This window comes from Ascaphus truei, chromosome 2, assembly GCF_040206685.1.
Source record: "Ascaphus truei isolate aAscTru1 chromosome 2, aAscTru1.hap1, whole genome shotgun sequence".
NCBI classification, from domain to species: Eukaryota; Metazoa; Chordata; class Amphibia; order Anura; family Ascaphidae; genus Ascaphus; species Ascaphus truei.
Window position 1 is genome coordinate 72013670 of NC_134484.1, and position 287500 is coordinate 72301169.

At 43.4% G+C, this 287500-nt stretch overlaps 4 protein-coding genes and 1 long non-coding RNA gene across 9 annotated transcripts; 3 read left to right on the top strand and 2 right to left on the bottom strand.

Annotated features, from left to right (window-relative positions):
* Positions 1–6399: 6399 nt before the first annotated feature.
* VIRMA (vir like m6A methyltransferase associated) lies at positions 6400–45424 on the top strand. Its single transcript, XM_075582709.1, has 24 exons — positions 6400–6515; positions 8419–8534; positions 10142–10228; positions 11357–11405; positions 12220–12394; positions 14381–14503; positions 15688–15960; positions 16975–18124; positions 21879–22370; positions 23662–23816; positions 24668–24750; positions 26903–26996; positions 27649–28193; positions 29508–29743; positions 30811–31060; positions 32787–33004; positions 34086–34218; positions 35261–35410; positions 35695–35855; positions 36930–37026; positions 39807–39970; positions 40878–41209; positions 42345–42485; positions 43496–45424. The coding sequence occupies exons 1-24, from the start codon at positions 6453–6455 to the stop codon at positions 43648–43650; spliced, it is 5442 nt and encodes a 1813-aa protein (XP_075438824.1). The 5' UTR covers positions 6400–6452; the 3' UTR covers positions 43651–45424.
* Positions 45425–52101: 6677 nt separating this feature from the next.
* On the bottom strand, positions 52102–85860 carry LOC142488520 (E3 ubiquitin-protein ligase NRDP1-like). Of its 3 annotated transcripts, none has more exons than XM_075589016.1 (6): positions 85744–85860; positions 76795–77004; positions 69548–69687; positions 66174–66336; positions 58940–59015; positions 52102–53802 (listed from the first exon to the last, which is right to left on the bottom strand). In XM_075589016.1, exons 2-6 carry the CDS (start codon positions 76998–77000, stop codon positions 53569–53571), a joined length of 819 nt encoding a protein of 272 aa, XP_075445131.1. In that variant the 5' UTR covers positions 77001–77004; positions 85744–85860; the 3' UTR covers positions 52102–53568. The 3 variants fall into 3 exon arrangements, with proteins under 3 accessions (XP_075445131.1, XP_075445129.1, XP_075445130.1); XM_075589014.1 differs by having other exon boundaries at positions 58895–59015; XM_075589015.1 differs by lacking the exon at positions 85744–85860 and adding an exon at positions 83381–83463 and having other exon boundaries at positions 58895–59015.
* A 2902-nt stretch (positions 85861–88762) lies between these two features.
* Positions 88763–180376, top strand: RAD54B (RAD54 homolog B). 3 transcript variants are annotated; one of them, XM_075582710.1, is made up of 16 exons: positions 88763–88932; positions 89395–89575; positions 96505–96653; positions 107408–107549; positions 153038–153235; positions 155255–155536; positions 156224–156386; positions 158792–159017; positions 160631–160838; positions 163472–163611; positions 165253–165543; positions 165967–166136; positions 172108–172369; positions 176617–176683; positions 177855–178055; positions 180033–180376. In XM_075582710.1, exons 3-16 carry the CDS (start codon positions 96516–96518, stop codon positions 180245–180247), a joined length of 2703 nt encoding a protein of 900 aa, XP_075438825.1. In that variant the 5' UTR covers positions 88763–88932; positions 89395–89575; positions 96505–96515; the 3' UTR covers positions 180248–180376. The 3 variants fall into 3 exon arrangements, with proteins under 3 accessions (XP_075438825.1, XP_075438826.1, XP_075438827.1); XM_075582711.1 differs by having other exon boundaries at positions 88766–88932; positions 165970–166136; XM_075582712.1 differs by lacking the exons at positions 88763–88932; positions 89395–89575; positions 96505–96653; positions 107408–107549 and adding an exon at positions 107951–108031.
* LOC142480895 (uncharacterized) lies at positions 124039–132336 on the bottom strand. The gene is made up of 3 exons (XR_012795383.1): positions 132244–132336; positions 125655–130891; positions 124039–125559 (listed from the first exon to the last, which is right to left on the bottom strand). It is a non-coding gene; the product is annotated as an uncharacterized LOC142480895 (long non-coding RNA).
* On the top strand, positions 129686–140277 carry FSBP (fibrinogen silencer binding protein). Its single transcript, XM_075582713.1, has 2 exons — positions 129686–130346; positions 138953–140277. The coding sequence occupies exons 1-2, from the start codon at positions 129973–129975 to the stop codon at positions 139473–139475; spliced, it is 897 nt and encodes a 298-aa protein (XP_075438828.1). The 5' UTR covers positions 129686–129972; the 3' UTR covers positions 139476–140277.
* Positions 180377–287500: the final 107124 nt, after the last annotated feature.

The following is a 287500-nucleotide window of genomic DNA, read 5'->3' on the forward strand; positions in this document are numbered from 1 at the left end:
TCACCCCAGTCACCAAGTCACCAAGTCAGTCATCCCACCCCCCCAACCAGTCACCAAGTCAGTCAAAAGTCACCCAGTCAGTCAAAGTCAGTCATCCCACCCCCCAGTCAGTCAGTTACCCCCCCAGGTCAGTCAGTTGCCTCCCCCCCGTCAGTCAGTTACCCCCCGTCTCTCCCCTTCTCTGTCTCTCCCCCCCTCTCTGTTCTCTCCCCCCCTCTCTGTCTCTCCCCCTCTCTCTCTCCCCCCTCTCTGTCTCTCTCTCCCCCCTCTCTGTCTCTCTCTCCCCCCTCTCTGTCTCTCTCCCCTCTCTGTCTCTCTCCCCTCTCTGTCTCTCTCCCCTCTCTGTCTCTCTCCCCTCTCTGTCTCTCTCCCCTCTCTGTCTCTCTCCCCTCTCTGTCTCTCCCCTCTCTTTCTCTCCTGTCTCTCTCCCCTCTCTGTCTCTCTGTCTCTCCCCTCTCTGTCTCTCTGTCTCTCCCCTCTCTGTCTCTCTGTCTCTCCCCTCTCTGTCTCTATGTCTCTCCCCTCTCTGTCTCTCCCCTCTCTGTCTCTCCCTCTCTTCCCTCTCTGTCTCTCCCCTCTCTGTCTCTCCCCTCTCTGTCTCTCCCCTTTCTGTCTCTCTGTCTCTCCCCTCTCTGTCTCTCTGTCTCTCCCCTCTCTGTCTCTATGTCTCTCCCCCTCTCTGTCTCTCTGTCTCTCCCCTCTCTGTCTCTCCCCTCTCTTCCCTCTCTGTCTCTCCCCTCTCTGTCTCTCCCCTCTCTTCCCTCTCTGTCTCTCCCCCTTTTCTGTCTCTCTGTCTCTCCCCTCTCTGTCTCTCTCCTCTCTGTCTCTCCCCTCTCTGTCTCTCCCCTCTCTGTCTCTCCCCTCTTTGTCTCTCCCCCTCTCTGTCTCTCCCATCTCTGTCTCTCTCCCTTCTCTGTCTCTGTCTCTCACGCCTCTCTCCCCTCTCTGTCGCTCCCCCCCTCTGTCTCTCTGTCTCTCTCCCCCTCTCTGTCTCCCCCTCCCTCTCTGTCTCTCTCCCCTCTCTGTCTCTCTCCCCTCTCTGTCTCTCTCCCCTCTCTGTCTCTCTCCCCTCTCTGTCTCTCTCCCCTCTCTGTCTCTCCCCTCTCTTTCTCTCTGTCTCTCCCCTCTCTGTCTCTCTGTCTCTCCCCTCTCTGTCTCTCTGTCTCTCCCCTCCTCTGTCTCTCTGTCTCTCCCTCTCTGTCTCTATGTCTCTCCCCTCTCTGTCTCTCTGTCTCTCCCCTCTCTGTCTCTCCCCTCTCTTCCCTCTCTGTCTCTCCCCTCTCTGTCTCTCCCCTCTCTTCCCTCTCTGTCTCTCCCCTTTCTGTCTCTCTGTCTCTCCCCTCTCTGTCTCTCTGTCTCTCCCCTCTCTGTCTCTATGTCTCTCCCCTCTCTGTCTCTCTGTCTCTCCCCTCTCTGTCTCTCCCCTCTCTTCCCTCTCTGTCTCTCCCCTCTCTGTCTCTCCCCTCTCTTCCCTCTCTGTCTCTCCCCTTTCTGTCTCTCTGTCTCTCCCCTCTCTGTCTCTCTCCTCTCTGTCTCTCCCCTCTCTGTCTCTCCCCTCTCTGTCTCTCCCCTCTTTGTCTCTCCCCTCTCTGTCTCTCTGTCTCTCCCCCCTCTGTCTCTCTGTCTCTCTCCCCTCTCTGTCTCTCTCCCCTCTCTGTCTCTCTCCCCTCTCTGTCTCTCTCCCCTCTCTGTCTCTGTCTCACACACTCTCTGTCTCACACTCTCGATCTGGATATCTTATTTACCCTATATATCTTAACTGCCCTATACTACACCGAAATAACCTATACTGCTTTCTTCCAGATCTCACTCAAGCTTCACCCGGGAGACATCGGAATCCCCCCCTAACCCAGAAGACAGGTAAGGAACACCTCCCCTCCAATGTATAACATTGCGGGAATGAGGGTACCTGGACATTGAGGGACTGCGGATCAGGTAAGATCCCAGGCGGGATTGCTGCTTTAAATATTGTGAAGCGGGGACGTCCAGATACTGGTTAAGGGGTTCAGGAAACTAGTCATTCACATCTGGCTTTTTTTTCTAGATCTGACATTTATTCACACAAACACACACACACATACTCAATCTCTCTCTCCCATACACACACACACACACACACACACACACACGTAACAAGGACCAATTGTAGTATAATGTAATACAATAAATAAACTTATGTCAAAAACGAATGTTCTTACTAGGAATTTATTCAATTTATTTTATTTATGTATTTTTTAAAAGCGGGGGCGGGACTAGGGGCGGGGTTGTGGGCGGGACTAGGGGCGGGGTTGGGGGCGGGACTAGGTGGCGAGTAGATTTTTTGGTTCGGCGAGTAGATTTTTGGGTGATTTGTCAAGCACTGTATATATATATATATGCAAATATAACTGTATGCTCATCTGCATGTCTTAGGCAGGTCTGCAACCCCGCCTTTCCCTATTATCACCCAGCATACAGCACTTTCACTGCAGCAAGGGATTCTGGGAAATGACATGCAAATGAGCACACAGTGTCACTTTTTGCCTCAATAACCATTTTTAACATGGTTCCCTATAGGCTTAAGCTTGCTGCATGGTCACAGCTTTGAGCACAGCCAGGATTAAGGTGCACACCCAGAAAACCACCCACAGCCAGCTGTTTCGACCTTGATGGGTCTCATCAGTGTGGGGTTGATTTTACTGGGAATGCAAGGGAGGCTATGGGATAGGCTAAACCATAATACTGAGTTAAGTTATGGTGAGTAAAAAAAGTGACAAAAACCCTCCACAGGAAAGCAAAAAAAAAAAAAATATATATATATATATATATACATATATATATATATATATATATATATAGTATATATATATATATATATATATATATATATATATATATATATATATATATATATATATGTATATATATATATATATATATATGTATATATATAGAGAGAGAGAGAGACAAAAGGTGGCACGGAGTGCTCATTTGCATGTCATTTCCCAGAATCCCTTGCTGCAGTGGAAGTGCTGTATGCTGGGTGACAATGGGGAAAGACAGGGTTGCAGACCTGTCTAAGACATGCAAATGAACATACAGTAATATTTACAGTTGCTTTATGCTTTACTGTGGAGGGTTTTTGTCACTTTTTTATCCACCATAACCTTAATGACAGTGGTGATTACCTAGTCTAGTCTCAAACCTGCTTGCCATTAAGACCAGCCTCACATTGATGATACCCATCAAGGTTGAAACATGTATGTGAGTTGTGAGTAGGTCTAATGGCTTTGCATCTCATCCCAGCCTCTGTTTAAAAGCTGTGTTTAAAACAGCATGCATTGGCTTGAGGATTGGCTTGTGTAATACGAGTGTAACCCTTTTTGTGAACCGCCCAACCCACCCAATCTCACATTGGCTCCTCGTGGTCTAACCGGTTCCTTTCCCCGCAACACACCTTCTCTAAGGGACTACTGGTAACTGCATAACACCTGTGGCTCGAGGAGATCTGAGCCTCCGCTAGCTGGGAGCCTGGGGAAACCCTTACCATTACCTGGTGCAGCGCCTCCACTTACCCAGGATCCCCGTTATGAAAGATAGCCCTGGGTAAGAAATACAATAACACTCATAGATAAAACACTAACACTTTACTAACATAACATAACCTGATGCTCTATCCGCATCACCTCAGCCCAATGTCTGGTGTTCCCACCCAGTGTCCTGTGATCCCCCACACCCAATGTCCCGTAATCCTACGGAGGTCGTGGGTGACTGCGCAGTCACTATGTGAATAGGCCTGTTGGTGCACTTATAATACTGAAGTACCTTCCGAGCACTCCGATGCTCGGGACCGCAACACACTTCTCAAAGGGTCAGACGTCCGTCTGATCCTATCCAGGTACTTCTGCTGGTAGACCCCAACGAGGGTCCCACCGCTTCACGGGAACAGCAACCGCATCACGGCAACACCAACCGCATGGGAACAGCAACCGCCGCTATCCCTAACTAACCCTATCAGGACAGGAACCCTAATCTAGGGCCTGTCCCTGATGAACCGCAACCTGGGATGGCTTGGGGAATACTCCTAGGGCCTGTGGAACAATAACCTGCCCCCCCTCCCCTAGCTACCCAGTCCTATCTGTATCTACTAATCCTAACAGCCTGCAGCAGACACACAGCTCTCTGTCAGCCTGCAGACTTCACACACGCTTCACACACTGCGCCCAGCACATGCAGCGACACACACACACGCAGCTGCACTCACACACAGCCACCTGAATCCCGCAGCAAACCACTGCTTGCACGCTGTGCCTATTTGCCAGTGCCCACAGCCCTCTCCGCTGTGGCACTGCCAAACCTGCACCTTCCGCACCTAAGGGTGACCTCCCTAGCTAGGGCCGTCCCTCTTCAGTTACCCCCTGCCCTTACCGGGAATTGGGGCCTGCCTGGGGACCTAAGGAGAACCCTTACCTGGTGCCGGAGCCACGCGCTCCCTGCACCCTTCCTACTCCTTTCTTGTCCTCTGCCTGACTGTCTCTGCAAAGCCCGGGAAATGTATCTATATTCCCGGGCTGAGCTTCCTCCAGCCCTATTGGCCGCAAGGGAGCACCTGACCTCTGTCTCCCTAAGCCTCCTGGGAGTTGTAGTCCCCAGGGGCTGCCTAAAGCATTGGGGCCGCGTGCGCACTTGCCCTGCGCATGCGCGAACCCCTAATGGCCGCCTCAATCTCCCTCTACACTTCCCTACTCTCGCGCGATCTCTCCCTATCCCTGGAGTCCTATCGCGCGCTTGCCGCCTCCTGCGCATGCGCGAACTAACGCGCAATGGCGGCGCACTCTCCTCCAGCCGCCGAGCCGGTGGCAACGCGATCGCGGCCCTAGCGACGGCCCGATCGCGTCCCCGGCAACCGGCCTGCGCCGCGATACCTAGCGCTGCTCCCTGCTCTGGCCCCCACCCTCGCGAAGTGCCGGCGGGTCCGTCGCAGCCTCCGGCGGCACCCGCTACCACACGGCACTCGCGGAGAGGGGCCAGGGAGGGAAAAACAACCTCAGGGCTACACGAGCTTGAGACAAAAGGTGGCACTGAGTGCTCATTTGCATGTCATTTCCCAGAATCCCTTGCTGCAGTGGAAGTGCTGTATGCTGGGTGACAATGGGGAAAGACAGGGTTGCAGACCTGTCTAAGACATGCAAATGAACATACAGTAATATTTACAGTTGCTTTATGCTTTACTGTGGAGGGTTTTTGTCACTTTTTTTACCCACCATAACCTTAATGACAGTGGTGATTACCTAGTCTAGTCTCAAACCTGCTAGCCATTAAGACCAGCCTAACACTGATGATACCCAGCAAGGTTGAAACATGTATGTGAGTAGGTCTAATGGCTTTGCATCTCATCCCAGCCTCTGTTTAAAAGCTGTGTTTAAAACAGTATGCATTGGCTTGAGAATTGGCTTGTGTAATACGAGCTTGAGACAAAAGGTGACACTGAGTGCTCATTTGCATGTCATTTCCCAGAATCCCTTGCTGCAGTGGAAGTGCTGTATGCTGGGTGACAATGGGGAAAGACAGGGTTGCAGACCTGTCTAAGACTTGCAAATGAACATACAGTAATATTTACAGTTGATATATATATATATATTCTGGGAAATGACATGCAAATGAGCACTCCGTGCCACCTTTTGTCTCTCTCTCTCTCTATATGTATACATATATATATATATATATATGTATGCTCATCTGCATGTCTTAGGCAGGTCTGCAACCGTGTGTGTGTGTGTGTGTATATTTTTTTAATTATTTTTTTTTATATATATCTATATCCAGTTTGGGGCCGGTCAGGTAGATATCATCTAAACCCAGCACCGCAAATAGCATGATGCAGCTACAATGAATAACTAGTGACACCTATTGGTGATTGGCAGTTTAACACGTTGATTCGTGGTGATTAATGCCTTTTCTTCGCCTCTTTACTGCCAGAGGGGCATGCAACACACAGCGGGGCAATAAATGCCTCTACATTCCTTCTACCCTAAAAAAATAAAAAATAAGTAAAGCGCATTCTCTATTCAGCCCTGTATACACTGTCTGCAATGTAAACAATGTACACAAATAATAAAAATGATAATAAATACATTTCCAGCCAGTTTTACAGAAACGCTAATAAACAAGGCGCATAATAACAATATGTTGCACCTAAGTATTGGGATCAACAAATACATATTTCTAGATGGAAATAGAGTCAAGTACAACCAGCACTGCATGAAACACGCCACTTTCATTAGTCCCCTCTGCTGCTAAGTGGGACGGCTACTTTAATAAGCCACAGTGCGCGCCTCTCCCCACTCCTGCCATGGACGCGCGTCCGTTTCGGCCAACTAGCGCGTGCAAGTCACCTCCTCTGCACCGCTCTCCCGGAAATGCCCTACGCCGGGCGGAAGTCCCGCCTACTCACCTGCCCGCCCACACCAAACATGGCGGGTGAGTCTGCCATGGAGCTGCTGTTCCTAGAGACTTTCAAGCACCAGAGCACGGAGGTGAGAGGAGGAGGCGGCATGATCGGGGGTCTGTGTGAGGGAGAAGGGAGGGAGTGGGCAAGGGCTGGAGATGGGCGTGCTGCCATCTTCCTGATGGGAGCAGTGCGAGGCTGCTGCTGGGCAGACAGTGAGAGGCTGTGGGGCCTGCACTCCCTAGGCTATTAGTGCATGTGTTGTGAGAGCTGCATCGGGGTACTGAGAGCTGGGGTACAACCTTGTCATGTTACACTGCGGGGGGGGGGGGGTTAGTAGGGCCAAATGTTATAATAGGGGAATAGGGTTATTCTGTTATTGGATGGGTTGTATGCTCCTGGTCATCAAGATTTATTCCTCCCAAGTGTATATTTTTTTAACATGTGCAGATATGCATATGTCAATGTATACAATCTGGTGTGTGTGTGTGCGAGACCCAGTGTCTGCTATTTAGATCTTGTTCACTTCGTATGTCTGGGTATTTGTTGTATTTTGTTTCCTGTATATTCATCTTCCTCTAGTGTGACATCCTGGTGATGGGCATACAAAAATAACACCAATGTTTTCGTGCAGAGAGTTGCAGTCCATAGTGAGTGAGGTGTTGGGTTACCTTCAGATATGCTGTTAAACCCAATTCACGAAATAAATGGGTTACTTTATGCTTACAAAGATTGAGTTTTAAACTCATGGCCTCAGTTGTTACGTTGTTTTGATAGTTGCCTTTGGTTTTCTTGAAGTAAATGGTAAACAGCACTGCAGGTGATATAACCATTAATACCAGTAGTGTTGGTGGGGCCTAATGCCCTCGTAGAAATATTTAAATCTAGGTTAATCGGGCACCGGTTGTATGCTTTTGAGGACATGAGTTACTAAATCACAGTATGTATTTATATTGTCCTCTTATTTTCCTGTATTTTCACTTGTCCCCATATTCTGTAAAGTGCAGCGTACTTTGCACCAAATAAACCTACCGATGGCACCAGCCATGCATTCACTATTATACAGTACAGTAGTCAACTTTCCAAATATTGCAATGATCTCCAAACAGTCTCTAAAGACTCATATTCAAAGGACTGGTGGGAGATCCTGAATAATCAAATGGAAGGGAAACATTAGGCTTTGTTTTGCAAAAAAGTTGCAGCTCCCTTCACTCAGGGGCAGTACAGAAAGGGCTCATTATTTCTGAGTAATTTCAAAACAGCCTGGAAAATGGGGACAATATGTCATAGCAGATTACTGCTTTTTTGAGGTGCAATTGCATTGCAGCCTGTTGCCAAAACAAGTAGTTAAAATTAGTAGATTTTCACATCGCAAATCTAACATACACAGCAGCTTATACAATTGCAGATAATTTAAGAAACTGAGAATTACGTGTATGTGGAATTACTAGTGAAGAGGTAAGAATATTAAACATGAAAGCTGGTAAAAGGAAATACATTAATGAATGTACATTTTTATTAAGGGAGATTATATGTGAAAATGTTGGAAGTGCTATATGATGTGCAAATATAGCACGGAGTCTCTTGCAAATTCTAAGTCTCCACGTATATATATATATTATATTTTTATGTATATATGTAGCACCTTTCTTCCAATGGGACTCAAAGCGCATTACAATATAGTGTGCGGTACACAGCACACAGGAATTTTTACAGACACGGTGCATGCCCAGATGAGCTTGCAATCTGTTTTTGGTGCCTGAGTCATAGGGGGATAATGTGACGTGCCCAAGGTCACACAGAGCTGATCCCGGGAATTGAAGCCGGTTCCACTGATCCAAACTCTGTATCATTGTTTAAAGATTCGGTGTCTTTACTCGCATCACTTCTCCATATCTGTAGTAGAATATTTGGGCACAAGTGTGATCTAAAAGTTTTGACTAAACCTACACTGCCGCTTTACTGTTCTGTGTGTTATGTCCTTTTTGCAGCAGGGCACCAATGTGGACGTAGTCCGATTTCCATGTGCGGTTTACATAAATGAAGTCCGGGTCATCCCACCAGGAGTCAGAGCACATAACAGCTTGCCTGACAACAGGGCTTATGGGTAAGTTCTACATGAAAGCAAACCATGTGCACCTGAATATTGCACATCAAGCCCTCATAGTTAAATGTAAAAGGAAAGAAAGTCAAGCGTGCACTAATGTATTGCAAGCAGCTTATAGGTTTGTGCTATACAAAATCATACTAAAGTGTGATCTGTAACAGAGAAACCTTGCCGAGTGTATTCTGCAATTTCTTCTTCTTGATGGCACAATAAACCTGTAACCTGCAGGTCCCCTCAGCGCAGAACATGTTCTTTGTTTCTGCATAGTAACACTGATTTATTGGTGATGACGCCATAAACGTGTATGCCGCTCTTTTGAATCTAGACCTTTAATGCTCTGGTGTTCAGCAGTTTGTATGTCCTTGAAGCATCCATTGATCACATCAATGGTGCTGATATGTATATTGTTGTACAAGTAGTTGTTTAGAGTGTGTTGTTTGTCATCTTCTGTTTTATGTGGGCCCATCAATACCCCCATCAGCCCAATGTCACAATGGTGAATGTAGAGAACTCATAACACATTCAACTGTATAGAAATAATTAGGGCCAATTCTCAGGGGATTTTGCACAATTGTGGTACTGTCATTTCATGCCTTCCTATTGACCATTGAATTTCTAAACACTAGTTTATGTTTTTAGTTTTTGTTTTTTCTCTTTACATTTTATTTTAAGGAGTTTAATGACTTGTCGATATAAGCAAACAAGTGCAGTATGTGTGCATTTAAATGTGCATGTGATTTGTCAGTGTATAGAATACAATGCATCAGTGTGTTACTGTGTGCTTACTGTCTAAATATGTCCGCGTCTGCCCTTTAGGTCTTGATGTCAGAAAACATGTACAAATACACCAGTGACCTTGCAAAACTCTGTTACATAACATCTGATTTAGAAAACATTTTTTTTTTTTAACCGTTTCTCCACATGTGGGGTTTGTAGTGCTTTGATTTAGCAAACATTGCATGGAGTTTGAGAGGTGCGTTTTGTGTTTTGTTTGGTAATGATTACATATGTGTCTGCAATGTAACTGGCACACAATGTTTGTTAACGATTATACATGCAATGGAAATGGCATGTAATGGTGTGAGACTTGAGTTAGAAGATACATCTTTCGCCTCCCCTTGTCACAAAGGAAATCTGTTTTTAGCAGATTTTCAGGGCTCTGAATGTAGTCTGTGTGTGTAAATGTGTTGTATAATATGCGTTTACTTAATAGACAGCAAAACTATTATTTCCCACTGGAAAAAGTACCTTTTATTTTACAACCCCTCCATGAGTAATATGCTGGGCGACTCCGTGCTACAAACCAGGGGTGCTCAACTCCAATCCTCAAGCGCCTCCTCTGCCCCAACAGGTCCAGATTTTCAGGATATCCCTGCTTCAGCTCAGGTGGCTCAATCAGAGGCTCACTGAGCCACCTGTGCTGAACCTGGGATATCCTGAAAATGTGACCTGTAGGGGTGGCCTGAGGACTGGAGTTGGTTAGCTCTGGGCTACATGTTCCATGTGTTTATTTTTGGTGCAATCTATGAAGTCCTGGCACATTGATGCTACTCTGTCTGTGCAAATCCTCATTGACGGTGGATACTTTGCCTCCTTGTGTCTTGCAGGGAGACCTCACCTCACACATTTCATTTGGACCTTTTTTTCAACAATGTCGGCAAGCAGAGTGCCACGGTGTTTGACAGGCTGGGGAGGTAAGTGCACCGATCACAACAGCGGCTGTTGCCTAATATTAAGCCGGCTGTGTGAAAGTGACGTTTCCACTAACGTTTCAGGAGCTGCACATACATTTGAGTCACATGCATAAACCCTGCTTCATAGTAGTGAACTAGTAAACGTTTGTGCACATTTGGAGTACGGAAAGACAAACAGTAATCCGAGCACCGGAAACGCAAACAATATCAATTAGATAGTAAGTTTTTCGGAGCAGGGACTCCTTTTCCTATTGTTACTTTTATGTTTGAAGCACTTCTCCCCTTTACATGTTATTTGTATTATTTGTTATTTATATGATTGTCACGTGTATTACTGCTGTGACGTGCTATGTACATTGACATACATACAATAACCACCTATATTGGGAACTAAACCAACATAATCGAGGGGACCAAAACATTGGTGGTGTTTGTTTACTTCGCAATATTGATGATATCTATTTGTTGCATTTCATTGTGCTGGGTTTTTTTATTTTAATTTAATTTTTTTGTCCTTCAATCGATTTTTATTTGGCATGGAGTCACTAGGAGCTTTTTTTTTTTTTTTCCTCTTAATACTGTGTATGCTCGCCACTATGTCTACACCTTCCACTCCCCCCTCCATTAGTGGCAGAGAGCATGTCCCGGTTACAAGTACAGCCTAGAAGTGTGTGCAACTTCAGTCCCTGTACTTGGCCCATTGTTGCTATCCGTTTAGAGATTGTGAGTAGTGGAAATATGAAAGCAGATGTTTAAGAAAACTAGAAGAGATGATGAACTCTTGGGGGGGAGAGCAGGAGGTGGTGGCTGAGAATATTCTGTGCTCAATGTAGGAGGTAAAGTCCTGACGAATGGTTTGTGTATTTAAAGATTTATGGTTGCTTTTTTTAACAGAATTATGAAATGCATAGCACTGTGTGGTGTCTTTATCTAGAAATGAAGTCATTAGAACAGGTTGTTTCCAAATAGTAAATGCATTCATCATTTACATAAGATTAATTGCACATTGAGAACTGCTATTTTAAATGGTGTTTAGGAACGGTGCAAAGAAAATGGAATAGAAATTGGAAAACGACATTGTAAGAATAATTTCGTAAATCACATCTGTTGCATCTGTTTTTTCAACAGCCTGGACTACGACGAGAGCACGTCCATCATCTTCCGACCGAATGCGAAGGTAACGGAGGGCTGCTGTGCTGTAATGCAGACATGTCCTGTGAGATGTATGGTGCTTATTACAATGTTTTCCTGATGTGACATTAAGGAAGAGATGGTACCTTGTCTGATGTCACATTCTACCCGACTGTTCCGTGTCCACCTCAATGTTAGGGAGGGTTCTTGTCCACATTATTGCAAGTTCCTGCCCTTACTTGGCTGCCACAGTATATTATTAGAACATTTACACACTATTGTAAATACTTTGTAAGACTTCTTCATCATCTGGTATGTTCCTGTGCAGCATTGTCTATGAATGATAATTACATTGAACTAGTAAAAATCTTTCAGGACCAGCAAACAAATGTAGTGTGAACTGCAGCGTTCAGAGAGCCAACTGACATATGCAGAATAGAGAAAGCAAGCGAATACAATGTCTGTACTATCCACCTCCAGCTTATAGGCTGCTCTGCTTTTGTTTATGTAGTTTCTACAACTATTTTTACTTACTTGGTACCAATGCAACGCTGTTAAAGTTTGTACAAAACATCTGCATTTTAAACACTGTGTGATATGTTGCTAAGCAGCTGTGTCTGAAACATCACAAAGGTTCCTAAGTATCTTTCATACTAACTACACAAACAAATGCTTGGTAATAATACATGTTTTATATATGAAACCAATGAGTTAAATTTGACTGGGGTGATATGAGTAAGCCAAGGCATGGAAGCTATGTAACAAAGATAAAAACATCTCAAATAATGTCTAAGTACTGAAGCTGCTCTTTAAGCTAATCTGAGCTGCCTTGAGATCAAACTGTTGTGTTTCTGTAACAGGTTAACACAGATGGACTTGTCCTGAAGGGATGGTACAACTGCCTGACTCTGGCTGTGTATGGATCTGTAGACAGAGTGATAATAAGTCATGACAGAGACTCTCCTCCACCGCCCCCGCCCCCGCCACCTCCCCCACAGCACCAGCAGCTTGGCCTGAAAAGAAATCCCAAACATGGTGAGCATCATTTCAGCGGTCAGCGGAAGCAGCGGTCCGTGTGCAAACTGTTATGGGTGAAATCCCACCTACCCAACTATTCTTCTTCCTTTTTTTTTTTTTTTTTTTTTAACCGGGCTGGTGTCTGAACTGATATTCCGGCCTCTAAAGTCACCAGCAATTTTGGGATAGAAGATAGCGGCCACTGGCATTGCATTTGTGTTCCTGGTTGGCAATCCGAACAAACGGAGCTATTCTCCAATGAGTTCTAAGCTGGCAGAGGTGCCACAGACACAATATTTTCTGTATCATCACTGGTTCTTTCAACTAAAATGTCCTTCAAAGGAAATTGCTATTACAGAGCACCTCTTTATCTGCCAAGCAGTATATATTACTTCTGATGGGTGGGAGACCTGTACAAATGCTAGCATGCTTGGCAACACTCCCGGCTTATTCCTAATATCCATCCAAACACATGCAACATGTTTCTAATATTTGTCATTTACGTAAACAGAATAAACATTTGTATAGAACAATGACAATGCAGTAGTAGTTCTTTTAAAATGTCATGTCTGTTGCACCAAATTTAAAGCAGCAATCCCTCTGAAGATGTGTTTATTCATAGCCGGGATACGTGTAAGGGTTTACATCTGGGAGATTTACACTGGTTTTTTATTTTTATTTTTTTAAACTACATTTTTGATACCTGGAAGCAGGGCTGGAAAACCAGCACTCGCCTGTTGGCTACAGACAGTTGCAGGAAGGAGGACAGGCTGTGTGGTGTGAGGGAGAGTAATGCAAAGAATAAAGTACAAAGCCATGCGAAATAATAAACACGCAGGTGTATTTTATTAATGTGACTATGTTTGCTTGCGGGTGAATAGTACACAGGATACATGTATTTATTTATTTCCCAGCCCTGTCTAAGTATTTTGAAAGTCTTTTAAAACAGCAGTGCAAGCAAGAAGTTTTTTTTAACATAAATATATACAGTATATAGATATTGAAGCAGGGGGTGTCCGGAGCTGAACTGCGTTAATCTCAGCTCCGGTGACCCTCTGCTTCCCGGGATATTGACCTCCAGTGGGTGCTGCCGTTGTGAACCCAGCCAGGGCTCCTAATATGGCGGTTTAAAAGTCCTGTGGGCCAATCAGAAGCTACAACGTCATCCCTGGTGTCTTCCTATTGGCCCACATGATGCAGGAGCTTTAAACCGCAGATACTGGCACCCCCTTACTAGGTAAGTATCTGGGGAAGCGGGGGGTGCAGCTCCAGGCACCCCTTCTTCAATCCTATTTTTTTTTTTTTTTTAAAGCGGTTGCTTTAAAGTTAGTTTGTAAACCTGTGTGCGCTGAGACTTGGGAGGAGATTGATTTCCTCTAGCTATCCGTTTTGTGTGATATCTGTGTGTTCAACAAGCGTTTGCTCAGACAAAAGAAAGCACGGACTGTCGGATACTCCCAAATCCAGAGGTCACAAATGCAATTTGTAATCAATTTGAAAATAAACAACTGCAGCCAAGTATGGGCCCCAAGCATGGTTGGATTCATCTATGAAAGCCAATTGGATAAATTGGGTTTGGAAACACATAGCAATGACTGCGAGTTATTGTACCGCTTTTTTGGGTTAGCGCAAACTTCATCAGAAGGTTTGGTTCCAGCAGAGCTCTGGTGTAAAGTGACTGTGACTATGCACCTTTTGTTGAAGATTAAGCTTTATCAATCTTCACGGTTACATGCCAGTTTGAAGAAAAAATATTATCCACATTTAAATGTGTAATAGTACATTAATAATTGATACTTTCATTGTGTACATTTCACACACCAGCCTATCGTACTAATGAAACAAAGGCAGACCAATTCCCAACTATAGACAGAACACTCCTGTTGGTTTTGTCACTCGTTGTGTGTTCATACCCTGTAGTTGTCGCAGCCGGTGTATATTGCGTCTGCCTTTTAGTGATTGTGTTGCATTTGTTCTGTTTTCTGTTCATTTTTCTTTGTAAAGTTAAAGATGAGAAAGAAGATCAATACAATGGTAGCCCACCAAGACCGCAGCCAAGAGGGCCAAGAACACCCCCGGGCCCCCCTCCACCTGATGACGACGAGGATGAGCCTATGCCAGTCTCAGGTAGCGCTCCTTCATGTTACATCACTGATGTCTCTCCCTTTAACACCTTGTCTGCCAGAGGGATCTTTAATGCATTCCACTGGGTTCATGAGCACATCAGTAAAACAGGGCGATGTTTAGTGATTTTTCTACAATCTGCATGCTGTGTTTGGAAATACCTGGAGTACTTTAGCATCTGTTCATGCTGCACTAACTGAAATGCATGAAGACTTTTTCCCCTGCTTCCCGTCACAAGCTTGTGATAAGAAACAGTTATTTTGTCATTGTTCTCGGTCAAAGCCAGCTGCTCTCTGGTGATAAATGACAAATATTTGCCATCGCTAAAAAGTGTCAAACCTTTTTCTGCGATGCTTTATCTTCTGGTGCTCATGGGTGTTTCATGGTAACTGGTCACATGGATTACAGCTTTGATGGAGGAAGTGCACTAGTTGCTTTCCTGTTGGATTAATAATGAAAAGTTCTGACTGCTGCAACTTCACTAATACAATAAAGGTTTAGTTGGTCGCATATTTGTTTCTACTGTTAGTATGAGCGGATGCACCTTCAAACCATACGTAGACACTTAATACAGCTAAAAGGCCATGTGGCCTGAAATGTTGTTTTCCTGATTTCTGCCTACTTTATTTATTTATTTTTTAATTTAACGCGACTGATTTTACGCTGCAAGTATGCTGGAAGTATTTTCTAACCTGATGCCAAGACATAGTCTCTGTTTTGAGTGTGCTGTTCCCCTATCTCTTGTTTTGCTTGTATCCTGCCCCCTAAAAATATTCTGCTTAATTTAAAAAAAATAAATTACTGTTAAAAACCATGACTTTAATCTGGCGCTTCTGAGGTTACCATGGTAACCTTTCGCCTGCTCTGGGGGAGCCCTGACACTTAATATTTCAAATGTTTATATTTCCTGAATGGGTCATCAGATAAATAATTATTTTTAAACGGCTTACGAAAGGGCAAGTAAAGATCTTTTAAAGTATAATAAAATGAAAAAAAAATAAAAAAATGATTAACATGCTCTAAAGATCCAGTCTCGCTTTATATTATAATGTATGATGTAGTGAGGCAGGACTTTTTCTAAAGAAGAAACAATATAGAATCAGCCTATTATTGATGCAAGTTTAGCATACGGTTGTGTTGCTGCTCTGATCAGTACCTTGTGTCTCATACACGCCCTTCTCTGGTAGGTGCGGACAAGGAAGATGACGGGGAGCAAAGGGAGGGTTATTTTGAGCCCATATCTCCTGATCGGGTTTCTATTCACCCCGATGGCAACTACTCCGACGAAGAGGATGTCGACGATGACCCTCAGGATGAAATAGATGACGAGGACGAAGAACTCAACTCTGAGGATGAGGAAGATGATGACGATGATGATGAGCACACAGGTGACAGTTTACCAGAGGATGATGATGACGACGACGAAGACGACGAAGAAGAAGAGGGAGATGAGGAAATAGGTGAGGACTTGATGCGGAATCTGGTTGTGTAGAGTTTCAGCATCTTCCTGAGACAGAGGAACAAGGTGTTATACGTAGGGAAAATAAAGCTGTCACAGCCGATTATGACCACACACTGTTGGTGGGAAAGGCCTATCGTTTGGCACGTGCTTGGTATTCCTGCGGTTCTCAAACCTCTCCATACCAGAATTCCTAGACAGCGGGACAATATCCAGCCTGTGTGCAAATGCATTGATTATGCTCCGTTCCTGGGGAGAGGTTTGAGAGCCACCACTTCGGCCATAGAGGTCTTTAAGTATGATGCATAACCTCTGTTCATTTAACATAACCATGTATTGCCACCATAACTCTGTCCCAGGACATACTTGAAAATGAGATGTAAGTCTCTATTTATTACTGGTGAAACATTTGTTATTATATATTTAAAATTTAAATACAATGTAAGCCCTTTGGGAAATTAAATATTTTTTGTTGCTGTAATGATAAATGATCATACTTATGAGCATAGGTCTCCAAAGCCATAATCACACCAGATACAGTGCTTTCACTGCAGCCAGGGATTATGGGTAATAACATGCAAATGAGCACCATTGCTGTCCCCCTCTGACACTACAGTACCACATACACTGCAAAGTAACCCCTCTGAGAGTCGAGTGGTTAAGTTGCCAAATTCGCATACCCTCTTGGACTATATTTCTATATATCCCAAAAGCGTATGCTAACTTGGCAAATTAACCACTCGACTCTCAGAGGGGTTACTTTGCAGTGTATGTGGTGTCCGAGGGGGCCATAAAGATATATCTATATTAATGAGTTGCCAAGTTAGGATTCTGTCCTGGGTGTGGGGAGGTGGGGGCGGTATATCAGAATGGGGAGACCTCTCTAAACTTTATTTGGTAGGTGTTATCCTTTTGATGTCTGGGCTGATCCTAATGCAAGTCCTTTCCAGGCTGCTATCACTAAGCTTGGAAACTTGTTGAAACCTTTACTGAACAAAAATCTTCTCTCTATTAGGAGATGATGGCTACGAACAGATTTCAAGTGACGAAGATGGGATCGCTGACTTGGAGCGTGAAGCATTTAAGTACCCAAGCTTTGACATTGAATACACTCCTGAGGATTTGGCCTCTGTGCCCACCATGGCCTATGACCCTTATGATAGGGACCTGGGACCTCTACTGTACTTCAGCTGCCCTTACAGGACTCCTTTTGAGAACGAAATCTTCAAACTGAGGGACCAAGATCTTGATAAGGAAAACTCTGGGGCAACAGAGGTTTCAGTCAAACTAACAGAGCTACTGGAACTGTACCAAGATGACAGAAGTGCAAAGTGGGTCACAGCCTTAGAAGAAGTACCCAGTTTAATAGCGAAAGGATTGAGCTTTCTGCAACTTAAGGACCCGGGACGAGATTATCTTAGTCAACTAGTAGACTGGACCATGCAAGCTTTGAGCTTGCAGCTGGCTCTCCAGCAGCCAATCGCTTTGAATGTCCGACAGCTCAAAGCTGGCACCAAGCTGGTGTCCTCCTTGGCAGAGTGTGGAACTCGGGGGGTTGAAGCTCTTTTGCACGTGGACGTCATTGGCAAGTTGTATGACTTGCTGTTTGCCGAGCATGTATCATCCTCTCTCAAGCTAAATGCTTTGAGATCATTGGACAGCCTTATCAGCACAACTGAGGGAATGGAGGCATTCTTAAAAAGCCCGTCTGAGGTCCAGGGGAAAAGCGGTTACCAGAAACTCTTGGAGCTAATCTTGTTAGATCAAACCGTGAGAGTGGTCACTGCCTGCTCTGCTATTCTGCAGAAATGTCATTTCTGTGAAATCCTGTCTTGTGTGAAGAGGTTAGGAGAGGAGCTGGCCGAAAGCACCCCTCCCGTTCCCAAGCATGGTGATCCTCATCAGGACATGGAGCCTGGCCTGCAGAGGCCAAGCCGTGAATATGAGACTGATGCGGAAGTCCCCATGGATATGGATAACCTCCTGGAGTCCTCTAATATAAGTGAAGGAGACTTGGAGAAGCTGCTTGGCCTCCTTAATGAGATTTTTCACCTTCTGGAGACAGCGCCTCATACAATGATTCAGCCGCCGGTAAAGTCATTCCCGACTCAGGCCCGCGTTACTGGACCCACTGAAAGGGATGATCCTTACCCTATCTTATTTCGGTAAGATGTCCTGTGCTATACCCCAGTGGTACCCATTACTGAACATGCATAGTATTCCCATTTAGTGGGCCAACAAATGTTTGAAAGTAAATAGAATTGTTTTACCTATGCGTGTTAAACGTGTACATGATTTTATTTTTTATCCTTTTCACTTCAGTGTCAAGTGAAATTCATGCTCATCAGAGAGTTCTCTATTTGGTTACTTGCAGTATGTGTATCATAGTTACTTTCAAAACAAAGAACCAACATTTTGTTTAGGTACCAATCGCCTACATTTAACCTGTTAAACGTGCCACTGGCAGTAGATGGAGTCTGCCGCAATTCAGTGATTGCATTAAGGCTAGCAGAGTTGTGTGTGTATATGTATATTGAAAAAAAGCGCAAAAACCCCTCCACATGGCACAGTATTGTTTTATTATTGGGAACAAGTTTGAGGCGGTTTTAATGGTGATACTCACTGGACATACGTTCTTTGGCGCCTCCAGTTAGTCCTTGGTGCCCTGCTCCTTGCTATGTCGACGTTCTCAGCCGCCTCCGATAGCTCCGTGGAGCTTCTCCTGGCGTCTCCGTCGGTCGATGCTCACATGTGAGAACGCTTGGTCGCAGCTTGATGATGTCGGAAAGGACGCCACTCCAGGTTGCTGTAGCAACCACATTACTTATATGAAATAGCTTGCACAGTACAGTACAACACCTAACGCGCTTCGTGGGTCAGATCTCACTTCATCAGAGGTGGTCTAGATTTAGACCTTTTTAAACTTTCCCAACAATACTGTGCCATGTGGAAGAGTGGTGCTGCGCTTTTTTTTTTTTATATATATATTTAGATTTAGATTAATTTCTATGGTGAAGGACCATCTTATCAAGCTGCAGATCTCTTCCCTCCCCCCCCCCCCCCGAAACACACACTTATCACTTGGATTTACCTAGTTTTAGCAATTTTGGGACTAATTCATTCTATAGAATTACTCCATTGTACCCTTACTGCTGCCTCAATTTGCTTCTACCCGCTGCATTATTGTGTGTGTGTGTGTGTGTGTGTGTGTGTGTGTGTGTGTGTGTGTGTGTGTGTGTGTGTGTGTGTGTGTGTGTGTGTGTGTGTGTGTGTGTGTGTGTGTGTGGTTAAGTATGTATCTATCTATTTTTAAAAATTACATCTTTACCACTTGTGGTATTGACGAGTAATCATTGGCTACCGTAAAACGCAGTATTTTAGAGTAATACCACCTGGGATGGCGGTGACCGAGGACAGTGACGAGTGTAAATAAAATAAATGTAGCAGAAATCCATAAAATTAAAAAAAAAAGCAGACAAGTTTTTAAATATTAACATTTTTCAAATGGCAAATGGTATTTATGGCAAATAAATAGTTTGGAGGGTTTTTACAATTGGCAAATGATAGCACCAACAAACATTACTCGTTAACATTGTTGGCATAGTTCCTTTGTTTGCAAAGTGCCATCAGTTGTGAAACAGAACATAAGTAGCTTATCTGCTTGAATCCAGTCAAGAAATAAGGTAGAAATAAGCGAGACGTACTACTTTTTTTTAAAGAAGCCAGTTACACTGATACTGTATTACATTTTTGATGTTGTTGAATTGCTCCTTTATAGCTGCAGTCCACGCAATATTCTACATGTTTCTTTAAAATAAATCAGTTCTGTACTATGAGAAAATACTTGTAGCATTTTTTTTCTTTTAAAAACAACTCTAGATGACATTTTTAATGTATTATAATGTAACAAGCATTTTTGGTTTCTATAGCAAACATTTACAAAGTCACATCCCCTTCCTCTTCTGAAACAGGCTCTGGCACATCCCTTTTTGAGCCCTGCCCTCTCTAGCAGTGCACCAATTGTATCTAGTGACTGCCTGATCACATGATCTTCCCCACAGAACTTTGTCATATTAATATGCAAATGCATTCCACTGACTGCAGAATACTCCTCTGCAGCCATTTAGTGAACCCCCCAAGCCGAATCTTCACCGATTGATTGGCAACTGGGCTAACTACTCATCATTGTGTTCATTGTATTGATGCACATTGAGGCAGTTCAAGCTGCCGCTTTAAAAAAAAACAATTTCCCCCATTCAATATGTGCATCAATACAATCTGCACACTCACGAGTGATTAGCTAAGTTGTCGATCGATCCGTTCTCCTGTAATCGATCGCTGAGGATTCGGCTTGGGGGTTCTTTATATCAGGGGAGCGCAAACTTTTAGTGCTGCGCCCCCCTGTCTCTCCCCCCAGGTCTCACGCGCCCGCCCCCCGCCTACTTTCATCCGCGTCAGATGATGTTGCGGGGTCATGTGACGTCACGTGACCCGCGGCGTCATTTGACGCGTGTCACGTCACATGGCGTCACGTCACAGAGCGTCTGAATCCCGGTAAGTAAACAGTTGCAGAGGCCTCACGCGATCCCCCCGGCATTTAATTTAAATCTCTGGGGGAAGAGCGCGGGACCTCTGCAACCGCCCGTGCCCCCCCCCCAGCAAAATCTCCCGCGCCCCCCACTTTGCGCACCGCTGCTTTATATCACTGTTAGGGCTGCAGAAGATTACTCAAGATGCAAAGTTCTGTGTGGAACATCATGTGACCAGGCAGGCACTAGATACAATTGGTGCACTGCTAGAGAGAGGGCAAAAAGGGTGTGCCAGAGCCTGTCACGAGGAAGGGGATGTTTTCTTTATTTTAATGCTACAAGTTTTTTTTCATAGTACAGAACTGATTTATTAAAAACACACATGTAGGTAATTGCTTGAACTGCAGCTTTAAAGGGGAAATAAAATATAAAAAAACCAGCAGCTTGTACTGCTGCTTTATAGCATCGCCACCCTCTCTCTCTCGTTTGTTCCTACGTGGTACTCTACAGCAGGGGGGCACAAAGTGGGTGTCGTGGGATATTTTTGGGGTGGAGTGGCGGTTGCAGAGGCCCAGCGCTCTTCCCCGAAGCATTTCCATTAAATGCCAGGGGACCACATGAAGCCTCTGCAACTTCAACTTACCGGGATTCGGCCGGCTTCTGGACGAGTCACCATGGTAACGCGCGTCAAATGCCGCTGCGATGCCGGTACACTGGAAAGGGGGAGGGGGGGCGCGAGCGCTGGGGCTGCCAGGCAGGTGGGCGCAGCGCAAAAATTTGCGCATCCTTGCTACAGTAGGGCTGCAAGGGTTACCACTGGTCAATCCCCTTGCTCTGCATTTATAGCGCTGTGATTTGATTATTACTGGGGAAGAAATGGGCACAGTTCATGGCAGTCGGTGAATAGGCAGAACTGTGCATCTCATAGTGATCATTCTCTTCATTAGGTCATTTATTTTCCCCCCCACATTCTGGAAAACCACAGTGTCGTAGCTGTTCCTGCTTTTTTTGTGGTGGTGAGACTAGCCCAGTAATGCTCGAGCACATGGAAACCTAACATTACTAATTGTGAGCAGGTGATACTGCAGCCTGCAACCGACTACTGAAGATCATAAGACCCTCGCATTTCATTATACTGTTCTCTGCTAGGACAACATTGCGGAAAGTCAAATCCTAGCTCGTGAATGGGTTTGCTTTTACAGTCAAGCAAATGCGGTCAGGAAATCTCTCTACTCCCAGTAGTAACCAATCTACTCAAACTCGTAGTAGATCTGACATTTCTGACATTGGCTCATGTGTATAGCACTTGTCATGTCTCAGTAGGTGTGTGTGTGTGTGTTTTTGATCTATTACCTCCGCCTACCAACGTAATTCCCACTTGTTTTCTCAGATTCCTTCACAGTCATCAGTTTTTGGAATCTGCCACCCTGCTCCTCTCGATTCCTGGGACCAGTGCGCACCCCGGGGTGGTGCAGGCCATCCGAGAAACACTGCGGTTCCTGGCACAGTCTCAGAAAGGTCTCCTCTACCTCTTATTTGAGAACGAAGCAATGAACCTCTTGGCCAGAGCACTGTGCCAGGCATCTGACCAGGACCCGGAGGACAACCTAACGACCGATGGAACCAGCGAGGACTCGTTTGCCTTGTGGCTCCTTCATGCCACGCAGGCCCTTCAGTATATCTCCGAGCTGTTCCACCACTTTCAGCACTGCACAGGCACCGAGGAGGCGGACCACGCTAACCTGCTGGGGATCCTACACAGCCTTTACCTCATTAGCTTCAACCCCATAGGAAGATCGGCCGTCGCCCATGTCTTCAGCCTCGACAAAAACCTGCAGTGCCTTATAACTTTAATGGAGTTTTGCTCTAAGGAAGGTCTTGGGTAATGATGCATCTGGTTATCTCCTTGTGGATTTAATAGCATTTTGAAAAATGAGCGAATTGCGTTCTCCCTTGCAGGGCCTCGGAAAGCTGTAGTCTTCTTCATTACACAACATCCTCTCGGCTGATCCGTAGTTGTTCTCTTGCCCTTTCCTGAGACCTGGTCTCTGATGAGAGTCTACAAAGCAGGCACAATTTAGTGGAGATTTGTGTGCACAAAGTGACATTTTCTGTTTAATAGTATACTGATATTTGCACATAAAGAGATTTTATTTAGTGGTTTATTAAGGCATTATTCTGAATATGGAAAAGAAAAGGACAGATCCTGCCCTCCTACCAATTTGGGCTAAAATATACTAGAGACGTTTACATTTAGAACCTACAGAAGTCTGTGTGACAAAGGAGTCATGTGGTTGCATCTTATCACAACATGATATTCAGGCAGGCAAAACCTAGTGAAGGTAGACTACGTTTAGCAGGTACCTACACCGAATATATGCACTTTCTTATTGTCCTGTGGACTAAACTTTGTGACGTGTGAAAATGCCCTGATGGGGTTAAATAAATGAAGCTTATGCTTTTGTGATTTGGTGCAAGTAAATGCTGGCCAAAGCTTCATTTAGTTAACGCTTTTCGAGGCATTTTCACATATTGCACAAAGTTTGGTTCACAGGACATTAAGAAATGACTTGTATTCAGCGTAGGTACCTGCTAAACGGAGGTTAACTTGACGGGGTTGGCCGGCTTGAATCATGTTTTCAGCAAATGATGCGACCAAATGACTCCTTTGTCACAGACTTAGGTTCTAAATGTAAACATGTCACTAGTGTTTTTTAGCCCAATTTGGTAGGAGCGCAGGACCTGTTCTTTTGTTTTCCATGTATGTAAGGCCGATCCTTTTACCAGCAGCACACTTCTAAAGGGAGAAGCGCGATAATATGTACATTATTCTGAATACAAAGATAGCATTTATTTTTGTATTGTTGTAGCACTTATCTGTTTTTAGTTACTTTTTGTTTCAGACATGCATAAAAACAATTGCTTTATTCTCGGAAGGTGTTGTAATTCTTCTGCCCATTGAATTTAAATGTACAGTATTTGATTTGTACATAGAAATAGAAAAAATAAATTGACGATTGTCCTTTTTGGAAGGGTATCACCAGTAACCGTTTGGTGTCAGGGCACTATCACTGAAGTGGTTCAAGGTGCAATAAGGGTCAGCCTGAATAAAACCAGGATCTTAATGTATTGCTAGTGATTGGCTCAGACTTAAGAGTCATTTTCTGTTGCAGGGACACCAAGTCGAAGAAGTCCGTAGCCTATAACTACGCCTGTTTGCTGGTGCTGCTGGTGGTGCAGACCTCCAATGATGTCCAAACACTTGAGCACCATTCGGCATCTCTACTGAAGCTCTGCAAGGCGGATGAGAACAACGCAAAGTTACAAGGTAGGTGCCAGGTATTACCTGATATTTAGAAATGACATCAGCCTTAGTGAGACTACAAGGACCACTACAAAATGTGGTTTCTCTTATTACCCTTGTCCTATCACTCGTCTAGACCTTGTGGCACCTACTTGGTAGTTAGAGCCTCTCTGCTTTAGTTGCATTTCCCCCCCCCCCCCCTTGTCTACGTAATCCTCTTGTCTCCCTATCCTTTTTGTAAGTTAAACCCTCCCCCGCTCGCTTCTCTTGTTCCCATTAATGTTTATAGCTTTAGCGTTTACACGCACGCACACGCGGTACCGGAAGCATATGATGAAAAATATACAGCAATAGTGCAATATTTATATCAATTGTATTAAAACCAGCAGGGACAAGGTACACTCACAGAGCGTAAATATCTTTGGCCGCGCTTATAGTGACGGCGACTCGACGCCGCCCAAAATCAAATACATTGCCGCCGCCGCGAGCGCTTATAGTAAGGGCGACGTTGCGTCGCGGACTTTGGAAGCCGGGAATATTTGATTTTTCAAGGGCTGTCGCCACGTGTCACAGCCCCTCAACAAATCAAATGCCCAGAGGCCCGCACCGCCGCCGCAAAGCAAAATATAACTTTCATTAGTGGCGACGGGTGACGTCACCCGTCGTGGGCACAATACGCGCGATCTTATGGAGATGATAAAGGAGACTCTGTTTTGGTGACGATTATTGTTCAAATACATTTCTCTGCTAAACTGTTTGATCAATATTTGACAATATTCTACTTTTTTGTTGACCAGTTTATTTTGTGTTTTTTATTTTATTATTCTATACAGCCTTGTTTTTAAAAATATTTTCATTTTTTTTCGTTTTGATAGAACTTGCCAAATGGATTGAGCCTGTAAAAAGTATTCGATTTGAAATAAGCTGCATCCCTGGCTTGATTGATTATATGAAACAGGTGAGCGATACTCCGCATTAAGTTGTTGATTGCAGAATGTGTGAAACGGTTGTTTCCCAGTGCGCACCTCTCCGGCACCGAAAGCAAATCTGCCAAAACGTACGATTTATTTCATCAGCCGAACTGTGTTAATAATGTAGAAAAAGATACTGCGCAATAGATTTGTATACAAGACTTGCTTGTAAATGTTGCAATTTCTTCCCTTCCTCTTTACATTAAGAGATCCTTTTTAACCACCGCTGAAATTGAACATTGTGCTTTATATAGTAAGTTGGTCCAAGTAAATAAACCGATTACAATGGTGCCAACTTATAAAAAGACCACGCCCTGTTTAATAGGGAGTCTTGAAATGGAATTAGTGTGCGCATGAGAAAAGACACAAAGACAGTATGTACTACCAAACACAATTTATATGTACACTAATACATGTACAACATACTTAAAATTAAGACCGGATCATAATATCCAATGAATCACACAACACTACCAGAGGGCAAGCCTCAGTAACCCAAGGCACTCGTTGAATTCAAAGATCTTGGGGAATGGGGGCTTACGTGATGATTATCAGCCAGCCCAATGCCTTCAACGGAGCCCTGATGGGTGTGTATGCGTGCGCAACTTCTGGAGTCCGTCGTCACGAGCCCTCCGTCGCTGCCTATGACCTCACCGCGACGCGTTTCGTGTCAGAATGACACTTCCTCAGGAGGCTGGTCTAACCGTTCTAAACAGTTGGTCTAAGAGAATTCAAGCATGCTTGGAATAGACCTATGGAGAAGGAGCGGCTCAGTGGCAACCGAGTTTGAGGCAGGGGAACCTGGTTCAATTCCCGGTGTCGGCTCCTTGTGACCTTGGGCAAGTCTGTGCCTCAGGCACCAAAAACATAGATTGTAAGCTCCACGGGGCAGGGACTGTGCCTGCAAAATGTCTCTGTAAAGCGCTACGTAAAACTAGCAGCGCTATACAAGAACAAACCATTCTCGTTATTATAATTAATTAAGGCTAACCTAAATATGAACGCAAGCCGAGGAGCAAATGAGGTCTGAGGTTGTTGAGCAAACCCTGTGGGCCAAGAGCTTCTTATCTGCTGTCCAATTCTGTGACAGATATTGACACAAACAGAAGCAGTGTGTGTGGGTTCAGGACCACCTACATTTGGCTGTATCCAAAGTGTTGACATTATATGTCGCCTGGTTTCACCATGCGCAGCCTGACATTGCAACGCGTGAAGATTTAGCGGTGCAACGTTTCTTCTTGCACGTGTGTCAGAATGTCAAACAGATGGGAACATTTAGGCTTCAGAGAGTAAATGGGGGGGGGGGGAAAGCATGGGCACATTTTTCAGAGAAGTCCGTCCATACTGACTTCGTGAAGTCGTCTGAACGAACCTACTCGAGGAAAGATGACAGCAACTCCGACAAGCTGTGTCTACGGCTAAGTTACAATGCGGGCCGCAGTGGTGGATTTGTTTGAGTTCTCAAAAACATGTCTTGACATCCAAAAGAGAGAGCTGCTAGAATTCCATTATTCAATGTGATTAGGAGGAGAAAATAAAAATGAAGGTAACTTGTACAATACAAACAGTAGACAGTACTGCCTATATTAACATTTACAGTGCTGAGGCATAGACGGTACCCATGTGTTACTGGACCTCCGGCACTTCTGTGTCATGCGATTTGCTACAGGAGCCAATTACATGGCCAGGTCCTGGATGCCAGAAACTGAAGTGGAGGGGGCTCGGTATCTGTTTGTCAGACTAGCCTCTCAGTCAGAGCTGTCAGCCTGAAAAGCCAAGAAAAGAGCAATAGGCCATGATATAAATGAACGTCAAAAGGGCCAATCGCGTACCAGGAATGTTATTGAGGTACTGTTGAGATTAAGCTACTTTGCATGTATTCAAATAGTCCCTTGGCGTTAAGCAGAGGTGCAGTAAACTCATCACAGGCCTCCTGCTGTATCTGGCAGACTCGTGCATGTCTATAAGACCTCTTCAGTAGTCGAGCCCCCCTCCTGAGCACCACTGCTGATCATTGACCTTTTGTAAAGTTGTAGTCTACTTCTGCAAGATAAAACATGAAAAGGGTGTTTTTACCTTGCTTATCTGACATTTATTTTCGTGTCCGTGTTCATCCTTTCCCCCCCCCCCCCTTTGTAGAATCTGGACAATGTGATGGCACCAGAAGCCGTTGGACTCCTGACCGCTCTCCGTATCCTGTGCCATGTGGCTTGTCCCCCAGCTCCTGTTGAAGGTGAATTATGTCGTATCATTTTTATTTTTTACTGTTCAGAGGCTTTATTATCCGAATTGCAAATGCCACTCAGGGAGTTAATGTGCTCAAGTACAATTGTCATTTTTTTTTTTTTACATTTGTCAGTTTGGTTGTAACACACAGGTGATGATCTTAAGAGGTTTTTCTTGAGGGTTTTTTTTTTTTAAGTAATAAATTAGATGCTGTATTAAGTGGAAAAGGCATCAGAGGCTATCTTAACAATGGCTTGTTTAACAACCTAAAGTGTGCACAGCCACTTCTGGTTCAAAGGTGCGTGTGCGTGTGTGTGTCTTTGTGTGTGTGTCTGTGTGTTACGCCAAAACAAAGATTCTGCCGTTTCAGCAAAGCTTGTGTTGGCAGCCTGAACCATAAGGCCATCCAAGCTGACTTACAGTAGTCTTAAAGTTACTAATTCACAAGGTACTGCTACGGTTAGAGAAATCTAGTTTGGCATGGGTAATTACCATTATATTATTAATTAGGAGACGGGTAATGTCCCATATGGTGAAAGGTGCAAAAACCTCTTCTTACAGCACAGCTGTTACATTTTGCAAGCCAAGACTTCCGCAAGAAGAACTTGGACAACGTTTAGAAAATGGCCTTCTCTGTTAACTTCTCTGACTTATTGCAGGTCAGCAGAAAGATCTGAAGTGGAACCTGGCTGTCATTCAGCTCTTCTCTGCCGAAGGTCTGGACACCTTCATCCGTATCCTGCAAAAAATGAACAGCGTCCTCATCCAGCCGTGGAGACTCCACGTCAACCTGGGGACCACGCTGTCTAAAGCCATCACCGTCTCTGTGGCTCGCTGCACGCTCTCGTTGCTGAAGACCATGTTGACTGAGCTTTTGCGAGGTGGCTCCTTTGCATTTAAGGACATGCGAGTTCCATTGACGCTGGTCACCTTGCACATGCTTCTGTGTTCGATACCCCTCTCGGGCCACCTGGATGGGGATGAGCAGAGAATTCAAAGCGATATCATAGACATCTTACTGACCTTTACCCAAGGAGTCAACGAACAGCTTACCATCTCTGAGGAAACGCTAGCCAACAATACCTGGTCATTGATGCTCAAAGAGGTCCTCACCTCCATCTTAAAACTCCCTGAAGGCTTCTTCTCTGGGCTTATTATACTGTCAGAGTTGCTGCCTTTACCCCTTCCCATGCAGACTACACAGGTAACGCTCCCAATTTGAATGCTGTGAATACATGCAAGTTTTGTGGCACTCCCTGTACTGAGGTTTTAAAATTAAAACACAATGGCAGCAGTGGTTAAAATTAATTATGATGGCAGCAGAAGATTTAGCCCCCCTCCACACCCCACACCCCCTTTTTTTTATATGACTTTTCCCATTCTTGGCTTTATATTGGTTTACTGGAAAAGGTTTTCCTGGCAGCCATGTTTATTTCTTGAGAATAAAGAAATAAACCTCCAATTTATTCAATGCCACTAAGGACTGTGGGTGCCACAAACATGGTACAGGCCATTTAAGAAATGTACTTGGCACCACTGCTAGTTTCAGTCTGTCTGTGACATGAATGCAATGAAGTCCATCTTCATTGCTCTACGTGGCATAAGCCACCTGCGAACGTGACCGCTCTAATCTGAGCCAAGGAGTCACTAACAGAAATCTTCAAATGTTCTGGTCAAATATATCAGATTGGTTCGACATGATGCATTGCACACACATACTCTAGCATCAGCTGGCACCAGCATTGCCGACTATGGTATCTTAATAGCTTCACAAATCTGTCAGATGTAACTGATGCAAAACAACATAACTGCATTGATTGGAGAGGAAGACTTTTATACATCTTCTGCTATTTAATGCATGACATCATTTCTCCTTACTGCTCCTACAGCCCCCACCAAATTGCTCATTCATATGAGGAGCCCTAAGTAGACACAAGGCCTATATTTCTTTGTGCATGGGCAGTAAGGTGTTTTTGTGGAATAGCCCCACTTACTAAATATAACCCCAAGTTCTGTCATATATAGATGCTGAGACTCCACATCATATTTACTTCTAATGTAGTCGGCACCATATTGACTCCCTTAATTTCAATTTAACGAGACCGATGTGAGCGGCTCCTCTCTGCATAAGGTTGCATGTATAGCTGTTGGCTGCTATAGAAACGCCCTGCAAATCCATATCGTCAGTACCATAGTAATGTGCACGCAATGATAAAATTGGTTCCCTTGTTTGAATTATCTCTGGTATTTTCAGAAGATACTGCGGTATTGTTTAGCAAAAGACTTGGAGATCCTCAACTGAGTGATTTTGTATTTTTGTTCATAATGGAATTTAAGGCACATGAGTTTAGTTATATATGGCAATTAAATAGTTTGGTCATCTAATGCTAAAAGTATATTCAGTGCTGCTCGTGATAGAGTTCACAAGAACGATGAATACTGCCGGGGGGAAAAAAATGTATCTGTTATGACCTTGTACGAAAGACAAATTCCCGAGTCCTCTTGTTGTTTTACTTAGGCCATTGCATCTCAGGACATTGCCGTGGCTCTGAACACCAGGAAGCTGTGGAGCATACACCTGCATGTACAATCCAAACTTCTCCAGGACATTGTGAGGTCTTTCACTGGGACCTCCTGTCAGCCTCTGCAGCATATGATCAGACGCATCTGTGTACAGCTCTGTGACTTGGCCTCACCTACCGCACTCCTGATCATGCGTACTGTACTTGACCTCATTATGGAAGATCTGCAGAGGTATCTCGAATATAATGAAGTAGCCAAGTTATTACGGTTTTAATTTTTTCTTTTCGTACATGCAGAATTTAGTAGTCTGTTCTCTCACATTATTCTTTAGCTATAGTAAGTTGTGTATAACTCATTGCAAGTCATTATTCCTGCAGCCTTGAAATCATCATTTACTGCATTCTATTAGTTAGTCATAAGCTCCAAACTGACCGCCAATGAATGCCATTCAGTATTTGTAATTGTATTAGTTTTCTGGTGCTGGGCCTCATCTGAAATCAATTTAAACAGACCTTGAGTTATGAAGCTATGTTAAAAATGGATGCGAGGTTTCATTGTATTTCAAATCCAATCTACCTTTTAATGAATAAACAATAGTTTTCAATAGATTAAATTAAAATGAAGAGCTTTCAAATCGTACTATAGCAGCAGAGAGGGAAAGAAGCACATATAGTGTACTTAAAGAATCTGCAGGGTCGGAGATGGACCTTGGGTAGTCGCCACGTGGATGGTGAAAGGATGGAATATTTGCAAGAACTACATTTGGTAGGTGTTGGAATAGGGGAGGTGTGGCTGGCCACCATATTATTAAATTTTTTTGCGCCATTCATTATTATTGCTATTATCTTACAGGGCATATTTACCAAGTAGAGCAAAGCCTTATAGGCACCTAATTACCCATTCCATGGGTCCTAAGGTGCTTAAAGGCGTAGAGCTGCTTAACAAATATAAAACTCTATACAGTATGCTTTATATGAACCATTGTCATGTTTGTACAATACAAGGTATCGCAACGGACAACAAATCTACACTTCTCCAGAAGCAATGCAACGGCTAGAACTTTGATCTTCAATCATTTATTCTTAATGGATCTGCACCTTCTTACTCTGACTGTACTACTACCGTTTAATGCTTTGCCCAGCGTGCAACCCATACGAACCATCTCAGAATTCAGGAAACAGACCCTGTATACTAGGCTATTAGAAGATGTCCTTTATTCATTTTCTAAGGCATGGCTGTCTTGCATAGTTTTATTATTGTCCTTTTTGAACTGAGCTTAGAGGAATGTGTTGTTTCAGTGGTCCAGAAGATAAGGAGAAACAATACACTGGTCAGACTGCACGACTGCTTGCTCTTCTCGATTCACTGACTGCGCACAGAGCCTGTAAAGTTGCTATATTACACCTGATAAATGGAAGTAAAGGTGAAGAACGCTATGCAGAGATATTTCAAGACCTGCTGACTTTGATGCAATCTTCAGATGACAATGTCATTCACCAACAGTGTGCTGAATACGTCACATCCATTGTGCAGTACCTCTGTGACCAGGTACAGTACACTTTACTGTCCATGTTGTACATACGTCTATGTGTGAGACGTTGACGTTAAGGATCCTATCATTGTTTTAATGCCAAAGGGGCCAGCACCTCATTTCTGTCATGAGTTTCTGGTCCCCTCTGTACTGTTAAAGTTAACTTGCTGATAAAGAAAAACACCTGGTTCACCAGTTGTGCTCGAGCACCAAATCTTGCGTTTTTTTTTTTTATAACAAAGTGACTTGCTCAAGGTTACCAAGAGCTGACACGAGTATTTGAACCAGACTCCCCTGCTTCAAACTGAGTCATTGTTTTCAGCGTCGGTGCCTTTACTCACTGAGCCGCGCCTTCATCCCTAGTCTTCAACAGTCTGCATTTCCTTTCCCGTTTCCAATGGTGGTGTCCATATGTCTGAAAAAACAATGCAACAGCGTTTCCCAATTGAGCTACTAAGCAGGACCCGACTCACAATTCTTAGTGCAGTCTCTTCTATTTATTAGAGAGCAGTGAAGAATATGTTTCCGGTCCCATGTGGACCTTTTGATCATGATCAAAGGTCCATACGGTACCTGAAACGTTGTATTCTTCACTGCTCTATTAAATGTAAGAGACTGCACTAAGAACTCTGTGTAGCGTCCTGCTTGGTATCTCACTTGGGAAACTGCATTGTTTTTTCAGTCTGTGTTGGCCACACATTCAGAGGAGGTTTTTTTCCCCACCTAATTTGTTTTCCCCAACATATGTTGTTTTTTTATTTTTTGTATCCAGGTCTCTTCCACAGCAGCGGACCCGAAATAACCCAATACCAAATTTTCCATACGTTCAGGGGAAGCTTCATTTTCCCGCATATTCTTAAAATAAAGATTGGAAAAGTATTGAGAAGAAATGTAAACAATCTGTGTCCTCCATTAAAAAGATTAAAATGAGCATCACCTTTTTGCAGAACGTTATAAGAATTAATAGTAAAAGGAAAGTGGGTGTGAATGCTGTGTAAAGTGTAGTTGGCGTATTTCATTTGTTGCCAAAAATAGCTAAAACACAGAAGGATCCATTATTATTGTGGTAAAGATTTTAATGTATGCTGAATGATCCACTGTTACTATAGCTAAGACATACAGACCCAAACAACATAGCTAAAGGTACAGGCAGTCCTCGGTTATCCAACAGAATCCGTTCTGGAAGTAGCTTTGGATAGTGAAACAGTTGTAAAGTGAGTCCCATGTTAATCAGTGGCGGTGAGCGTTGGATAACTCGTTCAGGCGTCGGATAACGCATTCCGGCGTCGAAAAACAGCCCATAGGGTTGCATTATATAAGCGTTGGATATGCCATTCGTTGTAAAGTGCAACGTTGGATAGCGAGGACTACCTGTATTCAACTTATTCAATCTTATCTGATCATATTTGCCTTTTATTTTTCTCATTTGAATACAAACCATATATTACTAAAAGAATGTAGGTAAAAGGTGTTAACGAAAAGTTAAATATTCTTCGACATATTGCAATGAAAAGCGAAGATATTTTTTATTTTTAAAAAATGGAGCTTCTTGTTCAGCTTACCACCATCACCGACATAAAAGATATCATTGCATTGTAATTTTACTTGGCACCAGCTAATTTAAGCAGTGCTGTACAGAGAGATTATACAAGACATAATATAGGGACGGGTAATTGATTTCTGTCACAGGCTCTACGTGAGTTCCAAATGATTTGTTTTAATGTTGATGTTTTTCCTTTTTAGGACATTGCCCTAATCTTGCCGAATCCGGGAGAAGCGCCCATTTCTGAGTTAGAGCAGCTCTCCAACGCGTTGCCCAGCAAAGATCTTCTCACTTCCATCTGTGACGGCTTAATGGTGACCTTGGCCAACAATGAGAGCAGCTATACTTCTCTGCTCACCTGCATCAGAACTATGATGTTCCTCTCGGAGCACGATTATGGTTTCTACTACTTGAAGGGGTACAGAAGAAAGCCCTATCTTATTGTCTTAAACACTAAATACGCCTGTCTAACCTTTTAGCTGCTAGAGAAGGCCGCTAAAGCGCGGTTTTACAGTTTGTACCTGCCTCATCTTACAGTAAGGGTTTTTTAATCCTACAACTGTAATATTCATTGATCTGTAGTCTTTATAAGTTGATTTTTTCACTAAAGGGCAATATCTGTACTACTCATGGTGACATATGCACATTATCTTTCTTGCCGCACACAGTACAGATGACCCTTTGAGACATCTTTCCAACAAGAACTCAATCGAGCAGTGGGTCTCGGACCCCATTTACAGACTGGCTTTGCCATTTGATTGTGTGACAACCCAGTGCTTTTTGTCATTTACGCATGCACAGTCTAACATTATTTGCATTGAGTATATTCAGAGTTTACAGTGTAGAAAATCTCACTGCGCTTTTAAGTGCAAACTTTACTTCTTAATGCTATTTCTCTACAGCTGCTGTCAAAGATCTGATCTATTGCAAGGCCTCTTCTCAGGGCTGTCTCTCTTCTATCCCACCTGCCTCTGTGACTTCTTTGAGATTCTGTCTGCTGAGTAATGTTTTGCACAATGAACACATCATCCGCGTGCAATCATTTCACAGATAATTTCACAATTAAGTGCAAGCTGATTATTTTAGCAGAAAATCTCAATGCTCTAATATCCATTTCATGCATACCTAAAAATAATTGTTAGAAGTTAAATACACAAAGTCCAAAAATATCACTTTGGCTCAATGCCTGCTCTGTGCAGCACTTTGTTTAACATCTCCAATGTGAATGTGGCGTATTTATGTAGAGGCGTTGGGTTTGGGAGTAACATGAAGTTGTTATGCGTTGAGTAGAATGTAACGCTTACAATATATGTGCTGGAGCCCAAGGAAATCCTGCACTTGAGAACTGTCTGTACCTGCTCTGTTACCTAGAGCAAATATAATATTGCTCCATCTGCCAGAAGAGTGTTCACTTGAGTGTTCTTCACAATATGATCACGTAGTTACAGTGCTATTTCTACTTGACCAATTTATGGGACCACTCTTCCCTTTAACCTCAGCTCCCTGAGGAAAAACAACAGTGCTCTGGCCGTCCTATTGAAGCGCATCGTCTCTGCCTTTGGAAAAGACACTGGAGAATTGGCCTCTTCATTCCTGGACTTCATGAGACAGATTCTGAACTCTGACACAGAGGCAAGTAACCATCATAAATCGGGAACACGTCTTGGTCGTTTCAATATTGTAGGCTAGTTTTTGGTCAAGTAGTGTATTTTAATTTGGTGTATTTGGTAAGGACACTGCCTTTTTAACCCTTTCATTGTCGGACTATGCATTGCTGGCTCCTCTAGTATTGAGAGGGTTAAGTAGATTTACTTGACAGTTCTTGGAGTGAACAGAATGATCTTACCCATATTACATTTTTCATTTAGGTGTAACCATCTGTATGCTCTGTGTAACACATTTGCAATATGCGAGAAGCTTTACATTGCATGGATCTCTTGTGCTATACTACTACTTCCCATAGTGCAGGATCTGCAGTGCATTGCGCCCCTCTGGTCTCCAGGGGGCTCCAGAGGACACATTGAAACATTTTAAGGTTGAATGAACGCCCATTTTAATTAATTGGGGCATTGTATGTCCAACGTCTAAAGAAGAGACTTGTAAGGTCTGAAAAGACATCCAAATGACCGCTGTGTATTTTGGTCCTGGATAGCCCAGGTAATCCATGTTTGGAAGGTCTGCTGCAAATTTGTGCCCGCCCTAGAGTCGCCTTGTTCTAAAATATTGTGAAATCAAACAAGTGTTTTGTTATTATTACTTGAACAGTTTTATGTGGATGTTTAGTGCTGTAAATCACACTGCAATAATGATTTCTTGTTCTATAGTGCTACGGGCATATGCAGTGCTGTCTGTAGCACGTTAAGTCTCTGCCGCCAAGACTTTATTTTTTTTTTGCAGCGATAACATTTTGAGCTCCGTCACAAGGAGGTTGCACTGAGATTTGAACTGTCCATGCGAAAAGTGAACCGTGTTTTCAAATATACAAATATACCTGTACAATTACAAGCCCTCATTTTCTTCCCCATGTAGAAATTCTCACAAGGTGTCCGATTCATTCACACACAATTTTGTGTGTGCGTTGTATATAATATCAAAAAAATTCCTTCAATTAAACTTGAAATTAAAACAATTTGACTTAGTCTAATCGTCTCGTTTGCCATTTGCTGAATTTCAGGGCTGCGGGGAAGAGGGAGGAATGATGGAAGTAGACGTATCTCATCCTTTGAAGACGCTGGGACTTAGCGCTGCGGAGGTGAAACACCTACTTCTGAGCAAAGAGGAGACTGCGAAGAATCTGCTTCTAGATTTGGAGAAGCATGTTTTGGTAGGTTTGGGTATTCTCTGCAAAACCAGTCGCAAAATTGGACTGCCTCCCTTGTGTGCAACCCTTTATACTGGTCTTGTCTAGAGCAGGTGATTACACTGTAATTGGTCTGTATTTTATTTTGGTCTAAACCTTAGACTGACCATTAAATTTACCGGAATTTTTGATATTCACGTTTTCCAATGCATTTTAACCATCCAATCGGCATATTCATGCTCAGGCTTGACGATCACAGTGTTTTAGTTATGTACGAGTGTGAATGTTGTCCGTGTTCTGATTTGCAGAAGCAGTTAAAAGAAGATGAAAGCCTGGAGTCTTTATTGGACAATGTGGCGAGTTTCAGGCAGATACTGGAATCTGCCAAGGATCCTTTGCCTCTGAGTGACCTGGATGTGGAACCCATTCTGTCTGTGACGGAGTCTCTGCAGAATCTGTTCAACAACAGGTAATCCACAGAACACGCGGTATCAGCCACATCTATATGCTTTGCTACTGATTACTGACACAGCCCAAGTGTTTGCAGGCCCTTAAGATTTATTGTCCATTACGTCACACATTTGCAATTTTTTTGGGGGGGGGGAATTGTATAAAATATTCTCTGCTTAACATAAGCATATAATGCTGTTGCTGTATTTAAATATACTTTACATCCTGTTACTGTATCACTACTAAACAGCAACAGGGTTTTTATGGTTCGATTCTAAATATTTCTAGGAGTAAATAGTTTTTTTTCCCCAATCTCCCCAATCTCTTGAAGATATTAAACTTGAGCTAAATTTGCAGAGACTACACAAGGATTGAAATTCACAATATATGATACGGCAAGCTTGCAAGTACACTGCATAGCAGTCTGTGCTTGTGTTTACATTTACGTTTCCTCTGCATGCAGGGATAGTTTTTTTTTATTTTTTAGCTAAAATATATATTTTATAAAGAACGTGAGTTGTTAAATACTCCTTCCTGGTTTGTTGGCAAGCACATGAAATTCAGCACATTCATCTTCCTATCTTAAAAGCAATAAGATAATCACATACGCACCTTTGATTAATTAAAAAAAATAGTTTTCTGCCATCATGGATATTGTCAAAAGTAAAAAGAAACGTGTGTGTGTGTTGTGTACTTAATACACACATTGGGAAAGAACTGTGCAGAATGGCCGGTTTCATAGCGATCCTGCAAGCCTTACAGTCAGGAAATCCTGGGAACAAAGAACTGTCACTTCAGTGGTATTGGCAAAAAATGTTTGTCGTATAAAGGTTTTGACACTAATAAAACATTTTTTCCAGGACCACTGGAGTGCCATCTTCTTTCTTCCCCAGGATTTGCTGTACCCCAACTCGTGGGGCTCAGTGAGCACCCATGGCAGATCTGCAGTGTAATAGTGAGTGCACCCACCCTCCTCCTTACAGTCAGACTGACATTTTGTAATGTGTTGCAAGCCCCTCCATGACAGCGGGAGTTAAGCAATGTAGAAATAAATCGATTGGACTCACGACCTGAATAATTTTCTGCGTTTTAGGACTGTGTACGTATTGGCCGATGTAATGGACGAGCAGCTGAAGGCTTTGTCATTTTCACCGTTCCAGGCTGAAGACACAGATGCAGACCTAGACCTGGTAGAAACAGTCTTTATCACTTTCCTATTGCAGAGCCACAATGCATTGAATGTTGCATTTACGCTGACTATTTTGAAACCACGTGCTACTGTGGGAATTGTTTATTCCTGTGTTTATTATATATGTGGTAATTGTGGTGTTTTCTGAGAACCTATGATGCTTTGAAGTGGGGATTGTTACCTTAGCCAGTTGCTAATGTCGGCAGCTAATCCAGCACTAGTAGTGCTCTACAAATACATGTTACTCTGTCTGATGATACATCAGTGTAGCATTAAACTGAATATTTAAACCTCCTTTAGAAAACAATTGTTAGGAGTATGTTGCTCTCTGACATTCGTCATGTCCCACCATGTGCTTTCTGCTGTTGTAATGTACATATATTTACACACACACACATTCCCAGTTAGCTCAAACTCCTACACCCACCACATAATGAATATATATTTATGCCAAAATGAGTGCTACTAGGCGTGGCAAATGTATACAACAAAAGACAGGGGTGCCCAATGCTACATCAAATTGACAAAACATATGTTTTGCACTGTAATAGTATACAGTGACAAAATTGACAAAACATATATGTTTCAAATTTGATGTAGCATTGGGCACCCCTGTCTTTTGTTGTGTATATATATTTCCAACTACAGATTTTCTCACGTCACAAATAGCATCATCTCTCTAATATGTCTGAGCATCAGTGGCCTTTGTTTTAGTTTTGGGTCATTTGGCCATGCTTTTTCTCATTTATGTTGTCCGTTTTTCACATTGCAGCATGATACTCCAGGCTAAAGCTAGGAGCACAAATACAGTATTTAAACAACATATACATACTGATCAATATTTACATTGCTGCATTTTATTTGGCTTTCCATTCTGTGTGTTTTTAAAGGAGCAGAATATATTATATGCACATTAAATATCCCTACTGATTAATTAAACCTGATAAATGCGCACTGACCTTTGCAATTAAAATAGATATTTGAATCCTTGATCCCTACAATGTGTAGTATAACATTTCTAAATGTGTAGTTAAAAAAAAAGCATAAATCGCAAGCACATTAGTGTCTGTGTGTCTTTGTGTCTGTGTGTCTGTGTGTGTCTGTGTGTGTCTGGTCAGGACACACAATAAGAATTCAAAGACACTATGTGTGGGTAATATATATACTATAGGAGTCAGGGCACATTAATAACAGTAATAATACAACATTATTGGAGAGGGTGCTTCTGCTAATGTACTAAACTGTACTATGTAGAAAGGTTAAAAAAAAAAATGGCACAATAAATGTCGTTACTAGCGCCACGTCTCGACTTCCCAATGGGGCCTTTTTCAAGAGCAACTACAGACCACAGAGTAAGACCTTAAATACATTACTAGCCACACCCAACCATAGAAAAAATATGCAAGTGAGGGATGTGGTGAACATGACATCAGTATGTTCACCCATCTCAAACCTTGGATAACAATTCAAATAAAAACACCTTCATATCAATGAATAACGCATAGAAAACATGAGTTTACCGCTCGGCTTTGGTTGGTCTGTTTTCTCTGCGTAATTCATCCATGCCAAGCTGTTGTTATTTGAATTGTTATCTTGTAAGGTCTGAGTAAAGTATAGCAAGGTAAGTATCTCCAGCACTCACAGAAAATATAAAAAATACATATAGAAATACAAAATACGTTTTTAACATGTACTTCTTATCCTTGGCTGATTTCCCATTAGGCCCGATGGACCCGGGCCTGGGGCGGCAAAAATGTCCGCCCCTATATACAGATACCCGCTCTCGGGCCTTATGGAAAGGACTTGCATGTGGCGGCCAATGCCTTGCTGCCGCCCTCCTTCCGAATCGCAGCATCAAACAACGCCACGGACGTCACACCACGTCGAATTAACATGGCAACACGATGCCGTGCGGCATCACGGTGACATCCGCGGCGTCATTTGACGCTGCGATTCAGAAGGAGGGTGGCAGCAAGGTTTGAGTACGCCACAGGCTTGTGCCTTGGGGTGGCAGATCTTGAAATCCACCATTGCAAAAATAAAGAAGCAAAGAAAAGGAATACCCAACACGGGCAACATCACATACCAAAGAGTCCATTTAGTCGATGGTATAAAGAGCTCTCCAAGTCTTGAATACTTCCACGCAGTGAGTTTACACTACATTGGCAGTTCCATATCACCTGGGTGTCGAGTCTCAGTGCCACACGCGTTTCGATATGTGCATAGCCCTTTGTCAAGCCTTCTCTTCTAAATGGACACTCTGGTTTGTGATGTTACCTGTATTGATATTTACTTTTTTTTGTGTGTTTTTGCCATTTGTAATGTTTTTTTGTTTTCTGTTTAAATAAGTATACCTCAACTTATTTTGCAATTCTATGTGGCTTTTGAGTATTTTCTTTGAGTGCTGAAGATACTTACCTTTTATCTATTTACATATAGGCTTAGGGGGAAGTCTTCTCTCCGTGCACCAGTTACATACAAAAATACGTCTCTCTACAAGTTTCTTTGGCCATTTTGGGTGCTGTGTTGGCCACGTTTCTCTACCTTCTATTAAATAAAGGATGTGGAAGGCTAAATGAGGGAGGGATGGGGAAGAAAGAGAAAAAACACCAACACACACACGCTCGTGTGCCAAAACTAGCAATAAAACTTCACAATTGCAAATAGTGTCTCTCCCTCCCCCATACATACATACTAAATAACAGGCATTATTTTTTCCCCCACACTTCTCTGTCTACATGGTTCAGATGTGACGTCAATTTCTTTCCATTTGTTTTGTAGGTGAAAGTGGATTTAATTGAACACTCTGGAAAATGCTGCAGTGACTTTGACTTAAAATCAGAGCTAGAAAGATCCTTTTTGTTGGAGCCTTCGTCACCTGGTCGGACAAAGATCACAAAAGGTTTCAAACTGGGGAAACACAAACATGAGACGTTCATTACAAGGTGCGTTCTGTCGCCTGCCCGTAATATCATAGCGCTTAGAAATGAAGACTCCTGGTTTTACACTGGTGACGAGCATCTCCATGTCTACACTCAGTGCACAACTACAGACTGGATTATAAGAAAGTACCTGCAAAGCTGAAGGTTGAATTCAGGTCCTTGTTAATAAGTACATTGCATAAAAAAAACAAGAAGCATTTGACTCGCCTAGTCTGCCTTTAATTTGCTACTTGCTGTGGAACATACTCTGTTTAATGTGGATCTTTTTATGTATGTATTTCTTTATTTATATAGCGGCTTCCAGGTAAATAGCGCTTCACAGCAGTAATACACATGACAATAATGTAACACATAATGGGAATAAGCGTATCGGACATGAAAGTAACAATAGGAAAGGGAATCCCCGCAGAGCTTACAATCTAAGTGGTAAGTAGGGAGAACTTGCAGGGACAGTAGGAGGGTTTTCAGGTAAGTGTGTCTGCAAAGGGTCAAGCTCAGTGCATCTGAGATGTATAGTATCAGCCAGTGGAGCTACCCATATGCTTTGTTAAAGTGCCAGTGGGATATTGAGGGGAGGGACATTCCAGAGGTGTGGAACAGTAAGTGAGAGAGGTTTTAGGCGGGAGAGGTGCTTTTGATGCAAGAGGGGATGGACCCAAAACATCCTCGAGCAGAACGCAAGAGTCGGGATGGTGTACAGTGAGAAATTAGGACTGAGATGTAAGGAGGAGCAGAAGAGTGTATTGCCTTAAAAATGAGGAGGAGAATTTTGTAAGTGATACGGATTTAAATAGGAAGCCAGGAGAAGGATTTCACTAGGAGAGACGCTGAAACAGATTTAGGAGATTTTATGCATGCATTATGGGTGTCATTTAAAAAAACAATACATATAATTATTTCCCTGTTACAGTGGGAAGTCTGAATACATTGAGCCAGCAAAAAGAGCCCATTTTGTCCCTATTCCAAGAGGAAGGGGCAGGGGTGGCTTTGGACAGGGCATGCGTCCACACGACCTGTTCCGTCAGAGGAAGCAGAACACAAGCCGGCCGCCCTCCATGCACGTGGACGATTTTGTGGCTGCGGAACGTAAAGAGGTGGTACCTCCAATTGGAATTCATCCTCCCAAGAGGCCGCCAAAGGTGTCCCAGAAGATTTCAACCCGCGGCGGATTCCTTGGCAACAGAGGCGGCAGAGGAGCGTTCCACAGCCAGAGCAGATTCTTCACTCCACCTGCCCCAAAAGGTCAGTCTCTCTGCAGATACCATACTAGGGGGAAACTCCTGAGAAGAACTTCATGAAATAGCAGACGAGAGCCATCAAATTGGATAGGTCTCGAAAGAAAAAACTACAAATTAGGATTATTCTCTTAAGAAAACGTTTGAATACATCTCTCTACTGTATATCCATCCATGATCAATATTAAGATATTGCAGTGGGTCACTTGACCCGACGGTGGTTATAAAAACCCTGGAAACCGCGAAAATGTAGAATTTATTCCAGTTTGGATCAGTAATGCCAGAAACAAACAATATGTACTGTATGGTGTTGAGCCCTTATACTGCCCTTATGATGTATACAGTATGACCTGAGGGCCAGCACACCAGGACCCTTTATGAGGTACTTGGTACGTCATGCTATTGATGCTAGTTTTCATGGGAGGGGGGGAGATGATCACTGCACCTGATCTGAATGGAAGCCCCCTGCACTTCCATTCACATCGCTGGGGGCTGGTTGTGACCTTGTGATTGCTACCCCCATGCTCATGGTTGTGATCCTAAAAGACCGGCGGTACTCGGGTGCCATCCGGCAGTGGAACAGTGGAGAAATTGTATATCCTTTTAGAAAGGAACAGTATACATGGATATGACACACAGCATTGGAGCATGACCCTGGATCAGCTTCTGATATGTGAATAGTATGTTCCGTGGTTTAGTTGGTTTGGAGACTTATTTTTCTTTCCTGGGGACTGAACGTCTAGGGCTCATTTACATAAGTATTCTTTGTACCTCTTGTGGTATCAGAAAAATGGACATTGATGGGGAACTCTAGCATTACCACAGCAGTTTTCAAACCTCTGCAAATTAACCATGTTTCTGGAATGGCCAACGCACCTGCAGACAGATGAATGCAGGTAGAATAGGCGGGAAGTGCATTGCATCTTACTGTTGTGGGTTACCATTCCTGTTACTTGTGACAGGTGACAAGCTTGTACAACCATCCGGGCTGTTATCAGTGCACGCTCCAAACATGACTTTTAGGAAAAGGTGGGGTGAATGTAAAAAAGATCTGGAATCGCAAGCTCAAGTTGCAAAAACCAGTTAATCAAAGTATAAAACCGTATTTTCAATCCTAAATGTTTCTATTGTTTGGTGTTTAGTAAATTACAGTCGTCGGGAAGGCGCTCGGGTTCTGAGCTGGAGCGCTCAGGCGAGCCCGCGAGGGGCCTACGTGGAAAGCAGAGGAGGTCAAAGCAACTTCGACAGAGGCCCCTTACCCCCTCTGAGGCAGAACAATGCAGGTACGTGCACCTGCCCCTTCTGTATTATTACTGATGACTATAATGGAGATTTGAAAACTTGGTCCTATCTCGCTCCCCTTTTACACCAGGGAGGGGGGGGAGGAAAGGGAGAAGTGCTTACATGTGAGTGGGGTCAGAAAGTGTCTTGTATTGATAAGTAAAAATAAAATAATCCTACAAGATTCTCAGTAGAAGGGGGGAGCTGGTTAGAGACAAAGCCATACGCTTAATTACTGCTCCATCTCAAACTGGAAACCAAGTGCACTACTATATACCTGGTCACTATGCAAAGCTGGCTGAGGATTCTCGTACACCTGCAATAGAGACTAGACAACCAAGGGTGGAAATCTCAGTACGTCTGCTAAAATGTGCGTTGCCCTCTCCCAGCTTAGAGCTGAGCTAAAGCCTGTACAGAAACTGATATTACGGTCATGTTGCTCCATATACAACAATAATACACATTTGTCTCCTACATCTAATTACTGGTCTCATGCGTATTGGGTGGGGGTGAAAAGGGACACAAGAAGAGGAAGCCATTACAGATAATGTACTTACTATTTATAAAGGAGCTTCCATTTGCAAATTGCTGTACAGTTACTTTGAAGGGATTTATGCAGCCACCTCCAGTTGCACAGCAGACTGCATTGCGACTCCCTAAGTGGTAGTGTTGGAATGTGGCTTGAAATGACCCATGGCCACCTTTTATACTACTAACTTTTATAACAATTTTATAACAATCATTTTTTAATATCGTCTTTAGTGCCGCTGGGGCAATCAAAGCACACAATAAATTGCAGACTGACACCGGTGTTGGCTAATTTCCTTTTGCAGCATGTGTATTTGTAATTCATTTTGACACATCTCTGCACTGGATAATGTATCAAACTGCATCTCCCATACCATTTCTGGTCTGTCTCCAGGACATCGGGTAGTAAATAAAAAAAAGCACGATGCCCAACACGTATCACACAAGTGTCTTATTGAACATGTTTCTTTCTGGCTGTCATCAGGATACCGTCCAAATCCACGTGATCGTGCCGCCAGGGGTCGTGGCGGCATCGGACCATCCTGGGCAAATGCCACCAGCAGTGGAAACAACTCGCGTGGCAAGTTTCTTGGCGGCAACGGCGGCAGAGGTCGCCACGTGCGTTCTTTCACTCGATAGGAGGAGCGCTGCTGAACATCCATCTTGTATATGTGAATATCTCATGAGACCATTAGAAATCAGAGTGTACACGGCACTGAAGGACCAATAAAGGACGTGCTAACACTCGTGGCATCAACCAGGATTATTTACATTTGAAGAAAGTAGTTGTCTTTTGATACACCTCAACGTCAACGTGTAAAACATTTTATTTGTACAGTCTAGTCATTTTTTCTGTTTTTATTTGTTATATATATTTTTTTTGTTTGCAGCCTTTTTTTTTTTTTTTTTTCCAAATAAAATAAAAAGGATGAAACAACCTCAGTTAGTGCCCCAAAAATGCTTCTATTGTCTCCCACAGCAAAGAATGATTGGGTTGGGTAATGTGATCCAGTGCTGCATATCGTTTTATTCAGCAGGTTTGATCTGAATGAAAAACATAATTTGCATTGTTCGTAGAGAAGGGGGCAGTTTGGTTACATTGGTGTGGTGGGGGTGCAGTGCTGTGCCAAAAACTGGAAGGGATGAACGAGAAGATGAAAAAGTGATTAACGTAACTAGATCTTAAGAGGACCATTTACTGCTCCATTTCATGGGATGCTGAACTTATTTCTCTTCTAATTTATATTTATTTCTTAGGTTTATGCGCAAAATGACAAATGTCTGCAGATCATACGGTATTTTTAGTTGACTATAGGGAGACGACTACAAAATATAACCCATAACATTAGATTTTTTTTTTTTAAACCCTTCATAAAACAAAATGATTGTGCTGCTGCGGAATCGCAGATGTCCAGAGGGATAAAAAATAATAATCGCAAATCAGATCAGCTGCCTCCCTGACCTTATATGGAGAAAAACGGACACCCCAATAATTTTGTTTTAGAATAATTTTGTATGGAGTGTACATAAATATTTTTAAATATCCTTAGGCTAAATTTTCTATAAAAAAAAAAAAGTTGCAGCATGCCTTTTAAGTGTGGCTGTCCATACTGACGCTAGATAAAGTCCTTTCAGAATTCTGGACCACCGCATGATTTGGGTCAGAAGACTTGAACTCCTCACTGCTTCACATCGGTTCCCAAGGCCTCTCTCACTTACAAGCTTCACGCAGGTATTCTAAAGTCACATGGCTTTTAGGGGGAAAAAGATGACCTGTTATACTCCACAGCCTTGGAAACATATTGTACTGGTTTTAATAAATATTGTTTTCTACACCACAAAGATCCTCTTTCGTGAATTAAGATTACCCTCAATCTGCTGCCAGTGCTGTGCCCGACATGTCCTGGTCCCGCACCCCACTGACTTGTAATGAATCACTTCCATTAAGGGCCATATATATACAAAGCAGTGCAACTCTGTAAGACCTCTTCCACCTTGGCGCTCTGCTGCCCATTTAAGTGAATGGGGTGTAAGGTGTGTCTTCCGGCACTGAAACTGTCCTACGTGGACCTGCTTACCAAGTATGGCCCATAATGCAATTGGAGTGGACAGTGCGTGTCAGAAGCCAGAGCTTTATCAAATATTTTTGATGTGTCTGACTAGGAGAAGCTTTAAGACTGATGGAAAGTTACCCACCCTACTCAATACATGTGTGTTTTAATATAGCAGCATGTTCATTTTCACTGACGGTAAACCCATTTCACCAAAACGAGCAATGCACCTTTAAATAGAAATTCAAAGTAGGAATCGCAGTACCGTTATCTTTTTACTACTTCAAGTCAACATGTTTGTTTCCTTTTTATCTTAAGAATTTGATGGTCCGTTCTGCAAATAAAATGAATGTGAATTTTTACCTTGTGCCGTGGTTTTGTGTGAATGGAGGTGTTGCATCCTGTGAAGACATGGAAGTTGATTAATCCCATTAAGTGCTGTTATCTCTGTTATCTTGCAATTGTGTTTTTTTTTGTGTGGGGTGGGATGGGATAAGAGTATTGAATCCCTGTCCCTTCTGGTACTAAGCGATGCTGTGCTACAAAATATGTTTTATTGTATATTTTCACTCATGGGAATCATTTAATGATGGCTTAAATGTTCTCCTATCTATTAGCAAAGTTGATAGAAGAGTTTATGTTGAACTGAGCTGGAAGGAAGTGTTGCTTCAGCACTTGGGCAGTGTGGTCAAGTAAACTAATGTTCATCTTTTTATATGGGCAGTTCAATCTACTATCAAAGTGAGCTGATGGCGTATTTCATAGGTTAAATAAAATGAGACAAAGCTAGGTATTTTTAGATTACTTTCAAAAAGTGTAACGTTTCCATGGTATGCAAATGCTATGAAGGGTTTTGCTACTCGTTTTACCTAGTCTTTCATGACCAGATAGTTTGTTGGTCTTGGAACAATTTACCTATAGATTCTATGAATGGAGTATCACAATTTGCACGGGTTGACCTAGAAATATATTTACTGACTTATTCTGCTTGTGTTGCTGGTCTTTCTATGGATGGGTGAAAATAATGTACTGTTGATCAAAATGTGGCATAAGAAACAGTGTTTTGTTTTTTTAAAGCAAATGTGTTATACTAAACATTTATTTCGTACGGCACTTGAACATTAAGGTGTGTGCACCTGCTACTTCCCTCAATTCTGTTCTTTACTGAGGCCTCATGTAAATGTTAGGCTGCACTTATAGTTCTGGCGACGGTGACGTCACGCTGCGGTCGCTGGAAAAATTGACTTGACTTCCAGCGATCGCGACCAAATCCGTCGCTTCTAAAAGCGCACGCGACAGTGGCAATCTATTTGTTTTGCCACGTGTCGGCGTCGGCACTATATCCACTACAAACGCCTCCCTCCTGGCCCACATCCAATGGAATCATACACCTTGGACTACTCAAAAGCCTTGCATTATCTACTGAATGTTGGTGGAGAGCTATAAAAACCAGCACACCAACCACTGCTCACTCTAATGGCAAACATTGCAACCTGCAAACCTTTACTCACATTTCTATTTATACTGTTACTCTCCTTAGCAGGGGATATTGATTTTCAACTCTGTCCCATGCCCCTGATAATGCCCCTTTCAAATTCCAAAAAGGTGATCTGTTGCCCATATAAATATTCAAAGCCTGCTGACCAAACTGGATGAATGAAGGGCATGGTGCCTTTTGCATAAGCCTAAAGCTAATCATTCTCACCAAAACATTTAGGCATTGGCTATCTCCATTTGGGGATACTCCATTTTTAGGAAGGATAAGTCAGAGAGGAGGAGAGGTGTTATTTTATACTGAAGACTCCTTACAATTTACACTGCTAAATTGCCCCCTCCCCCAGCCCATCCCCTCTTTAAATCGGTGTTTCCCAACCTTTTTTGTTTGGAGGAACCCTTGAAGTATTTTGAAAAATCTCGGGAACCCCTATCTAGCTAACACATATTGGGTTGTCACCTAACGAGCTCCCTCCGTTTCCCACCCTCTACCAATGTATTTCTCTCTCCTCCGTCTCTTTCCCCCCCTCCCGCCTCGCATGTATTTATCTCCCCTGCGTCTCACTCTTAGTCCCTCTTTTCCACACTCGCTCCTCTCACTCGCACCTACCTTCCGTCAATTACCCCACTCACTCAATCCCACCCACAAAATACATACCAAAAAACACCACCCCCCTAAATACATGTAACCCCATCCCGCAATACATAATAAAAATACCCACCCCCGCCAATACATATTAAAAAGACCCCCAACTGCCTCAATACATTTTTAAAAGATCCCCACACCACTGCTCAGGTAAAATCATCTTCATATCTTCCCCCAGCACCCCTCATCATCATCCTCCTATCTTCCAGCACCCCATATCATATATCTCCCTAGCACCCTTCATCATCCCCCTCATATACTCACCCCCCTGCATCTCACATCCCCCCTCCATTTCACATCTCCCCCTCCCCCCTCCCGAGGACAGCATGTGCTCGTTAGCAACAGGAACCAGAATTGCTGCACTACTAGAGAGCAGCTGTGAGCGGGCTCGAGGGGGAGAGCCGGGGTGGCTGTCGCAGGCCACACATTGCGGACGGCTAGGCGGAACCCCTGGGACTATTCCACGGAGCCCCTAGGGTTCCTGGTTGTGAATCACTGCTTTAAATCCTAGTTGGTAAACTGTGCCTCCCGTTTTCTAAGCTCATTTTCATTGCTGGCATCTACCACCCCCCTAAAGCCCCACTACTATCACTGACTGATATCACTAATTTTTTTTGGAACAATTTCCTCTTAATGGGAAGAGTGAGTTCTTGGGGATGTCAACCTCAATTGGCTTGACCCTAAAAACAACAAAATCTGGACACCATTCAAGTTACTAAATGTAACCCAACTAATTTCCTAACCCATACGGACAAACCTAAAATCTTGCAAATTATTCCTTGCAATATTGGATTCTTGTCCCAATAGAATCCAATCCCCTGGTATCCTACCTGACATATCCAGTGATCATGCAATAGTGCACTCTGTAAGGAAAATAAAACCACCCAAATCAAGCCTTAAAAGTACTACTCAAGAACATTTAGAAACTTTAAATCACAACAGTTTCGGGTTGATCTTACCAACTGCCCTTGGTACAGAATCAATTTGATACCTGACCCTGATTCTGTGCATGATTCTTTCCAAAAAAAGTTCTTAACATTCTGACATCCTTGCTCCACTACGCAGAATAAGCCTGTGGGGGCACACACCTTTTGTGGGTTACAACCGACCTTATTGTGCTTTACCATTTTAAGGCTGCCTTGTGGAAACGATACAAAGTAACTGACACTACCAAGGATCTTAACTACAGATACCTGCGGAATACATGCACTAGACTACAAAAGCCCAATATTACTCTGACAATCTTTATCAAAATACATAAAATCCTAACTTCTGAAGGTCATCAACAATTTATTCCAGCCTTCTAGCCATCAACAACCATCTAATATCAAAAAGGATGATATTACTCTGACAAATCACACTGACAGGGCAAATGCATTCAATGATTACTTTGTGGGGTGTGCTACTTCCCTACAATTTAAGTGCAACCCTAACTACAATCATGAAGCTCAACCCGAGTACCCCTATAGCTCCACCCTCGCCTAACAGTGCTGACCGGTTTCAATTTGTCCCCCAGTATCTAGGAGATTACACTGGGGCTCCTAACAATAAAACTAAGCAACCAAAGTGGACCTGACCTAGTGCAATCAAAGTTCCTACGACTCAGTAACCCAGTCACTGCCGTACCGCTGGTTTTTCTTTGGCCAGCTTTTAATTGCACTACTCACAAAAGCATATGCTTTATTTAACCCCATCAGGGCTTTCTCACATTTTCCACCAATCCATGGGACAATAATGACATATATTCAGTGGAGGTAACTGCAAATTTGGTTATGCCTTGACGTGGCTGCAGGCTTATAATGCTTTAGCCAAAGGGTTTATCTAAATAACTCTTATTCATGAGATCACTATTTTATTTTAGCCTTATTGGTAGGAGCGCAGGAATCTGTTTTTGTTTTTCTATATGTAAGGCCTATCTTTTTACCAGCAGCAAACTTCTATAGGGAGGAGCGCGGTAATATGTACAGTCTCCAACTACAGACCAATGTCTCTTCTCCCAATACTACCCATAGTCATGGAAAAATGTGTCCACTTCCAATTAAGTGATTACTAAGACAAGTTTCCTTAGCCAACTCCAATCTGGCTTCTGCCCAAATCACTTCAAGGGTACTACCCTCTTAAAAGTTTGCAATGAGATCCAGTGTGGAATGGAACTGGGACAGCCAACTGGTGCAATATTCCTATATTTTGCAAAGGCTTTTGATCATGTTATCTTGTTAAACAAGCTTCTGGAATAGGGGAACGCACTTTAAACTCGTTTGACTCCTCCCTATAGGGTAGTTACCACTATGTCTATCTCCGGCACTAACTCAAATCCCTTGGATGTCACCTGTGGTATGCCACAAGTCTGTTCTGGAGCCCCTACTCTTTTCAGTTTTCAGTAATGATCTACCTGTAGTTTGTAAGGTAGCTTCAATGCACATGTATGTTCAGTTAGGTCCGGAAATAATTGGACACTGATACAAGTTTTGTTATTTTGGCTGTGTACCAAAATAAATTCAAGTTACAGTTAAATAATGATTATGGGCTTAAAGTGCAGTCTTATCAGCTTTAATTTGAGGGTATTCACATCCAAATTGGAGGAAGGGTTTAGGAATTACATCTCTTTAATATGTAGCTCCCTCTTTTTCAAGGGACCAAAAGTAATTGGACAATTGACTCAAAAGCTGTTTCATGGACAGGTGTGTGCAATTCCTTTATTTCATCATCAATTAAGCAAGTAAAAGGTCTGGAGTTGATTCCAGGTGTGGCATTCACATTTGGAAGCTGTTGCTGTGAACCCACCTCATGCGGTCAAAGGAGCTCTCAATGCAAGTGAAACAGGGCATCCTTAGGCTGCAAAAAACAAAAACAAATCCATCAGACAGATAGCAGGAACATTAGGAGTGACCAAATCAACAGTTTGGTATATTCTGAGAAAAAAAGAATGCTCTGGTGAGCTCTGCAACACAAAAAGGCTTGTACGTCCATGGAAGACAACAGTGGTGGATGATCGTAGGATCCTTTCTATGGTAAAGAAAACCCCTTCACAACATCCAGCCAAGTAAAGAACACTCTCCAGGAGGTAGACATATCATTATCCAAGTCTACCATAAAGAGAAGACATCACGAGAGAAACTACAGAGGGTTCAACACAAGGTGCAAACCATTCATAAGCCTCAAGAATAGAAAGGCCAGATTAGACTTTGCCAAACAATATCTAAAAAAGCCAGCCCAGTTATGGAACAGCATTCTTTGGACAGATGAAACTAAGATCAACCTGTACCAGAATGATGGGAAGAAAAAAGTATGGAGAAGGCTTGGAATGGCTCATGATGCGAAGCATACCACATCATCTGTAAAACACGTTGGAGGCAGTGTGCTAGCATGGGCATGCATGGCTTACAATGGCACGGGGTCACTAGTGTTTATTGATGATGTGACAGAAGACAGAAGCAGCCGGATGAATTCTGAAGTGTATAGGGATATATTGTCTGCTCAGATTCAGCCAAATTCAGCAAAGTTAATTGGACGGCACTTCACTTTACAGATAGACAATGTCCCAAAACATACTGCGAAAGCAACCCAGGAGATTTCTGAGGCAAAGTAGTGGAATATTCTGCAATGGGCAAGTCAATCACCTGATCTCAACCCGATCGAGCATGCATTTCACTTGCTGAAGACAAAACTTAAGGCAGAAAGACCCACGAACAAACAACAACTGAAGACAGCTGCAGTAAAGGCCTGGCAAAGCATTACAGAGGAGGAAACCCAGCGTTTGGTGATGTCCATGCGTTCCAGACTTCAAGCAGTCATTGCCTGTAAAGGATTCTCGATAAAGTATTAAAAATTAACATTTTATTTATGATTGTATTAATTTGTCCAATTACATTTGAGCCCCTGAAATAAGGGGACTGTGTATGAAAATGGTTGCAATTCCTAAACATTTCATACGATATTTTTGTTCAACTCTTGAATTTAAAGCTGAAAGTCTGCACTTCTATTGCATCTCGGTTGTTTCATTTCAAATCCATTGTGGTGGCGTACAGAGCCAAAATTATGAAAATTGTGTCAGTGTCCAATTATTTCCGGACCTAACTGTATGTGGATGACCCAATTGTATATGCACATAGCCCTCACCTCTCTGACCTTGGACACATATGTCAATCTGATTTTTCAAAACTTGAAGACTGGATTTCCCAATATTGTTTCTAAACTTTGACAAAACTGTAACGGTAGTTTTTGGGTACTCTACTCCAGCAGTTACTTTCTATTTAATACAGTAGCTACATGCAGATAGCATCAGCCTCTAGCTAGTAATAGATACACTGCCAAAGTGGTTACTTTCTAGTAACAGGTACATGAGCCCCAGTGGTTACTTTCTAGTAACAGGTACATGAGCCCCAGTGGTTACTTTCTAGTAACAGGTGCACGGGGCCTCGGTTGTTACTTTCTAGTAACAGATAAAGAGCTCTGTGTTTGGCTTCAAATCATGAATTCACTTCCCCTAGGTATTCGCATCAACAACAATAATTGGTTCAGTGACCTAATGTTTAGTCTTTCTAGCTGGGCACATTGCCACAGTGTATTGTATACAACTTGCATAGGCTGTCCTCCAACAATTAACCCTTTTGTATTGGTGATAGAGTGAGAGAAAAATCACCAGCACCAGTAATGTATCTTTACAATTGTAGCCCTGTTTCCCCCTAAACAAGAAGGCTACCGGTGCTGCCGTGACCTGTTGGCTCACAGAGGGCCCAATTCTCCGCCACGGGGAGCCTGGGGTGATATAATTAACGTCTCGGTGCAGCGCCTCCACCTGCGAGGGATCCCAACATAGTGGGAGGAGCCCCTCACGGGAACCAATAATAAGAGTAATCACACACAGTATGGAATAACAGCTTTTACTAACAACACTTATATCATAACCGTTATTAATGAACTCTAATAAGGTACAGCTACCCTCCAGGCCTCGCACGGCTGTAGCCCCCCACCATGTTCCCAACACGTGTCCTCAGAGTCCCACACCCAGCCCAATGTGTGAGACAGTGCTGCCCACTAGAATAGGTGTACGGTTGGTGCACTTGGTGTAGCTAGGTACCTGCCTGGTCCTCCAGCAACAAGATAGATGGGATCCACTGATCCAGCAATGAAGTCGTCCACGATGAGTCCGTCTCTGGGTCCGGGTGGTATCCGGTTGGACTGTCACACCATGAAGATAGTCTCTTTGTTGCAGGTGTCTGGTCACAGATCACCTGTAATCAAGATGCAGCCACTTCCTGACTGTGTCCCTCACTTTCAATTCTACAGGGGCAGTGGACTTGTCTATGGGCCTGTCCCTGCAGCAACTACAAGCTAGACAGGTGAGTCGGGGCCTAGCTGGGGCCTAAGGGGTTATCTGGCCTAGTGCAGGAGTCACAGACCCCTGCACACATACACCCTACCCCGATGGCGTCCCAGCTCCGACTGGCGTGGTCCTAGACGTGCCAAATTTATCTATCTGGCCACAGGGGATTGCTGCAGCCCCATTGGCTGTGTGAGACCATGGGTTTAGGCAGCCCCAGTGGCTGCTGGGGGTTGTAGTGCCTGCGGTGCACCTTCCATATTGCTGCCTCGCGCGCCTAATGTAGTGCGCATGCGCTAAGGGGTAATGGCGGCCGGGCTCCCTCTGCACATGTGCGAACCTCCACGCGTGCGCCCACACTTCCAACATGGTGGCGCCCTTTACCGGGAGCCATCAGAGCCTCTGGCGAGCCCATCGCCAGCTCACACCTCCCCGCATGTCACCCGCTGCAGCGGAGGTAAGGGGCAAGGGAAGACCTGGCTACACAATTATAAAAAGTCAGCATTTTAATCAGAACAATAAGGTGTTATAAGATTCCGGGAGTTAAACATTTACATGGAGACGGGTAAACTTAGTGACCATGTCACCCACATGCACACCACCATATTTCAGAGATCTTTTAATGATTCTCTGCTTGCTAACTGTATAAATATTTCAGTACGCACTGCTTCACATTTTAGTTCCTGTGTGATTTCACTCGACTTGCAATATGTCCAGCTGTTAACAGGGTTTATAAAAATACAGCTGCTCTTTTATTTCTGTATGGCAAGGAAAAGCAGTGAGTTTCAGCCATTTTTTATCTTTTAGAAAATCATCATGAAACACCCTTTAGTTAATACAAATAATTAAGAATGTGGCTGGAATATTGACTAGAAGGGACGCCATGTTTATTTAGTAAATGTGTGAGATGTATATTTCCATGGAAAGGACTGCGTATGTATCTTTGGCTGCATAGTGATCATTATATAATCACTAAAACCATAGAGAAGAGGCAAGACAGGCAAAAAAACCATTCACTATAGTCACAAAGATCCCATTTAGGGTTAGATGACAGTAACGTCTCTGGACTTTCGCTTAATACTCTCTAGACGAGTCAGAGGTCGCATATTGGCAGGTTTCTGGCTATCAGCGTTTTTCGGTCTGCACTCTTTCTGTAGTCCTTTCAGCAGCTCCATTAATTCCCGCTTCTCTAGATCCGCTTGATCGAGGTCTTGCCTGTGTTGTCTCTCTGATGCCATCAGAGTGACCACATCAGACATCACTCGTGACATCTGGCTCTGCCAACACAATGATAGTGAGTTATTGTATTGTATTCTATGTCTTTATTTATATAGCGCCATTAATGTACATAGCACTTCACAGCAGTAATATATGAGACAATCATATACATAACAAATAATATAAATAACACATGAAGGGGAGACGTGCTTCAGACATAAAAGGAACATTTAGGAAAAGGGTCCCTGCTCCAAATAGCTTACAATCTAATTTGTTGGTATGAAGAACATACAGAGACAGTAGGAGGGCGTTCTGGTAAGTGCGTCTGGAAGCGGACAAGGTTTATGTATCACGTGTTAATTATCAGCCATGGAGCTACTCATATGCTTCCTTAAGCAGGTGTGTTTTAAGGTGGGTCTTAAAGGTGGATAGAGAGGGTGCTAGTCAGATATTGAGGGGGAGGGCATTCCAGAGGTGTGGGGCAGTCAATGAGAAGGGTTTAAGGCGTGAGAGGGCTTTAGATACAAAAGGGGTAGCGAGAAGACATCCTTGAGCAGAACGCAAGAGTCGGGATGGTGTATAGCAAGATATTAGGGCTGAGATGTAAGGAGGAGCAGAAGAGTGTAAAGCTTTAAAAGTGAGGAGGAGAATTGAGGGTGTGATACGGGATTTGATAGGAAGCCAGGAGAGTGATTTTAGCATGGGAGACGCTGAGACAGATTTCGGAAATAGTAGAGAGATTCTGGCAGCAGCATTTAGGATAGATTCTAGGGGAGACAGGTGAGAGGCAGGAAGGCCAGGCAGCCGGAGGTTACATTCGTCGAGACAGGAGAGAATAAGGGTCTGTGTCAGAGTTTTTGCAGTCGAGCAACAGAGGAAAGGGCGTATCTTTGTCATATAGCGGAGGGAAAAAACGACAGTTTTTTCTACCTTTTGAATGTGAGAAGAGAATGTGAGAAAGGAGTCGAGTGTGACCCCTAGGCAGTGTGCTTGGGCTACTGGGTGAATGATAGTACTTCCAACAGTAATGTGGAAGGAGGAAATAGGGCCAGGTTTGGGAGGAAGTATGAGGAGCTCTGTTTTTGCCATGTTAAGTTTAAGTCGGCGGAGGGCCATCCAGGATGATAAGGCCGAGAGACATTCAGAAACTTTAGTTTGTACAGCAGGTGTAAGGTCGGGGGTAGAAAGGTAAATGTGTGTGTTATCAGCATAGAGGTGCTATTTGAACCCAAGAGATGTGATTAGGTAACCTAGAGAGAGTGTGTAAAGAGAAAAGAGAAGGGGTCCCAGGACAGAGCCCTGGGGTACCCCCACGGAGAGATTGATAGAGGAGGAGGTGTTAGCAAAAGAGAAACTGAAAGTATGATGGGAGAGGTAAGAGGAGATCCAGGATAGAGCTTTGTTATGAATGCCAAGAGTATGGAGAATGTGAAGGAGAAGACGGTGGGCCACAGTATCAAATGCTGCAGAGAGGCCGAGTAATATGAGCAGAGTGTAATGACCTCTGTCTTTGGCAGCATGGAGGTCATTGGTTATTTTAGTGAGGGCTGTTTCAGTGGAGTGAGCAGTGTGGAAGACAGATTGTAGAGGGTCTAGGAGAGAATAGGTGTTGAGAAAATGGAGCAAGCAAAAGAATACAAGACATTCAAGGAGTTTAGAGGCAAAAGGCAGGAGGGAGACATGTCGGTAGTTAGAAAGACAGGTAGGGTCAAACTTGCTGTTTTTGAGTAATGGTATAACTGTTGCATGTTTGAAGGAAGAGGGAAAGGTACCAGAGTAGAGGGAGGAGTTAAAATGTGTGTGAATGTAGGGATTATATTAGGAGCAAGAGGTTTTAGGAGATGGGAGGGAATGGTGTCAAGAGGGCAGGTGGTAGAAGGAGAAGAGGAGATCAGCAATGACACATCCTCCTCTATGACAGCGGATAAAGAGTCAAGGAATGCAGGAGGAGAGTTAGGAAGAGGTGTAGGGTGGGAAGAGGATAAAGAGGGGATGGTGTGATGTATGGATTCCACCTTTTCCTTGAAATAGTCGGCAAAGTCCTGAGGTGAGATGGAGGACGAAGAGTCGGCGTGGATTAGACTTGTGCATGTTGATTAGTGAAGAAAAGTAGGTTTCCTTAACTTGAGAGAGGGCAGAGTTGAAACAGGATAGCATAAATTTGTAGTGAAGGAAGTCTGCGAAAGTGTGTGATGTGGGAATTTAGCCAGGGTTTGGGGTTCAAAGGGTGAGAGTGGCACAGAGATAGCGGGGCATGTAGATCAAGAGAGGAGGATAGGGCAGAGTTGTAGTTCCTGACCAGGTTGTCAGGGTCTGGATCAGAGCTGAGAGTGGAGAGGGAGGACGTAAAGTGGAATCAAAAGCTGGTAGGTTAATAGAGCGTAGGTCTCTGCAGAGACGAGGTGGAGAAGGGGAGAAGTGAGAGAGAGAAAATGAGATGAGGTGATGGTCAGAGAGAGGAAAAGGGGAAATTGAGAAATCGGAGAGAGAAATGTTTATAGTGAAAACCAGGTCTTGGGAGAAGCCATCCTTGTGGGTGCTGGCTGCAGTCCACTGTTGAAGGCCAAAAGAAGAGGTTAGAGAGAGAAAGTGGGAAGCCCAAGGGAGCGAGGGGTCATCAATATGGCAGTTGTAGTCCCCAAGGAGAAGAACAGGGGAGTCTGAGGAGAGAAAGAATGAGAGCCAGGATTCAAAGTGATAGAGAGACAGAAGGGGGATGAGTAGAACTAGGTGGGCGATAGATGACCGCCACGTGGACAAGGAGAGGAGAGAAAAGCTGGACAGTGTGAGCCTCAAAGGAGGGAAAAGCAAGAGAGGGAGGAATAGGAAGGATACGGTAGCGGCGGATAGAGGAGAGCAGGAGCCCAACGCCTGCAACCCTGCCATCAGGGCGCAGAGTGTGGGAGAAAGAAAGGCCACCATAAGAGAGGGCAGCTTCCAGAGCAGAGTCAGACTGAGTGAGCCAAGTCTCAGTTATAGCAAATAGGAAGAGAGAGTGAGAGAAAAAGAAGTCATGCACAGAGAGGAACTTATTAGAAAGGGAGCGTGCATTCCAAAGGACACAGGAGAAAGGAAGAGAGGAGAGAGAGAGAGACAGGGGATGGGTATGAGGTTAGAGGGGTTGACACCAGAAGGAGTAGAAGTTGTATGTGGAAGGTGAGGATGAGAGCATACAGAAATAAGGCATGGACCAGGATTGGGAGAGATATCCCCAGAAGTATAGAAATATAGTAGTTCAGTGCAAGTGAGATTATTGTAAGGTAACTTATTCTTAACAAAAGCAGAGCAGAATCCTTTGCTCCTGGTTGCAGAAGTGAATAATTAAGTAATCACAACTAAAATTGACAACATTTTGATGCCATTATGTACCTGCGTCAGGATCCCAGTCTTGACAAAAGTGACATCTTATGTAAACATTGAGTCTGATTCTATAAACGCCAAGGCGAAAAAACTCCCATTGACGTGAATGGAAATTATGATTGCTTATTTCTTCAGGACCTATATAGTTGCTAGAACACTGCTACGCAGAGCCGCTAGAAATGCAGTCGGAGTATGGGAGGCTGCTCTTTGGAACCACACTCAGAATCCGGGCTATCATGGGTAGTGGTAGATAACTCTGGAGAGTAACTCTAAATAATTCAAATGCGGTTGTTTATTAGCAATGTTTCAGTCTACGTACAGCGGACCTTTCACCTTGAGAAAGATGTCCTGTACTTGGACCTTTATATATTTATAAAATATTTTACCAGGAACAAATAAATTGAGAGTTGCCTCTCGTTTATACATTATACATTATATAATTATATTTAAAGACATTTTATGAACAGTTAGAGATAAAATATGTTATAGGCGAATGTAACAGTTCCAGACCAGATTAAAATGTGAGACAGCTTTAGTTTAGAAAGAACTTAGATTGGTGGTGGCTTTGAGAGCCTCGGTAGATTTTTCCAGTTTTGGGGTGCACGGGAGGGAAGGAGGAGTAGCTGGATACTTTGTTGAGCCTTGGGACCGTAAGCAGTCTTTTGGAGTCAGATCTCAGATGATAAGTGCTGCGTGTGGTAGAGGCGAGGAGCTTGTTCAGATAGACAGGGAGCTTGCCCATAAAGAATTTAAAGGCAAGACAGGAAAGGTGAACTTTGCGCCTAGACTCGAGTAATAGCCAATCTAGTTATTTGAACATTTCACAATGATGTGTGTTGTAGTTACAATGTTGGACAAAGCAGCATATTGAGTTGAGGGTGTCTAGTTTGCTAAAGTGAGTTTGGGGTGCTGTACTATATACTATGTCACCATAGTCTACAAGTGGCATTAGAAACAGAAACGTTGGTAATAAATCACCTAATTTGAATCATATTCAGCTACTCATCTTTTGCATTCATTATCAAATCATCTTTTGGGGGCTCCAGCACTCGCATGTATTACCTCTAATTTAATTAATACATTGGGAGCCCAACCAGGTTTGTCACCACTCCGGGTTTGACCCGGAGACTACTGGTTTTGGCGACATATCTCTGGGCTACAGGTTTAGCCTGTTAATCTACGGGTGGCAGCGGGGTGTGGCTGTGACTCCCGGCATTCTCATGCATCTCCTCCTGCAACTCCCGTGAACATGGCTACGCGGTGTCAAATGACACAGCGTTGCCATGACAATGGAACGCTACCTGATATAACAGCATCATGTGACGCCCATTGCCATGGTAACAGAACGCTACGTGGCATCACAACGCTATGCAGTGTAACATTGTGACGTCACATAGTGTCCAGTTGTCATGGCAACGCGGCATCATTTTATGCCGGGCAGCCACCAAGTTCACCTGGAGTTGCAGGGGGAGATGCAGGAGAATGTCAGGAGACGCTGCACCATGCTGCCGCTGCTGGTAAAAGAGAATATTTTTTACATTTTTCTCCGGGTTAGCCATCAGTAGAAGGTGGCAACCCTGAGCCCAACTAAGGCCCTGGCAACTGTTTCAGGTATTTATCCAAGAAACCTTTTGATGTGTGCTGCTTTCTGATGTTTAGCTGAAAACAGCAGCCATTGAAGGACAGTTGACCAACCTTCTAGTTGGCAAAGCAGAGAGGAGGGAGGCCAGCACTCCTCTTGAAATCCAGGCTTGACTGCAGCATTCCCTGCACTCTTACTTCCAGCCTTACCTTCAGTTCTTCAATTTCACTCTGTAAAATGCTCTCTTTCTTCACCATGTGTCTCCGCTGTGAGTCAAGTCGAGACTCCATCTCCTGTTTTGTTTCCTCAACTCTACAGATCATCTCAGACCTAAGGAAAAATTATGTATTTATTTGGGTGTATTACTTTGCTCTTACTTCCTACTAGCAGATCACATGTTTAGACTATATGGGGGTAACTTTTTTTTTTTTTTTTTAAGTCTTTGCCTATAAAACTTAGGCAAACAAACCCACCAACGTTATAATGAAAAAGTATCTCCATTGACACCAATGGGATTTTTCTCTGATAAAGGTGGTGCAGTATTTTTGCTGCAAGTTTGCAGAGGCGCCACCGATTTAAAAAAAAAAACACAAAACAAAAAACACTATGTCTTAACATGATATTCTTACAGGTCATTTATCAAACTTTCCATAGTGCACATTTTTTTTCGTCTAGATTGTGATGCTTTTAAGGAAAGTATAATGTTTTCTTTTCATGTATGGTCTATCCTCTAAATATCATTAAATCCAACTGATCTTACACACTTAAAATTACTTTAATGCTTAAACAAATCTGCTTGGCCCTGGCCTAACAGGATTTTGCCTTTGTCAATGTTAAACAAATACTTTATATACCATTTCATCATAAGGTATCTGAAATTTGAAAGCTTTGTGATATCTAAAACCATTATAATGCTTCAATATAATGGTGGTTAAGTTGTATTAATATTGCAGGTATTGATGAATGGCCTAACCAAAGAACTGCGTTCTTATACCTGGGATACCACCCACCCAATCCTGGTGATAACGGACTCTCGCTGGGAGTCACAACCTTACTCTGGTACTTTGATGGGTTCTGGGAACAAGAGTCCCAGGGCTCCCAGAATTTACACAACCAGTTACACAATCCCTGTACACACACAGTAATAATTCTAGCCAACCTCTATTACCCTGGTGGTCCCTGGGATCTCCACTTAGACGCACGCAGCAAAGTTAGTTAATCACAATGCACATACAGTAACAACCCTAGTCTAAACTCTCTAGGGGGTAGAGTTGCCACCAACCAGGCTATGAGTTAACCCACATAGGGTACACGCCCATCCACTCCTGCTAATCCCTGACCCACATAAGGAGTCACTTCCCCTTCAATGACGTTTCTACCTGTACTGTTACCCAGGGATTACTGGGGATGCCGAGATCCCAGTCAACTGCCAGGTTCACAGAAATCCCAGTAAGCGCTCTAAGCAAATACTACACTATACACAAAGTCACAAGTTACACAAAACTACGCGGGCTAACACTCAGTGACCAGAATAGAGCGATTAAACAAGGATTTAATATAGATGGGTACACAAAATATAACATACAGTCAGCAATAGTGAAGAAAACAGGAGGGTATGAGAAAGAGGTTTTATTTTAAAACTTACAAATAGTTCAGTTCTACTCGTAGGTGTGGGATAACATTTTTGGGGTGCTGCGGTAACAGCGGGACAATTGCACAGATCAACGTACTCTAAGCAGAGATCACAGCATTGAAATGTCTTTCTCCAAGTGAATCTGAAATAACCAGGCATGGGGTTTTAAAGATTTCCTGGCCCATTAACCCTTGTAGGGTTTTTGGGCCAATCAGGCATGTTTTAATCTTCAGCCAATCACAGGACTGCCCCAAATCTAACTGAAAAATAAGAGGGATCCAGCCCAGAAGGGGTTACTAACGGTTACGCTTAGTCTGAAATGTATGGACCTCATCTCAGCAGGTATCATGCAGCAAATGGTAGAAGCTACAGTGTACACAGGATAGAGGAACCACTGGCGGCATCTAGTGGAAGTGACTGGGGGAGGTTATCCAGTATATCATTAAGCTGTACACTATTTGTGACTGGGCCTTAACCCCTGTCTAAAAAGGCTTCAATAGAAAGCCTGTATTGGTCTAATGAATCCATCAGGGAGCTGGTTAATTGCAGCAACAGACAATTAGCCAATCTCCACCTGGCTCATCAGACAGGTAGAAAAGCCTCCTGCTTGAACTGCAGGGGATCGTTCTAGCACATGGAAGGTGTTTGCTGACAGAGGGATACCAGGGAACCAGACCCTCTATTCCAGGGCACAGTGGTCATTGGAACCCACCAGAGGGTGCACCCCCACGGACACCCACGCAGACCCGGACTGATGGAAAGTGCCTCTGATAACAGGAACCTCTTTGGACTTTGGATCAGAAGCTGGTAAGAGGCCTATCCTCCCAACACTTCAGATAGGGACTGGGAGAGGGAGTTAGCTCTTACAAAGGAATAGGTTGTTTTTTTGTAGCTGTATTGTTTGAAGATATGGGCTAAATAAAAGCCCAGGTTTATTTTCCCCAATATATGTCTCCCTGGTCATACATCGGCCCTTGTCTTCTACACTATTGCAAAATAAATGTCCTGATACATCGCGCTAAAATTAAGGGACCTGATGTGATAGAGAGGCAGCAGGCTGGGCTGAAACTGGGGAAGAAATTCAGGATCATTCAAGCGTCTTCAATATGGAAAAGGAAGACCTCCCAGGTGTAGAAAATGGAAAACCAAGGCAGATAATACTATAATAACATTTATAATTTATGTTAATAAAAAAATTGAAATACACTCACAAATTCCACTTGGAAATATTGATTTGATACCACTGAATGGGTCAAACTATAAAACACAAATTTCCATTTTCTACGCCTGGGAGGTCTTCCTTTGACATATTGAAAACACTTAAATGATCCCTGAGTTTCTTCTACCTAATATGAACATGCTCATCTAAAGATGGATACCATGTGAGTGGGTTTAACCCCTTTTGCACACTACTCAACTCTAGTAGTTTACATATTGCAAAATATTTATTTGCATCTTTTTTTCATACCCTGGATTTGTTTACATTTAAAGATGTACATTTAGTTAAAACCATTTAAGTAGCGAAGGCAGTTGGTATATAACGTGTATCAATGATATGAAAGAAAAGGGATGATGTGTTCCAGGTCCCCAGCCTAACCCAGAACCTACAAAAAAATTTTTTTTAATTTTTTGTGTACCACCTGAACCTATAGAGACCTCTCTAGATGATAAACCTATGTCTAACCTAGAATTTCTCTTGTACTTTGTCAATTCAACATAGTGAGTTATGAAATAACAAACAATTATAAAAACGGCAAAAAATGAATAGATTGAACAGTGTCCCCAAACTGGGGTAATAACTATGAAAAAACATAGTGATAAACTTTGGCCACCAGAGCACCGTGAATTTCTCTTGTAAGTACACAAAATGTGCTCATATTTTAAGAATTAACAAACCAAACATCAACGTCCATCTTCATATTAAGCCTTCTTGCTGAGAAATGCCCTGACCTCTTTTTCCAGAACAAAGGAATTTTCTTTAATTATTTTGTACTGTATGTAGATAAGTTTAGCAGGATACTTCAGTTCCCACCTTCATCAGCGGTTCCTCCACTTAAGCATTTCTCTCCTGTTCTGGCAGGTTTCAGGAAAAATCAGGATATGATATTTTTGGATAGATTAGCTGTTGCATATGCCTGATACATTTTAATATGACTCGCCCTGGTAACATTAGAATTTCCAAAATACTGTATGTCTTTGATGATCATTTTCAGCTGGTTTGAACCTTAATGACCTATGTGCTTGAGGACTGGGGTTTGGGGTTCTCTATCCAACACTTCTTTTAGTAAAGATTGTATTAATTCCAACCTGTTAATGCCTTTTTCAGAACCATCTGGCACCCCTACAATACTTAGATTTGAGCTATCTCGATTTTCAGAATAAGGGTCTGTGTCAGAGTTTTTGCAGTCGAGCAACAGAGGAAAGGGCGTATCTTTGTCATATAGCGGAGGGAAAAAACGACAGTTTTTTCTACCTTTTGAATGTGAGAAGAGAATGTGAGAAATTAGTCGAGTGTGACCCCTAGGCAGCGTGCTTGGACTACTGGGTGAATGATAGTACTTCCAACAGTAATGTGGAAGGAGGAAATAGGGCCAGGTTTGGGAGGAAGTATGAGGAACTCTGTTTTTGCCATGTTGTGTTTAAGTCGGCAGAGGGCCATCCAGGATGATAAGGCCGAGAGACATTCAGAAACTTTAGTTTGTACAGCAGGTGTAAGGTCGGGGGTAGAAAGGTAAATGTGTGTGTCATCAGCATAGAGGTGCTATTTGAACCCAAGAGATGTGATTAGGTAACCTAGAGAGAGTGTGTAAAGAGAAAAGAGAAGGGGTCCCAGGACAGAGCCCTGGGGTACCCCCACAGAGAGATTGATAGAGGAGGAGGTGTTAGCAAAAGAGACACTGAAAGGACGATGGGAGAGGTAAGAGGAGATCCAGGATAGAGCTTTGTTACGAATGCCAAGAGTATGGAGAATGTGAAGGAGAAGAGGGTGGGCCACAGTATCAAATGCTGCAGAGAGGTTGAGTAATATGAGCAGAGTGTAATGACCTCTGTCTTTGGCAGCATGGAGGTCATTGGTTATTTTAGTGAGGGCTGTTTCAGTGGAGTGAGCAGTGCGGAAGACAAATTGTAGAGGGTCTACGAAAGAATAGGTGTTGAGAAAATGGAGCAAGCAAGAGAATACAAGACATTCAAGGAGTTCAGAGGCAAAAGGCAGGAGGGAGACATGTCGGTAGTTAGAAAGACAGGTAGGGTCAAGCTTGCTGTTTTTGAGTAATGGTATAACTGTTGCATGTTTGAAGGAAGAGGGAAAGGTACCAGAGTAGAGGGAGGAGTTAAAATGTGTGTGAGTGTAGGATTATATTAGGAGCAAGAGGTTTTAAGAGATGGGAGGGAATGGTGTCAAGAGGGCAGGTGGTAGAAGGAGAAGAGGAGATCAGCAATGACACATCCTCCTCTGAGACAGTGGATAAAGAGTCAAGGAATGCAGGAGGAGAGTTAGGAAGAGGTGTAGGATGGGAGGAGGATAAAGAGGGGATGGCGTGATGTATGGATTCCACCTTTGCCTTGAAATAGTCGGCAAAGTCCTGAGGTGAGATGGAGGACGAAGAGTCGGCGTGGATTAGACTTGTGCGTGTTGATTAGTGAAGAAAAGTAGGTTTCGTGCTCATATTTTAAGAATTAACAAACCAAACATCAACGTCCATCTTCATATTAAGCCTTCTTGCTGAGAAATGCCCTGACCTCTTTTTCCAGAACAAAGGAATTTTCTTTAATTATTTTGTACTGTATGTAGATAAGTTTAGCAGGATACTTCAGTTCCCACCTTCATCAGCGGTTCCTCCACTTAAGCATTTCTCTCCTGTTCTGGCAGGTTTCAGGAAAAATCAGGATATGATATTTTTGGATAGATTAGCTGTTGCATATGCCTGATACATTTTAATATGACTCGCCCTGGTAACGTTAGAATTTCCAAAATACTGTATGTCTTTGATGATCATTTTCAGCTGGTTTGAACCTTAATGACCTATGTGCTTGAGGACTGGGGTTTGGGGTTCTCTATCCAACACTTCTTTTAGTAAAGATTGTATTAATTCCAACCTGTTAATGCCTTTTTCAGAACCATCTGGCACCCCTACAATACTTAGATTTGAGCTATCTCGATTTTCAGAATCCTCTAGCTCTGAGGTGGGCAAGCCACAAGTGGCGAATTGGCCATGAAAGTGTGGCGAATTTGAGTTTGCCAGTGTGTCCAGATTAAAATTTGTCTAGGCGGGAAGCACGGCGGTGGCGGCAAGTGCGAGTGTGGCGGAAGCGGTGGCGGCCAATGGAAACGCTGGTACTGAAGGGGCAGGCCACAGACAGTGGCTGGGAGCAGTGTGGAGGCGAGTGCTGAGTGGATACAACAAGAAACAAAGAAGTCCAGAGCAACATCCAATGTGACAAAACTACACAGTGAAATACCTATATATCTCTTGAAAAAGGGTCATATAGTTAACCCTTTGGCCTAAGCGTATAAGCCTACGAGCCACATCCAGGCATGACCAAATTCGCCGGTCCTAACACTAACTGATTCAAATTCTTATTTACCTCTATAATTAGAGGCAGGATGGTCCTAGCATTGAACCTGTCGCAATCAGCTGCATGAAAAGAAAACCTGCTTACTTGGGAAATGGGGAGGGGCGAGCTTTAAACCCTTGGAGGGAGGAGCCACTGACCTCCAGAACAGCTGAGACCAGCTGGACAAAGTTAATGAACACACAGATACCCAGCAAGCTCTAAGAAAATACAGAAAAATTAACACAATATATATATGTATATAAGTGTCAATTGGAGTGCTACTCCAAGTGCTGCATGGAGGAGAGGATGACCAATCAGCCGCCGGCGGAGCCCAGACCGGCGACAGAGACTAATATTGGGAGGGAAGGGGGGATTTTTACATGGTGTAGCGAATTTCAATTCTCATTCGCCACACCTGTGGCTACATTGAAAAATACATTGCCCACCTATGCTCTAGCTTGTCTTTGATCTTGGTTAACTCATTTTCAAATAAATAATATTTATTATGTATTTCTTCTTCCTGCATTTCGGGTACAATATTTCCGAATGCCTCTCTTGCAGCTTGAGTTCACTGTGGCCACATATTGGCTTCAATGTTTATGATTGTCTCGCAGCTCCTTTAGGAGCAAATGTTGAAAGTCTGGGCCTACTGTGGCCTGTTGGGAATTTTCTGGGTTCTCTTCCTTTTGGTTATTCGCTGGTCTGTCTTTAAGGAAAACTTTAATGGATTTAGAGTGTATTTCACTCTTATTCTTACCCATTTGTAAAGCCAGGCAAGGTAATGGATATAACTTGTAGAAATATTAATAGATCCACCTTCAGGGACTATTCACAGCTGCACTACCCGCCCGGCAAACCGGCCACAGCATGGGACCAGTCTTCTTCGTTAATGGCCCCTCCACAAGGAATCACCAGGCCTCTAGTGCAGGGCAGCGATGGCCATTTTGGAGTAACATATGCAAGGTGAGGAAAAAGGGGGGGGGGAGGAGGAAGAAGAGGCAAAAGAAAAAGGGGGTGATGTAAGTGGTCAGGGGGGTATCAGAAAGGATGCAGGTGCTATTTTGGAGCGTTAGGTGATGGTATGAAAGGTCAAACCTGCTGTTTTTTTTATCTGATCTGACAGAGCTTGGAGGGAACATGTCTGCTCAGCTCGATGTCTAGACCACGCCCCCCAGTTCTGCTTTATATAATTTATATACAAACTTAATATGATTAATGGGCGTATCAACTACTGTAGGCAGACTGCATCTCAGCAGCTTTGGATTTGTGTCTCATGTCATGTCATGAAGATTTTTTACCTTAGAAGCTCTAGCTCTGTTCTTAGCTCTGCTGTACAGTTATGCTGTAAATCTTCAGCACTAAGAATAGTATAGCCGCAACCATTGGGGCACTCCCTGCTCCGGTGCTCACACACTGCCAGATGGGCCTCCAGGTTCCTTCTCTCCAACTGGGCTGGGCATCCTGAGAGCAGAGAACCAGGGTGAGGATACATTACAGCTCACTTATCAATAAAACCAAAACAACTCAAAACTAGATTTATAATCATTTTGTTAGTATTCAAGGAGCAGTTCTGCCTTGTCTTTTTCTCATTTTCTTTCAGGAAGCAGGGGACCCGGAGCTGAAATTAATGAGGTTCAGCTCTGGAGACCCTTGCTTCATATATATACACACACACACACACACACACGGTCATATCAGTAATTTAGCATATATACTGGGAGCCATATATTCGTCCCTATGCTAAGTGTTTATTACCAATAGGAGTTAGCTGTAAATCCACCACGCATTTGGGTCTACAGGCGGTTCTCACTTTCCAACGTTTCATTTTTCAACGAACGGCATATCCGATGTTTTATAATACAACCCAATGGGCATTTTTCCATCCCCCAAATGCCTTATCGCTCATACGACATGACGCCAAGTTGATACAATCGGCTAATCACAAAGGCGCATTCAGGGAAATCGTCCAACTCAGTCTGAACGTTTTGTGGTGTATTTTTACCCTTAACCATGTCTGACAAAAGCAAAAATGCCAGTGATGTTTCTGCTCAAAAACGGATTAAAAAGCGTGTTACTTTGGAGGTAAAGTTAAACATCATAAGGCATTCAGAGAAAGGAGAGACCAATACGGAAATTGGCCGCTCGTTGGATATTCCTTGTATGACAATTGTGACAATTCTGAAAGACAAGGCCAGAATAATGGAGCTGGTTAAGGGCTCAGCTCCTATGCAAGCAAAAACAATAAGGCAGCATGATGAACATATTGCTGAGGTTGAAAAACTCCTCCTTATATGGCTGGAAGATCAATTCCAGCGCCGTGCGCACATGCGTCTAGCCATAATTCAAGCCAAGGCTTTGAGTCTTTTTGAGAACATTAAGCACCAGTATGGAGAAGGGTCCAAGAATAAAAAATTCCCTGCAAGTAATGGCTGGTTTATACTTTTTAAAAACAGGGCAAACTTGAATAACATTAAAGTGACTGGGGAAGCTACTAGTGCTGATGAGGAGGCAGCTAAATCTTTCCCTGCTAAAGTAACAAAAATTATAGAGGATGGTGACTATTGCACTCGTCAACTGTTCAATGTAGACGAGTCTGGTCTCTACTGGAAGAGAGGAAACATCTATGACTGGTTTTAAAGTGGCAAAGAACAGACTTACTGTACTCTTTTGCATGGATCGAATGCTGCAGGTGATTTAAAGCTAACACCTTTGCTTGTTTACCATGGAGAAAACCATAGGGTATTTAAGGGCTAAGCAAAGACCACGCTTCCAGTGATTTGGAAGTCCAACCGTAAGGCATGGGTAACAGGGAGCTTTTTTGAGGACTGGTCCCAACACTATTTCGTTCCTGCTGTGGAATTACATTGCAAGAAGAAGAATCTTGCTTTAAAAGCATTGCTACTCCTGGACAATGCTCCTGGACGATTTGCATTCAAACATTATGGTTCGTATATCATTTTATTATACAGTACTGTATTTAATAAATATAATATTTATACATAATTACTGAGTGTCCAGTTTGTTAATTTGCTGCAATACATATAATGGGCATTTGGAAGTTCCCCCTAACCCTAGTCCTAACCCAGTATAGACAACATAGAGATCCCATAAATGTTGCAAAACTGGAAATATTGCAATTTTCTGAGCATTTACAATATCAGTAGGTTAAAGTAGCTGGTTACAAAAAAAATGTATTCTGGCTGACACCTTCGGAGGGAGACTCAACGTTGAGACCCGATCCTAAGGTTGTCACCCTGTACATTTTTCCAATACTCTGGCAAGGCGGCACATAAAAATATTTTTTATGTATGGTTGTTTGAGCTCACTTCTTTATTGATATTTTTTGCAATCTGCTTGTAACAGATAGCATCAATACAATCTCTATCTGTTTGATCATATGAAGTACAGGCATACCCCGGTTTAAGGACACTCACTTTAAGTACACTCGCGAGTAAGGACATATCGCCCAATAGGCAAACGGCAGCTCACGCATGCACTTGTCAGCACGTCCTGAACAGCAATACCGGCTCCCTACCTGTACCGAAGCTGTGCGCAAGCGGGGAGACTAAAGAGCCTGTTACAAATGCGTTATTTACATCAGTAATGCATATATATGACGATTGCAGTACAGTACATGCATCAATAGTGGGGAAAAGGCAGTGCTTCACTTTAAGTACATTTTCGCTTTACATACATGCTCTGGTCTCTTTGCGTATGTTAATGCAGGGTATGCCTGTATTACTCTGTGATCATGTCATACTTTGACTATATTTAATACAGATTTTTTTTTTAGCATATTTTGGTGTCTTGTCACTCATTTTTTCAATAGTGACTCAGACTCCTTATTTTTATATTGTACCATGTTTCACTCTGGCCTTAAAATTGAAAAGACCGAAGACAAACATCTTGAGTAAATAGAGCTACACCTCTGTGGCTTTGAGAACATGACTAATATTTTTCTTCTTTCATTATACTGTCTTCCTAATTTTCATGGAGATATAATAGGAGGAAACGTATATGCCAGACAATACTTCGCCTTTGTATCCTCTTTTCTCTATGCAGTTGAGGACATACAAAGGACACGGTATAAATTAGTAGTTTATGAACCTGCTGAAAGGGTCTACCTTGACGTGGTTTGAGACTTAACATGTTTTGGCCAAAAGATTGAACAAAATGACCCATAGTTATGAGAAGAAAAAAACATATAGAAATGAATGAAATAATATGCCATTGTCATGGAGAGCAACAGCGGGGCTGGAGGCCAGTGGCTGGGACAGGCTAGCTGGCGGGTAGAAATGGTCAGTAATGAAGCAGAGGTCAGGTCTGGTGGCAGGGAAAGGGTGGTCAGCAACTAGAGAGAGGCAGGCAAAGTAAGGTCAGAGCAGCGCCTGGTAAAAGTAGTAGAATGTAACAGGCAACAGGGTAACAGCAAGCTTGAGTACTGGGATAAACCAAATAGACAGGCATGGGAGCACCAGGAAAGGGAGGTTTATAAAGGGCTGGCTGAGAAAGAGGGACAGGTGTTGAGCATTGACATTCAGGATCCTCAGAGAGGTCACTGCAGAAATGAACTAGCAGGAAATGACACTCCTGGTGGCAGAGCGGCAGAATTCCAGACTGGTAGCGATTGAGACTAGAGTTAAAATCCCAGGTACTTCTAAACAATACTTACCAGCATTTATACAAGGCATGCGGCCGTAGTCACACTCTCTCTCATGCCTGTCTATCAATTCCAAAGAGCACACTATTGTACAGCCATCACCTCGGTTTTTACATTGTATCTGAAGTCTGCTCAGATCATTCCTCATATACCTATATTAAAAAAGATATTTACAATTATTTCACACTTGAGGGAAAGCACATCCAATATCTGTCTGTTAACCTAATTAAAATATATCAATTTTTGTTCATGCAGCATTTCAACAAGAAAAATAATGCTGATTTTAAAAAAATGCAAATTAAATAACCTTTTTTTTTTTATAGAAGGGTGTTGCATTGAATGTCACAGACCTACTCCACTCTCGGCAGATGTGTACTTTGATTAGTAAATGACAGTGGGCCATATTTATTAAGTAGTGTTCTGCCACAAGGCACTTTTGGTGCTGGAACACATTACAGCTTATTCAAATAAATGGACTGTAAGGTATCTTCCCGCGCCAGAAGGTATCTCATGGCAGAAGACAGCTTATTAGACATGGTTCTCTAACACAGAAGAGTATTAAGTGCTTTGTACAGGTATGAGCACTTAGTGAGAAGCAGAGCTCAAAAGTATGCTGTGACATTGGTGCTAGCAATCAGCTGGTTTAGCTCACACTACTAGAGCTGTTGCCCAGAGAAGCAGAGGTTGTGGGTTCAAATTTTGTTTGTTGAAATGTAGGTAAAAGATCAGTCCTGTATCTTGTGCATCAAAAAACCTTTGTTGTAGCCTCTCATGTAATGAAGGGGCTATCAGTGAGAAAATCTAATCTTGTTGGGCCTGACACCAGTGCACCATTACTGTCACTAGGTACCTTAGGCTTGTCAACTCAATATAGTTATTATTGATATCCTATTAGGAAGTGTGGGATCTGACTCATTTAAATATACTTTGCATTTCTCCCAGGGTACTTCGGGTGTGCTCCTTTTTAAGAACGAGCATCTCTTCTCCTCCAATCTGCCGTCGCCTCCGCCTCACCCAATCCGCAGATGGATTTTAGTCTGTGTATTGAATTTGGTCTTAAAAAAACCCCAGAAAAATCAGCAGAAGTGATGTTGCAGCCGTGTGTAGAACCTTCTCGCCGGTATATTGTGTGTAGGCACCGACACACTGTGTGTAGGCACCGACACACTGTTGGAGCTCTTGTAGATAAAGGATCTAATGTAGCAGGCCTGTGTCTTCACAAAGACTTTGGTACCCCTTTACTTGTCTTGTGTTGAGGATCCCCTCAGTCATTACTCACGCCTCCCGATATTTATTTATTTATAAAATGTTTTACCAGGAAGTAATTCATTGAGAGTTACCTCTCGTTTTCAAGTATGTCCTGGGCACAGAGTTATGATAACACATACATAGTTACAAATACATAGTTCCATTAAGTGAACAGGCTTATACATTATATATGTAACGGGGTACCCCCTGGTTACTAAATCTACCCTATGGGCTGGCAGTAAACCCTGGTATTCACAGGTCTGCCAGTAGTTATTATGGGTTTTCCCCCTTCATCCTTTGATACTGCACTTGAGTGACGGCAGGGGATGGCATATCCTGTTGTGGCTGGGCCAACGGGATGCCCGCCCCCTGGCTGTACTTAAGGGAAGGACCGCCCTAAAGTGAGTTGTTGTCCTTTCCAATGAGGAAGGCAGGTCACGACTGGGAGCCTGAGATTGGGGCCTTCCCATGTGCTCTTCCCTCCAGGGAGGAGTAGAGCGACTATACCTCTGCCTCGGCAAGGGAGGTGGGGAAGAGCTAGAACGGCTGCGGGTGCTCTTGGCCCATAGTGACGGTCCAGGGACTATCTCCGGTGATACCCGAGAGCTGATATACGAGACTGTGATCCGGCAGGTGACTGCTGAGTACCTGTACTTTACTGCACTAAGAGTAGTAATAAACCTGTTCCTGTTTTGCAATATACCTCCTGCCTGGTGTGTGATCTAACTGAGGGGAGAGTTACGATTCTACCGTGGGAGATCGTCTCCATATCCCTGGAGCCTACGTCAGATGGAGGCGCTGCACTGTTAAGTATATTGTGGGGTATGGACCCCAGAAGCCTGTTCCTGAAGTCCCAAAGTTACTGCGGAAGACTCAGCACTCTTGTTTACCAGCAGGTATGCACCACAAACACCGAGTAATGGCCCGATCTGCGATTGCGGGGGGGGAACACCGTTACATTTGGAGGCGCTGCTGAGATAGAGAACAATAACGGAACAGGCTTACAGCAAAACAAAGTTGGAAGTGGTGAGATACGCTTCCAGAGCAAGTACTAATTGAAAGAAGGGAGTTAGGTGCAGTCAGGAGGAACAGAAACCTCGCAAAGCATGACCTAGACGGCCCTAAAGGGTTAATAGATCTGGAGACAAACGCTATAGCTGTTCTAAGTCACCATGTGGTGGGTAGTCAAGATACCAAGAAGGACGTGTACCTGGGTGGTCCCCAGGAGCCTAGCCGAGGTAAGGATCTGCGATACCGGCAGCCAAAAGGGGTGGCGTAAAAGTGCCACAAGGGCCAGACGCCCAGAGTACAACTAGCCAGTAACCAGACTATGGAACCACAGAGTGCTTGCAATGGACTAATATTGTGTACAGCATATTAAGATGGAACTTTGCTAGCCTGGGGTACAACTTACTCTTTGTAGACTGCTAATCTATGTGTTATGAGGAACCACCAGGAATGGATTCCTGCTGGAATCGCAGTCACTGAGTCAACCTCATCCAAAATGGAGGTTTCCTTGCCCGGGAATCTACCACGTGAGTTACAGGACTTAAAATGGCGGTTCCCGCCGAGAATGGGAACCGCGTGGACGGCTTGCAAACAATCTGCATGCCATTTTGTACAGTTCTGCAAGGGTCTAACGCGAAAGCCAGAACCCCACCCAAGCGATGTACAGTAACTGGCTCAGCCCAGGGTAAGAGTCCCGCCCTGTCAACGCTGCCGAGTGCCCCTCCTCTGATCTCCACCACTGGTCTCCTCTCCTGCTCCAGACGTGCACGAGCGCACGTGACCAGGCTCTGACTGCATGAGGACGACTGCTGGGAAGCCGACTGCTGGGAAGCAGAGAGGCCGGTGGAATACCAGACTGCAAGGAAATCAACAGAGGACGAGTGAAGGAAGATCTGCCTAACAAGGACAACAGGAGCTGGCAAGCTATGCACCAATGCACTGCTGTATAGCTCATTTGTGTGAGGATTCGGGGATCGCGTCCCTTGTGGCGCGGTCCCCCCTCTCTACATACCAGTACTGCAGCGGCCGCTGCCTCCGATCCGCCCCCACTGGTGCGCGCACCCGCGCTGTTTACAGAGCGCGCGCGCACCCGCTCCTCTTCTACCAGGTCACGGAACGTAGCTCCGCCCCCTCGGTCACGCCGCGCCTTAGCTGCGTGCGGCGTGCACGCGTGACGTCGCGCAACGAGCCCCAGCTGCGAGTCAAGATTGCTGTGAGCCCTTGTCTTCCTGCAGCCTATCCCTGTCTCCGCTGGAGCCACGCCTCCACTCCGCCTCCTGCCTTATTGGTCACTTCCTGTATAAGAACCTGCTCCGTGCTCAGTCTCATTGCTGCACATAACTTTGTGTAGCCTTTGCGTGTGCCTGTCTTGTCCAGCCCAGTCTTGTCTTGTTCTCTGCAGTTAACCTCTCGTGTACCGACCTGGCTTTGCATTTGGATTCTCTCTGGCTCTTGACCCCTGGCTTACGGATAATGACTACGAGTACTGGTACCTCTCCAACCCCAGACCACAGGCTTACGGACTTCAACTACGTGTACCTCTCCAACCCATGCACCCCGGCAAGTATTGGATTAACCCTTTCTTCATACCCAGATCCAGCAACGCTGCAAACCACCTTCTGGGCTCGCCCCCGCTACTGTGGGTGTGTGGCATAATCCTTCCCACCTCAGTGCCAGGGTCAGGTTTTGTTTGTGGGCTCGCACAAGTGTTACAATTTGTGAGTGTTCCTACTTTTATCTTTTCCTATAATAAACGTTATTATGCCATGTCCTTCTCTCTTTTCTTTTCTTATAGTGGAACAAGTGTGAAGATATACATATATCATCCGGATCAAGTTAACCTGTGGATACTTTCTCCAAAGTGGACTTACCTTGTGGGACATTATCACTTGGACATTTGTTTATGTAAGTGCACCATTCACAGAGATTGGATCTATTTTGCACTTATTAGGATAGTTGTATGTTTTATAGGTCTCAAACACACAGTGGTTTTATACATTAGGGCACATAATTTTAACCCACACACTGGTATTCTTTTTTCATTATATATTAATTTTGGAAGGATTTGAATCACCCCCTCCCCCCCCCCCAAAGTCCAGCAGCAGGATATTTAGTCACTGTTTATATTTAGAAGTTGGCGCTGTGTTTTCTTTATTCACAAATAAACGGAGGGAGAACTCCACAATTAAATATGTATTATTTCTAATGAGAATTGGAAACAAAGAAAAACAGCATTCTGTTTGTTTTAAAGAATACTTCAATTTTAGTGTTTTCCACCTCCAACCCCTATTTTTCTTCTTTAAAACAGACTGTCCTGAGAAAGCGCCAGACTGGTGCGAAACGCGTGGGAGGAGATTTCTTGTCCTTTGTGTATTTTGTTTCATGTTTTTTATTATGTAAATCAATAAACATGTTTTTTATTTTTGGCATATTCAAACATTTTTTTATTTTTGGCATATTCGGCGAGTTCCAAACATTTTTTCGTGGGTCTGCTGTCCCACCAATCCTTTGTTTCTTTCTATTATGTCCTGATATAAATTCTAAAACATATGTTCAGTAAATAAAAATAATACTTGTGGGTACACTCTCTTTCCCCAAAACATATGTTACAACATTCTAGAGAAGATGCAAAATAGCTGCATTATTTCACCTTAGTACAATTTAAGTTTTAGTGCCTGTGATAAATGGTGATTATTGTGTGACATGGATTTTCATCATTACTGTGTGAGGATGGGTGCTACTGTATATAAGGTTTTTGTTTAGAGCCTGTAAGAGACGTGTGCAGAGGTACGCAATGGAGACCGTTTAAAGTTAAACTAAAATTAGGCTTTATTGCACCTTTCCCTTTAACACAGCAAAACATTCAAAATAAGCCAAAGAAAAACCTACTCCGCTTTGGAAGATATCTACACATGTAGTCCAACCCTCTCTAACTGGGTGGTTAGCTAAGCTAATTACCAGCCCAAATATATATAACAGTCACATAAGAAAGTCCTATCTGTTTCTTGTAGCTGTAGGGGAAGGCCTCTTTGCTCTCCTGGGTCCGCACCCTTGTGTGCTATAGCAATATCAGGATCCAGGTTTAGAAATCTTGTCCCCTTTGTCTTGCTGTCAGCCTGCAGTCTCTTTGCAGCTCAAGACATCTGTTTGTTCCCCAGGCCAGCCCAGTTGTGGACTAGGGAACTCTCTCTGGTCTGCCCTTCCTGGGTCAGCTCCAATTGTGAGCTCAGGAATCCTCTTCGTTTGTCTCACATGACACTATTTCACAGAGCTCTGATTAGGCAGGTGGAGTTGGTTAATTGCTGGTGTGCAATTAACCAGCACACTGCTGGATTAGAGGCAAGTTTCTTAACTGGAATAAGTCCCTGTTGCAAAGCCCATTAAAGACTTCCCCCTTCCTCTACTTCAAAGCTTTTCAACAGGGGTTCCTAGGACGCCTTTTGTTCCCCAGGCACCCCTAAAGGGTTCCCTGCAATTTTCAGGTCATTTGAAAATTGTACCAAATACAGACAATAAAAATATTACTTGTTAGCACATTCACATGTCTCAGACAAGTCTGCAACCCTGCTTTCCCCCATTATCACTTGGCATACACTGCTTCTACTGCAGCAGGGATTCTGGGTAATGACATGCAAATGAGCAGTGTCACCATTTGATTCTTATCCATTTTAACATGGGCCCCTACCAAATACAGAAGAATTTACAATGCATCTGATCTCTGACATGCTATTAGAGAGTGTTGGGGTTCTGCAGAATTTCACAATATAATTATAGGGTTCCTTAACCCACGAGTGCGCAAAGTCGGAGTGCAAGATTTTCTGGGGGGGAGGGTGCAGCGGTTACAGAGGCCCTGTGCTTCCCCGAAGGCATTTCAATTAAATGCTGGAGGATCGTGCGAGGCCTCTGTAACTTCACTTACCTTAGCTTCCAGCGACCCATCGCCATGGCAACCCGGCATCAAATGATGCCGCGTTGCCATGGCAGCGTGACGTTCCATGGCTCTGTGACATCATTTGACACTGGAGCTGAGCATTGGGGAGAGGAGTGGGCGCGAGCAGGGGGGGAGAGCAGGCAGGGGGGCACAGGGAGAAGAGTTTGCGCACCCCTGCCTTAGGCCGTGATTGTACCAGAAATCGCCTGCCATGCTACGCCACGCAACTCAAAAACAAAATCAATAAATCCAATTAAAGTTAACATACCAACTATGGCGTGCACACTGCTTGGAGCTGCAGGGCGGACGACTGCAGAGAAGACATGGGATTTTGTTATTGGCCGGCGACGGTCGAGTCCCGTGAGTGGTTCAGCCAATGAGGGGGAACCGCTCACGGCCACGCCTCCGCCACACCCCTCCTCTGCCCTGTTCCCCCTGTATAATCAAGATTCCGCTCGGCGGCAGCACTGGGTCACGTCACAGAATAGCACTGCCGCCCTGCAGCACTTGGTATAATCGAGCCCTAACCCCTCAAAAGTTGAAAAACATCTTTGAGGACAATCAGTAGTATTCCAGCAAAGAAAGAAGACAAACCCTATTTCATCATAAATATAAAGTGACACTGAATTCTAATTTGCACCACATTTCCCAGAATCCATGGCTGCAGTGAAAGCACTGTATGCTAAGAGATAATGGGGAAAAGCAGGGCTGCAGACCTGTCTGAGACATGTGAATGTGCTCACAAGTGATAATAGAATATACAACGGTATTAGTTTGAGAGTTATCCCCAACTGAACATCATCCTAAATGACACTCTGAACATAAATTCTCAATCATAGGAAAATGTGAAAAAAAATTATGATTCTAATAATAGAAAACAAAAAGGTAGAATTGTATGTTTCATTCGCTTTTTTTTTTCAGTCCGTAGGATACCCCACTCTGTGGAGAGCAAGTGTTGTAACTTCATGAGCTTTCCTTGAAAACACGGTTAAGCCAGCGAAGGACAGGACATTTCTGGGGAAAAAAAGAACAGTATTGCAAAGAGGATTTTAAGAATTGCAATATGGTGTACCTGTGTAACGGTCTCAGGCCAGTAACAGAGAGTGCCTGTCTGTCTTCAGGGCAATTATGGTGATGAACAAGCCAGCCATGTATGCAAGAAGCACAGAAAGCGTGTTCACAGGGAGCTTGTAATGGCTCTTCTAAAACGTCACGGCATATGCAGCACAGGAGACCCTCATTCACGTACCCCAAGAACCGCTCTATGTCATAGCCCATCGTTCTGTCAGAAGACAAAAAGAAATAAATATATACGAAATACAGCATTACCAACCTGACTTCATGACAGCAACAGATTTCTAAACAGTTATTGTTCTCTAATGCCTTATAATTCTTGTGCGTTCCAGTTCTATCCTTCTGAGGGTCCTTTCAATTAATGTAGCAAAGGGGAAAGACCGTTGGTTATATGATGCATGTATTTAACAGCCAAAATGCCTATGGTACGCCAGATATTTTGTCAATGAAATTGTTCAATTGTCCTGTAGTTGTAACAGAAGTAGTGGACTGGAAACACATAACGGCATGGAGTTAGGCTGACAATTGTGAATGTATAGGGTACATGGGACATTAGATATTTACATATTTCATTAAATAAAAGGATGGTAAAATTGATATGCCACGTAACTGACTTTGGAAATATCAAAGAGGCTGGATTTCATTACAGCTAATTGTATTGTATTGTATGTCTTTATTTATATAGCGCCATAAATGTACATAGCGCTTCACAGTAGTAATACATATCATATAAATAACAAATAATATAAATAACAGGTAATGGGAATAAGTGCTTCAGACATAAAAGTAACATTAAGGAAGAGGAGTCCCTGCCCCGAGGAGCTTACAATCTAATTGGTAGTTAGGGAGAACGTACAGAGACAGCAGGAGGGAATTCTAGTAAGTGCGTCTGCAGGGGGCCAAGCTTTATGTATCATGTGTCCAGGATTATCCAGTGCTATTCATATGCTTCTTTAAGCAGATGTGTCTTAAGGTGGGTCTTAAAAGTGGATAGAGAGGGTGCTAGTCGGGTATTGAGGGGAAGGACATTCCAGAGGTGCGGGGCAGAAAGTGAGAAAGGTTTAAGGCGGGGGAGAGCTTTAGATACAAAGGGGGTAGAAAGAAGACATCCTTGAGAAGAACGCAAGAGTCGGGATGGTGCATAGCGAGAAATTAGGGCTGAGATGTAAGGAGGGGCAGAAGAATGTAAAGCTTTAAAAGTGAGGAGGAGAATTGAGTGTGAGATACGGGATTTGATCGGAAGCCAGGAGATGGATTTCAGGAGGGGAGATGCGGAGACAGATTTAGGAAAGAGTAGAGTGATTCTGGCAGCAGCATTTAGGATAGATTGTAGAGGAGATGGGTGAGAGGCAGGAAGGCCGGACAGCAGGAGGTTGCAGTAATCGAGATGTGAGAGAATGAGGGCCTGAGTCAGAGTTTTAGCAGTCGAGTAACAGAGGAAAGGGCGTATCTTTGTGATATTGCGGAGGAAAAAGCAACAAGTTTTAGAAACGTTTTGAATATGAGAGGAGAATGAGAGAGAAGAATCAAGTGTAACCCCTAGGCAGCGTGCTTGGGCTACTGGGTGAATGATCGTATTTCCAATAGTAATGTGGAAGGAGGTAGTAGGGCCAGGTTTGGGAGGAAGTATAAGGAGCTCTGTTTTTGCCATGTTAAGTTTCAGTCGGCGGATGGCCATCCAGGATGATATTCCAGAGAGGCATTCAGAAACTTTGGTCTGTATAGCAGGTGTAAGGTCAGGGGTTGAAAGGTAAATTTGTGTGACATCAGCATAGAGGTGATATATAAACCCAAAAGATGTGATTAGGTCACCTAGAGAGAGTGTGTACAGAGAAAAGAGAAGAGGTCCCAGGACAGAGCCCTGGGGTACCCCCACAGAGATCAATAGAGGAGGAAGAGGTGTTAGCAAAAGAGACACTGAAAGTACGATGGGAGAGGTAAGATGAGATCCAGGATAGAGCTTTATTCCGAATACCAAGAGTATGGAGAATGTGAAGGAGAAGAGGGTGGTCCACGGTGTCGAATGCTGCAGAGAGGTCGAGTAATATGAGCAGAGTGTAATGACCTCTGTCTTTGGCAGCATGGAGGTCGTCAGTTATTTTAGTGAGGGCTGTTTCAGTAGAGTGAGCAGTGCGGAAGCCAGATTGTAGAGGGTCTAGAAGAGAATAGGTGTTGAGAAAGTGTAGCAATTGAGAGAATACAAGACGTTCAAGGAGTTTGGAGGCAAAAGGCAGGAGGGAGACAGGTCGATAGTTAGAAGGACTTGTAGGGTCAAGCTTGCTGTTTTTGAGTAATGGTATAACGGTTGCATGCTTGAAGGAGAATGGAAAGGTACCAGAGTAGAGGGAAGAGTTAAAGATCTGTGTGAGCATAGGGATTATAGAAGGAGCAAGAGGTTTTAGGAGATGGGAGGGAATGGGCTCAAGAGGGCAAGTGGTAGAGGGAGAAGAGGAGATCAGCAGTGACACATCCTCCTCCGAGATAGCGGAAAAAGAGTCAAGAAAGGCAGGAGGAAAGTTGGGAAGCAGTGTGGGATGGGAGGAGGCAACAGATGGGATGTTCTGACGTATGGATTCCACCTTTTCCTTAAAAAAGTCAGCAAAGTCCTGAGGTGATATGGAGGAAGAAGAGGAGGCAGCAGAGGGTGGTCTGAGTAGAGAGTCAAAGACAGAAAAGAGTCGGCGTGGGTTAGACTTGTGTGTGTTGATTAGTGATGAAAAGTAGGTTTGTTTAGCCTGAGAGAGGGCAGAGTTGAAACAGGACAGCATAAATTTGTAGTGAATGAAGTCTGCGAGCGTATGAGATTTCCTCCAGAGGCGTTCAGAGGAACGAGTGGAGGAACGCAGTAGTCCTTCAGAAGAAACAACAAATACTGTATGTCCCAAAAGGTTTTCAAATATGAAAACCATATTTGTGTGTTGCTGCAGTTCAGATTTCTTAATTAAGTAATTACTGTTACTTAACAGTGATTATCTATCTTTCAGGGAGATTTGTTAAGAAAGTGCAGGATATTTTTTCTTCTTCCATTGACGTGTGCTGCGTAAAGGGAATTATTTTGCAGGAGTAACCAGAAAAAGTATGCAATTGTCAGAGAATTATGGGGGAGCCCCCCCATATAAATAGGGATGGCAAATGTGTCATGAATGGTAACAAGTAAGATTGTATTGTTTTGTGAGAAAACAGAACTGAAGCTTGTGTATATCATCTATTTTTAATATTTGTGTTGGTATTTATTAACTGTTGAAACAATGCAATTAATGGCCCACATACACCTATTGTAAAAACATAGATCATGTTGACATGTGATCTACTGTACAAAAGATAGATAAGGTAAGGTAATCAATAACTGCGCCATCCCAAGGAAAGAGGTGAGAAGCCTTGGAGCTATTTTTGAAAAAAAAAATACATTTTTGCAGCTACTGTGAAAAAAATCGGCTGAGACAAATTAAATCGATTCTCTCGAAAACCCATCTACAGAGAGTAGCACTGGTATTGGTCGTCTCCATGCTGGATTTTGCAAATTCTCTGCTGATTGGTCTACAAAAACATAATATCAAAGCCCTGCAGTTGGCAGAGCAAGGAGAGACCACATCTCGCAAGTATTACAAGATCTGAACTGGCTCCCGGTGGAGCAAAGGGTTTATTTAATATCTTGTCTCTTACCTTTTAAGGCTATCCATGGACTAGCCCCTCGTTACCTTCAGAACTGCCTAATCAGTAACACCCCCAATCGGACCCTTAGATCTGCCATCACCTCTCAACTGATTATGCCTAGGTTTAAGGTCAATAAAGTTGGCGAGAGAGCTTTTATAAATAAATGCCCCAAGATTGTGGAATAAGCTCCCTGCGGCTTTAAGAAATCAGGAAGCTTTACTTCCATTAAGGAATTATAACCTTTTTAAACAAAACTTTGCAAACAGACCCCAATACTCTGGCAGCCAGTTTTCCTGCACCCATTCCTGTCTCCTGCCCTTTGTTGGTCTTCCTTGTTGTTCCCTTATATGTTTTCGGTAGGTCCTGGTTGTAGGTCTGGGATGGGTGTCCTCCCTATGTTCCTACACTCGTCCGAGTACTGTAGTGAGTTTCTTGGTCAGTAGTGTGTTAGAAGAAATGTGAAATAAATAAGGCGTTGGCTTTGTCTTTCCATGTAAAAACAGAGAACATGTCAACTATTCCTTCTTCAATACAGTGTAGATCTCTACTTAGTATTCCATGAAGTGGTCTTCCCCCAACCTCCGTAAGATACCAGATCCATTTAAATCAATCTTTCTATGGAATGTTAAACCAGGGGCCATAATGTACTAAAGCAGGGGAGCGCACTTTTTTCCCTGCGCCCCCCTGCCGGCGGTTCCCCTCTCTCCGCACCCCCCCCCCCCCATCTTACCTTTGCTTTGACATCACATGACCTCACGGTGTCATTTGCCATGGTGACGCATGTAAGAAGCCGCCGGAGCCAAGGTAAGTGCAGTCTACAGAGGTCTTCGCCGCTCACACGGCACTTAATTTAAGTGCCTTCGGGAAGTGCGCGGGGCCTCTGTAAACCCCGCGCCCCCTGCAGACTGTCTCGCGAACCCCTGAAGGGCGTGCCCCTCAGTTTGCGCACCGCTGTACTAAAGTATTTACTTGAATCATTAATATTATCACTGAACTATGTGGAGAACATTATTTCAATAATTTTCCTAATAAAAGTAAAACATTATAGGGAATAATTGTTTGTGTTTTGTAACCATTGGTTTAAAATAACGTTTTATTTCTCATTACCTCCTCTTCACTGGTGTACATAAATAACATCATTCTTCATTGCATCTTGAACATGTAAAGTACATATAGATTTTATACATACTGTACACTACGGGTGGTGGGGAGGGGGGTTCCTGTAGCAAACAAGAGTTTACTATTAAGGCATTTACATTTTTCTCAAATATAGCTGCCAAACACTCAAATGAGTTTTATTTGGGGATTCTGGGACAAACTATCATATCGTAATGGAATAATTCTCACAGCACTTATTAAAAAATTGGTTTTAATATGTGCAGCATTTGATTACCATTAATGAAAACAAATGACCTAAGCTGCCAATCATGCGTTCTCCTGTGATTGATCAGCGAATATCCTGCTCCCTGGGTTCACCTAATGGCTAACTTTCAATCAATCCTTCAGTCAGTGCGCAACTGCTTGTAGCAAGAGCTACAATATAACCTTATATTACTACGGGTAACATTGCCTACTGTTGCAGCTTTCAAGTCATCCATAGTCGCTTGCTGGGAACACTGCAACACTTTCCTGTTCATGATAATTTGTTGCAAAAGCTCTTACACGGCTGGGCTCAAAGAGGTGTGCAAGAGCCTATTACAGCAACCAAAGGATGCACATTATATTAACACTAATTAAAAACTGTCATTACGAGTTTAAATGTAAAAAAAAAAATGAAAAATGCAGTAAATATTATCTAATACTACACAGCTGATTTTTTTTAATTACACACATGATTTTTAATGTTTTGTTGCTTTCATTGAGTAACATTATTGAAGTATATGCAACCATGGGTACTAAACACAAATGTGACTGTCTTCCAATGAGTGCAACTTGCTCTGCATGTGTAAATACAGATGGAATGGATTCTGTATTATGACAGGTTAGGAGATACTAGCTGTACCCGGCGTAACATACGCCAATGTAGGAGATCTGAAAGGTTACTAAACATTACTCTTTGTTTTCATCCATGTAATGCCTTGCTGTCTCTTGTCCCTTCTTCCCCACATTACTCTCTCACCCATCATGCCTTCTCCTCTTTGCACTCTCTCCTCCCTGCTCTTTGCACTCCCTGCCTTATGCTGTCTGCTCCTCTGTGTATACTACAGTCCCTCCTCTCCTACCCATCTCAGCTGTCTCCTCCTCTGCTTGCTGTCTCTCTGTTTGTTCCTCCTACTCACCTTGCCGACTTTCCTCGCCCCTCTTTGCACTCCTTCCTGTCTCATGTGCACACTGCTCTCCATTTCCTCCTCCTCATCATCCCTCTGTCTCCTCCTCTCCTTGCTGTCTCTCCTCCCCCCTTTATCATGCCCTGCTCCTCTTTGCACTCCTTGCCTTAGGCTGCGGTCCCAGTGATCACTGTGACACGTGCACCCGGCGGGGGGGGGGGGGGGAGGCGGCGCGTGCACAGCGCTACCAGCGATCTGCGGTCTTTAGGGAGAGAGGGAGATTGCGACGGGAGGGGGCGTGGTCGGGGTTTTGCGGGGGCGTGGTCATGACCTCACGAGGCTGGTTCGCCCTCATTGGGTGAACCGCCGGCGGGGGCGTGGCCACGCCTCCGTCGCCAGTTCTGAACTCAATTCCATTGAGTTAAAAAACTGCGAGTACAGCGCGGCTGCACGTTCAGCGGGAAGGTGAGTACTGGGCCCAGCCCCATTGAGGGGCAGTGCTTACAAGCACAGCGCACGCCGAGGTGTGCGCTGTAGCAGTGACTGGGACCGCAGCCTTATGCTTTCTGCTCCTCTCTGTGTACATTACAGTCCCTCCTCTCCTAACCATCTCAGCTGTCTCCTCCACTGCTTGCTGTCTCTCTGTTTCTTCCTCCTACTCACCTTGCCGTCTTTCCTCACCCCTCTTTGCACTCCTTCCTGTCTCATGTGCACACTGCTCTCCATTTCCTCCTCCTCGTCATCCCTCTGTCTCCTCGTCTCCTTGCTGTCTCTCCTCCCCCCTTTATCACGCCCTGCTCCTCTTTGCACTTTCTCCTCCCCACTCTTTGCACTCCTTGCCTTACTGTGTCTGATCCTTTCTGTGTATACTACACTCCCTCCTCTCCTACCCATCTCAGCTGTCTCCTCCTCTGCTTGCTTTCTCCACTGCCATTAAAATCCCATGCCCCAGTGTTTCCTGGGTTAGTGAGAGGCTGCTCAGTCTATCACAGAGGGGGATATATGTGTGTATTTATTTATATAGCACCGACAGTGTACTCAGTGCTTTACAAAGACAATACAGTACAGGGAATTATAAAAATACAATAAGCGCTGCAAAGTCGGACAATATGAAAGGAAATCCATGCCCTGGAGAGCTTACAATCTAAGTGATATGTTGGGAGACTAAGTGCAGTGGCAGTGGTGGCAGTAATGGCAGTGCTTGGCCACAATGGTTGGTACAGTAGGTAGCGACTGTGGGTGTGGGACAGTAGCCATGAGTGCAGGCTATTAGGATACTTCTTTTGAGAGGTGAGTTTTAAGGTTGGTCAGTATTAAATTAAATAATTTAACACCGTCAGCAGAGAAAGAGGTGGCAGGGAGGCGTGGGTGAAAGCAGGTGTGTATAATGCTGGGTCCAGGATTAGGAGAGATATCCTCAGCAGCAAGAAGGAGGAGGAGTAGAAAGAGAGGAGGTTAGAAGAGAATTTGTGGGGGTGCTTTATATTGAGGGGTGTAGAAGTTGTTGGGTAAGTGGCGTGTAAATAGTGGTACAGTGTCTGGGCATAGGCGAAGGGAAGGAGAGAGGAAAATATGTCGATCAAAGGAGAGTGGGGAAGTTGTAGAGAACAGAAGAGTTTACAAAGGAGTGAGGTAACCGCAAACACAAAAAGCAACAGAGAGGGGATAATGAGATGCAGAGAGAGAGGTAGGAGGAGAGAGTTCCCAGGTAGGTATTGGAGGGGATGAGGAGTAGGCGGTGAAAGAACAGGTGTATAAATGAGGCCTGGGAGGACAGTGTATTACTAAAGTTTACACAGCAGCTTAGAAAGTTAGTCTTAGTGGTGAAAAAATTGTCATAACATTTAGAAAGCCAAATTCTCACAGTTGCAGGGTTGATGACGAAGGGCAGAATCAAATTCTTTCATTTTTCACCACTAATTTGAACTCTACAGTCACTTCATATGTGACACTTACAGAAGATGTTACACAGCCAATGTGCAGTCTCATTACATAGGATGTGCAGTCTCATGGGCTGTCTCTGTGTGAGTGACAGGCCGTTCAGCCTATCACAGAGGGATGTGCAGAAATCCTTAGAGAAATATATATATATATATATATATATATATATATATATATATATATATATATATATATATATATTAATTAGGACATTAACACCGGTCACACTCACCCTCTGCACCCACTGCCTTTAAAATCCCCTCACCCAGTGTTTCCTGAGTGAGTGAGAGGCCGCTCAGTCTACCACAGAGGGTGAGGTGTTTGCAGTCTCATTGGCTGTCTGTGGTTGACTGACAGGCTGTTCAGCCTATCACAGAGGGATGTGCAGACATCCTTAGAGAAATATATAGATTATGGATTTACTGTACCTGTTTAATAGGATGTGATAGACATATTTAATAGATTTTTTTAGAAAGTAATGCCATGGTAATAGTACATTGCATCCACTTTTTCATGTAAATTATTTACTAAACACTGTACAACTGATATTCAGAGAATTTAAGAAGACACCTTCAGAAGTACATAACATCAATTCTAGCTCCCCTCCCTAATAACTACTTTACCTGTAGCACTTGCTCATTTACCACCCTTTAAACTTCTGCGTAGGCACCTTTACTTACACACCTACTACAGTTACAGATACAGCCGTCTTTTTATTTTTGACATATGCCCGGGCATTATGTGCCCACATTACCATTGAATGCTATGGAAACCCTGTGAGGCGTGCCTGGGTATGTTGAGGTATCTGTGGGAAAAATTAGTCCGGCAACATCTGTATGTGTAATCTTACAGTTATTGCCTCTGTTTGTGTCTCACTACACTGCTTAGGTAATAATCTATTTGGTGAACGGATTCCCTTCTCATCTGCATGGTGCCTGGAGCATGTATCACTCTATCAATATTATTGACTGTTTGCAAAAAATAACAAAACATTTTTATCTCATTTTATAGAGTGCTGAGTACACTGCCTGCTTTGTCCATGACTAAAGCAATGCCATCCTAGAATATTTCTCAGAAATACCTACCTATGTGGCAGTAGCTGAAGCTAGAAAAATCAACACAACTTCGAAGTTGACAAGCGAGATCCAGCACCACTGGACTTAATCAGTCATCGCACTGGGGCTTTATGTTCCTTCTGCATGCTGATCACAAAGAAAGAGGATCAGTTGCTGTGTTTCCTAAGAGACAGCTCCCCAGTGGCTAGACTGCCTGTAGTAGAGCAGCAAAGTAAACAATACATCACTGTTAACTTGACCTTGGAAAACAAGCCATGCTTAGGAATGCCTCACTTTGGACACTCAATTTTGTATCTTCAATGATCAAGCTAGCGGATAAAAGATGTAGCAATGTGTCCTAGCATCTCTTTAAACCAAATTGTAGTCAAAATATAGTTTAATTTAAAAAAATCAACATCTACATAACCTTCTTTGCTTCATTTTATCAACTTGGTCCTGATTGCTGTATTATTGGGATGATTTCAGTTTTCTTTCCTCTGACTGTACACTCTGCCATAAAACACTGCACACAAATTGCCTGCTCCTGGGTGCTTAGCAATAGTGCTGTTCATATTGAAACGTTTGATTATAAATCTGAACCTTCGTAAACATATGTTTTGTGCTACAAATTGTAATGTGACAGTGTAATTTGAGTTATTATCTAAGCTTCTTTAACTCCAACTTACACAGAGAGGGAGATACTAGTGCTTCAAAAATAACTTCTTACTTAAATGACAAGCAGGGTTCTCAGTAGATGAAATGATAGTTTACAGACCTTTCAAACCTTCATATGTTTCTTCTTCCAGTGCTTCTTTTTCAAGGGTTCACTTAAACAAGAAAACGGTGAGGTTTTGAAAGTTGTGTACACTATAATCTCATCTATGAAGAACCCTTAACATCGCTCACCTAAAACATTTCCCAACATACAACACATTTCATTAAAAAACAAATTCACCTAATCACATATTGTTTGCCAGAAGATATTTAATAAGTAGACTGAATACCACCTTTAGGCATCTCCACTTCAATAAAAATGATGTACAGAGAGTTGTAAAATAACATGATTACACAAATTTATTAAGGAGGAAGAAATCCAAGCACTCGGTCTTCTCTATAAAGAGGTTTAAACAGCAAAAGTGACCAACGTTTAGAATGCCACTATCCTACCCCACCTAACCTTTTTACTTTCTGTACCCATTACCCTTCCCCTTTTCTTTGTCCTTTTTATGTTATTATGTTCTGAAAAATAAAAAAATAGAAGTTGAAAAAAAAAAAAGTTAGGAAGTGACTATAAACAATGAGACTGACTGCTGTTCCCAGAGAAGGGGGACAGAGAAGAGTTCTCTCCAGCAAGGAGTACTGACGGCGATTGAAGGAAGGGAAGCACAAGAGAGGTATGCCAGAAGAAGCCGACACAAGACTATTTATTAATCATATGCTGAGTCCTTGGGCTGAGTGCAGCACTACAGAATGTGAGTGGGATTTATCCCCAAGATTTGATTGTGTTTTTTCCTTATTACAATAATCTGCACCATAGATGGGTTTTTGTTTGTGCTAAATGTATACAACAAAACAGAGAAGCCCAAAGCTACATCCAATATGACAAAAATACACAATGAAATACTATTTTAAATTTTAAGCTCGCCCCTTACCACTTTCCAAATAAGCAGGTCTTTTTCATGCGTCTGGTTGGGACAGATCCAATGCGATCATTCTTCCTCTAACTATAGAGGTACATAAGAATTTTAATCAGTGTTAGGACCTGCAATATTTGATCATGCCTTGATGTGGTTTGCAGGTTTAAAATGCTTTGGCTAAAGGGTTTAACTAAATTACTATTTTTCAAGAGATATATAGGTATTTCACTGTATATTTTTGTCATATTGGATGTAGCTTTGGGATTTTCTGTTTTTTTGTTGTATACTATTTAGGCTTACTGCTGCTTACTGTAAGTCTCACTCCAAGCTGTAAAACAGAAGCTATCGGCACCAAGTTTATCGAAGGAGGAAATCACAATGGGGGTGATGTATCAAGGAACATCTGGGACAAAGTTAATGCAAATTGTGTCATTTTTCTTTTGTGTCAATACATTAAGGTCTTTCGTCCAGTTGTTGCTCTCTGTGCGTCAGTCTGAGATTTGGGGAATGGTAATAGCAATTGTTACATCATGCGCTGATTATACGGAGATGTCTCAAACTCTACATCCGTGCTTCAACTATTTATATTGTACGTATCAAAAAATGCCATCAGGTTGAGATGGTGTAAAGTTTTCTCGCTAACAATGTGTAAAATGTAGAAAATGCTTTCATACGTTTGACAAACAAGTAGAAAATGGAGAAATGCATTTGGTGCTGTATTTTTCTCTAATTGCGCCCCTACCCACTGGCCGGGAATTTTACCTAAAGAACCCATAATTTAGTTAGACAATTAACTTCCCTCCCCACACCCCGATTAAGGACACAGTAGTTATGGTGTTTTTCACCCATATACAGCACTTATAGTGCCGGGAACAGCGACGTAGCATCAAAACAAATGCATTGCCTCCATCGCGTGCGCTTATAGTAAGCTCGACGCGACAGCACGCGATCGCTGGAAGTCATCTCAATTTGATTTTTCGAGTGACCGCAGCCTGACGTCACCGTTGCCGGCACCATAAGCGTAGCCATATAATGTAAATATTACCAGCGGATTTCTCTGCAGTGCTACCATTCTAGACCAAGGCTACGCTTATAATGCCGGTGACGTCAGGCTGCGGTTGCTGAAAAAAAACAAATTGGGATGACTTCCAGTGATCAAAGCTGTCGCTCCGTCGTGTCGCGCTTACTATAAACGCGCGGATGGCGGCAATGCATGTTTCTACGTGCTGCCGCTTGCACTATAAGCGCAGCCTGTGTCCTCCTTAATTCTTGAAAAGTGATTATTTCGTATTATGCTTATGCCCTTTTTTTTCCAGGGTACCATCATTTCTGATTAAGTCTTTCTTTTTTTTTTTTTAGAAGTGTTTTTTGGCATTAACAAGAAATATCACTGTGCTCCTTCAACCGAGGAAGGACCTTCTCTATTGCACTGGTGTAAACTTCCAAGGACCCAAACAATTGAGATATAAACGGTTCCGAGCCTCAAAAAGACAGTTTCATGGAAAATATACTGTCTTCATTAAGTGAGAGATTGAACTGGTACCATAATGAATGCGACAAATCAGTGACACCCCGTGCACAGGTGAGAGCTCAGCAAGCTCTGCGCCTCCATCACGTCTCTGCTGTGTCCTATCGCTGCTGTATATCCTATTCCTGCTGCTGTGTCCTGTCCCTGCTGCTGTGTCCTGTCCCTGCTGTATATCCTATTCCTGCTGCTGTATATCCTATCGCTGCTGTATATCCTATTCCTGCTGCTGTATATCCTATTCCTGCTGCTGTATATCCTATCCCTGCTGCTGTGTCCTGTCCCTGCTGTGTCCTATCCCTGCTGCTGTATATCCTCTCCCTGCTGTATGTCCTGTCCCTGCTGCTGTGTCCTGTCCCTGCTGTATATCCTATTCCTGCTGCTGTATGTCCTGTCCCTGCTGCTGTGTCCTGTCCCTGCTGCTGTGTCCTGTCCCTGTCAGCTGCTCTGACGCACGAGAACCACAAGCAGGCTTGTTAAAAACATTTTTTTCTTCCTTTTTTTTTTCCCGCCCTGAAGTAAACTTTATTGACAACGTGACACGGGCACTATCTGCCGCTCAGTCACCCACAGTAGAGGACTTGTGGGAGGAGCAGCGCGTTACCATAGTGACGGGTGAACGCGCGGCACGCTGGGCATGCTGGGCGAGCGGGAGATTTGAGGCGTGGTGGCGTGGTGATATCGGGTTGTTGTACACAAGGTGCGTAGTACGTAGCTGGGGGTGTTGCTGTAACGGGGGTAGATGGGTGTGTGTGTGTGCTGTAACGGGCGTCGGTGCCTGTTAGTGATACACCTGCGGAGACAGTCACAGGCCGGCGTTATAGAGCGGGTCTGATTACACGGCGCTGTCACTACTCATGGGCCTCCTGTGTTTGTAATGAGCTAAGCCAGGGAAACTGCTCCCCAGACACGCTTCTACACCCTATATACCCGGTCTCCTTATCACTGATGCACTCCTACATTACACTGACCCCACCCACACCCCATCCCCACCCCATCTTCCAATCACTGTCTGCACTCTGACTTGCTCACAATCTTCCTCACTCACGTTCATTAGGCCGTGCTTATGGCGACGGCGTCGCCATTGTGATAGTTATATTTCAAGTTTAGGCGACTTCGCTGGCTACAAGGCCAGCGACGTCATAAAGGTGGAGGCAGAGGGTCGGAGAAGCTCTGATTGGCCAAAAGGGGAGACCGTCGCCGAAAAAAATCAAATAACAGTGACTACCAGATTTTTGGTAGCACTGTTGCGCCGTCACGTGCTCTATAAGCACCGACGACGGCAACAATGCATTTGTTTTGACGCGACGGTCGCCGTCGCTGGCACTATAAGCTCAGACTGGTTACACCTACCCTGTATCTTCATTACATTCATTGCTTACTTTCATTGCCTTCCCCTGCTCCCAGTCCTTCCCTCTCCCAGCCCATGTCACTCTCTGCCTTTTCATACGCATCAGTTGTCACCATAGACTTTGCCTTTTAAACTCCTTTTGCTTCTATAGGGGTGTTTGCAGCACTGCAGGAGAAATTCATTCCCCTGGGAAAGCATGTGAACAGGCTGAAGTCGTTCCCTTTATTGTCAGGGTGTGTGGGTGAGAGTAGTTCTATGGCAGACTTCACTCAGTGCTGTGTATTTACAGCAACAAACACCTGGACAGCTCAGGGTTATGAGGAGCACATGGCAACGATACAGATGTTTTTGCCCCATATGGTTAACCCTTTGCATGCTAATAGTGCTGGCCACTCTGGCAGCCAAGGACTTGCACAAAATTCTGATCAAGAATAGGTTCACTCATGGCAACTTGGTGCTCACTTATACCCAGCGTCACCATTCTCATACACTTCAATTATTCCTTTATGAATCAATTTTTTAAATGTTTTTTTGGTCTTCTCTATTTGTGCAAAAACACACACTACTCTCTTATTGCTCACTTCTACATCAATAAATATGCTACTTTTAATTGTCTTGTGCACTAGTTTTGCAGAATGGGGGCTTTGATAAATACCCACCTAGCAGAGCTGTTGAGTTTACTAGAGACAGGAGCTTGTAATGATTTAGAAGTACTGCCACAGTTGGAATTGGAAGAAAATAGAGTTGTGCTAGTGGTTATGTATTTATGTATGTCTTTAGTTATATAGCTCCAGCGTTATTTTATATTGCAGACACCTTAAAATGTACTGTTAAATTGCCCCTCAAGCCCACTCTCTTTTGAAATCATAGTTGTCAAAATCTGCCTCCCCTTTTCTAAGGCCAGGGGCACACACAGCGCTACACGGCGCCGCATGGCTGCATGCGCGTGCGCACGCCTCCGTCTGCTGGGCGATGTGTGAACATCCCCAGCAGACGGAATGATCCGACACACCACGCCCCCACATGACTGTCACGGTAACTTTATGACAAGCTATAATATACACCAAAAATACCTGGGTTGAACTGAACACGGCTGAGATATGATAAAATATAATTTATTCCTTTAAAAAGGTGAACACACGAGATATACAAATAACAGACAAAATATGCACTTAGAGGCTGCTTAGTCCAGAGCGGAGGTGCTCGATCGCTGGGCTCATTCCGGAGCTTCTCCGCCGCCGGGGCTGCTGAGTCCAGAGCGGAGTTGCTCGAGCGCCGGATTCTGGGAGAGGGTAAGCGGGTCGGTGCGGCACCAACGCCATGAACTGGGTCCACTTCGCCGGGAACCACGTCTCGCCCAACGCACACACCAGTGCTAGCTCTTTCATGGAAAATGGACGGGCCGCCGCAACGGCCGTTACCTCTCCTGTTGCAAGACTCTACCGTCCCGGAGCTGGGTCCATTCCCTGCTCTCCGGGCGGTTTGAGGGTTACGGCGGCTGCAGCGGTGGTTCTTTGCTCAGCTGGCCGGGTTTCATGCTCACCGATCGCCGCCTCTCGCTCAGCCTTGCCGGCTGCAGGTTCCCACGCCGACTTAATGCACTCCTCCGGTCTCGGTGCCCGGCTCCAGTCACACGGGTGGCCAGCACTTTGGTTCTGGAGGCAATGCTTCTCACAAGTAGGGGAACAGTGAGGTGGTGCCATATCTTGTGTTATATGTTGTACACTGTGTGTTCAATATCTTTAGCCTTAGGAACTCTCAATTCACCTCGAGTTCCAACTGTATTACAGAGTCCCGCAGTAAACTGTAATACAGGTTCAGTTCAATCCCACCTCTGCCACCAGTTTATTATAGGCTTGTCACGGTAACTTTATGACAAGCTATAATATACACCAAAAATACCTGGGTTGAACTGAACATGGCTGAGATATGATAAAATATAATTTATTCCTTGAAAAAGGTGAACACACGAGATATACAAATAATAGACAAAATATGCACTTACTTAGAATTGGAATGATGAAATAATCAGAAATCTTGATTAGCAGTTCATGCAGCAATCTTAGAATGACACAAAGACAATGAGTATAGGCTGAGCCTCGTTTATATACAATCCCAGTCCTATCTGTCAATCTAAAGGCGCCTGGCTGGCTAGTGGACTCCTTTGAAGTAGAATCTCCCTCATCTGCAAGTGTGAACTATGACACTTACAGACCACTCAGCCCCTTTGTTCTTCCGCCCTAGTGTATACAATCAGAGCGGTCAACCTTTGATCAGAGGGCTTATGCTAAACCATTTGTCTGCCCTCCTGACCTATTAACATAGCAAATGGGCTCTATGTTCTCATACCAGATCCAAAATACCATTCACAGTTTAATATCTTCACATATTAATATAATTGGTTCCGTTGGGCCCAGTGGGCTGATACTTGCCAGCTTTTCTTGCCGGAACTGTATCTTCATTGTGGCCAAGTCTCAGCCCTCTGTGACCCCCAGAACTGTAGATACACAAATGCAGGTAAAAACACTTTTAAAATACAGGATTCTTCCCTTTAAAAATGAATCTCTGCCTTTCACTCTTTCCCCATTGAAATCAACGGGTTCCGCCGCCATAGGCTTTCAATGGGGAAACGCCGCCATTGAAGTCTATGGAAAAACCAAAAATCTTTACATTTGCCCACACTCCGTCTGGTTGTCGGAGAGGGCTGGGAATGGCCATGCATTCATGCCGGAACCTTGGCTACATGCCACCCAAATCCCAGCCCTCTGGTCCTTCCAGAACCGGAGATATAGACTTACCCTTTTCACAATTTCGGACTTAGCCGTTTTCACGCCACGCGTTTTTCTCCCATTGGAATCAATGGCCGGCGCCGCCATAGACAATGCATGGGTGAGCGCCGCCATTGAATTCAATGGGACCTCCTCTCCGCCATTAAAGTCAATGGCGCGACCCTCTTTCTCCGCTCGACCCTTTACGGGGGTCCCTCATTCCCGGACCATATGGGGGTCGTGTAGGGGGGCTCCTGGGGGCTAGGGTCAAAAATAATTTTATTCCCAGGTGACCTAGAACCTAAGATTCCCACGCCACTTGTCGTTGACCTTGAACTAACAGTGATCAAAGTTCTCTTTTAGAAAATGTTTCCGCTCTTGCGGTCCGCGGTTTGGATGGCTGCCAACCTGTTCCTGGAGATCGGTGTCGAGGAATCCTCATTGAAGTCAATGGCCCCATTGACTTACAATAGGAAACCGCCGCTCCTCCTCTCGGACGCCACCCGCTGGTCGCCGCTGGAAAACAGGTCCAAAACCGCTACTTCTGCCATTGGAAAGCATGGAGCCTCAATGGCGACCTATGGAAGGCTGCAAACTGGAGCCTGAAAAGGCGGGAAAAGGGAACAAAGGGCTCTAATCACTGAATTAACATTAACCCCTTCCCTCCCGCATCAACCCTAGTGTATGTGTTGGTGCAAACACTGGGATGAGACAATACATTTTAACAGGGGAATAAACAGTTGGATTCTGAAACAAGGTAAAAACACATTACTGGACCACAGTCCAGTTAACCCCTTGCTTCCCAAGTGAGAGCACGGGGTGGCCAAATGGGGTGTAACCCCTTTAATCCCGGGCCAAACCCCCTCTTCCATGACAATGACGCGCTGAGCAGGGAGCTCTGAGCAGGGGACCGGGGAGCTCTGAGCGGGGAGAGCGGTGTAAAACATAAAACAAAAGCATAATTGTGTGTGTGTGCACGCGCAGGGAGCTGCCGAGTCTGTTCACTTTCAGCATCCAATGTATTGATTGGCTGCTGAAACTGACGTCGCGCTGCTGCAGCCTGGAATCACAGTTTTCGAAAGACTCCAGCCACAGCAGCAGCGACGACGTCTAGCTTCGCAGCCAATGGTAGTTTCAACAATGAACACTACCATTGGCCGCCAGGAGTCCGTGACGAGCACGTCGCGCTGTGTGCGCTCAAGGCCTAAGCCTATCTTGGTTGCTGGCATCTACCACCTCCCTAAAGCCCCTCTACAGTCCCTCACTGACATCACCCAGTTTCTTGGCTCCATGTCGTCTCTGAATGAGAAGCGTGAGCTGCTAGTTCTTCTGGATTTCAACTACAATAGGCTCGACCCTAAAAAACACAAAATTCAGATACAACTCAAGTCACTTAACCTAAAGCAACTCCTTTCCCAACCCACATGGACAAACCTGAAATCTCAACCATTCCTTGCTAAACTGGATTCTCTTCTCAAATCCCAGCAGAATCCAATCCTCTGGCATCCTTCCTGACATTTTCAGTGACCATGCAATAGTGTACTGTGTAAGGAAAATGCCATCTCAATCAAGCCCTAAAGTTCTCCTCACTAGAACATTTAGAAACTTTAACCCACAACAGTTTCTGGCTGAACTTACCAACTGCCCTTGGTACAGAATCGACTTAATTCCTATCCCTGATTCTGCGCTTTACTATTTCTTTCCTCCGGTGGTTTTCAACTGACCTTGTAGCACTCTACCATTTCAGGGATGCCTTGTGGAAAAGCTAAAAAGTAACTGGCACTACCAAGGATCTTAACTACAGATGCCTACGGATATGTGCACAAGGCAAACAAGACATGCAAAAGCACAATATTACTCTGACAATATTACTAAGACAATCTTCACCAGAATACATCAAATCCAGCTAACTTCTGGAAGGTTATTAACAATATATTCCAGCCTTCTAGCCATCAACAACCAAGTAATATCACTAAGGAGGATATTACTCTGACAAATCCCATTGACATTGCAAATGCATTCAATGATTACTTTGTGGGGTGTGCCACTAACTTATTAGCGAAACGCAACCCAAACCACAAACAGGAGCCTCATTCAGAGAGTACCCCTATAGCCCCACCCTCTCCCAACACGGCTCACAATTTTCAATTTGTCCCAGTATCCGAAGAGGAGATTACACAAGCGCTACTAAAACTAAGCAACCAATGTGGACCTGACTTACTGCAATCTAAGTTTCTAAAACTTGGTGCCCTAGCCATTGCCAAACCAATTGCTTGCATAGTCATCTCTATTCTGTCTGCAGGCCATATCCCTAAGACCTGGAAAACTGCCAGAGTTGTCCCAATCTTCAAAAGTTGGGACAAAAACACTGTCTCAAACTACAGGCCAATCTCTTCTCCCAATACTATCCAAAGTCATGGAAAAATGTGTTCGCTCCCAATTAAGCAATTACTATACCAAGACAAATTTCCCTTGCCAATTCCAATCTGGCTTTCACCCCAAACACTCCACCGTAACTACCCTGCTAAAAGTTTCCAATGAAATCCAGTGTGGAATGGAACTGGGACAACTCACTGGTGCAATATTCCTAGATTTTGCAAAGGCTTTTGATACTGTTGATCATGTTATCTTGCTTAACAAACTCCAGTGCTATGGGATAGAGAAGCATGCTTTAAACTGGTTTCATTCCTACCTATCAGGTAGATCCCAACATGTCCATCTCAGGCTCTAACTCCAACCCCCTGGATATCACCTTATCACTTTTTGCTTGTTAGATTATCTTGTGTTGCTTAGTTTATTAGGGCTTATTTTGTTCACTGTTTTAGGGGTACTGGGGTAAGGGAAGTACCTCTTGTTCCTTTGGGACAAGGGGGAACGGGCCTGAGGAAGGGGCTTTTCCCCGAAACGTTGCCCCCCTGTTTATCCCCCATTGTGTACACCCCCCCCTTTTTTCGTCACTTCCACATTTTCCCAGCTTTTTTCTATTTTTTTGTGTGTTTTGTTCTATTGTGTTGGTGTCACTTTGCTCCTTGTATATAACTTGTGCATTTATTAAATATTCGTTTGATTTGGCATTTTCCACTTGTTGTTACTTTTCCTATAGTCAGAGCGTGCTGGAACTATTAGCTTTGTTAATTATTATGTAGGAGGATCTCGGGTCCTTCTTATGTTACTTTGCACCCTGCATTTAGCTATACTATATTTTTCTATTTGACCATGAGTGCTGTCTATCATTTCTGTTCTTGCCAGGTTGACTGAGTTCCTCCAATTTTAATTAAGGATTTTGTGATGTAATAATAAAGCAGAAGTGGATACGTTAGTTATGGTTTGATGAAGCAAATGTATCTTATCTGCTTCCCTTTTTTGGGGGGCTCCAACAAAAAATGATACAAAAAAAATGTTAATGCCTATATGTTTCAGTAACTAGTTCCTATTTCATAAAAAATGTATATTAGTCCTAACAATTCTTGTTCTCTTGTGAGAAACCAGTATTGTACTTTTTTTTTTCAGGCATTCACAAAATGAGGCGATCAGCAGCTCCAAGTCAACTGTTTGGTAACGCCGCAAAGCAGCTTCGCTTTATACCGCCTGGAAAAGTTCATTCAACGTACCCGGATACAGAGACTAAACATTTACATACAGAGTTAAAGACAATCGAGGTAAACGAGTTTAAAGCGGCTTTGAATGTAATATCTGTGTGTATGTGTGTGTGTATATATGTTAACTTTATTTTTCCCTTTTATATATAGGCGTGCCGAGTGCATTAGGCCTCGGCCATAGTGGAAAAGTGTGTGTACGTTGGCGTGGCGTCACGCTCGCCTCAAGCAGGACAGATTTCTGTCCTGCAGGGAGAGGCAAAGGCGACGGGAGGTGTGTCGGGGGGGCGCGGCCGTGACGACACAGAACTGGTACATCCTCATTGGGTGAAACACTCATGTGACCCGGTCATCGAGCAGGAAATTCAAATTTGCTTTTAGCACGAAGCACCAGTCTCTCCGTCGTGCTTGCGCGCACTATAGACAAACACATTGGCGTCCTAGTGTTTGTTTTCTGCGCTGCGCGAGCGATGTCTCCTGCACTATGGACGCAGCCTTGGGTATGAGTAACATGAATTGTGTGTGTGTGTGTATGCATATGTATGTGTGTAGATATCTATCTATCACATGCGGTACAAGAGCCAGTCCTGACTCTGGCCATAAGATGAACGATCTGAAGGTGGCCATACTCAAAGGTAATCTTAGAACATCGAAAGAGAGACGGTTGCATGAATACAAATTTATGCAACTGTTCAGGACACTTAGCGTTGGCCTAAACTGGGATCGCAGTTTCATGAGTCACTACCCTGACACGAGAACTCTCTTCCTATGACCATGTTTATAGAAACTGCGCTATATGAATGCACACACAGCTGTCTCTTACACATACTAATGTACAATGTAATTCTATCCCTATATACCAATAGGGACCACATAGCATCTACACACTAATAGTAATGCAACACTGTTTGTTTCTATCATTTTTAATATTATCATTAAAATGTTTTTATATAATGATCATTTCATTACACTTTAGGCATCGAGTGCATCTATTATGGAGTCTTTTCTTTCTTTTGTTCATTAGTAATGCAACACCCTCTTACATTTCTACACCTACCCACACTATTGGTATACACTCCCACTCCACACACACCCTTTGTAAAGCCCTGTATACGCACACACACACACACACACACACACACACACACACACACACACACACACACACACACACACACACACACACACACACACACACACACTCCTTACATGACTAACAATCAGGGACCATTTAACACCTTAAGTCATAAATCGCATACAACACAGAGGGGAGGGATAGGCTTCAGTCACAGATACATTCCAGGATACACTGTTTTTAAGTAAAAACCTCTCTTGCTTTATCCATTGCAACACCGCCGGAAGAAGAGATCTGTATATCTCGAAAGCTCGCACAAATAAAAGCATTTCGTTAGCTACAGAACGGTATCGTTTATTCGTTTTTGTGTTTTATATATATATATATATATATGCACTCCAGGTCTTATGTAAAAATATTGACAGTTTAATTCAAAAAGATAAAGCGCACCAGTGGTAAGTATTATAAAAATATATGTGAAATATCACAAGCAGCTTAAAACTTACAATTCTTACAATAACATGGAGCTCCATAAGGTAGAGTTAGTCCCGTGGTCCGTAGGTGGTATACAGCAGGCTGGAAACATAAATGAAAGCGCAGGACCACTCATAGTATAGTAAATATATAAAATATATTGGTATAAAAAATGGTAAGATATGCACGTACAAAAATTTAGATAATATAAACATGTTAGGTATAGTAACCCAGATTTCGGGTACTTCATGAATGGAAATCCCTCCACAGAAGGCAATTTCAGCCTCGCGAGCCTCCGACTTGTATCTGAACGTCCAGCCTGTCACAGGCGTCCCTCTAGGGCTCCGCAGCGATGATACTGTACTTGGCTGAAGACGTGTCCTCTCTCTCATCCAGCTTCGTAACCTGGAACCCAGTACTATGTGGTCTGCAGGAGTCCCCTCACATGGGCGTCTCTCTTGAAGTCGCTCATAGCGGTCCTCCCTTCTTCAGTTGGCTGCTTCACTCACTCCCGCTCAGACCGGCATATACAGCAGGCACCAGCCCCCGGACCGTTTTTCGAGATACACAGTTTCCAGGAGCGTCTATGCGTAATGACATGGTAACAAGCAGTGACTGAACCGCATTGTGTCTTGCACGTAAACATGCTTCATCGCGTGTGAAACACTTTTTTGGAGATCCGGCTGGATTTCACAGCGGGCGAACGGAGTACCCGCTCAAGACTTAAGCTGGAAGGGGATATTTTCTGACACTTTTGGATATTCATAAAGAGTTATATGATTTGGTCTCTTTGTCCCTCTGTCTGTCTCTCACATTTTTGGTATAAAATAGGCACCACTGTTGTTCGTCTACTTGTGCAGGACGGAGGTCATTCCAAGCAATACCTATGTACAACCCATAACCTATGCAGCATAGTACACACACAAATTTTTCTGTGCGATAGGTACAGCTGGTCTTACAGGAGCCAAAAACCATGTAGTGTACCAAATAGGTACCGTTGGATGGTATGATATCTTTCTGTATTATAAAAACAAACTAACTTTTTTCAGTCTGATGTCATTATGTAAAGACAAAAGAAACAGCGCAAAAAACCTCATAGTGTAGTATATAAAATTATATTGTGGTAAAACAGGTGAGTATTGCACGTACATCAATTTAATAGTTACTAGCAGTACATGTTTTGGACATGTTACCAGTCAGCAACAGATGGTGGGTAAGGATCACTGGATAAGTCCCCTTCTCCTCTCACGTCTCGCTTGTGATGTCACTCAGGACGCCGTAATGCAGGGCAGCAGCCCTTCAGCATGGATATAGCAGCCCGATTGGAGTACAGCTGTCTCCCGACGTGTTAGCTGTGGTGGTTTGCGGTGGAAGCAGGCTCTCAGTCCCTGGCTTCAAGCGTGTGTCTGCATGTGTGGCATCTACTTGCAGCGCGCCTCGGGTGATGTCATCCAGCGGCGCCAATCACTCTGCCAGCCACAGAAGCTTGGATAGCATAGATTGCAGTAACGGAGATAGAAGCAGGCTCTCAGTCCCTGGCTTCAGGCGTGTGTCTGCACGTGTGGCGTCTACTTGCAGCGCGCCTCGGGTGACGTCATCCAGCGGCGCCGATCACTCTGCCGACCACGGAAGCTTGGATAGCATAGATTACAGTAGCGGAGATGGGACCAAGTGACAGAAATAGGGTAATAACACACTGTAGGTAGTGTCAGAATGCGCCCTCTTATCCAACGCGTTTCGTACCCCAAAGGTACTTCGTCAGGTTTGGGGTACGAAACGCGTTGGATAAGAGGGCGCATTCTGACACTACCTACAGTGTGTTATTACCCTATTTCTGTCACTTGGTCCCATCTCCGCTACTGTAATCTATGCTATCCAAGCTTCCGTGGTCGGCAGAGTGATCGGCGCCGCTGGATGACGTCACCCGAGGCGCGCTGCAAGTAGACGCCACACATGCAGACACACGCCTGAAGCCAGGGACTGAGAGCCTGCTTTTATCTCCGTTACTGCAATCTATGCTATCCAAGCTTCTGTGGCTGGCAGAGTGATCGGCGCCGCTGGATGACATCACCCGAGGCGCGCTGCAAGTAGATGCCACACATGCAGACACACGCTTGAAGCCAGGGACTGAGAGCCTGCTTCCACCGCAAACCACCACAGCTAACACGTCGGGAGACAGCTGTACTCCAATCGGGCTGCTATATCCATGCTGAAGGGCTGCTGCCCTGCATTACGGCGTCCTGAGTGACATCACAAGCGAGACGTGAGAGGAGAAGGGGACTTATCCAGTGATCCTTACCCACCATCTGTTGCTGACTGGTAACATGTCCAAAACATGTACTGCTAGTAACTATTAAATTGATGTACGTGCAATACTCACCTGTTTTACCACAATATAATTTTATATACTACACTATGAGGTTTTTTGCGCTGTTTCTTTTGTCTTTGTATCTTTAGCCTTGGTCTTGGAGCCATTCCACGAATATAGCAGCATATCCTCACCATTAAAGTAACAGGTTTATATTATATTATATTAATATCACTGTATTATCACATTATAACACTGAATCACGATTATTAGAGCGCAGTTCACCCTTTGTTTCTATGATGTCATTATGTCCAAGAATGACACGAGAGGGTAGTGTTTCATCTGACAGGACCAGATGAGGGATGGGTGAGGGGGCATTCAGTACTATTCTGTAACAATTCTTTCTACCGTGTGTGAACCAGGCCTTTTAGGGTAATACAATATGATAGTGCAGCTATTTTGTTATCTCTATCTATCCTATATATAATCTCTAGCGTCATCATAATTTTCAGCCCCTGTTGATCCACTGCTGGATGAAGGCCTCCCCAAGGATCTTCCAGGTGCTGCAGTTGCAAGCTTCTTTCCACATTGCTCCAAAAAAATGTTCTGGTTTCATCCTCTCATCTTACTTTTGGTCGTTGTTAGTCTTTTAATTGCCCCTGGAATCCAGTCGAGTACCATCTTTGTACAATGATAGTCATCTGTTCTTGTGGTATGTCTGGCACACTGCCATTTTGTATTTCTTCTCCTGATGATGATGTCACAGTCTTGTTTGGTTTCAAACCCATTCATACTTTTTCCTATCTCTTCAGGTAATATCCAGCATACATCTCTCCATACTACTTTGGGTTGCCTGAAGCTTTTGAAGTATCTTTGCATTTTGGGTCCATGTGTCACATCATTATGTGAGCACGTCGAAAACGTTCCTCTTGAGGCTCAGTGTAATGTTTCCTTGAAAGATTGTCTTGATTCTTCCAAATGCGCTCCATCTTTATTCTCCTGTTTTTATTTTAAAGGTTCCCACACATTGTTACTTGACGGCCAAGGTAGACATAGTCTTTGACTTCTAGTTCTATTCCATTAATTTTGATCACTTTGGTGTTGCTGAGATTCATATGAAGGCCCACTTACTTACTTGCTCACTGTCACGATCGTGCTCGCCACGAAACGGGTCGCGGGTCTGAGGTGGGGATATGAAAACACCGACCTTAGGCCTCGAAGCCGGTTCAGGGTTGCGCAGTCCGTAGTCAAACATAGCCAGGTCAGGATTGGAGAAAGCAGGGTTAACGTTATCCAGGCAGGGGTCAAGGCAGGCGGCACAGGAGCGGTGGTCGAGGATGCGAGCAGAGGTCGTCATCAGGCAATCTTGGGTGAAGCTACTTCAGCGTAGAAGGCAAGAACCTTGAGAGAAGCCACTTCAGCGAAGGTGCTGCAGCGCGACAGGGAAAAGACAGGAGTCACAGGAACAAGAAGCTTCAGTACAGGGACTTCAGCACAGGAACAAACTCCACTTGAAGGAAGCAGGAACCAGAAGCCACAGTGCTGGGAATCCAACGCTTCAGCACGGGAAGGCAGGAAAAGTTCAGAGAAGCCGAATTCCGCGTGGCAGGGTTTCTGGAAGGAGGAAACAGGAACAGAGAAGGGCAAAGACCGCAGGAACCGGGGGTGCAGACACGCCACAGGAAACACTGGGGGAACCAGCGTAGCCGCTTCAGCCACGGCGAAGGCGAAGTCTGCCAGGAACAAGGAAAGCAGCACCGGGGCTACTAAGCAAGAAGGCCTTGGGAAGCAGGGGACTAGGAGCAGGAGACAAGGCACAAGGAGGCCTAGCAGGCCAAACAGAGAGTCTGACTATTTTTCAGTTCCAGTTGAAATTCCCTGCTGTTCTTGAGGTTCTTCATGTTGATTTGTTTTGATCTTCTTTTTAATCCATTTCATTCTTTCCATCTTCACATTCAGATTTAATTTGCTGCAAACCAATTGGTGATCACTCCTTGTGTCAAACAATTAAGGATTGGGCAGTCTTCAATCATGTGTTTCTTGTTGGGTATTATATAGTCCATGTCATTCTTGATTCTATTGGGTCAATTCCATGTCCACTTTCTATGTGGATTCTTGAAGAATGAATTCATGATGTAGAAGTTTTCACATTCTGCCCTCTATACCAATTTGTCTCCATATGAATTCCTGTTACCTTAGCAATACTTACCAACTGATGCTTGTCTTTCTGATGGGAACCAATCTTTGCATTGAAATGTCCCCTAACGATCTTGAGACGATCATTTCATTTGTTTTGTGGTTGATTTCATGGTACAAGTCTTCCACTTCATTGTCTGTATGACTTGTTGTTGAGGCATACACTTGGATTATTTGAAACCTGTATCTCTTTGTCAACTGGACGACAATTCTGGCTGCTCCTTCCGATGACCTTTCATAATCCACTATGTTATTTCTCCATATTTTGTTAATAATGAAACCTTCTCCCTTGATTTTTCTATTTTCTGTACCTCTGGGATGGACCAAGTGTCTGCTTTTGAGCTCAATGAGGCCTTCATCTTTTCAACAATATCCCATGTAATCCTTTCAAATTAGTCTTCTAGTTCTTGCAGTGCTGCTTCGCTGGAGAGAGTCCGTCAGTTGTAGGTAACCATATTTAGGTTTGAATGACAGCTTTTGTTTAATCCCGGAGGATTCTTGGCACGCTCTACCTTTTTTATACCTATCTTCCTGACCGCTGTCGAGCGTTGAGGACCATTGATGAACACATGAAATAGGTTTTACATAGATGAGCCATAGGCATACCTCTAACGTGTTCCACAAAGTCTCCACCCTTGTGTCATGACAACATAACGTGATACGTAAATTGCCACCCCCGTGAATTCATTAATGTTGGTTAACACTTAGTATAATATCTTATTGTGTCCATTAGAAACATTGCACAATGCACAATATAATAATCTATGCATAAGAAAAGAGACCAAATCCTGTCTACTACATAATATTTTAATAGTATACATATAAATATACAGAAAAATATTGTATCATATAAACATAGTTACTCTTTCGACATAAATAATAATTATTATATAAACTGCATCCCAGCCGGTCTAGTTTGCAAAAATATAGTAAAGATGAGTAGTACTAAAATTATCTTAATGTAGAGAAGATTAAATGTCATGTACATCTTAAAACAAAAATTGAAAATTTAAAGTCTACAAAACTAACAAAGATTTAAAGGAACAGCAAAAACAGACCATATAAGGTTAAATCCTGCCAAATTGTAACATAAACACTATCATACTGAGCTAAACCAAAATATCATTCTATACCCTGCTCGAAACAATACAAAAATAGTAAAGAAAAATAAATACTTCCAAAAAGGAATAGTAAAGATAATAATCTTAAAGTTTTCTTTAAGGCCATCATCAGCCCCTTGCCGGTCCAGACCTCACATTTTATGTAGGCCTAGGGAGGACTTGACAACCCATAATTCGGGTCTCTTGGTAACAAGTTAAAGAGAAAAACACCACTAGCAAGGTCAGAAGCTAAATGTTTCAAATCCACCTGTTAAATAAAGAAATACAAAATAATACAAAAATCAAAAGGAAAATCAGTCGGATAAAGAAAAAAACATGAGCTTATAATTCTTTTATCTAACCCCTCCCCCCCAGGATAATAACAGATTGACATTCAAACGCTTTGGATGTAAAGTATCTAACATAGAGATCTTAAAAGCCTTATCTAAGAAGCATCAAAGATTGATTTCCTCCTCGTGATAGCTTTTTGATACAGTAAATTGGCATACATCTCCGAGTAGACAACGAATGTCCCATATTTGCAAAATGTCTCGCAACCGTTTGATCTAAGTTTTGCCCTAATAGTGGAATGATGGAGGGCTAACCATTCTTATTACCTGCCTGTTGGTTTTCCCCATATAAATCAAACTGCATGGGCACTTGATAATGTAAACAATGTGTGGAACTGCAAGAGAGCGGATGCTTGGTTTTGTACTTCTGACTGTTGTGCGGATGAAAAAAAAAAAACCTTTCACCTGCAATTAAACTACTGCAAGTAATACCTCCTGTACATTTGTATACTCCATTTTTTTTTATTTTGAGGAGTATTTCTTCCCCAGATCATTGGAAGTGAATATATCTTTTAAATTGCATGCTTTTTGATAGACAAAGTAGAATATGATACCTTCGTTTTCAGATTTGGATTAGCTTATTTTCACCCTTGGTTGGGTTGGGTAGTGAACAGTGAGCACTAGGCCTGGCTCATGGTTTTTTCATGTTCCTGTGCAGGACAGACCCACTGAGGTCATTCTCCCTCCACAGCGGAGGTTAATGAGAATTTTCACAGGTAGTGTTAGGACCTGCATACTGGTCATGCCATGAAGTGGCTGCAGGCTTATAATGCTTTGGCCAAAGGGTTTAACTAAATGACCCTTATTCATGAGAATACTAACATTTGAAGTATTTAACTATGTATTTTGTCACATTGGATGTAGAATTGGGTATTTTTGTCTCTTGTTGTATACTAACAGAATAAAGTTGGATATTTTAATATTTTTCAAAAATGCTGGTCCCGTGCAGTAATTTTGATACAGCTGTGCAGTTGAAAAAAGAAGCGCAAACAGAATGTCACCAAAAAATAAAATACAATGAATGAATGAATGTCACTCAAAAAAAGTTTCTAGAAACTGTGTGAATAGATGAATGTGAAGTAATTAAGCGCAATTGAGTGAATAAAAAAGTTGATACCAATTGAAACCAATAAGTGCAGTGCTAATAAGTGAATAGATGTAAGGAATCAGGGAACACGTCCTCTGCAACGTGTTCCCTCCTTACCTGTCGTCACACAGTCCACCACTCTGGCACCAGCGCGGGCGCGCACCCCCGCTCTGCTTACAGAGCGCGCGTGCACGCGCAGCTCTTCTAGAGTGCCACTGAGCTTAGCTCCGCCCGCTTGGACATGGCGCGCACACGTGACGTCGTGCACCGCTCCCCAGCTGCGTGGCAAGTATTCTCCCAGCCCACTTGTCTCCTGCAGCCAATCCTTGTCTCCGCGGAGGCCGTGCCTCCGCTCTGCCTTTCATGCTATTGGTTCCTGTGTGCTACTTATACCCCGCAGTTCCCTTCCTGCTTTGCTGAGCATAACCAGTTGTAGCCTTGTGCTTCCACGTCTGTTGTGCCTTGCTCCTTGTCCTTTGTTTCTGCAGTTAACCCTACGTGTACCGACCCAGCATTTTTTTGGATACTCCTGTGGATACTGATCCCGGCTTACCCTCGACTCTGCTGACCTCCCCAACCCCGACCACAGCTATACGGACTTCCATTACTCTGACCTCCCCAACCCCAGACTACGGCTATACGGACTTCCATTATTCTGACCTCTCCAACCCCAGACTACGGCTATACGGACTTCCATTATTCTGACCTCTCCAACCCCAGACTACGGCTATACGGACTTCCATTATTCTGACCTCTCCAACCATAGACAACGGCTATATGGACTTTGACCATTCTGATCTCTCCATCCCAAGACCTTGGCAAGTATCTGGACTATAAAACATACAGAACACCTACAAGCTCAAATTGAACCCCCAAAATACCCACAACATATATATAAGCATATAAGTTTCACGGAGGAGTGCTACTGAGCATGGCAATTTATATTTAAAACCAGAGACATAACATAAAACACAGACAAAGCTCAGTGCACATCCAGAAAAACTTATATACGGTACAGTGCCTAAATATACATGTATAAATAACTAATAAATAAAATGGTCTTTTAGTTTAACATTTTGGCCAAATTGTTGTAAGCCCTTGAGACAACTGCACGGCAGACCACGTTTCAAGGGTCCTTAACACTAATATAGATTCTTAATAACCTGTGCATTGCCAGGAAGAATGATTTATAATAAATCTGTCAAAATTAGTTGCAAAAGTTCTAAGTCTGATTGAAGCTTTTATTAACCTGTACATTACCAGGAAAAGCACTCTGTAATAGATTTGTCACAATCACACTGTAAGCAAGCAAGTTCCCCTGATAGTGGGAGATGCCATGGAGTGAGCTTTTAACCATTTAAATGTTAGTTTGGCTCAAGGGCTTACAACAATTTGGCCAAAATGTTAAACTAAAAGACCATTTTATTTATTAGTTATTTATACATGTATATTTAGGCACTGTACCGTATATAAGTTTTTCTGGATGTGCACTGAGCTTTGTCTGTGTTTTATGTTATGTCTCTGGTTTTAAGTATCTGGACTAACCCACTCTCTCCAACCCAGACCCGGCTACGTTGACAATCCGCCTGCCAAACACGCTTCAGCTGCTGTGGGTGTGTGGTTCAGTACTTTCCCACCTCAGTACCGGGGTCCTGTCTTGCTCGTGGGCAGCACAAGCGTTACAATAGAGCACTCCCATTGGATATTGGTGATGAATGTCTCTACAGTCTCCTCTTCTCCTCAAAAAAAATGTGTATAAGAGAAGACCTAGTATAATAAAGTTTTATTACACATGAAAGCAAAGCTGGAAGAAAAAAAGTACACTCGCATTCTCCCAGTTCTTTGGCGCATTGAGTGTCATAGGGGTACACTCATACCACTCCGGCTCGTGCAGGGCTGATATTACAACTTGTTTACATGATACTCTGCTACATAGTGTGAGAGACACTGGCTTCTTACCCTTTGTCATTGTACATTTTGATATAAAACAACTAGATGTGAATCCTACAGTTTCCCTCACCAATTGCATAATAACTTGCAAGTATGTTTGCGTTTTCTCTTCATATGTTCTGTTTGTCCAATAATTTGCCATCATACATGTGTGTGTGTGTCTGTCTGTGTGGCCTGTAAAAGGATAGAGGTTGAAAAAAAGTGGCCTTGTGCAACATATTGGCAGAAAGGTCACTCCATACTTGCACTTTTTTCATTGCATGATAACAAAAAACAGAAGAAAGATGTTTCGTCAAGAGCCTTTGAAAGAGTATGTGGCTTGAAACCAAATTCTGCTAACACGGAGCAAACCTCACAATCTGAAAACTACGCAGACAAGCCTGTGGTAGCAAGTGCCCTGAAGTTTAGACCCGTAACAGGTAAGGAAACATTGGTGGATTGTGTTTCATAATATTTGTTTTCTTTGTATAAAAATAATCTCACTCTCGGTTTAGGTAGGTTGCTCCCCATTTTTATTCTGTAGACAATGCTATCCAAACTACTGTATATATAAACACTTTAGCAAGTGTTTGGGGAGAGTGCATTTTACTCAATACTCTAATCTTATTGCATACTCTACTCTAATGTTATTGCATTAGTACAGTAGGTAGAATTGTGGACATTACAGTATGTGGATGTAACTTCTGTCCGAGAAATTCTCACTGAATCCACCCTTGATCATACAATGTTATCACTGTAGGTACATCAATTCATATGATCCTTGGGCTACTGCTTGCTGTTCTGCTGCTAATTATGTAAACATTTCTATTTTTGGAAAATGTGTACCGACAAGCTTCAGCACAAATCACTCCATGGATCCAAAATTGATCCAACAATTTTTTTTTTTACAAAAATGTCACCTGTAAGTATTTCTAAATAATTTAATTAAATGAGTTGATTAGTCTGATTTCCTACAGGTCCTCCCCTTTGTGTGATTATGGAGTTGGCACATGCAAAGCCCCTATCCCTTCTCTCTCCTTATGTTTATGGGCCTCCTAACGGGGGTAGAGTTGCTTATGAAAACAATTGATTGACCAGCATTTCCCCATTTAGAAGTCACAGTGAAAAGACTATTCTTAATTTCCAGACAAATCTGGGAATTTAAAAAAAAATAATGTAGGTGTAATCTGCTTCCTTAGATGGAATGAACCTTAAACTAGTTGTTTTACTTATTTCTATCCTGTTAATATGCGTCATTTTTTCCATGTATGTTGAATTCAAGCATATTGGCTACTCCTGTATCCCTTTGTATAAATAATTAGTCAAACCGTGAACAAAACAATTTACCTCTAGTTTTTAAGACTGACAAACAGTCTTCTCACAGAAGAACGAAAATCAAGTTTGTGAAACCCTTTAAAGAATTTGTTAGAAAAATTCCTGCCCAAGTTATAAGCACCTCGAGCAGCTGCATTTAACCTATTAAACATGTCTCGGTACGTCGTTCAGTTTTGACACAGGAGGGGCTGCCCCATACAGTATTATTATATTTGATTAAGGCATACAATTATGTTGTTAAGTTGTTTAAAAAATGTTTATTTTTAAGTTAACAGGCATTGCACACGCACGTGTAGAAATGTAGGGCAGGTACTTAAGGTGCAGTTCCAACCTAAATTGCATTTGCATTAAAAAATATATATTTATTTATAAAATGTTTTACCAGAAAGTAATACACTGAGTTACCTCTTGTTTTAAAGTTTTATAACAATACATGGTTATATGTCAACAACATTCTTTATATAGGCATTGCATTGATTACACTGTATAATGATTGCGTAATGTATATCCGGCTGTTAAGTATATATGCTTCTGTATCACTAATAACTTGAGACCAAGCCTTTGAGACTTCCTCATTTTGGTCTCCTTGCATATGCTTGGTAATACTCATTACTCATTTATCCTATTTTGGCCTGGACATTAGATTATTGATTCAGGCAACAACAAAATGAACAGAGGTTATACATTCAATTTACATGGGCCGTTAAAGATCTGATTATGGGCATATGTAACCGTTACAGATGAGGTTAAAATGGTGTAAGAAGAGTTAGGATAGGCCTGCAATGTGTTGTCAGAAGAGGCTCTACCTCAAGGAGCTTACAATCTATAAGGAAGGGTAAGTTGAAACATAGGTTACAGGGGATGAGGGCTGGCGAGTTTTTCAGATTGCAATAGAGCAGCTGTAACATAATCAAACGGCTTACTCCCTGCGGGGCGACGCAGATGTAGGCTGGATGGGTTTCTTTAAGATATTTTTAACAAATGAAGAAGACCCGATGGCCTAATTGCAAAAAGGTCAGTAGCAATATTATATAAGCTATACATGTACTGCTTTTGATATGACCTAGTTCAGGGGTGGCCAACTCCAGTCTTCAAGAGCCACCAACAGGTCAGGTTTTAAGGCTATACCTGCTTTAGCACAGGTGTCTCAGTCTTCACCTGTGCTGAAACAGGGATATCCTTAAAACCTGACCTGTTGGTGGCCCTCTAGGGACTGGAATTGGCCACCCCTGGTCTAATTAATAAAACTGCAACACTGCAGAGATACCGCGAGGGGGGTCTGGTCTGACATAAAATCCAACACAGAGTCAGTTGGAGGCCAGTCGTGGGTGGGGTGGTGTCGGTCGGGGTGATCTGACGTCACTTTGCGCTCTGAGGTCGGTGGAACCTTTAAAAATAGTGCTCAGACTGGCAAACAAGCGACGTCAGAAGAGGCAGATTGCTGGGAACACAAACTGCGGAGAAGCGGCTACATGACGGATTAAACCCTTACCTTCTGTCTTGGCAAGTACTGGAAGGGAAATGATTGAGGAGAAACCTTCCAAGATCTGAGATCAGACGGGTAAAGCTGGGGAGTAAGGGGTACCCTTTCTTATTTGTATATATTATGAATCTCACAGATGTCAGCCACATTGCAGTGCCTGAGCCCCCTGAGGAACCCAGTACAGGGGGTGTCAGACCCAATAAGGCATCAGCAAAAGACCAAACATTTAACTTGTTCAAGATGCAAACATCTTCTACCTGACAAGTACTGTACAAGGAAAAATTATGCAATGCTTGCATAAAGCAATTGGCAATGGAGGAAAATCCCATCCAGATTCACGGCTTTCTGGGATGGTTCCTATCAGAAATGCAGCTAATTTACAGACGGTACCAGGGTCATCAATACAAAGGGAAGACCTAGAGGCATCCTACGAACCTAGAGAATATCAGAGGTGTTCCTCGGCATCCGCACAAGAATTGGATTGGGACGCCTCAGTAGGAAAATCCGATGAAGGTGAAGCGAGAAGAATATTTAAGCTTCGCAACAGAAGATATTCACAAACTGGTGAAAGCGGTAAGAATGGTATGGAAATAGGAGCCTATGAGGATGCAGGACCATATGTTCATGAGTTAACATAGAAGTTCAAGGGATTTCCCAGTCCCAATCAAGAAAGTGATTAGTACGGAATGGCAGCATCCAGATAAGAAACCATCCTTATTGAGACAATTTAGCCGAATGTACTTATTTTGGTATAGAGGATTCCAAGGCTTGGGATAGCCCTCCAAAGGTAGAGATACTAGTAGCAATAATATCCAGAAGATTGGTCATTCCCCTAGATGATGGCTCAAGTTCCTGGGATACAATGGATAAGAGAGCAGAATGTGCATTGAGAAGAGTGTGTTGTGTCAGCAGGTTATTAAGAGTGGGTAACCCAGGTAGAAGAAGGTTTAACGACAAAAGTTTCCAGAGATCACATTTTTAAACAATTTCTGTCAATTTGACAGGCTATCAATTACTTATGTAACACATCTGTAGAGTCCACCCGCTTAACGGCAAAATGTATGGCACTTTCTCAGCGGTCTGCACAGCATTATACCTCAACCTGGATAGCGGACACCGCTTCTAAGAACAAACATTGCTCCGTGCCATTTGTAGGTTCCTTATTTGGAGTGTTGCTGGAAAAACTTGTTGACATATTGGCAGATGACAAGGTGAGGGCCTTACCCACAGATATATATTTTTCGTGGCCCAAGGCATTCTCAGAAAGAATGCAGGTTATACAAGAGCTTCAAAGGGCAGTTGTTTTCCTCTAGGACCAGATCCGGGGGAGAACCACAAGAGGGAAGGTCAATGGGTGGCCCAAGCTTCCAAAGATCAACATCTTTCTGACGCCAGAGACTCCTTTCCAAGAGGTGGTCAACAGGTAGGAGGAAGACTTCAATATTTTACTACACAGCAGATAACAGATCGCTGGGTCTATCAGCTGATATTTAACAGAACTTTCAGGAAAGCCTACAAGAAGACTCCTCACATGAGCGAATGGAGTGTTATGTACAGTACCACAGCATCAAGAAAAGAATAGAAAATATGCTATAATGTTCATGGTTCCAAAAGTATCGGGAGGGTTCAGGCAAATCTTGATTCAAAATGTTTTAAAATGAGTATGTTCGAAGGGAGCATTTAAAAATGCAGTAATTCAAATCTGTCATCAACCTATTAAATCCCGAGGATTTTATGGTAGTATTTGATTTAAAGGATGCATATCTGCATATTCTCATCTGCTATGCACACCAAAAATTCTTGAGCTTTGCCATACAAGAGGAAGAAAGTGAAGCATTTTCAATTCAAAGCTCTGCCGTTTGACCCGTCATCCGCTCCCACAGTCTTCACAAAAGTAATGGTGGTTGTATCGGCGGCAATCAAGGAGCAAGGTATATCATTAGTGCCCTACGTGGTTGACTGCTACTAAAATCAGCATCACAACTCCTCCTGGAAAATCACATTCAATATGTACTGGAAGTCGTACAAGAACTAGCCTGGATCATCTATTGAGGAAAAAAGAAATTTGACACCAACACTTCACTTTTTAGGTCTGCAATTCAACACAAAAAAATAGAATGAACTAGCACTCACCCTGTCTAATATAATTTGGTTAGGAGTGCTAGGATCCTGCATCTATACCGCAAGATGCATACAACTATGCAAAAAACACATTGGATCAGCACTCAAATATTAAATCAAAGAAGATTAAGGACTTAGGTTTTGCTTTTGGTCTCCCCAAGTTCCTCCTTTAATGTATATAAAAAAGCAGTACAGGCATACCCCGCTTTAAGTACACTCACTTTAAGTACACTCGCGAGTAAGTACATATCGCCCAATAGGCAAACGGCAGCTCACGCATGCGCCTGTCATCACGTCCTGAACAACAATACCGGCTCCATACCTGTACCGAAGCTGTGCGCAAGCAGGGAGACTATATAGCCTGTTACAAATGCGTTATTTACATCAGTTATGCACGTATATAATGATTGCAGTACAGTACATGCATCGATAAGTGGGAAAAGGTAGTGCTTCACTTTAAGTACATTTTCGCTTTACATACATGCTCCGGTCCCATTGCGTACGTTAATGCGGGGTATGCCTGTAATACAGAAAAAAAAGCAGAACACAGAGGGAAAGGAAAGGTTAGCAGACACACACTGTTATATGGGCACAGAAGCATGACGAAGGGTCGAGGAGGCCTTGAAATGTTGCTCTAACTTATCCTTTCCCTGTGTGTGGGGATTTTTCTGCATTATTGCTTTTTTTGATACATTAAAGTAGAAACTTGGTGAGACCAAAAGCAAAACGGAAGTCCTTCATTTTCTTGGATTTAATTTGAGTGCTGATCCAGTTTGGTTTTTGTGCAATTCAGTACAAGCCACAGCAAAGTCTATATGCCAGCAGACAAAGGGAAAATCTGATATTCAACATCTCAGGTCCGCCTCAAGCATATCTCTATGTCTGTGTAGGAGACAAGTGCAGAGGTATAACCAGGGAGACGTATTTAAGGGAAAATAAAAACTGGCTTTTATTTAGCTCGCGGCTTTAAACAATACAGCTTTAAATCAGCATGCAAACAGCCAGCCTATCCGTTTGTAAGGGCTAACAGGGCTGGGAGGATAGGCCTCTTTCCAACCTCTGACCCCAAAGTCCAAAGAGGTACCTGTAAGCAGGGGCTCTTTATATCAGTCCAGGTTTGGGTTGGTGTCTGTGGGTTGTACCGCTGGCAGGTTCCAAGCTCTGTTGCATTCTAGAATAGAGGGTCTGGTTCCCTGGTATCTCTATGTGCTAGAGAAACCCATGCAGTTTGCAGCACACCTTTTTAAAGCCGGCTTGATGAGCCAGGTGGAGATTGGCTAATTGACTCTAGGTGAAATAACCAGCTCCCTGCTGGACTCATCTACAGACAGACTTTAAGTGTGCTGCCTTTTTAAACTTGGGAAAGGCTCTGTCACAGTCAGTCGGGCTATGCGAGTGTTAGGGCTCATGTCGGCCTCCTTAGAATCAGTTCCATTGGGCAAGGCTGCATATGTGTCCACTCCAGACAGAGGTCTTAAAGAAGTGGGACAGAGGTCACCTAGATAAGCCGTTCTCTCTCCAGACCAGGACCTCTGTGCTGGTAGCAGCAGAAAGTAAACGTACTAGCAGGCTGCTCCTTAGAAACGCCAGCATGGGCAGTGGTACCAGCCTGTGAGAAGATTGACGTAAAGTCTGCGTGCTGAAAGACTTCCAAACCCAGTTGAAAGGCAAGCCTATATCAGAATCCAAACAGACAACGTAGTAGCAGCAACATATAAAAACCACGAAGGGGGTACAGGAAGCCCAGTGCTCGTGAGGGAGGCCATGCAGATACGGTTATGGGCAGAGAACAGCTTGTCAGCAGTTCACAGCAAAGAGGAGAATGTTTTGGCAGATTTTCTCAGCGCCCAGGGCATTCTATAGGGAGAATGGTCTCTCCATGAAGAAGTTTTTCAACAAATAACTCGCAGATGGGGGTGACCAGAGATCTTATGGCAAGGAGGGAGGAAACAAAGCACAGCGTTTTGTTCTCTTTACCAAAGCGACTGGAACATTTATACACAATGTCTCTGAAATGGGATTTCTGAGTAGCGGATATCTTTCCTCCAGTACCGAGAGTCCTCAAGAAAATCAAGCAGAACAAAACGACAGTGGTGGCGATCATCCCATACTGGCCCAAAAAGGCTTGGTTTACAGACTTGTTAAACCGATCAGCCGAATCATGCAGGATGCTACCAAACAGGGGGGACCTTCTGTCTCAAGGTCCTGTACACTACCCCAGCATAAAAAGAATGAAGTTGACCGCTTGGAAGCTGAAAGGCGAATAATGAAACAGGGACTGTCTTCACCAGTGATGGAGATCTTGTTACAGTTTCGTAAAAAGGTGACCTCCAAGATTTACATGAAAGTCTGGAGAAGATTACATAAGTTGGGCAGAACGAAAGGCAGTAATCCAGAAATGGCTTCCATTAACCTAATTCTGGACTTTTGCAGGAGGGTTTTCCAAGAAGAACTAAAAGTAAACACGTTAAAAGTTCAGATTGCAGCAATCGGGTTGCAGTCAATTACACGGAGTCCCCGATGAAGAGATTTATCAGTGCTATGCAAAACATCAGACCCTAGAGTCAGAGATTCAATACCAGCTTGGGATTTGAATCTTGTATTAAAAGTTCTATGCGACGTACCATTTGCACCCTTACAGGAAGCCTACATTAATAAGCTGTTATTGAAAACGGCATTCTTCATTGCAGTGACTTCTGCCAGATGAGTCGGTGAAATACAGGGCCTTTCAATAAAAGAACCCTACTGTATATGTCAATAATGAAGATAAGGGGGTTCTGAGGACAATTCCTCAGTTTTGTTCAAAGGTGTCACCATTCTTTCACACATCAGGAGATTTGTGCTGGCATCGTGTCCACAGCCGAAGAATGAGAAGGAAAGGAACCTACATTCACTGGAAGTGAGAATATGTCTAATGAAATACCTGAGATGATGTCTAATGAAATACCTGGGAAGAATTCCGGAAGTCAGAAAGCCTACTTATCCTGTTTTCAGGGAAAAACAAAGGAGATCTATTACAAGATGGATCATAAAGACAACAGGGATAGCATATCAAAGAATCCAACATGCAAATTCCAACGAGCCTAAAAACCTCACTCTTCAAGAGCGGTAGCGACGTCCTGGGCGGAGAAAGCGCAGGCATCAGCAGATCTGCAAGGCGGCTAAATCGAAAAATATACACTTTCATAAAACATTATAAATTGGATGTACAGACATCCCAATAAGCAGCAGCCTTTGGCATTAAAGTCTTGCAGGCTGTAATAGATTCGTTTTATTTCCTGTCCCTCTTTTGTTCCCTCGCTATTGCTGTAAAATCCCACGGTGCTGCAGGACGGAGAGGAAAGGGAAATTTTGGCTTACAGAAAATTGATTTTCCTTCAGTCCATCACGGCCGCACATAGCTTTCCCTTTTATTATGATTTGAAAAATGAATTTATGTAGAAAACCTGTTTTTGTCTAAAATGTATTTACCTAACCATGTACTACTATGAACATTGCTCAGGTAAAGGGGGAGTTGTCCAATATAGGGCTGGTGAATGCTTCTTCTTGTCCTATCTCAGGAGGTGGAATCGATAACCCCATGGTGCTGCCTGATGGACTGAAGGAAAATACTTTTTCAGTAAGCCAAATTTTCCCTTTCTTTGAGAGATTCACACATCCCTAAATGTACAGTAATGATAAAACATGAAATGAATCTCGAAGGTGAAATCTCTCAGAATATAATTATTATTGCAAAGTAAAAAAAAAAAACTTATGAGCACATTCACATGTCTCGGACAGGTCCATTAACCTGGCTTCCTCTCCCTCTCTTCCCCCCCCCCCCTGTTTCTCCCCCCCTAACCTCCATCCCGCATAATCACTCGGCATACAATGTTTCCACTGCAGTCTTGCATTTTGGGTAATGACATGCTAATTAGCACTCTGACACTTTTTGCTTCTAATCCATGTTGACATGGATCCCTATAAGTGTATGCCTGCTGTTTTACACCGCTTTAACAGCAAAGCCTGTATTACTGTCATTTTTGCAATACAATATGTCAATCACCTAGTTTTAACCTATTAAACATACCTGCAGTTAGTTCAGGTCATTCTGGTGTCAGGCTCTATTCTTAAGTGAACAAAGTTCTCTTGACCTAGTTAGGTCCATGCTTTGAGTGTAAAAAGAGAGATCCTCCCTAATATTAATCTGTGTATATATATATTTACACACACACACACACACACACACACACACACACACACACACACACACACACACACACACACACACACACACACACACACACACACACACACACACACACACGTAGAAGTATTCACACCCTATCAATAATGTCACATTTTGTTGACTTACAAATGTGTGAACAGTTTTTCAAACAAACAAACTTTTTTTTATTTTTATTCTATGCTACAAAGCTGTAGTGGTTAAACTGAACATGTACAGTATATGAGGAGGAGGTTAAATGTCAGCAAAGGAAATGGACAACATTATATTTACTGGTTGCATAAGTATTCAGCCTCTGAGTCAGTATTTTGTAGAAGCACCTTTTTGCAGCAATTACTGCTATTACATTTTTGCCCATTCTTCATGAGAAAATCGATCCAGTTCTGATAAGTTTTTTATTTTTGAGGATCATCAACTCCACTCCATAACATTAATTCTCTTCTTCAACCAGTTTGGCTTTGTGTCTCGGGTTATTGTCCTGCAGAAATGTGAATTTCCTCCCCAGAGTGTTGGCTGACTGAAACAAGTTTTCCTCAAGGATTCAACTGTACTTGGCACCATCCATAACGCTTGCAATTTAGACCAAACAGTAAAAATGTTCTTTTGTCTGAACACAAAACCTTTTTCCACATGTCTGTAGTATCATCTATATGCTTTTTTGCAAAGTCCATATGTGATTTAAGATGAGTCTTTTTGAGTAATGGCTTCTTTCTTGCCACCTGCCCATACAGGCCAGCTATACTGTATGTACGGACTGGATTATTGTTGATGTTTGAACACTGACTCCCATCTCAGATACAGAACTTTGCAGATCTCTCAAGGTTGTGGTTGGCTTCAGAGTGATGTCCCAAACCAGATTTCTGCTTGCCTGGCTGCTCAGTTTGGGAGTGCGTCCTGATCTGAGTGGTATGATACATCTTCCACTTTTCAATTATGTACTTCACTGTGCTCAGAGGGATAATCAGCACCTTTAACATTTTCTTGTACCCTCCTCCTGCTCTGTGTCTCTACCACTTTATCCCTGACTTGTTTCAAAAGCTCCTTGGTCTTCCTTATTGCTTTGTTGGATCACTGCGAGTTGCAGCTTGAAAGTCTTGATATACAGCAGGGCCCCGTGTATACGGTGGGTTCCGTTCCAGAGGCCCGCCGTATAGTGAAAGTCGTCGGAAAGCGGATCCGTCGATTTTCACTTCTGCGCATGCGCAAACCGGCATTTTTGCTGTTCTGCACATGTGCAACCTATGGTATGCGCAGCAACCTATGGTATGCGCGCGCAACCTGCGGTGTGCGCATGCGCGCCAGGCGCACCCGCCTGTTCTGCGCATGCGCGATTTACAAACCAACATGGCGGCCCCCTTCTCGGTGCCGCCGTATCAGCGGATCGCCGAGAAGCGGGGCCCTGCTGTGCACGATGGAAATGATCTACAAGTTAAAACTACATGCACACACGCACATATACATGCACATATACATAAATACACACACACACACATATACACACATGCACATATACGCACACGCATATATACGCACATGCACACGCGCAGGCACATATACGCACATGCACACGCACATATACGCACATGCACACGCACATGCACACGCACATATACGCACATGCACACACATGCACACGCACATATACACACATGCACACGCACATATACACACATGCACACGCACATATACACACATGCACACGCACATATACACACATGCACACGCACATATATACACATGCATATGCACATACACACGCACATTCGGACGCACATATACATATGCACATATGCGCACATGCACATACACGCGCGCACACCCAGACATGCACACGTACACACAAGCAACGTAAATGGGGTTACTTATTTTGGTCATCGTTTGCTGGCAATGACGGATACAATAGCCACCTCAGTATTATGCCATATCATGGTTCTGTAATGTCTTAACCTTTTTGATGCATTCATGATGTTCCATGAACATCACAAGTGCTTGGTATGCAGATAAAGCAGAAAATTCTAAGGTTTGTGCTTTTTTTCTGGGGTGGATCACTTCCTTTGGTCTTTGACCTGCCCAATGGCAAAATGTCTGTGGCTACTAGCTACCTAGCACTGAAATGGTTAAGCTGCTAAAATGATTTGATATCAATATATTGGCTATACTGAGATGTTTAATAACTGCTTTAAAAAGAATCAATCCTTGCAATATCCTACACGGTTTTTTTTTAAATCAGGTCTGTAGTATTAGATAATGCCACCTTTAAGAAAAAAAAATCAACTCTTAATGCCATTTATGAGTTTTAATATCAAAGGATGCCCGGTATTTCTACAGCAGGCTTTAGCCCACCTCCCCAGCAGTGCAAGGTATTTGTAACACTTTCCTGATTGTGATCATTTGTTGCTAATATTCCCAGCAGTTTGAGCTGCAAACTGTAACAATAGATAATGATACCTTCTATACGAATATAGTGCAGCTGCTGAGTTACACTGACTGAAGGATTGATTGAACCCTGGGAAGCAGGATCTTCTTTGCAGATTGATCACGGGAGAACGAATTGATTGGCAATTTAGGTAATTCATTTTCAATAAATGTCATCAAAGGCTGCATAAAAGTATATTAAAACATTTTTATATATATATGTACAAAGGCAGATGTCACTCGCAATAAAGGTAGAAAGCCGGTGCTTGTCCCATATAATATTGAATAAAATGTAGATTCCTTACCAGGCAGACCAGGAGTCCAAGACCACGCAGCAAGAACCGAGACAGCACTCAGATTGATATCAAATATAAATGTATTGAAAAAAAAGGCACATACAACCGACGTTTCGGTCCTGAAACAGGACCTTTCTCAAGGGAGTGCTCTCTTGTAAATAACGCATTTGGAACCGGCTCTCTAGTCTCCCCGCTTGCGCACAGCTTCGGTACAGGTAGGGAGACGGTATTGCTGTTCAGGATGTGCTGTGACAGGCGCATGTGTGAGCTGCCATTTTCCTATTGGGCGATATGTCCTTACTCGCGAGTGTACTTAAAGTGAGTGTCCTTAAACTGGGATATGCCTGTAATCAATTGGCATATAAAGTACAACTTCAATCTGTAACAGCCGTGAAGAGAAAGTCTCTGACTTTTTAAAAATTTTTTTTTTTATTACAGGGTTTGAAGCAAGAGCTCTCCGGAGCTGAACTGTGTTAATTTCAGCTCCGGGGACCCCGTGCTTCCAGAGATACTTGCCTCCATACTGGTGCCGGTAAACCTGCGGGCAGAGAAACGGCATCGAATAGTGGCTTAAATGTCCTGCGTCACACAGGCCAATAGGAAGCCGTGACGTCATCTGGTGTGGCTTCCTATTGTCCCGCGTGACCTGGACCTTTTACCTCTGCATAAATACCGCACCCCCTTCGGAGGTTAGTATCTCTGGAAGCAGGGGGTCCCCGAAGATGAATTTAACACAGTCCAGATATGTCTTTGGATGTAAATATCCCAAGGGGTTCAATGAATTGATGGTTAACTCCATTTTTAAGATAACTGTGCGCAGTAGTGGTTTTAAGTATGTTTAAAACCAGAGACAGAACATGAAACACAGACAGAGCCCAGTGCTACATCCAATGATACAGATACACGGTACAGTGCCTAAATATATATATATTATATAGCCACTTCCCCCGATCTCCTCCCCCTCCTGCCCCTGATCTCCTCCCCCCCCTGCCCCCGATGCCCGCCCGGGGGTGTCCGCCTCTGAAGGGGTGTCCGCCACCTGGGTGCGGGAGATGGGGGGGTTGTGTTGCGCGGCTGTGCATGTGGGTGGGGCGGTGATGGTTCCCGTGATTGCAGGAAGAGGCTTCAATCAATCAGGTCGGGAGCAAGATGGCCGACACTGCTCCATGAGGGAGGGTGAGGTGGCGCCTACATTGCCTGCCGACAGATCCTCCGGAGCTGACACCGGCTCAGGGGAACCCCGAGGAGGGGCATCAGCCGAAGAGATCTGCTCCGGAGATAGCTGGAAACGGGGTGAGTGATGTCATCAGCACACCAACATCTAAAGCGTAGAGAGAGCGAGAGTCACCACAAGTACCAAGTCAGTCACCCACCCAGGTGTGAGTCAGTCAGTCAGTCACCCACCACCTCACCCACATACTCTCGCTCTCCCTGTCACCCTCTCTCTCTCGCTCTCCCTGTCACCCTCTCTCTCTTTCTCGCTCTCCCTGTCACCCTCTCTCGCTCTCCCTGTCACCCTCTTCCTCACCCTCTCTCGCTGTGTCTCTCTGTCACCCTTTCTCGCTGTCTCTCTGTCACCCTCTCTCGCTGTGTCTCTCTGTCACCCTCTCTCGCTGTGTCTCTCTGTCACCCTCTCTCGCTGTTTCTCTCTGTCACCCTCTCTCGCTTTGTCTTTCTGTCACCCTCTCTCGCTGTGTCTCTCTGTCACCCTCTCTCGCTGTGTCTCTCTGTCACCCTCTCTCGCTGTGTCTCTATGTCACCCTCTCTCTCTCACCCTCTCTCTGTGTCTCTCACCCACACTCTGTCTGTCTCACACTGGATCTGGATCTCTCATTTACCCTATATATCTTAACTGCCCTATACTACACCGAAATAACCTATACTGCTTTCTTCCAGATCTGACTCAAGCTTCACACGGAAGACATCGGAACCCCCCCTAACCCAGAAGACAGGTAGGGAACACATCTCCTCCAATGTATAACATTGCGGGAATGTGGGTACCTGGACATTGAGTGACTGCAGATCAGGTAAGATCCCAGGCGGGATTGCTGCTTTAGATAGTGTAGCGGGGGCATCCAGGCACTGGTTAAGGGGTTCAGGAAACTAGTCATTCACATCTGGCTTTTATTTCTAGATCACACACACACACACACACACACACACACACACACACACACACACACACACACACACACACACACACACACACACACACACACACACACACACACACACACACACACGACTAATTGTAGTATAATGTAATACATTTATGTCAAAAACGAATGTTGTTCTGCCTAGGAATTTATTAAATGTATTTTATTTATATATTTTATTTTAAAACGGGGTTGGGGCGGGACTAGGGTTGGGGGCGGGACTAGGTGGCGAGTAGATTTTTTTGGTTGGGCGAGTAGATTTTTGGGTGATTTGTCGAACACTGTATATATAGATATCTTTTTAATAAAATAGTCTTTTAGTTTAACTCTTTGGCCAAAGTGTTGTAAGCCCTTGAGCCCCTCCAGGGCAGACCACGTCTCAAGGGTCCTAACACTAATATAAATGATTGGTTTTAAATATATATTGTCATGCTCAGTAGCACTCCTCTTTGACACTTATACGCATATATATATGTTGTGGTTATTTTGGGGGTTCAATATGAGCTTTTAGGGGTCCTGTATATTTTGCAGTGGTTTTAAGTATGAATTACTTTCTTATGACTTTTTTATGACCTTTTTATGATTTTATTTTTGCATATAGCAGCATGTGTAGTGCGTATTGTGTTGATATGTCTGTTTTATTATGGTAATTGTGAAGTATTATGTACGTTGCATGTTTATCATGAGGGGTGTTATCAAGTACCCGATTGGTTAAGATTTCTAATATATGCGCATGAGTGGCTGCCAAGGTGACCTCCTGACGAAGCGCATTGTTGTGAAACGTGTTGAGGTCACGTGGAGCTACTCAACGCGCTTGCTGATTGGCTGGGGCTGGGTGTACCAGGAAGTGCTCGCTGTGTTTTCTTCTCTGTGGATGGCGCGGTCTGGACTTTAACGCGCCAGCAAACGGTTCCAGCGTGCTATTTTGGTCAGTACCGCCCCCCCCATCTCAGCCTACTTTATCGTGCAGAAGGGGCATCTTTTCTGCATTAGGTGTTTTTGACCTCAGCCTCGCTATTGGAGACGGGGTTTGCTGCTGAGATTGCTTATACGGTTTTTATTCTTATTATATGTCTGTGTTGTTTTAGTTCAGTGGTTTTGGAACCACTGCTCTTGTTTGTCCTTGGTTTGATTGTAGACTCATTTCCTTTATTAAATTACCAATACACCGAAGCAGTTATCTGTTCATATATTTGATTATGTACTTATTCTTAGTGTGCTTGGTGTGTGTTTTTTTTTCTCCTTTTTTTTTCTTGTCCAAAAAAAACATATAAAACGTCCGGTACCACTGTAACCCAATTGGGTTACCTTAATGGATCTTTTGGACACTGGCAGCTTTCTTCCTGGGTTCAACAAACTCCCACTGCATTACCTAAATAGAAAAAAAGAGAAGAAAAAGCGCCGGTCCTAGTGTGATACCAGTGGATAACATTTTTATATTTTGGACAATAAAGATTAAAAACTTACAAACAGCCATGAATTTTGAGCATTGTAAGAGTAAACTCATGCGCCAACATGCTGTTCCTCTATTCCTCTACTGGTGTTGCTCCTTAAAGTCCTCCGGCAACCCGCAATTGTAAAAGAGAGTTCCTATTCTTAGAGTTCCCAGTATTCAAGGGCAGTTCGCAGCCTCCTTCTCCGGCGTTGTCACTCACACAGCTACCACAGCCACTCACAACACGTGACCCTACGCGTTTCCTCCGTCTCAACGGGTTTCATCAGGGGAGGGATTCAATAGGCACTCGTATAGTTTATATAGTGCAATAATCCAATCAAAGGAGACCTTACTAGTCATAGATTATTGGCGTACATATCAATCAATTAACTAATAAAAAGCTTAATATTAGAATACACAGAATCCTATATAGAGAATATAACATATAAAATTAATTACTATATACTATTGGTGTATACAATTAACAAATTTGTACTATATATACTAAGGTAATGATATTATTCTTACCTAGGTAACATTGATTTTATACAAAACATTAAAATAATGTGGGGGAAAAAAACTATTTTGTATTTTGTTTGGCTTGTTAGAGGACAGCAAAGATTATAGTGCCCTGTTTTGTTTCAGAGCAGTATATCATAACATAATTACTGAAAAACATAAACTTCATCATGCACATCTATTCACATGATTTCAATTAATTAATTGATAATTCTATATATTAACCCTTCTATTTTATATATATATATATATATATATTTATATATATATATATATATATACAGGCATACCCCGCTTTAACATACGCAATGGGACCGGAGCATGTATGTAAAGTGAAAATGTACTTAAAGTGAAGCACTACCTTTTTTCCACTTATTGATGCATGTACTGTACTGCAATCGTCATATACGTGCATAACTGATGTAAATAATGCATTTGTAACAGGCTCTATAGTCTCGCCGCTTGCGCACAGCTTCGGTACAGGTAGGGAGCCGGTATTGCTGTTCAGGACGTGATGACAGGCGCATGCGTGAGCTGCCGTTTGCCTATTGGGCGATATGTCCTTACTCGCGAGTGTACTTAAAGTGAGTGTACTTAAAGCGGGGTATGCCTGTATATATATATATATATATATATATATACACACACACACACACACACACACACACACACACACACACACACACACACACACACACACACACACACACACACACACACACACATAGTATAGTACTTGATCTAATATGAGTTTCAATAGATCTTCATTAATCCACTGGTATCACACTAGGATCGGGCGCTTTTTCTTCTCTTTTTATATATCTATATCACATTCTTGCATTGATCAGGGCCGGTTGGTGTGAGGTTATCTCTATTCTTCCACAATGGCAGGTCTTCCCATGTCAAATGTCATTCAAATTGAGGGTAATTGCCTCCCTAAGAAAGCTTCATTCACATAATGGCGTCATAATTACTTTTCAATACAATTAGTTAGTGACAGCACTCCTTATTTATGTCTTCAAAACATCCTGTAGCTTTATTGAACAATCGCAAAAATAAGAAATAGAAGAACACATACCAAGTGGTGGTACACATTATTATTGTTGTATTAAACGTTTAGAATGTGCCAACATATATTGCAGTGCGGTACAATGGGGGTACCGAGTGATATAAATTACATGAACAGAATGTCATACCAAATAAGGACAAACCGACACAAATGGTAATAAGGTGCCTGCTCAAGAGAACAGAAAATGTTACAAGAAACATACAGTATAATATATGCAGACAGATAAATAAAATAACAGGTTAAAAACAAGAAAATCTAAAATGCGTTACCACATAATAATATCAGCTCCCTCCAAAGAGAGCATTGAGTTGAAAATAAGAGAATCCACGTGTGGAATTGTCCTAACACCCTCTGTTGAATTCTAATTTCATATCCCAAATGCATAGTTTTATCCCCTAAACCCATTGTATTGAGAACAGAATAAGTCTCCTCCCCCCCCCCCCCCCCGCCCCTTCATTAAGCTCTAATTACATTTTTAAGTCTTAAGGAGAGAAAGGGGGTTTTCTTTTGAATTAAAAAAGCCTGCATGAAAAATGTCCCATATATTTCTTGCTATAATACCTAAAAGAATGCCATCTTCACTGTTGCATTCGTATGATTAAACTACACGTGTGGACACCACTTTTGTTGACTTCAAGTTTGGTATGAGAAAACAGAAATCTGAGATGTCCACAGCTGTGGTTGTGTGTTGTATGATTCCACACGCCTGACGTTGTACATAAATAATAATTTATATTCTGTACCCCTGTGAACCATATCTAGAGATTCTAAATCTCTTCTATTTTGTAAACTTGTAAGAAAATTGCAAAAGGAACTTTGTCACCCTGCGCATCTGGTTGGGGAGAATTGTACAATCCCTTTGAAGATGGGGTTCTGGCAGAGTGACTATTTGTCGGGTTATGGCTTAATCATCCCGCAATCCCGGATCACGTCGCTCTTTATATAACTCCACTACTAGACAAACACAGAAAACCAGGCTGAAGTCATTGCTAGCTTGAGACAACCATATTACCCAATGAATTAGTTGGGTAATGTCCTCTCCTGGAAGGCATTGCGTACCCATTAGTTGTTACCGTATCAATGAAGACAACAATGTTATAAAGCACAACAATGTTATCAAATCCAAACCACACTCACAATACCAAAAAATGAACCCAAGAGCATATTGTCACGTTCACAGTAGCACCAACAGAAAGCATCTGTTAAAGAAAGTCAATCAATGCATCACTTATGGCACACCATGTTTTTATGGAAAAATAAGCTGGCGCTAGTGCAACATATAATATAATATAAAACTGTAGTGAAAAAAGTTACTAAATAAACAAATTGAATCAACTATGTATCAAAGTGGTGTTCTCTTTTCTTCAATAAACGGCAAGAGACCGATTTCTTCCTCCTGGGTTCATAGAAAAAGAGAAATAATATCCAATAGTATAGATTGTAAAGATTTTATTTTCTCAAAAAGGTAAAAGCTTCAATGGTTACACTCACATTTCAAATGTTTGTCACAGGCAATGTACAGGGGTCTTTAGGGGGTGGTCCTATGCAGTCCCAGATATTCAGTCTCTCTCCTCCCCTCCTCGTATCTCAGGGGAGCGCCAGCTCACTCACCCGGCGTTCACTTCCTGATCGTGATGTCACGGGCCTTGCGTCTCATGTTTTGCCTAATAGAGAAGATATATATATATATATATATGTGTGTGTGTGTGCATGTCTTTATTTATATAGCGCCATTAATGTACATACTGTAGCACTTTATAGCAGTAATACACGTGACAATCATGTAAAAACAAATAATACAAATAACACATAATGGGAAGAAGTGCTTCAGATATAAAAGTAACATTTAGGAAAAGGAGTCCCTGCTCCAAAGAGCTTACAATCTAGTTGGTAGGAAGAACGTTCAGAGACAGTAGGAAGGTGTTCTGGAAGGGGCTAAGGTTTATGTATGAGGTATAAAGTATCAGCTATGGAGCTACCCATATGCTTCCTTAAGCAGGTGTGTTTTAAGGTGGATAGAGAGGGTGCTAGTCGGATATTGAGGGGAAGGGCATGCCAGAGGTGTGGGGCAGTCAGTGTGAGAGGTTTATGGTGGGAGAGGGCTTTAGATACAAAAGGGGTAGAGAGAAGACATCCTTGAGCAGAACGCAAGAGTCGGGATGGTGTATAGCGAGAAATTAGGGTTGGGATGTAAGGAGGAGCAGAAGAGTGTAAAGCTTAAATTAGATTGTAAATTCTTCGGATCAGGGACTCCTTTTCCTAAATGTTACTTTTATTTCTGAAGCACCACTTCCCATTATGTGTTATCGGTATTATTTGTTATTTATATGATTGTTACGTGTATTACTGCTGTGAAGCGCTATGTACATTAATGGCGCTATATAAATAAAGACATGCATACATACATACAGTACATTAAAACTGAGGAGGAGAATTGAGTGTGAGATGCGGGATTTGATAGGAAGCCAGGAGAGTGATTTCAGCAGAGGAGACGCTGAGACAGATTTAGGAAGGAGTAGAGTGATTCTGGCAGCAGCGTTTAGGATAGATTGTACGGGTGACAGGTGAGAGGCAGGAAGGCTGGACAGCAGGAGGTTACAATAATCGAGATGGGAGAGAATGAGGGCCTGTCAGAGTTTGTCGTCGAGCAACAGAGGAAAGGGCATATTTTTGTAATATTATGGAGTAAAAAACGACAGGATTTAACTACCGTTTGAATGTGAGTGGAGTAGAGTGTAACAGCTAGGTAATGTGTTTGGGTGAATGATAGTACTTCCAAAAGTAATGTGGAAGGGGGTAGTAGGGCCAGGTTTGTGAGGAAATAAGAGGAGCGCTGTTTTTGGCATGTTAAGTTTAAGTCGGTGGAGGGCCATCCAGGATGATACAGCAGGGACACATTCAGAAATTTTGGTCTGTACAGCCGGTGTAAGGTATGGGGTTGAAAAGTACATTCGTGTGTCATCAGCATAGAGGTGATATTTGAACCCAAGAGATGTGATTAGGTCACCTAGAGAGAGTGTGTAAAGAGAAAGGAGAAAAGGTCCCAGGACAGAGCCCTGGGGTACACCCATATAGAGATCGATGGAGGAGGTGTTGGCAAAAGAGACACTGAAAGTACAATGGGAGAGTTGAGAGGAGATCCAGGATATAGCTTTGTTACAAATACCGAGTATGGAGAATGTGAAAGAGATGAGGGTGGTCCACAGGATCAAATGCTGCAGGGAGGTCGAGTAATAGAAGCAGAATGTAATGACCTCTGTCTTTGGCAGAATGGAGGTCATTGGTTATTTTAGTGAGGGCTGTTTCAGTGGAGTGAGCAGTGCGGAAGCCAAATCGTAGAGGGTCTAGGAGAGAATAGGTGTTGAGAAAATGGAGCAAGCAAGAGAATACAAGACATTCAAGGAGTTTAGAGGCAAAAGACAGGAGGGAGACAGGATGATAGTTAGAAAGAAAGGTAGGGTCAAGCTTGCTGTTTTTGAGTAATGGTATGACTGTTGCATGTTTGAAGGGAGGGAAAGGTACCAGAGTAAAGGGAGGAGTTAAAAATGCGTGTGAGCGTAGAGATTATAGTAGGAGCAAGAGGTTTAGGAGATGGGAGGGAATGATGTCGAGGACAGAGCATATCTATATATCGTAACCCCTACTACATATAATATTAAGAAATAAGTACATTATGGGGATTTAATGCTAGGTGGATAAGACTGTGATTATAGTGTGCGTGTTGCGAACAAAATGCAGTAGCTCTATGGGCCGGCCATAGTGCGCGTGTGGAAGCTCGATGGCGTAGCAGATATTTGAAGAGACAAATTATTTTGTTTTTTGGTGCGACGGCTGCATCACGTGAGTTGTTCAGCTAATGAGGGCGAACCAGCCTCGTGACATCACGGCCACGCCTCCCCATCAGAGTGTACGGGTCGTCGGGCAACAGGCGCACGCGACGCCTTGCACTCAGTTGCGTGCGTGCACTATAAACGAAGCCTAACCCAAAGTTATCTCAACCTATGATGGTATATCCTGAAATAAAGGACCCCCAGAGAAGTGAATGAGAGCAGTGGAGGTGCATACATCTGTCCCTTCACCTAGTGATGGGACAGATAAGTGCACATTACAAAATAATCATGTCTGACGACGAATAATTCTTAATAATAGTTATTTCTCCTATTGGGGGAGAAAAGGATAATCATATGAAATACTATGGTGTAATCATGAGGACAGTGAACTTTAAATGTACTTTCTATTAGAAAATATTAATCACCCCAGCTTAGAAATACAGATTGTTGAGTCCCAATTCAATAAATTGTGACTGCTCATTCTATTTGGTAGCAATCTATAAAGAAGAATATTTATTTTTCTTCATAATTACTTTGCAAACAAACAACATTTCTGTGGTTTTCAGGGCTAACCGTTGAATCACCAAAAGACATTAGGTAAAGACTGTAAAAACAAAACAAAAAACAAAGCTTTTGTTTACTATACCATTTTTAAAGTTCGCAAATACTTATGCTTTTCCAATTTGTTTGACACATTTTTCTATCGGCTCAATTTAACCTATACAAACCTGCCACTGTCTTCACTTTCGGCCTAGGTGAGACTGCCCTTTTAATGGATGCATTCTGCCATAACTGCATAACTCACAATTATTGTTCTGTACCCCAGCAAGCTCAGGGGGTCCCTTTAAAAAGTCTTCGTCTGCCTGTGTTTTACCACCAGGTCTTTATGGCCCTAATCTGTTACCCAGTATGTCTATTGCTAGAATAATCTCTCCGGTACTGTTAGACCCGATTCTATGAGCCACACTGGCAGGGGTGACCTCACTGTAAATCTGTTTAGCTGTAATCTCTCTGTCACTTATAAAAGATCAGGGCATGACGGGGGCCCTGCCTCCAGCAAACTAGGTGTTAAACTCTGCATCTCTCATTAAGCTGCAGTGACTGAACGAAACTGTAAGAAATACAAGCGCTTCTAAGTGATGGCAAAAGGATACAGCTTTCTTTTCTGAAGGCATCAGCTTGTTTTTCTCCTTGTATTTAATTTGCAGAGAAAAGCAGGCGATGTCCCTTCTAACGCCATAATCCTCAGGAGCCAAGCAGAATGTAAAATGCAGGCGAGGCTGAGCTTTGCTGTGGAGTCTGAGCCTGGGTGTAACCTAACTAGCTAGAGGACACACAGCACCTGATTGACAGCAGGACTAGCATTATGCAAATATTGCAAGCCAGAACAGAGGCTGATTGGGGCTCCAGCAGGGGTTTTCCTACACACGCCACAATCTTTCCTAATGCTGTTTTGTTCCTTCTACAACCTTTAAAACGTGTGTTTTTGTTGTGTTTTTTTTTTAGTTTGACTTCATAAATCTTGACAAATAGGTGTCCTTGCAAAATCACTTGCTTTGTGTAAACATACCATAATGTCAATGCTTGTTTTTGGATCTAGAAGAAGGTGTGTTATGTGTAAAGCATGCTTATCTCTCCATCTGCATTTTATACTTTCGGCGTGTATCTTTTTACTGAACATTACAATGTGTTTGTGTGTAACGTTATCCTGCTGGTATCTCTCCGGATTCTTCTTGAAGCCTTTATGTAGGTCAGGCTTGTCTTAAACAGATTTCCTGAACCTGTGTCAGATTAAGCTGAAGGAATTTTAATAAGCCCTCCCTTGTAGGCGTAGGCCTAAGCGAGACTAACCTAGTTAAGCCTGATCTCTTTTTTTTTTTTTGTCTGACTGTGGGGGAAAGGAGCTGTGCAGAGCTCAGGGCTTGTATGGTGGTTTCAAGAACAGATTGCTAATAAAAAATAAAAAGGGAGAACTGAAAATGGTGGGGAAACCTCGATCGTCTAATTTCACGGTGTTTGAAAAGCTTGATTTGCTGATGCTGGTGAAGCCGTACATAGGTGTGCTGGAGGAACACACCAATAAACACTCGGTGATCATCGAAAAGAACAATTGCTGGGAGCTCATTGCGGAGAAGTACAACGCAATGGGGGCGGGCCGTCCGCCGCGCACACCGCAAGGCCTGCGCACGCTGTACAAGAGGCTGAAGGAGTATGCCAAGCAGGAGCTACTCCAATGCAAGAAGACACAGGCAGACTACCAGAGCACAGTGTCAGAGGCCACCAAGAAACTTGTGGAGATCATTCCTCAGTTTGGCAGTGTGTGCTTTGTAAGAGACATAAACAGCGTGCCAAGGTAAGGAACATCCTCTCTCCTTTGGGGCGTTAATGCTTTATGTGAAAACTAAGGTAGCCAGGGGTATTGTATGGCATGCACTACACCTTCATGGTGTTAGAACACCCAGTTTGCTGAAACCTTGCCTTAAGGTGTAGGTAGTATGGTCTTGTTTAACCCTTTCTGTCCTTGGGGGGAGGGGACTCTTCAGCACTAAATTCTGCCAATGCTATTTTGTTATCTGCTGTCACATTCATAATGTAGGTTTATACAGAATGTTATAAGTTCCTTGCCCGGCGTTTAAAAAGGTCCCCTATTGAGTAGTGGCAAAATGATTGTTGACCTCTGTGACAAAAAGGGTATCTAAATCAAGAACTTGGGATGCAACGTCAAATTACCCAAACAAACCAAAAAAAAAGTGTCTTCCTTTAAAAAAAAAAAAAATACATTTTTATTCTGCTGCCACTTCCTCTTCTTCTGTTGTTTTTTTTTGCCACCCCTCCGTAGTGTCCACCCCTCGTTATTTTCTGCTTTGTGATCTTCTTCCGCACACAGCTTTGCTGTTCCTGTAGGGAGTGTAGATCCCAGGCACAGAGTCTTATTAGGATCATGCAGGTGGGTAACTGCATACAGAAAGTTAAACACACTGCCATCATATTCTGGCTTGCCAACAAATAGCTTATACTTATCAATGCCCCTACATTTATTCCCTGAATAGTAGCAACAGTTAAAGGTCTGATCCCAAAGAATGTCTCCTGTAAATACAGTACATTTATCAATGCTTGGAGAACATATTTGTCTGCTTAGTTTTTTAGGGACATTAATTACTAGCTTAATTTCTTTGGGGCCACTGAATGGGGGAGGGGGAAGTGTTTGTCAGTCAAGTGTTTCCTTTGCATTTATTCCACCCTGTCCTTATCAGAGAGCAAATCAAGATAACAGGGGGGGGTGGGGGGAGAGGGTACTTGCTGAACACACAGTGACATCACACAAAAGGGAGCAATCAAACCCCTCCCCAATTCCCTGCTGGGGTAACCAACTCCAGTCCTCAAGAGCTACCAACATGTCAGGTTTTCAGGATATCCCTGCTTCAGCCCAGGTGGCTTAATCGGTGGCTCAGTCTGAGCCACCTGTGCTGAAGCAGGTTTATCCTGAAAACCTGACCTGTTGGTAGCTCTTGAGGACTGGAGTTGGCTGCCCTTGAATTCTATACAAATTGACTTTGACGACTTTAAGGTGTCAGAATTGAGTAAAAGTATAGTGTACATTTTTGGAACCTTTTGTTTACATAAACAGATGTCATATATTATATGGAAATTGTAACATTACACTACAGCATGTATTTGTACTATTAAATGAGAAAGTATGGTCAAATATTATTTTGTTTTCACAGAACACAGACTGAAACGCACAGCTCTGTGCTTACATGCTGTTTCATTTTTAAACTCCGCCTGTTTTCAAAACTTTAAAGGTGTAGTCCCACTTTGCAGCATATTACAGTGAACGCAACCAGACGTCACACTTTCTCTAGTTTTTAATATTACTTTACATTTGATTTAACCTCATTTCAACACCCCCCGCCCCCCAACCCCCTTCCTTCTTTTTTTTTTTTTTTTTAAATTAAATGTAACTTCTTTAGATAGGAATCAGGCAGCCAAGTCAATCAGTAACCCCTGCAGGTTAGCAGAAAATAACAAGTCTCCCAAACTCTCGCATTTTAGCAGCTGTGTAATGTAAACAAGTTATCTAGGTAAGTAGAGATTAAAAGACAGCCTGGAGTCCTTTTCCTCTTCGAGTACCGATGGAGCCACAACAAATTGCGTGCATTTTATGCAGCAGTGAAGATGTTTATCTCCATGTAGTCACAGAAAAGGAAAAAGTTATCCTGCAAACTTTGTATGTTCCCTTCCCCACATACCCGCCTCCGAAAACCGACTTTCCTGTCCCAGGATAAAACCTGCCAACCCAGCCGAACCTTTTACTGTTGTTGACAAATTTCCACTTTGAGCTTAAGCTGGAGCCGTGAGGTTTTTTCATGCTACACAATGCAAATCTCATTTGCTTTCCCTGGGATAAAGCTTCCAGTGCACTGGCTTTTTAAAGGGGATTTCTGAGAACATCTTGTTTTGTTTTTTTGATGGCAGACATTTTACTGTAATATAATAAATTCAATAAAATAGAGATGTTCATTTATAAAAAATAATAAAAAGTAGCACGATCGCAGAAATAGTATTTTTTTTACATAGGTTAAGTGGACTAGGGTTCCTCAGTCATGCTAAATTTGAAAGGGGCTCACCTGAGCCATAACCCCACAGTTTCTGAAAGGCTGAAAAGCACTGTTATTGTGAGCCTGTAATATGCACCTTACTAGGTGTTGGCACATTTTTTGGCCGTCTAGTAACACCAAAACCAAAAAATAAACGGTGCACCAGATCCGAAGGGGATTATTTAATATAATGAAAAGCAAATCTACAAGATCCAAAAACAAGTGAAGAGGATACAATCTCAACAAACCTAAAAGGCCCCTGCACATCACGACGCATTTCGCAGATCTGTTTCCTCAGGAGGTGAAGTTTACGGGACTAAACAGCCCCTGAATACTTGGGCCACCAACTAAAAAAATAGAAGAAGAAAAAAAGAAATCTGTTGCATAACAATATAACAAAAAACAAAGGCAATTTGTAAAAGAAAGTAAATGTATGAACACCTAAATGTAGCCACTTAGACATTCAATGTGAATGCATCTTTAAACAAAGCACGATTAGCCTTTCCTCAGCCCCAATGACGTGCCTCGTACATGGCGAGCACGCCAGAGACCCTATTGACAAACCAGATACGTCATAATAAAATGAAGACTTTTCTAAGGGATGATCGGAATGGAAGGGGAGCCAGGGGAGAAGGGAGCGGTCTGGGCTTCGTGATTGCTACTGAAGCAGACACATGGTCGCAAGTCAGAAGGCATTCAGAAAAAAAACTCATCAGTACTGTCGGGATTCGTTGAAACAAACACCCTTAAAGTAAAACTTATTTGCCTCCCCTGAAAAATGTATGTTTTCTTTCTTTCTCCCGGGTCTGTTGAGATCATGTTTAGCAGCTACTTACGTTTATATGTTTGACTTATGATGCTATAAAAGTCTTCTTTACTAACAAACAAAACAAAAGCAATTGGAGATTTGAAGATTCACAGTCTATCGCCAAAAGACAAGATACAGACTGTTAAAGCCCTCCCAAACATGTTCACAAAGGAAATGCTAACCGTAAAAAAAAAAGAGAGAGATTTAAAGCACGAACCTTGCCTAGATCTGTATTAGTTTTGTACCTTAATACCAGAGTGCTCAACTCCAGTTCTCAACTCCCATCCCCCCCTACCAACAGGTCAGGTTTTCAGGATATCCCAGCTTCAGCACTAGTGGCTCAATCAGAGGCTCAATCGAAGACTGAGGCTCTGAGTCACCTGTGCTGAAACAGAGACTGATTGAGCCATCTGTGCCAAAGCTGGGATATCCTGAAAGCGTGACCTGTTGGGGAGGTGTGGGGGGGAACCAATGAGTACTGGATATGAGCCCCCCTGTCTTATAGCTCCAAGAGCCACCAGTTGATGGTGAATTAGTTTTCATATTTGGCACAAAAACACAAATGTGTCCGAAGCCATATCATTTTTTGCCACTGAAGCTAGCTATGTGAAGCATGTTTAAAAGGTTAAAGATTGTCGATTTTCTACCTTTTCAATAATTTCATTTTTATAAATGGAAGTTTCCATAATTGAAAGTTTTAAACATAAGGCCTCGGCCAGGGTTCCTGCTGGCGTACGGAGGCGCACTGAGGCTCAGGGAAAGCGGGTGCTTTCCCTGGGGGCGTGTCGGCGGCCGGGCCAGTAACGTCACGGAGCTGGTTCGCCCTCATTGGGCGAACCACTCACGTGATCGGCCCTTCGCTCCGGCGAGTGCTGACCATGCATAAGCGCTGACCATGCCCGAGGCCTAACTTTGCAAAGGTAAACAAATGCGCTGGAGATGGTTTTTTGCAATCATGTCTTTTGGTGGAAAGACTTTGCCAGTACACAAAATGTGAGGTTACGTGTGGGTTTGTTTGTATTAACCAAACAGATGAGCATAAGTAGCTGATGTGGTTTAATTCAGGGGAAACCCGGGAAATCCTTTTTTAACAGAATGCAAATATGTAAAGCTGTTTAATGCACCACTCCCTGCGTCTTGTTTGTTTTTTCTACAGGGAGGGACCCGGGGGTCTCCGAAGCTGGACCGTGCTATTTCCAGCTCTAGCGACCCCCATACTACGAGATACTTACTGGTGAAGGTACCGGCATTTCAGTCCCCTCCGGGGAAAACAAAAGGGCGATTTTAAATGTCTTGAGTTACGCAGGTTATTAGGAAGCCTCAACGTCATCCATTGCGGCTTCCTATTGGATGCCCATTGAAACCCCAGCACAAAACTAGGTAATGAAACTGGTATCTTTACCGGTAAGTATCTCGGGAACTGAGAGCAGGGGTCAACGACTGAGCCACTAATTGAGCCACCTGTGCTAAAGCAGGGGATACCTGTTGGTGGCTCTTGAGGACTGGAGTTGGCCATCCCTGCCCTAAGCGATAAAATAGCACGGTTCATGTCCAAGTGTTTCCCAACGTGTAAAGGAAAAAAGGGTGAGGCAGAGTTAACAGCTGCTGCTTTAATTGTGAAAATATTTCTATGGAAGCTAAATACACAGTTGTATAAAGAAAAAGAAAGGAAAAAAATAAATATATATATATATATATATATATGCAAATATAGCTGTATGCTCATCTGCATGTCTTAGGCAGGTCTGCAACCCCACCTTTCCCCATTATCACCCAGCATACAGCACTTCCACTGCAGCAAGGGATTCTGGGAAATGACATGCAAATGAGCACACAGTGTCACTTTTTGCCTCAATGTTATAAATGGTTATTGAGGCAAAAAGTGACACTGTGCTCATTTGCATGTCATTTCCCAGAATCCCTTGCTGCAGTGGAAGTGCTGTATGCTGGGTGATAATGGGGAAAGGCGGGGTTGCAGACCTGCCTAAGACATGCAGATGAGCATACAGCTATATTTGCATATTTGCTTTCCTGTGGAGGGTTTTTGTCACTTTTTTTACTCACCATAACTTAACTCAGTATTATGGTTTATATATATATATATATATATATATATATATATATATATATATATATATATATATATATATATATATATATATATATATATATATATATCCTGATATGTGACATTTTACAAAAACCTACTGTCCTCTTCTATTATAATGGGCTCAGCCTCGTACTTTGGAATCTGCTGACACCACCTGTAAATAATTCCAAGTTTCCTTTGTTTGCTTTTCAAGCTTTTTTGAATGAATGAAGGGGGGAAATTCTCCTTGGGATCAGAGTGAGCTAGTGCAACAGCACAAGTTAAATCCCAGCAACTGATGACTTAAAGCAAATCAGATGCTTTTTGGACATGTAATGGATTTTTATTAACCCCTTCACGGCTTTAGCTTTTTTAATGACATTTATTTGATTTCCTTTGACGTACGACTTTGTCAAGGCTCCCCTTGTATAGGTTATGTGCCATATACCTATTCTTCTGCCTTTTTTTCTGCTTGGGAAATAATTATGGTTCAATTGTTATCAGAACAATCCTGGGTGTAGGGCATTATGGGATAGGTAGAATAAAGTGAAGCAGTTTGCCATTCAAAAGAAACATTCACTTTTCACAGGTAGCAACGGTCCATAATCTTTGAACTTCAATAATGTTTTACAATCAACATCACCAGGGTTGGAAAAATTGAATGGAAAATCAGGAAAGACGAGTGAAGATGCAGCCGCCTTTTCTCTGGACCACGCGTGGCTTAAAGGCACGGAACTGCAGACTGTGTGAAGGCAGCATACCCGTCACTCACCGCCAGAGCCTCAATACTTTAGCATACCTGTCATTCACCACTAATACTTATGCCCCACAATGCCTGGCATATGCCGCTGTCATTTGTCTCTTAAGTGCAAGGTATTGTGGGGTGCGAGTATCGAGGCCGCAGCGGTGAATGACAGTCACGCTGCCTTAACAGAGCCTGTAGTTCTGCGCCTTTAAGCCGTGCGAATCAATGAAGAAGAAGAGGCTGCATCTTTCCCATCAGGTACGGTCCAGAGAAAGGAGGCTCTGTTAGTGCAGTGGTGCGCAAAGTGGGTGGCGCGCCCCACAGGGGGGCACTAGATTCTGGGGGGGCAGGTGTTACGGAGGCCCCCGCACTTCCCCGAAGGCATTTAAAATTAATGCCGGGGATTGCGTGAGGCCTCTGTAACTGGTTTACTTACCTTCGTTTCAATGACGCGTCTCCATGGCAAACTGCGTCAAATGACGCCGCAGGGTCATGTGACGTCACATTGCTATGGCAACGTGATGTCACATGACCCAGCGACGTCATTTGACGCCCGGGGCGAGGGGGCGCGATCCGGAGAGGAGACGGGCGCATGAAAATTAAGTTTGCACACCTCTGTGTTAGTGTATGAGGAGGGGGGGGGGTGGGCTGGGTCTAAGTTAGTATGAAGAATAGAAGCGGAGTCTGGGTGTATGATAAGGGGACGTGGGAAGTCTGTGTATGAAGTGGGGGGAGGTGAGGAAATTACTTTTTACCTAGACTTGTGAATGTTAGTGATATCTTACCAGCCCTGAAATTTACGTGGCATTTAATCATTAACCATATTATCTTGCACATTAAAATCAGTAACAATGAAGATTGGGCTCTTATTACTCATATCACTGGAATATTTTTATAAAGTGACATGGTAATCTGAATGTAAGAGATCAGAATTTTTTTTTGTTTTTTTGCATGCTTTTCACTAAACTCTGGTAACCTTTTATAGAGTCCTTTTACCTGTTACTTATTCCAAGCTGAAGATTTGGACAGCTTTGCCTTGTATCAAATTACTATACATCATCAACCTGGGCATAAAAACAGCATAGATTTGGTAACATAAAAAACAGCGTTAATATATCCCATTTGAAAAAAAAACATTTCCCATTTAGCAGCTCAATTGAACACTATTTCATACATTGCTGGCTTCGATGGCATGTAGGATTTTTGATTTGGCAACATTTTTAAAACTGATCCAATGTAACTATTATGTGCCATAGAGTATAGCCATTAAGATGCTATGTGCCAAGCATTAAGAATATGCGTAATGGTATAGAAAATTAGAGCATCCTTTCTATGCCATAATGTTTTATTGGTTATTATTGTCATGAAAGTCATAAAACATTACCTACCTTAAAAAAAAAAACATGGCAAGATAATCCTTTCAGTACCATAAAGGTCCCTTAGGCTTTTAATATAGTGCGCGCTGGTGCCGGCGCGCGCACGGGTGGCGCGGGCGTTTTGTTTGTAGAGGGTAAGCGGTGACGCGTGCAGCTAGGGGGCGTGGCTATGATGTCACAGCGCTAGGCCGCGCTGTGATTGGTTCATAGTGTCACGTCACGCGGCGACAGCTCTAAAATCCAATTCTCTTGTACTTTCTCTGTTCTGCTGCGCCACCGCTCACGGCTGCGCGCGCATCTTGACTGTATCAACGTCAGCCTCCCACAGTCAATTGTAATTGGCGCATGGTAGTGCAACAGCGCGCTCTATATTACAGTCCTTAGACACTCTAGCAGACCAGCATGCCCTGATAACATAGATTTATTTTTATCTTACTATTTCCTAACCAAATTCCGGGTTCGTCAAGACCGCAGAACTTCTCAATAGGGTGACCAAAAACATGCAAACTGTCAGGATAATACTCCAATTTAAAATAAAAAAAGCAGCATTTGGTCCCTTAAACAGAAATCCTCAGATTCTATATTTAAAGGAGGGAAGTCGGTCACCTAGCTACTAATTTATTATTGTTTATTTATAAAGCGCCATCATATTCTGCGGAGCGGTACAATGGGGGAACAAAATTCTATAGATTACATACACAGAATGGTATACCAAATAAGCACAAACCGATAGTAATGAGGGCCCTGCTCATGAAAGCTTACAATGTATTTGGTATTTGATTTTAATAACCCTGTGGTTGCGGAATCCTAATAGGTTCTTAATGGTTATTGTTTATTACAGCTGTTCATATAGTTGCACTTGTAAATGCAAACCTTTTAATGACATTTTAGTGTTGTATTAGTTTGAATATAGTATACTAGTGCTACTACTTTGCATTTTATTGTACAACAATGAGTTGACAGCATAACTTGTTTTTATTTCAAACCTGCTCCCCAAGGAATGCGTTTTCCACCCCCAACTAAACTCTTCATAGGGTGTTGGAGAAAGGTCTTCTGAACTGGAGAGGTTGAGCAGGACGTGCTACATTATGGATTGAACGGTGCTCAAATACACTTATTAAACTTTGACCCCTGCTTAGTCGAATAGTATGACTATTAAGTACCGGTATATCCTTATTGAGATTATAAAATATATAAATATAAATGTTATACAGTACCAACAAGGAATACATTTTTGTTTCCAGTCTCTGCTTACTAAACTTCTGTAGATTAATGAACCTGTAGGAAGCCACTGAATTAAAACATCTTAACTCTTGGTCTGTTATTGCTTTTGTATATTTCAGTGATTCGATTTGTTCAGAGACAGATCCTGGCATAAGCTCCCAACAAACACTTTTGGAAGACCAGACTGCTGCTGTCATGGTGGAACTGGAGCAAGAAGAGGATATGAAACCCCCACCATCGTTGGCCATAGAGCCACAACCTACTGCAGTGATAGAAGAGGCCGAAGACCAGGACTTTGAGCATGCCCTAGAGCGATCGTCATCTCCTTCCCTCTCTTCTGTGGACATGAGATTGTCTTTGTCTCCTTCTCCCATTCCAGGGAGAGAGGAGTACTTTGGCCACACGGGCGAACGTTTGAGATCAGTCTGCGGCTGCGATCCTCAGACTTCACAGATGAAGAAGAAAGAGCATGAGATCATGTTAAGAAATCAAAAACAATATGGGCTTTACATCAAGGAAAAAAGAGATGGCATGAAAAGAAGACAACACTTAGAAGAGGAGTTACTGAAGGCAAAAATCAAAGTGGAGAAACTGAAGGCAATCAGATTACGACGTGATCTACCTGAATACAACAGTCTTTAGAACTTCTGTCTCCTTTCTTTTTGTTTGTAGCACTTGTTAAATATTGTAGCATTGTCGCATTAAGTCTGTTATTTTATTCAAGGAATAAAATTTAAAACCGTACACAAAACAAGGTAAATTATTTATTCACATTGTCTACCCACCATAACCAAACGTAGCATGGCAATTTGCTGGATGTTTTACTAGCATTTGTTAAATTAAAAACACTGCTATTCCTTCAATAAATTTTTACTATGTAATTACTAGCATTGTTACATTGCTGCTTGAAGCTTTTCGCATATGCCAAAGATACGAGCTAGTCACAAAGCTAATGTTGTTCAAATCTATTTTGAGACTGAATAAAATGAAGAGTAGATTAGGGAGCAGCATTCCGTTCTTGTTTGGGTGCAGGGAGAACGACACCACCTTCTGTCTGTGTGAACTGCAGATGATCTAGAATAGAAGAAACCTCAGATCTTCAAATGCTATTCAAATAATAATATATTTAAGCAACATACTTATAAACAACAAAATAAAGCAGAGATCACAATCGTTGCATAATGTGCAACATGTTATTGCAAGACGACCTGTTTCGGATCCATATCTGTCCTTGTTTGTTTCTTCTATACTGTGATTAGAATGAAGGCCTAGTTAATCAGATTCTTAATACAGAAGTTTGCTTCGACTTGTATGGTCCTGTGTGACATGTTGGAAAGAGCCTTTGTAAAGAAAAATAAAGAACAAAGGACTTTGCTTCATTTCTTCACTTGTGTCTTTCGTAAGAATTTACATCTGGTTGCCGGTCAAAGCAGCTCAGTGGTAAAATGTTTAGATGAACGAACTTTTCACCAAAGTTCGTGTCTGCCATGAAATTGGCATAACTTCGCGGACGAGGCGAGTTTGAAGAAGGGATAACCAAAATGCAGCACTTTTTTTTTTTTTTTTTTGTTTGTGAACTTTAATTGCATAAACGTTCATCTGCGTGGCTGTGGCAAGTGTGAAAAAAACTTTTTCTTTTTGTTTGTGCGAACTTTAGTTTTTGACCACCAAGTGAAAACTTTGGGTGTAAGTAAACGAGATGGGAGGCTTTTGACAGATTTCCATATGTTCGCATGGACTTGTAAGCAAAAACCATGCAGACATAGGCCTACTTTTGCGGGTTTGCGAAGGTTGACAAAAGTTTGCACAAATGTCCGCTGGCTGAACTTCACACTAGTAAAATGGATCTGCACTGGAAAGTGTGTGTTTTTTTTTTTTTATCTTGGGGTAACTAGAACAATAATTTAAATATGAAACGTGCAAAAATAATTCTCAAAAGTTTATGAAAATGAAGGCAGCTACTTTAAGATACTGTATTTCTACCTTTTTGCTTTTTCTGTTGCTTTTTTTTATATATTTGTAGGGTTATTGAGTGGTAATTTATCTTAAAGAAAAGTAAAAGTTCTCTGATGTGTTGGAGTATAATCAGGGAAACCTAACTCAATGCTGCCTCATTAAGCCCAGCTATCTCCAGGACTGAAATATCCACAGAAGAAGTAAAAAACAGGGACACAGTCGAGTTAGGAAAATATAAAATGTTACCAGTACAAAAAATAAATATCCACACTTACAATTCATAAAAAACTCAGCAGGCATAATTAAGGGGCCACCCGCCCATAGATAATTGCAATCAGTGGCTGTAACGAGAGACGGTCTCTGGACGCAGACTTCTAGTAGTGTACCCGCGCTCAAACAGCCTCGTGGTTGTTTGCACGACGTCTCTGTGCTATGACGTACTGGGCAGCTAGCATGCAATTACCATCACACGTGTCACAAGAGATCGCTTCATCAGGTTCCTCTTCCCCACACAGCCAATATGTGGTCTTAAATAGCCTCAATATCAAATGATACAGAATTACATACACCCGTCACATGTAGTTTATCTTAAACGCCTTTAAATGCACGTTGTAGTAGCTTGAAGATGTTTTAGGCAGGAAATTAGTAGTTATTCTTAAATACAATTAAATTATTCTGTTGGCCTGTTAATAATTTCAATTTTAGGCATTTGGATACCTATGGAAATGTCCCAAACAATAGTTTTTGACCCTTGACTCCAGCCACTTCCTGGCAGCCCCTTACACTGGTGTTATCAAAGTCGAGCAGCTATATAACTCATATACTGTTTGACAAGTAGATTAAAATTGGGAGGGGCTGCGCCTGAGGAGATGGCAGCTTTGGAGACTAGCTTCGCGGCAACTCGGGGCGTTAAATCCCACAATTAAGAGTACTTTTTTGCCCTCGAGTGCCTAGACCCTACACCTGTGATGGCTCCTAAACAAACAAACAAACAAAACCTCAAGCTGAACTGACGGAGTGTTTTTAGGAAACATGATTACTCCCACCATCCGCAACCCCGGACTCCGTCACGTGCTCAGACAGACTCTGATTCACAAGGTGAGCCCACAAGTCAACATTCCACAAAGAGCGATATAGAAGATCTCTCTGGTAACATTGAGCTCTTTTATTACAAGCAGATCTTCAAAAAGCCCTATCCAAAAATAACAGGATTTGTCCTATTTGTGAGTGAGGATCGGTCCCCTCCAGATGAAGCTGGACAATAGTACAGTATCTCAACCAAGAAAAAAAATGGATCTAGGCCTTGAACAGGTAAAAACTGAAGTGGCAGACATTTTACAATGCTAAGAAGACGCTGAAAATGCAGATCGCCAGAACAATCTCAGAATCCGTGGCATCCCTGAGTATGATGGACATACCAGTCACCTCACAACTAATACTTATGCCCCACAATGCCTGGCATATGCTGCTGTCGTCTGCCTCCTTTTGAAAACTTGTTATCGAGGTGGCTTACAGTACCTTGCCGGACTAGACTGGAGAGTCCTTAATGCTGGACAGAACCCACAAGGCATGAAGGCCCAAGCCCCCAGCCAGTGACCTCTCCCGAGATGATGTGATTGTCTCTTAGGCTTTCACTATTATAAAACCATTCTTCACGGCAGTGAGGTGCCCCAGCGATCTATCCTTTTGAAAATGCCTCTCTGTAGGTCTTTTCTGACTTATCGCCGTCCATCCTGACCCACAGACGCAACCTGAAAGGTACCTGCCTTACGTTACAGAAATATCAAGTACAGGTGGGCCTTCCCTTTCAAGCTTCTGGTCATCGGGGAGGGGGACCACCTCCCTGAGGTACCTGGTGGACGGACCAGCCTTTTGAGGAATCTGCATTGCATCCTCCCATCCCTGGATTGTCAGAGGGAGCCTACTGACATGCATCCTACGTTGTCCAGCACTAAGCAGAGAAGTCCCATGATGCAAGCTTCCCCTTCACTTGACTGAGTGCCCACAGTATAAAGGCTTAACAAATTGCAGGCTTGAACAACTGACCCTGGAAATTAGATACATTAGGAGCCCCCAAAATGGAAGGTTGTGAGATCCCTGCCCAGGTGCTCCAGCCACACAACAGGGTCACTGTAGCCCTTTGCTAGCTGTGCAGGACATATCTGTTTTAGACATTGGTCTAACTTTACGTGTATTTATTTATTTATTTATAAAATATTTTACCAGGAAGTAATACATTGAGAGTTACCTCTCGTTTTCAAGTATGTCCTGGGCACAGAGTAAAACAAATAATACATGGTTACAAATACAGTTACATAAATGAACATATATACAAGATATTGCGTGCACAGTTAAAGAAAATATATATTATGGGCGTATGAAACAGTTACAGACCAGATTAAAATGTGAGACAGCCTTAGATTTGAAAGAACTTAAACTGGTGGTGGATGTGAGAATCTTTGGTAGGTTGTTCCAGTTTTGGGGTGCACGGTAGGAGAAGGAGGAACGTCCGGATACTTTGTTGAGCATTGGGACCATGAACAGTCTTTTGGAGTCTGATCTCAGGTGATAAGTGCTGCATGTGGTAGGGGTATGGAGCTTGTTCAGGTAGCTGGGTAGCTTGCCCATGAAGAATTTAAAGGCAAGACAGGAAAGGTGAACTTTGCGCCTAGACTCGAGTGATGACCAATCTGGTTCTTTGAGCATATCGCAGTGATGTGTGTTGTAGTTGCAATGGAGAACAAAATGACAAATTGAATTGTAGAGGGTGTCAAGTTTGCTAAGGTGGGTTTGAGGTGCCGAGCCGTATACTATGTCTCCATAGTCAATAATTGGCATTAGCATCTGCTGAGCGATACGCTTTCTGACCAGGAGACTTAGGGAGGATTTGTTCCTGTAAAGTGCCCCTAGTTTGGCATAGGTCTTGGTTGTCAGGATATCAATGTGTATCCCGAATGTTAAGTGGGAGTCAAACCATAAGCCCAGGTATTTAAAACTAGTGACAGGGGTTAGGGTGGTGTTAGCGTTGGTTCTAATCAGGAGCTCAGTCACTGGAAGCTTTTAAAATTTTGTCTTGGTCCCGAATACCATTGTTACAGTCTTGTCAGTGTTTAAAAACAGTTTGTTTTGGGAAATCCAGTTTTCGAGTCTGAAAAAGTCAGACTGAAGTATGTGTTGAAGGTTAGAGAGGCTATGGCTGTGTGCATATAGGATTGTGTCGTCTGCATTCATGTGTATTGAGGCTTCCTTACAAGCTGTGGGAAGATCATTAATGAACACTGAGAAGAGTAGGGGCCCCAGAACAGAGCCTTGCGGGACACCACAGGTGATATCCAGGGGGTTGGAGTTAGAGCCTGAGATGGACACATGTTGGGATCTTCCTGATAGGTAGGACTGAAACCAGTTTAAAGCAAGCTTCCCTATTCCAGAGCTCTGGAGTTTGTTGAGCAGGATAGCATGATCAACTGTGTCAAAAGCCTTTGCAAAATCTAGGAATACTGCACCAGTGAGTTGTCCCCGTTCCATTCCACACTGGATTTCATTGCAAACTTTTAGCAGGGTAGTTACGATGGAGTGTTTGGGACGAAACCCAGATTGGAATTGGCTAGGGAAATTTGTCTTGGTATAGAAATCGCTTAATTGGGAGTGGACACATTTTTCCATGACTTTGGATAGAATTGGGAGAAGTGAGATTGGCTTGTAGTTTGAGACAGTGTTTTTGTCCCCACTTTTGAAGATTGGGACAACTCTGGCAGTTTTCCAGGTCTTAGGGATATGGCCTGCAGACAGGATAGAGTTGACTATGGACGCAATTGGTTTGGCAATGGCTGGGGCACCAAGTCGTAGGAACCTAGATTGTAGTAAGTCAGGTCCACATTGGCTGCTTAGTTTTAGTTTGAGGAGCGCTTGTATAATCTCCTCTTCAGATACTGGGCCAAATTGAAAATTGTGGGCAGTGTTGGGAGGGGGTGGGACTATAGGGGGTGGGACTATAGGGGTACTCCCAGGATGAGATTCAGGTTTGTGGTTTGGGCTGCGTTTTGCTAATAAGTTAGTGGCGCACCCTACAAAGTAATCATTGAATGCATTTTGCAATGTCAGTTGGGTTTGTCAGAGTAATATCCCCCTTAGTGATATTACTTGGTTGTTGATGGTTAGGAGGCTGGAATATATTGTTGATAACCTTCCAGAAGTTAGCTGGGTTTGATGTATTTTGGTGGAGATTGTCAGAGTAGTATTGTGCTTTTGCATGCCTTGTTTGCCTTGTGCACATGTTCCGCAGGCATCTGTAGTGATTGAGATCCTTGGTAGTGCCAGTTACTTTGTAGCTTTTCCACAAGGTATCCCTGAGCTGGTAGAGTGCAATAAGGTCAGTTGTAACCCATGGAAGGTGGGCCCCCCGTACCCTTATTTTGCATAGTGGAGCATGGATATCGCAGAGTTTTAAGAACTCTGATTGGAAATAGTCAAGCGCAGAATCAGGGTCGGGAATTAAATCGATTCTGTGCCATGGGCAGTTGGTAAGGTCATCCAGAAACTGTTGTGGGTTAAAGTTTTTAAATGTTCTAGTGAGGAGAACTTTAGGGCTTGATTGGGGCGTTTTAATTTTCCTTATACAGTACACTATTGCATGGTCACTGAAAATGTCAGGAAGGATGCCAGAGGATTGGATTCTGCTGGGGTTTGAGGAGAGAATCCAGTCTAGCAAGGAATGGTTATGCGATTTCAGGTTTATCCGTGTGGGTTGGGAAATGAGTTGCGATAGGTTAAGTGACTTCAGTTGTATCTGGATTTTGTGGTTTTTAGGGTCAAGCCAATTGAAGTTGAAATCTCCAAGAACTAGCAGCTCACTCTTCTCATTCAGAGAGGAAATGGAGCCAAGAAATTGGGTGATATCAGTCAGGGATTGTAGAGGGGCTTTAGGGGGGCGGTAGATGCCAGCAAGCAAGATGGGCTTAGAAAAGGGGAGGCAGATTTTGCCAACTAGAATTTCAAAAGAGGGTGGGCTTGGGGGGCAATTTAACAGTGTAAATTTTAAGGTGTCTGCAATATAAAATAACACCCCTCCTCCTCTCTTTGACCTATCTCTCCTAAAAATGGAGTATCCCTGAATGGCGATATTTGAATCAGGGGTTTTAGGGGATAGCCATGTTTCTGTAAGAATGATGGATTTGGGTTTATGCATAAGGCACCATGCCCTTAGTTCGTCCAGTTTGGGCAGCAGGCTCCGGATATTTATATGGGCGACAGATAGCCCTTTTTGGAATTTAAAGGTGGAATTCTCAGGGGCATGGGACAGAGCTGAAATGGGAGGACCTGGGTTAGGTTCAATATCACCTGCTAAAGAGAGTAACAGTACAAGTAGGAATTTGGGTAGTTGTTTGTAGGTTGTAAATTTGTGGTGTTTGCTATTAGAGTGAGTAGTGGTTGGTGTGCTGCTTTTTAGAGTTCTCCACCAACATTCAGTAGATAGTGCAAGGCTTTTGAGTAGTCCAGGGTGTATGGTGATGTTGGGTGTGGGCCAGGATGGAGGAGTTTGTAGTGTATAGAGGGAGTAACATCTCCATGAGGCCAGGAGAAAGAAAAGTTAAAATACATAGCAGGTTCATTATGCCAGAGGTAGGCAGTGCTGCAGGGAGCTGCTGTGAACAAAGTGAGTGTGTGCAGACTAAACAGCATGGGTGTGCCTGTTCCTTGTCAAATGTTTTGGTGCATTGCAATGCTAGAGTCAGTTCAGGGTTTCAGTGTATTGTGCACTCAGTTTTGGGAGAGGCTGCAGTGAAATAAGTTGTAAAGGGGTGGGGGGCCTTAGTGTAGCCTTAGATCCAGTCGCGCTGCACATTACACATAGCCTTGAGCCTATTGACTGTTACCCTTCCCTATATCGATTACTGTAATTTTATTAGGCCCCACCGTTCAGTGTGATGCTTGTTTGCATATAAAAAATTAGGCCTTAGCTAGAGATTGCATTATCTGCCCGCCGAAGGGTCAGCCACTAAACATTGCATTCTTAAACCGACGCGATAGCGGGTCACCTCCGAGGTGGACAGAGGTTAATATTTTTGGTAGGATCCAATCTGGGAAGATGAATCTCCTGCTGCGCTAACTTCATTTGTTTCAAATTCTGCCCATCCCAATTTTACATAGACATTCTCAACCTCCGATCCCTTATCACAACATTTACATGCAATAAGAGGCCCAGAGTCAGCAGATTTATCCTACCAAAGCTGGCGGACTCACCCTCCCCTACCTGGTTTCTTGTTACAAGGCAGCTCAAGCGGGCCAAATAATGGTTTGCACTCGAACCACAGCTCAGGTGGTGGGTAGCCCTAGAGGCATCCTTGATCCATACAGTAAAGCTAGACAGGAAGTCCTACCTTCAATCTCTCGCATGTTAAAGCTATGTGAAAAGATTAAATTTAAATATAAACTCAAGTCCAAAAATTCCCTAATGCATCCACTACTAGATAATCCAGAATATTAAGCAGGCCTATCGAAGTGCTTTCCTAAATTGGGACAAAGCAAATATAAGATTGAAGGACTTAAACTCGGACCTAAAAATCAGGCAATTTGATTACTTCTCCAAAGGAAAGAGCCTGCCAAATGGCTAACTATTAAGTTTTTTTTATACCAAAATAAACAGACTCTCCCTTCTCTAATTTAGAGATGCTGTGTTTACAGGCGAAGGACCAGTAAGAACTAACGGCACAACACTATGGTTATCTTTCTTGCCCAGAAACACACTCAGGACAAACCAGCGTTTATGAGACAATGGGAGGTTAATCTCGATGAGGGGAAGCTTGGGAAGAAATATTTGTTGCGTCAAATGGTAGCTCCATACGCACGATCATCAAAGAGAATGTGTACAAGATCATGTTGAGATGGTACAAGACCCCCATGACATTATCCACATTTCTTCCAGGCTATTCACCACTGTGTCCAAAGGGCTGCGGGGAAAGGGCGTCTTTTTTTTTTTTTTTTTTTTTTTTTTTAACATATGTGGTGGTCCTGTCCCCTAATTGCACACCTTTAGAATAAAGTAAAGAAATGGTCGCAACAAATCTTTAATCTCGACCTCCCACTGAACTCTTGGCTCTTCCTTTTAAATAGACCTCTCCTAGATTTATCTAGATCTGAGCATAAACTGAACTCGCATATAGCTACAGCAACTAGATGTGAGCTGACTGCCCTCTTGAAGTAGAGGAAATTCCCATCCACCTCCAATATTGGTAACAAATGATGGTTGGTATGCCAAATGGAAAGATGACTAGTTACCTGAATTATTTGTGCCCTAAATTTCAGAGTCTGGCAGCCTTGTCTCACCTGCACAGGTATCCCTTGCCTGAACCCCACCACAATTCACCACATTGCTTAACCCTGGGCAACTCTTTCCATGGTCCCGACTAGGCCTTGTGCGCGTTGTCAATGCCTGTCCCTAACCGAGAGATCTCTTTCTGTATAACTCTACCTCCTCAATATGTACACTTTGGGAATATGAATCACCATGTACTTGCATTCATTTGTGACTGTGAACCCTCACCTGCCCTTTTTTTATTTTTTTATTCTGTACTCTACCCCCTGCTCCTGTGTTGTTCAACCCCTGAACATTTTCAATAAAATGTGATATATAGTGGGGGGGGGAAAGCTACAGTCTCGGATTACAGTAACGCCTCGTCCATAGTGTGCGAGCTTTCCTGTGGCGTCATGCTCGCCTGCAGCAGGAGAGATTTTCTATCCTGCAGACTGAGGGGACGGGGAGGTGTGTCGGGGGCGTGGCCATGACATCACAGAGCTGGTTCGCCCTCGTGACCCGGCCGTCGTGCGGCAAATTCAAGAAAGGTTGTCGCGCGAAGCACCGGTTGCCCGTTACGCTTGTGTACCATATACTCATGCACATTGGCTTCCTAGTGTTTGTTTTCGGAGCGAGCGATGTCGCTTGCGCCGAAAACAAACACTAGGACCCCAATGTGAACTATGGACGCAGCCTTACAATTATGACTGGAGCTTTAAACCATGGTGAAAACATTTGGTTTTAAAAAGTTCGGTTAGTTTTGGATGACGCGTAACAAAACAGCTTGTATGTGTGTGTTAGGTGAAGCTACAGACAACTCATGATCTGCTGCAGTGGTTTTGCAGGCTCCTGACTAGCTCCACAGAATAAATTACTTTTCACCCAATAGATTTTTCTTTCATGGTAAAAAAATAAATAAAAAGAATTTGCTAAGCCTCCGTATACGTACTCTCCAGTCTTCTGGTGTATGTCTGTCCTCTGTGCTGTCCAGCCCTAGAGATGCTCGGTTCTGTATTTCTGTATCTGTCTCCTGAGTGGTGTCTCCAATGTGCCTCAAATGGCTTCCATAAATGGACACAAGGCAGGAATCAACGAGCTTGGTTCTGTGCTGATTCGGTTAAGGGTGAAGAACTACATGGGCACAAAAGTCACGATAGTGCTTTGATTAATCTAATATGCATCTTTCTAGATGTACATATGCACACATAAAAAGTTGTCATGTCTTTAAGAGGCGAAATTCACTGAACCTCTTATAGACAGGCATACACACTGCACATTGCTATCCTAGCTGTGCAGACTGTCCCTCCAAATGAACACCTAGATCATAGGTGGGCAACATATTTTTAAATGTAGCCACAGGTGTGGCGAATGAGAAGTGAAAATCGCCACACCATGTAAAAATTGAGAAATTAGGTTGCTCAATTGATCATTTAAAACAACACACAGTGTTCATCTGCTTCACTCACCTCAGAACTATCACCTGCTGCTTGTTAACTTCGTTGACTCCATTAAGCGGAAACCAACACACACCGTCAGGAAAAACGTTATTTTACTGTGGGAGCTGGCAAAATCAAAATAGCCACACTTTCATGGCCAATTCGCCACTTGTGGCGATTGGCGACATGGTTGCCCACCTTGGACCTAGATGTTAGTTTGGCCAGTACTGGTTTAAGCTACATTGATCACCCTCGGTTTTGAAGTAAGCCAATGCCACAAATCTGAGAATGCAATTATTTACATATTTAAACAGGGCTGGTTATCTTCCCTACTGGTTGCTCTGTGGATGGTTGGGAGATATATGAACACAGAATGTCCAGAAATTATTTATACACATGCTTATCAAGAAATTACATAAGGCTACCAAAAGACTGCAAGTCACTGGGGCCCAACAAAGTCCTGTTTTGATCTGGGGTGGGGGGTTTGTCAGAAAAAACAAGGTAACTAAATGGCAGAAGTGCCTCAATATGTTAGTCACCTGGAGCTAACTTTACAGATATAGCATGTGTTCTTGTTTCCTCTAATGAGATATGGTGGGCTGTATTGTGGTATTCTGCACCAGCATTAAAGCCTATGAAAACTTTCATATTCTGTGCTAGAACGCTGTATAAAGGGTTTTCTGTGGGAACAATGTCACATGCTACATCTGTAACACACTGCAACTATTTTGCTTATGAAAATGGCCTGTTTCATATAATTACAAAACCACAATGACTTCAATATGGTCTGAAGATTGTTAGGTGCAATCGTGGAATTTATTCTTGTGTTCCGTCATGTTTTTCACATTAAACCTCCTCCCTTTGTTTGTCTATGATGAAATCTCAAGCAGGCGCTGCCTAGCAACTCAATGCAAGTAAAGATCTGCCTGAAAGGGTAAAAACAGAAGTGTTTTATATATATATATATATATATATATATATATATATAAATAAATATATATATTATATAAGGATTGCTATATCTCTGCAGTTGTTCAAAGGCTAACTGATATTACTGATGGGCAAAGCACAACAAGGGTAGTTAACGTGTGTGTGTGTGTGTGTGTGTGTGTGTGTGTGTGTAACTCGCATATAAAATCAACCAATATACTTGAATCAAATCAACATCAGGAGGAGGTCAGTCCAGAGATTGAGGCTTTGTCCCCGGTGACCGCGGCGGTGCGCGTGCGTGCCACACACAAAATACAGCCCTCTATGGGGCAGGTCCCAGTCGGCTTGTGTGTGCACGCGATGCGCGACCGCCTTTGCCAAAAGACAAGATTTTTGGCGCTTTGGCCACGGCGGCGGTTCAGCCAATGAGGGCGAACCAGCCGCGTGATGTCCTAGCTGCGCCCCCGCACGCCTCCCCCTGCTCTACTCGAGAAGTGCATCCCATCGCTACACCTGAGACCGCAGATCACGGCTTAAATTGGTGCACGTGCAGGCAGTGACTGGGACCGTAGCCTTAGCAAAAGGACTATAGGTAACCAGGCTCAATTTTGCCATAAGCATTTTAAAAGAAAACATATGTTCTGTTTGTGAGAGGAGGAGGGACTGGGTGGTTCCAGCAATTTGCAATACAACGTTGGATGTCAACTAAAATCTGAGATCAATTTACCATATACAGCACCTTTTGCGAAGTGTTCGCTTAAATCATTACTGCTGGGTTCAGCAGCACTGAGAAGCTTTTTGCACAGAACCAGCATAGATGTGCCAAGGAACCGATTTCTCCACATCCCCTCCAACATCCTAGGAAAAACTGAAGGTTTAGTAGAATGTATTCTGGAGGGTGAGAGATATTATCTGTGCAGAGTTCTGTAATAGCAACACACATTGTGCTTTTAGAGGTTACTTCCCAAATCATCCTTCAGGGTCTAAGGTAATGTGAAATCCCTTTTCCCACTTCTCCGATAAATTTTTAATTATGAAAGGCCTAAAAAATGTAAACCTTAAGTGCATTGTTGGTATAACAGAAATTACTCAAAAGAAGGTCAAAGGTCGAGGAGACGTTTGTGGTGCAATGTGGTTTAGGATCAAATGCCTGATCTGAAGGTAACTGTAGCTCTATTAATGCTTATATACTACCTGGTACTATGTTCTGTGAACACGCACAAACGTTAAAATGTTAGATTGACATTGTTTGAAGGTAGTTCGTATTCTTCATCACAATCACAATTTTATTCTTACAAATGTGTGTGAGAGGGTATTGGTGTTATTAGTAAAAGGTACATGTTTGTGTTTGTAAAAGATTAATGGGAGTGGAGTGTCATGTTCAATAAAATGCTTGTGTTACATTTACACATTTGATGGGAACCCCCACACACATTTTCTTCCTACAATTATGGCATTAGCCATGGCTGAAGGAGACCTAATTAGGTGAAACACCGAGCTTGGGATGATGAGACCCCAGCCAGTTTATTTAATTTAAGGATTGTTGTGCTAAATAAAATTGATTTTTCTTTAAAGTTACTGTAGTGCCTCTGCAAATCTTTCACTGGTCCCCCAAACCCACTTCATTCACCCCATTGTGAAATGTCATACTGTGGCTGAACTGCAGACAAGGATACTGGGTAGTGACAAATTATGCAAATTTCCAATCAGGTTGTTCATTGATCCTAAGGTTGCAGACATGGTGCCGCAGCCCGTGCGGAGACGCGCCAAGGCTGATGGAAAGCGGGTGCTTTCACTGGCCATAGTACACGGACCGTTGGGGCATTCCCAGTGACGTCACGGAGCTGGTTCGCCCTCATTGGGTGAACCGCTCACTTGACCGCCCTGTCGCGCTGAGAAATCAGTTTTAACTGATTTCTCGCGCATCACGTGCCCCCTCCTGCCTTCACGCGGACGCGCCCGCAGGCCGCATGTACGCGAACATTGCCTTAAGGCAGTCTGTTCGCTCAGCGTGCGGACGCGTCCACGTGATCTGCCACAGTATGGACGCAGCCTAATGCTGACAGCATCAGCTTGCTTCAAACGCACCTTATTTTGGATACTTTGTAGACTGTGATTTCTTTTGTCAGCGCAATATACCATTTTTTTAATATATTGTATGGTGATTTACATCAGTTCACAAGCCTAGAAAGGTCCCTTTCTTTTAGTTTGCATGAGCAAATGTCAGTTCATTGCCCATTGTGGGACTGTGTATTCGAGTAAATTGGCAATAAAAGCTGGCGAACCGAAAATAGGTTTTTGGGATCCTAAAGGCTCCTAGGCAACTTTACTGAGAGGTTTGCATGTTCATAATACAAGTTATCTAATCGAAGTATAAATATAACTTTGAAGAAAACAGGTGTTCTTTAGGACCAAAATGAAAACAAGATCTCTGTCCCAAATCAGAATTATTTTTTTGTAAGTATTATCAATTTAAATTACATTACAGTACCTTTTTAGAGACACAATATATCAATTGAATTTCCAAAAGGTGTAATAATTATTCCGTGGGAAACATCAGCTTAAATGGTTTTTTCTTCTTCTTCTTGTAGTCCCGCTGCGTGTAGCAAGTGAAATCACCGAGTGCCGAGATGAGCAACAAGAGCCCAGCTCCTTTACAAAGTATTTCAGTGTGGTTTGGTGCAAGGCGTCGAAGAAAAAACACAAGAAGTGGGAAGGAGACGCGGTTCTTATTGCTAAAGGGAGAACGGTGACGTTAAAAGACATGGAAGGGAAGGATATTGGAAAAGGTATTGTGAATATAGCCAAGCTAACTATTACTGTGTACAGGCATACCCCGGTTTAAGGACACTCACTTTAAGCACACTCGCGAGTAAGGACATATCGCCCAATAGCCAAACAGCAGCTCACGCATGCGCCTGTCAGCACGTCCTGAACAGCAATACCAGCTTGCTACCTGTACCGAAGCTGTGCGCAAGCGGGGAGACTATAGAGCCTGTTAGAAATGCGTTATTTACATCAGTTATGCATGTATATGATGTTTGCAGTACAGTACATGCATCGATAATTGGGAAAAAGGTAGTGCTTCACTTTAAGTACATTTTCGCTTTACATACATGCTCCGGTCCCATTGCGTACGTTAATGCGGGGTATGCCTGTACTAAGTTTTGAACGATCTATGACATTTTTGCAGGCAACTAAATGATCAAATGGGTGAACTTGCTCAATAGTAACATGTACTCACTATGTTAAAGAATGTGTTTTAAAGCTGCAGTTCCCTCTGCGCCTCCATTTTGTTTACATGTCTAGGAATAGGGGCATCTCCGGGACTTGACTGCAGTAATTATAGCTCTGGGGACCCCACGGTTCTCGAGATGCATACCAGAGAAGAGGCGGCCGGTACTTTATGAAGGTTTACACGCCCCGTGTCATGCGAGTCAATAGGAAGCCGCGGCAGGTGACGTGGCGGCTTGGTATTGACCCATGTGACGCTGGAGATTTACACATCCCATTTTGTTTCCCCTGGAGAGAACAGTACCAGCGACACCTTCCCCAGTAAGTATCTCTGGAGCAGGGGGACCCCGGAGTTGAAATCATCATGGTCCAGCACCCGAGACCCCCAGCTTCCTATACATGTAAAAAAATAATAAGGGGGAGGGAGGACAAAAAAACCCAGTAAAGTTTGATGAGCAGGCAAAAATATTTTTAATTAGAGGTTCACAGAACAAATATTTTCTTGCATCGGATGTACAGTGTTAAAAAAATGAAAAAAAACAAAAACAAAAAAAATGTTTGGGAACCACTGCTCTAGAGCTTAGCTGAAATATTACATGTCCTTCCAAGAATTGCAGTTATTTATTTTATTGTGAAAAAGAAGAAGAAAGGAGCGCTAACCAACAATATATATAAGTGCAATAATTATAAATGCATTAATTGGACAATAGATCCTTTAAAAAGTCTCTATAAATGTTAGTCTTGTGTACTGATTGCATGTGAGCATACATACTGATAAAAGATTAAACAAGTCCAATCCCTGAATAGGTTAAGGAAATGGGGTCCTTATTCTTCTTGAACCTGCTGCCGAGGTCAAAGTGGGGATTTCCAAATCCCCTCAAGATAAGGTATGTGAATAGATGTCCTGAGGCGCGTGGATCATAGGAGAAAGAGAAAACACATAGGAAAGAATGGTGTGGTACTTGTTTGAATAATGCCTCCTTATTAGATTACAAGACTGACAAACACTTATATATTTATTTATATAAGTGTTTCTCACAGTCTTGAAATCTAAAATAAGGAGGCATTATTCCAACAAGTATTACTCCATTCTTTCATATGTGTTTTTTATTTATCTTAGGATCCACGTGCCTCAGGACATCTCTTCCCTTAATTTTTTTTATTGTAAATCATTGCTTCAAAAATTCATTGCAATGGTAGTTTACAATCAGAAAAGATATCTATATGTTGAACTTTGCCATTTGGGTTGGTACATTAAATTACTTTGGTTGAAAATTTGGTCCATCTAAATTCTCAGATCTTCAATATTTTGTTTATATTGGTGTAGTATGGAATAGGGAATACTCCAAAATCATTGCTACTCTTCCGTATTCCTTCTGCACAAACCACACAAAGACTTAATGACAATTAGTCAGGGCCACACAAGTGTGGTTTTAATTATTATAGACAACTGAGGTTTGAAAGTTCAGACATCAGCAGTCCTCAGTTGGGTCTAATTTCCTTCTGTGGGGCTTTAGGATGTCTATTAATGCATGTAAATATGAATATGCACAATATATCTCCTTTCTTCCTAGGTACAGGATATAAGTTCAAGGACCTTGAGAGCCTAGATGACGGCCAAACTTTGATGATTGGTGGAAAAGAGATTGAAGTGATGGGTGTAATCTCAGCAGAAGATTACAGCAGTGGCAGGTGTTTCCACTCTGGGGCAGCATCTTCCACCACTACGACAGCAGATTTAATTCAAATGAAACCATACACAAACCCAGTGAAAAATGTCTGTAAGCCTGGCAGCAAAGAAAATGTATTGAAAGACCCGCAGAATTACAAACCTCGACACGATCCTTGTGCACCAAGTAAGGATTTTTAATATTAGTACATCTTCTTGATTGGATCATAGCTCATCTCCAATTTCATTTGTCAGTCTCATACGTATGTAAAAAATGCAAAAATAAAACACTTAAACAACATTAAGGTTTGCTGTCATGTATCGCATATCACTTCTATGGTTCTCAACACACATGAAAATGTTCTGTAGTTTTATGGTTTTTACTTTTCCCTACCTGTCTAGCTTCCATTTGTGCATTGTGGCTGCATCATATATGTTGCTGAGCAAGTAAAACTCTTATCTGTTATGTATTGCTTAGGGTCTCCCATATAGAGAATATATTGTTTTACCATATACCAATTAAATTGTTTTGTTAAAATAGATAAAGAATAGAATGGGATTAGAAAGGAATGTTTAATTTTGTAATGACAAAAAAAATAAAAGGGAAATAGAATAATTAAATCAATATGATACTTGCACACTTGTAGTGGCATCAATCGTAAAAAAGCATGACTACCTAATCTTGCTGGATTCGTATTCGGTGGATGAAAAACTCCATGAAGCGTTTGTAGAAAGTACAAACATATATCTACGACAAAATACAAAAAAATACGTTTCTCCCCACAAGGGTCTTTTTTCGAGGCATAGAATATAATGAACTACTATGTCCATCCGAATACTATCAGTTAACTTCTACTTAACTCTCTTTTGAAAGACTCTCTAGTTATGCCAAAGCCAGCCCAGTGTCACCAGTGGATGTTTAATAAGACTGGTTTACCCATAGTAGATGTTGTGGTGGATCCTTACCTGGTAATTCATCTCCGACCCCATCAGAAAGAAGGAATTATCTTTCTTTATGAATGTGTAATGGGAATGAGGTAAGATCATAGTTTTTTTTTAAACTTTAACTCTCTTCCTCTTAGCTCCAAAGCAATATGAAGCACATGGGTAGCTTCCTATTTGTAGTTAAGTCAACATAAATTGAGGCTTTTGTAGGACATTCTGGGGGGAGGAAACAAAGCGCAAAGAACGTCCTCTCCAATGTGGAAATAACACAAGGAATCTCAAATGGGCAGCATATGTAAAGTAAAAAGAAAGAAAAAATAGTGCAACACAATTTAATTATGACATATAAGTGAGCATGGAGGCTCCAACACACTTACATGCTCCAAGGTAAATAAAAGCAATTCAACCACTCTGGGTTCAGATGCTTGTGTACAGGACTCCAAACAGCTGTTCCTCGCTCTCCACTTCCGTATTCGATCGGCGTCTGACATCACAAACCAGTTCTTTCACTCTCCAAGAGCAAGGGGAGGACCCCCTGGCTTCGTGAACATCAGCACAACGGAAGATATCCAAACACACGAGCGCTGGGGTAAGGTAGCTGGTAGCACAGCAAAGAGTCCGTCACAGGCACTGACTGCTAACACAAGGTCCTAGCACATATAGAACCCTACACGTTTCATCCAAGGTATGGACTTCTTCAGGGGTGTAGGGATACAAGGCAGTGGCTCATCCTTAAATAGTCCCAAAAGGGGAGGCAATCAAAAACGTCACAGCCCAAACCTAATTTTAATTGGCTCAATGCATCTCCACTAGCAGCCCCACTTACATACTAAATACATAAGACAAAAACGGAACATTCAATAATTCTAAAAATGGGGAATACATAATAAATTATATAATAAAAATGGGGAATACATAATAAATTATATAATAAAAAATTATATAATAAAAAAGACATTACTCATAAGTATATATAATTGAAAATACAATGAGAAACACACGACGCAGAAATATAACATTATGAACTTCATAATGGATCTAGATGGAAACAAGAAGAGAATCAGTGCAAATACATAGAAGGCATACTAAATTAAGAAACCATAAATATAGATACTATAAATAAAAATATATCATATATAAATATATACACACATTAAATATATAATAAGAAACAGACCTGCTAAAAGAGGAAAAATTAAACTAAATGCACTAAAAATATTTGTTAAAAAGATATTATAAATATTTAATTCAAAAAGACACTGTGATTAATTAAAAAACATTAATTAATAATATTTAATTAAAAAAAGAAGCTAAATCTATGTCAATATTTAAACCTAAAGGTTTTAGTGTACATAATTTATGAATCCAGAAAGTCTCTTTTTGAGAGACTTCCTGGACACGATTGCCTCCCCTCCAATTTAAAGTAACCTGATCTATGCCTATAAAACTCAGACCCTCCTGGATTAGACGCATGGAACTGTTTAAAATGTAATGACACACTATGGTTCTCCAATCCATTTATAATGTTCCTAATATGTTCTAAAATTCTAACCCGGAGAGGTCTGATAGTACGGCCCACATATTGTAGACCGCACGGACATTTTAATAAATAAATAACAGAGGTACTTTTGCAATTTATAAATTTATTGTTTTTGAATACCTCTTTGGTTACTTGGGACATAAAGCAATCTGTTTTTGTTAAACAAAATTTACAGGCTTTACAGCCGGTACACTTTAAGAAACCTTTAGGTTTTTGACCTAACCATGTATCATTAGGGAGTAATGGTTTCAATAAACTAGGAGCAAGTCTATCTTTAATATTTCGTGCTTTAGTATAGACAACGTGCGCACGGTCAGGTAAAAAATCTTTCAAATATTGATCACTTTTTAAAATATGCCAGTGCTTATAGGACATACCTTCTAAACATACTTGCTGCATGAGACGTCAGGATTCCTAGCAGTCTAAGGACACATAGCAAGATTTCAACAAGCATTTATTTGCTTAATATGTCAAATTGAAAATGTCCTTTCTTTGATAAACATGAACTGTGCAAAATATGTTTGTAACATATTACATACCAAACTTGGAGGATGGATAGTTGGGCTTACTGACATGATCGTACTCCAAGTTCTGCTAAGTTTTTTTTTAAGACTGTTACTGCACTCTGAAGTGAGACATCGCAGGTGCAATGACAGATCAGTAGAGTTTTCTGCAAGACCCATTTTTATTAATCCCATTATTTTGTTTTAATCTCTGCATCCGGACTTCAGAGTGTCAGTGTTGTTCCATTGTGCACAGTAGAGTGTTCACTAGGTGTGACTGTGTACCTTTACCAGCATAACACATTCGTATGATCTACACGTGACTCTCTCTACAAATATACTGTAGGTTGTACTCGATGGACATATGTCCAATTCACTGGCTGTCTGTGTATTTCACAGTATTATTTAAAGAACAGTTCATGAGGGAATAATGGAATTGTTTTGTTTCCTGCAGAGTCGATGGTCGATTTGGAGCCATCCTCGCAGATGAAATGGGTTTAGGAAAAACACTGCAATGCATCTCTCTGATCTGGACTCTTCTGCGTCAAGGTCTCTATGGAGGCAAGCCCACTATAAAGAAAGCACTTATCGTCACTCCAGGGAGTCTGGTGAAGAACTGGAGGAAAGAATTTCAGAAGTGGTTGGGGACAGAGCGAATACGAGTCTTTGCCGTCGATCAGGTTATGTAGTTGTGCTTTTAAAACATTCTTTAAAAGGGAAATGTCATTCATATCACAAACATACTTAAGACCATGTACCTTTGCAGTGATATAGTGAGCTTTCTATCTGGCTTATATTCATCCACAGTTCTTTATTTACGCAATAAGGCATATCAATATTGATTTATTCTGACATTTCTACATGGGAAAACATGCTCGCTCTATCCCACAGAAAATAGCAAGTAGCAGTATTAAGTAGTATTTAATTGTTACTACATTGTTATTGTCACGGGAGACCAGGACAATTCACAGGGATCAAGGCATGAGACAGGACAAAGGAGTCTAATAAAGGATATTCCAGCTGGAGCCAGCAGACATAGCACAATATAATAAAAAGAGCTTATACATCAAAACAGATTACGGTGGGGGGGGGGGAATCCTAGCTCGCTGGGTGCTGCTTCAGTAGACTTACCAAGGGTGTCTTCCATACGCTGAGAGTCTCTGGGTACAGACGTGCGCGATCAGGAGGCGGGGGAGGCGGGGCACTGATGTCACTGGGCCAATAGCTTGCGAAGCGCCGATGTCAACGTCACGGCGCCGACATCACGGCCCTGTGACGTTGACGCTGCTTCGCTCTGATTGGAGGTTTTCAGCCGACAGCGCGCTCAGAAACAGGTTCTGCTGTCGGCTGAAAATCCCTGCGCCTCAGCACGCCTGCGGACGCTCGCGGGAGCCCCCTCTCAAGACATCCTCATTGAGGATGACGGGGCTCATCGCGGAGCGTCCGCACGGCTCAGCACGGACTGTCCTTCTATGGACTCGGCCTAACTGTGATTGGCCGGGGTTTACATAGACCTCGACCCCCATCTGAAACTATGGAGCAGGACTGCAGACCGATTAGCGCACGAATGTTATGCGCCAACCAATCACTGCACGGATGCTATGTCGGCCAATCAGGGCCATGGGAGCTGACAGTGTTTTAGGAGAGTGAGAAATTAAAACTGACCACTGGGATCTGTGTAATTTCAGGATGGTCTCAGTTCCTTTTGTACACTGGCTTGCTAAGTAAAGTACACACTCAGCACACAAAGGAGTCTTTGAATACCTTACATTATACTGTATATGCATGAGGAAAACACTGCTACAGAGCACACAGTATCACAAAGGTCAGCACTTTTAGCCATAATAGGATGGGGATACTATGCCAACACATGAGCCCCCATCTTGATGGGTAGGGGCAATGGCTGGGCTTAACCTTTAGTATGTTAACCATTTTGCCCCTACCGTCACAGCTATAACAGCCTCAAATTTATTTTCTTAGGGAACACATAAAATGAGCATTGTTATCTTCGTATAGAACAAAACAAATTTTGTCATCTTGTCAACTTGTCAACTGATCATCACCTGCTGCAGACATTATTGCAAACTCCTACTGTGGTACAGAGGTCTATACTGTAGTAGGGCCTCTTAGGCTGTAGAAATTAGGATGCAGGCTCAACAGAATGTGTGGTACTTTTAAATGGGCTAAGTTCTGAACTATACAGATTTTGAACAATAGCTTTCAGATGCCCCTTCCTGAAGCACGATAAAGTGAAACCTTCTTCACACTAACACCTAATGTATTTGTTTTTTAGGATCACAAAGTTGAAGAGTTCAGCAGCTCGCCTCTTTATTCTGTGCTAATCATCAGCTATGAGATGATGTTACGCTCTTTGGACCAAATACAAAGCATGGATTTTGACCTACTAATCTGCGATGAGGGGCACCGTTTAAAGAACAGTTCTATAAAAACCGCTTCAGCACTTACCAGTCTCTCTTGCAACAAAAGAATTATACTTTCAGGTAACTGTTTTTTATCCAATATGAATAGGTGTGTGTATATTTATATACTTTACATAATATATACAGGACATTAATGGAAGTTGAAGCCTTTAACCCTCTGCATCTCCATATATCAAAACTTTGATCTCTCGTAACTCTTCTCGCCTCTAAAACTCTCCAAGGATGTCTCATCATCTTTCCTTCTTTTATATCTACAGTCCTCTTAAGTCTCAAATCTTTTTCACTCATCTCTCCCGACCTATAGAACGCTGTTCCACTCAAAATGTATCACGGTACTTTCTCTTTCCATTTTTAAATCCCAGCTGAGAATCAAGCATCTCATTCAAGTAACAACTACACTACTGACTCCAGATGCACTTTTAATAAATGCACTTTTAATCCTGCTGTGTGTAAGTCTCCTAAGATACCACTCAGTCCTGCCCTGAAGAGCTTACAATCTATCACAGAAATAATCAAGTATTACTCTGTCAGTGTAATGTTTATTAAACATAAGCTACAAACAATGTAAGCAGTGGAATTAGCTTTAGCCGCACTTCTTGGTGAAACGGAGCTCACGTGCCTTCTATTTTTCATTTGCATGTTACCTTGATTGTATTGCTTGACCTGAGGAAGAGAGGATAGCTCTTTAAAGGTTGTCTTATACTGTCATATCAATTGTTAGTCCAAATTAAAAAAAAAGGTATCACGTAATGCTGAAGTACTTGATTATGTGCCAATTTATGTATGACTACTGTAAAGTGTGACACCACTCTAATCCATACTAATTACAAGAGAAGATTCACTATATATTGCATCTGGTATGAGTATAAAAAAAAAAAAAACTCTTGTAGCTTCCTCCTTAAAGAGTAGATTTTTCAACCTGATACACATGCAGCGGCCGTTATCCGATCATTTACCTGGGTGAATCATGCACTATACCGCGTGGTGGTCCGAGATGGTCCTCTGTAGACTAAATGGCCCATCTGATTAACACAGCCACTAAGGCAATGAAGGGGGGGGGGGGGGGGTTAAGGCACAATAGCAAGTTTATTAGGGGCAGAGGGGGTGAGTGAATGGGATACTTCAGATTACACCACAGGGGCCATCCTTACGGTGTGCGTTTTATTTTTATATTGTGAGTGCATTGATTTTTCATTATTTGGCTAAATCCCTTTGAATAAATATACTACACTACGAGGTTTCTTTGTTTTAGATGAACTAATGAAAGTATTCTTGCATGCAAACAGGAACAGTAGTAGTGAGGAAGACGCTAAAAGTGTAGTGGTTGCTGTTATTTGTCTGCAGCCTATTGCTGCCAGTATAGTTCCTCTTTTCAGTGAAGGTATCCTGCACGCACTACCCATAAAAGAAAGTCAGAAGTCTCGTTACTGGAAATTAATCTGAAGATTTAACTTGAAAAATCTTCTGTTATATATAGTATTTAAAAAAAATTAAATGGTCACTCATATTGTTCACATGAGGGGAGGCTACATAAAGCTTCTCAAGCTAGGTCATCTAATCAATTTACATATATTCCTTTGCTTTAGGCATGCTTGCCTTTATAGTCTGTTTCTATACCATAGCATGTCAGCAGCTCTATGTTTAGACTTAGAAAGGTCTCACAGAAGTAATGTCCCACATGCACCTAAAGGATCTTCACATCAAACACAGTTCCCACAAGTCCATGTAAAATAACCCCTTCAGTGCTGAGAGGGCCAGCGACGTATTTTACTTCAATGCGCTGCATGTCCTTTCACCACTAAAGGGTTTATTAGGGCAAATCATAAAGATATTCTTGTGTATGGATCATTATCAACAGCAGTTGGTAAGCCCCAGAGGGTGGAGGGACTAAGGCTGCGCTTATAGTGACAGTGACGCAACGTCGTGGCAAAACAAATGCATTGCCGCCGTCACGTGCGCTTATAGTAAGCGCGGAGCGACGGATTGGTCGCGATCGCTGGAAGTCATCTCTATTTGATTTTCCAGCGACCGTAGCCTGAACGTCGCCAGCACTATAAGCATAGCCTTACTGTAGGACGAGAAGGTTGCAGAGTGTCCCCTCTACAAATGATTTCAGCTCCTTACCATGACCCACACTGCTGTATGTCCAGTAACTTCCGTACCTGGGTATAAACATTTTCATGTTTAATTTAGTTACTATCCATGGCCTACATTCGCCTTAACTTAACTCACCTTAACTTAGAAATGTCGTTTAGGAAGATTAAACCTATATGCTGTTCTCATATTTATGTAACATTAAATGTCAAGATAAATATTTTTATATATTGCTGCGCAGTCCTATAGCCAAGTAGGCTGTAGGACTGACCCTGCACCATAGGGCTAAAATGTAGAGGAGCAGCAGCCACTTACTGCTACAACTGTTAAGCCATATTTATATGATGGTAAAAGGCTTTGATCAACTAAACCATACAGGATCACATTTTGCTGATGTTGGGTATTTTAGTATATCCTATGTCCATAGGCTTTGCCGTGGTTTCGGACCCCTAAGTCCTGCAATCCTTATAGAGCAAAGTTCTAGTGCCGATGGAGAATGACGTAGCTAAATGTTGGACTATAGCAGCTTTAGTTCAAAAAAATGTTACTACCTGGATAAAATTGTATAATATGCTTAATGTAATTTCTTGTTCTTCAAGGCACTCCAGTTCAGAATGACCTCCAAGAGTTTTTTGCATTGATTGAGTTTGTAAACCCTGGAGTACTTGGCTCTCTGTGCACCTACAGAAAAATATTCGAGGAGCCTATTATTAGGTACAGGGAGCCTTCAGCAACAAAGGTAAGTCTGAGCATTTAAGGGCTCCTTGCATCCACATCAATCCCTTTATTAATGGAGAGGTCAGTAATACACTGCTGTTTATTTGCTATTATATTCTGATTTATACGCCTCCTTTTAAGCTGCTTGTCCTGCATGCTCAATGGCTCTTGTTTCTTGGATACATAACTGTACATTGGCAATAACCATGTTAAGAGCAATAGACATTACATAAAATAACTAACTTCTATGAATAGAAGGACTAAGCACTTGTTTAAAAGAAGTTTTACTAATAAATAGTGTATGCTGAAAGTACATTAAAGTGAATGCACTAACCCATGTAGTATCTGCTGCACTGCTGCTACCTTTAATAGCATTTCAAAGGATGGCCATACTGCACGTACTGGAGAATATGTAGTCACTTATTTGCTTTTTGCAGAAGTTTGGTAGGATTTGAGTAAATGTTGATGAAGCAATTTACATGGCAATGCGTCAGCGCAATAAAGCAGTTTGAATAAAATATACAATGACTGTTAACTTGCTTATAGTTTGAAATTAATTATTCTTCAAAATTTGGTTTACTACATTGTGTGATGTCAGGATAAAGAAGAAAGGTCTACGTCATTTTTGTTTTGGTGTATAGATGTAAGATGTCTCGGGCCTTCACTAAAGTCTTTTATTGTGAAACAATGAGAAAAGAACCACTCTGCATTGAAATACATGTTTTTAATAACCAATGCATTTACCAAAGGTGGGGCATATTGAATCACATACACCTTCCCTTGACCTGTTGCCACAAAACACGTGACTCTATTCTCATGGTGCCACAAAACATGTGGCTCTATTCTCATGACGCCACAAAAGGTGTGGCTCTATTCTCATGGTCCCACAAAAGGTGTGGCTCTATTCTCATGGTCCCACAAAAGGTGTGGCTCTATTCTCATGGTCTGATTCGGCAGCGCTCTACACTGAGCACGTTGAAGTGATCATCTGAAGCAAACGGTAAAGGTCTGTGTTTTCCTTTGAGAGTTACGGACTATAGCAGTGCCCTGGTCGTTTTGGATTAATTCAAACATAGAATTTGACGTCAGGAAAAAAAAACCTTCTACCTCCGAGTCGGCACGTTTGCCTCAAACTATATTTGATCTTTGTTTTTCTTCAATATATTTGGGATCTGGACTAAGGTCCATAAGTACTAAGCGGTACTATACCATAATTCACCTTCTAAAATGGAAGACCTCCTCCTGTACATTCACTTGAATAGTCTAAATGGTCACCTATGGCATCAAACCACTTGGTAAATTTCGGGCAAAATTTTTTATTATGATCTGTTACACATTTATATAGGCAGTTTGACTTTTTCAGCCCCAAATCATGTTGATTACAGTTTGTCTGTTCTCTTTCTCATTATGCGTCTATAATTAACTGTGAACTGATACGTTATGATGAAGGTACAGTAAGTAAAATAATGCAACAAGTTTCAATAAAGTGCTACAAGTAATAACACTTCATTAGATGTTTGTTGCAAAGTAGGATTGTTCTTTGAAAGACACAAGAAAGGAGATTTAAAAAAAAGGAACATTTATTTATAGTCTTCTTTAATGCAGTATACATTGCGTTTACTTAATGTTTCTTCTGTTAAACTGTCCTTCCTGTCATCATTAGGAAGAAAAAGACTTAGGAGAGGAAAGAGCTGCAGAACTTGCTCGTTTGACGGGCTTGTTCATTCTCAGAAGAACACAGGAGGTCATTAACAGATTCCTCCCTCCCAAAATAGAAAGCATAGTCTTCTGTCGACCATCTAAATTCCAGCTTGAGCTTTACCGAAAGCTTCTGAACTCTCGTGTTGTCAAGTCCTGTTTACAAGGGATGGTGGAAAACAGCCCCCATCTGGTGTGCATCGGGGCACTTAAAAAGCTTTGCAACCACCCATCCCTGCTGTTCAAAACTATCCAGGTAAGCTTACTGAGCAAATATTTGTCACTAGCACCATTTTGGCCTGCTAACTAGGGTCTAAAATTAATATTGGCAATTGCAGGAGGTATGAATTTTTGAGCTTTTGCGTACTTCTGTACCTTGCAAATGTTCAACAAAACATTACAGATATGACCGATGCTGTTAGTTATGAAGCTATCAAAACATATTGCAATATCTCATCTATTTTCCATCATACAGTATGTTTATAACATTTGTATAAAATGTCATGCCAGCACATCTGTACATCTGACTATGATGAGGAACGTGGTGTGCTAAAGTTTGCAGGCATTTCACCAGGTACATTGCATAATGATGTAGAAGCAGAAATGGACAGTAGTTCACTGTAGAGCTTTGTCTTTGTTGCTGCCACCATATAACAGCATCTTCCTTTTCTTTTTCGAGCAGGAGAAAGGTAAAAATCCTGGGCATGATGAACATAACCTGTATCGAAGTTTAGTAGACATTTTCCCCCATGATTACAGTTCTGATAAATTCTCAGAGTGGGAGTCTGGAAAACTGCAGGTTTTAACAAAGCTGTTGTCAGCAGTACGAGAACACAGCCCATCTGAAAGGTATGTCTGTGCAATACTCCTAAAAAGTCCACTTAAAGTGCTGGTCAAAGGATGGTTATAATATTAGGAAGGTAAAGCAATGATAGGCGTGGTAATGCCTCAATATCAAACATCTTGGAGACATTCTTATTACACTACAATTTATTTTAGTTTATGTTGAGGACATTTGGAAGTTGAAGGAAATCCTATATATGTAATTATTAGTTTGTAGTTTTTACATTCAGGGGTTGGAACAGAATCATTAATCTGGAGAAATTGTCGAATAATTTACTGTAAGAGAAATTTTAGAAAGGGAGCACACTAGAACAGTAAGTATAATAACCAAGCATGACTAAGCACATCTAACAAGATAAAGCTTTTCCTATGTGAAGAAAAAAAAAGACCCCAAAATATTAGTGGTTCTCTACCAACACTGCCTGTACTGCCTCTCCCGAAAGTAATTAATCACCTCCACCAATATAGTAGACTATTTTGTGGGGAAGGAATGCCCTGTTGGTTATTAACATGGTTTAGAATGTACACTAATTGCTTTTGTGAGTTAGGGCAGCGGTCCCCCACCTTTTCGGCACAAGGGACCTGTTTCGTGGAAGACCATTATTCCACGGACCGGGGGGGGGGGGTTGGGATGATTCAAGCGCATTACATTTATTGTGCACTTTATTTCTATTATTATTACATTGTAATATATAATGAAATAATTATACAACTCGCCATAATGCAGAATCAGTGGGAGCCCTGAGCTTGTTTTACTTCATTTTGGCTAGTGTTAGCTTGTGGGCTTACCAAAACAGTGACTGAGACAAGTGCGCAGTGCGGGAACGAGGCGCGGACTAAAATAAGTGTCGGATTCTGACTTCTCATAAGGAACGCGCAACCTAGATCCATGCGCAGTTTACAGTAGGGTTCGTGCTCGTATGAGAATCTAATGCCGCCACTGATCTGACAGGAGGCGGAGCTCAGGCGGTAATGCGAGCGATGTGGAGCGGCTGTAAATACAGATGAAGCTTCGCTCGCTCGCCCACCACTCACCTCCTGCTGTGCGTTCCGGGGGTTGGGTACCCCTGAGTTAGGGGATCATACTCTACCGAGGGTATAATGCAGCAGCACTTCCAAAACTACTGAAATCAGGATTCAGTCGTGAAACCGATTTTTTGGATATGCAACTGCTCATCAAGCGTATCTGCACAAATGTGTTTACATCCATGTTTCATTCAAACAGAAAAGGAACATTTCACAATTAAGCATACCGTAAATTAAAATACCACTTGTGTATCTTGCATGTTTCAGGCAGGTCTGTAACACTGTCTTTCCCCATTATCTCTTAGCATACAATGCTTCCACTGCAGCCAGGGATTCTTGGTAATGACATGCAAATGAGCGCTCGGTATGTCACACAATGTCATTACCCACACTCCCTGGCTGCAGTGGAAGCATTGTATACTAAGATAGTGTGGAAAGATGGGGTTGCAGACCTGTCAGAGACATGCAAATGTACCCACAAGCGGTATTTGTATTTTCTGTACACTGTACAGTGCAGGGTTTTTGTAAAAAAAAAAAAAATTCACCATGACTTGTATTGTGTCTGGTTATACCCAATGCTAGCTTCACATAGCCAGTAACCAACCTCCCACTGAGGAGACCCAAAGGGTCGAGACAGCTGTCTGTGAGTAGGTTTACTTGCACTTCTTTAACCCAAGCTGTTCTGAAAAAGCAGTGTAATATGGCAGGCATCAGTTTATAGGGGTCAATGTTAAAATTGACAAGGAGAATAAGGTGACACATTGTGAATGCTCATTTGCATGTCATTGTCCAGAATGCCTAGCCTAGGCAGGACAAGAGGTTCTACAGAAGTAAGGAGCCACTACGAATCTCATAGTGTGAGGAACTAAAAGTACCAGTCTCCAGATACTAAAAACCTGTCCTGCTGCTGCTGCTACAAGTTATCTTCAATAAACAGTTCAAAGTTCCTGGCGCCCTCTATTTTATACATCTACTCCTTGCCAAGAGCCAGCATCATCCTATTCAAGCACCCTGAGAAGAACAAGGACACCCACGTACACTTTTTACAAGCCCCAATCCTGCTTAAAGGGACAGATACACAATAGGGACTTTTTTTTTCCATGTGCACCTTATGCTTCATGCCAGGGGCAGGGGGGATATGGGTGTTGCATAAATAAAGATATACATACAAAAGGTTATTACATACACAGGGTTGATCATATAGAGCATTAGTTCGTATATTTAAAATAAGAGCAAGGTTATATATTATTTAAAAAAAATAAAAGCAGCAATACTTATCCACTAATAATTTATACAGGAAAAAATAAAAGCAGCCATATTTACCTCCCAATCTGGTAGGAGAATGATAAGAAAATTGATATGCTGAGAGAAACTGTAAGATGCAGCCAAAAGTACACAGAAAAAGGGAGATTTATATTGTTGAAACAAATAGAAATGTAACCCCTGGTAAGATGAACGTATTACACACACACACACACACGTCTGGATCAATAAGTAAGTATAGATATAGGATAAAGTATCTGGATCAATAAGTAAGTATAGAGATAGGATAAAGTATCTGTTGTCTAAATTTAGCATAGGTTGAGCTTGATGGACCTATGTCTTTTTTCAACTTCACCTACTATGTAACTATGTAACACACACACACCCTTGTCAGACTCCTGTGCATGCACTGAGCATGTGATTGATGATGGACATGGCAGCAGCCATGCACAAAGGATGTTAGAGAGTAGCTTTTTAAGAGGGGCTGGCAGAGCCGCGTGAGCCTGAGGCCTCGGGTATAGTGGGCACGACGGAGAGCATGGTGTCACGTGTTCTTGTAGGCCGAGCGATATGTGGCCTGTGATTCACAGCGACAGGGAGGCGTGGCCGTGACATCACGTGAGTGGTTTGCCCTCATTGGCTGAACTGCCCATGTGACCCGGCCATCATGCAACAAAAACAAAAAATGTTGTCTCAAAAAATCTGCTGCTTCATTACAGACGTGGTTGCGCGCTCTATGGTCTGCCTCCTTGTGCTGTAGCCTTTTGTTCGCGTTGCACGCTGTATGGACGCAGCCTGACGGATCTCAGGAAGGACTGTTTGTGACCCAGGATACAATACCAACTGGGGTTCCTGGGGAGTAGACTCTAGCCTCGCTAGGTGCAGGGGCCAGCTTCAAGAAGGCTTGCCCTGTCTGCTTCTCATCTAGGATATCAGAGTATTGATCACACAGCAGCCACTCTGACGTATCTCCAGGTGGTCACAGTCAAGATCCAAACTCCTTCACAGAATGTCTCTCAGATAGTCTAGTGCTCTCATCAGCAGCACCCCTTACATAGCCAACAGTGGCTATCCTTTACATGGGACAGGGGCTGCTGGCCAACCAGAGCATTGATTGAGTTGGTGCCACAAAAGCCAGAGGAGGGGCGTGCTAAGGCACTCAAGACCTCCCACTGTGTAGGAGCCACAGATTCTGCATGGGAACAAAGGCTTTCCTGAGAGCCCACCCCAGACCTGATTGTCCACTGTACCCACTCACCAAATGTCTTGACACCTTTGTCTCAATCCTGCATTCCTATTCAAGTGCTTAGGATAAATTAATTGCCCAGTCTGCTAGCTTAGAAATGATTATATACAATCCACATATACAGGGCTGACCCTCTCAAATACATTGCAGTGCTTACACATAGATCACAAAACACTTTACCTCATGTTGCTTGCTCAACTAGACTGGGGGATTGCATTAACAGGGAATAAAGTGCTTTACATACAAAATTTACAGACATAGGACATTTTATGTCATACATTGGTTATATTCCCTGTTTCTTCCCAGACATAAAGTACATTTGGTCGAAATAAGCCTTACATAGGTGGCCAAGTTACATGGATTTAGGGGTAGCTTTGTGTGATGCCAGCTACCCCTACCATCACATATAAACATGTAGTCTGCCTCTCTTTGTCTGACCAAAAGCCATGTGGGGAATAACGTAAGGAAGACACAGGCCCCCATCTCAGCGGTAGGTGTTAATCCGAGGCAAATTAGAGGGGTTACAGAAATAGTCGTGTTAGTGCAGATGCGAAGTGCAGAATAAATGAGTTCTTCAGTATTAGGTGATACCTTTTTTATTTGGACTAACAATTTATGTTATAGGACAAGCTTTCGGCGTTCTCTTCAGGTTAGCAATACTGGTTTACAAAGGTTTGGAAAACAGAAAAAAACATAGATTTAGATAAGGTAGGTGAGAAAGGGATGTTTGAAGAAGGTGACAAGTAACAGCATGGAAGGGGAAGGGGATGCTGCATGGGGAATAGTAGTGGATAAGAACATTGGCAGAGAGGCAGACAGGATAATTACATCCAATTGTCATAGTGTGGGAGAAACCCCATATCTACATTAAGTCTTCTTGTTTTGGTGTCAGAGTCTTATCATTCCCAGTTAAAATGTTTTCCGTTCTTGGGTGCGTTTAAACATTCCATTGAGGATTTAGATTTTTAAATAATTTATGGAATGATCTGGTTGTGAGAAATGATGTCCCACTGGTGAGCAGTATATTCCGTCTTCGTGGTGGAGTATAGAGTGACTGTGCATATTAATTCTACTTTGACGTTTTGGGCTGGTTTCCCCAATGTGGTATCTTATAGCCTTGTTTTGTATGAGTCAGATGGAAGCTGGAGTTGTGGAGTTAACTGCAGATACATTGATGACCTGTTTATATTATGGACAGAGGGTGAAGGAAACCTAAAACAATTCCACGAGTCCCTGAACTCATTTCATCCATCAATTAAACTCAAAATGGATTATTTGACAAACCTAGTAAACTTTCTAGATACAACAGTAACACTAAAAAATGGCAAACTACACACATCTGTATACAAAAAACCAACAGACAGATGCAGTTACCTCCACAACTCCAGCTTCCACCCCACCCATACAAAACAAGGTATCATACACAGCCAGGCTATAAGATACCACTGCATATGCTCTGACACTGAAAACAGAAACAGGCATCTCACAACCCTGACCGAATCGTTCAGACAGAAGGGATACAAACCAAAGACTATTGCCAGAACTATTACATCTGCACTAAAAGCCCCACGAGAACACCTGCTACAACACAGACAGAACCTACCACACGCATACCACTAGTGGCCACATACAGTACAACCTTACCCTAGAGGGTACATGAAAAATAATCAAAGATCGGCAACCCATGCTGGCAGAGGATGTGGCATTAAAAGAAATATTCCCCAAACCTCCCATTCTTGTGTTCCAGCAACCACCAAACCTCAAACAGAAATTAGTCAACAGAAAACTTCATAATGAACTTAATGACACCGGTAATGGCACAATTATCGCACATGTCACTTAGTTTATAGGTTTTCTCACCTTCACGAGTTTATCCGCAGCAATTCTGTCTTGTGTGTGTCGTATAGTCACAGCAATTGTTCAATTCGTTTTTAAGTTTATTGGTTCTCGCCTTGATAATATTTTAATTATATCAATAAAGGTTGTTTTTTTACTTTCCATTATCCTGTAAGGTTGAGTGCATCACTGGGGGATTATTTTGTAAATATATTGACTGCTCTCATTTGTTCCTGTATATGTTATTAGTGGATAAGCACTGCTGCTTTAATGTTTTTGTATTTGTAAACCTGTTTTTTTTGTAATATATTAACCTTTTTTTTTTAAATATAAGAATTACTCTTCTATATGATCAACACAGTGTATGTAATAACCTTTTGTGTCAATGTAATATTTTCTTAAACATTGAGTGATTTCAATCTTTTCCTTATTTCCATTGAGTGCTGTATACCATTGTGTAAATATTGTATATACTTTTAGGGATAGGGATTCCCTATCGTCTCAGTGACACGACATATTATATGATCAACCTTTTCTCTTTCTTGAGAACGATTTTTGTGGTGCTGTTTTATTTGTGTGTAATATCTGGCCACATTTGTTTTTCAGGATTGTACTGGTCTCTCATTATACTCAGACCTTAAACATATTGCAAGAAATGTGCAAGCACCAAGGATACAAGTGGACACGGTTGGATGGGCAGACTCCGGTCTCTCAAAGGCAACACATTGTTGATGGATTTAACAGCAAATACTCACCAGATGTCATCTTTTTGCTGAGCTCCAAGGCTGGGGGCGTTGGACTGAACCTGATTGGAGCTTCTCATTTGATTCTCTATGATATCGACTGGAATCCTGCTAACGATATACAGGTCTGAAGACGTTTAATAGCTCAAAGTTCAAATAGCTGTACTGGTTCTGGAGAAGAGCAGATTAATTGTAGGTTGTCATACCTTGTTGGAGACCAACATCAAACTTCTTCATAGATTAAATTCTAATGCAGCCGTGTGCAAAGTGGGGGGCGCACCCCCAGGGGGGCGGGAGAATTTCCAGGGGGGTGCGCGGCGGCTACAGAGGTCCCGCGCTCTCCCCCAAGGCACTTAAATTAAGTGAGGCCTCTGCAGCTTCACTTACCTGATCTTCGGCGATGTGTCGCCATGGTAACCGGCGTCAAATGACACCGCGGGGTCACGTGATGTCACATGACCCCGTGACGTCATTTGACGCCGGAGGAGAGGGGGTGCGAGGCAGAAGGTAAGGAGGCAGGGGGGCCGCAAGTTAAAATTTTTGCGCACCCCTGTTCTAGTGTATAGTACAGAGCTTTCAAACCTCAACGGTTTCTGTTTCATGTGACATTGCACTTGAAGTAGAAACAGATGAGGTTTTAAAACCTCCAAAGACTTCTTCATTTACAGTATGAAGAACTTTGATGTTGGTCTTCAAAAAGGTATCACATCCTACAACAAATCTGAGGAAATTAGTTCACTATGCTACCCGGGCAAATATGGCTACCCTCTTGTTCTCATTATCTTATTCAAATTGATATATATATATATAAATATATATATATATATATATATATATATATATATATATATATAAATATATATATATATATATACACACAGTGGTCGACAAATCACCAAAAAAATCTACTCGCCAAACAAAAAAATCTACTCGCCACCTAGTACCACACATGTGCTGCTTGGGCCAATAGGAGCTCGCCACCATGTTTAATGCAGTCGCCCGGGGCGTGCAAATGTATAGGTTTGTCGAACACTGTATATATATATATATATATATATATATATATATATATATATATATATATATATATATATATATCAATCTCCCCCTTGGGAGATGTCACCATCACATGGTGTAGGTTGGTGCATACCTGCTGGCTCACAGTAGATCTGAGTCTCCGCCAATGATGATGGGAAGAACAGGACTGGTATATATCAATATATAATAGATTTTTGAAAATCACAGCATTTTATGAAGTTATTTAAAATAATCATGATACTTTAAAGTGCCAATCACCTTGTTTTAAAGGAGCAGTTCAAAGTAGCAAGCAAAAAAGAAAAGAGCTGTTATTGGCTTCTGTCAAAGGATTTCACCTTAAAGGTCACCCGTGTAGGATTAAAAAAAATATTCAGTGTCTTGTGACAAATTAATATACTTTTCTTTTTTGTTCTGCACCTTGATACGTTTAGCATCATGAGGCTGTGATTGATTATACAGGAAAACGCGCGTGGCGCCTGTGAAAGTTGTGCATAAAAAACACAAGTCTGAGGATATGTTTTGCAGAATGACAAATAAGTTTATTGCAGTGTACGGTGCACACGCAGAGGAGAGTTTCAAAATAAAACTCTCCCAACGACATGGTGGCATACAGGCCTTATTTATACACAAAATACTAAGCCCACGCCCCCTCTACGAGGTTGCGTGTGCGTCACTACGTAAACAAAATATGAACATGAACACATTGAGTTAAAGCATTATTATGGGATGCCTAAATGAAATTAAATGACTCAGCTAATATTCCTTATACAAGCCGGTGACTTTTACTCTACATACAGAACTTCACGGGCCCCCCCCCCTCGGAATGCGAGAAAGTGCCTATCTGTCTCATATTTTCATAACATTGGCACTTTCCTCTTCTGCTCAAGGTCTTGTGGCTTAAGTGAACCGCTCAATATCAATTGGAACTTCAGCAGAAAAAAATGTTTTTAAACTAACGTCCATACCAACTTTCATACAGACAATAGATAATATCAAGCACCTAAGATGGATGCTGACTCAAAATGGTTGCTTAGATCCCAGTGCTGTTATGTCAGACCTCCCCCTTAAGTCATATTCTCACTTTGTCACGCCGCGCGCCTAAAAAATTGCAGCAGCGCACACACCTGCTGCGGCGTGCGCGCCGCGTGGAGCTGCAAAGTGGCTGTCTCCTGGCGCGATCTGCAGATTTGTTCTTGGCTGGCGACGGCCACCTCACGTGAGCGGTTCCAGCCAATGAGGGTGAACCGCTCACGGCCACGCCTCCTTGCCTACTCTACACCGGCTCCCTAGTATAATCACTATGCTGCTCAGTGGCACAGAATAGCGCTGCCGCCTGGCAGCATTTGGTATAATTGAGCCCTGATGCATCATAATTACTTTAACAAACAAAAGAAAGAGATTACAATACACTGTGTAGAGTCAATCTTATGTGTTCTGGGGCCCTTACTCCCTTGTTTTTAAATAACCTGGCCACCATTTGTAAGACCGCTTCTATGCACGTGTATGCTGACAATACTCCAGCCTCTCTGACCTTGAAAATGTTCTCGAGCACTCAAAACAAACTTTTTCAAAACTGACAAAACAAGTTACCATGGTATTTGGGGCAAAGGCTACATTTCTACAGCTTCCTGCAACAGCTACTGATTAGAGCCATGTCTAAAATGAAGAGACCAGCTTCAAATATTTTAGTATATGGCTAGACTCCCATTTAATGTTGTGTTTGCATGTTGACATGCTGATGTCCACAATCTATACCAAGCTGGGCACATTTTATAGAAATACTTCTAGCCTAACTCAGATGGTTAGAAAGGGCATTGCTGAACAGATGGTCATTATGTATGGCACAGCACCCCAACTTTAACTCGGTGAACTCTATATACATTTCAATATGCCGTTTTGTCTTATGTAACTAGAACACCCACCATTGTGATATGTTAACAGGACTGGGTTGGCGATCTCAAGGTACCTTTTTCCTATTTAACTTAACTTAAATACTTTCTGGACAGGTTACCCAATTATTTGAGCAGGCTTATCATTACTGTACATAGCACTGTAAAGGAGAGAGGGAATCGGGTAAAGCAACTTGGGATGCCCCTAAAAAGGGGTCAAACGTAGCGGAGTCTAAGGCCGTCTTTATAGAGTGCGTGCGCATGGCGCTCGAGCGATTTCTGCTCTTTGGGTTTGCGCGATGGGGAAGCATGGCGGAGGCGTGGCCGTGACATCGCATAAGCGGTTCACGCTCATTGTCTGAACCGCGCACGTGACCAGGCCGTCGCGGGGCAAAGACAAAATTGTATGTCTTCTCGAGAATCGCGTCCGCGTTTGTGCGCTCCATGGGTTGCCTCATAGAGAAGAGGTTTGTTGTGTGTGCCATTGCTGCCACTATAAACGCGGCCTAAGTCTTGCACATATTGTACATAGCACTGATCACCTAAGATCCACCTCCAAAAGCCTGCTTTCGTTTCAAGGTTTAATACAGAAAGCGGGCGCTCTTCTCTTACCGAGCACTTTGCTTCTGGAACAATTTACTCTCTGTTGTCTCTCAGAACCACACACTGTTTAAGATCTTCCAAGACTTCTGCTGTTTCTCACTTTAAACATGTTTGTAACTGTAATATGTAATGGCATTACAATATTCTGTACCCAAGACATACTTGAAAATGAGGTACCTCATTTTATTTATTTATAAAATATTTTAGGAGGGTGAAAAAAATACATTCACTAGAGAGGTTAGATAGAGGTTCTAACATATGGTTACTATAAACAATTAAAAATATGTATGTACATACATATGTTTTTCGTTAAAGCACCTACATTTAATCTATTAAACAATGCTACTGCAATCAGATCACTTTGGTCCTAAGTCAAAAGGTTAAATACATGGCCATTAATCAAAGAATTGTTCTTACAGCAGTTATATCATGTACTGAATGTATGTCTTCTCTATAAAAGTGAGTACTATACTTCATTAAAATGTGACCATTGGATATTGAAATTACTGTAGTACTGTGGCATGCAGCACATTTGCACTGGTTGAGAATGATAGTATTACCTGAGAATATTCATTTAGACTTCTGCCAGTGGGTGTCATTGTTGCTCCACACCTGAAATGACAAATCTGGCTGTGATGTTCCAAACCATAATTAATATCAGTGCAGTACTATGTTGCTTGGGTTGTGTTTTGTAACAGAATACATACAGATATGCTTCTCATTTTATAATGATAAGACACTGACAGCTGAATGGGGTTTTTTTTGTTTTCCTTTTAACTGTGCTCTATACTGTTGTACAAAATAAACAGAGAATTTTTCAAACTGAAATTTCTTTGCTATAGGCAATGGCTCGAGTGTGGAGGGATGGTCAGCGGCGGACTGTACATATCTACAGGCTTCTAACTACAGGTCAGAACAACCAATGCTGATTGCTCATCAAAGCATACACATGGCTGGAGATTGAAATGATTTGGCTTCCGTCTTTTTGTCTCGAGCGTAAAATAAAAAAAAATATATAAGCTCTGTTAATGTGACATGTAGAATATATAGCTCTGCAGGTATGGAAATATCCCAGACGCGTCTACAATTTTACTCGTGGCATTTGTGTTGCAAAGCACAACTGATTGGTCTGTCAGTCTCTACCGGCAACATCGGGCCTGATCCTACTTTACTAGCACGACATCAAGGCAGTATCGGGCCTGATGGCCCGGCCGCGGTGGAGACTGAAAGGTCAGTCAGCGTTGCGCCGCTGGGGAGGCAGGGAGAGTGTCTCACAGGGCAGGAGCGAGGCGTAGAGTTCCAAGACTGAGTGTCACAGATGCACACTGACACACACAGTCAGGAATCCCCCCTGTGAATATGTACACTACCTGAAGAAGGTTCCTCTGGGGTTTGAAACATCGGGATACTTGGTGTTCTATAGCAGGGGTGCACAAACTGGGGGGCACAAGATTTTGGGGGGGAGCAAGGCGGTTGCAGTGGCTCAGCGTTCTTCCCCAAGGCATTTAAATGAAATGCCGGGGGACCGCACAAGGCCTCTGCAACTTCACTTACTGTGACTCAGTCGGCTTGGGCGATGCGTCGTCAAATGACGTCACAGTTTCACGTGACGTCGGATCACGTCATGTGACCCTGCAGCGTCATTTGACGCTTCAGACTCGTAACCGGGGCACGAGCAGTGGGGGAGAGCAGGCAAGGGGGTGCATGGCAACAAGTTTGCGCACCCCTGTTCTATGTACAGTATATATATATATTCTTTTTGTAGGTGGCGAGAAGAATGCTTCTGAGTTGAACTATGCTATTTTTTTAGCTCAGAAAGTTCCTGAGATATTTACATGTTTAAATATCTCCCGCTATGTAGACAATAGACCAACTGGAATCTGCATCAGCACATAACTTTGCATGATCTGGTGGTCCTCTTTTGATAATTACATTTTGATTTGGTAGTAAAATTAAAATATCTTGGAAACTGAGGGGCCTCTGTTATTAGGAATAGCATCTCCTCCCACCCGGTTCCAAATTTAAAAAAAAACTAAATGGTAATTACTTCTTTAAATAAACCTATCTGTTTTCCCTGCAGGCACTTTAGAGGAAAAAATCTATCAAAGACAGATACGTAAGCAGGGTCTTTCTGGGGCTGTTGTGGACCTGACAAAAAAGTCTGAAAACATCCGTTTTTCTGTGGATGAGCTAAGAAACCTTTTTGCTTTGCATGAAGATTCCGACTGTGTAACCCATGATCTGCTGGAGTGTGACTGTGCAGGAGAAAGAAGCCATTCAGGTAACCTCATGTTTATGACAGTCATGCAGTCCATAGGATGTTTGTACTCGCCATACACCCACATCTTATGTTCTATAAAATAGAAAGTAATAAAATAGTAATACTCCTGACAGAGTAGCCAGGAAGGGCTTTTCTAATGCTGATTGTTTCTAGCATATACCTATACTCTCTTTTTTTTTTAAATGGAATTTCAAAATGCAGGGGATCACCAGAGCTGAAATACACGCGGTTCAGCTTCAGAAACCCCCTTGTTCACACCTATTTTAATAAAACCCATTGTGTTGCTTGGAATGCTTCTTTAAAGCAGCAGTCTACTCTGCCATTTTTTCCCCCTTTAATATGGGCATCAATACAATCCACACAATGATAAGTAATTAGCTGGATTGCCGATTGATCAGCAAAGATTCGGCTCGGGGGTTCACTAAATGTCTGTCAGTGCAACAGAAGAGGACCAAAGATGCAAAGTTCTGTGGGGAAGATCATGTCACCAGGCAGTCACTAGATATAATTGGTGCACTGCTAGAGAGAGGGCAGGGTTCAAAAAGGGGTGTGCCAGAGCTTGTTTCAGAAGGGGAAGGCGATGTGACTTGGTAAATGGTTGCTATAGAAATAAAAAATACGTGCTGCGTTATAATACATCAGAAAATTTAATGTAGAGTTTTTTTTTAATGCTACAAGTATTTTCTCATCGTACAGAACTGATTTATTAAAAAAAACAAAAAAAATACATGTAGGATATAGCGGCACAGGAACGATGGTCGGCGTCACAGGCTGAGGTCGGCAACAGGGAATCCAAAAGAACAAGCAGACCACAGGAACAGACAAGGCTCAGGAACTCAAGGGGCCAGGAACACATGGAATAGTATATCATGCTCAGGCAGGGGCTGGGAGTCACTGACGGCTATGTAAGCCCTGGAACAGTTGCAGCCAATTAATAAATCCAGGAAGAGATTTGCCAGAAACCAAGATGGCCACGTAAGGACACGTTCCAGCAAAACCTTTGACTGAAGTCTTTACAAGTAGAAGTTGAATAACCATGTAGGAACATTAGAGGCAAGCTCTGTATCTGTGCTCAGAAAAGTGCATTTAAATTAATGATATGCTTATGTGTATTTATATCCAAACATTACATCAAATCCACATGAATTGCAGGTAATTTATCCAATAAAGACTTGCTTGTGAGACTAGTCAGATAAAGCTCCAATTGAGGGGAGGAAAAATGAAAAACCAACACCTAGGCTGACCTAACTGTTCAAAATCAATAAACAGTTGGACCCCAGATTATAGCTTCATACACAACAGGACACTTCCCTGGGGCTAGACTAGAACGTAGCAAAGTACTGTAGTGACATTCAAACAGTATGAATGAAAGTACTCGCACTTGGCAAACATGCCTGCAGTCCTGCACTCGGTGTGCACCCGTAGCATAAGGGTTAGAAGGCTGTATCCGTATCCAAAGTATATACTGTTTGACAAAGGGCAGGGAGCCCGAAACGCGTCAGAGTACCTCTCACAGCACCATGTGAACATTGTTTTTTGCTAAGATCCTGAATAAAGAAGCTATTTTTATTTTAATGTGATCCAGCCACCGTCGTGTTCTTTTTTTTTTTTTCTCTACATCCCACAAGCAGTGCACTGGTTGTACTTTCCTTCTACGGATACAGAAGTTGAATTAAATCTGTTACACTTCTCAGAATTAACAATAGTTCTGCTTTGTGAACTTTGGATACAAATTATTTAGGTCGTAACTAATTTTAAACCCATTTTAAATTGTTAGTTAATCACATGCATCATATTATAGAATTAAAAACTTATTGACTACATTATTTATTAGTGATTGCTATGTTAATTAATCTGGGCCCCTGTTTACCGGAGTAGCCAGTGGGAGGACAAGAGGTACTGTACAGTAAGTGCTCACAGTTACTGTACGTGTATGTATTTATAACAATAGTAATATTGTATTCTCCTTTGTTTTAGGCGACCCCGTACAAAAATTGTTGACGTATAGGAGCTGTCAACTTGGCTCGCATCGTGATCAACAAGAAAAAAATGTTTCCATGTCCGAGCTGATGCAGTGGAAACACTTTTCTATGCAGCACAGTTTTGATGATCCCTTCCTCCAGCTGGGAAAAGAACATATTTCTTTTATTTTTCAGAACACAAGTAACAGCCAAGAAACTTCAAGTGCATGAACTTTCATGGGACTTACAGCTGAGAATGCTGCTCCTCACATGCATTGCCACATATGCTTAAGAATGTGCCTGACAAATACTTCAGTGACACAGACTGATGGGGTTGAACTAATAAATGGGAATAATTGATTTTGTTGGTTTAATATTTATTGTGCAGGCAAAGTGAGTATTGTATAATTGCCACGTGCTCCTCCTCACCACAATACAGAAGTCGTTACTAAAACACAACATAAGAGTAGGCTGTATTCTCTAGCATTTAACAGACCAAAATACGTGTGCGCACAAAGGGGAAAGACTTCGCAATTGTATTGGCTGAATACAGAGAACATGTACAATATTGGAGACGTGAAATGTATATCCATATTTTTTCTCTGTCAATCAACAAATAGTATCAGAAAAGGGGCTATTAATATTATGTTTAGAGAGGAAAAGGAAACATTTTAAATAAACATGGTGCTTTGTATATTGGTAATGCTCCAAACTGATTATAATCAAGAGACATATACTGTATATAATATAAATGAGCAAAAATGTACAGCGTTGCAATGCCAAGAATCCTAATTTATTAAAATAGGATTAATATGATTCAATTTGCTTCAATATCGCTCCAAATTTGACATGATACAGATGCAGCGGCCGTTATCCGACCATTTCTCTGAGCCGTTTTCGTGAAGTCTGCTGTATTCCACGCAGCATTCATTCGTTATTCTTCTGTGAAGGCTGCCGTGAACACCGCCAATCGTACCTTTATTACCTGGATTCCGATTTGTTTGGGTGCAGTTCTTTGTGTATCCGCCAGATGGCAAGAATGAATTCCCTTTGCACTATCCAGTGAATAGTACTGTAGTCAATTTGCAGGTGTTTAAAAAACAGATAAAAACAGAGTCTACCACAGTGATCCATTGTAAATTGACCTTGGTCGCTGAAGACGTTATCAAATTTAGGCGTTTTCCTAATTTAAATATCTAAACACAATGTTGGTTACATTATTCTCAATTGCTATGCCTGCACAATTGCTGAATAGACATACACTCAACTTCCAAGTTCTTATACTAAACCGAATTGTAGTTAAGCATATTTAATATGTTCTGCAATTAATGCTGGAACAGATAAGAAGGTGACTTTAGCAGAGATATATCATCATATCATTGAGAACTACGATTATTTCAAATTTTCACCAAACCATCGTGGATGGAAGCATTCGATAAGGCAAACTTGAACTAATGAGGATTGCTTTTTTTCGCACAGCCCCTCCTCAGGGAGATAGCAGGGGTTATTGGTCTATGCTCCAAGCTTTTGCCGGTATGTTTTCTCATGGCAACTTCAAAAGGAGAAAAGTTGGGTTTAATCCATTTAAGATTCGTATTTCCCGACCCTGCAAGGTACCAACACCGGCTTGCCACTACTATTGTAATAACGGGCCGACCGTCACTGAAAACCTGGTGATCCGTAATCCTTGCTACCTGGCCCCGCCTGATTACCAGCTTCAGCTGGCACCTGTCGGCTGTAATGCAGACTACATGAGTGACCCCAGCCTCTACGCACAATACACCTTTGACATTGGCTCATCTCCACCCGGTTGGCTAAGTTTATAATTAAGGTACAGTAAATATAATGTACTATACAGTATTAACTTTAATTCGCAATGACACTACAGTAGTGTATGCCTGACATATCAATGCTTGTGCACATGCACACTAGATCGTGACTTGACGCATGCGCACTACCGGAAAAGAAATTTCTAGCCTGAGAGTGAAGTCTATTGGGAAGAAGGTGAAGAGATTCTCCTGCAGAGACTTCTCCCCATACACCTGGGGGCTGCAAGAGATGGAGGCGCTGCACCTGTGAGTACTATTTGGACAAGACCCCAGAAGCCTGTCCTGTCATTCCCCTATAACCCTCTGCGGGAGACTCAGGACCCCTGTTACCAGCAGGTTTGCACCACACTCAGAGAAGTAACCAGAGCAAGTTTCCCCTAGATAGACCATATGTATATAGTATATACTGTAAGTATTTTTGAAAAAATGATGAATACGAAAGAAACCACCAATAAGGAATATCCTAGAAACTTGCACTGAACAGACACGACTCCAAGATCTAATCTATAAAATAGTACTTATATCCAGATTCTCATTAAGACCATATGGCACTAGGCAATTCAATTTGAAAATCCAGAAACTCTCACTTTTGGACAGAAGCTGGATTCGATCACACGCTAAAACCGAGGGGGAAATATATTCCAAACCAATATCTTTGAGGTCCTCAGGATATTTATTGTGACATAATAAAAAATGTTTGGAAACATAATGGCTAGTGACCCCATTAATAATGGTCCTCCTATGCTCGAGAAGCCTCGTACTCGGGGGCGAGTTGTTTGGCCTACATATTGGAGGCTACAATTACAGGTTAATAAATAAACCACAAATGCACTAAGACAATTGATGAACCCCTTCAGAATGCCCCAATGTTTCTTCATTATGGATTCAAGTGATCTAGAAGATTGTCCGTTTATTAAAAAAAAAACATAATTCTTGATAGACCGGGTGGTTTGCCTATCTTTAGATATCTGAAGCAGATCGCTCCTATCTAACTAACCAGCCTTCAAAAAAAGATTCCTCAACTAAAGATTGATCTGTCAGGATCGCTGCTAGGCTCCGTCCCTCTGACGTGTTATGCAATAGTACCTGCGGCAGGCGCAGACCCCTGTCTATGCATATGTGCCTACATAATATTACACCCGCAGATGCACGGCATGGTGCCTGCTACCGCTGGTGACGCACTCGCCCCACGCCGCACTCCTACGCGCGCACGCAGTGCGGCAACTGATCCCAAGAAGGTATCAGCTGTCTAACCTGCAGCCAATCTCTCTTCCTCCTATCGGCTCGTAGCCTATGTCTGATGTCACTCCACTGCTGCCTCCTGATTGGTTCCCACCTCCTTCATTTACCCTCTCTGTTCCTGTGCAAGTTGCTGAGCATAAACTGATGTTTATGTACTGTGCTCGCTGCTTCCTGTGTTTTGCCTATTCTTGTGCCTTGCCTGACCTGTGTTGTGACCCATGCTCGTACCTGGACCTGTCTATTCTGTACCCCTGGACTTTGGCTTGTTATTGGACCCCCACTCTCTCCTCGACCATGGCTTACGGATATCAACTACTCTTCTCTCTCCAACCCGGACCACGGCAAGTACCACAACATACCCGAACTCTCCTTCCCTGACCTGGCTACACAACTCCGACTCTGCACTCCGGACCTAGTCCCGTGGTTGTAGGGTGGCAGTTATATACATCCCCACCTCAGCCCTGCAGTCTAGTCCAGCTTATGGTGAGCACACGTGACAATATCATACCCTTTGGAAATGAATTTTCTTTAAGCAGATTCAACTGAGTTAGAAAATCCAATTCAGTAGAGCAGTTCCGTCTGACTACTGAATTGGCTAAACGGGATATTTTGTAGCCATTTTGGATGGTGGATACAATCGGCATGTAAATAGCTATTTGTAGCCACCTCCTTGATGTGTACATCTGTTTGTATAATATTATTTGAATCAACTTTCAGTACTAAATCCAAGAAAACAATCTTTATAGGATCCACCACGTGTAAAAATCAAACTACTAGTGTTGGAATTGAAATGTGTGAATAGATCAGAGATAGTCCTAAAATCAGAATCCTAAATAATAAGAATATTATCTATGAAACGGATATAGTATACCAGGCCCACCCCCAGATGGTCCAGACTTGACCATCCTCCCAAAACCCCATGAAAAGATTGGCATAACTGGGGGCGAACCTGTTCCCCGTGGCCATTCCACAGATCTGTAAATAATATTGTGACTGAAACAAAAAATTATTATGTTAAAATAAATTCAATGATAGATCATATGAAAATGTTTTGTGTTTGAGACATATTGGTATCCCCATACAAATAATGTTTGACTGCTGATAGACCCTGGTCATGTTGAATACATGTGTACAGTGATTGGATGTCACAAGTGGCCCACAAATATGAGGATTTTTACTTAATATCAGGGACGGAGTCGATGACGTGCAAGATGTCGCTAATATGCGATCTGAGATGGTTAACATAGTGTGACAGTGCTCATCTCCAATCAGGAAGTGGACCCGCAAGGCTGAGGTAGGGATGCCAATTAACTGACCAGAGCCCAGGGACAGAGTCCTGTTAGAGTATTCGTGGTCGGTAAGCAGGCAAAGGGTCAGGGCACGTGGCAGTGGTGCAGAATCCAGGAGACAGGCAAAGGCCAGGACAGGCGGAAGGCAGCGAGGTCGGGGTCGCAGTCCGGGGTCAGCAACAGGAACTCCAAATGAACAGGGAAGCCACAGGGATAGACAAACTACATGGAAGGCTCAGGAACGGGGAAGGCTCAGGCACTAGGAAGGCTCAGGAACTAGAGCCCAGGGTGGCTAGGAACAAAGGGAAACATACAATGCTCAGGCAGGGGCTGGTAGTCCCTGGCTGCTATTTAAGCCCTTGAATAGGTGCAGCCAATATAGCAGGCTGCCAGTAATCAAAATGTCAACAGCAGCCAGGTAAGGATGGGTTCCAGCCAAAGCCTGGACTGGAACCCTTACAGTATTCCCCCTTCAGGAGAGACCTCTGGGCGATCAGAACCTGGCTCACTCTGTGTTCTTGGTGACTTTAAATTGTTTCGGAAACGTCTTGGACAGGTACAACACTTGAAGAAACCCTGTTTACTGAGTACCCTCTCTGGGGAAGAAAGCAGCGGTACTGCTAGTCTTGATACTCAGAATGCATCATAAGACGACTCAGGCACAGATACAATCCTCTTGTCGAGGTCCTGTCCATTAGACATAGCAACTTATCTGTGACAGCTGAGGTAATAAAGTAGCTTTCTGCTGTGGGACTGGCCATCAGCAGGAGGCCAGCACCCCTGGGCTGGAGGGCTTGGAAATGCATCAATACAGAGAACAGGGAATCTGTGGGTAGTTACATAGTTACATAGTTACATAGTAGATGAGGTTGAAAAAAGACGTACGTCCATCAAGTTCAACCTATGCTAAATTTAGGCAACAGATACATTATCCTATATCTATACTTACTTATTGATCCAGAGGGAGGCAAACAAAAAACCCCATTAAGGGGAAAAATTAATTCCTTCCTGACTCCAAGAATTGGCAATCGGATTAATCCCTGGATCAACATCCTTCCCATGTATACTTATTTGGTATATCCCTGTAATGTACCTTTCCCATCTAAAAAGATGTCCAACTTTTTTTTGAACAAATCTATTGTATCTGCCATCACAGTCTCCATGTGTAATGAATTCCACATTTTAACTGCCCTTACTGTAAAGAAACCTTTCCTTTGTTGCTGGTGAAATTTCCTTTCCTCCAACCTTAAGGGATGGCCCGAGTCCTTTGTACTGCCCATGGGATGAATAGTTCTTTTGAAAGCTCTTTGTATTCTCCCTGAATATATTGGTATATAGTTATCATATCCCCTCTAAGATGCCTCTTTTCTAATGTAAATAAATCTAATTTAACTAGCCTCTCCTCATAAGTTAGAATGTCCATCCCCTTTATTAATTTGGTGGCTCTTCTCTGCACTCTCTCTAGTTCCATAATGTCTTTTCTTAGGATTTGTGCCCAAAATTGTTCTCCATATTCAAGGTGTGGTCTTACTAATGCTTTGTAAAGGGGCATAATTATGTTTACTTCCCTTCCATCCATTGCCCGTTTGATGCAAGATAAGATCTTGTTTGCCTTTGCAGCTACTGCATGACATTGGGCACTATTGCTAAGCCTGCTGTCTACAAGCATTCCTAAATCCTTCTCCATCAAGGATTCCCCCAATATATCTCCATTTAATTTGTAAGTCGCCTTTTTATTCTTGCATCCCAAATGCTTAACCTTACATTTATCTGTATAAAACCTCATTTGCCATTTACCTGCCCACGTTTCCAGTCTCTGCAAGTCCTTCTGAAGAGAAATTACATCCTGCTATGATTCTATTACCTTACACAATTTAGTATCATCAGCAAAGATGGAGACTTTGCTCTCGATCCCAACCTCAAGGCCATTTATAAACAAGTTAAAAAGCAGGGGTCCCAGTACCAATCCTTGAGGTACTCCACTCACGACTTTAGTAGTTGTGGGGGAGTGAACCCCGTATTGTCCGGTGCTTCTAAAGGTCCACTGGTAAAACTGGGTGTATTGTAAAAGCAGTCTCTGACACGTAAAAGTACAAGAATGGCCACTACACGAGCATAAAAGTCCTGTGTGAGGGGAACCAGCAACCGAAGCATACGGCAGGATAAAGGATAAAGCCTGGGTGGGGGGCTGTTGTGCAGGGAATAGTTAGAGACAGGGAGAGAGGCAACCAGCAAGCTACCCCTCCCGTGTACTCACGATACTGTCACCTGCTGCCCTGACCCAACCCGGTGTATTCACTGCCCGTGCCTAGCTGGTCCCGTCTCCTCGGGCGTCGCGCTGGTGTGTGACGTCATCTCCGAGGGCCGACAGCTATGCTGTGAAGGGATGAGACAAGCGCTGCCAAATCGGCGATCCTGAGAAGCCCCGGAACGGTTGCAGGGGGCGGATCCAAACGCCGTCGTCAGGACAGGGGAATGAAGACCAGCTCCCAGCTCCGTGTGATGGCCTGCGTGCTCCACCAAAGTTTAAAGTGAAAATAGTTCGTAGTGTATAGATGGTCACTGCAGCAGGAATTCAACCGGAAACATGAGTAGTTAAAAACAGCTTTATTAAACTAGAATGCTGCGCATCACAGAGAGCCACTCTGACGCGTTTCGTTCCTGTGTGGAACTTTATCAAAGAGTAATGGTCTCTCACACTGAGGTCAAATATATACACAGATTCTTATCCTGATTGGTTAGCATATAATTGTAAACAGGTAATAGTAATCAGTGAGTTGACACTAAGAGATTGAGGAAAGCTACCCATCTATTTGATGGTGTGTCAGAAGTTATCTGTGATGAACCCTCTGACTTAACCCACCACTTTGTAAAACTTGAGAAACTCTTAACTGAAAATATTAGGTTATGGTGGGACATAACGTCTCTTGAAAATTACATTAGATGTCAGCGCATCCCTAGGGGATTGCACATTAAAAAGGTACCCTCCTTTGGCTTTATGAATAAGCAATTCGAATTAGATTGGGTGGAAGCCCTTGATTCCTGCTCCAAAAAATTGATGGAACTGATCATTCAGCAAAAATTAAAAGAAAAATCTATATTAATGGCAGACATTAAAATCCTTCAAACTAAATTTCAACCTTTCAGTAAAAGGGAGCAATTTATCAAGAACGATAAAACACTTTCATCTAACATTGAAATAGCTGAAAACATCATCAGTGAAAAGAAACAACTCAAATATGAAAGAGATCGTATTGATTATACAAAAAATCAGATTTACTGCTGGCAAAAAACAGTTGTTGTTAGAGAGATCATGGGTTCCAGTACACCTAGGGGCAGGAATCAAAAACCAAAGAAAGGGACAGGCAATGCCCCCAATAAATCAATTCTCAAAAATAAACGTATTGAAACCTCTAGTTTTGAGTCTGATTACTCGGACCCAGAACCGAGATTTCATTCCGTTTCCTTTGACAAATCTAGGGAACAATCTAGGGATCGTGATGTCACTCATTATGAGAGCAATGCCACACCATCTTGTTCAACATCCAAGGCTAGCAGATCCTCTGGGCAACCCTCCTCGGCTTTTTTAGATATGGATACAAACAGTCGGGGGGAACGCGCAGATCAAAGAGGAAACGAGGGGGGAAGAGGCAGAACGAAACGGAAGAAATACGATTAGGGGTACCTAACAACGTAATCAATATTTCCGGTGCCGAATTAACATTCACACAATTGTCCCTCCTTAATAAAGGCCTTGGGTTCGACCCCAGTAAAAAATTTAAACTTTTTGAAACCATTATAGACTTACAAAAGTTCACACGTAAGTTGACTTTAAAAAAGATTTTCTCTGCAAAAAACAGTCTAGATAATGCACATAGACCAGAGGAACCAATTGACTCCAATAGTTCTTTGAAGTCTGGGGATCTGCCACCCATGAACTTTTACGAGAATTGTGTATTGTCTGATATGGACTTCCTATTGGAATTGCAAGGTGAACCCTTGATGACACACACTCAACCTTTTTTTGGGAATGAAGACTCGGGTTACCGCCCGAAGTCTCTATTTTGCCCCAATTCCAATAGGGATCCATCCATCGCCACATTTGAACATCTAGTTGAACGCGATTTGCGCATATTATCTAATGGGTTCTCTTGCTCTAATGTCACAAAAGGGAACTTAACTTACACTGAAATTAAAGAAATTGCATGCATCAAGAAAGAGCATGATTTAGTTATTAAGAGTGCCGACAAAGGTGGTGCTCTAGTTGTAATGTCTAAAAACCAATACTTCAGTGAAGCAATGAGACAATTGAAAGACAGTACTACGTATAGACCTCTAAAGAGCAATCCTACATCTCTGTATCATCATGAATTGATGGAGTTGTTACATATGGGTCGAATCCTTAATGTCATTAGTAAAAAAGAATTTGATTTTCTTTCCTGTCCACATCCCGTGATTCCGATATTTCACCATCTCCCAAAGATCCATAAATCGCTGGTTGACCCTCCTGGCCGTCCCATAGTAGCGAGCATTGGATCTTTGGGAGATGGGTTATCGCGGTATGTGGACAGGTTTTTGCAACCCCTTGTTTTTGAATTGCCATCATTCATCAGGGACACTACGGATTTCATTGCCAGCATGCAGGGTATCACTTGGCACAAGGAATACAGGTGGGTCACCATGGATGTGACCTCCCTGTATTCCATTATTGAGCACCAGCACGGCCTTGCTGCCATTAAGCACTTTTTGGATTTATCTACTTTATCTATAACACACTGCACCTTTTTATTAGAATCAATTTCATTCTTACTTACGCACAATTATTTTTTATTTGATTCACATTTTTATCTACAGACACTAGGCACCGCTATGGGCACGAGTTTTGCACCATCATATGCTAATTTGTTTATGGGTTTTTGGGAGTCACAATTTATTTATCACAGTCACAATTTATTTCGTCAAAATATCGTTTACTTTGGGCGATACATTGATGACCTGATTTTTATTTGGAAGGGGGACGACCATTCACTTCTGTCTTTTATTGATCACCTTAGTACAAATAATTATAACCTTAAATTTACATATCAACACAACATTCATCATATTCACTTTCTTGACTTACTCCTGTATGTTGGCAATGACATGTCCATTCAAACAGACATATACAGAAAAGAAAACTCTAGAAATACACTTCTAAAGGCTCAGAGTTGCCACCCACGATCTTTGATCAAAAACATTCCAGGGGCCCAATTTTTGAGGTTAAAGCGAATTTGCTCTGATCATGAGATTTTCCTATTGAGGGCCAGAGAAATGTCCGATAGATTCATAGAAAGGGGTTATTCCATTCAAGACATCACTGCTGCATTCAACAGGGCCGATTCTGTAGACAGAAGTACATTAATACACAAAAGGGCAAGGAATTGCAAAACCCAAACTATGAAAAACAAATCAATACTTTCTAAAAATGTGAATAATCCAATGTTTATTAGTACATTTAATAGTCAGTCACAAAAGATTTGTAACATCATTGCCAAACATTGGCACACGTTATCACTGGATAATGACATCCGTGATATTGTAAAAAATGGCCCTAAGTTTGCTTATCGCAAAGGCAAAACACTATCTTTTCACTTGTCTCCAAGTATGGTTCAATCTGGTTCCAATGTTACCAATGTTAAAAGCATACCAAAAGGCTTTTTTAAGTGCGGTCATTGCTCCATGTGCAAATATGCAGCACAGACAAGATACATCTTATACAACGAAGATCGTAATAAATATTACATCCAAACGTTTCTCAATTGCAATATTACCCATGTAGTATATGTTCTACAATGTGCCTGTGGTCTTAAATATGTGGGGCGCACTATTAGACCCCTTAAAACCAGGATTGCAGAGCATGTCAGATTGATTAGAAAAAGAGATCTGAATCACCCGGTATCCAGACATTTTTCTACATGTTCTGCAGGCAACCTTAATTATTTCACATTCAGGGCCATAGAACATATACCATGTCATCCTAGAGGTGGTAACAGGGAAAATGCACTTAACAAAAAAGAGATGTATTGGATATACACTCTCAGAACTCTCCATCCCCATGGTATAAACGTGGACTGGGAGTTAAAACACTTCCTTATGGGTTAACCAGATGGGGCGTTTTGGGAGTGTGCATCTCATGCACATTTTTTCTATGCATTTTTTCTATGTATCATAATATAATGTATAATTGGATACATACATTTATATATTCCTCCATGAGTTATGAATATTGCATAGTTGCATTTATCTTTACATTTGGCATCTTTTTTGTGCCACTTTATGCTTTTGTTTTCATAAACAAACATAAACATGTGTCATTCTCCACAGAGTTATAAGGACTCAATGATTCTTTGAAACTTTATTTATTTTTATGTTATATATGATATATACCTTTATATCATAGATGCTGCAACTCACTGTTTGTGATTTTAAGTTATATGTAACTGTGTATTGTTTACTTGATATATTTTTAATTCTGTTGTTGTTCTATCATACACACTGTTGTCTGTATAGGGTGTTTCCAATACCAATTATACAACTCACTGATTACTATTACCTGTTTACAATTATATGCTAACCAATCAGGATAAGAATCTGTGTATATATTTGACCTCAGTGTGAGAGACCATTACTCTTTGATAAAGTTCCACACAGGAACGAAACGCGTCAGAGTGGCTCTCTGTGATGCGCAGCATTCTAGTTTAATAAAGCTGTTTTTAACTACTCATGTTTCCGGTTGAATTCCTGCTGCAGTGACCATCTATACACTACGAACTATTTTCACTCACGACTTTAGCCCAACCTGAAAAAGTTCCATTTATGACAACCCTCTGTTGTCTGTCCTTTAACCAGTTTTCAATCCAGGTGCATATATTATTACTGAGTCCAATTTTCTTTATTTTGTACACCAACCTCTTGTGTGAAACCGTATCAAAAGCCTTTGCAAAATCTAAGTAGACCACATCACTGCAGTAAACTTGACTTTGACGTGGGAGCCTTGGAATCTGCCGTAGATACATCAGGCTCTGGAAGAGGATCAATGTACAGGAAACTTATCTCTGCTGTTGGGCCCCCAGAATCTGCAGAGGAAGCACAAGTCACTGAAGGGCAATCAGAAAGTAGTACACCGTTCCTCACAGCGAGAGCACAGGAAATAGGAACGGGTACATAAAGCTCTGTAGGGAAATCCAAGGGGGTAGCGTTTGTCTTTGAAGGGGAAGCCATAAAATCAGGAAAGGACATGTCAGGCGATGCACAGGGATCAGTAAGCAGTAAATCCGTCTTAAAAGCGGGAGCCCTCGAATAAGTAAGGACATCGGGTATGGCAGGAAAATCAGTGAGAGGTAAACCTGACCTTGAAGCAGAAGTCTTTGAGTCAGAAAGGGGTACCTCAAACACTGCGGAAGACTCAGCGAGACTTAAACTCGCCTTTTGGAGTGGGAGTCCCAGACTCATGAAGGGTTACATAAGGTACAGTAGAGAAACCAGTGAGGGGAAAGCTAGCCTTTGATGTAGGAATTTTAGAGTAAGTAATAAGTACCTCAGACGCTGCTGAAACATCAGTGATACTTAAAATTGTCCTTGGAATGGGAGTCCCAGAGTCCTCATTGGTTATAACAGGCACTGCAAAGCAGTCAGTGAAAGATATGTTTGTCTCTCAAATGATTGTCCGAGAATCAGCAGTGGTTACACTAGGTACTGCAAAGGGATCAGAGAAATATATACGCTTGTCTCTGAAGTGGGTGTCTGAGGATCAGCAGTGGTTACATAAGGTACTGCAACTGGATCAGGGAAAGGTATGCTTGTCTCTGAAGTGGGAGTCTGGGAGACACAATAGGTATACCAGATACTGTGGGGAATTTTATGGCAAGAACCTTAGAAACAAAGATGGGGTTATCCAACATTGCATGGAACTCCAGCAGTAGGGGTACTTGTCTTGGAAAAAATCAGAACTATGTATATTTAACCATGTAGGGACATTAGTTAAAGGTCTGCTTGTCTCTGAAGTGGGTGTCTGAGAAGCAACAGTAGGTATACCAGATACTATGGGAAACTTTATGGCAAGAGCTTTAGAAACAGTCAAAGGGACCTCAGACATTGCAGGTGAATCAGAGAAAGGGAAACTTGACTATAAAACAGGTGTTTTAGCATTAATGATAGGTATGTCAAACACTACAGGAGCTTCAGAAAAAGGGGGGTTTGCTTTTAAATCTAAGGCCTTGTAACTAGCAAAGGTTACAGCAGGTACTGCAGGAAAGTCAGAGAAAGGGGGACTTGACTTTGAAACAGGATCCTTAGATTCAGTAATAGGGACATCAGACATTGAACAAGGAGTCTTAGAGCCACCAAGGGTTACAGAACTTACTGCCGAGGAAACAGTGAGAGGTGTACTTGACCTTGAAACAGGAGAGGTGGAGAATTCATCTTTTGACTACTGGAATGCAAGGTTAGCTTGCTGAAGCGGAGGGGAAGGTGCAGACGAAGAATCAGCTGGGGGTGCAAGAAGAGGATGGTTGGCAAGGATTTGCAAGCTGGTGGTGATGGAAGCGATGACAGTCTCCCACGTAGTCATAAGGGTGGAGTGCCTTTCCAGGATTTGGCCCCGGAAGGACAGCACCCACCCTCCTTACCTCAGCAGGGTCCATATGTGGCTTGAGCATTATGTGACAGTGCTCGTCTCCGATCAGGAAGCAGGTTCGCAGGGCTGAGGTAGTGATGTCAATTAACTGACCACAGCCTGGGACCGATGGTACCATGGTAGTAGGCCGGACCGGCCGCGGTAGGGCCCACAGGCCCACAGCAGGGTCCGCAGTAGATGAGGTAGTTGACTCTTGGTCCTCAGCTTCACCTGGGTGGTCCGCCGGCTGGCGCATCACCATGGCTGATTGGCTACTGTCATCAGTAGGAGAGGATGGGGTAGGGACACCTCCCCAGGGGAACAGCGTCGGGGCACCTCGCATTCACAGGTGGCAATCGGCAGTGAGCGCTCCTGCGTTACTAGTGGTAGTGCACCCCATTCTCCCTGGGCAGTCACCTTACCCTTCTTTGGTTCCAACATCTGTGGTTCTGTCATCTGGGGTTCCGTCATCTGGTGTTCCGGCATCTGTGGTTCCATCATCTGTGGTTCCCGCATGGGAACCGAATCGGGAACCGGTCTGGTGCTGAGTCTAGCACTGAGTCTGGAACAGAGAACGAATCTAGAAATCGAGTCTGGAACTTTGGTTAGAGCGCACGGGCCCTCCGAAACATCTGTGAGTGAGGTAGGATGGTTAGCTGTACTGACCGGCCCATTATTGAAGTCGATCGCTTCTTTCTTTGCAGGTTCTGTAGTCCGCAGCAGCACTGGCTTCAGGAATTGTGCCCCGCAGCAGGTACACTTGGGTCCTCAGGTCAATTTGCCACCTGGGAAGTCACAATTGAGACAACATCGTATGCACCCCTCTTCGTCCACCCTTGCCACCTGGAATTCGATTGGTAGCTGAAAGGGATCAAAGTTCATACTGCCAGACATATTCAAGTCTTTTTGTTAGCACGGGCACAACAGATGAGGTACATTCCCTCCCTTTGTTTGCCAGACTCCATACAACTGAGGATGCAGTTCGCGGCATCCTGTACCTTTCTTATGGGGAATGGAAACTGCTGATTGAGGCTCACTGTGCTTCCTCCCCCTGGTGGACTCCAGCAGAGGAGCACCCTCTTTCAAGGAGTGGTTCTGACTCTGCGCTGAGCCACTCACATCGCAGGGGTGGGGCTCGGGTTTTATAGGCATTTTGGTGTAGATAACGGGACAACGGGGAACTATCGCACCCTGGACCCACAAGCTGGACGGGCCTCCTTCTTTGGTTATATCTTGTCCTACACTCACTAACACAGAGCAACACACTCTGTCTGCGTCGTTGCGGCGATCCAAAAGGTTTACTTCACCCACTAGGTTTGTGTGCTGCTTTAATGCATTGCGTATCTTCTTAGAGAGGGCAATAACGGGGACTTGTCCCACAGCTAGCGTTTGGAGAGGCAGCACTTGCATCTCCAATGCCCATTCATACACCTCCTGGCATGAAGGTGAGGATACTACGGAGTATGACATAATTTATACTGAATTCAGGCACCCCAGGTCTGAATCTCAGCAGCGCCTACAAATGTAGCCCTGTTTCCCCCACTTCTAAGTGAGATCGGAGGGTGGGCTGTAAATAGCTACTGGTGCTGCCCTTTTACCTGTTGGCTCGCAGGAGCCTAAGCCTCCGCCGCTGGGAGCCTGGGGTGTATTAGTCTTACATATGGTGCAGCGCCTCCACCTGTGAGGGATCCCAGCAGAGTGGAAGCAGCCCCTCACAGGACACAATTACAATGAACACATACGCATTAGTAAAAAATAGAAAGGGCTTTACTGTAACAGACTATGGTGTAACACATTACATAACACTCTATATAGATCACTAATAATACAACTATTCTCCAGACCTCGCAGGAGCTATATCCCCACCTTGCTGTCAGGACGTGCTCACCACAAACGAGACGGGACCACGGTGCTGAGGTGGGATAGGATATAACGCCACCCACAGCCACGAGGGCACATCTTGAGAGTAGAGTGGTCAGGGATTCCGGATCAGGGCAGGAGAGGTACGGATAGTAGAGGGTGCTGTTTGCCAAGTCCGGGGTTAGAGAGAAGGACGTAATCGTTTACCGTTTGCCAGGATCAGGATGCCAGAGGTGCGGAGAGTCGAGTTGCCGTATGCCGAGTTCGGGATGCCAGAGGTGCGGGTAGACGTAGCGGAAGCCGGTTCGGTACACGAGGAAGACTGCAAAACAAGATAGGACAAGACAGGACTACGGAGGCAGAGAGTGATGAGAACAACTGGTTCTATGCTCAGCCGACGAGTTAATGAAGCTGCAGGGTATATATAGGCAAGAGGGTCCAATGGCAGAGTAGCAAGGTGGAGGTGTGTGAATGGGCCAGGCTACGGCAGGGATAGGTCCAGCATGAGTCCCAGGGGAGGAGCCATAAAGCCCAGTAGTGAGGTTGTATTTAGTGGCAGCAATAGTCTTTTATCACCCAGAATTCTGAGTGATTCCTCCTCATAATAGGAAGAATTCATAACAACCACTCCCCCTCCTTTGTCAGCTGCTTTGATCGTTATGTTCCTATTTGACTCTAGGGATTTAGCCACCTCCTCTGGTGCTCTGGAAAAGATATATTGACGATGTGCTGTGTGTCTGGAGGGGACCTATTGATCAACTGGAACAATTTAAAGTTCATCTGAACACCAATTCAAGAAATTTAAGATTCACGTTCAATGATAACAAAAACACCATAAACTTCCTTGATTTATCCCTATATGTGACTGAAAATACAGTTCACACTAAAACCTTCCACAAGGAAGTAGATGCGAACACATATCTGTTGGCATCAAGTCATCATCATTCCCAATGGCTGCGCAACATTCCGAAAGGACAGGCATTAAGAATTAGGAGAAATTGCTCAGAAGATCATGTCTATTATCAGCAGGTTAAAGATCTAAAAACTAAATTCATGGAACGAGGATACAAACATCAGGAACTAGATAGAGCTATATTAGAAGTTAATAAAATAGATAGAGCCTCTCTAATATGTAGCAAAGATATGGGAAGAATTTCTAAACCCAAAACCCCAGATCAGTTTCCATTTTTTATCACTCAGTATAGCGGGCTGGCCCCAGTTATATCCAAGACTTTTAATAAACATTGGGGCATTCTCCGTAAAGACCCTATCCTGAAATCTATTCTCCCCAATAAACCAAAAATTGTTTATAAAAGGGCCAAGAATTTGAAATCTTCCCTCTCTCCCAGCTGTCCTATTGATGGCCTTAGAGATCGCCATGTGTCATGGCTAAACGATCTAAAGGGGTATTACACATGCACCAACTGTATTGGTTGCAAGTACAGTAAAAAGACTAAAAACTTTCAATCCAGAGTAACAGGGACTAGCTTTGATATTAAAAGTTTTATTAATTGTAGGACTAACTTCTGTGTGTATTTATTAGAGTGTCCATGCGGCCTGCAATATGTAGGCCGCACTGGGAGACCCCTCAAAAGACGGCTCGCTGAACACGTCTACAACATTAAGAGGGGTCTCGAGACTCATAGTGTCTCTAATCATTTTAAAATACATCATGGCCAGAACCCAGAGGGTCTGGTATGTGTAGGGATCGATAACCCAAAAGTCAGTTGGCGGGGGGGAGACAGACTTAATTTAGTATCTAAAAAGGAAAGTTATTGGATCTATGTACTAAAGACACTGTCCCCCCTCGGCCTTAATATCGATTTCGACCTGGCAGCTTTTTTAAAAGATCAGTGAATTCATTAGGGTTTTGATCATTTTAATATGCCTGAGTGATCAACAGACTTTTACTGTTCATTTTAAAATCAGTGTACCAATTCATTTTATTATTAGTGTACTAAATTTTGCTTACTTGTTTTTATAATTATTTCTGATTTTCCTGATAACTGTATATGTACTGTATAAGATTGTTTTTAATTGGTATACAATGTTTTAAATAATCTCTTATACACTGTAGATGTTTTTTAACCATCAAGGTGATTTCTTAAGATTTGATCATTAAGATGTACTGTATTATGTTTTATTTACTAATCAATTCACTAGAAATTTAGGCTGTTTTTTCTTAAACTATATGCTATGATAAGGGTCCAAATTGATGATGTATGTTTTAACATTGATCCCAATCTGCTATTACCACGATCGCAGTTGAATGTAATTCATGGTAATCACGCCCAGTCCGTCCCACTTATAGGAGAGGTCTCTACCTAAAATTAGCATAAATAGCCTATCCACTAGGCTCCATTATCCCCTGAGGAAGTGACAACTCGTCACGAAACGCGTAGGGAGGAGGAGCCTAGTGAATTGAGCTGCCCGGGCACCTGTAGTTCCTAGTGTGAGGAGAATTTCGGCCCACCCCACTGCTGACGTCACTCGAGATCCGGAATCGAGTGCAGCGCGCGGCGACCGTTCCCTGAGCAGCATTGGGATCTACACAGGCTGCGGACGGCATTTTGAGCGGAGCTCACCAATCTTTTATATTGTAAGTGTAATTTCATCATTTTTGTGTGTTAATAAATACCCTGTACGTTATCACACTAGTCTATTTCCACTTTCTCTCCCCGTCTCCAACCCCCCACCCTCCCCCCGCACGCAATTATCTGTGGGCGTGCTGGAGTACACCATCCCTGTTACCATCACCGCCGAGTGAGGGGACCCCTGCAGACTAGACCACGTGGATCCGTGAGACGCTGTGAGGGACGGAGACGTGAGGCACAGATTCTCTCAACTGTACTCGAGAGCCCTTATCCTGTAAGTAGGATTTCAGGGTTCTAGGCAGGGGGGTGATTGAGAAAAGCCTTACCACGCCATGTGCGTGCCCTGTTGCCTTTTTTCTCTATGATTTCAGAGACATCATAACACCAGATCAGACTACACCCCTGCCTGTCCACCAACTATCAGGATCATCTATCTGGCATAGGAAGCCTTACCAAAGACTGCCCAATTGGCTCACGGTATTGGGGTTCATTGGACTTTATTCACAGCGCCTGGGACAATTCATTTGTATGTTTATTAGTCCACATGACATACACAGACACAAGCACACCAGATACGTGAACCATACACACATGCATGCACACACCAAACAATTGCCCTCCCGTCTCCCAGGCCAGCACATTTCGGGATAGGTAGCTGTATTGGTCCTTTCCTCCATGTAGTAAAGTAGCAAATGTAGGAGAAGGAGTGCGCAGTATGATACTGTTTATTGGACCAATAGAAAGTTCATAAGTTACAAGCTTAGCTGATTGGAGGGTGGCAACCTCCTACCTAATTGAAGCTCACTCTCTCCCACATTTAAATGGTTAAAAGCTCACTCCATGGCATCTCCCACTCTCAGGGGAACTTGCTTGCTTGCAGTATGGTTGTGACAAATCTAATACAGAGCGCTTTTCCTGGTAATGTACAGGTGAATAAAAGCTTCAATCAGACTTAGAACTTTGCAACTAATATTGACAGATGTATTATGAATCATTCTTCCTGGTATTGCACAGGTTATTAAGAATTTATATTAGTGTTAGGGACCCTTGAAACGTGGTCTGCCGTGCAGTTGGGGCTTACAACAATTTGGCCAAAATGTTAAACTAAAAGACCATTTTATTTAATAGATATTTATACATATATATTTAGGCACTGTACCGTGTATGAGTTTCACTGGATGTGCACTAAGCTCTGTCTGTGTTTTATGTTCTGTCTCTGGTTTTAAATATATATTGCCATGCTCAGTAGCACTCCTCTGTGACACTTATATGCTTATATATATGTTGTGGTTATTTTGGGGGTTCAATAGGAGCTTGTTAGGTGTCCAGTATGTTTTGCAATTCTTGTTCAGCTAGTCTTAGCTGATTGGAGGGTGGCAACCTCCTACCTAATTTTAGCTCACTCCCTCCCACATTTAAATGGTTAAAAGCTCACTCCATGGCATCTCCCACTATCAGGGGAACTTGCTTGCTTACAGTGTGATTGTGACAAATCTATTACAGAGTGCTTTTCCTGGTAATGTACAGGTTAATAAAAGCTTCAATCAGACTTAGAACTTTTGCAACTAATTTTGACAGATTTATTATAAATCATTCTTCCTGGCAATGCACAGGTTATTAAGAATTTATATTAGTATTAGGGACCCTTGAAACGTGGTCTGCCATGCAGTTGTCTCAAGGGCTTACAACAATTTGGCCAAAATGTTAAACTAAAAGACCATTTTATTTATTAGTTATTTATACATGTATATTTAGGCACTGTACCGTGTATAAGTTTTTCTGGATGTGCACTGAGCTTTGTCTGTGTTTTATGTTATGTCTTTGGTTTTAAATATATATATTGCCATGCTCAGTAGCACTCCACCGGGAAACTTATATGCTTATATATATGTTGTGGTTATTTTGGGGGTTCAATATGAGCTTGTAGGTGTTCTGTATGTCTCACAAAATATGTCACAGGAAACGTGAAGAGAACCCTGTGAGGTCTGGAAGCTTGTACAGTAACTTATCTGATCAACTATCTGTTGGCCCAATCAATGGTATCAAACTACATACTACATACTACTTTGTTAATTTACGGCTTTCTTTTTAAACTGGGTCATCCTCTTCTGCAAACAAGAACAATAGCACTATTTATTTTAAAGGTACTTTGGCCAATAGCTATAAATCAATGTTTTTCAATATTTCCAGTAACCTTTAACTTGTGGCTTGACGAGAAATTAATTGCATTAAACAAAAGGCATCACTTCCCATTTTCATTTCACCATCCTGTTAGCAGCTGTTTATATTTTCACTTCCATTTGTTGCAGCTCTGTTTAATTTTAAAAGTGCTGTATTAAAATGCATATGTAAGTATAATTTGTTATAGTGCTGTCTGAGCTCATCAAAATGACGTGGTGAGAGCCACATGCACTGCTGAGTCAAAGTTACAGTACATCCGTATAAGTGTTGGCAAAAGAGTTGGGACAATAAGCTGTGGTTGCTAGGCAAAGTTGTAAATACTTCATCAAGAAATCATACCTTCAGTTCAGAGTCACGGCCGAACAGCATCTGGATTGTACATGTGACTCTGTAGTGATCAAACTGATGGACAGTGCCAGTGACACTACAGACCATTTGATATCAGAGATAGTTAACCATATGCTGGATAATCATTATAACCTACCCCCTGTTATTCATGCTTTGGCAATACTGAAATGTTCTTTCGTCATGCCAATAAAGTTTATTTGATTTGATAGTGCTGCTCTTAAGGATTTCCACTATGCAATAAATGTGAATCTGCTTTGAGATACAATGACAAATTTGATCCTACGACTTTCGGAAAACTTAGCAACAACAATGTACGTATGGTTCCAGGATTGGAATTGCACTTTGCACAAGCATGAATTCCACAAAGCTATTTTTTCGACAACATATTTTTTTTTTAAATTCAATGCAGAACAACTAAGGTCTAAATGTTTTACATCAGTGTGAATTGTCTATTTCATATATTCAGAATATTTGATATATTCTGTTGTCATTTGTTATTTTGCTTTCTACCATTTGTCTTTTGGCCATAAAGTTGCATACATACAGTACTATACAGGATGGTCACGTTCGAGAATCTAAAATCCGACACCTGTAAACAAGGGGATTCATCTGGGTTCCCTCAAACATGGCTTCCGAGAAACATTTTCTTTCTGGGTTGTCAAGAACCATGTGACTGTAAAATACGTAACTGATCTGAAGTGAAACCGAACAAACACATCCATTCATTTACTGTTTAAAATGTATAATGAACCAGAAGAGAAAGAACTCAGTTGAAAGTAGCACTCTATTATCTGTAGAAGGATAGTGTGGTTGATTTAAAAATATATCTTTATTGAATTAAATGTTAAAATATTGGTGCATGGAGTGGAATAAAAAGATCAATGGACACTCTGTCTGATGACTCAGAGTGTTTCACATATAGTGATGACAACTTGTGTCTAATAGCTGGAACAGTGCCAGCTGTAGCAGGTCGCTACCATTGATTAGACCGCTGTTAGCAGTCTAGAAATGACAGTGTCAGATGTGCTAATAGATGAGTAGTTGCATTCCCCCAGGCCAAAAGAGGAACGTAGTGTACACAGAGGCGGATTCGTTTCAATTGCTATTTGATATAGCCTAGAGCAGCAGAGTATGCTGCATAGTAGGAGGGTGATGGTCTGTGACTTTGTTGGAAGACTCTGCTAATTGGCAAGTCAGCTGTAACTGTTCTACCTAACCCCTGTTAGGAGTGTACAGCTCTGTCTTTCTTACAGTGGATCCTTGTATTAAGCCCCCATGCTGACAGTTGCTGTAAGACTACACTTAGTTACAAGGCTGCGCTTATTGAGGTGATGTATGAGGTATATAGTATCAGCCACGGAGCTACTCATATGCTTCTTTAGGCTAGTGTGTCTTAAGGTGGATGTTAAAGGTGGATAGAGAGGATGCTAGTCGGGTATTGAGGGGTGTGGGGCAGTCAGTGAGAAAGTTTTAAGGTGGGAGAGGGCTTTAGATGCAAAAGGTGTAGAGAGAATACATCCTTGAGCAGAACGCAAGAGTCGGGATGGTGAATACCGAGAAATTAGGGCTGAGATGTAGGGGGTGGCAGAAGAGTGTAAAGCCTTAAAAGTGAAGAGGACAATTTAGTGTGTGATATGGGATTTGGTAGGAAGCCAGGAGACGGATTTCAGCAGAGGCATATTTAGCAAAAAAGTAAAGTGATTCTGGCAGCAGAGTTTAGAATAGATTGTAGGGGAGACAGGTGAGAGCAGGAAGGCCAGACAGTAGGAGGTTACAGTAGTCGAGTCGAGAAAGGTTCACACCCCCTGGGTATATAAATTGGGGACCCTCCCCTTTATCATGAGTCCAGATCTTCGGCGAGGTCCCGGACTCTGATCCAGCATGGAGTACGGTACTAGTCACCAGCAGCTGTGGGTGGGGGAGTTTGAGCTTGCTGGGTATCTGTGTTAACCTATGTCTCTTTGGAGGCTGTGGCACCTCCCCCCAGAGCTCACTCCTCCTCCTTCACCCTTTTAACTTGGAAGGTCATTTCACTTGCTGCAGGAACAAGACCCATTATGGTTTTTTCCCCTCTCACAGAGGTAAAAGGAAAGGTTTCACAGTGTAGTGTAGGACCTGCATTATTTTGGTTATACCTTGACGTTGGTATGCAGGCTTATGACGCCTTTGGCCAAAGGGTTAACTAAATAACCAATTATTATTATTGAAGTATTTTACTTTATATGTTTTGTCAATTGGATGCAGCATTGGGCACCCCCTGTCTCTTGTTATATACAATTGCCACGCTCAGTAGCTCTCTGGTTGACATAAATATATATTCACTGTGTGGTGGGTGGGGGAGTTTGAGCTTGCTGGGTATCTGTGTTAACCTATGTCTCTTTGGAGGCTGTGGCACCTCCCCCCAGAGCTCACTCCTCCTCCTTCACCCTTTTAACTTGGAAGGTCATTTCACTTGCTGCAGGAACAAGACCCATTATGGTTTTTTCCCCTCTCACAGAGGTAAAAGGAAAGGTTTCACAGTGTAGTGTAGGACCTGCATTATTTTGGTTATACCTTGACGTTGGTATTCAGGCTTATGACGCCTTTGGCCAAAGGGTTAACTAAATAACCAATTATTATTATTGAAGTATTTTACTTTATATGTTTTGTCAATTGGATGCAGCATTGGGCACCCCCTGTCTCTTGTTATATACAATTGCCACGCTCAGTAGCTCTCTGGTTGACATAAATATATATTCACTTTGTGGTGGGTGGGGGAGTTTGAGCTTGCTGGGTATCTGTGGTGACTTAAAAGAAGATGGCGTCCCCCGGACTCTATATCTCCACGGAGCCATGTCTGGGGGGTGCCCCCTCATATATCCTGAGATTGAGGTGAAGGAAGAGGATGCTGATCCTGTTTCTGCAGAGAGAATTTCACCCGTCGGTAGCACCGGGGAAGATGCCGTGCTACCGCCACAGCTGCGCCCCTATGAAACCTGCGAGAGGATAAGGTACCTGTCATTCCTGATTCTCCCAATAAAGAGGCAGTTGCTGTGCTGGATTCATCCATCGCTGAGTGCTGCGCAGAGGAGGACGCCGTGCCACTATTACCATCTCATCTGATCGAGGTTCCAGTCATTGTTCAGGTACCTGTTGCTCCTGTTCTTTCCTTTGTGGAGGTTGCTGCTATTGTTCCGGATTCATCCGTCGCTGAGTGCAGCTTGGAAGTGAATGCCATGCCGGTGCTGGCTAATGCTTCATCCGTTCCGGTTCCAGTGAGGATCCCGTCTTTGGTGGTGGTTCCAGGGATCAGCTCGTCCTTGGTGGTGAGCGGCGCTGATACCAACCCGTTTTTTCCATGGTGAAGAGCACTCAAATAGGCCCCTAAGTACGCTGCTTTTGAAGCTGTGTCCTCTGCTCTGGTTCCAGGCCTGCTGAGTCCAAGTGAGGATGTCGTTGCGCTGGTGTCGGCGATCCAAAGGGACAGATCACAAGTGAGTATGAGAGCGGGACAGTTATTACTTGCTACTTGCTGCTGGGACTGAGTGCCGGGTCTCTTTGGTTACTCCAGTGCTGAAGGTAGCCGCACCCCTCCGGAAACTAGGACATTATTGAGCCGGGCAGTCTGAGTGGATGTGGGCCTGCTGAAGCAAATGTGTCTCAGAAATGTATGCATGCTTATGAATTTGTGTCCCACAATGTATCCCAGAAATGTATGCTTAAAAAGAAAGCGGTAGCACTTCATTGGTGGGAGGAAGGTAAATTTACCCCCGCACAGGCGGCAGCTATCAGGCGACACAGGTACAATGAGTGTGGGGAAGACCGTGTTGCCACCCCAGTGAATCAGGGCAGTGTTGCGCTAGACAGCCCCAAGGACTGAAAGCCCGATGAAGTGATTGTGCCCCAAACTGCATCCCCTGTGTTAGGTGTGATGTGTGAAACCTTAACTCTTATACGGCCATCGCTACCCATAGAATCGGTAACTCTGAAAGTAGAGATAGGAATGTACCTATTGATGTTGTGCTTAACCCTGATGTGAGGGAGGTAGGTGAGGTTGCATTAGAGCCAGAGGCTGAGGAACTGTGCAACGGGGTTAAAGATTTTGCAAGAGACAGTGATTCTTTCTCAGGCCTGGAGGAAGAAATGCATAAGGGTAGTGATATAGGTGAGAAGCCACTGTGCTGGGTGCTACCAGGACAGGCCTATGCTCAAAATATAGCAGAGCTGACAGAGTTCTACTGCCAAGGTACAGAATTTTTCAAGGGTTTGACTTCCTGCAGTTCCCAGAATCTTTAATACTGGAAGACACTGTATATGTGGAGTTGCAAAGTGCTCTTTGTAGAGAGGTGACAGAAGGAGTGGCTCAGTGAGTAAAGACACTGATTGACACTGAGATTGTTGCAGGGGAACCTGGTTCAATTCCCAGTGTCGGCTCCTTGTGACCCTGGGCAAGTCACTTTATCTCCCTGTGCCTCAGGCATCAAAAACATAGATTGTAAGCTCCACGGGGCAGGAACCTGTGCCTGCAAAATGTCTCTGTAAAGCGCTGCGTATAACTAGCAGCGCTATACAAGAACATGCTATCATTATTATTATCTGTGAGCAGTAAAATTGTCCCTGATTTCAAATGGTGAAACCAGGAAAACTCACCATAAAGAGACAAAGAGTAGAGACTATAAATGATTGTCTTTTCTATTCTACCCTAACTGTAGTGAGGGATGTACCATGTGTTTCTATTACTAAGGAGAAGTGTTATGCTGGATTTTGCCAGGGGCTGCCTACTATAGTAGTGTAATTACATTAATAGTATGGAACATTTAGTTAGAAAGACCAATCCTGCTCATTGCACTGATCAAGTATTCCTGTTATTATTGCATATGTGGCAGCATCTGGTATGCCTGCTGATAATTGCTGTGTGATACAGTAGATATTGTTTGCTGTTATATACTACCCAAATCACTGTGTATATCTTTATCAAATGCTCGTGTAATTTGCTGTATTGTGGTTAAGGTATCAATGAATGTTATAATGATGTATATCCATTATTTAGTAAGATAAATCTGTATATATAATAGAGTCATATGCTTGTGACATTTGAAGTATGTTATTACTATGGGTTCCTTATATAGAGGTTACCTTTAACAGCAAGGATCATTTGGATGAGTGGATTCTAAATTGTATAATATATAGTCCACACAAATGCTCGTGACATTTGTTAATATGTGTACTGTGATGATGAATATTATAGTTGAGATATGCTGTTGTATAATTTGGTTCTTCTTAGAGAAGGGACCTGTTATGTTATTGTGTGTTTTTGCATTGTTGTATTATGTTCAATGTATTTTTAATATATAATTATGTTCTGTTGCTATTTTGTTGATGTTATACAAAATGTTGCCTGCACAAGGTCGGCGAAGGTTTTCACCAGGGGAGGATGTAGCATACTACTATTCTCCATAGCCTGGCACATAAGTTCTGGTAATAGCAGGCAGTGCTAGAATTTAAATCCCTGTTCTGCATGTACAGCTATGGCAGAACTATTGGCAGTGTTAGCTAACCAGTCTGCACATGGCCCTGCATGTGAATAGTCTCAGGCAAATGTTATAATGTTGCAACTTCCAGGCACATGCTTATCTGGCATGTTCTGGAGAGTTCTAGTAGGGATGGAAAGGTTGGGACCTTCCACTTTATCATGATCTGCTAGGAAGTCCCGAGAAGCCTTGGAGAGGGCCTGAGGTGCCATGACTCCTGGTGAGTCCTGTCCTGCCCAGGGATGGGATGACGCCCCTGTGCAGGGATATTGCAGACTGAGTTGTGGGTCCTGTCTAGCTGCTATTCAGAGGTGGGTCAGGATTGATTACCCCAGGTCTGGTTCTGAGGAAATGTGCATCTTCCCAAGTGAGTGAGTGGGTGAGGAAATGGGTTAGGAAGAGGTTTAGGATGGGAGGACACAGAGGGAATGTCCTGACGTATGGATTCCACCTTTTCCTTGAAATAGTTAGCAAAGTCCTGAGGTGAGATGGAGGAAGAAAAACAGGCAGCAGAAGATGGTCTGAGTAGGAAGTCAAAGACAGAGAAGAAGCGGCGCGGGTTTGGCTTGTGCATGATGATTAGTGAAGAAAAGTAGGCTTGTTTAGCCTGGGAGAGGGCAGAGTTGAAACAGGATAACATACATTTGTAGTGAAGGAAGTCTGCGAGAGTGTGAGATTTCCGCCAGAGTATTTCAGAGGAACGAGTGCAAGAACGCTGCATGCGAGTGTGGCAATTTGGCCAGGGTCTGGGGTTGGAAAGGTTCACACCCCCTGGGTATATAAATTGGGGACCCTCCCCTTTATCATGAGTCCAGATCTTCGGCGAGGTCCCGGACTCTGATCCAGCATGGAGTACGGTACTAGTCACCGGCGGCAGTGACTTAAAAGAAGATGGTGTCCCCCGGGCTCTATATCTCCACGGAGCCATGTCTGGGGCTTGCCCCCTCATATATCCTGAGATTGAGGGGAAGGAAGAGGATGCTGATCCTGTTTCTGCGGAGAGAATTTCGCCCGTCGGTAGCACCGGGGAAGATGCCCTCCTACCGCAGCAGCTGCGCCCCTATGAAACCTGCGAGAGGATAAGGAACCTGTCATTCCTGATTCTCCCAGTAAAGAGGCAGTTGCTGTGCTGGATTCTCAAACGCTGAGTGCTGCGCAGAGGAGGATGCCGTGCCACTATTACCATCTCATCTGATCGAGGTTCCAGTCATTGTTCAGGTACCTGTTGCTCCTGTTCTTTCCTTTGTGGAGGTTGCTGCTATTGTTCCGGATTCATCCGTCGCTGAGTGCAGCTTGGAAGTGAATGCCGTGCTGGTGCTGGCTAATGCTTCATCCGGTCCGGTTCCAGTTAGGATCCCGTCTTTGGTGGTGGTTCCAGAGATCAGCTCGTCCTTGGTGGTGAGTGGCGCTGATACCAACCCGTTTTTGCCATGGTGAAGAGCACTCAAATAGGCCCCTAAGTACGCTGCTTTTGAAGCTGTGTCCTCTGCTCTGGTTCCAGGCCTGCTGCGTCCAAGTGAGGATGTCGTTGCGCTGGTGTCGGCGATCCAAGGGGACAGATCACAAGTGAGTATGAGAGCGGGACAGTTATTACTTGCTACTTGCTGCTGGGACTGAGTGCCGGGTCTCTTTGGTTACTCCAGTGCTGGAGGTAGCCGCACCCCTCCGGAAACTAGGACATTATTTCCATAGCCTGGCACATAAGTTCTGGTAATAGCAGGCAGTACTAGAATTTAAATCCCTGTTCTGCATGTACAGCTATGGCAGAACTATTGGCAGTGTTAGTTAACCAGTCTGCACATGGCCCTGCATGTGAGTAGTCTCAGGCAAATGTTATAATGTTGCAACTTCCCGGCACATGCTTGTTTGGCAGGTTCTGGAGAGTTCTAGTAGGGATGGAAAGGTTGGGACCTTCCACTTTATCATGATCTGCTAGGAAGTCCCGAGAAGCCTTGGAGAGGGCCTGAGTTGCCATGACTCCTGGTGAGTCCTGTCCTGCCCAGGGAAGGGATGACGCCCCTGGGCTGGGATATTGCATACTGAGTTGTGGGCCCTGTCAAGCTGCTACTCAGAGGAGGGTGAGGATTGATTATCCCAGGTCTGGTTCTGAGGAACTGTGCATCTTCCCAAGTGAGTGAGTGGCTGAGGAAAGCATAAGGGACCCCGTATGTATTGTACTCTCGGCAAAACCATAGGCTCCAATAAACCCCAGTTGCAACGTTCCTGGATTCTGCATTCTATTATTCATTGGAAGTTCCTGTAATGGTGAATCCATGCCTCTGGCAGAGCCCCTGCAGGTGGAGGCTCTGCGCCACACTCTATATCTACCCTCCAAGTTCCCTGTAAGCGGAGGCCCAGGCTCCTGGAAACCAACAGGTGAGCACCATAACACCCTATTTACCAGCAAATCTCCCTTAAGGGGGTGGAGGGGATAGGGGTGCTACACAAGTATAAAACTATTTTGTTAAATTTCATTTGTGATAATACTGTTGTTGAAACTTTTGAATAGAAAAATTGTTTATTACAATTTCTGATTTTTTTTTGTTTAAACCAAATATGCTGTCACCATTTTCCAAGGTTAAGCGATAGAATTATCAGATAGAATTTGAATTACACAGACCAGAGGAAAATAGCAAATTATTTAATTTTACTCTGGACTCAAATAAGTGAAAATTGTATGATAAGGGGGAAAATCTTTATAAGGAAGCCAATTACAGTGTTTTCAAAAAAAATCTATTTTTATGAGCTACTGTATATTGGACACTATGCATCTGCTATTTATGCAGAGCAGGATTAACAAAATAAACATCTGCATGAAGAATTAACAAGTATGACATGCTGTGTAAAGCAGTGATGTAAATCATGATCCGCACTGCCCATCTTCCAGGAAAGTAAAGTGACTAAGCAATAATATGTAACAATGCTTAACCAATTCGATGCTTATACCTTATCTCTTCTACTGGGATTTCAATGCTACATAATCTAACGTGTGTGTGTGTGTGTGTATACAGGTATATGTATGTATATATACACACACATTTTAGAATTAAACTTCTGTCTAGGAGGGAAAGTTATTGGATCTTTAAGTTAAATTGCCCCCTTGGTCTGAATGAGAATTTGGATATCAGCACTATAGTATAGGGATTTGATGGTTCAGTTTCTTTGCAGACTTTTCGTCTTCTTTTTTTAATTTTATGAATCATTTTAATATTAATATGGATTTATTAGTTATTATTAATGTACATTTATATTCAGTTTATTAAATAGGTTTTTATTTATTTTATTTTCCATTTTAGGTATTATATTCATCCATCTACTTTTTTTCAGTAGTGTTAGTTATTTATGTAAATATGCACAGTATCATTTATAGATTCTAATAAATAATATTTGCCATTTTAGGTGCAGATGACACTTTCATCTTTCTTTGAGGGTCACCTTTACTCTATCTCTGCTAGTTTTAAAGTTCAATTATGTATAATCTCTCTCCCCTGTGGTTCTTCCTACTAGCCAATGAGCTATGACCCTTGCTGTCTATATATATTGTTTGCCGCATCAAGTCAGCATCCCCTGATGAAGTCAGCTGTTTGCTGATGAAACGCGAAGGGCAATCTGCGTAATCACACAGATTAATAATACCTGATGCCGAGCTGCCATGAACGAGATTCCCTGCCAAAAAGCTGATTACTAACAGATCGGGATTCCCTTTTAAACGCGGACGCCAAGGTTTGCTGCCAAAGTGTGTATCGTTACATGGACTCCTATGAGGACGTTTTGTTCTACCTTTGATGTCGGCGCATTCAATGGAAGGTCCTTTGAATCCCTGCTGCTGGATGTGGCTACATTTTTGGAGGATTTCTCCAGCTGATGGCAGATGTTCCAGCCGGTATCAGTGTTTTCACATTCAATGCCTTTTTTATTGTGTTTCTTGTAAGTGGGCAATTGTTTTTAATAAATTGCTCTATAGTTGTGGTAATGCACTAGGGTTGGGCACTTTATATATACTGTGTATATATATATATATATACAGTGGTGTGAAAAAGAAAGTACACCCTCTTTGAATTCTATGGTTTTACATATCAGGACATAATAACAATCATCTGTTCCTTAGCAGGTCTTAAAATTAGGTAAATACAACCTCAGATGTACAACAACACATGACATATTACACTGTGTCATAATTTATTTAACAAAATTAAAGCCAAAATGGAGAAGCCATGTGTGAAAAACTAAGTATACCTTATGATTCAATAGTTTGTAGAACCACCTTTAGCAGCAATAACTTGAAGTAATCGTTTTCTGTATGACTTTATCAGTCTCTCGCATCATTGTGGAGGAACTTTGGCCCAAAGTTCTTTACAAGTTGCTTCAGTTCATTGAGGTTTGCAGGCATTTGTTTATGCACAGCTCTCTTAAGGTCCAGCCACAGCATTTGAATCTGGTTGAGGTCTGGACTTTGACTGGGCCATTGCAACAACTTGATTCTTTTCTTTTTCAGCCATTTTGTTGTAGATTTGCTGGTGTGCTTGGGATCGTTGTCCTGTTGCATGACCCAATTTCGGTCAAGTTTTAGCTGTCGGACAGATGGTCTCACATTTAACTGTAGAATACTTTGGTATACAGAGGAGTTCATGGTCGACTCAATGACTGAAAGGTTCCCAGGTCCTGTGGCTGCAAAACAAGCCCAAATCATCACCTCTCCACCACCGTGCTTGACAGTTGGTATGAGGTGTTTGTGCTGATATGCTGTGTTTGGTTTTCGCCAAACGTGGCGCTGTTCATTATGACCAAACACCTCCACTTTGGTCTCATCTGTCCAAAGTTCATTGTTCCAGAAGTCTTGTGGTTTGCTCAGATGCAACTTTGCAAACCTAAGCCATGCTGCCATGTTCTTTTTAGAGAGAAGAGGCTTTCTCCTGGCAACCCTTACAAACAAACCATACTTGTTCAGTCTTTTTCTAATTGTACTGTCATGAACTTTAACATTTAACATGCTAACTGGGGCCTGTAGAGTCTGAGATGTAACTCTTGGGGTTTTTGCAATTTCTCTGAGCATTGCATGGTCTGACCTTGGGGTGAATTTGCTGGGACGTCCACTCCTGGGAAGATTGGCAACTGTCTTGAATGTTTTCCACTTTTGAATAATCTTTCTCAGTGTCGAATGATGGACTTTAATTTGTTTGGAAATGGACTTATAACCCTTCCCAGATTAATGGGCAGCAACAATTGCTTCTCTAAGATCATTGCTGATGTCTTTCCTCCTTGGCATTGTGTTAACACACACCTGAATGCTCCAGACCAGCAAACTGCTAAAGCTTTGGCTTTTATAGAGGTGGTCACACTTGATGATGATCAATTAATCAAGGGCATTTGATTAGCAGCACTTGTCTGCTACTTAGCATCTTAATTCCTATGGAAGCAGTAAGTGTGTACTTAGTTTTGCACACATAGCTTCTCCATTTTGGCTTTATTTTTGTTAAATAAATAATGAAACGGTGTAATATGTCATGTGTTGTTGTTCATCTGAGGTTGTATTTACCTAATTTTAAGACCTGCTACGGAACAGATTTATGTTATTATGTCCTGATATGTAAAACCATAGAATTCAAAGAGGGTGTACTTTCTTTTTCACATGACTGTATATATTATTTTATATATACAGTATATATAATTTTGTTTCTATATTAAGTAGGATAGCAATATATATATTCAGCACGCAATAGGTTAAAATGTTTTTTCGTTGGTTCTGGGACCACGTGCTCTTATATATTGTAAAAGTAACAAAAGTAAAAAGGATAAAACACCCGATACCCATGCTATGTGCAAACACGGAAGTCTGGTCGATCCAGATCAATCTAAATAAAAAAGCGATCCAACCAACAGAGACGGCTAGGAAAGCGATAATGACCAAATGGATTGATAAGGAGGGACCAACTATAGATATGATTAGATCACTTCTCACAAAACTAATCACAATTGACAAAATTATATACACATATGCAAAGATAAAAAAAATGACCAAATTTGAAACAAAATGGGGGTTGATCATCTCTTCATTTACTCATGAAGAGCAGGAAAAATTCAGGGACAAACAACTTTAGGCAAGTCCAACAACTAATGAAACAAGGCGGGAGCAAGGGGAAAGGGGAGGCACCGAGTCGCCTAGCCCGAAGCGAATCAAAGGCCATACTAGACTTGGTCAGAACCCGACCCGGGTAGACATGCATATGTACTGACTATCGACATAGATGACCACCGAGTCACAAAAGACAATATAAGGAGGGAGTAGATAGAAAGTACCAAATTAACTTTGTTAGGTTACTTTTGTTATTGTTGTTCCCACTATTCTCGTTTATACATTAAAAGTATACTCCAAGTTGGGGAGGAATGAGAAGGGGGAAAAAAAAGGGGGACCAAACGAAGTTAGATCGACTCAAGATAGCAGGGTGGACAGATAGACTAACAGACAGAAAGTCTGATCGCCTGATTCATATATTTCCGGCCCTGTGCCAAAAAGCTCAGGCAAAGGGAGTAAGATAAAGGTATACTTGAATAGGATGTACCGACCCTATTGCACCATTACCAAAAGTATCTATTGTACCAAGTGTAACGGGTATTCCACCCCACCCAATCGCATATATAGTGTGGGTGAGTAGAACATGCGGTGTTACCGGTGTGGTGCGTATACCTGCAGGCTCACCGGAGGTCTGAGCCTCCGCTAATGAGAGCCTGGGGTGAATCCTCTGGAACGGATCTTCTTTCAGCGCCTCCACCTATGTAGGATTCTATGGACGTGTAGAATGACCCTACATAGGAACCCAATCAGAAACCACACACACAGTCAGTGATTATATAATAACTAAGGACTTTACTTATGAACATAGAACATACGTGCATACTACATTAGTAACCTGTGTCCCTCTCTAGAGGAAACACCTATTGCGTCGCACAGGACGCTTCCCAAACATCAGTGAACCCATTGTCCAAAACCCCCACCCAATGTCCCGTACTCCTACGGAGGTCGTGGGTGACTGCGCAGTCACTAAATTAATAGGCCTGTTGGTGCACATATAATACAGAGGTACCTTCCGAGCACTCCGATGCTCGGGCCTGCAACACTCTTCTCAAAGGGTCAGACGTGCGATGCATCCGTCTGATCCTATCCAGGTACTTCTCCAGGAACCCCAACGAGGGTCCCACCGCTTCACGGGAACACAACCGAATCACGGGAACAGCAACCGCCGCTGTCCCTATCTATCCCTAGCTAACCCTAACGTGACAGGAACCCTAACCTAGGGCCTGTCCCTGATGAACCGTAACCTGAGGTGACTTGGGGGAAACTCCTAGGGCCTGCGGGGTAATAACCTGCCCCACTCTCCTAGCTACCCAAGTCCCTAATCCTCCCTATAACTAGCTACTCGCTACTCCTAACAGCCTGCAGCAGACACACAGCTCTCACCGTCCGCCTGCAGACATTCACACACGCTGCACACACTGCGCCCAGCACATGCAACGTCAACACACAACACCAACCGTACACAGCACCCTGGAACCAGCAGTAAATACCCACTGCTCACACTGTGCCTATTTGCCAGTGCGCACAGCACTACCCGCTGTGGCACTGCCAAACCTGCACCTTACACACACTAAGGGTGACCTCCCTATCTAGGGCCGTCCCTTATAAATTACCCACTAACCTGGTGGGGAGTTGGGGCCTACCTGGAGGGTGTGGGTACCTATCTGGATGCAGGAGCTGCACTCACTCCCTGCATCCTTCCTTCCCCTTCAGCTCCGCTGCTCCAACTGACGTGACCAAAGCCCGGGAAATGTATCTATTCTCCCGGGCTGAGAATCCTCCAGCCCTATTGGCCGCTATGAGGCACCTGGTGCCTGTCTCCCTATGCCTCCTGGGAGTTGTAGTTCCCAGGAGGCTGCTACAGCATTGGGGCCGCGTGCGCACTTGCCCTGCGCATGCGCGAACTCTCAATGGCCGCCGCAACCTCTCTCCTCCCTGTCCTGCCCTCGCGCGATCTCTCTGGGGCCTTCCCTGCGCTGGCTGACTACTGCGCATGCGCGAGTCTCTCCGCAATGGCGGCGCCCTGCTCTGCGGCCGCCGGGACCTTAGAGATGCGATCGCGGCCTTAGCAACGGCCCGATCGCGTCCCCGGCAACCGGCCGCAGGCAGGAGAAGCCGCGCTGCTCCCTGCTCCAGCCCCCACCCTTGGAAGCAGCCGTCGGGTCGTTCGGCACCCGCGCTCGAGCTGCTCCAGGGGAGGGGGGTCTCAAGGAGCTGCTGGAGACCAGGGTTACACTAGTATCATATGTATTATATGTAACCTGTGATTGTAACTACCTCAATGGAATGCTATGTCTAAATGAAATGCCCCGAATAAAAAAGAATTTATAAATAAAAGAAGATGTCTTGCATTAGTAAGTAATACATTGCTAGAAGAAGTCTTTATCGCCTATTGAACTACTTTCGTAATGTGCTGTGATGTTCATGCCATTTAATCCATATAGCAACAACTGAATTTGCAATAGGAAATTGACCATAAACGATTGCACAACCCAGTGCATAGTACATAATAGTTCCTCCCTGATTCATTTCAGGGCTGATTATGTCACAAACATTAGTCAGTAATTTATGCAATTTGAAACCAGTTACTTTGTTTTTATTTGGCGACACTCAATACATATATAGGGGGTGATTTATTAAACTGTGATAGTGTGGATCAGGTACTTTTAAGAAGATGAAATATCAATGGATCAGGCTGAGATAAAACCAGGACAAGGCGGAAAGCTTTTTATTTATTCATTAGTCAGGACGAAAATAGGTTAGTAGGGCTTATTGGAATTAAAGAGCACTATCAAATTCCGGATCCTATTAGCAGATATGTGACGTCAAGTGAAGGGTACTCGCTAGTTTATACCATGCCACTTTTGTTTTAAAAACAATACAGTGTCAGTGACTGAAAAAAATAGTCTGGAAGATGTGAAGCTTTTTGTGTGTTTCCAAGAATACAACGTGATATTTCCTAAAACTATGAGCTGCAAGTGCAGATTTGAATAATGTAACGTTAAATTGCTTATTAATTTTATTTTCCCATTTAAGTCTGGCACTCAGTTAAATCCTTTGCTACACAGACTTCGGTTGTAAATGTAAACATGTCACTAGTATATTTTAGACTAATTGGTAGGAGCGCAGGACCTGTCCTTTGTTTTCCATATATGTCAGGCCAATCCTTTTACCAGCTGCATACTTCACAAAGGGAGGAGGTAATATATAAAGTCTTCCACAAATGTTAGGCCAATACTTTTCCATGCTGCATACTCCATAAGGGCATTTAATTATAGTGTTACATTGCGTCATAGGGTTAGGTTTCTGCTTTACTGAGCAGTTCCTTGGAGTTGTATGGCTCCTCCCTACAGGATAGAGGCCCTACCAATTCTCCAATTAGCATAAAGATATAATATACCTAGTTGTCAGTCTACACATCTCCCTCCACTAAAGAGTAGGTGAATGTTTATAGCTGACAGAAAGAAGAGATATGTGTAAGTTTGAATATTTCACGCTAGGATATTTGTGCACTCACAGTTCACCTTTATAATAAGGGAACTCTGATATTGGCTTTGGCCAGCTTTTAATTACACTGAATCACAAAAGAAAATGCTTCATTTATTTAACCCCTTCAGGGCACTTTCACATATTGCACAAAGTTTAGTTCACAGGACAATAAGAAATTACTTATATTCAGTGTAGATACCTGCTAAACGGAGTCTACCTTGACGAGGTTGGCAGGCTTGAATCATGTTTAGCAATGACCCCACAGATGGAGATAATTGTCTATTTATTACTAAATATAATGGGGCTTCCAATGACATTAGGAAGATCCTGATGAAACATTGGGGGATTGTTTTAAATGATCCCATTATAGGCAAAACCCTCAAAAAGAGACCAGGAATTGTTTTTAAAAGAGCGAGAAATTTGAAGAATGTTTTAGCCCCAACTATGTTAAGAAAAAATGAATATAAATTGAGTAAGGTAGCAAACCCTCTAAATATGTGGTTACCCTCGTGTCCAGATGGTTGCTATAAATGTGGACATACAAACTGTTTTACTTGTAAACACATTGTGAATAAGAGTATTGAGTTTTCATCCAATGTAACAGGAGAAATATTTAGAATCAAACAGTTTATAAATTGTAATACTATTTACGTTGTCTATCTACTCACCTGTCCCTGTGGCCTCTATTACATTGGATGCACAAAAAGAAGTTTAAAAGAACGTTTCACAGAGCACAGAAGAAACATCCTGAAAGGTTTCCTTGGCCATGGGGTTTCAAGACACTTTTTAACAACCCACAATAGGAGTATAGAGGGATTATCCATTGTTGGAATTGAACATATTAATAAAACAACTATGAGGGGTGATAGACTTTTAAAACTCAGAAAACAGGAGACCTACGGGATTTTTAAATTACAAACACTTAGTCCAGTGGGTTTAAATGAGGATTTAGATCTTTTAGCTTTTAATTAGTCAATATGTGTTTTCCCCCCTTTTTTATTGATTGATTATTCCATTGATAGCCCTATATCCATATATGGTTTATTTTTATTCATATGTTTATTTATTTCTTTTAATCAAGTAACAAGTGTTTACAGTGTTTTGATATGCATAATTGATTAAATATGTTCTTAATTGCCCAGCATGTTTTTTTATTCATAAGGCTTTTTAATATGTGTAAATGTATTGTTGTTTTTTTTTTTTAATTAAATTATTACATTTATCTGTTTTGTGACATGAACCAGTCATTCTATCATCAGCACTAGTCCGTTGAGACTTCAGGATCAACCAATCAATGTCATTAAGATTAATGATGACCAATTTGAGAAATTGTAATTAGTAAGACTATAAATCATGACTGGACTAGTGCTGTGATATCCCTGACGAAGCCATCTAATGGTGAAACGCGTAGGAGGAGGAGCATAGGGTTTATGCTTTCATTTGGTGCAGTGGAGTGAAGTGAGCAACACAGCAAATTGGGTCCCTGGTAGCAGCACCTGTCTTGCGCTTGTTTGCCTGCTTATCGGACAACACCACTGCAGAGGAGGATCGGAGGAGGCCAGACACAGCCCAGAGACAACCGGGAAGGGCCTGTGCGTCATATCCGGAAGTGACGTCAGACCCGGACACCCGGAGGGCTGTGCGGTGCCAGTAACCTGTAACAGCGTGACCGGAGAGGCTTTGCTCTGGAGAGAACCATCGGACCCCCACGGACCATCAGTGGATTTAGGGTGAGCACACCGAGCATTGGCTCAACCCTGGGGTACCCCTCTAAACCGGCATATGCCCTGTTAGTGCACCCTTTTCAGGACTCTGATCTCAAACCGGGATCTTCCCGTGGTTAACCCCTCTGAGACTCAACAAGCAGTATTTGCACACCAGCTTCATTTGCACACCACCATTTATTTTAATATTGATATTGTTTGATTTCAATTGTGTTTATTTGTTGGTTTTGATTGTGATCTTAGGGACACGATCTATCATAAAAGTGTTTAGTTCCACCACTACCCCTTGGTCTGTGCTTCCATTTCTTTCTCCTTCTTTTTGAATCATGTTTTGATCAAAAGATGCAACCAAATTACTCCTTTGTCACACACTTAGGCTTTGGTCCCGCTGCGTCCGGCAGCGCGCGCGACCACGTGCGCGCTACTCACCACCTGCTTGTATCCTCCCGAGCCGGTCCCAGTCCCCCCTCCCTGCAGGGCTCACTACATGATGTGACGCGTCAGCCGCCAGGGGATGCAAGAGAATTGTAATCCCGAGCGGCGACGCGTCACGTGGTGTGGCAGTGAGCCAATGAGGAGAGGAGGAAGGGAGGCTTCGGGGAGCGGGGAGGCTTCGGGGAGTGAGGGGGGGGGGTGAAGCAGCGATTGGCTTTCCAAATGAACTGTGCAGCACCAAGAGAGCCCCCTTGCTCCCACCCACAGACTCTCTCCTCATACTGTTTGAGCCGAGACAGAGGGAAGCTCTCCTCATACTGTGTGAGCCGAGACAGAGGGAAGCTCTCCTCATACTGTTTGAGCCGAGACAGAGGGAAGCTCTCCTCATACTGTGTGAGCCGAGACAGAGGGAAGCTCTCCTCATACTATTTGAGCCGAGACAGAGGGAAGCTCTCCTCATACTGTGTGAGCCGAGACAGAGGGAAGCTCTCCTCATACTGTGTGAGCCGAGACAGAGGGAAGCTCTCCTCATACTGTGTGAGCCGAGACAGAGGGAAGCTCTCCTCATACTGTGTGAGCCGAGACAGAGGGAAGCTCTCCTCATACTGTGTGAGCCGAGACAGAGGGAAGCTCTCCTCATACTGTGTGAGCCGAGACAGAGGGAAGCTCTCCTCATACTGTGTGAGCCGAGACAGCGGGAAGCTCTCCTCATACTGTTTGAGCCGAGACAGAGGGAAGCTCTCCTCATACTGTGTGAGCCGAGACAGAGGGAAGCTCTCCTCATACTATTTGAGCCGAGACAGAGGGAAGCTCTCCTCATACTGTTTGAGCCGAGACAGAGGGAAGCTCTCCTCATACTGTGTGAGCCAAGACAGAGGGAAGCTCTCCTCATACTGTGTGAGCCGAGACAGAGGGAAGCTCTCCTCATACTGTGTGAGCCGAGACAGCGGGAAGCTCTCCTCATACTGTTTGAGCCGAGACAGAGGGAAGCTCTCCTCATACTGTTTGAGCCGAGACAGAGGGAAGCTCTCCTCATACTGTTTGAGCCGAGACAGAGGGAAGCTCTCCTCATACTGTGTGAGCCAAGACAGAGGGAAGCTCTCCTCATACTGTGTGAGCCGAGACAGAGACCAGAGGGAAGAACCCCCCCCCCCCCCGCAGCAGATTAACCCCTATAGTGTCTGCAGATGCACAGGGGGGAGGCGGGGGAGGGAACCCCTTGCACAGACAGTCTGATGGCCCCGCCCCCTGATGTCATTGCCACGCCCACCCGACCCGTTTTGGTCACGCCCCCCTGCTCCAGCTCCCTACAGACCGCAGATAGCGGTCAAGTGCCTCTCTACGCGCCGCCTATCTGCAGTGCGGACGCGTGGTCTGAGGCAGCGGGGCCTTAGCCTTAGGTTCTAAATGTAAACATGTCACTAGTATATTTTAGCCCAATTGGTAAGAGCGCAGGAATTGTTCTTTGATACTCAATTAAAAAGAGAAGAGAATTACAGCAGCACTCAAATGGTTTTATGCAAAAATAATACAAAATGTATTCAAAAGGATCAACGTTTCGGTCCAACCTCAGACCTTTGTCAAGATATTTTGACCGAAACGTTGATCCTTTTGAATAAAAGTTGTACTATTTTCGCTTAAGAAAATTGAAGTGCTTCTGTTATTCTTTTCTCTGATATGTACAAATCTTCCCGATTTGTGGACTTGATCCTGAGGTGCACCTGTGGCAGTATTTCTACAGTACCGCAAGTGCTCTGTTCCCTAGACAGAAAAGGAAATATATTCTGCACAGCAAGGGAGAAGGAGCGGTTCAGTGAGTTAAGACACTGGCACTGAGTTAGAAGCAGGAGAACCTAGTTCAATTCCTGGTGTTGGCTTCTTAGGCAGGTCACTTTATCTCCCTGTGCCCCAGGCACTAAAAACATAGATTGTAAGCTCCACGGGGCAGGGACTTGTGCCTGCAAAATGTCTCTGTAAAGCGCTATGTAAAACTAGCAGCGCTATACAAGAACATGCTAAAAAACAAAACATGACCATTTACTCTCTTAGAAAGGCATTTTTGGTAATCTTTTCTATTTTTAATCTTTACAGAAGAGATGCATCTCAGTGGCTTTTTATTTGACATATTTTTAGAAGAAAGATCACACCAGAATTTAGAATATTTTCCTTTATTTAGACATTTACATCTATAAAGACAAAATTCTTGTTATTTGTAAGGCCATTGACGGCATTGTACCTTAGGTAGATTCACAGAAGTCCGTCCCTTTTGCGCTAATAACGGTCCTTACTAAATTTGGTAACGTATGTAATTTTTCTCCAGTTTGATGGACATTCTCAAAGCTAAAGATATGCAAAAATAATGTCCGTTACAAAAAGTACCAACGCTAGTAACTGGGATTTTCTTGGAGCAGATGCAGGTTAACCAATTCACTGCACATGCGCTTTGACTAAAGTCTAACACGCGTTATTTAGCGCAATGTTAGTGATGTGTTACACATTTGAGTTACTTAACCGTACACCTATGAGCATGGTACACCTGCTTCTAAGGCTGTGAGTATGTGCTGCCTCAAATTTACGGAGGAAGAGCTTGAGCTCCTAATAAATGGATCGGTTAATATCCACTCCAAACATTTAAGGGCTCTCTGATCCCTTACTAGAACCACAGAGAAGCCACACTTTTTTTGGGGGGAAGGGGAGCATTTTCCAGTGGATTAATGCCTTGGAGAATGCAGTCAAGTTGGTGGACATGTTGAAAAAGCCCCGGGCAGACAGCAAGTGCAAGGTGAAGAGTAAGCCAGCTGCCCAGGTGTGGAAAACAGGAGGGGGGCCAATGGCTCTGCGCAGCTCACCCCAATTGAGGAGCCACCTCCCAGGTAGTGGGGAATCCAGACTGGTTGACACAGATGATTTGGAGTGACCTGGAAAGTGAAACTGCAGTACATATATAATACACTATATATATATCAATATCATGTATACATGTCACTTTATACACAACTTGAACATCAGAACAAAAATTACTGCATTAAATCCAGTGTATTCACACATACAGGTGAAGATTACTTAGCGAAATAATGTATGTGACATGCCTACATGTGTCCCCTCGTAAGATTATAAAACACTATAGCCCATGCCTTCCACATTGCAGTAAGGGATCAATCTGTAAATAGTAAATCTTTAACTATTTGAGAACCATGTAACTGCTCACTAATCATCCAGCATTTATCTCCTACCCATCGTAAATATTGTAAGCTCCTTGAGGTAGGGCCTCTTCTAACACATTGAATGTCTATCCTACCTCTTCTAACACAATTTTAATCATGATGTCTTCCATGTCCAATTTTAATCATGTCTGTAAATTTTACTTATGCCATTATCATATATCTGACTGTCCCTTAAATATATTTGTAGCACACTTGCCCCCACCCCGTGGGAGATATGGCGGCTACCGTGTATGTGGTGCGTTACCTGTGACTCACAGGAGGCCTGAGCCTCCACTGCTGGGAGCCTGGGGTTTGCCTGATCCATCTGTTGACAGTGCCTCCACCTGTGCGGGATCCTACTATGTTGGATAACCCCGCCACAGAACCCAATACAAAAATATACACACTGATAAGAATAACAGTTTACTGTATGCATAAGAACAAGGACAACAAAGACAAAGAACCCGTCTGGTCCCACGGTGTCATCGTCAACGACGAGTCTGCCTCCACGTGGGGTGGTGTCCAGCAGGAGTGTCCCACCATGAAGATAGTCTCTTATCTGTGGGTGGTGATCTGGTCCCAGACCACCTAATGCCAGGTTGCAGCCGCGTCCTGGCTGTGTCCCTCACAATGTTACTACATAGGCAGTGTCCCTATCTAATGGGCCTGTCCCTGCAGCAACCACAAACTGAGGGGAGTCGGGGTCTAGCTGGGGCCTAAGGGTGTCTCTGGCCTAGTGCAATGGTCACAAACGCCCTGCACACGTTACCTACCCTCTTCTTCTCCCAGCTCCGACTTGCATGCTCCTAGCGCGCGTAATGTAGCAATATATCCCTCTGCAGGGGAATCCGCTTGCGCGATTGGCTGCTTGCCTCCCATGTGGTATCTTGCCCCTGTGCATTCTGGGGGCTGTAGTCCCTGCGGAGCCCTAAACACGTTATGGCCGCCACTGCTGGTGCCGTGCGCATGCGCAACTGAACTGCGCATGCGCGGTCATATCCACAATGGTGGCACCCTGCAAAGGGAGCTGCCGGGAGCCTCCGGCGATCTGATCGCCTCTGCTAGCTGCCGCAACGCTCTGCATGTTCCGCCGCTGTAGCGGAGGTAAGCGGGGGGACCGGTGAGGGGAACCAAGGGACCCAGGCTATATATGTAAACTGAATGTGTACCTTTGTTCATTTAATGCAACATTATAACTTCGACTTTTCCTGTCTATCTCGTGTTAGAAAATAATTGTATTTAATTGTAGCTGTTATCATCTACTGTAAAGTATTGCAATGCCCCCTTAAGTCGAGGCCTATATTTATTTAAAAAATAAAGGATCATGATGATGATTTACCATCAGCAACCTGCTACTAAGCTCATGGAAATCTTGTTCCTCTTCCTACTTCCTAACGATGACCACATTGCTTTAGCTATTGACCTGTGTCACTCAAATAATCTTCCCGATTACTTTAAATGTATTCCAGACTTCTGATGTTAGCCTTTGCAAACTTGTTTGAAATAGTCACTTTAAAAGTACGTAACATCACGTTGTGGCCAGGGCATACTTGAAAATGAGAGGTAACTCTAAAAGTAATTGCTCCACAAAAGAGTGATAAACAATAGCATGCCTCCGCTTTAATTCATGTTGTAAGAAATACAACTCTGTATTGCACGTTGTTTTGGGGGAAGTGTGGCATAGAAACGCAAGTTATATGATATACTTGCAGAATGTAATTGAGAGGGCTCTCTCCTATATATGTAATTTGCCCTCTAGGTGGGGAATTGTAAGAATTGAAGCCTGTAATTTCATCATAAATTGTGATTTTATATTGCAAATTGTCTGACATACAGGTTGAAAATATATACGTATCTACAGTATATAATTGAATATACCCAGTGGAGCAGAGATGCCGTGGCGGCAACACACGACGGGTCGGAGCATGAGTATTACTCATACAATGCTTTTATATTTGGAATCTTGTGAGTTTTGAATCGTGATGTCCATGTTTTATTAAATTTTATTTACGTTAATACACGAAGATTGGGCGCTTTTTCTTCTTTTTTTCTGTTAGGTCTGTCAAGGGAGGTTCTTGTGCCAAAGAAGAAGGCTGCCAGTATCTTGACAAATCATTTTCAGACTTTTCCAGATCACATCATTGGTTTGGTGTCTGATTGTTTCATATGGACATTTTTTCAATCACTTGATTTTTAACCATTTATTGTGTTTTTCATATTATTTTTATTCATACATTTTTTATTTATTTTGGTATATGGATTATAATACATGACATTATATATTGATCTTGTGCACTTTAGACTTGTCAGTATTTAACATCATATTGTGGTTATTCTTTAACACACTAGAGGTGTTTCATATATAATCAACATCCAATTATACGCCAAGTTTTGCCTGACCTGAAGAAGAGAGGATAACTCTCGAAAGCTTGTCCTATGGCATAAATTGTTAGTCCAATAAAAAAGGTATCACCTAATACTGAAGAACTTATACATATATATACACATACATATATATATATACATACATATATATACACATATATATATATACACATATATATATTTATAAAATATTTTACCAGGAAGTAATACACTACCGACACGATTTATTCGAGCAAGGCTAGTTCCGCAAGCCGGGGGATGCCCCGGCTTGCTAGCCCCACTCCCTCGGCGTGCCGCGCGTCACCGATGCGTGGTCACGCTTCATCGGGTGCCTGCGCCCTCTGCGCGCATGCCCAGGGCTCCCCGAGGGAGCCCTGGTGTGCCGTGATCTATGGGACGGCGGTGGGGGGTTCCGGGGGGCCCGGCGGACCCGGAGAGGCGAGGGAGAAGCCCCGATCGGAGGGCCGCTCCTCCGAGGCTTCGGCTCGCGTTCGGGACACCACGGCGCGCGCCCGGTTACTGTCGCGGCCGAGACCGGGCAAATGCTCGAATAAACTCGGCCGCGACAGTACATTGAGAGGTACCTCTCGTTTTCAAGTATGTCCTGGGCACAAATACTGTAATACATTGTTACAAATTCAGTTACATAAATGAACATTGTATACATTATATACAAGACATTGCGTGCACAGTTAAAGAAAATATATATTATGGGCGTATGAAACAGTTACAGACCAGAGTAAAATGTGAGACAGCCTTAGATGTGAAAGATCTTAAACTGGTGGTGGATGTGAGAGTCTCTAGTAGGTTGTTCCAGTTTTGGGGTGCACGGTAGGAGAAGGAGGAACGTCCGGATACTTTGTTGAGCCTTGGGACCATGAACAGTCGTTTGGAGTCTGATCTCAGGTGATAAGTGCTGCAAGTGGTAGGGGTGAGGAGCTTGTTCAGATAGCTGGGTAGCTTGCCCATGAAGAATTTAAAGGCAAGACTGGAAAGGTGAACTTTGCACCTACACTCTAGTGATGACCAATCTAGTTCTTTGAGCATATCGCAGTGATGTGTGTTATAGTTGCATTGGAGAACAAAACGACAAATTGAATTGTAGAGGGTGTCAAGTTTGCTAAGGTGGGTTTGAGGTGCCGAGCCATATACTATGTCTCCATAGTCAATAATTGACATTAGCATCTGCTGTGCGATACGCTTTCTGACCAGGAGACTTAGGGAGGATTTGTTCCTGTAAAGTACCCCTAGTTTGGCATAGGTCTTGGCTGTCAGGGTATCAATGTGCATCCTGAATGTTAAGTGGGAGTCAAACCATAAGCCCAGGTATTTAAAACTAGTGACAGGGGTTAGGGTGGTGTTAGCGTTGGTTCTAATCAGGAGCTTAGTCACTGGAAGCTTTAAGAATTTAGTCTTGGTCCCAAATACCATTGTTACAGTCTTGTCAGTGTTTAAAAACAGTTTGTTTTGGCAAATCCAGTTTTCGAGTCTCAAAAAGTCAGACTGAAGTATGTGTTGAAGGTCGGAGAGGCTATGGCTGTGTGCATATAGGATTGTGTCGTCTGCATACATGTGTATTGAGGCTTCCTTACAAGCTGTGGGAAGATCATTAATGAACACTGAGAAGAGTAGGGGCCCCAGAACAGAGCCTTGCGGGACACCACAGGTGATATCCAGGGGGTTGGAGTTAGAGCCTGAGAGGGACACATGTTGGGATCTTCCTGATTGGTAGGACTGAAACCAGTTTAAAGCATGCTTCCCTATTCCAGAGCTCTGGAGTTTGTTAAGCAGGATAGCATGATCAACTGTGTCAAAAGCCTTTGCAAAATCTAGGAATACTGCACCAGTGAGTTGTCCCCGTTCCATTCCACACTGGATTTCATTGCAAACTTTTAGCAGGGTAGTTACGGTGGAGTGTTTGGGACGAAACCCAGATTGGAATTGGCTAGGGAAATTTGTCTTGGTATAGAAATCGCTTAATTGGGAGTGGACACATTTTTCCATGACTTTGGATAGAATTGGGAGAAATGAGATTGGCCTGTAGTTTGAGACAGTGTTTTTGTCTCCACTTTTGAAGATTGGGACAACTCTGGCAGTTTTCCAGGTCTTAGGGATATGGCCTGCAGACAGGATAGAGTTGACTATGGACGCAATTGGTTTGGCAATGGCTGGGGCACCAAGTCGTAGGAACCTAGATTGTAGTAAGTCAGATCCACATTCGCTGCTTAGTTTTAGTTTACACACATATATATATATACACATATATATATATACACACATATCTATATACACATATATATACACACATACATTATATACACACATATATATATACATACATACATATATATACACATACATATATACATACATATATTCATATATATATATATATATATATATATATATATATATATATATATATATATATATATACATATATATACACACACACACACACACACACACACATATACATATATACACACACACACACATATATATATATATATATATATTGCCATGCTCAGTAGCACTCCTCTGTGACACTCATATGCTTATATATATGTTGTGGTTATTTTGGGGGTTCAATAGGAGCTTGTTGGGTGTCCAGTATGTTTTACAATTGTTGTTCAGTTAGTCTTGGCTGATTGGAGGGTGGCAACCTCCTACCTAATTGAAGCTCACTCCCTCCCACATTTAAATTGTTAAGGGCTCACTCCATAGCATCTTCCACTCAGGGGAACTTGCTGGCTTGCAGTATGGTTGTGACATCTCTAATACAGAGTGCTTTTCCTGGTAATGTACAGGTTATTAAAAGCTTCAATCAGACTTAGAACTTTGCAACTAATATTGACAGATTTACTATAAATCATTCTTCCTGTTACTACACAGGTTATTAAGAATTTATATTAGCGTTAGGGACCCCTGAATTGTGGTCTGCCGTGCAGTTGGCTCAGGGGCTTACAACAATTTTGGCCAAAAATGTTAAACTAAAAGACCATTTTACTTGATATTTATACATATATATTTAGGCACTGTACCGTGTATGAGTTTAACTGGATGTGCTAAAAACTGAGCTCTTACTGTGTTTTATGTTCTGTCTCTGATTTTAAATATATATTGCCATGCTCAGTAGCACTCCTCTGTGACACTCATATGCTTATATATATGCTGTGGTTATTTTGGGGGTTCAATAGGAGCTTGTTGGGTGTCCAGTATGTTTTACAATTGTTGTTCAGTTAGTCTTGGCTGATTGGAGGGTGGCACCCTCCTACCTAATTGTAGCTCACCCCCTCCCACATTTAAATTGTTAAGGGCTCACTCCATAGCATCTTCCACTCAGGGGAACTTGCTGGCTTGCAGTATGGTTGTGACCACTCTAATACAGAGTGCTTTTCCTGGTAATGTACAGGTTATTAAAAGCTTCAATCAGACTTAGAACTTTGCAACTAATATTGACAGATTTACTATAAATCATTCTTCCTGTTACTACACAGGTTATTAAGAATTTATATTAGCGTTAGGGACCCTTGAATTGTGGTCTGCCGTGCAGTTGGCTCAGAGGCTTACAACAATTTTGGCCAAAAATGTTAAACTAAAAGACCATTTTACTCGATATTTATACATATATATTTAGGCACTGTACCGTGTATGAGTTTCACTGGATGTGCTAAAAACTGAGCTCTGTCTGTGTTTTATGTTCTGTCTCTGATTTTACATATATATATATGTGTGTATATATATATACACACATATATATATATACACATATATATATATATATATATACATATACTATACATATACATACATACATATATACATACATACAAACATATATATATATATACATATATATATATGTGTATATATATATATACGTATATATATATAGTGCAGAATAAATTAGTTCTTCAGTATTAGGTGATACCTTTTTTATTGGACTAACAATTTATGTCATAGAACAAGCTTTCGAGAGTTCTCCTCTCTTCTTCAGGTCAAGCAATACTGATATACACAGGAATCTATGGCTAAAACAGTGTAGAGAGAAAAAACAAAACAAAAAAAACAACAGATATACTGTAGATAAGGTAGGGTGTTAAAAGTGTTTGAAGCCAGGGGATGGTGACAAGGAAAGGTGGTGAGGGGGAGGGATGCTGAGGGGGTGGGGGGGAGAAAGTGTGGATAAGAATAGAGGCAAGCATGATGATTACAAACAATTTTGATAGGGTGTGAGAAAACCCATGTCCGCATTAAGTCCTTTGGTTTTGGTGTCAAAGAGTCTTATCATTCTGAGTTCAAATGTTTTCCGTTCTTGGGTGCTTTTAAAAATTCCATTGAGGATTTTGATTTTTAAATAATTTATGGAATTATCTGGCTGTGAGAAATGATGTCCCACAGGTGAGCAGTATCTTCTTCTTCATGGTGGTGTATGGAGTGTCTGTGCATATTCATTCTGCCTTGTAGTTTTTGGCTGGTTTCCCCACTGTAGCAACCTTGGTCACATTTGTTGCACTGAATCATATACACTATATTCCTGGATGTGCAGCTGTATGATCCTTTAACATTGAGTATTCTATTGTTGTGACTGGCTGTGGGATCTTGACATATATGTTTGCACAGTTTGCCGCGTTTGTTGTTGCACGGTTTTGTGCCATTATCAGTGTCTTTAAGTTCATTGTGAAGTTTACTGCTGACTAATTTCTGTTTGAGGTTTGGTGGTTGCCGGAATGCAAGAATGGGAGGTTTGGGAAAGTTTATTTTAATGTTGCTTCCTCTGCCAGCATGGGTTGAAGATCTTTGATTATTTTCTGTATACCCTCTAGGGTAGGGGTGTATGTGGCCACCAGTGGTATGCGTGTGGTAGGTTCTTTCTGTCTGTGTTGTAGCAGGTGTTCTCATGGGGCTTTTAGTGCAGATGTAATAGTTTTGGCAATAGTCTTTGGTTTGTATCCCTTCTGTCTGAATGATTCGGTCAGGGTTGTGAGATGCCTGTTTCTGTCTTCAGTGTCAGAGCATATGCGGTGGTATCTTACCTTGTATCTTACCGGTGGCTGTGTATGATACCTTGTTTGGTATGAGTGGGATGGAAGCTGGAGTTGTGGAGGTAACTGCATCTGTCTGTTGGTTTCTTGTATACAGATGTGTGTAGTTTGCCATCTTTCAGTGTTACTGTTTATAGGAGATGTGTGCAGAGGAATGCAATGGAGACCGTTTTAAGGTGAAATTAAAATAAGGCTTTATTGCACCTGTCCCTTTTAACACAGCAAAACATATGAAAACAACAAATGCCTGGACCTGTTTAAGGGCTAACTTACTTCCCCAGTCCCTTTCTCCAGGGCTGGAGGGATAATGCCATTACCACCTTATTCCCCAAAGTCTCAGGAGATACCTTAAAGCAGGTAGCCCTCCATGTCAGTTTCTGGTTGGTTCCTGTGTCCCCTGTGTCCAGGAATATAGGTCTTTGGGTGGATTGATTTCAGCAGAGCCTTTCTGCTTAAGACCTCTTTCCTCTTGTCAGCACCCTTGTGTACTGAGGAAAATCTCCCTTCCTGTCTCTGAGGCAGGCTTTTTTGACACCCGTAATCAACCAGGTGGTGTTGGTTAATTGTCTACCAGCAGTTAACCACCACACTGCTAAATTATAGGCACATTTCTGAACAGGGATAAGTACCCTGTTACACTGTTGTATCTAGGAAATTTACTTGGTTTGCCGAATAATCCATTTTGAGTTTAATTGATGGATGGAATGAGTTCAGTGACTCGTGGAATTGTTTTAGGTTTCCTTCACCCTCTGTCCATATTATAAACAGGTCATCAATGTATCTGTAGTATTTGTAGGGTTTGTGGGGGCATGTAGTTAGGAATCTTTGTTCAAGATTTGCCATGAAAAGATTGGCATATTGCGGTGCCATCTTGGTACCCATTGCAGTCCCCATTAATTGTAGGTACATTTTCTTGTTGAAGCTGAAGTAGTTGTGTGTGAAGATGTATTCTATCAGTTTGGTAATTACATCAGCGATGTATTTCTGATCCAGGGGAGATGTTGTAAGGAATTGCAGGCATGCCTCAATGCCATCCTTGTGGGGGATGTTGCTGTAAAGGGATTCTACATCCATGGTAACTAGCAGTGTGTTGGATGGTAGTTGGTTGATGTTGTTAAGATTATTGAGAAAATCTGTGGTATCTTGTATGAAGCTGTTGGTACTTCTGACTAAAGGTTTGAGGATATTCTCCACTAAGTCTGATATTGTTTCAGTGAGTGTATCCATGCCTGTTAGACAAGCTAGGGGGAGGCCACAGAAGTCCGTAGTTTTAGCGCTAATAACGTGACGTTATCTAAATCCGTATTTTTCCGTCTTTAAATCAGTTGTACCACTATGACATACAATGGGTAGGAGGCCAGTTAGTGTGTTTGTATTAACCCCTTCCTTACTTAACTCTTGATTAACTTAGTGACCATGAAGGCATGCATAATGCATACCCTGATGGCCACTGACTACCAAGGGGTTAATACACAGATTATATCTTAATTATTTGGCCTAATCCAGGGTATTCACTGGCCCACTAGGGCAATATAGGAAGCCAAAGTGGGCCAATTCAGAATCCTGGCAAGGCCAAATAATTGTCTGCTACCTGGCGGTAAATGCTTCCAGCGCTCAAAGCCAGATATAGCCACCACTTACAAAAATGCGTTATCCAATGCTTTACTTCCTGCGTTAAATTTACCGGACTGCTAAGGATATGGGTTGGAGTGCTCCCCTCTTTTACATTTGCACAAACGTCCGCTAAAGTTAACTACAGGCCATTGTTACCTCAACAAGGCACATAACGCATCGTAAATGGCATTTTGAAGATCCCTGTTGGCACGTAACGATACGTTAACCCAAATGAACAGATTGTTAAGTATTTAATGCACCTCTATCAATCTACCCTCATGTTATTATGTGGGGTAATCCTGGCTTCCTTTGCTTCTTGCCCCCATTGGGGTCACTCAATGTTGCTTCTAGAGGCATCAAAAGGTAGTGACATGTTTAAGAGATTACATCTGGGTAATTAATAAACGGTGTAAGCAAAATCTTTTAAAATAAAGTTTTATAGATCATTTGTAAACATGGGGCAGGTTTGATTTCCTCCGGCTGCTCCCTTTTGTCACTGTTTATTCAGCAAGAGTTCACGGAGCCAAGCCTCCATAATTCCCCTTATCTATATAGGCTCTCTGATAAGGACAGGGTGGGATAAACTATGATACTATTTCACAGCATGATTTATCCAGCAAGTCTCTTGCAGTTCTGTAATCTTGCATGTTTTGTACCTGCTTCCTCCACCTTTGACCCCTAAAATAGGATATCTGACTAAGTGCTCTGTTTTTTCAGTACCTTCGGCATGGAATTCCTGGTTTCATTCTAGCCGGTCCCCAATATTGCTCTCCACTTGCTCCCTCGCTACCTCAAACATCACATTCTGATTTTGATCTTGTCCCATTGTCCGTCCTCATACTTTACCTGTCCTTCTGTTACTGTGTGCCGGTCAATGGGATCCTCATCATTGTATAGTTCTTGGTGGACCCTGACCCTGTTTTTTATGCTTTTTGCCATTAGTACTGCAGACTACTGTATATCCACTGGGTTGTGCTCCCATTTTTTTTTCTTTCCTTAACCAGCACTTTTTCCTTAAATTAAAAAACAAAATCACTTCTCAAATTGGAAGATAAAGGAGCTCTTTAAGCTGTGTGCACCTGTAGAGAGAGAGAGAAAGAGAGACAACAGATGAAATAATCCTAAATATTTAGGCCCACATTGACTAAGCTGTGCTAAAACAAGACACCTCATTTTAGGTATTTTAAACATTAAAATGTAGTTTTCATACTTTTCTTTCTGTGTATTTGATTGCAACTTTTGGTGGTTGTATTGTATGAGGGGGCAGGGGGGATTAATAAGTGTGAGGAGGGGCAAGGGGGTTAATGAGTGTGGGGGGATTAATGAGTGTGAGGAGTTAATGAGCGTGAGGGGGTGAATGAGCATGAGGGGGTTAATGAGCATGAGGGGGTTAATGAGTGTGAGGGGGTTAATGAGTGTGAGGGGGTTAATGAGTGTGAGGGAGAGTTAATGAGTGCGAGGGTGTTAATGACTATGAGGGGGGTTAATGAGTGTTAGGGTGGGTTAATGAATGTGAGGGAGGGTTAATGAGTGTCAGGGGTTAATTGTATGTATTGTATTATATGTCTTTATTTATATAGTGCCATTAATGTACATAGAGCTTCACAGTAATTATACATGTGACAATCATATAAATAATTCATAATACAAATAACAGATCATTGGAAAAAGTGCTTCAGACATAAAAGTAACATTTCAGAAGAGGCATTCTAGTAATTACATCTACAGGGGGCCAAGCTTTATGTAACATGTATAGTATCAGTCACGGTGCTACTCATATGCTTCTTTAAGCAAGTTCTCTTAAGGTGGGTCTTAAAGGTGGATAGAGAGGGTGCTAGCCGGGTATTGAGGGGCAGGGCATTCCAGAGGTGTGAGGCAGTCAAAGGGGGTAGAGAGAGAGAGGGGTAGAGAGAAGATATCCGTGAGCAGAACGTAAGAGTCGGGATGGTGCATAGCGAGAAATTAGGGCTGAGATGTAAGGAGGGGCAGAACAGTGTAAAGCTTTAAAACTCAGGAGGAGAATTGAGTGCGAGATGCGGGATTTGATAGGAAACCAGGAGAGTGATTTTCAGCAAGGGAGACGCTGAGACAAATTTAGGAAAGAGTAAAGTGATTCTGGCAGCAGCGTTTAGGATAGATTGTAGGGGAGACAGGTGAGAGGCATGAAGGCTGTACAGCAGGAGGTTACAGTAATCGAGACGGGAGAGAATGAGGGCCTGAGTCAGAGTTTTAGCAGTCGAGCAACAGAGGAAAGGGCGTATCTTTGTAATATTGCGGAGGAAAAAATGACAGGTTTTGGCTACCTTTTGAAGGTGAGAGGAGAATGTGAGAGAGGAGTTAAGAGTGACCCCTAGGCAGCGTGCTTGGGCAACTGGGTGAATGATCGTACTTCCAGCAGTAATGTGGAAGGAGGTAATAGGGCCAGATTTGGGAGGAAGTATGAGGAGTTCTTTTTGTACCATGTTAAGTTTAAGTCGGTGGAAGACCATTCAGGGTGGTATCGCAGAGAGACATTCAGAAACTTTGGTCTGTTCAGGTGTAAGGTCAGGGGTTGAAAAGTAAATTTGTGTGTCGTCAGCATAGAGCTGATATTTAAACCCAAGAGATGTGATTAGGTCACTTAGAGAAAGTGTATACAGAGAAAAGAGAAGAGGTCCCAGAACAGAGCCCTGGGTACCCCCCCAGAGAGATCGATAGAAGAGAAGGAGGTGTAAGCAGAAGAGACACTGAAAGTACGATAGAAGAGGTAAGAGGAGAATCAGGATAGAGATTCAATACCAAGAGTATGGAGAATGTGAAGGAGAAGAGAGTGGTCCACAGTGTCAAATGCTGCAGAGAGGTCAAGTAATATGATAAGAGTGTAATGACCTCTGTCTTTGGCAGCATGGAGGTCATTAGTTATTTTAGTAAGGACTGTTTTAGTCGAGTGAGCAGTGCGGAAGCCAGATTGTAGAAGGTCTAGGAAAGAATAGGTGTTGAGAAAGTAGAGCAAGCAAGAGAATACAAGACGTTAAAGGAGTTTAGAGGCAAAAGGCAGGAGAGAGACAGGTCAATAGTTAAAAATACAGGTAGGGTCAAGCTTGCTGTTTTTGAGTAATGGTATAACTGTTGCATGTTTTGAAGGAGGGAAAGGTACCAGAGTAGAGGGAGGAGTTAAAATGTGTGTGAGCGTAGGGATTATCGTAGGAGCAAGAGGTTTTAGGAGATGGTAGGGAATGGGGTCAAGAGGGCAAGTGGTAGAGGGAGAATTGGAGATCAGAAGTGACACATTCTCCTCCGAGACATCGGAAAAAGAGTCCAGGAAGGCAGAGGAGAGTTAGGAAGTGGTGTAGGATGGGAAGAGGAAACAGAGGGGATGTTCTGACGTATGGATTCCACATTTTCCTTAAAATAGTCAGCAAAGTCCTGAGGTGAGATGGAAGAAGAAGAAGAGGCAGCTGAGGTTGGTTTGAGTAGAGAGTCAAAGACAGAGAAGAGTTGGCATGGGTTAGACTTGTGTGTGTTGATTAGTGAAGAATAGTAGGTTTGTTTAGACTGAGAGAGGGCAGAGTTGGATAGCAAAAATTTGTAGTGAAGTAAGTCTGCGAGAGTGTGAGATTTCCTCCAGAGGCGTTCAGAGGAACGAGTGGAGGAATGCAGCATGTGCGTGTGGGAATTTAGCCAGTGTCTGGGATTAGAAGGGCGAGGATGGCAGAGAAAACGTGGCATGTAGATCAAGGGAAGAGGATAAGGCAAAGTTGTAGTTCCTGACCCAGGTTGTGAGGGTCTGGAGCATTACTGAGAGAGGAGAGGGAGGATCGTAAACTGGAATCAAAGCCTGGTAGGTTAAGATAAGGGCAAGTTTCTTCAGAAACAAGGGCTAGATGGAGATGGAGAAGGGGAGGAGCGAGAAAGAGACAATGAGGTCAGGTGATGGTCAGGGAGCGGAAAGGGGGGAAATGGAGAGATCAGTGTTAGGAATGTGAGCACACAGCGCCACAGACAGAGCTCACGGCTCTCTCCTTACACTGCTCAGACCCTTCCGCTACAACCACGCAAGCCCCCTTCAGCTGCATCACTTACCCCTCGGCATGGTGGGATGCTCCACTAGGTACTTCCTCCATGCTCTACGCCGCAGCCGTCGGCGCGGAATCACCACTGCACGCTCAAGCGCGCACCCCACGTTACTTCCTCTCATGCACATGTCGGACTTACAGCGCACACACAACAGCCCCTGAACTTATCCCTGCTCAGGCTCCGCCCCCAAACACCGCACGGTTACAATCTGGCTCTTGCTGAGTGTCACCTTTGTATGGGTGTTTCACAGTGCTTGTTCTTTGATTCTCTCGGTTTTGACGCGGCTTGGCAGACTTCCCCCTTTGGCTCTCGACTTCGGATTGTTCCTGTTTACGTACCTTCTGGCTCCCTTCGACCATGGCTCTCACCTCGATCTTTCCATACTTCTCCTAGTACTTGTGAGAGAAAGGGACCCCAATGGAGAGCACTCAAACAGATGCACAGAATACACAGAACAAAAGAAAAGTGTATGTGTTGATAGGTAATATGTACACGATAAAAACCATTTATTGGAGTCTTAACTCAATATTAAAATGAAGTAGAACACTAAGTGCCCAAATAATTGAGACTCAATAGAGCCAAAAAAGCGCAGCGAAAGTAAAAAATACCAGGTCTCAAGTGTATAGTGTAGGCTGCTCCCCTTGATGATATGTGCAGGGTAGAGCCAGATGTTATCAGTGCCTCCTGGAGACTGTGTCCGTAAGTACTTGGTCACAGGTACAGCCACTTGTGGCTATTAGTAGTGAGTGGTATATATGTGTATATCACATCACCAGGTATATGCAGGTAAGTGGAACAGGTGAGTAATTACTATAGTAAGCTCCCAAGGGACAGACTAAAATCTGTTCATTAAGACCTGGGAGACTATTATCACCCAATGCTCTAGGGATTTGATGAAACATCTGGTTGATTACCAAACCACCCAATTACAGCTACAGAGCAATAAAATTGACGTACTGTTAATAGAAGTGGAAAAGTGGAACAAAGAAACATAATTCCAAAATCTGGAAACCCTTTTACAAACCAACATAAATAAATTTAAGAAAGAACTCAAAGAAAGAAAACACCGTAAATACTTGAGAGATAGAAAAGACTTTGATGAGGGTAAAATATAGAAGTTCCACCTTAAAAAACCTACTACACAACCAGATATCACTGAGTCCTCAACTGAGTATGAAAACTCTGACCTAGAGGAGGAACCAAACAAAACCCATAAGAAACATCATATGCTGACACGCACTCAGGGAGCTTCACTTCCTTTTTTAGAGGAGACCAGGACAGCCTATTCTCAGAGAGGAAGAGGCCGACAAGAAGGGGCCAAAAGAGGTCAGGGAAGGGGAAGGTACGCTGGGGATCACAGGAGGTCGAGACACCACAAACACTACTAACCCCGACCAGTCTATCTCATACCGCTAGTGACACGATAGGAGGCATGAATCAAGGTCAAATTATTAACCTATCCAACCGTATTCTAAATACAGATCATTTAAATGTACTGCTTAAGGGTCTGTCATTTTCCCCAACATCAAAGTTTGATACCTTCGAATGGGTTAAAGATTTGAACCTTTTCGCAAGGAAGTTGTTATTACACAAACTCTATAAGAGAAGGGATCTATGCATGACTACCAACTTGGGCATAGATCCTCTCACTGAACTTGATGCAGATAACCTGAGGGTACTCACAGACCTAGCAGAAGAATCGGATAGGACAGAGGGTGAGGGTCCCTTTACCTCACTTAAACCCAAATCCAAATTCATGCCCCCGTTAGAAGCAAATTCTAATGTAGCGGTATTTGTCGATCTAGTGACTAAAGAATTAGGGACATTTAGACACCCCCAGAGCAGAGCTAATCGCAATCTGACACATTCTGAGGAATTGGCCCTCAAGGACCTTGAACAAGATAAGGAAATAACCATCAAACCTTCGGATAAAGGAGGTAACCTTGTTATCTTGAGGAGTGAGGATAATGTAACAGAGAATATACGTCTCCTCTCTGATAGGACCTGTTATGAGGTACTTACATGTGACAATAATCCAGAATATCTGAAAGCTCTTCATAATATTTTATTTGATGCTTTCAAAGGTAACCTAATCACCAAAAGAGAGATGGACTTTATCTTTGTTCAGTCCCCCAAGATTGCGACCTTCTACTCACTACCCAAAATACACAAAAAACAAACACCACCCCCGGGACGCCCGATTGTCTCTGGCATTGGAAACATCACCGAAAATGCCAGTAATTATATCGACCAGGTACTAAGACCATTTGTAACAGCCCTTCCATCTTACCTTAGGGACACAAAGGATATCCTGAACAAACTCAATGATATTATGGTGACAAAAGTCACCATCCTAGTGTCACTTGATGTGGAGGGTTTGTATACCTCTATACCACACACTAAGGGCCTAGAGGCGGTTACATACTTCCTGAGAGCAAGGGGGGTGTCCTTTCAGGATCATAGCACTTTTTTGGTCAAACTCTTGGAGTTCGTTCTCACCAAGAACGACTTCCTTTTTAACAACAAACTGTACCACCAGACCCAAGGCACAGCGATGGGGACCAAATGTGCCCCATCCTATGCCAATCTGTACCTGGGCTGGTGGGAGGCGGAAGTGGTTTTTGGTGAACACAATGAGACTTTCACGGACCATATTGAGATGTGGTACAGATTCATCGATGATGTGTTCTTGATGTGGAGAGGATCCACTGATCTCCTCAAGACCTTCATCGATGGACTGAACCAGAATACTAACAATCTCAGACTCACATATGAGATCGGTCCTGAGAGAATCAACTTTCTCGACCTTACTGTGCAGATCAGAACCAATGGGTTGATCAGCAGTACCATCTATAGAAAGAGTACTGCGACAAATAGTATACTAAGGGCTACTAGCCACCACCCACCCAACCTTATCAAAGGGATTCCGGTAGGACAGTTCCTACGAATCAAAAGGAACTGTACAGATAACACAGAGTTCGAGAAACAAGCCTCATTGATGAGGGAGAGATTCCTAGAACGAGGGTACTCCAAGAATATGGTACACAAGGCATACAAAAGAGCCAAAAATACACCATGGGTGGACCTGTTGAAAGACAAAATAGAGACGACGTCTGCCAAGACGATCAGGTTCATAGGCACATATAACGAACAATGGACGAAAGCCAGGAGTGTACTCCATAAGCACTGGCACATTCTCAGGGCAGACGAGGACCTCAAAGAAGTGCTCAAACCATACCCAGAAATGACCAGCGAGAAACCCCGCGGTGACGTCACCAACCCGGAAGCGTTCCAACGGAGGGGTGTGAGAGAGGATCTCAGCTGGTGTGGAGCTTCGTCTAAAGCAGCGATCGAGGACAGAGCTGCAAACGTGTTGATTCACTCTTGGGAGCAAGGACTAATAAAGACTTCCCACTTACCTGAACAGGAACCGGTGTGAAAGGAACCAGCCTCCTTCCTTATGTGAGGACATCTGATCCGGCTTCCACGTGGTGTTGGGTAACATTATCCCAAAATTGCCTGTTTATCAATACTTTGATGTACGCTTAATACTCACCTTTAATATTCTTTATGTCAATATAATTTTTAATGCACTATGAGCGTCGTGCGCTGTGTTTTTTGTGTTTTTCTCTGTTAGCCATAGGGGGTTCCTGAGCCCTCCCTTCTACCGCAGCTGCAGACGCTCTAATTACCAAGGTCACGTATTTAAATTCATATTCATCACATCACTATTAACATTAGTTGCGCACTTTTTTCTTCACCCACTCAACTAGTGTACATGAATAGGGGAAGGAGTAACCTATCAGAGCTCACGCTCTTCTATAAAAGGTGGGGGCAATACACAAGCCCCTCTCAGCCTTGAGAAAGCTTTTGCCTAAGCGAAACGTACGTTGGCAGTGACGTCATCACGTCAAAGGGGCGGGACTAACGCTCGTGATCGGAGCGCTCCCGGCACCCATACAAACTCCCTAACAGAGAGTTTGTTCAAAGCATTGAGCTTGAGACTTGATTATACAGAGCAGCAACCGTGTATGTACTAGTGAGAACACTAAGCATTAGCCAGTGTGTATACAGCCACAGAGCAGAAGCACGGTGCCTGCCTTTTTATGCTACCAGCTTCTCTCGTGTTTTTATTGTTCCTGAGTGTATGTAGACACTACTTGTGTACTACAATATTTTTTCTACCTACCTGGACTTATGGTCACTTGAGTACAGCAGGTACATCCATCAAGATATCTGCATTAAGGTATAATTCAAGTGAGTGTGTGTGAGTGATTTTTTCACTCTCATGGTGGCTTGACTTGCTAGCACCCCCCAGGGATTATAGCAGTGACCTGCTGACCTAGATTACCTTATGACTGGTGATTTTAGTCTGTCCCTTGGGAGCTTACTATAGTAATTATTCACCTGTTCCACTTACCTGCATATACCTGGTGACGTGATATACACATATATACCACTCACTACTAATAGCCACAAGTGGATGTACCTGTGACCAAGTACTTACGGACACAGTCTCCAGGAGGCACTGATTACATCTGGTTCTACCCTGCACATATCATCAAGGGGAGCAGCCTACACTATACACTTGAGACCTGGTATTTTTTACTTTCGCTGCGCTTTTTTGGCTCTATTGAGTCTCAATTATTTGGGCACTTAGTGTTCTACTTCATTTTAATATTGAGTTAAGACTCCAATAAATGGTTTTTATCGTGTACATATTACCTATCAACACATACACTTTTCTTTTGTTCTGTGTATTCTGTGCATCTGTTTGAGTGCTCTCCATTGGGATCCCTTTCTCTCACAAGTATTAGTTCATATCTACCCCAGATAGAAGCACCACAGAACATATTCTTAGCTATTGCGAGGGTACCCTCTCTCCCTTCCCCCACCCCCAGCCTTACCCTAGTATTAGCATACTTCTCCTACCCCTAATCTCGGCAATGGCAACGACCATTCTTCTGGAAAAAACGGTACCAGCAAGTATTCATGCAATACCCCCATCTGGCCTGGCACCATCTAATACCACAACCCGGACACATCCCTCGCTCTGTCGTTGTGTGTATTCATACAGTACCTACCACCTCAGTGCTGGGGACAGGTCTGGTCTGCGGGACACTCCGGCGTAACATTATGACGAGCCCACAAGACGCAGACCAGGCCAAAGTGAGGCAAGCAATCTCTACGCTGATACAGCAAAACCAGGCCATGGCCGACCAGATTGTGGGCCTAACACGCCAAATGGCCAAACTTTCGGCTCAGGTACCGGAAGCACCTGTACCTCTTTCTCCTCCACAGGCTGCGGAACCAGTCAGACCCAGCACTCTGGACTTGAAGATACCACTTCCGAAGACGAACGCCGACAACCCGCAGGAGTGCAGAGGTTTCCTTACCCAGTGCGAGGTTCAATTTGAAATTGCACCCCTTCAGTACGACACTGGCCGGAAGAAGGAAGCCTACATGTACAACCTACTGACGGGCAGCGCACTGGCATGGGCCTCGCCAGTCTGGGAGTTGCGCCCGGACCTGACACAAGACTACCTAGGCTTCAAGGGTGAGTTCCGACAAGTCTTTGATTCCCCAGCGTGCCGGGAGATGGTGTCTGTTTCCCTCCTCCAGATAACCCTGGGGCGAAGATCGGTGACACAGTATGCAGTGGAATTTCGCACGCTAGCCGCCGAGATGAACTGGGGACAAGAGCCGCTCGTTTCAGTCTTCTGGCAAGGTCTCTCGGAGTCCATCAAGGATGAGCTTGCTTGGCAACCCAGGCCAGACCAATTGGAGGCGCTCATCGACTTGGCCATATGCATTGATCAACGCATCCAGGTACAATGCTCGGAGCGTCAGCATGCCCGGCCACTAACCTTCCAAGCACCCTTCCCCAACTCTCCTCTGGTTCCTAGTTCCTTCACAGCAGCTGGCACTGGAGCTTCCCGAGCCAATGCAATTAGGGGTGCAACAGATCCGAATCCATTACGACAACACCGCTACGCCGGCAGACTCTGTTTCTACTGTGGATCTCCTGAACATCTGGTCCGTGCATGCCCTTTGCGTCCGGGAAATGGGAACACTCAGTGAGTATGGAGGGGCTCTCACTGGGTGTTATCTCTTCTCGTCCCCTCCACAAGGAGGCACTTCCTAAGAAACTTACGATTCCTATTTCTCTCGCAGGCGCTGAGTTTCGCACATCTACTGCTGCCTTTATCGACTCAGGTGCTGGAGGAAACTTTGCAGACCTCGATTTCACCAAACAGAACCGGATACCTTTGGTGAAGAAGGCCCAACCTATCGCCTATGTTGGGATTGACGGACGTTCGCTGTCTCCAGCCTTTATCTCGCTACAGACCGTACCTCTCCTCCTATCTACCTACTCCCACAGCGAGACCCTGGTCCTTGATGCCATCCAGGCCCCAGGTACACCGGTAACCCTTGGCCTACCTTGGTTGCAGAAGAACAACCCTCCAATTGACTGGGTCTCACCTACCCCCATTACCTGGAAACCGAGGTAAGGGAAGTCTCCCAAACTCTTGGCTAACACAATGACTCAGGATTCCATTCTCCCCCACGTGTACCACCCTTTCCGCGAGGTCTTTAACAAGGTCCGCTCAGAACAATTGCATCCTAATCGGTCCTATGATTGCCCCATCGATTTGGTCCCAGGATACACCTTGCCCAAGTCCAAGACTTACCCATTGTCGATACCTGAGTCTCAAGCAATGGAAGACTACATAAAGGAGAATCTTGAGAAAAGATTCATACAGCCCTCCAGTTCCCCGGCGGGAGCGGGGTTCTTCTTTGTGAAGAAAAAGGATGGTACTCTGAGGCCATGTATTGATTACCGGGGCTTGAACGGTATCACCATCAAGAATCGCTATCCTCTCCCCTTGATCACGGAACTCTTCGATAAACTGCCAGGGACTAAGATCTTTTTCAAATTGGATCTCAATGGGGCTTACAACTGGGTCCGCATCAGGCAGGGCGACGAGTGGAAGACGGCCTTCAACACCCGCAGTGGGCATTATGAGTACCTCGTCATGCCTTTTGGTTTATGTAACCCCCGGCCGTCTTTCAGGACTTTATTAATGACGTATTTCGTAAGTTGCTCAACATCTATTTTATTGTCTACTTAGATGACATTTTGATCTCCTCCAAAAATCTCCAGGATCACATTCGTCACACCTCGTACGTCCTCTCACGTCTACTCAAACATCACCTGTACGCCAAACTAGAGAAGTGTACCTTCCATCAACGCTCTACCCAATTTCTGGGCTACATTATTTTGGACGAAGGCTTTTTGATGGATCCAGGTAAACTCCAGGCAGTTACGGAATGGCCCAGACCAGAAACTCTCAAGGCTATCCAGGCTATCCAACTACTATCGGAACTACTATCGGAACTACTACCAACTACTATCGGAAGTTCATTTGTAATTTCTCCACCCTAGTGGCCCCCATCACGGCGTTGACTAGAAAAGGTGCTGACCCTTCTGCTTGGTCCGCCGAAGATATCTCTGCCTTCCAGGCCCTTAAAGAGGCATTCGGCACGGCACCGATCCTGCACCACCCCAACACCCCTTTGTAATAGAAGTTGATGCATCAGATTGCGGTGCAGGTGCAGTACTATCACAGAGGATCTCGCCCCAGGATAAACTTCACCCTTGTGCATATTTCTCCAAGAAATTCTCCTCCGCCGAGAGGAATTACGACGTCGGCAACAGAGAGTTATTGGCCGTTAAGATGGCACTAAGAGTGGAGACATCTGTTGGAAGGGTCACAGGAGCCATTTTCTATCTTAACAGACTGTAGGTTTTGTAGGTTTCAATGCAGTGTAAGTTCCTGCCTGGGTGTGTATCCCTTTAATTCTGATCCCTGCTGCAGGTGAATCTTTACTTTTGTTGCTCAGGTTTGTTTGCAAGACTGTATGCAGGCAAAAGCACAAAAAAAAATTCAACAGGCAATCTCCGGCCCTTTAAACTTCAAAGGCCACCTCTCATCCCACTTCTGACACCATATGTATGAGGACATGTGCAGAGGTACACAATGGAGACTGTTGTAAGGTGAAATTATAACAAGGCTTTATTGTGCCTGTCGCTTTAAACAGCAAAAAAATCAACATAAGCGAAATAGTGAGCCAACCAAAAACCCCTATCTCTGCTTTGGAGACTATCTTTACATGTAGCTCAGCCCTCTCTGACTGGGTTGGTTAGCTAAGCTATTTACCAGCCCCAAATCATGGAGACATTTATCAATACACATACATAGATAATAGTCTTATATGAAAAAGTCTTATCTGTTAGCTGGGCTGCTGTAGGGGAAGCTTCTCTGCTCTCATGGAACCGCACCCTTGTGTGCACAGAAAATGTCAGGCTCCAGGTTAGAATCTTGTCCTCTTTGTCTTGTGGTCAGCTTGTCGCTCAAGACATCTGCCCTTCCTTGGTTCAGCCCAGTTGTGGACTAAGGAATCTCTGCTCTGTCTCCAAGTTCAGCTCAGGTGTGAGCAAAGGAGTCTCTCTTCCTGTCTCAAAAGACAGGCTTTTCTAAGCCATCTAATCAGGCAGGTGGTGTTAGTTAATTGCCTACCAGCAGTTAACCACCACACTGCTGGATTAGAGGCACATTTGTGAACAGGGATAAGTCCCCTGTTACACAGACCACAAAAATTTACTGTTGAAGGAGCACGTCGCCTCGGTCCTCGACAAGCTCGCTGGGCACTCATCTTCTCTCGCTTCAACTATCACCTATCCTACATCCCTGAAACGAAGAACGTGAAGGCAGATGTGTTGTCCAGACAATCGTCCTCGGAAGACAGGCCTGAGGCATCTTTGGAACCCATCCTACCTCCCGAAAGAATTTTGGCTACTTCCACCTTCAAATCGCTAGACAAGATCAAAAGGGATCAGCAACACATCCCTTCAAACATGGCGATCCCCCCTAACAGGCTCTACGTCTCGCCCAGATTCATTCCAGAGGTCCTAGATTGGGGACACTCTTCTAAACCCGCAGGTCACCGGGCTTCAGAAGGACGTTAGACTTAATTCGTCGGAAGTTTTGGTGGCCCAGTATATATAAGACATTGTGGAATACACTCGCGCTTGTCCTGTATGCGCCCAGAACAAGACACTTCCACAGAGACCTCAGGGACTTCTCCTCCCATTGCCAGTGCCTGCTCGTCCGTGGTACCATATCTCCATGGATTTCATTGTCTATCTCCCTAGGTCTAGGGGCTGCAACACCATTTTAGTTATCGTAGACAGGTTTTCAAAGATGGCCCACTTCATCCCCCTCAAGGGACTGCCCTCCTCTCCCGCCCTAGCAGACATTTTCTCCGAGCATATCTTTAGGATCCATGGCATTCCGTCTTCCATTGTCTCTGACAGAGGATCCCAGTTCGTCTCCAAATTCTGGAGGACCTTCACTAAAATCGGAACCTAGTGACTTGGAACGGTGCTAAACAACAGTGCAGGTGCAAAAATAAATGTGTAAAAGTGAATTATAAGATGTAACTAAAAATATTCTCAACCTTCCCTAGGTCTAGGGGCTTCAACACCATTTTAGTTATCGTAGACAGGTTTTCAAAGATGGCCCACTTCATCCCCCTCAAGGGACTGCCCTCCTCTCCCGCCCTAGAAGACATTTTCTCCGAGCATATCTTTAGGATCCATGGCATTCCGTCTTCCATTGTCTCTGACAGAGGATCCCAGTTCGTCTCCAAATTCTGGAAGACCTTCACTAAAAGACTGGGAATTGTCTCTTCCTTCTCCTCTGCATACCACCCCCAGTCCAATGGACAGACAGAGAGAACTAACCAGTCGCTGGAAAAATACCTCAGATGTTTCATCTCCGATTCCCAGGACGATTGTTCCCAACTCCTCCCGTGGGCAGAGTACGTGGTCAATTCGTCCCGAAGCGAATCCACCCGAGAATCTCCATTCTTTGTCAAGTATGGGTTTCACCCTCCCTGCTTACCTATTTCCAATGTTGCTTCTGGGGTACCGGCGGTAGACGAACGGATTTCCACTCTCCAAGACATTTGGGCCAAGTTACAATCGTCTCTCCACAAGGTTGCCGATACTGCTAGACTTCAGGCCAATCACCACCGTCGGCCGGCACCCATCTACAAGCCAGGGGATTTAGTATGGCTCTCTTCAAGAAACATCCGCCTGAGAGTTCCGTCCCGTAAAATTGGCTCCTAGGTTTTTGGGTCCCTTTCCCGTCGTGGAGCAGATTAACCCAGGGCATTTCGCCTTAAACTACCACCCTCCATGAGGATCCCAGACGATTTTCATGCCTCGCTATTAAAACCCCACATTGCCAATCGTTTCTTTTCCAAACAGGCCAGCAAGCCAGATCCAGTCACGGTACTCAAGAATGAAGAATACGAGTTACAAGCCTTACTGGACTCCCGCATCTCCAGGGGGCAGCTTCAGTTTTTGGTCCACTGGAGGGGTTTTGGACCCGAGGAGAGGTCTTGGGTTCCACTCAAAGACATCCATGCACCCAGCCTCCTGAAGACTTTTAGGAGGAAATTTCCAGAGAAGCCGTTCTTGGATCGTCCTGAGGCCGATCCTGAAGAGGGGGTACTGTTAGGAATGTGAGCACACAGCGCCACAGGCGGAGCTCACGGCTCTCTCCTTACACTGCTCAGACCCTTCCGCTACAACCACGCAAGCCCCCTTCAGCTGCATCACTTACCCCTCGGCATGGTGGGATGCTCCACTAGGTACTTCCTCCACGCTCTACGCCGCAGCCGTCGGCGTGGAATCGCCGGTCGGTGCGCATGCCACGTTGCTTCCTCTCATGCCACGTCAGACTTACAGCGCACACACAACAGCCCCTGAACTTATCCCCGCTCAGGCTCCACCCCCAAACACCGCACGGTTACATTCTGGCTCTTGCTGAGTGTCACCTGGGCTCTAAGAACAGCAGCCAATGTGCTGAAGCTCCCTGGGCTCCTCCAGGCACACACCCTCTCCTGGTTGGCTGTTCCAGCTTTATATACCCTCTCTGTCCTGTGCTCCCTCACTCTTCATAGTTTTTGTATGGGTGTTACACAGTGCATGTTCTTTGATTCTCTCTCTGCGGCTTGGCAGACTTCCCCCTTTGGCTTTCGACTTCGGATTGTTCCTGTTTACGTACCTTCTGCCTCCCTTCGAATACGGCACTCACCTCGATCCTTCCATACTTCTCCTACCCCTGATCTCGGCAACGGCAACAACCATTCTTCTGAAAAAACTGGTACCGGCAAGTGTTCACGCAATACTCCCCATCTGGCCTGGCACCATCTAATACCACAACCCGGACATGTCCCTCACTCTGTCGGTGTGTGTATTCATACCTGCCACCTCAGTTCTAGGGACAGGTCTGGTCTGCGGGCTACTCCGGCGTAACAATCAGAGAGAGAAAAGGTTTTAGTGAAAACCAGGTCTAGATAGTGGCCATCCTTGTAGGTGCTGGCAGCAGTCCATTTTTGAAGGCCAAAAGAAGAGGTTAGAGAGAGAAAGTGGGAATCCCAAGGGAGAGAGGGGTCATCCATGTGGCAGTTGAAGTCCCCAAGGAGAAAAACAAGGTAGTCTGAGGAGAGAAAGAAAGAGAGCCAAGATTAAAAGTGAGAGAGAAAGGCAGAAGGGGGATGAGTAGAGGTAGGGGGGCGATAGATGACCGTCACGTGGACAGGCAGAGGAGAGAAGATCTGGAAAGTGTGAGCCTCAAAGTAGGGAAAAGCAAGAGAGGGAGAAATAGGAAGGATTCATAGCAGCATGTAGAGGAGAGCAGGAGCCCCACGCCTCCACCCTGCCATCAGGGCACAGAGTGTGGGAGAAAGAAAGGCCACCATAAGAGAAGACAGCTTCCAGAGCAGAGTCAGATTGAGTGAGTCAGGTCTCAGTTATAGCAAAGAGGAGCAGAGAGGGAGAGAAGAAGTCATGCACAGTGAGGAACTTGTTACAAAGGGAGCGTTCATTCCAAAAAGCACAGGAGAATGGAGAGAGGAGAATGGAGAGAGGAGGAAGGGTGACAGGAAATGGGTATGAAGTTAGAGGGGTTGACACCCGAAGGAGTAGAAGTTGTATGTGGAAGGCGAGGTCGAGAGCCTGTAGAAATAAGGCACGGACAAGATTTGTGAGAGATATCCCCAGAAGAAAGGAGGAGAAGCATGGATAGAAATAGAATGTGTGAGGATGATTTGTAGGGGAGTGTTTTAGTGCTGGGGATATAGCTCTGTAGTGACAGAGGGTGCAGGTAAGAAAGTAGTTCATGTGAACTGAGAAGTGGCGACAAAAGGAGAGATGGAGATATATGAATAGAGTTGGAGACATGAGGCTGGTAGAAAGAAGTACATAATTTGAAAAAAAGTGAGGCTATAGCAAATATAAATAGTAAAGGCGGCATCACAGCAATAGTAAAGTGATGAGATGTGCAGCCTGGGATAAATAATATTCTCCTTTGCAGCGTAGATCAAATTCAGGAATCAGGGCCAGTAGGTGTTGTCTACTTGTTTACTCCATTTGAACCCCCTTTTAAACTCCAGCATGCATGCTACTTAAAATAGGCTACTTTAAATATGGCCTGCTTTACAATCAGGCTACAGGACAGCATAAGGCTGCTGTGCTTTTAGTTATATAGATCTAAAATGTCACCTGACTGAATTAGGTTCAGCTCAGCCACCTTAATTAGCACGTGTGAGGCACATTAAAACAGATGATTTTTCTAAACAGGGTGTTGTCCTGCTTAAGTGTAAAAGCTTAATTTAATGTGTGAGGGGGTTAATGAGTGTGAGGAGGGGCAGGGGGAGTTAATGAGTGTGAGGTGTCAGAGGGAGGTTAATTTGAGAGCAGAACTGGGATGAGTTAAGAGGGAGGTGGGAGAATGAGTGAGAGGGGGTGTGAGTGGGAGGGGGAGAGATGGGGGTTTAAGAAGGAGGTGGGAGAATGAGGGAGAGGGGGGAGTGATTGAGTGGGAGATAGGGGTTTAAGAGGGAGGTCGGAGAATGAGTGATAGGTGGTGTAAGAGGGAGGGGGAGTGATTGAGTGAGTTGTGGAGAGCTGGGGGCTTAAGAGGAGGTGAGAGAATGAGTGAGAGGAGGTGTAAGAGGGAGGGGGAGGGATTGAGCGGGAAGGGGAGGAGGGAGAGTGAGAGCGGGGCAGAGAAATACATGGGAGGGAGAGGATAAAGGGGTGAGAGAACAAGGGGAAGATTAAAATAAAAAGGGGGGTTCTCGCAAGGCTACCGACATGGAGGACCCCGGTGGAAACTCCAGTCCTGGTGCCCATGAAAGCTGTAGGTGGCTCTGACTGAGGCTGCCCACTGAGGCTTCCCTCTGACAACCTTCATTGGCCACCTCTCTATGCCTTTCCTCCTTTTCCAGCTCTGTCTGGACACAATCAATTATATTTCATTTGCAATTAACCACAGTCTCTTCCCAGGGGGTGAACACAAACATAATGGCTTAAACTTGAGGCTCCTCCCCCATAATTATTCCATTTGGCGGTTTCGGGTTTAGATTCAGTTCGCAGGTTTTCAGTCATAGGAAAAAAAAAAAAGCATCAGCCATTTTGAGTCTGATCCGCGAACATCCGTGGCTCAAAGGAACTGCACAATCTACGTTGGTTTCGGATATAGGCAGCAAATTCGCCCATCTCTACTTGGGAGTTGCTAAGTGAGCTTCTCTACCATCACCCTCTCCCTGTTGGTCTTCTGACAATGAGGTACAGTAGCTGCATATTGTTATGGAAATAGTAAGGTACTGTATAGTGGCCACTAAAAATAAAAATATATTTCAAATACGAATGCCAGTCTTTTGTAAGCATCTGCCAGCACCAGTGAACTAATTAAACTTATGAATGCCATTTGCACACTGGCCCAAAGTGGGACTGCACTGTCTATACATCTTACATAGACCATACGACAGATTCATGCTTCTTTCCAGAAAACAAAAGTACAGTGTATCCAAAGACAGAAACATTAACATTATTTTTAAATAACCATTAAGCAACTGGTGTATTTAACAATTGGGAAATTCTTTAGTCCTGTTGTACATGTAGCTAATTATAGAAATAGTGGCCATTTATTATACAAGTAACAAAGAGACCCCACACCTTGCATATTATGTTATAGTTATCATGAGCTACAGATTTGCGGTGTTAACATTACAGGGAAGCTGGGGTATTCCTACACTAAGAATTTAGCATAATTAAAATATGCTTAAACATGCCCCCTTTTCACCTAATGTCAATGAATGCTGAGGTTTCACAGAAAGTATTATATACAGTAATAGGAGTCCTTATTACTTTATGAAACCGTGCATCCCTTAAATGTTCACAGCCAACAGAATGGACACCACTGTACTACTCACCTCTCCACCAAGGAAGTTTTTTTTTATTAAATGACAGATATAGGCAGCTTCATTGTTCCCTCCATTGTGACACGTTGGGATATATGGTAATATTCTGTACCAATATTGCCATTGAATTATATATATATACACACTTTGTGATATTCTGAATTATACTTAAATATTGTGTTATCTTTAGCTTTAGGGTGAATACCAGACAAGAGGAGGGCTTTTGAACATTGGTGTGCTCTGAGGGACTGTCTGCCTAGGATTTGATAGTTGCTTCCTGTGGACCACTGTGGACAGCCAACACGAGGGGATCCCCAGAGAAGGAAGGAGGTGTTGGACTGTCCTTCACCAATGTTTACCCTCAACCTCCGTTTGTGAGTTACACTATTTTTTAATACTATCAATTTATATAGCAATCTGCACCATATTTTGTGTCCTCTCTTTCCATGCCATGGGGTTCTCCTTCCCACGTTCCTGACGGACAACAAAACATCTATTGCATCTGAGTTGGTTACTCATAATAACCACAAGGCCTGCATTGCTCACATTACATGTGAACGAGATCACTTCTATATATTCATTAAGAATATTGTCATATACTCTGTTGCACTATTGTATATGTTCTTTTTCCCACTATATATAAACCTGGATGAGTGCGCTCTGGACCCTCTGTTCTCATTTTCTCCACACATTTGAGCAGTTTACTCAAACTTAGAGACTGAGCAAAACATAGACTTCAATTCATATCAATTCTAAAGCATTATTTATTTTTTCGAAACAATTTTTAATTTATTTATAGATAAACATCTGTAAAAGGCACCACATGAATGAAAAGAAACTTAGTGACAGGCCGCAGTTTATATTCAGCTCATGTTATCTTTTAGAAAACTGATCTGGCAATAAAAATAGGTGATGGGTCCACACTTTGCATTTTTAAGCCCATGGAAAATGATAACACGAGCTAGTTCCTGCAGTCAAAAACATTTTCCTACATCAAATAGCATGTTATAGTCTGTTTGTCAATGTGGTTTAGGCCATGTTTCAAATATTTATGTATGGGTTAAAAAAAAAAGTGTATGATGTCATACACTAAATGATTCTACCAAAGATAAAACAGATCCCCTGTAGTGTGTATGTGCTTAGTTTTGACGCTGTCAAGACTTTTCCTAGATGGGGATGTGAAGACATTAGTTGTATTGTACATTCACAGTAACACTGGCATAAACATTGTGTGCACTGACATCATTTGACTTTCCCCAAGTTCTTTATTTCTGCAGAAAGTTGCCAGCTTAAAATGCCTTCGGACTGACCCCAAAAAGTAATAACGTTTAAGAGCAAGGGCCAAAAAGCCCAAATAGAATGACACACCCAGTCCTTATGTTCCCAAGTGTACAAAACCGAAATAAAAATCCCTACGATTGGAGGTGCATGCTGGGAGGGAAAGAGCATGGTCGTCTAGATTGAGAGCTCTGTGCCCTGCCACTAAACAATATTAGAAAAGAACCTTGTTAAGGAGGCGTAAAAACCCTGAAAATACACCACACATACTATAAGACGGGAGAATGTCAAAGAAGATAACGAAAACCCCGAAAAAGAAAGGGTTGCCGGAGTACTTTGGCAGCTCTAGGAGGAGCAAACTGGGCCCTGAAATGGCGGCGCCTCTCTCAAACCAGGGATCAGATACAGAACACGACGGGGAAGAGGAGGAGAGTGACAACCCTGAGCTGATGCCGGTGAGGGTCAGGGACTTTAATCGTTTATACACGGACCTCAAAACGCAGATATAAAGGAGCTAAAGAAGGAGGTGGGATCCCTGGGGGAGCGGACCGGCCAGGTGGAAAAGCAGCTGGACCTCATGACCAAAGCCACAAAAAAAGTGGAAAAAAAGACTACTGATCTCCAACGACAAATAAATGAGATAAGAGAGCACCAAGAGGATGCAGAAAACAGAGACCGGCGGAATAACGTGCACATCAGAGGAGTCCCAGAGACAGAGGGAGACTGTGAGGGATATGTGCTACGCTGTCTGGAATCCCTGCTACCGGAGATACCGAGGGAAAGGCTGGAAATGGACCGCTGCCACCGGGCATTACGGTCGAGGCTCCTTCAATCAGAACAACCTCGGGATATAATAGTGCGGCTGCATTATTATGGCACTAGGGAAGCAGTGCTACGCAAAACCCGAGCCAGCCCAGCAATTGACTTTGAAGGGGCTCGCCTCCTAATTTTCCAAGATTTGTCCCCAACTACGTTATTAAGACCTCCTCCCTATCACAAAGATCCTACGCGATAAGGCCGTCTGGTACCGCTGGACCTTCCCATTCGGTCTGCTAGTGGTCCGGAATGGGAGGCCAGTCTCTATGCGGGCGCTGGAGGAAGGGGACGCCTTCTTACAGAAGCTGGGGTTAAAAAACAACCCCGTGACGGTGACAGAAACTGTGGAGACCCCAGACCACACCTGGACTGCGGCGGGACGCTCCCCCCGGCCAGGCACATCAAAAGATAAGGACTGAGGGGGAGGGTGGATGATGGTGGTGCCGTCAGCCACACACTTTCCCAGTTCGCCAAGTTATTACACCCCCTATTAAACGTTTAAAGTTGCCACCAAGCTAGGAGCGGAGGAACCCCCACGGCGGAGAAAGGTGAAGAGGAACGGCTCGCCCACCGGGATGCAGTATAGCAGAAGAGAACGTACCTAGGGCCCCAGATCCGAAGATGGCGGCTGCCACGAGGCTGAAGGAGCTGCATGCTGGAACGCAAACCCCGGATATCAAGGGAGCAGAGGTGGGGAGCGTGCGCTTCCCTGCCGTCGGGCGCGAAACAAGATTCAAAATGGCGGCGACTGGACTTCCGGTGATGTCAGAGGGCGGAGCAGGAGCGGCCATCTTGGAGGTGGCAGATCCGGCAGAGATTTACCTAATTTCCGGCGGCCGAGGAGCACGAAAGATGTGCACGGCAGCCGGGGACACAGCGGAGAGGCACAGCAGGGGGGACCATAAGGGCAGTCACAGTAGCGGCTCCCCGCTCCCCGCGGGGAGCCACAGACAGCAAGAAAGCTGCAATGATCGGTTGGGGAGGGGAGGAGAGGGGAGGAAGGAGGTGGGAGGGGAGGAAGGAGGTGGAGGTGGAGGGGGAGGGGAGGAAGGAGGTGGAAGGGGAGGGGAGGAATGAGGTGGAAGGGGAGGGGAGGAAGGAGGAGGAAGGGGAGGAAGGAGGAGGAACGGGAGGGGAGGAAGGTAAGGCAAGGTATAGTTGTGGGTACTCTATAGGAGAGGGAGGCGAGACGGTAGTAGAGAGAGAGATAGGAAGTAGGCTGATAGGTGGGGGGAGAGGAAAGTCCAAGGTAGACGACAGGGTTAAGAGGAGGAGAAGAGGGTAAGAAGGGAAAGGAAGGGTAGGAGTAGACTGTGAGGGGGAAGTTATATAGAAGGTGCGAGGAAGTGAGGTGGAGGAAGAAGAGTGGGGCTAGGAAGGTAGGAGAAGGAAGGGGGAAGTTATGCAGGAGGTAGAGGGGACAGAGAGCGGAAGAGACAGGAGAGGTAGGAGTAGAGGGGATACTAGGCAGGTGGGAGTAGACAGCAGTGGCACGGGATCGGAGGCGGACGAGTAAAGACAGCAAGTGATGAGAGAGAGCGGTAGGTAGGGAAGGGGAGTAGCACGCAAGGAAAGGAGCACGGGACGGAGGTACAACGAAGAGAGAGAATAGAAAGAGCAGCAGGAGGGTGGCAGGAGGGGGGGGGAGCAGCCAAAAAAGGAAAAAGAAAATGGTTAACCTAAACCAAGAAGGAGAGAGGGGCGCTAAGGGGTGGGGACGCCTGTACTTTTATTAAGCCCGGGGGGGAGCTCCAAGTCGTAGTTCACAGGAGGAAGAGGCAAGCAATACCAGAAGTTAAAGGGGTGGTTAAGCTTCGCATAGAATTAGCAGGGAGGTAGCGCTACGGTTAACAAAGGTTTGTTCAGTTATGTTCACAGGAAAGGCAGGGCAGGGGTATCAGGACAGAGACCTGCCTAGCAACCCGCATGGACCTCGAGCCTGAGTCAGGTGATGCTCATACACTTGGCTCTGGCGAAGTCCTTTGGGGGAAGGTTGGTTGGGTTGCGGTTCGAGGAGAGCGGTGCCCCGCCCTGACCCTCCGGCACCCAAAGGCGATGGACTCGGTTCCCAGTTGGCTGGGCCAAGGAGCCGAGGACAGTATAAATGTAATAACACTGTGGTTATGTGTTTGTCTCCCCCAGTTTTTCCTTATGTATCCCCCCAACCCTGACCCCACCCAGGCTAAGAACGTCCAAACAGAACGACAGAGGTTGGAGCCTCCTCAAGACAAGGACATCCATAAACAAACAGGTCAGGTACACAGCGGCGGCAGCTCATCCGCACCAAACAATGGGTAAGGAAATAACAATCATCTCACACAACGTGAAAGGCTTCAATAACCCTATTAAAAGAAAAATCGCCTTCAGGGATTACGTCCGCAAAAAGGCGGATATAGTCTGCCTGCAAGAGACACACTTTTCCCAACATAGCCATCCTAAATACTTAGACAAACATTACCGGACACATCACCTGGCCTCGGCGCCTGTTAAAAAAAGAGGGGTGGCTATTCTCATACACAATCGGCTGACACTACAAGTAGCCAAGACCTATGCAGATAAAGATGATAGATACATTATAATAATAGGGACCATCCAAGGTCAACTGCTGACGCTGGCGTCTGTATACGCTCCCTGCGAACACGCCCCAGAGTTCTTCGCACAATTCTTTAACTTGTTACACAGCAAAGCACAAGGCAATATCCTGTTAGCAGGGGACTTTAATAGAACGCTCGACCCAGACCTGGACAGATGCACAGGGACTAACCAACCTCAGAAACAGGATATACTATCAATCAACTAGGGGATGAGGGATTGCCAATTAGTGGATATCTGGAGGGAGCAGCACCCTATAGCGAGAGAATATACCTTCTTCTCCCACCCCCACAACAGATACAGCAGGATAGATTACTTCCTGATATCGAACAAGGTGGTCCCAGTGGTCTCCCGCACAGGGATTCATGACATGTCTTGGTCAGACCACGCACCGATAGAGCTGCGGTGCACTCTGAGTTCGTTGGACAGACCCGGAGCGAACTGGAAACTGAATGATCTCCTACTGAAAAACCCAGTAACCGAATGGGAGGTAGGGGATAAATTAAAAGAATACTTCGAAATTAATGAGGGCAGTGTGTCCTCACATTCGACACTATGGGAAGCCCATAAGGCGACGATGAGAGGGATTTTGATGAATTTGGGCGCCAAAAAAAAGAGAGAGAAAGAGGCTAAGATAAAAGAGCTGAGGGAGAGACTGGCACAACTCTCAGAGGCCCACATCGCCGTAAACAGGATGAATCCTGAAGAAGATATCGGACACCAAAATTAAACTTAATCTGTTGCTAACCTCCCTGGCCGAGAGAGAGTTGGCATGGTCAAGACGTAAGTTTTACGAAAAAGCCAACAAGCCAGATACCTTACTTGCCAATAAGCTATGAAATAGGCTTCCAAATTACTGTATCGCATCGATTCGGACCCAGGGGGGGGACCTTACCTCCAATCCTAGAATGATCGTTGAGGAGTTTAAACGTTATTATGAAACGCTCTATGATGGAGATAAGGTCAGCCACACACAACAAACAGGAGATAGACTTAAAGTCTTTTTAAAAGAGGCACGATTACCCAAATTGAGCAGAGGAGAGAGAGAAGCGCTACACGGGGACTTTATCTCAGAAGAACTAGCTGAGGTAATAAAGTCACTAAAGCCAGCCAAGGCTCCAGGTCCGGATGGATTCTCAAATCTATATTTTAAAAAATACCTGAAAACTTTAGCCCCCCCAACTTCTGAAATTATTCAATGAAATCCTCGCAGGGGCCTCCTTCCCAACTCAGATGCTCCAGGCTTCCATCTCACTGATCCCTAAGATGGGTAAGGACCCGGCAGACTGTAAGAGCTACCGGCCCATCTCCCTGATTAATTCGGATGTAAAAATATTTTCTAAACTTTTAGTTAACAGGGTGGGTATCATCCTTCCCAGACTAATACACCCGAATCAGGTGGGGTTTATCGGAGGCAGGCAAGCGGCAGACAATACCAGACAGATAATCGATCTGATTGATTTGGCCAAGAAACGTAATATCCCGTCAATGGTATTGAGTCCAGACGCGGAGAAGGCCTTCGATAGAATAGATTGGCCCTACCTGAGAGAGGCATTGAGAGCATTTGGCTTTGAAGGACGGATTCTCGAGGCCATCCTGGCATTATACAACGGCCCTAAAGTTGGGTCCAACACCAGGGCTTCCCCTCGGATCAATTTAAGATCTGTAGCGGGACAAGACAGAGGTGCCCCCTGTCCCCGCTGTTATTCGCCCTGTGTGTCGAACCTCTAGCAGCGCATATTCGCTTAAGCCCCGATATCTCAGGGATAGAGGTAAAGGACCAAGCTCATAAAGTAGCGCTGTATGCGGATGACATGATCCTGACACTGTCTAAACCCCTCACCTCCCTGCCTAATGTCTTTGAGATTTTGTGAAAATTTAATCAAATTTCCGGGTTCAAAATCAATCAGACCAAATCAGAAGCCCTCAACATAAATCTACCACGACCAGTAGAAAAATTGATAGAAATAAATTTCAATTTCAAATGGCAAGCCTCCTCGATCAAATACCTCGGGGTCTATATTACCAGAGATTATAATTCACTCTATAAAGCAAATTACCCGAAATTGTTCAGGACTCTAAGGGAGGACCTCAGAGTATGGGCCGGTTATGGTATTTCATGGTTCGGGAGAATCCATAGTATTAAAATGAACCGCCTCCCCATGGTGCTCTATCTCTTCCAGACCCTACCGGTACTGTTGGTTAACGCTGATGTCCTCTCCTTACAGTCTCGAATATTGAATTTTATTTGGAACAACAGAAGCCCGCGAATTGCGAAAAGCATATTAAAAAGGCCAGTCACAAAAGGGGGATTAGCGGTACCTTGCTTATTGACATATTACAAGGCAGCCCAATTGAGCCAAATTGTCCAGTGGCACACAGACCCGTCTTTGCTGAGATGGGTCGCACTGGAGAGAGACTGCTGTGCACCAGTTGAGCTGCACGATTTAACCTAGCTGCCCAAACGCTGTGGAAACACAATAAAGATGCGGCTGCAGGCCATGGCGAACTCTCTGGCGGTATGGGAGAATTCCAAATTTAGACATATGCTTACCACCAAACAATCCCTGATGACCCCATTATTCAAGAATCCAGATTTCGCTCCGGGGATGCTTAGTAAAAACTTTTTAATTTGGTCTCAGTCGGGTTATGAACGACTCAAAGATCTGGAGGGGAGTAAATTTATTAAAACATTTGAGCAAATTAAATCAGAAAAAGGAGTACCAAACTCGGAACTATTTAGATACCTCCAGATCAGAGCTTTTTACAATAAATTCCCAATTCGACCCCCAAGAACGAATTTTGAGCAAATTTGTTCAAGAGGAACGGACACAAGGGGACTGACCTCTCAGATGTACATGGAAGTGATCTGTCCTGAAAAGACTGACGAGCCCCGACTCAACTACATGACGAGATGGGAGACTGACTTAGGGGAGACACTAGAAGATGAAGACTGGGATCATATCTTTCAGGCTGCAGCCAAAAGCTCAGTCTGTGCCACGTTAAAGGAGAACGCATATAAGGTCCTCATGCGTTGGTATCATACCCCACTTAAACTATCTAAATTTGTTAAAGAGTATTCACCGCTCTGCCCAAAGCAGTGTGGGGAATCAGTGGATTTAAAACATATGCTGTGGTCTTGCCCGAGGGTGGTCCCGATTTGGGAAAACATTGGGGAATGGTTACAGAGGATCCTAGACTTGGAGATCCCCCTGGATCCGTGGCTGTTCCTTTTGGGCAGGCGAATCCAGGGATTGCCAAAAGCGGCACACAAGCTAGTAGCACATTTCGCAACCGCCACCTGATGTGAGATCGCAGCAGTATGGAAACGAGATGAAATTCCAGTTATTCCCAAAATTCGGAAGAGATGGAACAGTTGACTAGTTGGGTCAACGACTCTGGCTCAAATTTCCTAAAAGTATGGGCGCCATGGATTGCCCAAACAGACATCCCAGGGGTAGAGGCCGACGCAATCCTGCATTAATAGAGTTGATTGCGTTCTCCGATGATGGGGCAAGACCCAGGCACTATCAATTAGGAGACAGGTAGGACGGGCCCCGAGACTAGATGACAGGGCAGTGAAGCCTCCAATCCTAGGAAGGATACAGCCGCAAGGATGAAATCACGGATGCAACATCCTTACAATAAGTTCAAGGCCGTCCCGCCCCAACCCCCCCGCCCCCCCTCCTCTTTTCCTTTCTGTGTAAACCTACTGTTGTCTTGTCCAAGTCATGTGGGTTAGGTTTGTCAAGTCCAGTGTGTAAATGTTGTGAGTCAAAGTTGACAATTGTTGGTGCTCTATCCCTGCACATACAGGGATGGAGGCTGTACTTATATGGGTAAGGTGATACCAAACTATGGAATGTGGCACATTGTATGCACTGTAAAACCCAATAAAAACTGAAGTTGAAAAAAAAAAAATCCCTATGATTTGGCTGGTTGCCAAATGTCCGCCACCGCCTGCTTTGTTGTGTCATCCCACATTAAGATTGTCATTTTACAATATACATAACCAATATACTGTACTTGCTTCTGCCTGACAAGTGGCAGAGGTGCTAGGTTGGCGCATGCCCTTGTCAGAATCTGAATCCACGCTTGCCCGACTCAGACTGGCAGCGCTCTGATAGGCTGGTAGGATTTTTCCCACACTCTGATTGGCTTTAGTATTTCCTGAATGGACTCTGAAATACTATAAGAAACCCTCAGCCAATCTGGACAAGAGATTCTAAACATGAGAACAGCAGCGGTAAATTTGAAACGAGCAAAAGATGCTCTTGGAGAAATAGCAGCAAGTCGGCTTTAGAAATTTAAAGTAAAAAAGTCCCACTTTTCGGGGCCAAGTTCTGAGAATAGAACGTAGCAGTCACAGCTGGGATTGTAAACTGAAAAGAGTACCAAGATGTTTGGTACTAACTCCTGGTCAAGGGATTTCAGCATCTCCGGAGGAAAGAGTGGTGGCGTCAGGAACTCCATGCCAAATTGAGATCCAGGACATTTTGGGACAAGTCTTGGTCCACCTAAAGACATTGTTTCCTGTTCTATTTTACCTAGGAAAGTCTAGTTTTGAAGCCCAGACCCCCAGTAAGTGTATTTTCTTCTGTATTTTGTAATCCACTGTGTGTATGTCTGTTTCTATGGAATAAATGACAATTTGTTTTACTAACTTGTTTTACTCAGTGAATGATCCCATTAAAAATGTGTAAATACCTGGTCTCTCGTGACAATACCCTCTGTAACAAAGTGGGTTACATCAGACCTGACTGTCCGGACCGTGCCAAGTCCGGTGGACCCCATCAGGGACAATGTTCTCCAGCTGCGAGGCCGGTTGCCCGTGTGCGACTGGCACACACACACAGGAACCAAGTCCAGCCGCAGAATCAACCAACGGAGGGATGTCCACGGAGAGATCTGCACTTGCATGCCTGGGACCAGCAGCGGAGACAGAGGAACATCAGGTTGCACCAGTCGGGTTGCAATCTAATGATGTCCAACAGAAACATCTGCGGAAAGTGACCATCGGAGATCGCCAAGCAGACGGCTTGCTGGACTCCGGTTCCACTGTTACCCTAGTCCGACCTGACATGGTCCGACCAGAGGATTTGCTTCCGGGCACCGGGATGCAAGTGACCATGCCAGATGGAGGACTGCGGTCAGTCCAGGTTGCCCGGATCTTTTTGGATTGGGGTGCTGGACGTGGCATGAAGGAGGTGGGGGTATTGCCTGGGTTAGATGCTGAAGTCTTGCTCGGTAATGACCTGGGGCATGTAACCTGTGTGTTCACAGCAGACCTAGCTCCTGTGCAGTGATTACTAGGAGCCAGTCATCAGGGATCGCAGCAGATTCATCCCCTGTCCCCCTGCATTTGGGACCAACTGTTCCAGCGGTCTCTGCAGAGACCAGACAGGTAAGCCAGACTGAGTCGCAACCAGAGACTGACTTACAGTTCCCTTTACCTGTTCCTGTTCCCCCTGACTTAGAGACTAAGGCTGGGTGGTTAGTGTTAGGAACAGGGTTTAGGGATGCAGTGAAAGCTGACCCCAGCTTGGAAGGTATGAGACTTCAGGCATCCAAGTCTAGGGCAAGTGAAGGGTCAGACCACTTTCTGTGGCACCGCGGGCTTCTGTATAGGGATGTGGAAAAAGGGGGAGGGGGAGTGGTGATTGGACAGGGCGCTTCCCAAGTGATAATAAAGATAAATGGTGTTATAAGTGAAACACACAAGAACACAAATACACCCTACACCAAACTGTGAATAGGTAATATAAAATGTGTATAACGCAGCTCAACTTCCTCTGGTGGGACAGTTCCAAATCCCAGGTACAGGTATTTTCTTTGCTTGGAGATGAGGAGGAGCGCAGAAGAAAAATCGTGATATATGTAAAAGAAATAAAACATATATAGTGCAGACTGGAATCACTGCTAATGCTCTCAATAGTCTTTAAGAATAGAACTCACAAAAATCGCCGTGTAATATCGCATGTCAGTGATCCTTATCTCTCTGACTGGAGCCCTTTAGTCGAAATACCAGGGTAACCCTCAATAGGTAGGTATGATATGGAAATAAAAAATAAGAGACCACAATAGTGCATACTATTCGAACTGGATATAATGCAAAATCATCACAAGTATAATGAACTCACATTTTCCCAAATAAAATCGGGTGGGGGAGAGAACCGCAGATATAACTGGAGGACAGGTGCAAGCAGCTTCACAGCGTCTCACTCGCTCCTTGCTGTGTATTTCCGCGTGCGTCACTGTCGTCGCGTCACTTCCTGCTACCACGTCACAGCTAAGGGCGGAAGTTCCAACTGTGTCTGGTATCAGCTCCAAGCTTGCCAGTCCTTCCAATCTCTAGAGTTGCAGCAGAGAACCTGAGATTGGAAGGACTGGCAAGCTTGGAGCTGATACCAGACACAGTTGGAACTTCTGCCCTTAGCTGTGACGCGGTAGCAGGAAGTGACGCGACGGCAGTGACGCACGCGGAAGTACACAGCAAGGAGCGAGTGAGACGCTGTGAAGCTGCTTGCACCTGTGCTCCAGTTATATCTGCGGTTCTCTCCCCCACCCGATTTTATTTGGGAAAATGTGAGTTCATTATACTTGTGATGATTTTGCATTATATCCAGTTCGAATAGTATGCACTATTGTGGTCTCTTTTATTTTTTATTTCCATATCATACCTACCTATTGAGGGTTACCCTGGTATTTCGACTAAAGAGCTCCAGTCAGAGAGAGAAGGATCTCTGACATGCGATATTACACGGCGATTTTTGTGAGTTCTATTCTTAAAGATTATTAAGAGCATTAGCAGTGATTACAGTCTGCACTATATATGTTTTATTTCTGTATAGGGAGCAAGGTTCTACAGGGTTAGATAGAGTCTGGATAGGTAGAAGACGGCTAGTGGTACCCAGGGAGTATAGGCAGCAGTTATTGCAGGTAGCCCACTCCATTCCACTGGCGGGGCATCAGGGGGTCACTCAGACGAGAGCACGGCTGTTGCAGCCGTACTCCTGGCCGGAGGCATCACGCCCCGGTGATGCCTGCTTGCCAGTGGGTAAGGCGGGTGATTGTGTGAGGATACTCCTGGACTCGTTACCGGTAATGGGGAACCTGTTTCAGAGAGTAGCTAAGGCAGTGTTAGGTATCTTTGCTAACATAGGTTTTCCTAGAGGGGTGCTAGTTGAGTTAGGGTGCCAGGTAAGTAGGCAGCCAGGAGCAGTAGCCAGGGTTAGGTTAGAACAGCATAGGGTTCTTTTCTCGGACCAGCTAGGCAGAACACATAGTACAGATTATCCTGTGCTCACAGGTGATCTGCGTCCTCTGCATAAGTATGCCTACCGGGTATCTGCAGAGGTGAAGGGAAGTATAGAAAGGGAGGTAGGAGAGATGCTGGCCCTAGGGTTAAGTGAACCGTCTCAGAGCCCTTGGGCTTGTTTGGTAGTGCCCGTACCTAAGAAGGATGGGACCATCCGCTTCTGTGGGGACTACCGGCGCTCAATGCAGGGACAGTGTCAGATGCTTATCCCATTCCCCGCATGGATGAGCTATATGAGCTCGTGGGGGAAAAGCATCTCACAACTAGGGATCAAAGTAAAGGGTACTGGCAGATCCCCCTGACCCAGGAGGCTAGGGAGAAGTCAGCATTCATCACTCCGAGTGGCCTCTGAGTTTTTAGTGATGCCATTCGGGATGAAGAATGCCCCGGCTACCTTGCAACGCCTGGTCAAAAGGTTGTTAGGAGGGATGCAGAGTTACGCAAGGGCATACCTGGATGATATTGCTGTCTTTAGTAATTTATGGGATTCACATTTAGTGCACGTAGCAGCGGTGCTAGCCCGAATTACCTTGAAACCCACTAAGTGTTTAGTAGGAATGAGTGAGGTGTTGTACCTAGGGCACAAGGTGGGTGGAGGGCATCTGAAGCCTGAACCAGCTAAGGTTGAGGCAATAGTGCAGTGGCCCGTCCCCAAGACTAAGAAGCAGGTTATGGCTTTTTTTAGGTACCGCTGGCTACTACAGAAAGTTAGCCCCGCAGTACAGTGCTGTGGTTAAACCCCTGACTGACTTGTCCCAGAAGTGACTCTCAGTACTAAAATAGAGAAAATAGACAGCACTCAAAGAGATTTAAACGGTTAAAATAGCGATGCGCAGGGTGCAAGGAACAAAGGGGGGACCCACATTCCCCTGAACCAAAAGTCAAAATACAACTACAGTCCCAGCACTCATTGACTGTTTAGAAAAAAGAAAAGCTGATTAAACGTCAAAAGAAAAATGATTTAATGTAAGCACAAGGTAAATCAAATTGGAGTGATGACGGCACAAGCGGGTATAAGGACCCTACTAATACAGTGGAAAGGGTAATAATACACAGGGTCAGGAAGTGGAGTAAACAAAAAAACAGGAAAGTGTGAGGGGGGGGGGGGGAATACACAAGTAATGGGGGGGTTACAAGGGGGCAACAACCGTTTTGGGGAGAACCCCTTCCTCAGGCCCGTTCCCTTAGGTCTATGCAGACCAGAAGGTACTTCCCTTGACCCAATCCCCAACCACCGGAGCAGCACACAGTAATCAAAACACCAATGTAACACACTATTACAAGCCCAAAAAGCAAAGTTCAGAGCATACAGGAGTAGAGTAATGATAATGAGAAGGGTTCAAACCGTCAGGTTCACTGCAACTTAGTCTCTCTCTCCCCCAACCTCTCCTGACAAGGTGTGAGCTGCAGACGGATGCCTCGGACTTTGGCATCAGGCTGTGCTCAGCCCAGTAGGGGAGGAGGGCAACGGGCACGGCAATTCGGGTGGACTATCCCGCAAGGACAGTCCCATGGACACTTTAACCTCAAGAGCTGTGCGGCCAGTTAAACTGCCGGATGGGGCGGTTGTAACAGTGCCTACACTTTGAGGTGAGGAGGTGTGATGGTGAGGGGGTACCCAGGCCATTAATAAAGGTATTTGGCCCAGCTGGGTGCCCCTGAACCATATTGGGGAATTGCGAGTGTCAGCTCTGCAACCCAATCATGGCAGAAACACTGTGTTTTGTGATAAAACTGTGTATTTATGTCTTATTATTCCAGGAGTGTTAAGCAATGGACATTTCCCTGCTTCAGCACAGACCAGAATAGTAAGACCGGGCAGGGGAATGAATTACATTCAGGTCATTCAGTAAAGTCAATGTTAAGATTATGTGTATACTGTAACTGTGGCAGTGTTTTCGTGTAAATGTGTGAAAGGAAAAATGGTTTTAAAACCCAGCAACTAGCAGCATAGCAGGTGGCTTTTTGATAACTTTAGCTAGGAAGCTCCTAGCACCGTGAGATTTGCTGTGAGCACTGTTCGGGTAAAATCAGGAACTATCATGAAGCGCAATTTTTATAGAGTTATATAAAAAATGGATGAATTAAATTCCCCCCCATTTTAATTGTACCAACATATTAGGCATATGGAGATTTTTATCTAACATGCCAGAGACAGAGTGGCTACTCCGCCTCTAAGCTTCAAAGGCAGTCCAGGATATGGAAGTGTTAAACCTTTTGTTAGCAAGGAGGGGGAAGGGCAGGAAAACTTCCATATGCCATCCTGGCCAGCTTCAAAGGCGATCCAGGACATGGAGGTGTTAAACCTTTTGTTAGCAAGGAGGGGGAAAGGAAGAGAATTTCAAAGCCACCCTGGCAAATGGTTGCTCTGCCCAGTCTGAGTGGCACCAGGTAGAGGGGACGGGCCTCATATGCTAAGAGGCCACGGTGCAAAGTTGGCACATGCCCAGAGCAGACTGGAAGCCGCTCTGCCAGGTTTGTAAAGTAGTGGTAACTCTGTGATAGGGGGAAGGAATTATTCCCACGGAGTGGATTGGCTGCCTGGGTTAAGTATAGGCCTGTTTAGTGCATAAAAAACCCTGCAGCCCATGGGGAAGCAGTTCCATCATGTAACAAGATGCATCATGCAGTGAAAGATTCATCCTGTAACCAGACTTAACATCGTAACTAGGAAGTGTATTTTTCATGGTAATTGTAAATCAAGCTGTGTATGAAGAGGGGGTATTGAGGGACAGAGAGGGGGGATTGAGTGAGAGAGGAAGGGGTATTGAGTGAGTGTGAGAGAGGGGTGTATGAGAGTGAGAGAAAGGGGGGTCAGAGAGAGGGGAATGGAAGAAAGATAGAGGGGGAAGTGAGGGAATGTCACAGGAGACCAGGACTTTTAACACCTTTTAACTGGGATCATTCACTAGGCAAAACAAGGTAGTTGAATAAAATGAGATTTATTGGGGTAAACCCACGTACACACAATGAATATACAAAATACAGACAGAATACACACTTACTGGAGGTCTGGGGGTGAAAAATAGGTGCAGGGCACCTGCTTCGGAAGGCTTACCTTGACCGGGAAATCCCTTCCGGTTTCCTGACCCTCCTTTCGGATAGAAACCGCGACCGCTATGTTCTGAAATGAGAACTTGGGCGTCGCGTCTCACTTAGTCTCTGCAGGGCAGGCTTTCTTAGCTTCAGAAACGAAGCAGGTTGCTCTGCTATGCGTAACAGAACAACTTTAAAAAGCCTGCCCGCGCTTCATCGACTCAAGCCACAAGATCGTCTGGTTCTCTTACTCAGCCAACTCCTTACACACCCTCGCTTTTCTATGTCCAGCATGGAAGTACATGAGAGAGGGAGAGAGAGCAAACAAGGGGGGTGTAAGAGAACGAGAGGGGGAACCAACTGGCTGCTGCCACGGGGGGCCCAGATGGAAACTCTAGTCTTGGACCACGGGAAAGATGTTGGTGGCCCTGCCAGATGGTCTAGGACATTTGGTCGAAGCTGTTTTACCAAGACCAAATATCCGCCGGCGTTTAGTTGCTACTCACCTGGCAGCAGGGACATCTCGACGCCGGTTGCTTCACCGCCACGGTACATTCTTAACCTTGCCCCTTACTGTAAAAAAACCCCTAATCTTAACCCCTAATACTAACGCTACCCCCTATCCTTAAAACCTTAACCCCTTACTCTAAAATCCCTTACCGTAAACACCTACCCTTAAAAGCTTAATCCCTTACCCTAAAACCCCTTACCCTAAAATCTTAACCCTTTATCCTAATCCCCTACCCTAAAAACCTTAACCGCTTACTCTAAAATCTCTTACTGTAAATACCTACCCTAAAATCTTAATCCCTTACCCTAAAACCCCTTACCCTAAAATCTTAACCCTTTATCCTAATCCCCTACCCTAAAAACCTAACCCCTTACCCTAAAATCCCTATTCTTAACCCCGTACCCTAACCGCTAAATTAACCCGTAAATGAACTTACCTTGGCAAAGCGGGCGGTGGCTGCGCATCCAGCAGCGGAGCGGCTGAGGCAGAGTGTCCTCCTGCAGCCGAACAACGTCCGAGACTTGGTCGCGGCGAAATCGGCGCGACCAAATGTCCGATTCCGCTGCCAGAAGGTGCCGTGTGGAAAAGCGCTGCTTATGAAATATTATCAAATCATACAATTAAGATACTAATCAAAATATTTAACTCGTGAATAGATTTCTACTGTGAGATGAAGTAATTTCCTGTCGACAGATGTAAAAGCACGATCTCTTTTGTACTGTAGCTATTTTTATCCACTTCTCCTTTGAAAAGCGATTACAAACACAAATGTTCACATCATAAGTAGTATTCCCCCAAGGAAAGTTAAGTATATACATGTGTATGTACGAAAGAATAGCAATCTAGAACATGTAGAAATGTTATTTCTTTCCCCACTATATAAATAGCAAATTCAGGAGACGTTATCATATTCAGATTCTTTTTTAATGAAGTGCAAATATTACTACAGCTTATCTATTATAGCTTATTATTATACATTGTGTATTCTGTGCTCATACCATTAATAAATGATATGGCTAAATCTTGCCTTACATTTGCAACTGTGCAAAAGTATGCATGATACTGTTTATTCGTGGAAAACTGCAAAACCTACTGTATGATTAACCTGAACAAGTTAAATAAAATAACCAATGTACGCCTGGATACATCAAGCTGCAGCAAACAAAATATTATGTTATTATTACCAAAAAAAAGTGCTTTATTTTTAGTAATAAAAATGTAATCCAACAACTTCTGATTTTTATTAGAAGTTAATTAATTCTAACATGACCAGCAGGCTTGTCGTCCGCCCGGTCATGTGCAATCCAAACACTTCTCACTGAATTCTCAATTAATCCTTCAAACATTTCTACATTGTAGCATATAAAACAGTTATAAAAAATGAGGGTTAAACTTGTATTTATTTATTTATAAAATGTTTTACGAGGAAGTAATACATTGAGAGATACCTCTCGTTTTCAATTATGTCCTGGGCATAGAGTTATGATGACAAATATATGGTTACAAATACATAGTTACATTAAGTGAACAGGGTTATACATTGTATACAAGAAATTGCATGCACTGTTAAAGATAATATATATTATAGGTGTAGCCCGGTCCTCCCTTTAGCCCTCCTTGCCTCCGCTACAAGCGGGGAACATGCCGGGCAGTCAGGGAGGTTGTACTGTAGGGGCGACCTGGTCACCAGAGCCCTTCGGCGGGAACCCGGACAGGGCGCTGCCATTGTGGTGTGTCGCACATGCACAGAAAGAAGCAGTTGCACAGGCGCAGACGGTTTTCAAGTGCGGTGGCCATCTTGCTCTACCCTGCATATAGTAGCAAGGACATGCGGCGGCCATTATACCCAGAGCACAGGGGAAGTCAGGTGTTGGTGCACAGCCAATAGGGCTCCAGGGTTCCCCTGTTCAGGAATCAGGAAAGGATACATTTGGCGCACTCAGGAAACCATGCCAGTCGGAAGAGGGGCTTCTGAGGAGCAGGTAGTGTCCAGGGAGCAGTGCTTCCCTGGACTAGGCCAGATCTCCCCTCTCAGGCCCCAACTAGGCCCCGACTCACAGTAGCTTGTGGTTGCTTCTGGGAAGGCCCTTTTAGCTAGGAACGATTTCCCATTTTACTGTCTAGTGTCAGGGACACAGTGAAGATGCCGCACAGTGATTGTGGCCTGTGGTCTGGGACCAGACCACCTCCATGTAAGAGACTCTGCATGGTGATATTATTCACGCCGGAATTCACCTCACATGGAGGCGGATGCCATCGTGGACGACATCACTGGATCGGCGGATCCCTGTTGCTAAGTCGGCCGCACCGGGTACTGGAGTACTCGACAGGTACCTTACCTAAGTGCACCAACACTCCACGGGATAGCGCTATCTCCTACACTTTTTGGTGGGCCTTGACATTGGGAGAATGACATCAGGGTACCTGATTGCCTGGCACCCAATATACTTTGGGGATACTCCATTGGTGTACTGTATGCCGTGACACATACATATATACTGTGTGTTACAGAGTACTGTGATATATGTTCAGTAAAGTTTGTTATTATCTTCGTGTGTGGGTATTACTGTTTACATTGTTCCTGTGAGGGGCTTATCCTGCTACGTTGGGATCCCTCTCAGGTGGAGGCACTGCACCGAAGCAAACACATTATCACCCCAGATTCCCAGTGCCAGAGGCTCAGGCCTTCTGTGAGCCAACAGGTAACGGCAGTACCGGTAGCCCCTTTAGTCATGGGGGAACAAGGGCTACATAGGCTTATGTAACAGTTACAGACCAGATTAAAATGTGGGACAGCTTTAGTTTTGATAGAAGTTAAACTTGTGGCAGCTGTGAGAGTCTCCGGTAGATTGTTCCAGTTGTGGTTTTGCACAGTATGAGGAGGAACGTCCGGATACTTTGTTGAATCTTGGGACCTTGAATAGTCTTTTGGAGTCAGATCTGAGATGATAAGTGCTGCATGTGGTAGGGGTGAGGAGCTTGTTTAGATGGGTAGCTTGCCCAGAAAGTATTTGAAGGCATGATAGGGAAGATGAACGTTGCGCCTAGACTCAAGTGATGACCAATCTAGATCTTTGAGCATTTTGCAGTGATGTGTGTTGTAGTTGCATTGGAGGATAAAGCAGCATATTGAATTGTAGAGGGTGTCAAGTTTGCCAAGGTGAGTTTGGGGTGCCATGCCATATACTGTGTCCCCATAGTTTATAATTGACCTCAGCATCTGCTGTGCGATGCACTTTCTGACCAGCAGACAGGGAGGATTTGTTTCTATATAGTACACCTAGTTTGTCATAGGTTTTGGATAAAAGGGTATCAATGTGCAACCCAAATGTTAAATGGGAGTCAAACCATATGCCCAAATATTTGAAACTAGTGACAGGGGCTAGGATAGTATTAGAGTTGGTTCTGATCTGGAGCTCATTCATTGGAAGCATTATAAATTTAGCCTTAGTCCCAAATACCATTGTTACAGTCTTGTCAGTGTTTAAAAATAATTTGTTTTGGGAAATCCAATTTTCATGTCTCAAAAAGTCAGATTGAAGTATGTGTCCAAGATCGGAGAGGTTACAGCTTTGTGCATATAAGATTGTGCCATCCGCATACATGTGCATTGAATCTCCCTTACAAGCTGTAGGAAGATCATTAATGAACACCGAGAAGAGTGGGGGCCCCAGAACAGAGCCTTGTGGGATACCGCTGGTGATATCCAAGGGGTTGGAGTTAGAGCCTGCCAGAGATAGACACATGTTGGTATCTACCTGATAGGTAGGAATGAAACCAGTTTAAAGCATGCTTAGCTATTGCAGAGCACTGAGTTTGTTTAGCAAGATAGCATGATTAACAGTATCAAAAGCCTTTGCAAAATCTAGGAATATTGCACTGGTGAGTTGTAACAGTTCATTCCACACTGAATCTCATTGCAAACCTTTACAGGGTAGTTATCGTGGAGTGTTTAGGGCAAAAGCCAGATTGGAATTGGCTAGGGAAATTTGTCTTGGTACAATATAGTAATCGCTTAACTAGGAGTGAACACATTTTTCCATGACTTTGGATAGCATTGGGAGAAGAGGGATAGATTACATTCTTCTGCCCCTCATTACATCTCAGCCCTAATTTCTCGCTATGCACCATCACGACTCTTGCGTTCTTCTCAAGGATGTCTTCTTTCTACCCCCTTTGTATCTAAAGCTCTCTCCCGCCTTAAACCTTTCTCACTTTCTGCCCCACACCTCTGGAATGCTCTTCCCCTCAATACCCGACTAGCCCCCTCGCTATCCACCTTTAAGACCCACCTTAAGACACATCTGCTTAAAGAAGCATATGAGTAGCACTGGATAATCATGGACACATGACACAAAGCTTGGCCTCCTGCAGACGCACTTACTAGTATTCCCTCCTACTGTCTCTGTACGTTCTCCCTACCTACCAATTAGATTGTAAGCTCCTCGGAGCAGGGACTCCTTCCTTAATGTTACTTTTACAGTATGTCTGAAGCACTTATTCCCATGATGTGTTATTTATATTTGCTATTTATATGACATGTATTACTACTGTGAAGCGCTATGTACATTTTATGGCGCTATACAAATAAAGACATACATACATACATACATACAAGAGAGATTGGCCTGTAATTTAAGACAGTGTTTTTGTCCCCACTTTTGAAGATTGGGACAACTCTGGCAGTTTTACTGGTCTTAGGGCTATGGCCTGCAGACAGAATAGAGTTGATTAGTTAAGCAAGTGGTTTGGCAATGGCTGGGGCACCAAGTCATAGGAATTTAGATTGCCGTAGGTCAGGTCCACATTGGCTGCTTAGTTTTAATTTGAGGAGCACTTGTGTAATCTCTTCAAATACTGGGACAAATTGAAAATCGTGGGCAGTGTTGGGAGAGGATGGGGCTATAGGGGTACTCCCAGAATGAGGTTCATTTTTGTAGTTCCGGTTGCGTTTCTCTAATAATTTAGTAGTACATCCCACAAAGTAATAATTGAATGCATTTGCAATTTCAAATTTCATTTGTCAGAGCAATATCCTCTTTAATGATATTACATGGTTGTTGATGGCTAAAAGGCAGGAATATATTGTTGATAACCTTCCAGACGTTAGCTGGGTTTGATGTATTCTGATGAAGATTGTCAGAGTAATATTGTGTTTTGCATGTCTTGTTTGCCTTGTGCACATATTCCGCAGGGATCTGTAGTTATTAAGGTCCTTGGTAGTGCCAATTACTTTGTAGCTTTTCCACATCCTCAAGATGGTAGAGCAATATAAGTTCGGTTGTTACCCACGGAAGGTGGGCCCCCCATACTTTTATTCTGCATAGTGGTGCATGGGTATCACAGAGTTTTAAGAACTCGGATTGGAAATAGTCAAGTGCAGAATCAGGATCGGGGATTAAGTCAATTCTGTTCCAAGGGCAGCTGGTAAAATCAGCCAGAAACTGTTGTGGGTTAAAGTTTCTAAATGTTCTAGTGAGGAGAACTCTAAAGCTTGATTGGGGTGATATGATTTTCACAGTACACAGTACACTATTGCATGGTCACTGAAAATGTGAGGTACTGTAGTGCCGACGAGTATTCTAAAACAAATCTGGGACAATCACCAACAAGACCCAGGTACATGCTGGGTTCATGCTGCAGCATTTCAGTGACATTTCTGTAGACCAACTAATTGCCCATCAGATTAACAGCGGGGGTCCCTGGCAGTCTCATTCAATCTGAATGGAACTGCCAATGACCCCTGCTGTGTTAATCCGATGGGCCATTAGTCTCTGCAGAAATGTCACTGAAATGTTTGCAGTGTGTACCCAGCATGTACCTGGGTCTTGCTGGTGATAGACCCAGATTTTCCAAGACAAGTTTAAGGTAAGTTTCAGAATACTCGTCAGCGTGCCTGTAGGATGCCAGAGGATCAGATTCTGCATGGACTGTAGGATAGAATCCAGTCTAGCAAGGAATGGTTGTGAGATTTCAGATTTGTCCTTGTGGGTTGGGAAATTAGTTGCGTTAGGATAAGTGACTTGAGTTGTATCTGGATCTTCTTGTTTTTAGGGTTGAGTCAATTGTAGCTGAGATCCCCAAGAACTAGCATCTTACTGTTCTCAATTAGAGAGTTAATTGAGCCAAGAAACTGGGTGATCAGTCAGGGATTGTAGTGGGGCTTTGGGGGGGAGCGGGGGGGGAGTGAAGATGCCAGCAATAAGAACGGGCTTAGAAAAGGGTAATCCCTTAAGGTTGGAGTGAAGGAGATTTCACCAGCAACAAAGGAAAGGGTTATTTACAGTAAGGGCAGTTCAATTGTGGAATTCATTACCCATAGAGACTTTGATGGCAGATACAAAGATATCTTGGGATTACCCATTTAATTTGTACAACCCTTGGGATGAATAGTTCTTTTGAAAGCTGCTTGCATTGTCCCCGAATATATTTGTATGTAGTTATCATATCACCTCTTTTCTAATGTAAACACATCTAATTTAGCTTGACTCTCCTCATAGTAATATTTTCCATCCACTTTATTAATGTGGTGGTTCTTATCTGCACTTTTTTTAGTTCCATAATGTCCTTTAATGGCGGGTTGCCAAAAATTGGACTCCGTATTCAAGGTGTGGTCTTACTAATGCTTTGTAAAGGGGCATAATTATGTTTACTTCCCTTCCATCCATTCCCCATTTAATGCAAGATGAGATATTGGGCCTCATGCAGTAAGCGCCGAAAAGCCGTTTTTTGACATTTTTTCGCCAAAATTGCCTTCCTGATTCAGTAAGTGCCGATAAGTGGGAAAAATCGGCAATTTTGGTTGCCGATAAAAACTTTCGGCACTTATCGGCACTTTTTGAAATCGTCTGTATTCTAGTAGCCCCGATCAGCTTTTCGCTGCTGATCGGCACTGCAGAATTGAGAATTTAACGCCAATCCAGCCTGCCAACTAAAGTTGGCAAGTTGGTGGAGGAGAAGCATCGGCAAGGTCGACAATTATAAAAAATCAGGCCTTTTTCCTGTCTGTGATTGATGCCGGGGGTCTCCGGAGCTGATACCCATTAATACCAGCACCGGAGCCCCCCGGCATGCATCTGAGGCAGGAAAAATGCATTTAAAGCCCACTTCATTACCGTTACGGCTAACCGCTAAGGCAATGAAGGGGTTAACCAGCCGTGCCAGCTTTATTGTGGGTAGCGGGGGTGGGTGAAGGGGGTATTTGGCCCTTGTTGTTTGTTTAGGGCTTGCGGGTGCACTAAACCCATTCACGCCCGTAGCAGTTAATACCGCTACGGTCATGAAGGGGTTAAGGCCTCCCGCTACCCACCCGCAAGCCCTAAACAATCACCGTTAGGGCTAATACCCCCTTCACCCTCACCCGCTACCCACAATAAAAAAATACAATATATATATATTACCCCAACAACCCCTAACATACACATATATGCACATCAATGCTGATTGGCTCTAGTATACCATGTGACAGAGGCTTGGGGGAGAACGGATGTGACGTCATTGAAATCCTGTCACATGGTACTAGAGTCAATCAGAGTAGGGATAGACTTCCCACGCTCTGATTGGCTACCGTACCATGTGAGGATGGCCATGTTTCTTTTCATGACATCATCTTAAAGGCAATTGAAGCAAAGCCATTCTGATTGGTTGTGCTTTCATTGCCTTTAAGTGACGTCATCATTTTTTTTTTCTCGGCCAAAACACATGGTTCTCACGGCCCAATCAGGGCCGTGGGAACCATGACGAAAATGTGACGTCATAGGCCTTTAAAAGCCTATGTGTCTCATTTTGAAGGCAGACGCCGAGGAGGAAGGACCTCCTACAGAAGAAGAAGGCCAGGGCGTGGCCGTAGAAGACAAGAAGACCCCGGAAGAGAGCCGTAGATAGAAGAAAGAAGAATACAGATGAAGATGGATTACAAATAGAAGACCTGTGGATTGTTTTGGATTTTTATTTCAATGTTTATTTTTTTATGTTTTTTTATTTTATGGGTTCCTGTGCGTGGTGGATTGGTTCGAGAGTAAGCTGTTCAACGGGAGTCGTGAGTGGGTCAAGTAATGGTAAGTGAACTAAAGAAATGTATTTTATTTAACTTGTTCTTTTTTTTAAAGCTTTTTTACATGTGTATTTTTTTGTTTTGGTATATCATTTCTTTGCACTGTATGTATGTATGTAGGTATGTCTAGATCGATATATACATACAGGGTAAGAAATGATGTTGTTTTAAAAGCTTGATTTGCTGTGTTTTAAATTATTTTGGATATGCTGCTATGCATAAATGTGTGTGTCATGTATTTTAAAATTAGATAGATGTAATTTTTGCTATTGTATGGTGTACTTTAGGTCAGGGTGAGGCTTGCTTTTGTATATTGTATTCTTTTTGGTACTTATATTTTGTCAAAGGCTAACTTGTTCTGTTCAACGCTTGAATTAGTTAATTGTTTAATTGTTAGGGATGGAATGTAAATTGTTTACGGATTTAATTAATGAATGCTAATTGATTTATGTTTACATGATTGGTTTAAATAGTATACTTTTTTGGATGTATTGGTATTTTGTTTGGAATATGTTATTGTTAACATTCATTTGCAGAATGTATATGGTGCATAGATTGTATGCATCATATATACAATGTAAATGCAATGTTTTGATTGTCATTTGAGTTTTTTGATTGGCATTTGAGGATTTTGATTGGAAGATCAGATTGGATTATTAAAGGAAATGGATTTTATTGTAGTGTGTCTGTATGGAGAAGTGGTATTTGTAGTACAGCATGTTTTTGATAACCCTTCTACATTTATTTGTATATTGGTTCATCATGTGTGTGTGTGTGTGTGTATATATATATATATATATATATATACAGTACTCAACAAATCACCAAAAAATCTACTCGCCACACAAAAAAATCTACTCGCCACCTAGTACCAAACGTGTGCTGCTTGGGCCAATAGGAGCTCGCCACGATGTTAAATCCACTCGCCCGGGGCGAGCAAATGTATAGGTTTGTCGAACACTGTATATATATATATATATATATATATATATCTGTCTATATATATATATAGTTGCATGATGAAGCCACTGTACAAATGAATGGTTGAAGGGTGGGTATCGGGCCAGTGTGGCTTAACCCCTTAATTACCTTTGCGGTTATTATCCGATAAGTTGTTTAAAAGGTTAATTGATATCTGAAAGTATTTGCAATGTATTGGCTATGTATTTGCTATGTATTTTGTGGGCAACGAAAGACAAGGATGTTGCTGGCGACGGGGGCTTCTTATTGATGAGGTCAGTAGTACTTTATTTATTTTAATATACTAGTTATTGTGTTTAATAATGGGCAAATAATCTATTATCCCTATCTGGATAATAGTTATTTTGCACATTATTGTACTGTAGGTGTTGGGGGGGGATGTATTGAATGTATAGGGCAGGTTTATTTTTTTTACATTCAGGGTTGGTTTCTTGGTTCTGCGTGAGACCTCTGGAGACCACCTGCGGTCTCCTCGGGTATGTAACGGGTATCAGGCTGGTGGTTCCACAGGTGACACCTGCGGAGATGAAGCGGTGGCCTCACATCTGTGGGGGCACCGCGGACCCGTAGTCTGCGGGGATGAAGCGGTGGTCCCACATCCGTGGTGGCACCGCGGACCCGTAGGTGCGGGGATTAAGCGGTGTGGTCCCATATCCGTGGGGGCACTGTGGACCCGTAGTGAGCACTCGTGAGTTCCCCAGACCCCCGTGAGAACCACCTGAGGCCCCGCAGACACCTGTGGGTCTGAGCCGGGGCTCCCAGACATCCGCGGGCCTACCGTGGGGACCCAGTTGTGGCCCACGGTGACCCAAGGCGACCACCTGGGGGCCATGGCGCTTGGTGGGACCCACCAACAGGCCTCCAGAACCTGTGTGAAACAAGTTTCTGGTACCCTGTAGGTCTGTCAGGTGACCCGCCAGCCCGCCGGGGACTCGCGTGGGGCTCGGGTATGAACCCTGTCTGTAAAAGGATAAATCATGTATTTATGGGGGGGCACAGGGGGTGGGTAATGTATTTAATAAATAGAATAATGTTTATTGTGGGGCAGTGTATTGTTTTTATTGTGGGTACTGGGGGTGGGGGGAGGGGGTATTGGCCCCAAGGGTATGTGGGTAGGCCTCCCTTGTGGGTAGTGGGTGAGGGTGGTTAGGCCTCAAGGGGTGGGGGGTTAGTGTGGGAGGGTATGTAGGCCTCCCGAGTGGTGGGTGAGGGTGGGTTAACCCCTTAATGACTGTAGCGGTTAATAACTGCTATGGTGATTAAGGGGTTAGGGGACATTATATTGGATGTTTTTATTCTTGTTTCTGTTTTGCAGCAGCGGAGGGGGCATGGCCAGGATGAAGATGAGGATGGCCTTCATCGTGGCAGCCGGACAAGGGTGAGTGCTATATGTATTTAATGTATTTATTGTTGTTTATGTATTTTAAATACACAGGGAGTGTATGTTGTTTATTGCAATGTTTATTGGGGGCAAATGTCCCCAATAAACATGCTATTCTGCCTTAACCCCTTCATTGCCTTAGCGGCTATCCGCTATAGTAATGAAGCAGCATTTATGTATTTTAATAATAGTGTGCAGAAGCAGGGGGGCTCCTGAGCTGAACAGCATTGATTTGTGGTTCAGAGACCCCCTGCTTCCCGAGTTACAGGCCCTGGTTTGGGGCATCGGTTACAGTGTCGCCGCCATATTTATAGCGGACAAGGTGCGAATGGGACGCTATAAAGATGGCGGCGACACTGCCACCCGATGACACATACCGGGGCCTGTAACTCGGGAAGCAGGGGGTCCCTGGTCCACAAAGCAACACGGTTCAGCTCAGGGGACCCCCTGCTCACAGTACACTATTATTAAAAATACATTCATGCTGCTTCGTTACCGTAGCACATAGCCGCAAAGGTAAGGAATGATTGTTTATTTATATGTAGCCCTGGTTCCTATCGAACACAGGCCACTACCATATGCTGTATAACCTGTAGGCTCACAGGGCCTAAGCCTCTGCCACGAAGAGCCTGGGGTGCTCACAATACTTATGACTTGGTGCAGCGCCTCCACCTGCGACAGCTTCCGCCCTAGGGGAAGTGGGTCTTCGCAGGAACTTATGTACATGAACACACACACAGCGATATACCTTAACCAATATACGTTTACTTGTAGCAACCAACAGCTTAATTAACAGGTGTCCCTCCCTAGAGGAGACACTACTACCAGCGTCCGGCTGAACGCTCACTCTCCCTTTCCCTTCACCAGGTGATCCCACCCTGTGTCCAGGTCCCGCGTGGAATACGTTTCCCCACCCCCAAGTGAGTCAGTGGATGTATGTGTGTGACTGCGCAGCCACCGTGTCCCGGAGTGAAAATTGTACCGTTGGTGCACTTGACGTTTACCTGCCGGGCACTCCTGTACCCGGTTCTGCAACTATCTTCACAAAGGATCGACGTGGGCGTAGATGACGTCACCCGTAGGTGTCCGGGGCGATCCCACCCAGACACGCTGCGACTTAGTAGCGGGGCCTGGTCCCAGGCCGCCTGCTAATTTAGAACTGTCCCGGTAGCGATCGTATCACAGAAGGGGATCCGGAACCTGACTATGGCCAGTCCCTAGCTCAGCTGCACTCTACTGGGGCTCAGGGCCTAACTGTGTCTGGGGCATGCAGCCTAGGTAGGGGCAGCCTGCCTCCCTACACCGGAGCTCCTTCTCCTTTCTCCGACAGCTAGCTCTGACTCCTCGTGAGCCCCACCACTTCCTTTTCCTCCCTATTCTCGTACCTGATTGGTTCTGCCGTGTCACGGGGGACCGCGGGGGCTGCTGGGACCCGTAGTCCCCTAACTCCCCTCCTCCCCGAGCTCTCCTCCTTCGCGGGCTTTGTTACCCTGCTCTGCGCATGCGCAACCTCCTGCCGGACAGGTCTGCGCCGGCGCCACCCTAAACATGGCGGCTCCCTTAACTTGGAACCTCCGTTATAGGAGCGTTCCCTAGGTGTGACATTGTAGAGGGAGAGGGGGGTTGTCCCGGTATTAAAGGGGTTGCACCCCATATGGCCACCCCCTGACCTCACCAGGGAGGCAAGGGGTTAACTGGACTGCGGTCCAGGAATGTGGTTTACACCTTGTCATGTCATGAAAAATGTATGTTCCCCTGTTCCCATGTACTTAAATGATTTGCATAGGCGCCACAATTTCCTTTGATATAAACAGTGATATACAAATTCAAATACAGATATACATAAAATGTTACCCAACCGGATACTTCTCAACCTTTCCAGGAAATTTGCTAAGATTTCCCTCAGAGGCAGTCTTTGTTTGGGGTGGGAAGGGAGCAATCCAATCTGGAACACCTCATGTGAAAAAAAACATAAAAAACAATAATGGTGCAGTATGTTGATGCAGTGTGGGCTAGATGCATGTCTTGGCTCTTAAGGATTTCCTACTTACAAACAGGAATAAAAAGTAGAGCTTTGGTCTGACTCAGTCAGGAGGTATATATGTAGTTGGTGTTCCTTTTAAGTATATATTGGTCCCATTCTGTTCTTATGCAGAGAGACTGTTCCAGAGATGTTGGCACTCAAATCTCCATGTGGTATATGCAATATAAAACAACACCGAAAAGCCCAATAGTGCAGGTTGCGAAAACAAAGGATTTATATAAATGAAGGGGTAAGAGTTGTACTCACACTAAGTACAAATGGCTTGTACATATAAAGGTATCTTTGGCAATCTAATGCTTGTATCTGTGGCGGTGTTCTCTCCCGATTCCCCTCTGTTACCAGGCGTGTCGCCGGCGGTGGCGTCTGACGTCACTTCCGTCTCGCGGGTGACCGCATCCGATGGAGATGGATGGCGACGCGCTGGGGGAGAGTCTGCAGGGGAGTTCTAGCGTCCGGCGTCTTCTCTTGGAGGCAGCTGCAGCTAGTATATTTGATCTACGCGTTTCGCTGTCGCACACAGCTTCGTCAGGAGCATTTTGACGTCTCTTGTTAGTGCCATATATTTATATGGGATCGCTTGATGAAAGAAAAAAACAGTTTTATAAACAACAAGAGCAAAGAATCTTTTAAAATTAAACAATATATGAACTGTTATACAGACTTTGTGATATATGTCCTCCAATGTCCTTGCGGGCTACAATACGTAGGAAAAACATCCAGACCAATACGTACCCGCATTATTGAACACTTGAGCAATATAAGAAGGGGCATTTTAACGCATAGCGTCTCAAAACACTATGCCAAATACCATCAATCCAATCCAGATAGCCTCAGATTGAAAATGTAAAACAACACTGGAGGGGACGCAGTAGGGAGGTGGATCTCAGTAAGAGAGAGATGTACTGGATTCACAAACTTAACACATTGATTCCAAATGGTTTGAATTCAGATTTTGAGATTTTACCTTTCTTACATACATAATGGCTATGCGTCTTTTACGTTTTTTAACTCTTTTTATGCTCTTCTTTATGTCTTTTATTTTGTGCCTCTTTTATCATGATTAGATATATTTTTATTTATATATTTTTAAAATCAAGTATTTAACCGTAAAGTAAAATCAAGTATTTAACCGCTTATTAAATATGTGTAATTGGTGATCCTTAATTTATATAATTTAATAATATAATTTATATAAATTAATATAATAGATTGATTTTTTTTTGGCCTATCTAGATCACTGTCTTAATGCTCCAAAAGCTTTGCCTATTCTAACCCCACCAACATTTGAACCTATTATGGTCTAGACTGATTGTTTTAATAAATTTATACCATGCAAATGAAATTACTGATGCACCTTTTTCTTTGTCTTTTCTCTCTCCCATATGTTACAAGTGTTTCTTTATTTGGATTATTTCTGTAACAACACCTTTTATTGAGGTTTTTATTGATATTTTTATTTTTAGCTTTATATTTGAATGTTATTAAAATTTATAATATGTTAATTTATACTATGTTATACATTTATATTTTATTTGTTTTGGACCACAGAGTTTAATGTGCCTATGTATAGGCGAATCTGTGGGTTTAATCATGTGCTATTTGGCTTAATTTGATTGACAATGTGAAGCTAATCAAGCGATCCCATATAAATATATGGCACTAACAAGAGACGTCATAATGCTCCTGACGAAGCTGTGTGCGACAGTGAAACGCGTAGATCAAATATACTAGCTGCAGCTGCCTCCAAGAGAAGACGCCGGATGCTAGAACTCTCCTGCAGACTCTCCCCCAGCGCGTCGCCATCCATCTCCATCGGATGCGGTCACCCGCGAGACGGAAGTGACGTCAGACGCCACCGCCGGCGACACGCCTGGTAACAGAGGGGAATCGGGAGAGAACACCGCCACAGATACAAGCATTAGATTGCCAAAGATACCTTTATATGTACAAGCCATTTGTACTTAGTGTGAGTACAACTCTTACCCCTTCATTTATATAAATCCTTTGTTTTCGCAACCTGCACTATTGGGCTTTTCGGTGTTGTTTTATATTGCATATACCACATGGAGATTTGAGTGCCAACATCTCTGGAACAGTCTCTCTGCATAAGAACAGAATGGGACCAATATATACTTAAAAGGAACACCAACTACATATATACCTCCTGACTGAGTCAGACCAAAGCTCTACTTTTTATTCCTGTTTGTAAGTAGGAAATCCTTAAGAGCCAAGACTTGCATCTAGCCCACACTGCATCAACATACTGCACCATTATTGTTTTTTATGTTTTTTATTCACATGAGGTGTTCCTGATTGGATCGCTCCCTTCCCACCCCAAACAAAGACTGCCCCTGTTCCCATGTTTCATTATAATCCTGTATTTTAATGTTTTAAAGTGCATTTCTGTATCTCCAGTTCTGGAGGTCGCAGAGAGTTGATATTTGGCCAATGTGTGGAGTCACTGTAGGCATTAAGAACTGGCAAATTTCGACCCACTGGGCCCAACAGAATGGAACGTATTAATATGTGTAGATATTAAAGTATATGTATGGTGTTTTGGATCTGCTCTGAAAAATGCAGACTCCATCTGCTATGCTAAATAGGTCAGGAAGGGCAGCCGGATGATTGAGCCTAAGTACTAATCAACAGATCAAGTACTAATCAACAAGACTCTGCCACTCTAATTGTTACCTGAGGGCGGAGAATCATCAAACTGGAGTGGTTTGTAAGTGTTATGTCTACACCTACAAACAATGCAGATACTTCATTTGGTAGATTGGTCGTTGCCCCTGATTTAATTATGAGGCTACCCATAGAGTCCCAGTACACATGGGCTAATTAGCTGGGGGGCATGGGTTAATCTGTGTCTCCACGTTAGGGATTGGATACAGATAATTGTTCACCAATAGTCTGTATTCAATGTTAAGAATAGGGTTACACAGGTATATAAACTGTGCCAACCCTACAGTTTTTAGTTGTTCTTCTGATACCATCTTGAATGTCACCGGATTGGTGGAGAATTGCTAGCTGATACTTCTCCATCCCCCAACCCTAAGTAAGTGTTACTTTCTTGCCTGTTAATTGTACTATATTGCTGTGTTCACCTTTTTTAAGGAATAAATATATTTTATTATATCTAAGTCTCGTTCAGTTCAATCCAGATATTTGGTGTTCATTATATTTTGTCATAAGCTACCGTGACAGACATATCCCACCCACACAACAATTGGGGGAGAAAACGGGGTCCCGGCTACATATATATGTGTTTTACTCATAGTGTAGATGTGCAGAGGGTCTCTTGAGCTGAACCGCTTTGGTTTTAGGTCCGGGGACCCCCTGCTTCCCGAGATACAGGCCCCTTTAGAGGGTGCCGGTATCCCTCTGCTTTGTTTACATTCCGCGGTCACGTAATCGGGATCTTTAAATGCAGAGGGATACTGGCACCTCATAAAGGGGCCTGTAACTCGGGAAGCAGGAGGTCCCCGGACCTGAAACCAAGACGGTTCAGCTCCGGAGACCCCCTGCACATGTACACTATGAGTAAAAGTAGTTTTGATATGTTTTTATTTTGCCGATGTTTGCGCAGAGAGAGCGGCGGGTCTCTCTCTGCTGCAAACATATATCGGCAGAAACGGCCTATCGGCAGGTTATCGGGAGCCAGGTTTATTTATCGCCGGCTCATCTGCGTTTTGCTTTCGCAGTGATTCGGCAGGGATCGGCATGGATTCGGCCCTTACTGAATACTGCGAGGGCAAATAGCCAAAATCATGGCTATCGCCAACACTTGCCGAAAGCACTTTTTCGCCGCTTACTGCATAGAGCACCTTGTATGCCTTTGTTGCTACTTCATGACATTGGGCACTATTGCAATGCCTGGTGTCTATAACAGTCCTAAATCCATCTCTATCAAGAATTTCTCCTAATTTTGCCCCATTTAATTTGTATGTCACCTGTTTATTGTTTCTCAAATGCATAACCTTACATTTATCTGTATTAATCCTCATCTGCCATTTACATACCCAAGTTTCCAGTTTATCCAAGTCCTTCTGGAGAGAAATGACATCCTGCTCTAATTCAAATACCTTGCACAATTTAGTGTCATCAGCAAAGATGGAGACTTTGCTCTCTATGCCAACCTGAAGGTCATTAATAAACAAGTTAAAAAGCAGGGGTCCCAGTACCGATCCCTGAGGTACTCCACTCACAACTTCAACCCAACTTGAAAAAGTTTCATCTACGACAACTCTTTGCTGTCTATCCTTCAACCAGTTTTTAATCCAGGTGCAAATATGTTTACCTAGTCCAATTTGCTTTATTTTGTACACCAACTCACGTGTGGAACTGTATCAAAAGGCTTTGTGAAACCTATTTATTATATGTATGATCTTGTTCCAACCAATTTTAAGAAAAGGCTAATTCGTATCCCTATTAAATATTTCCTTTGTTGTTTGCAGGACATTGTCATCATACAGGCATACCCCGCTTCAAGGACACTCACTTTAAGTACACTCGTGAGTAAGTACATATCGCTCAATAGGAAAACGGCAGCTCACGCATGCGCCTGTCAGCACGTCCTGAACACCAATACCGGCTCCCTACCTGTACCGAAGCTGTGCGCAAGCAGGGAGACTATAGAGCCTGTTACAAATGTGTTATTTACATCAGTTATGCACGTTTATGAAGATTGCAGTACAGTACATGCATCGATAAGTGGGGAAAAGGTAGTGCTTCACTTTAGGTACATTTTCGCTTTACATACATGCCCTGGTCCCATTGCGTACGTTAATGCGGGGTATGCCTGTATTTGTTTAATTTTGAATGTAATTCCTTCACCACAGAAGAGAGATTATCTAGACTAGAAAGATTTATTTATCTCCTCTTAATTTTGTAGAATTTCACTATCAATAATTTTCAGATATTTTTTTCTTTCATAAATTAGCAACCTCATAAAGTCCACGAAAAAGGAATCTAAAATGCTGTTCCATTCATGTACAAACTTAACATATTCCATGTTTAGGGTTTTTAATGCACTAGGGGTTTGTTGGTATTTAATATATTCTTCAAAGTTTAATACCGTCCGCCCCCACACCAATTTCTTCTCCATATTATTTTCTAGACATGGGAAAATATTTGAAGAAATACCGTGAAAGTTATTTATAGAAAACAATTTTAACACCTTATTAAACATAACTTTCCAAGGTTAACAAAATTTCACTAACGATGGAATTGGCTCTATATATACATATATATGCTATATATATTGCGCTTTCTCTGCTATATATATTGTGACAAACGGCTTACTCCGGGGCTCCGCCGTCTGTCCGGGACTGTTAGAACACGGTCTTTTAGGGTAGGTTAAATGATGAGACGTCACGTACTGTTCCTTTAAACAGGCTATGCCTGGTTTATTCAGTCCCAGGCACTGAGACTGCCACAGTTTAAACAGAAAACAAAGCCAAACAAAAAGCTGCTCGTCTGAGCGATAACTTAAACTTAGATGTCCCTGACTCAGAGTTGGAAGTGGCTTGTCCACTTCCACCAACAAAATAAGTACCTTTGCAGTCTTTAGACAAACTAACAGAATGAATGAAGCGATTTGGGAAAGAGGCTTTCTCACCCCTCTGCAGTTCAGCAGCCTTCCAGGCTCTTGGGCGGGGCCCAGAGGAAACAGGAAACAGGTCTTATATACCTGAACTCTAATCAGCATGACAGGTGACAGAAAACAGGCAGCAGACAAACTGTGGAATGGAGTGCCTGTACCACGAGGCTGCCCTGTTCAGCTTAGACAGGACAGAAACTGTTCAGTATCCTGGGAGCCCTGTATATGGAGTTTATTACCAACCCCTGGTTTCTGTCACATATCCTCCCCCCCAGCTCAGACCTCGAGGGGTGAGCGACCATGGATATTAGGGAGTGCATCCTTGACAACCCGTCGGCATTGCCATGTTTGTGCCCCGACCTGTGTTCCACAGAAAATTTAAAGGGCTGTAGGCTTAGGAACCACCTGGTCACCCTAGCGTTCTTCTCCCTATTTTGACACATCCAGGTAAGGGGTGCATGATCTGTGACCAATCGGAACTTTCTCCCCAACAGATAATACTTGAGTGTCTCTACAGCCCACTTTATTGCGAGACACTCTTTCTCGACTATGGAGTAATTTTTCTCCTGGGGATTTAGTTTCCTACTTAAATAAAGGATGGGGTGCTCCTCCCCTTGAGACTCCTGGGAGAGTACCGCCCCCAGCCCTACCTCAGATGCGTCGGTTTGGACTACGAACTCTTTGGAGAAGTCAGGTGTGACCAACACTGGTTGGGCACAGAGAGCTTCTTTCAGGCTTCTAAAGGCCTGTTCGGCTTCGGGGGACCACTTTACCATTAGCGGTCCTCTTGCTTTTGTGAGGTCGGTTAGTGGGGTTGCCTTAGTTGCAAAATTGGGAATAAACCTCCTATAGTAGCCAATTAACCCCAAAAAGGTCCTTACTTGTTTTTTTGTGACTGGCCTTGGCCAATTTTGTATCGCCTCTACTTTGAGTGTTTGTGGTTTGAGTAACCCTCTATCAATAGAATACCCCAGATACTTGGCCTCCTCCAGACCAATAGTGCATTTAGCGGGGTTAGCAGTTAGTCCAGCAGACCGAACTGCGTCGAGCACAGCTTGGACCTTTGGAAGGTGGGACTGCCAATCTTCACTATGGATTACCACATCATCCAGGTAGGCGGCAGCGTACCGAACATGTGGTTTTAAAATTTTATCCATCATTCTTTGGAATGTGGCGGGAGCTCCATGTAAGCCAAAAGGCAGCACCTTATATTGAAAGAGGCCGTCTGGGGTTGAGAAGGCTGTTTTTTCTTTTGCCCTTTCTGTGAGGGGAACCTGCCAGTACCCTTTTGTTAGGTCTAGGGTTGTGAGATATCGGGCTTTGCCCAGTCTCTCTACAAGTTCATCCACCCTGGGCATAGGATAAGTATCAAATTTTGACACCGCGTTTAGTTTCCGGTAGTCATTACAAAACCTTGTTGTACCGTCTGGCTTTGGGACTAAAACTATAGGGCTGTTCCACCCACTTTGGGATTCCTCAATTACGCCTAGTTTTAGCATTTTTTTAACCTCTAAACTTATAGCCTCTCTCTTGGCCTCTGGGATTCGGTACGGTTTAAGGTTAACTCGGACCCCCGGTTCAGAGACTATGTCATGTTTAATTACGTTAGTTTTACCTGGCTGTGTAGAGAAGATTTCTTTGTTCCTTCTCACTAAACTCTGGACCTCTCGTTTCTGATGCACGGACAGTGTTTCAGCTATGCTAACCTCTGGGTCAGTTTCTTGATTCTCTGACGGACCTGGGGGTACTAGGGTTAACAAGACCTCTCTATCTTTCCAGGGCTTGAGTAGGTTTATATGGTAAATTTGCTCAGGTTTCCTCCTACCTGGCTGCCTTACCCTATAATTTACTTCTCCCACTCTTTCCAAGACCTCATATGGCCCATGCCATTTAGCAAGGAATTTACTCTCCACGGTGGGAACCAGAACTAGTACCCTATCACCTGGAAAAAAAATTCTGACCCTAGCACCCTTATTATACGTATTCCTTTGTGCTTCTTGAGCTTTCTCCATGTGTTCCCTCACTATGGGTAGGACTGCAGCAATGCGGTCCTGCATTTGGGCAACATGCTCTATTACACTTCTGTAAGGGGTAACCTCGTGTTCCCAAGTTTCTTTGGCTATATCCAGTAAGCCCCTTGGATGTCGGCCATACAATAGTTCAAACGGGGAGAAGCCTGTGGATGACTGGGGAACTTCCCTAATGGCAAATAACAGGTATGGTAACAAACAGTCCCAGTTTTTCCCATCCTTATCGACCGCCCGGCGTAACATGCTCTTTAAGGTTTTATTGAACCTTTCCACTAAACCATCTGTTTGTGGATGATAGACTGAGGTTCTGAGATGCTTGATTTTTAGGAGTTTACATAGCTCTTTTGTTACTTGGGACATAAATGGTGTTCCCTGGTCAGATAAGATCTCTTTAGGAATTCCGACCCGGGAAAACAGAAGTACTAACTCTTTTGCTATGTTTTTAGCAGAGGTGCTACGTAGGGGAACTGCCTCCGGATATCGGGTAGCATAATCTAATATTACCAATATATGCTGATGTCCCCTAGCAGACTTTATTAGGGGTCCTACTAGATCCATAGCAATCCGGTCAAATGGTACCTCTATTATGGGAAGGGGTACCAATGGGCTGCGGTATGCTTTGAACGGGGCGGTGATCTGACATTCTGGGCATGAGGAACAATAGTTTGTAATTTCTGCCAGAACCCCAGGCCAATAAAAGCTTCGGAGAACCTTTTCTTTTGTCTTTTCCACCCCTAGGTGTCCCCCCAATGGATGACTATGTGCGAGGTGTAATACTACGTTACGGAATGTCCGTGGTACCAACAATTGTTTAGTTGTAACTGATTTTCTTTTATCAACCCGATATACTAGCTCGTTCTCTACCTCGAAGTAGAGGTAAGCAAGTGACCTATCTGGTTGGCCATGAGTACTATTCTGGTCCCGTATATTTCCCCTTGCTACCGCTAATGTGGGGTCCTCCCACTGGGCCTTCTTAAAACTCCCAGGACTGACCTCTAGGTCAGCGAGGGTCTTATCCTGTACTGGGGTGGTAAGTGCCTGATCAACATCTTGATTTGGGGTATTCCCTACCAAAGTAGTGATGGGGAAGGGAATTTCACAGCACTCCTCCTTTTCCCCCTTCTTATTTGGGCCCTCGTCAACCTCCATTTCTGAAAAAGGGAAAGGATTTGTTTCTTCTAACACTTCGTTATGGTCTGCTATTGAACTCTGGGCGCTATTCTGAGCTGGGGACCACATTTTTAGAAAATGGGGAAAGTCGGTCCCTATTAACACATCATGTGCCAGTTTGGGTACAACACCCACCTTGAAATCTAAAGAACCAAATTCTGTTTCAAAAAAAACATCAACAGTGGAATATTCATGATTATCCCCATGTATACAACAAATTGCCACTCTTTGTGAACTGTTTACCTGTTTCTTCTTAATGGGCAATAGGTATTCGGACACTAGTGTGACCATACTCCCAGAGTCAAGAAGTGCCCGAACCCTCTTACCATTAACCTTTACAAATGCCCACAGATGGTTATTCAAGGGGTCCTCTGGGCTAGGGCCCATACATTGGGACAACAGCGAATAAGGTTCCACGCTGTTGCATTGCATGGGCTCATCATTTAGTGGGCAGATTTTTGCTGTGTGGCCCCTCTCATGACAATTTACACATTTAGGTACATAGTCTGTGTCCCACTTAGAGCCTTTTCCCGGCTCCCCATGTTGGCTATTGCCCTTAGTGTGCGAACCACTGTTGCTGGAGCGGCGTGAAGGTGGTCGCCGCTCTTCAGCGCCCCTTAACCCCGGTACCCTTTTACCGTCTCTGGAAGAGTCCTGGAACCTCGGATAGTGGGGTTGCTCCACGACTGTGGGTTGCGGGTGCTCTTCTGCTGCACTGTACCTTTCTACAAGGGCCACAAGCTCATCCGCATTGTGGGGGTCACTCCGACTGACCCAACGGCGTAAGGCAGAGGGAAGTTTCCTCAAGAACTGGTCCATGACCAACCGTTCCACGATGTGGCTTGCTGAGTTGATCTCGGGTTGTAGCCACTTCCGGGCGAGGTGGATGAGGTCATACATCTGGCTTCGGGTGGCTTTATCCATCGTGAAGGACCATGCGTGAAACCTTTGGGCACGAACAGCCGTGGTTACGCCGAGGCGGGCGAGGATCTCGAACTTCAATTTTGCATAGACGTTAGCTTCGGCTGGCTCTAGATCAAAGTAAGCCTTCTGGGGTTCGCCGCTTAGGAAGGGTGCGATTAGACCAGCCCACTCAGCTTCTGGCCATCCCTCTCTCTGTGCCGTGCGTTCAAACGTGAGAAGATAGGCTTCCACATCATCCGAGGGTCCCATCTTCTGAAGGTAGTGGCTTGCCCTGGTCATTTTCGGAACTGGGGCTGCCTCTGCCAGTGGAAGGTTACTGATAGTCCCCCTCAGGATCTCGAGTTCCTGCTGTAAGCCCTGAGCGAACCGCTTTTGCTCCTCTCTCAGCAGGCGGTTTGTCTCTTGCTGGTTTGCATTAGTCTCTTGCTGGGCTATTAACAGCTGTCGCTGGGTTTCACTCGCCTGTTGCTGGGCTTCATTCGCGTCTTTCTGGACAGCGACATTGCGTACCAGCGCACTCACCACGTCTTCCATCTTGTTTGGAGAGAGAGAAAAAAAAAAACCTTCTTTTTTTTTTTTTTTTTTTTTTTTAAAGTTCTTTAACCCCCAGACCTTTCAGTGTTCTGCCCGCATTCTCCACCATATGTGACAAACGGCTTACTCCGGGGCTCCGCCGTCTGTCCGGGACTGTTAGAACACGGTCTTTTAGGGTAGGTTAAATGATGAGACGTCACGTACTGTTCCTTTAAACAGGCTATGCCTGGTTTATTCAGTCCCAGGCACTGAGACTGCCACAGTTTAAACAGAAAACAAAGCCAAACAAAAAGCTGCTCGTCTGAGCGATAACTTAAACTTAGATGTCCCTGACTCAGAGTTGGAAGTGGCTTGTCCACTTCCACCAACAAAATAAGTACCTTTGCAGTCTTTAGACAAACTAACAGAATGAATGAAGCGATTTGGGAAAGAGGCTTTCTCACCCCTCTGCAGTTCAGCAGCCTTCCAGGCTCTTGGGCGGGGCCCAGAGGAAACAGGAAACAGGTCTTATATACCTGAACTCTAATCAGCATGACAGGTGACAGAAAACAGGCAGCAGACAAACTGTGGAATGGAGTGCCTGTACCACGAGGCTGCCCTGTTCAGCTTAGACAGGACAGAAACTGTTCAGTATCCTGGGAGCCCTGTATATGGAGTTTATTACCAACCCCTGGTTTCTGTCACAATATCTATATACAGTGTATATATATATATATATATATATATATATATATATATATATATATATATATATACTGTATACAGTGCTCGACAATCCTATACATTTACACGCTCGGGGCGGGTGGATTTAACCCCCAGGCGAGTAAATATTGGCCCAAGAAGAACACGTGCTTGTTTTTTTTTACGTTTCCCCGCTCGCGCTGATAAAATAAATAAATAAATAACTCCCCCTGAGAAGAAAGATAAACACAAAAGCGCACCAAAATAAGAGATGTAAAATGTATTACCAATAAATAAAAATAGTAATCACTTACATATATATCACACACGTGGATGATAGGAAGCACAACGGAGACAGCCCCAGCGCGCGAGACTGATCTCCCAGGACTGTGATTGCCCCTGCATACCTTATGTGACGCCCCACCACTGCAGTCATCGTTACGATCGGGGATTATTAAAGATTTTATATATGTAAGTGATTACTATTTTTATTTATTGGTAATACATTTTACATCTCTCATCTTGGTGCGCTTTTGTGTTTATCTTTCTTGTTGACATTTGGTATCGCCGTCGGAGCCTTCCGGTGGAATCCACTTTTGGAGGTGGGGGAAGACACCTCAAAACACGAGAGCAGCAAAAAAACAGAGAGGAATCAACATTCCA

What these genes read in the sequence shown, in the direction of transcription:
- FSBP (XM_075582713.1), top strand. Translation starts at nt 129,973, where the DNA reads ATGGTGGGGAAACCTCGATCGTCTAATTTCACGGTGTTTGAAAAGCTT. An exon ending in GACATAAACAGCGTGCCAAG is followed by an intron (nt 130,347 to 138,952) that starts GTAAGGAACATC and finishes TGTATATTTCAG; the next exon opens with TGATTCGATTTGTTCAGAGA.
- VIRMA (XM_075582709.1), top strand. Translation starts at nt 6,453, where the DNA reads ATGGCGGGTGAGTCTGCCATGGAGCTGCTGTTCCTAGAGACTTTCAAG. An exon ending in TGCTCTAAGGAAGGTCTTGG is followed by an intron (nt 22,371 to 23,661) that starts GTAATGATGCAT and finishes TTTCTGTTGCAG; the next exon opens with GGACACCAAGTCGAAGAAGT. An exon ending in CATGAGACGTTCATTACAAG is followed by an intron (nt 39,971 to 40,877) that starts GTGCGTTCTGTC and finishes TCCCTGTTACAG; the next exon opens with TGGGAAGTCTGAATACATTG.
- RAD54B (XM_075582710.1), top strand. Translation starts at nt 96,516, where the DNA reads ATGAGGCGATCAGCAGCTCCAAGTCAACTGTTTGGTAACGCCGCAAAG. An exon ending in GAATGTGTAATGGGAATGAG is followed by an intron (nt 156,387 to 158,791) that starts GTAAGATCATAG and finishes TGTTTCCTGCAG; the next exon opens with AGTCGATGGTCGATTTGGAG. An exon ending in ATCCTGCTAACGATATACAG is followed by an intron (nt 172,370 to 176,616) that starts GTCTGAAGACGT and finishes TCTTTGCTATAG; the next exon opens with GCAATGGCTCGAGTGTGGAG.
- LOC142488520 (XM_075589014.1), bottom strand. Translation starts at nt 77,000, where the DNA reads ATGGGCTATGACATAGAGCGGTTCTTGGGGTACGTGAATGAGGGTCTC. An exon ending in GGCCTGAGACCGTTACACAG is followed by an intron (nt 69,688 to 76,794) that starts GTACACCATATT and finishes TTTTTAATATAG; the next exon opens with GTATATGAGGAATGATCTGA. An exon ending in ACAGAGCTAGAGCTTCTAAG is followed by an intron (nt 59,016 to 66,173) that starts GTAAAAAATCTT and finishes ATTTTTCCTTAG; the next exon opens with GTCTGAGATGATCTGTAGAG.